Raw genomic sequence first — 278,138 nt, forward strand, 5'->3', positions numbered from 1 at the left:
TGCTGCGGGGCTTCTCCTCCCACCGTGGCTGGTGCAAAAGAGCCGGGGCCGTTCGTGCCTTGATGCACACCCAGGGGCAGCAGCTTCACAGCACCCTCCTTGTCCCCCAGCACCCCCAGGCAGGGCTGCGGAGGGAGGGACGGTGCGGAGAGCCAGAGCTTACGGCGATCGCTGGGGCAGCACCGAGCAGCAGGAGCTGCAGCATCTCTGTTCCCAGCCTCCAGCTGCTGAGTTTCCCTGCGGGGAATTTCAGCCGAGGAAAGGCAGAGTCCAACGGGCCGGGGGCTCAGGATGGAGCACAGCACCACCACGTCCCTGGAGCACAGCCCTTCTTCTCCCTGACTTCACTGGCACGTTCCTCCTGCTCGCAGCATGGTCCTTCTCTGGGAGAAGGTGATGCCACCACTTCGAGGGGAGTCAAACTTAATGACAAAAAGGGCATGAAACAGTCTCACTTCATTCAAAGCAAACGGAGTAAAATCAAGGTGTAACAAAGCAAACAATTTGCCGCAGCCATCCAACCTGCCCTCCTCCAGAAGCTGTTCCTCCCCGGCCTCCTCCTCCCTGCTCATGAGGGCGGCTTTAAATTTTGGGAGGCAGAGGCTGAAGTTACGGTGTTGGCACAGGACCTCGGCCATGCACAGCCCTCGTGGCTCCCTCCAGCGCGCTCGGTGCCCCTGGCAGAAAGCAGTCCCACCCGCCCCGGCGGTGCCCGGGCTTTTTTTTTTTTTTTATCGTCTCTTTTTAACAATAATCTGGCAATAATGAGAAAATTATATTTTCCAAAGAGGAGCAGAAGGCTGCTGTAGGCACTCCAGGACAAGAGAATATTTCAAAACATATTTAGTAAAATATATGCATATTAGCTACAGCTTTACTCTGCGGCTCAAATTGCTCTGTCTTCTTGGGGGAAAAAAATGAGATGGTTTCCTTTGGAGGGCAGGAGCTACATCTCCTTTAATCATTTCATGCCAAACCATGTAAAATGTAACTCCTGTTCCTGTGTTCTTTCAAAACCTGCACCCGGTAGAGTAGCAAACGGCCAAAAAAAAAAGTGTTTAGAGGAACTCATTTTCATGCTCTGCAGGCTCTAACCTTGTCTCCAAAAGCCAAGGTTGATGTGTCCCATGCCAAATTAAATCAAAGATGTATGCAGTAATGAAAAGGGTAGCATTCCATGAAAATCCCACTTTTCAGTTAAAGAGGCCATGGTTTATTAGGTATGCAAAAATTACAATGTCAGGGCAACTTTGCAAGTTAAGCTTTTTTCCTAAATGCTCAAGTATCTCACTGGAAGGAAGAAGTTAGCTCAAGATTTTAATAATTTGTTACCTACTTCAAAAAAAAATATTGGTCCAGTGAAAATAAACCATTAGTCTCTTAAATTATGAGGGAAACATCCCCTGCCGGGGGGGGAGATGGAGCTTCCCCTGATGTGGAGGGTCCAAGCGGAGCGGGATCCCCACAGCAGCAACCCCAGAGCAAAGAAGCTCATGGTGACACGGTGAGGCATCAGCAGAAATTTCCGTAACCTTAAAAGATTTTGCTTCCCGACGCAGACTAAAGGCCCCAACCTCCAGATCCGCCTGTGATAGCTGACCTATTTACAGGAACTCCCTCGCCGCCGGCAAGCTACAAACGAGAACAAGAGCTCGTTACCAATCTGCACAGCCAGAGGAGTACCCACGGGAAGGCAGAGAAAAGCAGATCCCCAGGTCAGGGGGAAGCAGGAATTAACGGCAGCCACTGAGTTAATAGGGGTGAACCCACGGGGCTTGGGGCAGTCCCACGCCTGGTCCGTCCCTGCGCAGCCCCGGTCCCTCCCGCTCCGGAGCAGAGGGTGGAAGATAGGAAAAAGGCAAATGATATTTTACTGCGTTTATAAAGTGAAACCATGCGTGAAGAAACAGAAAAAAATGAGCAGATTCGAACTCATTGCGAACCACAATAAGCTGCAGAGGACATTTAATCATGATTTCCCTTCTGAAGGGAAAACAATATTAGAAATCTGCAAGGCCCGAGATTTGCATCCGAGGCCAATATGCTTTCCCTTCCTCGTCTCCGCTCCCCTTAAATCTTTTATGGGAGTCATTAAAAAATGTTGCGCACTACCACAGTCATAACAAATAAACTTATGCCCATTAACAACTGCCTGGAGCGCAGCAGGAAATCCGACAGATATATCCGTATCCCCGTGCAAAACAAATCTGCTTCCAGTAACAGCAGGCCTTTTGGCACAGCCCGTACCAGGGAAGGCAGGGAAGGCATGCAACTCTGCCTCGCCAAAAGAAGCAACCTCCTTCCTCCACACGCTCCACGCTTCCCCACGGCCCCGGCTCCCGCGGCTCAGCCCCATCAGCCCTCTCACTCCCCAATTATTGCACTAAAAAGGGAATCAGAGCACACTGCCCAGCGCAGGGGAAAGGAAGGCGAGCAAGAAGCCACTCCTCACGCTGTGGCAACCAGACAAGCCTGCCGGCCTCTCCTGGGAGAAGCCTGCTCGTTATTGATGCCATAATGAGCAGCAGCATGGTCCTCAGCCACTCCTCCTCCCACACAGGGCCCTCCGGACTGTGGGCTGCGCTGGGAGCGTGGGATACTTCCAAGAAGAGTTCCAAGAACGGTTTGTGAGCCACGACAGGTTGGTATAAACCGGGTTTGCTCTGTGCAAAGCCTGCTGAAGGGAACCAGGGGCTTTGCGTCTCTCGTGCTGGTTTGATGTGTGCTGCCCTGACGGAGCCGGGGGAAGTGCTGCTGTGATTTATTCATATCCTAGCAAACAAGCCTTCATTAACTACTAAAACTTGCATGTGGAAAAAGCATGTACTGTCAAGCGCTGGGTGCTGTTTAATGAAGAAAAATGAGGTGGCCAACAAATACATGGCAGGCAGAGCTGAATCTCTTATTGACTTTCTTCCCTGGGCAGTTGTTCCCTCCTCCCGCATCACCCATCAACGCCTTCAGACTTCTGCAGCATGTCCCTCCTGTGAGCTGTGGCTGGTCCCCTCTCGGGACCCCGCCCAAAGCTGCTACAGGCAATGCCCCGCCAGACTTTACGCCATTCCCATATACGCACGGCCGCATCCTTCCCGCGTGCGGGTTGTGCACAGCACTTGGGGCTTTTTGGACCTCTGGCTCGGTTCCTGAGGATGGTTAAACCATGGGGTTTTAGCTAGCTTAGCATCCATCCTCCAGAATAACGAAAAAAGTCATGGCATTATCTTTTGCTTATTTTTGGTGCACTTGACAAGAGCTATTTCTCTGCTTCGGGCCAAGCAAATTACACACGATACGGTATTGCATATAAAATATTGGGCTGCGTTCAAAATTCACTTTCAATTTTAATGCGTTTGAGGTTTAGTTGGCTATTCATGGGGAAAGAACTAATGCAGACAGGCAGGCAGGATGGTTAGATGCACTCAGTGCGAAACAGCAGCCTGAAGGGCAAACAGGAGGTTCCCCTGCTCCCCCCTGGCTCCCCACGCAGGCCCGCATACGGACAGCGGGGGTACCAACACCCCCCTCTTTGATGGTGATGGAGTAAAAAGTAGATTTTCCAGTTTAAAATGTTCAGGTTATGAGAGCCCAGGCCAGTTTGGGATGTTCCTTCCCAGACGAGATGACCTGGTCCCTCCGTGCACGGCGGGACACCGGCAGCATCGCCGCGGCCGAGGGGACCCACCAGCGCTCGAAGCCTGTCCCACCGGCAGCATGGCTGCCGGCACCGAACGGGGGGCTCTGAGCCGCCGCGCTTGGCGAGGCAGCCTCCCCGCCTGCAAACAGCCAGCCCCCGCGCACACACGTTGGATTCAGCTTTACTTTTATTTTAATTGAAATATTTCTCATACACCTCTTCCAGAGTACTGATTTATCTAACATATTGAAAAATTATTTTAATTTCCAGGAGATCTTATTTTTTCTCTCCCTGGCAACCTGGCATAGATAACAAAGCAATGAACAATTCTCATTCATTTCATGCGTTTCTGAACATCGTGGCAACCACTGTCAGAAAATTTAATCATGTTGTTTTCATAACATTTGTTTTGCGTATTTCCGCAGTCACTCCGTGGAGCACGGCCGTGGCAAACGTAACCTGCCTAAAGTCATCTGCAAAGGATACTCCGGTACTTCATCAAAATTTGATACTGAAAAGACCTGCAGAAATAAAAGCTTAGAATATAAAAGGGAAGCGTTCATTGCACCCTCCTTGTGCTCTTGCCTGCACTTCATTTAAAGCCTGCTTGTGGTAAATAGGTTGGAGTCTGCTTTTCCTGGTTGCGCAGGGAAAGGGCAAGTGAATCTCGAAAACGGCACTTCATGTGAAACGCTTACTTATCTTTAAACTGATTCCACCGATATCAGATGTGAAACTGCCTCAGGGTTCATATATCTTGGCTTCAATTACCTGCATTTAGCAGATAATAATTAAGGCAATATTATATGCCTATAGCACCGTCTGTGCGCTTGCACTGCTCAGCCCCACAAATTAATTCTGCCTTGAACAGCCTTCTGGACCAGCCATGGAGACACACGAGTACCGGTCGTAAGTCCCAGACCACCTTTCCTTCGAGGCAATTCATTTGCGTTTGACATTTCCGAGTTCTCCAGCTTCATAAAATTTATTTCTGACTTGTTTCATTTAAATCAAATTGCATGAGACTTCTGCCTTCGGATTATAAATGATCCCATTAAACCAGAAGATGCTCTTGGCCACAATGAGTAAAAATGTGATTTTGTACAGTTGCTGTTCTTTTTCTCTTTTTCCTGTTGGGTTTGTGTTTTTTTTGGTTTGGTTTGAGTTTTTTGGTGAAGAGGCAGCTTGGTACGGTCCCAAATCAAGTCATTTGCACATTTGTCTGAACACAGACTGGTGGCTGGGCACGCGCTGTGCTCTGGCGAGGCCCCACCTGGAGCACAGCACCCAGCTCTGGTGATACAAACTTCAGAGCTTGCAAACCCCCTCGCTTTCTAACACTCCTCACCGAGGGGGGAGGCTGGGAGCGGCTGGGTGAGGGCTCTGAGATGAAAACTCACTAACAACAGGGGGTTATCAAGCAGGCATCCTTCATTGCAGCTGGGCAGCACTGGGGATCGTTCCACCACGAGTGCTCCAACAGGCTAGCAAAACCCATCAGTCCATATATACAAAAATCACACATATTCATCAGGTTCCTGAGAAGGGCCGTCTTATGGTGACGAGTTCCCAGGATTCATTTACATAGTCCAAGCATGAGCAGTAAATTTAGGGTTAGGGTCTTTTCACCCTCCAGTGGTTGCTCATAGTCTTCCTCACACTGTCCCCTGGTTGAATCCTCCTTCTTGAGGACAAGCCAGGGCCCCTTTTCTGGTGCAACCTCTTGTACAAGCAGTGGTGTAGGTGTTTGCTGGGCACCTCCTTAAGTCTGGCATGTGTAGATGGCTTTGGCTCCTTGATGTCCCCTTGATATCTGGAGCTTTGTCTCCTTGGTGTCAGGCAAGATGTTACCTATTTATCAACCTTGCTCAGCAAATAGCTAAAGCCATCCTTGTGGGGGGAAGGAAAACTCAGGAAAACAGAGACACAAGCGAAACCAAACAAAAATATGGGAGTAAAGCTTTTCTGTATCACAGCGAGGCCTTAGTCAGGGGTGGTCAGGGTTGAGCTCTTTCACCGGGCCGCCAGCACAGGGAAGCCATGGCCCTGCTCAGGCCGGCCCAGAGGAGGGTCACGAAGCTGCTCAGGGGCTGGAGCAGCTCCCCGTGAGGGCAGGCTGGGAGAGCTGGGGCTGTGCAGCCTGGAGAAGGCTCCGGGGGCACCTTAGAGCGGCCGTTCAGCGTGTGGTGGTTTGGTGCCTGGCGGGGTTTTGGTGGGCTTTTGGTAGCGGGGGAGGGGGCTGCAGGGGGGGCTCCTGTGAGGGGCTTTGAGAAGCTCCCCCGGCCCCAATTTCGGGCCCGCCTCGGGGCAAGGCCAGGCCGATGGTGCCTCTGCGGATAACTACTGAAGAGTGAAAGAAGCGGTTGATTGCTCTCTTTGTTTTGTCTGTTTGTGTGGGTGATTAAGCGGGTGGGAGAGAGCCAGCCCTGCGGACACCGGGTCAGTGAGGGAGGAGAGGGGGGGCTGTGCCGGAGCAGGGGTTCCCCTGCGGCCCGCGGTTAAGATGGCGGCTGAGCCCCTGCAGCCCCTGGAGCCCAGCGGCGGCCCAGAGGTCGCCCTGCAGCCCGCGGAGGGCCCCGGGCCGGAGGAGCAGGGCCCGGGCCCGGAGCAGCCGCGACTCCGCCCGCGCTGGAGCCGCCGGTCGGTGGGAGGGCGGCAGCCCCGGGAGGGCCCCGCGCTGGGGCGGGTTGGGGAGCTGCGGCCCCGCGGGAAGGACTCGCGTTGGGGCGGTTGGGGGGGGAATGTCTGCCGGGAGAGGGACCCCGCGGTGGGGCAGGGGAGGGCTGCGAGGGCCCCTCTCCCTGCGGGGGAAGGAGCAGGGAGACCCCTTGTGCCGGACGGGCTGGGACCCCCGTTCCCTGCCCCTGCGCTGCTGGGGGGGAAGAGGGAGCAGAGCTGAGCCCGGAGGGGTCAGGGGGGGTGGGGGGTGTGAGACCTGGCTGTGTCTCTCGTTATCCTTGATGGTGGTGGGTGGTTGTATTAAATGGGTGTTGTCATCCCCCAGCTGAGTCTGCCTGTTGCCCGTGCCCATCGCTGGTGAGGGAGCCCTCCCTGTGCTGGGTCTGACCCTCGGGCCTTTGGGTTGTGTTTTCTCCTCCCCAGCCCCCAGGGGATGGGGTAGGGGTGAGCCAGCGGCTGCGGGGGGGCTTTTGGAGCCAGCTGGGGGGGCTCAAACCACGACACTGTGCTTAAAGGGGGCTTATGAAAAAGGTGGGGAGGGACTCTTTATCGAGGGGTGGTGATAGGATGAGAGGTGATGGTTTTAAACTAAAATAAGGTAGATTCAGACTAGATAGAAGGAAGAATGTTTTACCATGACGGTGGTGAAACACTGGCACAGAGAGGTGGTAGAAGCCCCATCCCTGGGAACACTCCGGGTCAGGCTGGACGGGGCTCTGAGCAGCCTGACCCAGCTAAAGCTGTCCCTGCTCGCTGCAGGGGGTTGGACCAGATGGCCTGTGGAGGTCCCTGCCTGCCCAAAGCATTCCATGGTTCTGTGATTGTATTCTGGCGCGGGGTCACCACTCCCTGCCTTGTGCCCTGCTGCTGTGCCGCCTGGGACGTCCCTTCTCCGAAGGGTCCGACCTTCCTGCCCTTGCAGCACCATGCGGGCAGTCACACTGCAGGGGTGCAAGCTGTTTTATGTCCTTCTCGGCCTCAAACAGGCCATGAACATGCTCTGTTCCTGCTAGCAACCACCATATCACTTTGTTTCCAATAGGAAGATAATTCAGAAAGTTAAAATAAGTCATAGCAGCTCAATGAACAATGACAATGAGGCTTTACTTCCTCCTTCTGTTTTCCTTCCACCCCAAGCTGGCTGTTGCACGAAGCTAAGCGCTGCAAAGCAAGGAGGAAACCAAGTGTGTAACTTACCACAAACGGCCAGGGGACTCTGCCAGGGCGTCCGTGTAGATGCCAATCCACTCTAGTTATGCTAGAAGATCATTTTTCTAGGGATATTAAGATGCAATATGGGAAGATATTCGTGGGATTCAAAGGACTGGTCAGTAATGTCCTCCCAGATACCCATAGTTGAGGTAGAAAATGCTAAAATAAAATCGCAGGAAGGGGTTTGGGAACTTAAGCCTGGGTACAAGCCGCTCAAGGGGGAAACTCCTTTGGTCAGGCATCCAAGCAAAATCTCCATCCCTTCCAGAGAGCACCCTGCAGGCGGGATCACCTCAGTGCCCGTGCCCTGGAGCAGGTCCCCAGACCTCGGTGGCCACAGGTCTGGCCCCTGCAGCCGGGAGGCAGGTGGGCAGGGAAAGGGGACAAGCCCAGTCTGCTCCAGCCCTGCTCACACAGCTCCGCTCCATGCTGCCTCAGGCTGCTTTCCTGTTGTTTCCTTTAATTAAGTGGGAAAATATCTCCCTGAGCTGAAGGTAATTGGCAAAGCAACCTGGGCGCTCAGGAACTTCGTAAAAATAAATGCAGAAGGCTAAATTAGTTTCAGCATTTTTAAGTTGCAGAAATGTGAAGGTAAAAAAAAAAAAAAAAGCCAACAGCAGCAACAACAAATATTCCTGCCGAGCCTGGTTGGCTTGAGGCTGTGGGGAGGGAGGAGGGAAGCTCGAGAGGGACCTCAGCCCCGGTGGTCCAAAGCCCACAGCTTCCAGCCAGGTCAGCCGGCACCAGCACAGCACCAGATCTCAAACACCAAGACCCCCCTGCGCCCGTGGGCACCTACAGCCACTGCTGCAGTCCCGCCTGCCCTTTGGGCACCTCCGTTTCAGGACTGACCCACATCTGGGCATAAAACTCGTTGTTTGGATGGGTCTTGGTGCCTCGCCTCTGAGTGCTCCCGGGGAGGATGCCGAGCAGAGGATGCTCCTGCTGCGTTGCCGTGGAAAACTGGGACTTGCAGGGAAATATTTGGGGTGTCAGGGCCGTTGTATCCATCCTTGGGGGCAAAGGCAGAGCGAGCTGTGACCAGCCTCTGCTCGGTGTCTGGCCCATCCCACGCTTTGCCGTGAATCCACGAGCGGGAGCGGCTCGAGAGGCCCCGCTCCGGGCTGCCTGTAAGGCTGTAATGAGCTCTGCCAGTTTTACAGGTGAAGTGTTTCGTCTCCCCGGGGACAGCCTGCGAGGAGGAGCCTCTGCTCGTGGGGTTGCTCGGCGGGACAGCAGGATGCACAAGGGAAGCGGCGCCCTGAATCGCGGTGCTGTAAACAGACAGGACCAAAGCTCAGCGCGCAGGGAAGTCTGAAGCAGAAGCCTTTGGTATGTGAAACATATAAATAAGGAAAACGCTCCTGGGCCCGAGCACGCCCGTCCTGGAGGCATCCTCCGGCTCCACCTCGGTTTAAGCACTCTGCCCTGAAAGCCAAAGCGCTCTCGGCCGTGGCCCGGAGCACTGCAGCGCCTCAGGGAGAGGGGAGGCCTCAGCCCCCTCTTCCCTACCGCTCCTCTCCCCCTTCCCAGGAGGGTGGAGGATGCCCTCCCCCTCCCACCATCCCTACCTAGGGCACCCCTCCCTCTCCCCCAGCCCTCCAGAGGTCACCCCGTGTGCACACCACCTTTTTTACCTTTTCTACCTTTTCTTTAGGCCAGTTCTCACCCCATCTAGGAAAATTACTGTGACGCACCAGCATCCCCAGAGCATCACGAGGTGATGCTGGTGGGTACTGTCCAAGTGATGTCCCCACCCAACACCCAACGCCACCATGCACAGGCGATACCCAGGGTGAGGTGCCAGTGCCCTGCCCCTCCCGCCGGGCAGAATGCGGCCGTGGTGCGCTGCGGGAGAGAGGGGAAGAAGGGAACGGCGGAGGTCTTCTGCAAAGTACTAACGTAATGGTGTAACTGGGCGTGTGTATGAGTATGTATGTGTTTATTATATACTATTATAATCATAGAAAATGTTTTGATCTTCTCTTACTAATATTTTGGAAAAAAAAGGAAAACAAAACACAAACACTTCCCAAAATTACCGTCTCTGACTATTAAATCTCAGTTCCAGGGGGCTGAGACCCACCCGGGGCAGAGCATCCCCTCGGGCCGCAGCACTGGCGGGGGCTCAGCCGGGCAGAAGCCCCCCCTCCCTCGCAGCCACGTGGCGGGGCACCCGCACTGTGCCTGTCGGGGGGGCACAGGCCAAGCCAGGGATGAGCCGTTGGGTTTTCGTTTCAACCGCTTCGTTCTGCTTTCAGTGAGTCCGAGCCTAAAGACTCGTATCAAGGCTCTTTGTCAAAGACCACAAGGGTTTCTCTCTCCTGATCGGGCTCTTCCAGCAACACTATTTATTTATTTCCCACGGCTGGTTCCCCAGCAGCCGAACAGCCAACGTGTCGCCCATCGCCTGTTTCCCCGCTCAGCCCCGCGGGACGTGTCCACTCCTGTTTTCAGCTTCTCTTCCTACAGAAACCAAACAAGCGACTTAAAAACCCTCAATGACCTCTAATGGGCTTCAAAACTCGCTCCAATCAAAGCAGTTACCTGGGGAGCCCCCAGAGAGACAGAGGCTGGCCTTGCAAACCAACATGGCACGGGTATTTTGGGAAGAGGAACAGAGTAGGAAACGGGTGGGAACTTGCCGTGTTGTTTTGCTGCTTTCTGCCCTGCTGCCCTTTACGTCGCTTTGCCACAGCCCGCGGAGATGGCACAGTTGCCAGAGCCCTTGGCGGCAGCAGGGCAGGGAGCCCCACGGAGGGCTGGGGACCGTGGGGGCGCTCAGCACCACTGTCGGCAGTAAATGCCAATTAAAAAATACCTGCTTTTGTGTTTCAGGCTGATCAGCCCCTGTGCAGGGATCAGCGGGGGCATTTTACTCTCACGAGGCAGCAAAACACAGAACCTCAGCCTCAACTCTTACTATTTCTAGCTAAAACTCTGTAGTATTTCTTTCTTGAGCGGCAACATTTAGGTACCCGCTTGGAGGGGGCCAAAATGTCAGCTGAGGTCCCGCGGTGGGGAGGAGTCCCCACGAGCAAGCTTGGGACACACTCGGGTCAAGCCCGAATTTCCCAGGCCCTGCACAGCCTCCTGTTGGCCCGAATAGCCTGCCCATTTCAAAGCATTTGGTTATGATTCAGTTTGGTGTGGAAGTTTATTGAAAAAGTGTGGTTTATGGATTTAATTAAAGTACTGCATACGAGACCTTGCTAATCCTGTTTGTGCTGCAACTGTATTAAAGTGCTAAAAATCAATATACTTGAGTTTAAATATTTTATTATGGCAAGTTGTTAAATATTAATGATGTAACAAGTAATCAGTGTCACCACTTCTGCCTATTCTGTAGGAAATGGGCAGGACATTAAAAAAAAAAAAAAGGTCTGTTCGGTTTGATGGCCAGGCAGCTCTTTGTTCCTCAGCTCAGGAAACAAACGTTGTTGGTGATTGATGTTAAGTCCAAGAGCCTCTTCCCAGGGCTGTTCTCCGCCTCGTCACACAAGGCCGGGCGGGCGCGGGGCTGCAGAGCGGTGCTGGAGGGCCGGGAGCACGCTCGGGGGCGAGCCAAGACGTGGCCTTGCGTCGCGTCGGCTGCGGGGACCTCTGGGTGCTGTGTCCTCCTCTGCCACCTCCGTGGCCCCAGGGCCAGCCCCAGCTCTCACCCCACCGATTGCTCTGGCAGCGAAAATGCCCGTTTTCTGCCCTTCTCGGGCTTTTTTTCTGGGGTTGCTCCCACCCGTGGAAGCTGGAGGAAAGTCCCAGGGCACTCGGATACAAAGGAGGCAGGAGGGTGGCTGCAGCCCCGCTGGCTTGTTGACACAGAGGTACAATCGTGAGCCTTCCTGAGGCAGGTGAAAGGCTGTTTTCAGCCCACTGCGCGTGGCGGTGGCCACAGCCTGTGGCCTGATGGAAATCCAAAGGTCGCAGCCAGCTGCCAAAGGGCTTTGGAAGTTCTACACCCGAACCTTGTCCCTGAAAGACACAATTCTTAACGATGCCTCTGCTCGGAGAACGTCAAATTAGGCTGCACGAAATGAATCGCAAACATGGGTTTCGTAATCACGTTTTAGAGAGATCTGATTTTATTAATATACATGATCTTGTAAACCTGGCTCCCACGAAAAGGCAATGAAGGAGCCAATTTGTTTGTGATCAAATCCTAATTCTAGAGCAAGTCAATCTTGTTTTCTGTCCTGCCGCCTCGCACACAGCCCACGGCGGGGTGGTTTCTGCCCAGGACGTCCTCCCGGCCGTGCCTTGCTGCCGGGGGAGGGCGGCGGGTGCGGCTGTTCCCCGCGAAGGGTGCGAAGTGCGGGGAGAAGGAACCCCCCAGCTCGCGGGCTGTGGGGACCGGCCGCTTTTGGGGCGCTGTCGGTGGCTGGTCGTGGTTAACCCCGCTTCTAAAAAGTCCGTCCCGAGCATCAGTGGGGTGGGGACGATCTGGCCATCTGCGGGCATCGGCCGTGCAGGTATCCACGCCTGAGACAGCCCGGGCCCGCTTCCCTCACCCCTTCGCCCCCCAGGGACCCTGCACCCCGGGGTGCTGGTCTGCAGGTGGCTGGCGCCCACCCCGCCGAGGAGCTCGGTGGTGGCACGGGATGCAGGCGGACACGGGAGCATCTCCAGGCGTCCGCCCGAAAAGCAGGGCACGGGGGGGACACCGGGACCACGAAACCCTCTGCGCGTGGCACGAGGCTGCTGGGAGCAACACGAGCCTTGGCAGCTTGTTCCGAAAATGTGGGCTCTCTCCCATTTTCAAGGCCAGATCCTGAAAGGTGTGACCACACGAGACCCCCGTTCCCTCTGTGGTACGAAGCACACACCTCCGGTGCCGTGCCCGGGCCCTGGTTTCCCTCGGGCACCACTTTCCGCGCTCACTGGTCCTCACGTTCAGCATCTGCCTGTTTCCTCCATGTGATGCTGTTTACACCCTCCCTGGGAAATTTATGCGCCGAGACTCTGACACAGACTCGTTCAGCAGCACCGTGCATCTCATTTTTAATCTGACTAACAGGGTTGAAATGTCACACTAATAGCGACTCCCATGCCTCGTGGTTTCCTCCTATCAATCAGTCCTTCATTATCAGGTAATTGGAAATATTTATCTCATCTCGCCTCGCACTGTGTGCTTCCCCCCCCCCCCCCCCCCCCGAATGAAATCTAAGCTGATATTTCCAGGAGGTAAAATGATATTTCCAGGAGGTAAAAAGGCACCAGGGATGGGTCAGGGGGTCGACCCAGCATGGGGAAGGGGTCTGGAGCCTCCCTGGGGCTGGGCACAGCCCAAGGTCAGGTTGAAGGAGGTCTTCTCCAGGGCTTCAGATCCCCATCTCGCCTCCAGACACACCTCATGCGTCCACGCATTGTCTCAAGGTGGAATCAAATCTCCGTTACCTTTCTGGAGGGCAGCACACCCACTGCCAGCTCCAGCCCTGTCCAGAGGCAGCGGGGAGCCCCGTCCCCCATCCCCACCTCCCCCAGATGGAGCACGGCAGCAGCTCCCCCGAGCAGAGCCGAGGTCCATCCTGCTGCCGTGCATCACTGGAGGAGCCAAGGAAGCCCCAGAACCCCCTGTCTCTGCTGGGGTGGGGACGGTAAACCCTGACCGTGGGTCCTGAGCAGGAACAACTGATTGTCACCAACCCCCAAACCCCCGGCAACCGCAGGAAATACCAGTGGTTCCCCCGGAGGGGTCCCTGCCCTGACACCCGAGGGGTCCCTGACCCGATACTGGAGGGGTCCCTGCCGTGGCCCCACGGTTCTTTGCGCCGGGGAGATGTATGTGCCCCATCCTGGGCATGGGCTGTTGGGTCCCCCCAGCAGGATGGGACTGGGGACGCTGGTCCCCCACCCGCCCATGGCAGGGGGAGGCAGCACAACCCTCAAATCACATCTTTTTCACTAGCGCTTTTCCAGAAATGCTATTTCTACGTTGCAGTTTGTGTCTTCTAGGTTTTTTTTCTATGAAAACAAAAGACTGCGGAAAAAGACCTTTTCAGGTTTTAGATGTTCTGGAAAGGAAAAAAAAAAAACCCAAACAGACAACAAACTGATTCTGCTTTAAAAGGCATTAAAATGTTCAAATGGAGAAGAATCAAGTACCTGTAATTATTACCACTGGAAGCGGTTATTTTTCCTACTCTTGTTAGAAGCTTTCTTTGAAATTAATACCACCCTTCCTGCCAAATGAGATCCTCTTCCATTACCTTAGGTTTTTTTTTGCTGTAAGGAAAAATCACATCTTTGCAATTCAAACCGACACCGGTGCCCCTGTCCCTGACCCACACGCTGAGCCGAGCCGTCCGGCTCTGGCTGCTCCTGCGGGTGCCCCAGCGAGGACGAAGGAGGGACACAGCTGACAGGACCCCCCGCCCGCCCTGGGGGGCTGCCCCATCTCCCATCCCCGCCGCAGCACGAGGCATCCTGGCTGCGCCCGAGCTCCCAGCTTGGCTCTCGGTTTTCCCTGGGACAGCAGGTTTCTGCTTGGACACCCCCATGACCCCGGGCCCAGCAGCAACGCTCCACGTGGGAGCCTTGTCACTCAAAACACGACTTGCTGAGTTTGCCCGTGGTTGTGGTCGGTGCATGCTGTTGCAAATCCTAATCCCCGCCGCAGATAGCCCTCCTCTGTGCAGCTCCCCGCAAGCACCGTGATAGCAAACCACAAAGACCCTCTCACCCAGCGCTGTTTGAAAAAGACAGGGAGTCACGCGCTACTGGAAACGCCTTTTCGCCTCACAGCGCTTCTTGCCGCAGAAAACACTCGCCCGTGCTCGGCTGTTAAGTTGTAAATCTGCTTGGGCTGGGTTTGAGGGAGGTCAGTGGTCGTTTAAACCCCCCCTGAGCGACCCCGCCAGGTAAAGCCCAGCGGCCGGTGCCATCCCTCCGCGGTGGACACCATGGAAAAGCTTCCACTGGGGCTGGTGGTGGGGCTGGGAACGTGCTGCTGGGCCAGACCCAGCAGAGGCACCTTTCCCGCGCTCCGGAGCACGGCGCTGCCTGCCGGGAGGATGGCTGCGGTGGAGCTTTGCTACCATCTGCCGGGCACCCGCCGGGCTGCTCCGCGTCCTTGAGGCCCGGCAGCCTCAGGGCAGGGGAAGGGGAGCTCGGCCTCTCCCTTGGCTTCGCTCCCAAAGGCAAACCCAGCCTCGGGTCGGTGGCTGTCCCCGCGGAGGGTGGCACGCGTGGCCCGCCACCGTCAGGGGCAGCTCCCCGCACCCCTTCGACCTGCCTTTGGTAAGACACGGGCAGGAGGAGTCAGAGGAAGCGGTTTATGGATGCCCCGCGAGGCAAGCACCCGTGCCGACACCCGAGGCAGTGAATGCTGCTGTGGCTCTGCACCTTGCAGGAGGCACCCCCCAGCTCCAGCACCCCCCAGCTCCAGCACCCCCCAGCTCTGGGAGACCCCAGCTCCAGCACCCTCCAGCTCCAGCACCTTCCAGCACCCCCCAACTCCAGCACCCTCCAGCTCCAGCACCCCCCCAGCTCCAGGAGACCCCAGCTCCAGCACCTTCCAGACCCCCCAGCTCCAGCACCCTCCAGCTCCAGCACCCTCCAGCTCCAGCACCCCCCAGCTCCAGCACCCCCCAGCTCCAGCACCCTCCAGCTCCAGCACCCTCCAGCTCTAGCACCCCCCAGCTCCAGCACCCCCCAGCTCTGGGAGACCCCAGCTCCAGCACCCTCCAGCTCCAGCACCTTCCAGCACCCCCCAACTCCAGCACCCTCCAGCTCCAGCACCCCCCCAGCTCCAGGAGACCCCAGCTCCAGCACCTTCCAGACCCCCCAGCTCCAGCACCCTCCAGCTCCAGCACCCCCCAGCTCCAGCACCCCCCAGCTCCAGCACCTTCCAGCACCCCCCAACTCCAGCACCCTCCAGCTCCAGCACCCTCCAGCTCTAGCACCCTCCAGCTCCAGCACCCTCCAGCTCCAGCACCCTCCAGCTCTAGCACCCTCCAGCTCCAGCACCCTCCAGCTCTAGCACCCTCCAGCTCCAGCACCCTCCAGCTCTAGCACCCCCCAGCTCCAGCACCCCCCAGCTCCAGCACCCCCCAGCTCCAGCACCCTCCAGCTCCAGCACCCTCCAGCTCCAGCACCCTCCAGCTCTAGCACCCTCCAGCTCCAGCACCCTCCAGCTCTAGCACCCCCCAGCTCCAGCACCCTCCAGCTCCAGCACCCCCCAGCTCCAGCACCCCCCAGCTCCAGCACCCCCCAGCTCCAGCACTCCCCAGCTCCAGCACCCTCCAGCTCCAGGAGCCCCCAGCTCCAGGACCACTGCACCACATGGTCCCAGGGCCAGCGTCCAGCCCCTGGCACAGGGCAAGGCACCATCTCCAAGGAGATGGAGGACGTGTCTGTGTCATGTCTATGTTTCCATATTCCGTTTAGAAGAGTGACGGGAGGTGGCACTGGCCACGGGGCTGGCGTGAAGCCCCGGAGCTGTTGCTCGAGCGAGGCTGGGGGTCCCAGCGAGCCCACCCAGCACACCTCCCTGCACACCCCTTGCTCCTGCTGCTGTGAGGGCCAGACACATCTGATGACAGGTGGGTTTCTGACAGCGAGGTGGGAATGCATTCTGCCCGATCCCGGCCCTGTTTTCCCACTCCTTGAGCATGCAGTGCCACGTAGGTACCCGCGCTTTCTGCCCGCTCTGGTTTGCCACAGGACCATCAGCTTTTCTCAGCTGAGAAATTTCTCAGTCGCTGTTGCAGCTCCTCCAACACCTCTCTACAACACAGACTGTCCCAGCCACACGTGTTTGCTTCCCATCTCCAAGCGACTGACACCCAGCAAGAGCGAGCGTAGAGGAACAGCAGTCGGGAGGCTTCTGGGAGCCGCGGGCAGCCCTCACGATGAGCTTCCGTGCCGAAAGCCGGTCTCCTGCTTCCCGTTGCTGTTCCTCTGTGGCGCAGGACAGAGCTTCTGCTTCCGTGGAGTCACCCAACGCCACACCAGCGCCGGGGTGGAGCGGGCCATGGGGTGGTGCCATGCTGGCAGCCCCTACGGCTCCATCCATCCCCGGCTCGATCAGGGGATTTGGGGCGCGGGGCAGTGTCAAGGGTGGAACGCAATCACGCCGGGCCAGTGCTTGCAAGAGCGAGTTTTCCTGGCGCAGAGCCGGAGGAGAGCATCACAAGGAGCTGGGTCCTGGCAAGCACCCGCTGGAGGGTCCCCAGCTGCCCCCCAAGTCCCCACCATCCCCGGCACGGCGGCGGCTGTGCAGTGCCCCTCCTGTGCCTGCCCGCACGTGGCAATTCCCATGGCAACCCGCTGCCACGGCGCCAACGCCGGATAAACTGGAATGGAAATGACTAAAAGCAAATTCCATCGTCTGCTCCGGTGACAGAGCCAATATCAGTGCCCATCTGCCGGCACTATTCCCCTGGGATTAGGGAGAGAAACAGAGAGAGAGGGAAAAAGCGACGAGGCGAGCGTACACTTACTGAGCACGACTGTCCTCGGCTTCAACCGAAAATCCTTCTCCCCTTCTGCCCACCTCCTGCTGCCCACCGGCACCCCGCACCCGGTCGCTGCTGAGGCCAGCGGTGCTGGGCAAGGCAGGACCCCAGGCCCTGGCAGCGGGGCTCATCCTGCCCTCACCGACCCCATCCCCTGCTGCCGATGCGCCGGCACCGGCGGTGCTCCTCGGGCCGAGCACCCCGACCCAGCCGCCCTCCCCGCGCCCTTCGGGGCAGCCCCATCCTCCCCGCGCGTTGCAGGGGCGCAGGTGGGGAGCTGACCCCGCACACCGGCCTCCCGGAGCTGCCCCCAAAATGCGCTGGAGGCTGGAGGAGCTGCAGGTCCCCGCTAATTCCTGCCCTGTCCTCCTCCGGTGAAACTTGTAATTCGCTGCTGCATCGTTCAGAGGAATCCTGTGGTTTGCATTATTATTCAGGACAATCTCATCAGCTTTTATCCTTTAGCAATGACCTTATGATAGTGAGTTAAGCCTACAGAAATTGCATTTGTAATTAATCTATTTCCATAAGATTAGCATGTCAAATGTCACAGGGATACATGTAAGATCCCTTTGGAGCTTAAAATCCTTTTGTCCAAATTGCTTTAAAACCGTGACAGTCTCATCAGGAAGCGAACAGCCCAGCGAGGGGGGGTGGGGAGGGTGGGGAGGGCTCTCTACGGCCCCCAACCTGCCACAAAAATCACCGGCTGTGGTTGGTGCTGCCAAACCCCGCTTTCTGCCCCATCCGCCCAGCGTGGCCAACGCCACAGAGCTGCTGCGCTCACCCCGAGCAGGGGGACAGCCCCTCGCGCCGCTGCCATGGGGGGGTTCGACACCCTCACCCCCTCCTCTCCCCCAGCATCCCAGCCCCAGCGCCGGCACCGCTGCTGCGGGAGGAGTCGGTGCCATCACCGACCCCTTCCACTTCAACACTGATGCATCGTTTAAAAAACAGTAGAAAAATAATGCCAGAAGATGTAGAGGGATTTATTTTATCTTTCCCTCACATGAAAACACTGTGTACAAAGTCCTCTTTACCTGTAAGGAAAATCCCCGTTTCATTCCAGCACAAGACATTTTTCAAGTTTAATGCCGTGTATTCTCCCTGGGGTTGTCAAAAAACACCCCAAATCCCCTCAGGGCTCTGCTGTCGCTCCTCGCACGGTTTGGGTGCCCTCTGCTCGTGCCAGCATTTACATTTCAGCCCAGCCACCTGCCGGCTCACAGGCCAGCAGCCGAGCTTGCCCAGCTTTGGCGTTAGCGGCAACCTGCAGAGGACGGTGATCCCCGCGCTGCCGGGGCAGGCTGGCACCCGTGGTGTGACCGGCACCCTGCCACGGGGCTTCGCACCTCACAGGGTGCCCAGCACCCTGCCACGGGGGTTTGTGTGCCCCATGGTGTGCCCAGCACCCTGCCACGGGGGTTTGTGTGCCCCATGGTGTGCCCAGCACCCTGCCACGGGGGTTTGTGTGCCCCATGGTGTGCCCAGCACCCTGCCACGGGGGTTTGTGTGCCCCACCAAGGAGCCTCCCTGCCCACTCCAGCCCCTGCCCTTGCTGCCCCCAGTCTGGGATCGATGCACCGAACCCCTTCGGTTACACCGAGGTGACGTTGTGGCGCTGCAGGCGGCACACCCCAAGGGGGCTGATGAAGCCGCGGAGCACGCAGGGGCACTTTCAGGGTTTCTCCAGCCGCCCCATCCCTGCAGTCGAGCACTCGGGTACCGAAGCAAAGCAGACGCCCACGGAGCGCGAGCAGGGGCCGTCAGCAATTTCGTCTCATGGGCTCCAATATCGCAGCCCCCCACCTCACACCGGCCCCATCCCGCTGCCCCCCTGCACCCCCAGCCCCCCGCCTGCCCGGGCAGAGAGCTGACTGCAAGGGCTCCTGAGCGCAGGAGCAGGCAGGAGCAGGCAGGAGCAGGCAGGAGCAGGCAGCGTTGTAACTTCCTTTCCTTCTGGGGACGGAGGAGCTTGCCCACGCTGAAAGTTTTCTTTTGAGCTTTTGTACTTTCGTAGCAAGAGGCAAAATCTCCAGTTTTCTAAGCACTATCTTCTTCCCTCTCAGAAATGTTCACCTTTAATCAAGTTCTCCGCTGAGTGAGGCTCTTTCATTTTTAGTGATTAAAAAAGGATATTCCCCAAATAAGATTCGTTTTTTCGTTACTTTCTGCAGAATAAATTAAGCTTTCTGTCATCAGATGCGCATCGCAGGCGAGCGCAGGTGCAATTCAGTGGAGGAAACGCCCCCCGCTAATACCAGAAGGGGGCTTATCGATAACCCTGTTTTCTGGCACCTCAGTTCCTGACAGTGGATGTCCCTCGGCACCCACCCCAGGAACAGGCAGGGCTGCCGAAGGACGCTGCCACACGCTGTGTGCTTCCTCCGAGCACAAAGCGACGCTCGAACCCCAAACTCTGTCACCGAGATGACTTTGCAAAAGTCGTTGAATACTCTTACCTCTGCAAAAGCACTTTAAAAGTCTGTGTACGCACAGACAGACAGACAGACACACACAGACTCACGCTCGTGGGTCTCTGCACCTCCTCTCCGGCTGCTCAGGGTGGAACTTTACTTGCACCCACACCCACACTCACCCACGGCCCCGCTCCGGGTGCTGCCTCGGGGACCCCCACGCACCCACAGGCACTGGGAGCCGCTCACCCAGGGGACAGGACGTGCCATAAGCAGCCAGGACAGGCACGGCCAGACAAGCACCCACCAGGCGCCGCTGGCACAGGACCCTTCCTGTCCCCTTACCCCACTACTTCCCCATGCTTGTTCCTCCCCAAATCACCTGTATCCATCCCTTGTTCCTCCCCAAGTCACCTGTGTCCATCCCTTTCCCCACCTTTGTTCTGCCCTGAACATCCCAGAATAAATCCCATGCAATCCCAAAATAACCTCCCTCACCTCCCACAACCTGTCCATGCTCCAGGGTAATGGTCCCAGTCCCGAAGCTGCTCCGGCGTTGCTCTCGCTCCCAGGCGGGCAGCCCACTCCCCAAAGCACAGGGGACACCAGCCTCATCCCCCGTCTACTCCCAACACTGTTTTTTCCCAGAGACCCCACGCACCCCATAACCCCTGTCGCTGCCACTGGGACCAGCACTGCCCTGGGACCAGCACAGCCATAGGAAGTCTCACTGAACCCTACCCCAGTCCTACCAGATCCCTCCTGGGCTTTCCCAGTTTGAAAAGGGAGGTTTAGATTGGGTGTTAGGAGAAATTTCTTCACCGAAAGGGCTGTCAGGCACTGGAAGGAGCTGCCCAGGGAGGTGGTGGCGTCACCGTCCCTGGAGGGGTTCAAAGGACGTGTAGCTGTGGGGCTGAGGGACATGGGTTAGTGGTGGCCTTGGCAGCGCGGGGTTAACGGTTGGGCTCGATGATCTTAAGGGTCTTTTCCAACCTAAGTGGTTCTGTGATTCTATGAATTCCCACAAAGCAGTGCCCCCCCAGCCCCGAAATGGGCTGCTCAGGGATGTGCTGATGTCAAGCAGAGCCCAGCGCTGGCTCCACGTCTCCCAAATTACCTCGTGTCACAGCCCATCTTACAGCATCTCCAGGGAGTATTGACATGATTTTTTTTTCCCCCCATTTTCTCACTCAATTTCTTTTTTTCCTCTTAGAAATACAGGATGACACCGTGTGATAAGGTCTGTGACTTTAAATTAAATCAGCTAGACTGGTTTTTATCCTGCAATAATCTGTATGCAGATAAAATGTGATTTCCCTGGGAAGAAAAAAGCCATCAGCAGGAAGGAAGGGATCTAAATCCAGACACCCAGACACCCCCCAGGATTAACCATGGGCTTTTCGACCCTATAGGCTCCCAACAGCTTCTTACTAACAGAACACAAATCAGACTTTGTTGTCTTCAAACGTTTATAGCGCGGCCTCCACGGGGGTCTCAGCAGGAGTAGTGGGGCCCGGGGGCTGTGGGGCAGCAGGCACGGAGGTCCTGCCAGCCCGAAGCCCACCTGCCAGAGCCAGAGCGGGCAACGATCACTTCTGCGTTGCCAGCAGCACGTTGTGCTCTTTGGAGAGGCACGGCCAGCCTGCAGAAGGACGCGGGACGGGAGGGTGACCGCCTTGTTAGGAATGGAGCACCTAAACCTGAGCTGCTCGTTCAAAAAATTTTGGTTAGTTTTGGAAAACCCAGCTTTGAGTCTTAAATGAAATCGGTAGCGGCGATTCAGAGCAAACACCTAAACCTACGCTGGGCTGGCGCTACCCGCTCCGGCGTTACGCCTGGCTAAGGACGGGCTTAAGGACCGTGGGGAGAAGTATTGAGCCAACACCATCAGTGAAGTCAAACGCCTCTCGGGAGCCACGGGCACTGGAGGTCGTGTGAGGCAGAACCAGAGGTCCCTCACGTCTCTGCTGAGCAAATGACATCGCCGGAGCTGCGGATCCTTCAGCAGGGAAAGGCGCAGCAGGGAGATGAAATCTCCCACAGTCGCTGCTGGGAAGGCAAGAGGCTCAAACGGGGTGAAATGTCACCAGCCTGTTTCGGCTTGTCCCAGGAATTATTTCCCATTAATCCCAGTCTCTGCCTCCAGATTTACCACCTCTGTGACCGCGCCAGCCTCTCTGACCCAGGCTCGCCCGCCCGTCCGCAGGAGCAGCGGTGGCTGCGTGGGCTGCAGCACCATTGCTGACGCACAGCCAGGCCGGGCAGGGCTGAAAACCACCAGCAAACCCCCAAAATGCACCTAAAACCTGACCAGACGCGTTTCCAGAAGCGGTGCCTGCGGCTCCTTGCACGTCCCACGCTCCATCTCCTCCCCGCCGGGACAGTCCTGCTTCTGCTGCTGCCAGGTGACTCCGCAGCCCGCCCAGCAGTCCCGCATCCACGTGCCAACCAGGCACTCAGGATACGCCCCATCGCTTGGCTTCTGGGCGCCACAGCACGGTCCGAGCACACCTCGCACAAACCTGCTTTTTCTCCGAGGTCTCACCAGTGCAGGGCATTGTTTTTTCCGAACTCGCCCTCAGAAAATGAAGCGCTTGTGGACTGGTGTCGTTGTCCCCCCGCAACTCCCCTTTCAGTCCCTTCTCTTACATGTTTCACTGGGGGAAAAAGCAAAGCCTGGCCAAGTGGTTTGTGGGCGCTGAGAAGCAGGGCGCTGCCGGCGCCTGCCTGGGACCCCGGGAGAGAGGGGGATCCCCCCGGCACTGAGCTCCCCCGCAGACGTGTTGGCCAAGCCTCTCTGCGAGCCTGGCGGCGCCCGCACGCTTCCCTGGGCAGAAAGGGGAGAGGACGCCTGACCGGATGAGGGGCACACGTGGATAAATACATTTTCATCTGAAATGCTTGAATATTCGGTACGTGGAACAGGCTTACCGACGTATAGCACCTGAAACGCACCAAAGGGCAGGTGGGTGGGTGCTTGGGCAGCCGCACGCGAGCCAGCGGGGGCGCACGCCGGGCACGGGCAGCGGTTTGGTGGCTGTCGGCTCGGCGATAGGATGCCTTCACACGCGCGGCTGGCCCACGCGGCCCTCCCGCGGTGCCTGGAAAACACCCTGCTTTCCTGCGTCACGTGGGTTTAACGCTGCGCGGAACCCTTGGGGATCAGCCCGTCATTTCTCGCTTTATTCTTTTTCCCCCGCTGTCAGAGACTCCCTCTCACCAGGAGGAACACGCGAGCTCCGTGCTGGGGCCGTATGGACGATGCTCCTGGGTGCAAAGCAACAATTATCGGCCCTGGTGGTGGCTGCAGCTCTCAAAGACGTGACCTGGGGAGAGAGCCGGCGTTGCAGACCTCGCAGACGTCGTAGCCGGGAGCAAAGACCAGCGGCAGCGATGATGAAGACTTTGGGCCTTACGTGATCTCTTGATCATTAGTCCCCCAGCTGGACCAGGGAAGAGAACCCAGAGGAATGAAGAAGTTGTTTAAAAAGAGGCAAACTCGGGTGATGCCCGGAAGGCTCCACAAGGGCTGCTGGTCTCACCCAGAGATGGCCAGGGGATGGGTTAGGGAGGAGCGGGACTGGGAGGGAGGACGAGGAGCGGGGAGGGGTCGCTCCCGCCGCCGGCGGTGCCGTTGGGAACGGGGTACTTTGCTGAGCAGCGCTGGGCTGAAGGGCTCGGCCACCACGGGCTGTGGGAACGGCTGGAGCTCCCACCCGGTGTCGGTGGGAAGGCGCCGGCTTCACCGGGAGCCCGCTGTGCTACCGGGGCTGCTCACGTGTTTAACTCCCCAAACTAAAGCAAACAAACGAAAAAAAAAAGACTGCTGGAGATTTTGGGTGAGGATCTGAGCGCCCCTGCCCCCCAACCTGCTGGGGTACAGTCCTCCCCGCTGCAGCCCAGCTGGAACGGGAGGTGGTGGCCGCACAGTCCTGCCGACCCCACCGCCCGCTCCCCCGGGTGCCCTAAGCCCCATCTGCAGGGTGACGGTGCCACGTGCCACCCCGTGGTGCTGCCCAGGCTGGATGGCCACGCTCTGGGGGCGGGAGGGACGACCCCCTACCCCTGGTGTCCTCCTGGGGGGCTCTGCCCACTCCCCCCACTGCCGCCCGGGCCGGGCTCTGGTGCCCGTGTGAAGACCGAGGCGGTGGAGCTTTGCGTGGAGGCGGCGCTGGGGAGGGCCCACCTGGGAATCGCCGATCTCCCGGCCCCTCCAGCTGCCACCATGAGTATCGGCTGTGTGTGTCCCCGCGGCCGTCAGCACACACTCTCTGCTGCTTTATTCCCACCGCCGGAGCCCTTCCATCCCGCTGCCCGCCTCGAACGCTCCTGTCTGACCACGGCGTATGATTCACCCTCTCACAGGCAGGACAAGTATTTTAAATGCTGTGGTGATTCACAGTAATTAGAGAAACTCTCGCAAATATTCACCTTCTTCTCCCCTTTCTCCATCCTCCCAGCGCTGGCGTGGAAATACAAAGCATTCGCTGTTTCAGATGGTGGGAACAGGACCGTCAGCAAGCTGGCCCCCCCCCAGATGTGCCTTTGTGAGCAGCACGCTCCCCCTAAAAGCACAGCTGGCTTCCCTGCCCTGGCGCAGGGTGAGCTGGTGCTGGGCACCACGTGTCGGGCCCCTCCTGGCCCCCGGGGGAGACCAGGGAGCTGCCAAAGTTCACCTCCGTAGGAATTAGGCAAAAGCCGAATCCCCGCATCTGCTCGGCACCGCTGGTGGTCCCGCCCGGGGGCTGGCAGCATTGGGGGGAGCAGTGGGGGCTGCAGGGAGGCACTGGGGGTTTATGGCAGGAGGGCAGCGGAGGTCTCCGAGGTCTCACGCTGGAGCACCCTGCAGAGCCTTCGCACCCCTTCCCTGCCACACGGAGGGTCACCTCTGCACTGGCACAAGCAAACTGGTGCCCTCCCAGTCCCCACAGCAGTTTCTGCCCAGAACCAGTGTTGCTCCTTGCCCGCCCTGCACTGGGACTGCCAGTGCGCCCTCCCAGCGCCCCCTCCCCACGATGCCGGCACCAGCTTTGCTCCATCCTGAGCTGGCGCTGCCCGGAGATCGCCGCTGACCAGGACACGGTGGGGGATGGCTTGTCCCCGGTGGAGCAGCATCCTCTGCCCACCGAGGCACACCGGACGGCTGCAGCTTCGTGCCGGGAATCGGGCACAACCACGGCAGCTCTCCCCAACGCCGAGCGGCTGACGTGGCTCCGGGGATGTCCGCGCCGCCGGGCACCCCGTTAAACCGAGGGGCTGCCTGTGCCTGCGCCGCAGCCTGCCTGCTGGCCGGGCAGCGAGGGTGTCTGTGCGTGGGACGTCCCGCCTGGGAAGGAGGTGACAGTGTCAGGGTGGTGGCAAACGCCGGCCCTCCCGGCGGTGCACCTCGAAATGCTGCTTCTGGGGGAGAAGCAGCCGTGCCTGCTGCCCTGCTGCCAGCACGGCTTGGGGAGGGGGCACGCCATGGAGATACCCTTGGCAGCCCAGCCGAGCCACGCCGTGGTCCAGAGCAAGGGTGGTCCGCGTGCCAGGGTGGGCAAGGGGGTGGCCGCAGCCTCCCTGGAGCTGTGCCTCCAGACGTCCCCTTTCCCGAGGTGCCTTCAGCCCCTCCTGTCCCTCCTCTCCTGCAGCTTCAGGCGCGGGGATGGTTGTGGGAAGGTTGTTGGGGCAAGACGGTGCTTTCTCACCCTCTGCCCAGCAGCCGAGATGAGGCACCGCAGGGCCCAGCCCGCTCCCCTGCCACCCCTCCTCGCCTTCCCTTTCCCCCCCTGCCAACGAGGAGGACCCAAACCCGGTCCCCTGGGTCTGGGAGCGCTCAGCCTGCAGAGCCTCCCCTCTCCTGGGATTTCACCGCCCTTTCATTTTGTCTGTGGTTTCCACAGCTTTCTCACTGAGCTTGGGGAGAACTTGAAAGGAAAACTGAAAAAAAAAAAAAAGACTGTGTTTGTTTCCTAGTTGGGTACCAGGCTGAAGTGAATTAGTTTAATCTGAGTAACTGCAAACCCTTGGGGAAATTCAGGCTAAATTTATAAAACATTATTATCTCTAGCTCTCCAAATTAATCTGCACAAGTAAGTAAAGTGCTTTTTCACTGAGGACAATTCAGGATTTAAAATAGACCGTAAGGCAGAGAAAACTCAGCGCACACTTTGTGTATGCGCCGGCGTACCTCCGAATGCCGACCGCGGTGTGCAGAACCACGCGGGAACGCAGCAGAAGCAAGAACACCCTCATTAGGAGACACCCGCAGCCCCCGGTTTTTGGCCTCAGTGGGAGATGGAAGGAGGCTGGAGGCTGCGCCGCCGGCACTGCTGGCACTGTGAGTGTGGCTGGAGTCAAACGGCGGCTTTGGCCGGGCGGGCAGCGCCCGCGGCCTCGGCACGCTGGGACCGTTTGCCTTATCGGGTGTCCAGAGCGGGGCCGGGGGGGCTGCGGAGCAGGGGGGGATCCTGCCATGGGGTCTTGGGCGAGGAGAGCAGGCGAGGTGGGAGCTCTGCTGAGGCGGAGATGCTCGCTGGGGCGTGCAAAGCTGGAGGGATCCAGCAGAGGAAAAGGGGACCCCAAAGTGGTTCCGCAGGGAGAGATGTCGTTCCCTACGGAGATGCCTGGGACAGACCCCGGAGGAGCACCCGGCAGCACAGAAAGCCTCCGCCTGCCCGAGGAAGGAGCCTCTTGGACACCAGAACCCCCTTCACGGACGTGCTCCCTCTGTCATCCGTAAAGGCAGCCATAACCTGGTGGGGAAGAAGGAGGAGGAGGAGGACAGGGGCGAGGAAGGCGGCTGGCTGCCGTGAGAGGCAATGGAGCCCGTTCTCACAGGGTGGATCTGCGGAAGGGAGTGCCCGGTGTCCGCTGGTGCGGCCCAGGAGCTCGCCGGGGCTGTGGGGACAGAGCTGCGGCTCCGGCTGGGAAGAGCCCAGTTCGTTAAGGTGCGTCCCGTGGGTGACTAAGAGAGGGGGTGGAAACACCTCCTTGTGATCCCTCCGCCGAAGGCTTTGCAGCAGGAGGTCGGTGGTGCGTTAATCCTTTAATTCCAGCTAAAACCCATTACCGCAGCAGCCCGGCTGCAAAGCTGGACCTTCCCCAGCCGGCAGAGAGCATCTCCCACCGCGGCAACCCAACACGAGCCCTTACGGGGCATTTCTGCACCCACCGGGGCCCGGGGCTGGGGGTGGGCTCTGCGGGAGAGGGGGGCAGCCTGCAGCAGGGTGCACTGGGCAGGGGGGTCCGGACTGGGTGCACTGGGAGGAGCTGGGGTGATTGGGGGGGGGGGTGTGAGACCCCCCACCCGCGCCTGTCCCTGCGTGAATCAACACTGACATCCAGTGCGTGCCCAGCTCCAGTGCAGGGTTCTGCTCCCCACCACCGCGCAGAGAAAGAGCTCGCAATTAAAGGGGGAAAAAAAATGTAAAAAAAGTAAAAAGAGGCTTTTCGTTTTCCTGAAAACAGCCTTTGAAAGCCCGTTCCTCAGGGAAACACTTGCATCTTCTCCCATCTTTCTAAGCGCAGTGAATTAAAGCCGACGAGGAAGAGGCACGCGTCGCCGGAGGAGCTCCAGCCAGCCGTGGCCCGGGCAGCCTCGCACACCCCACCTCGGCGCCGAGGTGCCCAGAGGCCTTGGCACCATGTAACCCCCCCCCCCCCCCCAATGTCATCTCCCACTCCCGGGTTCAGATACCACCCCTGGGAGCTCCCAAGGGAGCTCTCCTGTCCCTGAAGCCGAGGTGGTCCTCCAGCAGCACAAGCCGGCGGTCGAGGCAGGGGGGAGCACGGGGCTCTGCCCAATTTCCTCCACTGGGGATGGAGGAGCTGAACTCCCCTCCTTGCCCCAAAAACGCGTCCCTGAGCCCACCGGGCTGTCACACGCCCTGAGCCCGATGTCACCGAGCCAGTGCCTCTAACGCAGCCGCAGACCTGGGACCCTGGCAGCATCCTTCGTGCGGCAGAGCGGAGCCTGAGGCTCGGGGGTGGTTTGGTGCCTGTCTGAGAAGATGAGAGTGTGAAGGGTATAAACACGAGTACAGAATGTTCTCCCTCTGCCTCTCCTCTCGCCACGCTGTGGGCACGCCGGAGCTGCCCTCCCCGGGCTGAAAGGTGGGGTGTTTGTAAGCCCCCGTGTGCCCGCGATGCGCAGTTTGGAGGTGGTGGATTGGGGCTTTCAGCATCCCCTGGTGACTCAAGCATTTATCTGAGCTGGGAGCAGAGGAAGGGAAACACTTCATCTCATTATGTTTTTCCTGGCTGTATACATATTAGTAATTTGAAGACATTAACTTTTTATTTAGGGAAATATATCCGTCTGTTCGTCCCTGAGAGAGACAGGGAGGGAGCCCGAAGCTTCAGGTGCGGTTTTCTAACCCTATATACTGGGCTCAGCAGCCCCCAGACTCTCACCAGCTGACCCGGCCTGACCGTGCTCAGCGCAGCCTGAGCATCCACGGGCTCCAAAACAAATGGGTCCCCTCGGGGCCACCCTGCGCAGGGACCACCCAGCTCCCTGCCGCGTGAAACCTCACAACGCAGCGCTCGGCGCTGATTTTAATCAGGGCAATAGTTGGAAGGGAATTAGTCTCAAAACAAATCCAGTCCATCCAGGTCCTGGCAAGCAGGAGTTCTTCGGAAATCTTGTGAGGAAGGAGGATCTCCAGTGCTGGAAACCCCTGCTAGAAAATGTGCTTCGGTGAATGAGCTACTGCTGCTCCACGGCGAGGTCCAGCGGGGAACCCAGTGACTCAGGGACTTTAACCCTGTGCTCCTCGCTCTTGGCATTTTCAAGTTATTCCCCTTTTAAAGCCAGAAAACTTCCAAAACGCCAGTCAATGGGCACGCTGCCCCAGCCCAGCTCCCACGCTGCCCCACGCATCCCGCTTGGGTTGGCGTGCAAAGGCATTTTGATTTATAGAAGAGACTTAAACTGGCCCCAAGGCCAGCGGTCGCACGTGCTGCCGCCTCTTTCCGTGCTTCGCCTGGTGGCTGTATCGTTGTCTTCCCGAGCTTGCTGTGGGCGGGTGCGAAACAGCGCGGTCCCTGCAGCTGCTCTGGTGGCCCACGCAGCGGTAGCAGGTTTGCAGCTCCCCGGGAAGCTGAAGGAAGGTGAACGGGGTCTCCCCAAAAAGCCTGGCTCTGCCCGGGCATCCCGTGCCACCAGCGTCTCTCGCGGGGCCGCACATGGCGCGGGCAGCACACACGTCCCCCCCCGGACGGGCGGGCAGAGCCTGGTTGGTTTTACCCCCTCGCTTTGCCCTTGTCTCCCGGGAGCCCCGACCTTTGCTGCTTGAAGCGTCAAAGCTTTCCTCTGCGCGAGCGCCGCTGGACCCAGCGGAAGGACCCGGCAGCCAAGCGGAGGCACTAGCCACCGGGCACCGCCACTAGCCACAGGGTACCGGCACTGCCTGCGGCACACGGTGCCGGCCCGGCACCAGAGCGGGTAACCTCATGGGCGACACGGCGGCTTTCTGCGGGCTGCGGGGAGCCTGGTGTAAACCCCCAGCCGACGAGAACCCTCGGCGAGGCGTCGAGCGCCGACTGCGGAGCGTCAGCCGGATTTGCCGCCGCTCCCGACGCTTTCAGGCGGCGTCGGTATTAAGAAGCCCGCGGGAGGCCAGGCTGAGCGCGGCAGGGCGGGGGAGGAAGAGCGAGGCTGGGGCGCGGGGGGGAGTGGGGAAACCCGGGCTGTACCTGGCTGGGTAACACCCCGCCGGGCTGCTGGTGCGTAAGGCTCCCTGGAGAAAGAAAACCCTGATGGAGAAGGCTGAGCCTCCTCCACCCTTGGAAGACAACCCAGGGAAAGCTCCCGAGCTGCAGCTCAGCTGCTCCCACGCTTTAAGGCCCCCCGTGCAGCCCGTGGGCGCCGTGTGGCGAGGCGGTGGTGGGGGTTTGGCGGCCCCATCTCCCCTCTGGGGCCGCCCGCGGGGTCCCTGCAGCCCACGTTGCCCCCCCGGGCCGGGCAGGCAGCGAGGGGCAGCCCAGTCCTTGGCGGCCAGGGCTTTGCTGGAAGCAGCGGCCGCCGGGAGCCTTTCGCCCCTCTGCCCCGAGGCGGGGCGCCCGGTGGGTGGGCGCAGGGGCGGGTGCGGGCGGTGGGTGTATCGTCGCCCGCGCTGAGGCCTCGCGCCCGCCCGCCGCCTGGCTCTTACCTGCAAATGGCTCCCAACGAGCCCCGGCTCGGGGCTGTGCCTGGAAAACAGGCGGCGGCTGCTCAGGAGGCGGCGTTTGTCGTAGTCAGACCCGAAGTTTGAACAGCTAGTTCACTTTTCGTTGATAATGAGTTGCTTTTATATTTATTTCCTGATTCAATTAATCTACATGATGGTAAGAAATACACAAAACCTCACTTAAGCTAAGGGCCAGCAGCTGCAGCCCTACGGAGATGGTCAAAGCTAAAGCTGCTGTGGGGTGTGAAATTGCACAGAACACAGCACGGGGAGGCAGGGAGACAGGTACGAGGGGTGAATTTGTACGTTCTCAGCTTGTTATCTTATGGGATGAAACCGTAGAAACAAAGGAATGTTGCTGTGAAGACTCTCACATCCTCTCCATCAGAGATTTTGATCAGTAAAATAACCAATGATTATATTAGTACAGGAGTATCAATAAAGTTATATGATAGGGTGGACCAATCACTGTGAATGTCAAAATTAATAGCGGGCATAACACGCATGCTTATGTTAAATTATGTTAAAGATCACGACTTTGCAGAAAAAGGATATAAAAACGTTGGCTATTGATGTAACTCTGAAGCCCGTCAGGAGGAGCCGTCCCCCGTGCTGCCCAGCGCTGCCGTACAGAAGTGCCGGCGTCTCTGCCGCGGTGTCGGTAAGTCTGCCGTGACGGCGACCCCCCGCCAACACGTCCGCCTCCGCTCGGCCCCCTCGGCTTGCAGGAGGGCTCGCGCCCGACGCGCCGCTCTTCCCGCCCTGTTTCTCTCGGTGACGACTTTCCAGCAGCCTTGGCCTGCGCGATTTGTGCATCGGCGATCCCCCTGCTCCAGCTCGGGCCGGGCTCCCGCAGCTGAGAAGAGGCGGCAGCAAGCTTCGTTTCCGAAATGCCTTGGAACGCTGCTGCGCCACACAGGGCTCTAAAAGGGTGCTGGCTGCACGGGGGTGCGAGGAGACCGTGCTGTGTGCGGCTTCCCGGCTTTAAAATGCTGTTCGGACGGAAGCTTTGGGGGAGTTTTGGTGGTTTCTAACCCACTTGCCAAAGAGGTGACCCAAGCAGAGCCTGCAGGGGTTGGTTTGCGGGCGCAGGCAGAGGCTGGGGCGCTCGGGGGAAGGTTTCCAACCCCTCCCATTCACGTCCTCAAATGCTTTCGCTGAAGGAGACGAAACGCGCTGTGCCTTCAGGGCGCTGGTACCAGCAGAGGGGGACAGGCTGGGTCGGTGGGGGCCACCAGCACCCCAAAGGTTGGACCCTCGAGGCCCCGCGCACCTTCCCTGGGGCTGACTGCGGTGGCGGGGGCCAGCACCCAGCGCGAGGGGAGCGGGCACAGCCCAGCTCCTTGCTCTTGGAAGCGCCCGCAGGGAGACCACGTTCCCCCACGCAGGCACGGGGGGGTTGGGGGGGCTGAGTTACCCAACCCCCCTCCTTTCTCTACAGTAAAACCCCACGGGCGTATCTGAAATATAGTGAATCCAAACGCGGCTCCGCGTTACTGAAAGGATTTTTATTGGAAGTGGGGAAAAAAAAGGTGGTTTATCACGATCCCACTGGGGAAAGAGGCTGGGCCGGCTTGCTGCCCAGGGCTGGGCAGTGCCCCGAGGAGGGGCAGGCAGCTCTTCCCCCCCCGTCCCACAGCCCTGCCCGGCCCACGGTGCTGGCGACCCCGGCCGCTCCCTCCTGACCCCGGTGACCCGCCGCCGGGATGGGGCTGCCGCAGGAAAGGTCCCACAGCGGCAGCTTTTGTCACAGGGCGGCCGAGCTGGTGTCTCCCAGCTGCAGGGAACTCAATCGTCCGGCTGCGTTTTGCTTGAGGCCATGGCCCCCCCCAAACCAGTGCTGGTGCTCCCCCCCATTAGGCAGGAGGGGTCCCGCCATCCCATACTCACCTCCCTGGGGATGCTCAGTGGGCTGATTTGGCCCAACAGCAGCGACCTGGCCAGGGAGGCTTTTTTTCCACGTTTTTTCCTCCCTTTTTCCCCTTTCCCCAGGCACTGCGGGAGGGGGTGGCTCAGCGACCCTCGTGTCCCCCCCCAGCACGCCCTGCTCACCCAGCTGAAGAGCTGCCGTCGCTCCCGTGGGCAGAGGAGCGGATCGGGCTGCGACCCGGGCTTCTCCCCAAGCTGTAAATTGGTTTTGGCTCCAGCGGGGGCTTCCCTCTGCCTTTGGCTGGTGTGCCTTCCCGCAGACACCACCCCCTCTGCTCCCAGGCTGCAATTCCTTCTCCCTCGCTGGTGGAAGTCTCTTCCCTCGGCTCGCGCGCTGGCAGCGGTTGTAGGGTCACAGAGTCAGGGAATGCTTTGGGCAGGCAGGGACCTCCACAGGCCATCTGGTCCAACCCCCTGCAGCGAGCAGGGACAGCTTTAGCTGGATCAGGCTGCTCAGAGCCCCCTCCAGCCCGACCTGGAGTGTTCCCAGGGATGGGGCATCGACCACCTCTCTGGGCAGCCTGTGCCAGCGCTTCACCACCCCCACAGTGAAAAATTTCTTCCTAATATCTCACCTAAACCTCCCCCTCTTTCGGTTTAAAGCCATTACCCCTCATCCTACCACTCCCCTCCCTGATCCAGAGTCCCTCCCCACCTCTCCTGCAGCCCCCTTTCAGCACTGGAAGCCCCCAGGCTGAACACCCCCAACCCTCTCAGCCTTAGCTGAGGTGCTGCTGCTCGCCCCTGCTCCGCTCCCACCCTCGGCAGCCCTGGGAATCAACCACTGGGACACCCCCTCACGGGCAGCTCCTTCCCCACCGCTGGCCCGTCCCTTGGCAACCTGCTGCTGAGGGCGAGGAGAGCGCGGCGCAGCCTTTGGGGACAGGGAGGGGGATTTAACAGCACTTTCGTCACGGTCCCCTTGCTGCCTGCAGCAGCAGTGCTGCTGATAGGTACAGACTGGTTTAGCATCCACGGGAACCTTGACGCGCGGCTGTCAAGAACACAGAACGTCACCTCTTCGCTCCGCGCCGTTCAACAAGCGCGGAGGGATTCTGCAAGGCAAATCCAGGTCCGCATCAGGCTGAAGTACCCGCTGCATCCCAGCATTTGTAACGGGCCAAACAACCACTCCGCAGCCTGGAGGCTTTAGGACTGAAGTGTGTACCCGAATTTGCGGCTCAGAGCTGTTGGCATTGGAATTTTGTCTCCAATTAAATAAAGCGCTCAAGCATGCACTTAACTCGCTCTCGAGTGGCGTCACCAAAAGCAATGTCACTTTGCGACTTCCAAGCGCACGGGACTTGAATCGCTAACAGCACCACCTAAGAACAGCCTGCTGTACGCCTCCGGGAGGGGGGGAAAGCGAGTGGGTTTTGTCTCCCCTGGAGAACCGAAGGGCAAAGGCGATCTCCCCTCGAGTCAAATGCTGCTCTGAAAAACTAAGCTCTGAAACTGAAGCGCTTTCCCTTTCCCATCCACCTTCCCCAGCCCCTCCGGTCTGTGACGCATCCTCACCCCAGCGTGTTCCAGCTCCGGCGAGGAGGCAGCGAGGGACCAGGGGCCGGGGGAGGCAGGGCACACAGGCAATCAGAGCGGTGTTTTCCCAGGAATATAACAGTGGGATGCAACCTGTACGGGCTGAGGAAGAGGAAACTCCTTCTGCAAGATCCCAGCACCAGACGCCTGCCCCGGCCCTGGAGCAGAGCAGCCCTGAGGCAGGCGGAGGTGGCCGGGGGCGCCCCGCACCGCCCTTGGGGTGGCACAGGAGCTCCTGCCTCGCGCTTGCTGTGCGAGCTGGTCCCCCCGGGGCAGCGGACAGGTCAGGGGGGACCCGGCCGGGCGATGCAGGCACCAGCCAGGCACCTTTTCTGTCAGCAGAGGCCTGCGCTGGATGGTCCCGCTGGTCGCGGGACTCGTGGTTTTGGGACATTTTGCGGGAGGTGCCACGCTCCTCGATAAGGAAAAGCGCTACACTCAGCTTCCCATGGCAGTGGTTACTGGATGCGCCCGCGGGCCACCTAGAAAGGCCTTTTAAAATTTAAATAAAGCACCAGATTTTATCCTTTTGCCATCCCCGGTTAATCTCGGGCAGCTAAAGCCCCCCAGGTCATGTTCCTTCTGCCATCGCGTTCGGGGCCATTCCCAAAATGAAGGTCTGTGTACCAAGTACACGTGGGACCCGAGGAAAGAGGGCCACCACAGGGGTTGTGTATCGCCTGGTGCTGTTTCAAGCCAAACGCTACGCAAGGGTTCGTATTTTTCTGACCTTCTTTTAAAAATGGGAACTTCAGGCTAAAATAAACCGGACAAAATCCTGACCTGCCCTGTCTGTCAAACACAGTCTGAAGTACCTCCTACATCAACATGCAATAGGAACCTTTAAACTTTGGGAAAGCCACAACTAAGTCAGTCCTTGACAGGTGGCACCTGTAAGTCTTTTATTTGTGTAGTAAATATCCCTCTCCCCCCCCCAAAAAAATCACTTGAATATTCTCCTTTCCATGCTGCAGCGTGACCAGGACCCCCAAGGGCAGTGCTGTCCCACGGGGGGCACAGGTGACAGGGGTTTCCTGGGCAGTACTGCCGAGTCCCTGCGAGCACCAGAGCGAACAGCAGCTCCTGCAGCAGCAGCCAGAAGCTGAATTCATGCCTTGGGCAGGAAAGCGCCTTCAGCACACCAATCCCTGCTCTCAACTGTGTTAAAACAATCAGCCAGTCCTGCCTGTATTTCGGTTAAGACATTAATAAAAATGTCACCATGCAATTGCCAAACCTTAAATTCCCCTTTCCCTCATGGGGAGGGAGGGGTGTCTGTGTTCCTGCCGGTAAACCGTTGCCTGAAGTGAAACCACCACCCAGACCACAGCTGGGAAGAGCTGCCCAAGGGAACCCCAAGTGATTTCCCCGCCCACCCCTTCGGCCCTGGGCAGGGCAGGGTTCTGCAGAGTCCCTCGGCGGTGCTGGTGCTTACCAGGAGAGGAGAGTTTGTTTGGGAGCTCCTAGAGCATGCTGCTCTGCCCGGGAGAGCGGGAACACGCGGGGGTGTGCGCTCCTTCGGTGGTTATCCTTCACCAGGGCGACAGGGACAGAGGGGAACAGCAAGGCCCACGCCGAAATCCTCTTCCCCGGGAGCTTCTAACACCAGTGGGGCAAAGACCCAGTGAGGGGGGGTGCTGGGGTCAGGGTCTCACAGCCAGCTCACCCCTCCCCCAGACGGGGAGCATCCTCCTGGCTCCACCTCCCCCTCGCTCTGCTCCCACCGCGGCCACAAACCGACCCACCGAGCCGCCCCCGCCGCCGGAGGCCGAGGCTCCGCCGTACTGACGTCCGCTGTCCCACCAACGGGTGAAAGTAAGTTTTTCCCCAGGTTTATTTACTAAACCGTTTCACATTCGATGAGATAGTTACAACAATACTTACAGAGCATCACCACGAGCGCAAACACATCGAGAACACCAGTAAGGACCGCGGAGGCAGGTTACAGGTATGTTCCTGTCGAACTCAGGTGCCACTTGTGTAAACAATAACGGACCCAGAGCGTTGCTGCTAAGAGAGGTGTACAGGTAAGAACACTCCACACACACAGAACTACAGGTATCGTTTTATACACCCAACCAAAGCACTCCGGTCAAGCCCGAGTACAGTTTGGTATTCTCTGTACAATTATTAAATCCTGCTAAAAATCATAGTTATCCTTGGGTTTAAAATACAGCACAGCGCATAAGGCAAAAAAATAGGAATTATCATCCAGTTCTTTGCGTTTCAGTTAAACATCAAGGATTTAAGGCAAGTTTGGACATTTTGCATTGTTTCACACAGTGGATGGGGACTTACAGATGGCAAATTCACAAAGGTCACATGCTGTCTCCCAGAAAGAGAGCGCTGTTTGTAATGCACACTGGACACACCCACCCCTCTAGAAATTCCGACCAGACTTTGTCAAAGAACGGCATTCCTAGTAGGAGAGGCTGTCGAGAAGCTTACAGATGGAGACCTTAAATTAAAAAAAAAAAAAGGTAAAAAGCAGAAATTGAGGAACTGTATGTACACATATAAACTCACGCCCATTTTAAAGTGCTTTACAGATAATTTTGAGTGACTCAGAAATAGAACTGGATGATAATTTGCAGTGGTATGACATCTTCTTTGAAGGTCCTTAGTTTTTCAACTGCCAGACAGACATTCCATGAGAGCACCGCCCTTTGAACGCAGGTTTAAACCCCGGCCTCGTAACCCAGCGCTTCAGTGAACGGGACAAGGAGCACCCAGCGCAGCAAACGCAGATGGGGTGACTTTAGGTGACGCGATTCCCCAGGCCGAGACGCTGTTCCACCCACTGCTGGCTGAACAGTTCACCTGACAACGGCAGCACCTCTCAGCGGGCATTTTCCCCGTTCTTCCGACCGTTTGCCTTCAATCCAGCAGCCCCACCCTGCACCCCGGGGCCAGCCTACCCCCTCGCTAACGCCGCGCCGCCCAGGCAGAGGGAGCAAAACACCCTGCCCTCCGAAGGGCTTTGACTTCCACACGGGAAAGATGCTGACACAAACATCGACCCACCACCACGCCGACCCACGGATTGCCGTTCTGAGCAAGCCAGACCCACGCCCGCGCCTCGCCCCGCTCTGCACCAACCCAGAGCAGCGTTCACTGAGCCAGCCAGAGCACGGACACCACGCACGGAATCCTGGCGCGGTTAAACTCGGCTGCGTGGGAAGCCTCCCATCGATAAAAGGCATAAACTTCTCTCTCGGGTAAGAAATTCTTCCTACTTCCCTATCAGTTTGGTAAGTGCCTTTATCTCCAGGGTATATTGGAAAGACGGCGACCAGCGGCACCTCTGTGACACCGACTGAGAATCCAGCGGCACACGTGGGCGCTCCGCTGGGGCGCCCGCCTGAACAGGAGAAGGCAGCCACGCAGCAGGCTGAAAGGTCTCCCTTCGTCCCCGGCCCCTCACCTGCTCCCTTCCTCCTCCTCCCCACGCGCAAACGTGCCACACGGAACCCTGGAGCTGCTTGTGTCCCGCCAGCAGGCTCACTGGCACAAGGAAACGACGCTATTATTGCTATGTAACTAGAATCCTCAGTGGGTCAAAGAAACTGCATTGAAAAACGCTGGAATCGTTAAATTTATTTGCTTCTAAAGTCCTGCTTAATTCTAGCAAATCTGAAGAACGTGTGCAGGACGTTATAGTCTGTGCAAACCCCTGTTTTCTATGAATAATGTTTTATGTGAAAACACCTCAAAACGGCTTGAAGTCTGACCGCCAGCGTATGGAAGAGCAAGGAGCACCCCTGCTTGCCCGGCTGCAGTTAGCTCTGCAGGACCTAGAATAAACCCGGCACGCTCACCCCCCTCCACTCAGCATACTTGTAAAGAAATGGCTTTTAAAGCAACTATTTCAAATATTATTGCACCTTCAAAAATAATACTACACGGGCTTGAAAAAACAAGGGGAAACAAACATTAATTTAACGTGTTAAAACAAGTGGAAAATAACTCTGGAGGCAGAAAAATCCTTAGTACCAGGCCTGGCAACAGACATACAGACACCGAAACAGAAATTCAAGATAACCGCGATTCCTAGTTAAAAATCAGTAGAGAAACCAAAACGCTCTAAATTAGCTAAAATTCCTATTTATTCAGTCATCTATTTTAAATACCAGTTATAACCCACAGCACCGCGCTCTCTTTGCCTGCCCCACGTGTCACTAAGTTTAGGGCCATCACACAGTTCTGCCTCTCGAGGTTCTGGTTAGTCCCAGGAACCGACCCTCAGCGCTCCGCTCCGCAGGACACAGCCCCGGGACGAGCTGCCGTGCCCCGCGCTTCCCCTTCACTGCAGCTCGTGCTAAAGGCAAGGCCGCCTGAAGAACCCGAGGCGGGATCTCCCTGCTCACTCCCTACTTAGGGGTTTGGGAGAGTAGGAACAACAAACGTTGATCTTCTGGGAAGAAAGAAAAAAAAAAAAAAGAAGGAAGTGTAACAAACATAGAGCTCATTCAGCACAGGGTGTTGTTCTCGACAGTTTTCATAGGCACGAATGTATCAAGCAAATAAAGAACCAAAACCCCCACTACAACCACCAAAACAAGCGTGCGTTCTGCATTCTGCACTGGAATCAGTGACAGCCTCACCCTTAAGTCCTACATTTAGCACCAGTTTTAGGTCCGAACGCTCTCAGAAAGCAATCATACATTCTTTTAAAGAAGGAAGTTAGACAGGAGATGGACACAAGCGCGCTTGGGAGAAGGATGGGATGGATTCATTTGGGAGGGTTCATTCAGACCACGCTATGACGCTGCTGTGGCACCTTCCCGTGCGTTACCGTGGTCACCTCGCCTCGCGTTACGACTGAGAGCACTCGGCAGACTGGCGAGAGCGAGCCATTTCATCCAGCACTCCTTCATCCACAAAAAGAAAACGTAAGGGAAGTTAAAAGTGTGATTTCTCTTCATCAGATCCCAAAATTTCACTGAGAGGCAGCAGATCCGCCTTGTGAATTTCTGTGAGTAGTCACTAATTCCCATCCCGGCCCTCCTGCCAGTAAGCGGGTGACAAAGGAGTGTACAGGCAACATCCCACGGCATTTATTATGTACAAACCTTGAGATACAGGAACAAGGCAGCCCTTTAGTTACTGTTCATAAAAAACGACGAAGCACTGGCGTTTTCTCCATACGAAGACACAACCAGACAGCGGGCAGCAAACGGCCCGGCCGCACACCGCACGCGCACGCCTCACTCAAGCGCAGTAAACTTCAGGTTTCAGAGGAGGCAGGAGAAGAGAGAAAAGCTCTAGAAGGTGCAAGGGTCAGATAGACAGGAGGTTTTCTATCCACAGCCCAGGCATGTACAGTCCTCTCCAAATTCCACCGCCAGTAACAGGATGCCAGCTCGACCCAGCTGGTGACGAGCCTTGCGTCCCTTCCGCCCGCGTCCCCGGAGTCACCAAGGCCGGTCACCGGCAGAACACCAGTCCTCCCTCACTGCAACCCCACCTTCACCACGTGCCTCCAGCTTCCCAGCTCCAGAAAACGCAGCTTACGGTCTCCCCCAGCGGGGTTTGTTTCCAAGCAGGCTAAGCTCCACCCCCGCATCGGGTCCGTGGAAGTCCTGCTCCTCCTCAGAGCGCGGTCAAGCCGAAATTGCACCGGCAGTACATCATGCCCGCGGAGTCCAGCCAGGCGTCGGCGATGGGGTCGTACCTCTGCACCGTGTTCAGGTAGGACGACCCCGAATGGCCCCCGACCACGTAAAGGTAGTTATCGATCACGGCAGCACCAACTCCTGGGGGAAAGGAAGGAAAGGGAAGGATTGATGATTGCCAGGTGCGGAAATAAGTGGTGGTTTTGTTCCCAATTGGACCCGCCCCCCCCCCAGCCGAAGGCTGAACGGGAAGTTCTCACAGCCCCCCCTGCTCCGGGCTGTCCTTAAAGAAAACCGGTGTGTGTGGAGAGCCCCTCCCTCTCAGGTCTTACTCCCCTTTTTTACTGCTCTCACGCCCTTTCCCAGGGCAAAGCAATGCTCTCGTGTCCCCACCCTCCTTGTCAGGGACACAGAAGGGAGGGCGCACTGCTGACTCTCCACGCACGATAAGCCACAACAGAACAGTAACCGCAGAGCGGCTGAAGCTCACTCAAAATCAAAGGAAAACCAGGCGGCAGCGCAGCGATATCACTTCACGTCACCTTTGTTACAGGTCAGCATTAACAAACTGGACTGTAATTAAAAATAGAGAAAGAAATCCTCGTTCTTTCACAGAGCTGAACAGGCGATCCTCACTCACAGACGAAGCGCGATGCTCTGTGCACAAGTCACCGCAACTTCACGGCGGCTACTGTCGGCTCAAAGGCCAGTTTATTCCCGAAAGGACATCGGAGTCACCTGCCGAGAGCCCCGCGTGCCCCTACCTGTCCGGGGCTCCTTCATGGGCCGACACACAGTCCACTGGTTTTGATGGGGATCGTATCTCTCGATGCTCGACAAGTGAGACACGCCGTTGTGCCCGCCGACCACGAAAATGAAGCCCAGCATGACACCGACCCCGAAGTTGATGCGTTTATCCGCCATCGAAGCGACCGTCTCCCACGAGTTTTTACTCGGATCGTAGCGCTCCATGCTGCGAATACAAACAACCGACCTGTGAGGCTGGGGTTTGGGGGGCACTTGACTTTCACGCCACGAGACACCTGCGCCGGTCAGAGGCACAGCCCGTCCTGCCAAGCGACGCCCCAACACGCAGCACAGCGGAAGAGGGCTGGAGCGGACGCAGCGTTCTGCGGCCGCTTCGTGCTGCCCGACGGCAGCGCACGAGAAACTAGAGCCAGGAAGCCCCAGCCGCATCCTGCTGCCCCTTCCACACCACCCAGCAGCTGGGGGGGGTCTCAACAGCGCGCGGCCGAAACGCGGTTTTAACCCAGTTCATCCCGACACAGCGACCGCAGTTCAGCCGCTCCCCTGATGTCCTCGGGCCACCACCCCGGATCTCCAGGTTACGCGCTGAAACGCAGCTTCGAAGCTGCCCTCAGAACTGAAAGCTCTTTCGGGGATGGCTGCTGCTATCTAGAAAAAAAAAGCAACTCGTGAAAAACTGAACCCAACGCAGAGCTGAAGATCTGTTGGGGTAACACAGCGGATCAGGAACTTCCTTGAAGCTTGCCTGAAAATAACAGACAGAGGAAAAAAAAAAACCAACCCGTGGAGAGCACATCCCTCAGGAAAAGCAGTAAAGAGGTTGCTGATCAAAGCACTAAGGACAGAAGAGGCCTTCAGGGTAAGATGGAAGTGAATTATCATCATCATCATTATCTTTTTTAATCACTGGAGCTGTACAAATGGTCAGAGTCATTAACACCCTCACGGCACGTAGCTGCTCCCTGCCCAAAGTGGAGCTTCAGCAGCACGAGGGGGCAGAAAAGAGGGGGAGAGAAAAATCAGCAGCACTCCAGAGCTGGAGAAAAGGTGCTCAATTGCACAGCAGTCAGCGCTCTTTTAACGCCAGAGCTTGTGCGAGTCTAGCGACTGCGTATTTCTCGCACCCTTGAATAATTCGTAAAACCAAAATTATTCAGTAAAAAGTACATTAAATTTTAAAAGGGAAATAATGAAATATCGTATTCCAGTTAACTCCACAGGAGCTGCTGGCAACTCCTTTCTGACCGAGGAAGAGAGAAGACATCGCACCAGGAGTCAGGCTACTGCAGAACCTTCATGTCAGGAGCTTTCCCTTCAAAGGTACGGCTTGACAAAGACATCTCCTGAAGGGAGGTGACCGAGTTTACCTCCCAAAGGCCTGAGCGCGCAGCCTTGGGGAACCACCGCTGGCAAGAGCAAGGGCAAGGGCTCGATTATCTTCCCTTTTCTGTGGTCTGCAGCAGGGCGAGCATCCCAGAGGTCCCGCAGTAACTCCTGGCACACCCGCTCCGCTCTGCTGCCAACGCTGCCTTAAGCTCCTACCAAAGCCGACGGATCCGCGGGGTACCAAGCTGGCAGGGAGGGACCACACAGGACTGCAGCGCAGCTTCAGTATTCCGTGTCACATTCCCTCGTGCAGAAAGCCTGCAGCCAACAGGAAACTCCTAGAGATGGCTCGCTTGTCTATTAAGTATTTCAACGGCTCTCACAGCCCGTAATTTAGAGTGTAAGCCACTAGAACGATGTCACGTTAAGTTTCATGAAATCCTGTCACAACCACACCAAACAGCTTAAGTTATTGTTGTTTTTTATTCCAGCAACCTAAAAGATCGTTTGTGTTTTCCAAATGGGAACTACCTAGCCATGCTCTCCTGTTTGGGAACTGATCCTTTGCTTCACAAACTGCTTTACACAAAAACCTATCGAGTACAGAGAGCAAGTACAAGTAATGACCAGTGCAACGCTGTCACACTGCGCTGTTCAACAGCCAATGCATCGCTTCCTACGAGCAAGATTTTCATTTTCATTCCTGACTCAGCTATTTAGGCTTGAAGTTTATTCCTTTGCTTCTTGAAGGGACATAGGGCTGATTTGTTCCCATTTTAACGAAGAAAAGAGGACACAAACGATTTCTTTGCATAACTAAAGGCCCCGTCCATCCATACGGAGCGACGTGGAGCTGGTGGTGTCAAAGAGCACGCTGGTGTCGGGAAAGCCCCTTGTGAGGGCTGAAGCGAGCCCGCTCCTAGCCAGGAGCCACACCAGTAACCACCATCCTGAGCTTTCCTATTACCATGAAGACTACCTTAAGGTTCCACCCGAGGCACATATTTATTTTGTGTGGATTAAACGCGTGAAAAGCCCCACTCGTTCCAGAGCAGCGCTCAAACGCCAGCGCTGACCACGCGCCCTGTCCTCGGCAGGCCCGAGGCACGGGGATCCAGGAGCGCTGGCGCAGCGCTAGGCAAGGCTCTCCCGGGAGCTCGGTAACCGGGGGGCAGCACCGTGACGCACGCACAAGCACGCTGCCTCGGGGGCCGAGCAAGTAAGGCCACACCACAGTGATCTGCTGAGCTAACCAGCTTGGGGGGAGACAAGGTCAGGTGTCTTGCACCCCCTGGCTTAGCAATACGCACGTGGGTGCTTGCCTTTACCGTTTTCCCTTCTTAAGGCGTTAAAAACAAACCAGAAACCCCCCCCAAACCAACCAGCTCTGAGCTGGAACGCAAAGGGAAGTCAAAATAAAGATTTCCCAGCTGAATTATCAGGCTGATACTGCAGCACACGGATTAACGAGGCCCGCTGTGGATTACCAATCTATTTTGGAATCATTTTTAATTGCTTGCCAAACACAGCGGCCTTCGCAGATTCCCAGCTTAGCACCCGGAGCCGCCGCAGCAGAAGCCCGTACCTGTTCATGTGGGCAGGGCCGTACCCGCCGATGGCGTAAATCATCCCGTCCAGGACGGCCGCAGCAAAGCAACTTCTCGTCTTGTTCATGGGGGCCACGAGCTGCCACTCCTTCACTTTGGGGATGTACTTCTCCACCGTTCGTAGGTAGGACTGCCCGTCGTAGCCGCCCAAGGCGTAGAGCTCTCCCGCCAGGACGGCCACCCCCAGCGTGCTCCGGCTCTCAAACATCCTCTCGAGAGACGCCCAAGTGTTCGTGTCGGGGTCCCAGCACTCCACTGAGTTCTCGTGCTTTCGGTAGCTGATGCCTTGACACACGTGGGTGGCAATCCCGCCCACGACATAGATCTTCTGGTCCAGGACACATATTCCAAATTCGTAGCGGGGAATGCTGAGAGGTGCCAGGCCTATCCAGGAGTCGTTCTGGGGAAAATACATCTCAACGCTGAAACAGAAGAACAGAGAAGACGTGAGCAAACCTTGAAGCCGAGAAATTCTTTATGACAACCTCACTTTCCGAAGCTCCGAGAAGCACAGAGGGGCACCAAGGAACACACTCTTCGGACTCTTTCATACACCCCATCAGATGTTCGCTGTCTCTTCCGAGAGCCCAAATGGCAGCTAAAATCAAAAGCTAAAATAAAATACTGCTCTGGAGGGAAGAGCCATGGGGCTGGCAGCGCCACAGCAAGAAGCCCTGGCGCCAAGCCCCAGCCCCGCAGCGCTGAGTTCCCAAAGTCCCGCCCGGCAGAGTGCGGCGCAGGCAGGGCAGCATCGGCGTAAGGCGAGGGAAGGCACGCCAGTGCTGGTGCCAGAGCTGCTTTTGGAGTCAGGCTGCCACCGGGGTGAGCTGAAAATGCAAACCAGAGGGTAAACGGGGGCGCGGAGGGGGAAGTCAGAGCTGCCAGAGATTGGCAAGAGAGAAAAGGAGAATGAGCGGGGGAAGCACTTGTCTGCACGTACGTACAAACACGCATTTAGAAAGTAAAATCCGCGGGTTTGTAAATACCTATTTTACATGCACTGTGCAATTTAAACAAAACGTCCAAGTAGAACAAACCAACTTGAAAACTCTGTTTTCAAAGTACTGCTTATTTGCATTTTCTTTTAATCATACTCAGTGTCAAAACGTGGTGGGGCTAGTCTATCACGTGTCGAGTCTGGCCAATCTACTGAAATAGTCTGGTCGGTAAATCACTTAAATGATTCAGAAGAATATTTAGGACACAGGGAACGGGGCCCATTCAAAAAACACGCAAGCAAGCGAAGCCACTGGAGGGCTGACAGCCACCGGCTGAGCACCCGGCAGCAGGGGCTGTGGGCCACCAGGGGCTGTGGGCCACCAGGGGCTGCGGGGCCACCAGGGGCTGCGGGGCCACCAGGGGCTGCGGGGCCACCAGGGGCTGCGGGGCCACCAGGGGCTGCGGGGCCACCAGGGGCTGCGGGGCCACCAGGGGCTGCGGGGCCACCAGGGGCTGCAGGGCCACCAGGGGCTGCGGGGCCACCAGGCTGGCTCTCGGCAGCAGCAGCCCCGTCAGAACACAGCCAGTCCCGCTCCCTTCCGAGCGCGGTCGCTACAGGGAAGCAGCGGGTCGCTCTAAGTGCGAAGGCAGCCTTCCGCACGGGCAAACGAAAAGAACCACCAGAATATTCGTTTCCTACTTCACAATTTTAATTGTATTCGGAATTGTTTGTTTAATCGAACTCTGACTTTTTTTTTTTTGCATGTCAAAAGCAATTGTTTAAACTTAAGTATTAACCGAAACAACAGTTTAGGAAAGACTACTATGAATAATAAATTAAGGAAAAGCTAATTTTTGTGTGCATTAAATCATGGTTAACAGTAGTAAAGAGCATTTTTGTCTAAAAATAAACCAAAAAGAGCCAAACTACACCGGTATCTAATATTGTTACAACCAAAGAAGCTGTGAAAGAAAGAGCTGAAGGATATCAGAGGACGACTATTCACTCAAACAGGTTTTTTATTAAGCACAAACCCCCTTTTATTTCTGAAATGCATAAACCCGCAACTCCCAGTCCCAACATCCAGTCACCACCGACCCCTATCATGGGGGAAGCCAACTTAAGTAACTCTGACACCACCTCCAGACGCCGGGAAGAGGAACACACAGACCCTCCCAGGCTTTGCAGCGTGTGTATCCGTATGCGAGCGGGGAACTGTCCCAGGCAAGAGCACCTGGGAGCAGAGCCCTCTCCCGGGCCCCAGCTGCAGAACCAGCCCAGGCAGCAAACGCGTCCCGAGGTGACGAGGGCCCGTCCGGCACCGCCGCCTGTGCCCGCACAGGACCCGCACGCGGGCAGAGCCACCCCTCGCTTCACCGCCGCTCCTGGAAGCGTTGACACTGCGGTCCCAGTAACCCCAACCACACCAGCAAGCTGGTTTTCTCCCCGTGACATCCCTTTTGCTCACAGGACGAGCCTCGGTGATGTACTCCAGCAGCTCGGGGGGAGGTTCCTTTGGAAAGCTGGGTAAGGAAAGCCGGGCAGGTACCTGCTCCCGCCCGCAGGGCACGGACACCCGCTCAGCGACCAGCGGTGTGATCGCGTTACCATCGGGAACATGACACGGCTAAGGATGGCCTCTGCTCTTCTCTGATTCAGTCTGCTTTAATTGCAAGGACTTTGGAGTTACCTGGAAGCATATTTGTCCTATACTAGTTGAATTTTATGATTTGATTGTCTGGAATAATAATAGATCAGGAAAAAATTCTGTAAAACGAAAAGGTCTGAGAGGATCAAGAAGTAGCACACAAACTTCCATTAATCACTTATTAAGCAATCAACAGAATCAAAATGATAAGATTTTGTAGCCATTCTCGTTGGCACAAACAAAACCCCACGACACTGCAGATTACTCACGAAATCAAAAAGCATTTCCAATTCAGCGCTCGTCCTTCCTCAGCAAAAAAATCTATTTATGAAGGAAAACGTTAACCACAGCCCTGAACCCGCAGCTCCTCCTGCCTGTCTTAACGCTGCCCTGCCCCAGGGCGACCACACACACGCGTGGGGGCGACACGAGCCGAGGGCTGCCGCGCCTGAAGCGTCCCCTACCTTTCCAGACAGGCGAAGAGGCCGGCTTTCCCTCCCACGGCACAGAGGACTTTAGGGGCACAGCGAGGCCGCGTCATCAGCATGGTCTGGTGGGAGAGTCTGTGCTCGGGCATGAAGTGGTACTTCAGGGCCTCGTTCAGCAGGTGCTTGCAGGTGTGGTCGTCCCGGATGAGGTGGTTCGCCTCGTACAGCCTCGTCAGGAACTTGACGCTCAGCAGCGGCAGCCGAACGCAGTGGAGCAGCTGCGCCAGGTACTTCTGCCGCTCCTGCACGTCGTACTTGATCCAGGCCTCCAGCGCGTAGAACACGGTCTCCTCCGTCACGACGTTCAAGCAGTCGTTGGAGACGATCTCGTCCAGCTCGGAATGCGTGAGCTCAAAGAACTCCTCCGTCTGGCAAACGTCCTCGAAGTTCTGGCAGATGTACTTGTTGGCCGCCAGGTAGAGGTCGTGGCAGCCGTAGGTCTCTGCGAAACGGGAAATCCCGATGCAGTTGCCGGGGTCGAGCTGGCTCTCGAGGAAGGCGCAGCACTCCTTCACCACCAGCTTGACCTGGAGGAGGTTGGCCGCCGGGAGGAGCGACTCGACGGTGTCCTGCGAGATGAACACGGTGCCCGTGTAGGCGTACTCCACGATGGCCTGCAGCGCCGCCTCGTCCACGCACTGGAACTCCACCTCCGCGTTCTCCTTCTCGGAAAGGTTCCCCGTGAACATGGCTTTGAAGTAGGGGCTGATGCTGGCCAGCACCACCTTGTGGGCGTGGATCTTGGCATCGCCGACCCGGAGGATAATGTCGCAGAGCTCGCGGTGCTGGCGCAGGAGGTTCAAGCCTTGCAGGAGCTGCTCGGAATGCAGGTGGGTTAGGTTGGCAAGCATGTAGGTTGGAGACGGCTGGTCCATCTGTGGCAAGACAGAATTTTTTAACGCGTTACTCAGGGCTTCATTTCAGCAGCTTCATTACTCATGTCACTCACACATGCCATACATAACATTTCAAATGTATTTTTCCATTTTTGCTTCCATCTTAATTGGGTTTATTACTTCCCGATTCACTTTTCCAATCCTTACGCACTATGCTCTTTCACGCAAGTTAAATCCAGGACAATCAGATGTTCATTAATGCTATATTAATCTTCGACTAAAAAAACCACCAACACAGACCCTTTGTTTTTTCATTCTGGAGTAAAACGCAGATTATCTGAAGCGTTGCATACATGAGGGGATTCCACATCAGATGTTTAAGAACCGAATGGTGACTGAAATTAAACCAGAGATAAATAAAGAACTGGCTTATTTGAGACAAAGTTTTAGAAGTTCTTCAACCACTTCCTGCTACTCGCCTTGCGGCCTGCTTGGTGCCACAGCCAAGCCCTGCTGTGCTTCCCCATCAACTGGGGCTGCGGGCAGGGCTCAGCTCTTGGTCCCCTCGTCCTCGACGGGGCAGAACAGCCCCTGCCTCTGCCCAAAGAGGCAAAGACCCACAGAGCCAGCGGGGCCCTGGGCTGCAGGAAAAGGGGGCGCTGGAGCAGAGCTACTGTGCTCCGAAGGGGCAGAGAAGGGGGAGCGCCTTGCCTCGCCTCACCGAGTGGCTTCTGCCGCGCGAGGAAATCCATGGGGGCCGTGCCCTCACCCTCTGGAGAGATCAGAGCAGGGGAAGGCTGGGAGCTGGGCCTGCCTCCACCGTCAGCGGCGGGAGCTGGTGAGAGGTCCCCAGGGTGAGCCAGGGAGCCGGTCCCGGGTGGGCAGGCTGAGCCTCCAGGTGTCCATCACCATTTCCACGCCCTGGCGGCACCGGCAGCCGCCCCCGCTCCCTAACACCCCCCGTGAGGGCAGGGAGAAGGAGCCCCCTTCCTGCCCACAGCTCCACAAAACCCCCAAACGCTTCTTCCAGAGAGTTCGAGTTGGCACCGTGACCCTGGCAGGCGCTGCAATACCTGCTGCCCCGTTTCAGCGCCGCTGGGATCCCAGCAGCGCTGCCCCCCACCCCCTGCTGGAGCAGCGGGTCTTTGTTCAGCCCCAGTTATCACTGGGTGGGAGGGCTGGGGGGAGGGGGGGGGGGCAGGAATGCGTGTCAGAATCCTGGGCCCGGAGGAGACACAGCTATTGTTCTACAGAGAAGGCTGCAACCACCCCATTTCTGAGCTGAAAGGCTGATTTAACTTTGAATTGCTAAGTGACTACACCAACTTCAAGATCTCGCTACTTTTATCTTATTATTAAGTCGTTCATCACTTTTACAGCGCCTTAACTGACACCTAATTTGCAGCGAACCTACCTACAAAGCGCTTCATCTGAAAGAACAAAATTAGCTGCCAGCACTTAAATACAGAACATCATAGCACTGACAGAGAACCAAAGGCTTACAGCGAGGAACAGAAAACCTCTGACCGATTAAAAGATAAGCAAGCTCATCCCTCTCCTATTGTAACCCTAAACTGGAAAAAAACCCCCACGTCTGTAATGAAGTATTTTAAGCACAGCTGCAAAAGGCAAGATTCCATACATTTTCCATGTAACAGCATTTTCACAGGGCAAATTATATGGGGGGGAAAACCCAGAAGAGCTGTTCAGCAGCCAAACCACCTTCTTTTCCTCCTGTGCCTGCGCTGCGCTCACAACTCGACTGCACACGTCCGCAGGAATCACAACACCCACGGCAGGACAAAGGAACGGTTACAGTTCAGGTGCAAAGCCTGCACAAACAGGTATAAATAACTACATTTAAGCTATTCTGCAGAAATACAACTTCTCACACCGACTCAGCAGAGATGCCCACTGTTGTACCTCGCACACCTCCCGCACGGCCACGCTCCCCCACGCTGCGGATCTGCGGGTGTTGGTTTTACTGTTGAGCAGGGAATGGGCAGCTGGAACCCTGACCAGCCCTGAAGAACACACATGAGTCCAACAATTTGGGCTCACAACGCAAACCAAGTGGTTGCCCCTATGCTCGCTCTGGGCTACCAGATCTTTTCACAGTCTGTAGGTAAAACTTCCTTTGAACAGCAGGGAGAGAGTTACTGGAAATCAAAAGGCTCACGAGAAATGTAAATACCTGAGCTTGCTTACCAAAGCCGTTTCCCCCTCCTAAAAGCCGTTTCCCCCTCCTAAAAGCCGTTTCCCCCTCCTAAAAGCCGTTTCCCCCTCCTAAAAGCCGTTTCCCCCTCCTAAAAGCCGTTTCCCCCTCCTAAAAGCCGTTTCCCCCTCCTAAAAGCCGTTTCCCCCTCCTAAAAGCCGTTTCCCCCTCCTAAAAGCCGTTTCCCCCTCCTAAAAGCCGTTTCCCCCTCCTAAAAGCCGTTTCCCCCTCCTAAAAGCCGTTTCCCCCTCCTAAAAGCCGTTTCCCCCTCCTAAAAGCCGTTTCCCCCTCCTAAAAGCCGTTTCCCCCTCCTAAAAGCCGTTTCCCCCTCCTAAAAGCCGTTTCCCCCTCCTAAAAGCCGTTTCCCCCTCCTAAAAGCCGTTTCCCCCTCCTAAAAGCCGTTTCCCCCTCCTAAAAGCCGTTTCCCCCTCCTAAAAGCCGTTTCCCCCTCCTAAAAGCCGTTTCCCCCTCCTAAAAGCCGTTTCCCCCTCCTAAAAGCCGTTTCCCCCTCCTAAAAGCCATGCGAGAGTGCCCAGCAAGTGAAAGCAGCAGGAAGCGCTCCGGGCACTTTGCTGTTTCAAGGCAGCATTTGAGCGCTCGCCAGTTCCTTATTTAGGCAACAAAATGGCTGGAGCCAGCGAGCGGCTCGGCTCGTTTTGTCACTCCCTCGGGAGCACAACACCTCACAAGCACCCGCCCTGAGCGCCGAGCTGACTCTGGCTCGGAACACCCGGCGCATCACAAACACAACCTTCTGCGTGCCAAAAAAAGGGCCAAAAAAAAATTAATTCGCAAGCGCGAATTGCCTCGCTCGTGAGATGTTCTGCTCTGCAGGGCGTTGCGCTGAACCGCAGGGCTCCAGCCCGTCCCACGGGGCAGAGGCAAAGCGCCCTGCGCGGCTCAAAACCCAGCAGCGCGTCTCCCTCCCTGCCGGCAGCCTCGGGCAGGCCGGGGGACGGGGAAACCTCAGCGACCGGGCGGCAGTCGCCCCGCCGGGAGCTCCGGGACGGAGCTGGCACCCTCCCGCTTATGCCACGGTGTTCCCGGGGCGGGAGACCGCAGCCTTCCCCGAGTATCTGAGGCCGCTCCGTCCCGCCTGCTCTCCACAGACAGGGAAGCAGCAGCGTCCGCCGCGCTGCGAACGGCCGCGGGAAGCGCTACCGGCACCGGGGCAGCCCCTGCCGGGCAGGACAGGCCCGGTCCGGTCCGAGCCGAGCCGCTGGGGCCCACTGCGGCGGGGCGGGGCTCACCTGAGGGTGGGGGTGGCGCAGGCCGCGGCGAGGCCCGGCCCGCGGTAGCCGCCGCCTCGCTCGCCTCCGCTCGTACGGCAGCTCCCGGCAGCGAGACGCGTCACTTCCGGGCGCCACCGCCCCGCGCCCTCTCCCAATCAGCAGCGGGGAAGCGCCGCGCACCCACAACCCCCCAGGCCCGGGCGGTACCACCACCCCACGCTGTGGGGGGGTGGGGGGAAGGCGGAGGTTCTGCTTCTGCTTTACCGGCACTGCCCGCTCCCGCCCCGCTGCTCTAGACTTCTACAGCGGCACCCCCGTGCTTCGTACCGCCGGTGGCGGCGGAGTGCGGGGCGGGAGCGGCCAGACCTGCGGCGGCGTCCCCCGCTCCTGCGCGGCGTGGGCGGTGCCGCGCAGGCGCGCCGCGCGCCGTCCCCTGGCGACGGCGGTGTTGTGCGGCGCGGCGTTGCCGGGGCGGGGGCGGCTCCGTCGCGCGCCGCCCATGGCCGCGGCCCTGGCGCCGCCGCCGCCGCCGCCCGCCCGCGCCATGGAGGAGCCGGCGGGCCCCGGGGGCCGCTTCCCGCCGTGCCTCAGCCTCGAGCGCGGCGGGCGGGCGCCGGGGGAGGGCGACGCCGCCGCCGCCGAGCTGCCGTGGGGGCCGCGGCCGGCGCTGCGCGGAGAGACTTGGGGCGGGCGGCGCCGCGGACCCGGCCGCCCCCCCCGGCCGCCCTCCCTGCGCGCCCTCACGCCGCCTCCCGCCGCCCGCCGTGGCCTCGGTGAGCTCTCCCGTAGCCTGGCCTGGCAGCTGGGCGGCCCCGGGCCCGCCGGGCAGCAGCAGGAGGAGGAGCCCGGCACCGAGCCGTACCTACCCGCTGGCCGGCAGCGGTTGCTGGAGGGCCGGCTGGTCGGTGAGGGCAGGGAACCGCCGCCGACACCCCCTGCTCAGCCCGGCAGCACCGGCCTGAAGTTCGGGCTGTTGCCACCGGAGCTGCACGCTCGCCTGCTGGACCAGGAGGACTACAAGAGCCGCACGCAAGCCGTGGAGGAGCTGAAGAGGGTGGTCGGCGGGGCCAGCCAGGCTGCGGTGACTTCCACGCCTGCCCCCGGCCTCCTGGGGCTCATCAGCTTCCTCTACACCCTCCTCGACGACTCCAACTTCAAGGTGGTGCTTGGGGCGTTGGAGGTGATCCATCTGCTGGCCCTGCGCCTGGGCAACCAGGTCCAAGCCTTCCTGGCCCCTCTGGTTTCCGCCGCTGCGAAGGTCCTGGGGGGCAACAAGCTGGCCATCCGGCAGGAGTACAACCGCCTCTTCCTGCGGCTGATGAAGGCAGCGGGTCCTCGGGAGGTGCTGGGCCTGCTGCTGCAGCAGGAGTACCTGCAGCACAAGAACTCCAGAGTCCGCGAGGAGGTGGTCAACGTCTGCATCGTGGCCCTCCTCACCTACCCGAGCGAGGAGCTGGACTTGGCTCAGCTGGCGTCCGGGCTGGCCCCGGCCCTGGTGGACAGCAAGCGCCGGGTGCGGCATGCCGCCATGGAAGCGTTCGCGGTGCTGGCGTCTTCCCTGGGCCCCGGCGAAACCGCCCTCCTCTTCAAGGCGGTGGATGCCGTGGAACTCGGGGACGGCGGGGCCGGGGTGATGCACGCGGTGCAGGCCAGGCTGGCCAGGAAGACCTTGCCGAAACTAGCGGACCAAGGGTTTGTGGAATACGCCGTGCCCTTGCCATCGTCCGGTCACACCAGGGGGTCCTGTTTGCCCCCCGGAGCAGACACAGACTGGCTGTTGATGGGCAGCAGGACTCGAAGCGCCCGCAGTTACTGCGGGTATCACGGGAGGGACGACGCTGCGCAGACCTGCAGCTCGCACGGTGCCTGTGCCCAGCCGGGAGTGAGTCCGAGAAGAGTCTTGAGCGCGGGTAAAGGCAAAAACAAGCTGCCTTGGGAGAGCGAGCGTGCTGGAGAGAGGGAAGGTGGCTCAGGAGTCGGGATGCCTTTCCCAAAGGGTGTGGAGCAGGTATGTGCTGCAGCTCACGGGGCTTGTTGGTTCTAGGGCATGTTCCAAAGGGAGGTCGGAAAGCTGGCGGGGGTTTATTGAACGGCGGGTGTTTGCAAGGTACGGCGCTGCTGGTGTTCTGTGTGTGAGGGTCTGTGTGGGTGCCTTGGTCTGGGAGGGAGAATTTGAGAGCTCCTTGTCTCAGATTTAACAGCAGTAGGAACCAGACAACATACCACTTGCAAAACTGTCTTTTTTTTTTAAGTTAGATGGACTCCGTGAGGCACTTCTTATGTCTGACCCTGGTGACCTGTCTCTGACAATGGCTAGCTAAAACCTGGGGAATGAGTACAAAAGCTGGGAAACTATTTCAGACCTTCTGTTTGTATATTTGGGTTTGAGAGTACCTGACTGACTGCAGAGAGTTTCCTAAGCACAGAAGGTCTCTGGGGGAAAACTGACAAATGACTTCAGCTCAGGCTTGGAAGGCAGAGCTCTGGTGGGTGACTGCGTCAGCGCTTTTTGGTACTGACCTGTAACAAAACCTGGGGGTTGCCAGATGTCGATGTGGCTCTTGCTCCTCGGTCTGATTCGACTCGGAAGAACGCAGGTCGGGCTGAAATAGCAGTTCTGGTGGAGCCGAGGTTTGGGTTTGTCACGTCCTGACCCCGGCAGCAGCTGCCGAGGCACCTGTGAAGAAGTGTTCAGGTCCCTTTGCCGCCGGCAGTGGTTCTGTTCTGTGCCATCTGTTTTGGATCCGTCTGTGCGCTCAGACCCGGGAGGTGTGGCTGGGGGGGGGGGGGGGGGGGGTCCGTCGTGGTTGATTTTTTGCTTTTAACGGAACAGGTTTGATTTACCAGAACTTGATCTCCAGCGAGTGAGTTCGAGTGAGTTGATCTTTTAAGAAAACCAAAAGCTTTATAGAACAGGCTTCCTCACTACCACGTTTGCATATTCAGAATTTAATTCTTAGTTGCTTAGGAGCTTGTTCCTGGATCGGATGAGGTCGTGAACAGTGCTGCTTTGTGACGGCGAGCTTCTGATAAAGTCTCTTAGGAAAAAGAAACATAAGTTAATGTTACTGTGGTTGAAAAACCTTGAAGTTCACGTACATACCTGTAGGCACACGTGCTCCTGTCCTTCACTGGGGTGTGTGTTACCTTTACGCAGACTCCTAGAGAGATCCTTGTCTTTTTGAGTCGGTGAATCGGGCAGCTGAGTTCCCATGGGTTGTCTACAAAGCAAAGAGGGTCTGGGCACCAGTTGTGTAGGAAACACCTCCAAAGCAAGAAGCGTTTTCTTTTTGAAACAGCTTTTCAGTATCAACTGGTACAACTTGTAGAAATAATAGTTAATTGCCAGCATTCTCTAGGCAGAGCGGGCCGAGTTCTGTCCTCCCGCTGTGGCTGCTGGCTGGGTTTGAGGTTTTCTGTGGGCTGCGAACAAAAAGCAGGGCACCACGCGTACCGAGACCTGGCTGTTGCCTGGAATGGTGGAAGGTCCTCTGCCTGAGGCAGCCCTCTCTCGGGGTCACAGATAGGTGCTGTGGAAATGGTTCCTTCATTTTTTTAACCTTTTTGTACATGTGGTTGTATTCAGCCCTGTAAATTAGGAGGGGTGCCCAAAGCTTCCAACCCTGGAGAGAGGGAGAGAAAGCGATTAATTTCTGGTGTCTGTTTTGTTGCATATGTAAAGTGTGCTTAGAAATGGTGTGAGCTTAAATTTGACCTGGGGAAGTAGCTTCAAGTCAGTGATAATGAGGTACTCGGTTTGCTAGGAAGCATCCCTGATAGCTGTGTGATGAAAGTGTTGTAGACTATATGTATTTTTATATGTGTAGTATAAACTTCATGGGCATAAATCCCATCTCATAATGTTGGGATGGAAACCAACTTAACTGCTGGGAATCTGGAGTGTTAAGTGTGCGTATGTGGGGCTGTGGTTTTGTTTATGGTCTTACGCTCGGAGGTGGGCGCATCCTGAGCAGCCTGTGGGAAGTTCCCACGTTACCTCCCGCGTACAAAGCCCAGCAGCAGGAGGTAGAAGAACCTTCAGATCGACTTCCTCCCTCTGACAGCCACCCGGCTTGTCTCTCCGTCATCCCAGCGTTTGTCTGTGTGACCGAACCGTTGTGGGATGGCAGGTTTTCTTCTTTTCTCCTTGGAAGACTTTCCAATTCCATAACATCATGGAAATACTCCAAGTTTAAGTTAACATTTTCCTTTGTGAATGTCTTTGTTCTTACATCCTTGTGTAGTATGCCAAATATTTCACTTCGTTCCTACTTAAGAACAGATGTAGGACATACATTTGTGCGATCTGTTTTTGCAGAACTGGAACAGAACCGGTTTCAGCCTTTGTTTGGCAGAAGCACCGTTCTGAACAGCAGCTGCTCGTGTCTCTCCGGGCAGGCTGCTTTCTCGAATCTCTTTTCCGTTGCGGCTGTGCAGGGACCCGAGCTCTGAAGTTAACCAGTCTTGCTTCGCCTTCACTGCTGCCACACAGTACGCAGCAGGTGGCAATGAAAATACTTCTACAGGGAGAAAGTCCTTTTGTCATGTACTGTATTTATTCCTTTTTAGTAGGAACCCCGTTTTTTGCACCTAATGACAGTTTTTCTGCAACATCCTGTGCCTCCTAGAGACTGTTTGTCCCTGTCCCTTCCCTCTGCTTTCTGACTTCTTCTCTTCACCTCCAACTTCCAATTTGTGTTGTGTTCTTGGAAATTTATGTTGGTAGAAAGCAGATGGATAACTTTCAGGTGCCAGAATTTGAAGCCTTCCACCGTACCAACGGCGATGCGTTAACGCTCCTTTTGCACTCTTGAAAGATGCCTGAATAACCAGAAACATCCAGTTAACGGGAATTCGTTTTACATTGAAGTGTAGCTCTTCTCCACGTAGCATTTGCTTACGTGCAGATAAGTCCTGACAACAACAAGCCTTGATGCCACGTTTGATAGGTTTTGAAAGCTGCTAATTCTCACTTGGGTGCGGGTGAGCACCGTCCCAAACCCGCTCCTGCGTCACCAGCTCGCTGTAGCGGTGCTGGCTGGCCTGACGTGAGGCGTGACAAGAGCCGTGTTCCCGTTGGTACGAAGAGGGGTCCGAAGGCCGGTACAATACAGCCGGGGCTGTCTTGGGTCCAGCGGGTTTGGAAGCTTTGGTTGAGTCCGTGTGGAAAGGCAAGCTGGTTCTCTGGCGGTGGGCAGTTTGGAGCATCCTGCTGGCAGGCGTAAGGCTTGACAGTTACTCTTCCATGGCCTTTGGGAGCTCTGCTTGTAAAAGTGGCTGTGGATTGACAGGTGCCTACCTGCCCGACCCTTTCAGACGTATTAAGTGGAACGTGAGCTGAGCCTGGCTCGAGGAGTAGCTTTGTGTCCCTGCACAGTCTCATACCAATGCAGTCCACTTACGCTGCTGTAACCGGCATGCCTCTCTCCAAAGGCAATTGGTGAACTGGTGTTGGTGGTATTTGTCACTCAGAAGGAGTGGTGGCACCCAGCTTTTCAAATTCCAACGTTCCTTTTTACTTCAGTGTCCGTAAAGATGCGGTCTGGCTGTAACGGCGCTCCTGTGGGAGGCAAAAGCACGACGTGCTGTAGCTGCTGCGTCTTTACCCTCTGCGAGGGAAAGGAACAGCCTTGTTCAAGAAGGTGGTACGGCAGGGAGGCGGTTTGTTGGACGGGAAGGCCAGTGCTGCTCACCGCCGCGCACAAGGGAGCAAAGGAGCGGGGATGTGGTTTAGGTACCTGCACGGTGCTTGCCTCAGCAGCCCCATCGTCAATGGAGAGCTGGTCTGTGCCATCAGCAGAGCCCAGAGAGCTGCCTTTGTGACCAAGGGCCTCATGTGGCACGAGACGAATTGTTCTCGAGACTGAGAGTTGGGTAGACCTGCATTTAGTGGGATGGAAAGCTGAACAACGCGGTGGTTGAAGTATTGAAGAATTTATCTGATTGCTGTAGGCTGACAACTCTGTTACTCTGTCTTCATGGCCTGATCATTTGTCTTATCTTTCTGTTCCTGAGTAGACTGTGAAGCTCTCCAGGGCAGGGGACATCTTTATCTGGCTTGGTGATTTTTGGTACAGTACTGCTGGCTTCTCGATGGTGCTTGTTTCCCTACATCCATGCCATGAAACTGCTTCTGTCCTGTGGCGTGAATGTGTCTTCGATGCAAGTGGGTGAACTGTGCTTTCACTTAAGGCACACTGGGATGAGTAAGCTGTGTTTCGTGCACCTGGAGACATTCCTTCTTGACTGAAAGAGATTGTCCTAAGCTGTATAAAGCTCTTTTCCTTGGGGCATTTAGCAATCAAAGTTGGTGGGGGGGAAGAAAGAAATTTAGCCCTGTATCTCTTCCTAACTGTTTTCAGTAAGGTGTATCATGCGTAAAATTTGGGTAGTCAGCTTGTTCATGTTAAATGGAAAAAAATTAATAATTAATTCAGACATTCCTTTGAAATGAATTTGCTTAAAAATTAACTTTTGGAGTCATTCTGTGGCTGAAAGGATGCGTGAAATTAGCTTAATGTTTAAAGTTGTTTTCCTACTAGTATTTTTACGGCCACGTTACACAGTGATTGTCCAAGGCCGTGTCTAGACTTCCCTGATCAGATAAGGTGTGAAGTAAACCACGTGTAAGTTAATGTGTGCTACCACGGGGATGGAGATAGAGCACATTGCCTTCAAGGGCTTGGCTAAAGGCAGCTCCTGCCGGCGAAGTTCGGTCGGGTGATTGATGGACCATTCCTCTGTAACCGCAGGGGTCCTTGGAGGCTGATTCCGTGTTACCCCCCCCCGTGAGGTGCCGGCAGGCAGCGATGCCGCGGGGCTCACGGGGGCGAGCTGGCCGCCCCGGCAGCCCTCCCTGAGAGCGTCCGTCCTGCCCAGCACCTTTCCGTGCGGCGCCGCGTCCGCCTGTGCCCGCGGTGCCGCGTGTGCCGGGAGCGGGGGTGTCACCGGCGGTGTCACCGGCAGCTGGCGGCTCGCTGGGCGCTGGGGCTGCGAGCGCGGGGTTTCCTTTCGTGTGTTGGGTTCGCACGGGACCATCGTTGGCGTCAGCCTTACAGACGCCGTCGTGAGAAGCTCTGGAGTCAGAGGTGCTTGAGCTGCCACCGCCTCAGCTGCCGGGGGTGCCCTGTCTGCGCTCGGAAGGGAACCTTCTCCCTGGTCCCGAGGGCGGCAGGAAACGTGACCGATGGGTGAAGGCTGCAGCGCCTTCCTCCGAAACCGGTGCCCCCAGCTGGCTCTTTGGGAGCCAGAGAGTGCCGCCAAAGGCCCGGGGAGGGCGGCAGGACGGCTTGGGCACCCGAGGAGCCGCCTCGCCCCGCTGGTGTGCCTGACTTGCAGTCGGTCGCGCAGGCACGGAGCCTTTCGGGAAGGGGAGCCGGCACCAGCGGCGTAGCAGTGCTCTGCCCTGAGGTGCGCTTACAGAATGGGGTGTATGGCACCCCCCCTTAAAAAGGTCGTTAGATACAACACTTATACTGGTCTTTGATCTGGGGGTCTTGTTTCCAACAACTAGTATCCTTTGGTTAACGTGCACGATGTCACACTCCAGTGCTTTATATACTGAAATGAAAGGCTTCGTAGCTGTTCATAGCACCTCAGCTTTCCATGCTTCTTCCTTTCTGAAAGCCAAAGCTGAGGTTGTCCAATAAAGCACAGTTATCTGTGCTTCTCTACTTCTCCTTCACTGGAGCTGCACACATCTGTCCCAGCTACAGGACAGGCTCTGCCGTCTTCTAAAGCCCTGTTTGAGTAGCCTGACCTCCTCCTCCTTATGTGGGACAGGGAGTTGCTGTCACCACTCAGCTTGCAGCAGTAGCCTGGAGCCTCTCTGGTTTCTAGCTAAATCAGTCAAATGATATCGGTTTGGGTTGTTTTTTAAGTACCTGCAGTTTTACCTTCTGAAGCGTTTACTTACAGGGGCCTTACAACAGCCTCAGAGGAACCCTTTGTCTGCCAGGGACGGGACATACTCTGCAGCGCAGGGTGGTAGTAAAGCGTTTAACCCCGTGAATATTTTCCCTTGCGCTTCCGTAGGGGCCTTACTGGTGGTTCCTACTCCCGAGCTGGCAGAGCCAGGCTCGTGGGATTCTGTTTGCTCTCCGTGACTCCAACGGATGAGGCTGGCTGAAGTCGCTGCAGTGAGTGTTCTCTTTCTGGAGACCACGGGGTGTGTCTGCTCCCCTTCCTTGGGTCCAGCCTTGGAAAGTGTAAACACTCCCACTCCGAACCAGACCAGATCCTAGTCTGAAGTAAACGTTTATGTTGGTTTCTTTAGGACTTGGCATGATCCACGGATCTTTTGGGTGCTGACGTCACGTCATTGCAATTAGCCTGCTGTGACCGAACATGTTGCCTTCTCCGGTGGTTTCCCAGCTTGTGCCGCTCGTGAGAGGTCACACGAACGAGTTTAGCACCACTGCGCTAGCAATCCCCCTTTCCCTCTTTAACTCTCCTCTTCTATAGTTCCCGTTTAAGCAAGCTAAAGGAACAAAAGCACTCTGCAGTTTGGGGTGCAAAGGCGCTTTTTCAAAAACTAGATGCTACTCCTTCTGTAGACCTTAACCAGCTCCACTGCCCCGCTGAAACACGAAGAACCAACTGGTGGCTACAACGTCAGCTGACAGTGTGCTGGGCGTCCCTCCCTGCTCTTCTGGTAGCTAAGGCTTCCCGTGCTTACCTTAGAAGTTTAGCGTGCTGTATGTAAAACATGACGTGCTGAGGGATTATTGCAGGAGAAGAGTGACCTTTCAGTTTTTGCCCTGTGGAACACAGACATTGTGGGTCCCTGTGCCTGCTGCCGTGCCCTTTGTGGGGGAAACAAGAGTATTTGACCATTTTGCCCGAGTGTTAAGCCACGTTACAAGGTACAGCCGAGCTGCGTGCAGTTTCACCTAACTGTTGCGCTGTTTGGCAGCACCTGTAGAGTTCTTCTCCATTTACATGTTGATCTGATAACCAGAGAACATGGTAGCTGGGCTTTGTGAAGGCCTTCGTGAGTGTTCAAACGATCTGTGAAATCAGTTTTATGAAGCGAATGCCCTTTGTTTTCCGCAGTGCTGATGAGGATTAAGGGGACGCAGAGTTGACCTGTCTGTGTGATATACCTGTGCCTTCGCTGCGAGCTGAGGTGGCAGCCTCTGGGACGGGAGCCGTGGTTTTTCTGGGAGCTGGGAGAGTGTTTTGGGGAGGTATCATCGTATGTATGTGCTATTGATCTCTTCCCTGGGAGCATGTGGTTGCTGGCTGCTGGGTATTTGATTAGGAGGACCTTTTGTCTCACCCAGTGCCGGTGCTCAGCTGGGAGGGGAGCGTAGGAACGGAGCACTTGTCAGCGGTGGGTCACGCACAAGGGCTGTGCTTTAGTACCAAGTTAATGTTTCTTTTGGGGGGTGGATTCAAATATTTTCTGGCATTGGTGGTACGAGTGGAATGTAAATGAACCTGCAGCCTTTTGAGAAGTTGCTTTGCCAGGGTCTGTCATCTACTGCAGTGAAAAATCTGGGAGCTTTAGGTTTGTGTTTGTTTGCAACCACGCTGCATGCCTGTGTTTAGCAAATTTATAACTGGCGTACAAGAGAGCAGACAGCTTTTATTGCTGTAGCTGGGACTGGAACAGCTGAGCAAAGTCGTACAATCCTGTCAGCGTTGTGTAATTCGCTGCTCCTGCGTGTTGTGTTTGTCTGTATGGAAAAATGGGGCGTAAGTAATTTGTACAAGTAACATCTATTTGCAGCCTGAAAGATACGTAGATGGAAGATGATGTTTTCTAGCCGGCTGATTGCAGAAGCAGGAATGCTGAGTTCTCACCTCTTTTGTCCCAACTTGTAATAACCTGGAACAAACCACTTCGCCCGCTTGGCTGCTCCTCCTCTTCTCATTTGTGCGGTAAAACTGGTGTCCCTCGGGGTACCCGGGCGGTACAAAGCCAGCGTAGCGCTGAGTTGCGGTGCTGCTGCTGTGATGGAAGTCATTGCTCTTGCTGCGTGTCCAGCAGTCAGAACTGGTTTCTTATCCTTCGCACAGCTTCACATTTCCTTGCATTTCGTACCTGCTGGATTCCCTCTGCCATCTTCCATTAAAAATGGGATTCAGACGGATCCATTTTGTATCGAGGCTCCTTAAGGTCTCCCTCGCTGTCGTATGCTTTAAGCAGTTGTCCGCAAATACTTGAAGTGAGAGCCTAATCCCCAAAGGCCGATTAAAAAGTCTGGTCCTGCTTGAACACTGGCTTTCGAGGAGGAAGATTTTATGTAAAGCTTTAAGCTCTTGAGCGCTTTAGTGGGTTTGCTTGAAGTGCTTCAGACCCGAGACTTTGACTTGTTACGCGGATGGCTTTAGCCGCGTCTGCTGAACTTGGAGCCCACGAAACGCGGTGCCTAACAGTGAATTGTGAGCGTTCCAGCTCGTAAGTCCCCTTCGGTGGGGGAGGGAGGACACCTAAATGCCTCTGTGCAAATGCACGGAGCACGGGAACAAAGAGGAGGAGTTGGAGATGTGTGCACGTCTACAAGGCTGTGATGTTAGAGGCATCGCTGAGACCTGGTGGGACAGCTCCTATGACTAGAGTGTGGGAACAGGCTCTTTAGGACAGGCGGGCAGGGGAGAAGAGGAGGGGGTGTTGCCCTTTATGTCAAGGACCATCTGGAGTCTGTGGAGCTTGGCTTGGGTGACTACAGGCTGGTCAGTCTCACCTCCGTGCCTGGCAAGATCATGGAGCAGATTCTCCTGAAGGCTCTGCTGTGGCACATGGAAAATGTGGAGGTGATTGGTGGCAACCAACATGGCTTCACCAAGGGCAAATCCTGCCTGACCAATCTGGTGGCCTTTTATGATGGAGTAACAGCATCAATTGACAAGGGAGGAGCAACTGTTGGCATCTATCTGGACTTGTGCAAAGCCTTTGACACTGTCCCGCACAACATCCTGGTCTGCAAATTGGAAAGCCATGGATTTGTTGGATGGACCACTCGGTGGACAAGGAATGGGCTGGAAGGTTGCACTCAAATTAATGGCTCATTGTCTGAGTGGAGACCAGTGAGAAGTGGTGTTCCTCAGGGGTCGGTGCTGGGACCGGTGCTGTTTAACATCTTTGTCGGTGACATGGGCAGCGGCATCGAGTGCACCCTCGGCAGGTTTGCTGATGACGCCAAGCTGTGTGGTGAGGTCAACATGCTGGAGGGCAGGGAGGCCATCCAGAGGGACCTGGACAGGCTGGAGAGGTGGGTCCAGGCCAACCTCATGAAGGTCAACAAGGCCAAGTGCAAGGTCCTGCACATTGATCAGGGCGATCCCAAGCACGGATACAGGCTGGGCAATGAGTGGATGGAGAGCAGCCCTGGGGAGAAGGACTTGGGGGTGCTGGTGGATGACAGGATGAACACGAGCCAACCGTGTGCTCTCGCAGCCCAGAAAGCCAACCGCATCCTGGGCTGCATCAAGAGAAGTGCGGCCAGCAGGTCGAGGGAGGGGATTCTGCCCCTCTGCTCTGCCCTGGTGAGACCTCACCTGGAATACTGCCTCCAGCTCTGGAGCCCCCAACACAAGACAGACATGGAGCTGCTGGAGCGAGTCCAGAGGAGGGCTACCAAGGCGGTCAGAGGGTTGGAACACCTGTCCTACGAGGACAGACTGAGAGAGTTGGGCTTGTTCAGCCTGGAGAAGGCTCTGGGGAGACCTTCTAGTGGCCTTTCAGCACCTGCAGGGGGCCTACGAGAGGCTGGGGAGGGACTTTTGACAAGGGCCTGCAGGGACAGGACGAGGGGTGATGGTTGGAAGCTGGGAGAGAGCAGGTCTGGACTAGATACAAGGAAGAAGTTCTTCACCCTGAGGATGATGAGGCACTGGAGCAGGTTGGCTGAGGAAGCTGTGGCTGCCCCCTCCCTGGCAGTGCTCAAGGCCAGGCTGGATGGAGCCTTGAGCAACCTGGTCAGGTGGGAGATGTCCCTGCCATGGCAGGGGGTTGGAACTGGATGAGCTTTCAGGTCCTTTCCAACCCAACCCATTCTGTGATTCTATGAAATTAGAATGTGCGTTTTTGTAAGTAAAGACAAAATTTTGGCCGTTTTTGTTAACCCCAAGCACCCTCCCGGGAGCAGGGAGGCTGTTTCGTTCAAGAGCCGTGCCCAGGTAGCTGTGTGCCTTGGCGCCCAGCGCAGGCACGAGCGGCCGTCCCTCGGGAGCCACCCGGGTTTTTAAAGCACGAAGTGGAAATGCAGCCACATCGCTGCGTCCCTTGTTTATTTACTGCTCTCGGGTACCGTGCGTGGGTTACTTTCTCTTTTTTAGGGAGGGGCAGTCTTAGAGGGAGGAGTATTAGAAATATGTAATTTAAAAGTTTGAATTGTGAAGGTTGTTATTTCGAGAGGAGTTTCATTGGTAGGGTGTGGAGATTGAATTTCTCGTGGCTTGCATGTGTATCTTGCTAACTCGCAAATCTCCTTGACTTGGAAGGGACCTGAAGGTTTTGTGGAAACTCAGAAGTTTTTTGTCTCTATTCTATCACCATAAACAATTCTATTTTTAAGATACTACTTGACAAAGTAGGTGTTGTAATGATTTAAAAACATTTAGCGTGCGCTCACAGTCGTGCTACTGACCTCCTGGCCGCGCCACTTCAGGTTACAAGTTCTGTCTGTTTTTTCTTTTGTGAAACCCCATTACAGTGTTAAATTAAACCCCATCAAGGTGTGGAATCGGAGCGTTTAGCCGCTGTGTGTTTGGCCTGTCATCTGTTAAATGACCAGGAGATCTCTGCTGGTGCAGGAACACTCAGCAGCCCTCAGCGCTGGCAGCTTCGCGGGGCTGCTCTCGCCCCGCTGCGTGCTCTTGCCCCGCTGACCGGCTTCTCCCTGCCAAACACCACTTGCATTGCGTGGGCCGGGCTGTGAATTAAGGAGATAATTGAATTACGGACTGATGGAGAGCTGGTGTTTCATGTTGCAAGAGTTTTTGTGAAGTTCCCAGTTTGAGAATCCATCCTTATGGTGAACTGAGATCTCCAGTGAAATGAAAAATATGTATTTTTATAAATGGGCGTACTGTGTGTGAGTTAGAGCGTACTGTGTGTGTGTTAGACTACAAGTTCTCCATTCACACCACCGGTATGGTGAGTAAAGGAGGTTTTTCGGCTTGACGTGATGCTGTTCTTTCCAACACTGAATAAATATTTCCATTTCTGTTCAGACTTCTCTTTTGACCTCTGTGTGGAGCCTTGTCTGTGAAAGGGGAGAGCAGAGTTCATATAGCCTGGAAATGATTTAAATTACTGATTTTACTGGTTAAATCGGAAAGCAAGAAACCTTTATTTAAAGCATGATCTTTTCTCTGCTAGGTATTTGTGCCCTTCGGATTTTTCCTGTACCTATAACCAGTTCTCGTTACAGGGTGCAGATATTACCAGATACAGCTTTTAGACTAAATCTGCAGCATGCTTTTTTCACAGCTCAAGTGGCTGCTGTCTGTTTAAACACTTACATAGCTAATGTATATAATTCAAAATGTTAATGTTTAGTTTTCAAAATTGACAACTAGTGCAATTCTCTACCAGCTTGTTTTGTTGTTTTGTGGTTTTGGTTTTTTTTTCCCTTCACTGTGAATAGTGTCCACCAGTTTTCCAGGTCTTACTCTAAAACATCTAAAATGCATCCTAATCCTTAAAATACTTAAAGTATTGAGTAACTGGGAAGAGAAAACTTTCGTCAAATTGTTTTGCATTTAAAAATCAACTGCCTTTTATTAGCAAAGGAAGTCTTGGCAGTTTGTATTGATGAACCAAGGTGCTCGGTGCTAAATTTTAAGCCTCTAAAAAATCCTCACTTTTTTTGTGTGTGTGAGGGATCTGAATTTTTGAACTGCTGACCTGGCCATGCTGCAGCAGAGTTAACATTCGGTTTCATGACAGTGAAAGGCTTCGTATCTTGTGTTACCCATCTTTTAATAAAGGGTGGGGTGAGGCTGTTCGATGTTGGCAAACAGAATCAGGGTTTTCAGAACTGGGGTGGTGCTTTGGGTTTGGGCAGGCACCCAGCCTGAGGTGGCCACGGGAGCAGGAGGTTGAGGGCAGCCTGGGCCGTGTCCCAGCGCCGTGTCGGGGCCCAGGGGCCAGCTCCCCCCTCCTGGGCACCCGGGGCACCCCGGGGCACCAGGCAGTAAAGCAGCTGGAGCCTGTGCCCCCACCCAGGCGGTTTCTATCAGTGGGTGCTAATTTTGGTACCTTTTGTGTCTCACGTCCCCCAGCAAATCCCTGGGGGAGCTGCTGCCCGGCACCCCGACCTGGGGCACGGCCACTGCCCCGGGACAGCCCGACCCGGGAGCTTCTGCTCCCGCCTGCTGTACCGTTCGTGGTGTCTGCTTTTTTTGCTTTGTAGAAACCTTTTCTGCTTTTGGTGTCTTCATTCCGTAGGCTTTATCTGTGGTTATGTGCGTGATGAATCCCCTCTGCTTCCGGGGGTGAAAGATGTGGCTCATGTACACACTCTCCTGCCTTTCCCTGCCTAAGTGATAGGGAAGATAAACCTTTATTTTCCATCAATTCTGTCTTCTTAGAATTGTAGAACCACTTAGGTTGGAAAAGACCCTTAAGATCATCGAGCCCAACCGTTAACCCCGCGCTGCCAAGGCCACCACTAACCCCTGTCCCTCAGCCCCACAGCTACACGTCCTTTGAACCCCTCCAGGGACGGTGACTCCACCACCTCCCTGGGCAGCCCCTTCCAGTGCCTGACAACCCTTTCGGTGAAGAAATTTTTCCTCATGTCTGATCTAAACCTCCCCTGGAGCAACTTGAGGCCCTTTCCTCTTGACCTGTCGCTTGTTACTTGGGAGAAGAGTCTGACCCCCCCCTCACCACACCCTCCTCTCAGGCAGTTGCAGAGCGATCAGGTCTCCCCTCAGCCTCCTCTTCTCCAGGCTGAACACCCTCAGTTCCCTCAGCCGCTCCTCACAGACCTGCTCTCCAGACCCTTCCGCAGCTTCGCTGCCCTTCTCTGCACCCGCTCCAGCACCTCGATGTTGTGAAGGGCCCCGAAACTGCACCCAGCATTCGAGGTGCGGCCTCACCAGTGCCGTGTCCAGGGGGATGATCCCCTCCCTGGTCCTGCTGGCCACACCATTGCCGATACAACATTAAAAACTTAAGCATGTTGACAGTGGTTTGTGTCGCTTTATTGTAAAGAGAGACAGGTCTGGGCTGTGGTGGGGTCTAGATGACACAGATACGCGGGTAGTTCTGGTGTTTGTACAAAGAGGGTCATGCATTCATTTCACACACATGAATGTTTCTTTATTTTCCTTTTTCTTACAGTTCTCTACATCCAATGATTTTCTTCATTCTCCAAAGTTAAGGCCCTCTCAAGGAGTACCAGTCAGTGATGAGTTATTTTTTAGTAGAAAAAGAGCTTCAAGGAATTTATTTCAGAATAGTATAGATTTTAACTCTGAGCATTCTTCTGTTTGTGCAGGTAAGTGTTAACACAGAAAAGTGTTTTGTCTGCTGTTTACAAAATAGATTTAGAACCACCTGAGCATAAATTTGTTGCTTCATGAGCATGATTTCCCATTTGTGGATTGTTTCTTTTGTTACTTATTTTTGTTTACTATGAAGAATTGAGTACTGGGCACAGGGCTGCGCCTCCAGCTGAAGCAAGCAGCAGCAGTCCCAGCCGTGCTGCTGGAGAAGTGCATGCCACCTCAGATTTTAGGCTGTTGTTTGCCAGTCACACACGTTTTCACTGGTTGAGTTAGACTCAAGGGAGTTTATAGATGAGCTTTGTTTGAAGACAGCAAGACCAAAAAGAAATAGTGGGGCTGAGCGAACAGACGCATGGAACAAAAGGACTCGCGATACGGAGCTTTCTGGTGCTTTTGCAGAATGGGGAGAGAGAAGTTAGATCAGCAACAGGGTAATTCAGGACTGTAAAGTATGAATTGCAGATAAAGCAGTAAATGGAAAGGAGACACAGAGTTTTACTGACTTCTGATCAGGAATAGGTTGTTGGCTAGGATAGCTGCTGTTATGGTAAAAGGTGGGCTGCCGAGAGTTGGCCGATCGTGGCAGCAGGGTGTGAAATACTAAACCCTGAGCAGGGCACCATGTCGGGCAGGCCGTGTCTCTGTATGGTAGGCTGCTCAGAAGAGCAGATCCCTGCATACCTGTTGTAGATCTGCGTATTTTCTCCTTTTGCTTTGCGTACGTAGCTAGGGGGGAAAGCTGTCTGAAGAGTGAGCTCTCGAGGGGGAAAAACGTCATGTTTTTGAGAACCAGGTCTGTAGAAGATTGTAGATATCGTGCTCCACTTAACATACACTAGCAATGTAGACTCAGTGATTTGTATTTTAATAGCCAAAAGGCATGTGAAAACCCTAGGCAAGACCAGGCCTGATTTATTCTCTCCCCTTGGCAGTAGGTTGTGTTCCCGGCTTTGTCTGCGGCGGAGCGCTGCCATGCCTGGCGTGCCAAGTTTGCTCACTGGTGTGCCGGGAGTGACAGCGCTCTAAAGAGACGCTGGCTTTCTGGGGTTTAAGATGTTGTCTTCCCTTTATTGTCATATGTTCAAAGGAGGGATCGTTCTGGGTTTTTCTTTTGACCCCCTACAATTCTCAGTTGGAAAAGCGCCCCGGAAGAACGGCCAGCCATTTTTCCAGTTTGTGCCTGTGAACAGTATGATGAGGTTGCTTAGGAACTCTTGAATTAAATACTTCGAAAGTAGTTATATTTTACACTGAAAATTAGACAAAGGGTCTTAATTCACTATTAAATATTATTGTGTGTTTGTTGCTGAGTACCATACGTTAGGTATTTATCTAGTTCTTTGTGTTTTTCTTTTGAAAGGTGCTATGGGCTCTCATCAGCCGCAGATTTCAGGGAAATGTGGAACACTTGGATACACACAGACACGTGGGAGGAGCAGTAGTGTGGACTCAGATTTACAGTTTTTAGGATTAAATAACTGTCAGCAAGAAAAAGGTACGTGGATTCTATCTGTATCGTAAGTCAGTGCGTGTTACTTTGGAAAGGGCTCCGCATTTCTGCTGCCTTAAGAAATAAAACACCATTACAGCAACGATCAGTCCCTGTTCAGACGTATTTGTGCCTCCCTCCCGTGTGGTGCTTTTCGTTTGTGCTTACTGATTTGCAGCCCACCCCTTGGTATCTGACTGTCTCGGTGGGCTGCCTAAAAGGTGGTGCTGTGGCAGAACCTGAACTGCTTTTGACAAACTGATTTTTAGAGTTCCCTTAACGGTTCAGCTCAGACCACTCCAGCCTGCTTAACAGCCAGGGCCAGGTCTGAGCCTGGCCCCGCCGAGGCTGCCTGACACGGTCCTGCCTGAGGTGGGGGGCGCTGCCGGGGTGTCTCAGCGGGAGCGTGGGCGGGAGGAGGCCGGGGCTGCTCCGTTCTGCTGGGTGGAGGTGACCGCGGTGTGCCGCTGGGACGCCGGGGGGTGCCTGGAAAGCTGCTGGTTCTCACGGTGCTGCTTGAATTGGTGGTGGTCTCTGTAGTGCTTTTGCTGGGCAGCTGCCCCGTCAGCTGTGCTGCTAGCTCCAGAAGCGGGGCCGGGGGTTGGACCGAGTGCGCCTTAACCCTGGAGCTGGAGGCTGGGCTGAATCAGGACCGGTGACACGTATAAACTTGCCTGTTCACGAGCAGCAGCAAGAATAAAACTGCCAGATGTGCACGTAGGGAAGGAATAAACTCCCCGTCTGGAGGAACAGGCGGCGGTGACGCCAAATCTGTGACAGAGCTGCTCTGAGTGGTCGGATGCCTCGGACAAGGGGTAGCGCTGACAGCCATCCCAGAAGATACGTAGGGACGTTGTTTACTTCCAGTTGCTGGCGGGCTCTAGATACTGTGTTTTTCTCATGCCTGCGGGAAGAAAGCAGAAATTTCCTCTTTGTTTGTTGCCTCTGTAACTACAAAGTCAGTGTTCTCTTCTCTCAGCCTCTGTCTTCAGAAGGTACTTTGCCCACACCTGCTGATTTATTTCTCTGCAAACAGTTTTTGTGCCCGATGTTACAGTTACTCGAGCCTTTCTCCAGTGGTACAACCCACACCTGGCTTGTCTCAGGTTTGCTGCCCCGGGATACCTGGGGAGCGCCGGGATGCTGCAGCCTTGGAAAGCAGCAGGAGCAGAAGACAGAGACCTTGGAGCGATTGGATTTGTAAAGGGATTTTTTTATGCTCTAACTAAAGGCACCATTGAATGGTTTTCCTTGGAATGACACAGACGAGCAGGAGGTTCTCCGAGCCTGACTCACGTTGTCACTTGTTCTCACTCCCGGGCTGTGCTCTCCCATTCTCCCAGTTGTGCCGGCGGAATCGTCTGTGGGGCTGTTCTCTCAACAAGGTTGCTGGGGTGGCCCAACGCACCACGGTCCTGACTTCAGCTTTGTTCAAACTTGTCCCCTTTGTCACTTGCGTGGCTAAAAGCTTGAGTGCGTGGGGAGAGCATGCACCTGCTTTTCATGGGAGCCAACTGAAACAGCCTGGTTCCGGATCTACACCTATATTTCCATTTCTGGCCTACAGGTTTCTGGGAAAAAATGATTTGGGTTTTTTTTTTTTTTTCAAAGGAAGTAGAATTTATAACATTTGTGCTTCATTTGTACTCTTCTGTCACTGAGTTTTGAGAGTGCTGTTAGCAAATTTTGTGCTCTGCAGGCTTGGAACACGGAGCAGCGGGCAACAGCACCACGTTCAATCTACTTGCATCGTTTGTTTTTTTTTTAAATATAGTTCTCCAAACCATGACTGCGGAATAGCTTAGGCTTAAACTCGTTGGATCAAATGCGTTAAAGGAAGTTGGTATTTTGAGGGACAATGCGATCTGCAGAATGAAGCTGGCTGCTGTGTCTGTCTGCTTGGGTAAAATGCTGACCTTCGGTTTTTAGCTGCCTAGGTGGTGCCTTATTTCATTGTAAATTATTATTATAAGAGCTGTCAAAGAAGCTAGTTACCACAAATGCTGTTCTCTCTTTCTTTGCTCAGTTTGTGCCAGCCTAAATTTTTCCAGCAAGAGAAGCTTTTGCAATCGAGCAGAGCACACGGTGTCCTTGCAAGGCCCTGCCACAAGCCAGGGCGCCTTCATTCTGCCATCTTACCCGCTGTCGTCACCCAGGAGCAGCCCGAAGCACGTCTCCCCTCCAGCTGACTCTCCAAAGAAGTCACAAGATACTACCATGAACCTCTCAAACTCCTGGCCTCTTAAGAGCTTTGAAGGCCTGCCGAAGCCTAGTTCACAGAAGCAGCTCCTCGGTCAAAAGTCGGGAGACAATACAGGTAGGAATGTCGTCCGTATGATGAAGAGAGGTTTCAGGGTGGTGTTTTGGGTGGCTTCGAGCAGTAGTCATAAGGCCAGCAGTGGCAGGTCAGGGGGGGATTGCTGCCCCAGTTGCAATTAGAGATGTGGGGGTTTATGGCTTCGCCAGTCTGGTCACAGCACTGGAGTGGAAAAGTGAAGTCTTTGTGCTTTGGTAGTTTTAAATGCTGGCATAGTTTTTTCCCTTTTGTCTTTTAAATATGTGAGATAAAGCATAATATGCGCCAGCTCTGCTGCTCTTCTTAGTAACGTGTCAGTGAAAAGTTTGCCTTCCAGCTGAAATAAAACCAAAGCCCCAAATCTAGCACTTTCAAAGAAAGCCAATACAGAGATAACTGTTACTTTTAATACTCTTAAGTAATACACATGCAGGAAAGTATTATTAATTGCATTTTCCCTTTTTGCCTCTTTATTTGCCTTTGGAAACTTCTGTGTCGCATTTCCCCCACTCAGAATAGCTCTCTCAAACCTGGTTACAAGAGCTGCATCCCTGATGAGCTGATTTCATCCCAGTTTACGCTGACAGCTAATGGCAGAGGCTGCTCTTTACGGTCTGGTTTCCTGTCTTTGAAGGTCTCATGCACACATTGGTTAGCCTGAAATATTTTTGAGTTTATTTAATTAGAGTTGCGTAAACAATTTAGCTGATTTCTTTCAAATACTTACTAAAGGCAATCTTATTCTAGGTTAAAAGAGGCTTATTATCTGTTCAGCTTAAATTGATTCCTAATTACTCCTGAGGCAGGGCTTCTGTAAGCAAAGTATCAGCTTCCATGTAAAATTTTGCACTGGTTTAAAGAAATCTTTTTTAAATTTCATCTTCGTTGAGATCCATATTTTTGTGCATATGTAGAAAATTTCTGAACTAATGCTTTGGAAGTCACCTGTCCCTGGAATGCACGTAACTTTATCTTGTAGGTGCGTGTTCGTCCCTTGCTGATGCTCTGTGTATTGCCCGTATGCATTTCGGGTTTTACTGTTGCTGTGCTGTAACTGTGTTGTTGTTACAGCAGCTTACAGGAGAGTTTGTTCGGGTACTGGTCTTTTTTTTCTTAATTAAGAAAGTTAAGTTCATTTTAAAGATACTAAGTATGTGCAGTAACGTATAATTTTTTACAAGGAGACACTAAAAGTAGGAGAGATTGGTAAATGTGCTTGAAATGCAGGGGGATGGGGAAGGTAGAGTCAGGAGGCGATAGAAGATACCGTGCAAAGAGGCCAGTCTGGTAATGACCCTAATGGTTTTGTAAAATTAAATACTGAAAAACGTGTGTGAGTAGGTGTTCGGGAATGGGGGTTTGGCGCGTTTGGAAAATTGATGTTGGAGAAGAAATATTGAAAGTTTTTCAAATAAAAAAATGGTAGAAAAATAGTGAGGTGGGAATCACTCTCTGCTCTTGTTCATGTGAGAAGCTTCCTTTCATCTGTGTGTGTATGTTCGTACACGTGCCTAGGTGAAGGAACCAAGGAAGGGGTTTGGTGCTGGAACCATCAGGTTTTAGGTGGAAGGAAGCACTCTTCCAGTGCTCATTGTGGGGCCGGAGGCTGCTGGAGACGCCAGCAGCAAGAATTTATTGGTGCAGGAGGTGGAGATGTGTCCCAGGGCGGGGGTCAGCTCGGGTCACACCTCTGACCGAGGAGGTTCCTCGATCCCCTTGACTGCTCCTCAGTGTCGGTTCCTTCCCTCGCCAGGGGACAGGCCTTTCCCCCGGCTCGCTGCCGCTGTTCTTCTGCTCTTGCTGGTTTTTCAAATCAAATTTGCTCCTACTCAGCCAAACAAAATGTCCTTGAAATGCGTTTACAATAGTAAATAAAATTGTGTGTGTAAGTATGATTTTTGACACTCACCTCATGGTAAAAGGAGTTTTCTGGTGTGGTACAGAAATGAGACACGGAGTTTATTCTGGTCAGTGCTGTGTCCTGCTGTCCCTCCAGAGGACTGACCTCTGCTTGTGCCTTCTTCAGGGGAGAATTTGCAGGAGAAACATTCCCCTCTCCAGCTGAAACCCGCCCTGATGAGACACCCAGCCTCCTGCAGGGGCCTGAACGGGACCAGACCCGTCCCCCCCATACCCCGCCTCGCTAGCCCGCTGCCCGATAAGGTGGAATTAAGTGTGACCAAGTGGAGAAACGAGGAGTGCGAGGACACGTGGCTGAACGAAGTGGAGAGGAAGCTTGCAGCTGATCTTGCAGAGCTAAATGTTGATGATGAGGAGGAAGTGGACCAAGAAGAGGTTGGTTTAAATCTGACATAACACACTTTGAAGATTTGATGTATTGTAACCTTTTTTTTTTCTACACAAGAGCCAGAAAATAATGTTTCTGGCGTAAATGTTGTGACAGTGTCATCAGTACAGCAGGTTTTCGACGAGATACCGTTGGGTGTCTGATAGAAGCTAAGTAAAGCAGTCAGTACCAGTGGTGAAGCACCCTCCCCATGTTTGTTCCAGACATCTTAATTTCCTTGTTTTTCTCAGAGCCAAAGCCGTCATGTTTTCATTATCGTAGTACCAAGGCAGCTCTGCGGGCCCTTATACAGCTTCTGCTCCCGTTATCTTGACTTCATTTTAAATTCCGTGCCAGATTTAAGTAATAATATTCTCCTTAGTTGTAGCAAAAGGCCCAAAATAACGAATAACTTCTTTGATGAAGGTTCATTGACTCAGCTGGGAGTTTCCTCAGCCTCCCGGGTTTGCTGACCCTGAGGCCCTGGCAGCGTGTCCCAGCTCTCGCAGAATCTGGTCGTTTTCTCATGGAGTAAAATGAGACCAACTGGTGCAAAGCTGGGTGAAGGTGGCGTCACCTGCAGCTGTTTGACATGCCACAGGCACATTTGGCATTAGGCTTGGCAGGTCAGCACCCCTCCTCGACGTGGAAACCCCCTAGTAATAATTTGGGGCAACTGTGTGTATTCCGTGGCCAGTGTTTTCAGCGTGCCCCAGCCTGTGCCTTGCAGAGTGTTTGGGGATTTCGTACCTTTAAAAATACACACCTTCTGTGACCCGTGAGACTGGCTGGACGGACTTTTCCTAGCACCTGCCTCGCCCGTTCCGTGGAAGGCTGGCGGCCAGCGTGGCTGTCGGTCCCGCGTGGCGGGTTGTCCGGTGGGATCCCCCGGAGGGTGGGAGCCTGTGCGTGTGCCGGCCCCCGCCGCTGCGCCCAGGAGGCGCTGGAGGATCCTGTCCCTCGCTCTGTTGCTCAGTTCTCTCCGATGTTTGGGCAACACCAGATAGCTGTGCCAGTCTAGGACGCAGCAGAGCGCTGCGGAGGCGTGCTGGGTGGTTTCCAGGGGCGGTGGGGAGGTGGAACTGTATCCCCGGTATCCTCATCAGTACAAGTCGGAACCGTTGCAGCGCTGATGACGTGAGAAGCGCGAGTATCGTGCGTGGCCGGGTTTTGTATGGCCTTCCCTGCAGGATCCCGTGCAACACGTGGTTATTTCTGTCGCGGCTCATGGCGGTTGTTTGAATCTCCGGTCCTGTCTTTAGGCGCTGTGGACCCGAGAGCAGCTGCAGTAGGACGTAGTGGCTGTGCCTCACTGTCTGCATCTTCCATCCTCTAGTCACTACCCAAAGTGACCGGAGGTGGTGAACAGACAGAGGAAGGATTTCTTTTACATCAAATACATTCAGCCAAAAGAGGAGAGGACACGCAGCAGCGTGAAGCTCTAGTCATCGCAGATTTTCACGCTTGTTTGAGTAGGAGCTCTGCTGGCTGGGTGCAGTTTTCAGGATTCACTTGTGCGTGTTTTGCAGGTTTGTGCAGTTCTGATGTGAAGAGCCCGAGGTCCCAGTTGTCTGTACTAACAGCTGACAAACGCTTCCTTCACTCTACTGAAAGAGATAGGAGCAGCTGATGGATTTCTGCAGGAATCTGTTCTTTGCCGAATGAAGCCAGGCTACAATGTTGCTGTGAACAATGTGCATTTACTTGCAGGATAATTATTCCTGTGCAGTAAAACAATGAAAGGGATCATTGCAGGGCCACACATACGTACGTGGGTCAGTCACACCGCCCCGTGGAGGCACGTGCACTGAACTCCCGTGAGCTGAGCACTCGGAAACTTTGCTTAAAAAAGCTTTTTTCTCACACAGCGTATAAAACCTGTCATTTTGTTTTCGATCCTGTTTAGATGCAGAATTCCCTTAGATCTCTACGGAACAGTGCAGCTAAGAAGAGGGCAAAGCTAAGCAGCAACATTTCAGATCTTGAGAGTCCCGATTCTGCTCTGAAACTGGATCTGTCCGGGGACTCCCCCTCCCACGCTTCCTCCCCCAGCACGGGCTCCTACGGCGAAAGCGGCGTTTACAGCCAGGAGTCTCTGACCTCACCCGTGTCCACAGGCCCCCAGCGAAGGAGAGCAACGTGAGTGGAACCCGTGTGTTAACGCTGCCTTGAAGTTCTCACCCCAGTCTCTGCTGGTGCTCGGTAAATGGTAAAGGGGGAGAAACCCGCAGTGTGTTTTTTATGTAAGATTGCTTTGCTTAACAACTTGATTTCTACAGTGGATCATTTTCCTATCTAAAAATACATTGCTCTACACAGTAGCTGCTTAATTATATTGTTGTAGCTTGTGCTGGCTTTTAGTTCGACAGCGTTCCCTGGTGCAGCCGCAGTAACGCAGGGCAGTGAAGTATTGCCAGGGGTGGTAAATATTTTATTAAGACTTTAGCCTACCATAGAAGGTATGTGACCCGTAGCCTAAACAAATGGGTAAGGAGGAGAAGAGTTAAGAGGAAGGATAAGGTTTACTTATTATAGCCTGGGAGCTGAAGAAGGGATGGGTTGGTTTTTTGCAGTAAGAGGAAGACGATGTAGATGTTTCTTCTTACTGCAACTCATGAACTGTTCCCATTTTATCCCTGGCAGACTTAATTTAAAACGCCCTAACAGAGCTCTTCTAAAAAGAAATTGTGTGACCACACATGCTACTCTGATTGTAAAAAAGCAGTGACCCAGTTTGGTTATAAGCAGTATAAATATTTTATTTTTTAATGAAATAAAAAAAAGGTTTTGGGGAATTTGGCAAATGTCGCAGCACAGACTCTCCTTTTCTGCTCTTGGAGCCCATGATAAAGCTGCTTGTAGCTCTGAGGATAACTTTTAATTTTCTGTGTAGTAAATGCATCTGTACGTGACTGGCATACAACTGTATTAACAGAATAAAAAGGAAGAGAGGGGATATACAAAAGAAAAATTTTTGAGACAGAGGAGGCCTGGAATGATTCAGAAACAGAGGGTTTCCTCAGTTACACAGTCTCAGGACTGATTTGTATGGACCCGTCTTCCCTGTGTGCTTTACTGCTGAACCACAGTTCTAAAAATACTCTTTCAAATAACACATTAAAATGCTGTCGTACCTAAAAAGTCGGGACTGTAAACTGCTGCGTGCGGTGCTCTCCCAGGCGAGCTCTGACTAAGGGCACGCTCTGCGCAACATGCCATTGCCATTATTCAGTGACACACAAGCTTAATGTTTGACAGGATTCACAGACACAGGAATTCTGAACTGGGGAGGAAGAGAGAAGGGGGCATCTGGCAGTAAGACTGAATTTGTGGAAGCGGAAAAATATGTCCCAGAAGACATTGGAAGCCCTGGAATGTTCATAAAAATATCAGAGAGTTTAGATCAGATGCTGGTTTGCTGGAGACGAGCGTGATCTGCTCACAGAACCTGTGTGTGGGGCAGCGAGCGCGTAGGCCTTTTCTGTGCGTTTGCTGTGAGAAGGATTCGTTTACCTGCTGATCAACTGTGATGAGAAATGGGAGCTCGATGCTGGAGTCAGTGAAGGTTCTGGAGCACGGGCTTCCCGCGGGATCTTAGGAGCCAGCCTGCCGTTGGGGCGTGTGTCAGTCCCCGCAGAACGCGGGACAGCTGCCGTGTCCCCTGGCTGTTAGCTGGGCACAGCGTGCAGCAGCGCGGGCTCTGCGTTCGATCGCCTTCCCTATTCAAACGCATCGTTTTAAAAAAGAAGCGGCAGGATTGCCTTGTAGATAACAGCATTTTCCCGGTGAATGTCTGAAAACCGCTCATTTCTGGGAGTGAAAGGCTCGTGGCTTTGGTCACTCCCGTTTGCCGTTCTTTGCCGGAGTGGAACCGGCATCGTCAGTCCCTGGGCCAAGCGCTTCCATGGCTTTTCCAATGTGAGCTAAATTTACTGTGAGGTTTACTCTTAAGGGTTGTCTTTATGGTGTTCTTCGGAAGGGACCTGCTCATCGAATAATTTCTACTGAATTCCTTTTCTTTTTCTACTCAGTGTGACCATTTGTGGAAGTATATGGAAATATTTGTCTGTCGAGTACACTGGGAGAAACTGAAATCTGTTGTTGTCTTTGCTACGAAGTGTTACTTAGCTGGGCTCTGACTAGCGTGTAGAATTGTACTGACAGACATCTGCTTTGTATTTTCACAGGTCAGACACCTTCCCACTACTTGGCAGCAAATCACAGCCTGCAAGAGGGTCTTCAGCAAGAAACAGAGACCCAGAGGTGGCAGAACATAACTCCAGCACAGGTATTTCGCTGTGCTTTTCAGTGTATACCTTGCTTCACTGATGTGACGGATTTCAGTGTATACCTTGCTTCACTGATGTGACGGAATGGTCGCCTGATGTGTCTGTTCTCACTTGTTCAGTGAGCTCGTGTCCCCTCAGCACTTAAAGGTAATCGCTAGACGCTGTTTGGTCAAACTGGGATTGGTCTGTGGTGCTGCAGGTGAGAGGGAACGCCGGGGTTTCTGCCTTTCTGTGTCAGGATAAAATGTGTTAATGCAAAAGCCACCGGTGAGCATGTCCACTTCAAAATTCAGTGCAGCATTGTGCAAAAATTCGTTGGGCACCAGCTGGGTAGGAGCAGGAAGGGTCAGCGCGTTGCGAGCAGTTCATTTCCTGGTAGGAAACTGGGGTTAGGTGATGCTCTTCTAGTTTACACTCACAGCGAGGTACAGGTAACTGCAGATTTCTGTAATGGGCAGAAGCTGATTGTGATTATTTATGCTTAATCAATTTTGATTCAGCTGGGTGGAGGAAAGGAACTGAGGGCGCTGTGTCCACAAAGTTCTTCTCCGACCTCTCTCCCCAAAGACTGCTCCCTTGCACCCGACTGCAGCCTCAGCAGCTATGTGTTTTTTTCCAAAAAGTTTACAAATCGTTGTTCAGTTAAGATTGGAGGGCACCTTACAGGCCTGAGTTGGCAAAGCCATCACATTCAGAAACCAAGAGCTGCTGCTGACACTCGTGATCTTTTATCAGAAATGGAAGCTCTGGCTCCTCGCTTCAGCTGAGGGCGCTTTTCTCGGGATAAATTGCAAACAGGTTTTTCAATTAACAGCATAAGGCAGAAAGCAAATACTGCACAGTCATAGCTGTTGTGGTTAGTGATTTTGCATTCCTTGTATGAAAAGCCCCTCTGTGAGAAGTTGACCTTCAGGGTAGAAGGGTGAGCAGCCCATTTGTTTTGCTTATTGAGGCAGTTACTCAACCGGAATGCCCAGCGCCGGCCCTCCCGTGAAGGGCTGACAGCCTGCTGCTGCTGAGGTCGGTGTCCCAGGTGTGCAGCCACCTGGTCAAGGAAAGTCCTTTGCTCCCACTGCTGACTGGGCTTGGCCCATCACACGAGTCAAATCTCAGGAAGCTCTGGGTTTTTACACTGGAACTTGGGGAACTTGTAAAAATCAGTTTGGTATTCACCTGGTCTCATCAGATGAAAGACCTTTTCTCACACTGAACGTATATCGCCCTTGCTGTACCTGACCTCATTGCATTTTTGATTTTTATTTCGAAGGATGGAATATTTTCTTCTGCCAAGCAGCTACCTTTCCTCGTATTTTTCTTTCCCTCTTTCATTTTCTATCCTTTAGACTAACTCGTATTTTTTCTAGCTTTCCTTCATCGGTCAAACTTCATGGACTTTTTCACTGCTGCCGCCTGCTCCGTTTTCCGCAGAGCTGCCTTTCCCGTGGCGCGCAGTGCCCGTACAGCACCCCTTGTGCGCTCAGAGCTGAAAGGCTGCTGGTGGCTGCGTTGTTGTAGAACATGCAGAATCGGTCCTGTCCTGCCTGAGTCTTGTTCTTCTTGGATCATTCTTCTACCTATCACGAGCTCCTTGCATTGGGGTCCTGTGCTCGAGCACACGTGTGTGCTTCCCGTTTGCAGGCCTTGGTTGGAATCCAGCGTGCTGCCTCGTTATCCACCTGTTTGGGCGAAATACGGGTAGTACCGGGTCCTGCACAGGCTGCCGCAGAACCCGGCTTGACCTTTTGGTAGCCCCTCTGCGTACACGTGCCTGGGGTGGTACGTGGCGTCTCTCCCTTCTTCCTGCCCACAAGGCCTGTTGCTGTGTCGTGAGAGGAGACCAGATTTTGCTGCTCATGCTGTTACTCTGGTGGGTGCTTCCAAGTGCATTGCTTGCCCTGGTACAGTCCTGGGAACTGAATTGCTCAGCTCATGGGTCGGTGGTTCTCTGGCTCCATCTTCAGCTTTTTTTCTTTACAGAGTTCAACACATTTTTCTGTTCTGGAAATTTATTTGTCCCTTACCTATCACTAACTTGCTAATCGAGCCCAGATTGCTTCAGCTCTTTCTTTAATTTGAATTTTACCAGCTTCCCTTAGCTTTGTTACAGTCGGTGGGCAGCTCTCAGAGATTTCGTACTTCCCAAATTCTTCCTGTAACGTGTACAATTCTTTCTGTAACGTGTTCTGTAGCTAAGTGTGTGCGGCTTGAAAACCCGTCTGTCTGCTGTCAGGCCTGTAGCTCACCTTTCCCCGGGGTCCCGACAGTTTCGGAGGCCAGAGGGTGCCGTTGTACCAGAGGCAGCAGTTAATGGACGGGCCCTGACGTGCAAGGTCTTCCTGTTGAGATGTGAATCGCTGTAACCACGAGACTTCATTGGGACAGTGCAGAAATCCGTGGTCAAGGGGTTCTGGGACCTTCAGGGGATCTGCCTGTGTAGTAATTCCCCAGAGCGTCTCACGCCAGCCCAGACCAGGGCACCGTCCATCGTGGTCCTTGCTGGAAGAGCCTCACGTGTATGAAAAGGCTTCTGTCATTTTAGCTATTTTGATTGTAAGGGTATTTGGAAGAGCAGAAATGATGCTTTAAAGGATTCCTGAAGTAATTAGTGTTGTGTTTAGCTTGGGGTTTTTGTGGGTTTTTTGTTGGTTTTTTTTTTTTTTAAAAATTAAATGTATTTGGAACATTTTGCAGGCATAAAACCGCTCAGTTTCTGTTGTCTGTAACTGTAACATAAAAATGTGGTTTATGGCTTCGAGAGTACAGAAATGGAACCATTTCTTGTGTTTTAACTAGTACTTTACTCTTTTCACTTAGTTGACTTAGGACTTAATTTGGCTTTCCATGCTGAATTATTTAGTATTGAGTTGTTCACATTTGAAAGATTTTAAACTGAAAAATAATTTTTTCGACCTCTGAGTTAGACTTTCAGCCTGGGTTTGTCTGTAGGTGAAAGCCTTTGCATGTGAAAGCTGAGTAGAGCCTGGGCATCTGTTGAAACGCTCGGATCTCTGTGGGCAGAAGCGCTCACACCGTATGCATGAAGCCAGCCTGAGCGGCTCTGAGAGTGTAACTGTTTGAGTGCTGCAGCACACAGGAAAAACGATTTCTGATTTTTTTTAACCCTTGATTTTTTTCCTGTTGCATGGCTAGCGTTCGATGGTGAGGGGCCTGCTGACATGAGCGTCGTCGGCCAGCGGGTGAGCTGTGGCGACGGATGCGGGGATCCGGAGGACCAGAAGCAAGGAGAAGTGTCACGTACTACTTTTAAAAGTCAGAATATGGAACACCAAAGAAATGTTAAGCATTCAAAAGGTTTGTGAGTTTGCTACGTTGCTGATATCTGAGCTCTCATTTATGGCACAACCTGAGGCTCTGCATAGCCTTCTGTAAAACAAGAATGGATTTTATAGAGAATACATTCCGAGGTGTTTAGCTTGGTTTCCTCTTTTGTAGTCTTTATACTGACTAACAAGTTGGCTTTTTTCCTGACATTGACTGAAATGAGCCTGCCAATTAAATTGAAATTAAAAGTCAACTGGTGGTACATGGCATGAAAAAAAAGGACCAAATAGTTCTGTGTCTCAGTCTGAATAAATGAACAGCTTTAAAAGCTTGGTTTTAAATGACTCTGTTGTTCATTGGTAAAATGAAGGAGCTGAAACCATTATACTTTACATTTCAGTTTCAGCTGTGTCACTTTAGTGTGTCCTAGGAGCTACTGTTCCCTACATCAGAACTGTGGTCGGTACGATACGGATATATTTTCCAACTATAAGCTCATTAGAACAGAGCAGCAACATTTTTTTTCCTTTTGAACTCAAAAGTACAATGGGGAAGGCAGTTTAAGGAGCATTTGGTTTCACTGAGCTCCCTCAGAGTGGCTAAAACAGATATCAGGTAATCATGTTTTAGTGGCAAACAGAAAATTAGATAGACATGAAGATCTTTGTCCCAATAAGATTTTTTGTTTTCTCTCTCTTCTTTTGGCATTAAACGTGGACAGTTTTGTCTGTTCTCAAGGTTTTATAGAAATGGTGGTGTGCTATTTTAGGTGAAACATTTAAAGCTGAGCAGTGGAAGTAAAGTTTATAATCATATTTGTAAATCCTTTGGGCTTTTTTTGTTAACACCTCCTTATCCCGTGATGGCTGTGAAGTGGGAGCTAGAAGCTGAGGTTAGGACAGAAGGTCCTCTGGGGGTAGGTTCCAAAGAGGATTCAGTATTGGGTGCCCAATAAGAGGGAATTGCTCATGAAGCCTCGAGATCCCATTCCAGAAAATCCCACAAGACCAGTTTTGACAGTTCTCGAATGTTAAAGCTTGGAAGGTTCAGAAGCCGGTGACTGGGTTTGTGGGAGGACAAAGTAACGCTTTCAAGGAAAACCTTTTCACTTGATCTTTCTTCTCATAAGGCGTAAAAAGGGAAGCTCCAGATTTAAAAATATGTGATCAGGTAATTTGTAAAGTAAAGAGGCATCTGCCGTACTCCTACCTGTGACTGGTTTTGGCAAACTAAAGATGGAGATGGGGGCAGAAAGTGTGACAGAGCTGCCAAGAGCCCCCTGTGGCTGAGATGCTGCAGCTCACCTGGTAGGGGGCATTTTGCAGCAGCCGTGGCTGCAGGCAGAGGCTGGCAGCGCACCAGGGCCCTTCTCAGCTGCGGCGGTTCCGACGCCGCTGCCGTCGTTTCTGCGCTTCCCAGTAGGTCGTGGGGCTTTGCTGAGTCACCTTGTCCGTTGAGAAATTTCAGGTTATCCAGGGGAAATAGCAAAAGCAAACGGTGCCCTTCTTTAGTCACAAACTCTCGTTGTTATTTGCCCCTAGTGTGGCCAGTATAGAAGTGTACAGGATGGCGCCTGCTTTGGTGGAGAATTTGAGGGGCTGCTCGTTTATATGGGGAACAGCATTAAGTGCTGCTGGGGGAAAAACATTTTAGCGAATTCTGTTTTCATGCAATTGTTCCGAATTATGCCAGAAGCAGTGCTGTACTTCCACTAAGTGAGTTAGAAACTTCTGGGTTTTTTTTCACTGGGATCAGTTGATTTGAAAATCCTCTTACAAACGTTGGCTTTCTTTATGCTCTTTCAGCAGGAATTTTGTTTGCTATATGCTTTCCATGATTTTGGGGATATCAATGTTTAGTAAATCCCGTTAACTTCAGTAATTTGAAAATATGCTGGTTCATAAAGGTGATAAATTCAGGTGTCGGTGTATGATGACATTTTAGAAGGAAAAACCATCTACCGAAGCGTAAGCTACCTGGTTGACATTGTGTGGGTTTTGGTTTTTTTTTTAAGGTCTTGCAGAGTCACTGTCTGGTTTTCCGCAGATGAGCAGTCTGGATTTCATTTCACCAGGGGTCCTGTCTGAAGATGCAGTTGTAATTGTTGGTAAAGGTATTACAAACCCAAAGTTATCTGCTGTATCTCATTGTGTTACTAAAATGAGGGAAAATGTACCTTTATAGAGTGGGAAAAGCCGTACAGCGGTTTAGGTTGTGAACAATCTCCAGTTTAAATGGGAATGAAAAGAATTAAGCCTGAAAGTTTTGCAGTCACTAGATCTGCCCCCCCAAGAATGGCAGCGGGATGTGTTGGTCAGGGCCGGGTTCTGGCCCCATGCGCACACACGTACGTGCGTCCGTCCTGCTCGGTACGATAAAGCGAGGGGGCTTCTGGGGGGAAACTGGCACCACTAGTAGCCGTGGTTTTATCTTCGTGAATTACTTTCGGTTTTCTTTAGTTTTTACTGAATTCTGCCGAATGCAGTGGTTATTTTGGTGAGGGCGCCACACGCTCTGCCTTCCAGGTGTTTTTGGAAGCGCCCCCGCAGGAGCGGACAGCCCGTCCCTGGCACACATAGCGAACGGAGGTGACCGCGCTGTCAGAGAGGAGACTGAGCCTTCGTCAGGGGTCTGTGGGAGAAGCACCCAGCAGAGCAGCGCTTCTCCTTTCCACGTTGAAAAAGAGAGAGAGGTGAGAATTTCAGACCTGTTCCGTTGTCTCTCTCCCGGTCTCTGTGGGCGATGATGCAGGTCGATGCAGCTCTGCAGCCTCTGGGTTACGGTACGCGAGGCCTTGGTTAAAATGCCCTGTAGCCGTCAGCTGCTCCTCCCGCCTTGTGCTTTTCGGTCCCACCTGGATGTTTTCTAAAGGCAAACTGCTGTGGCAGCAGCTTCCCACCTAACTCAGAAGTCCCTGAGAGAAGGGCTGCGGGAGGGAGTGGAGCTGGAAAATGTCCTTTCCCCTGACTCTCACAGCAGGTGGAAGTGTGGAAGGAGGAATTGGCTGGGTTGGATCCTGCCTTGTTTTGTTGAAGGACATATAAATCTAGCTCCGTTCATGAGGTTTTTAAAAAACAACATCCCATAGTATGGTTTCATGAGGAGTGGTGCTGCTTTGTTAAGCTCTGCGTACATCTGTTACAGCGTGGAGCAAGGGCGATGGGAATGGAGTGTGATACAAAAATTTAAAATGAAAACCCCAGGTCTTTCTGAAAGCATTTAAAATAACATTTTAAGATGACTAGGACTTTACATTAATGAGAAATGGCGTCTTAATTTTCTGGTTTCCACTGAAGGTATGAATACTTGGAGGGATCAAATTTGAAGGGGTGAATGGAGGAATGTAATAAATGTTACTAAGGTTTCATGAGGAGCTGTAAGCGCCTCGAACGTGTAAGCAAGTAGGGTCAGATCGCGCTGTGAAAGACCACTGCTTAGAAGAGCCACCTCTGTGCTTAAATGTGAGCGAGTTGGCCCAGCCTGTGTATTTGCTAGTTAAAATCCTAGGAAGCTACACAGCGCTGACAAGGAGTAGAAGACCTTTTCTTGCAGACCTTAGTTCTCTAACTATTCAGATATTTTAAAGTGATTATCTCCCTTCGATGTTTAAACCTGGAATGTTGTTTCTTTTTGCCAGCAGGACTACTTTGCATGCAGAAAGCACACATTCAGCTCTTTTCAGGATTTGCTTTAGTATTTATGTGAATATTTTCCTGTTGGTCTGTAGGATAATGGTGAAAATAGTGATTTTCCATGCTTACCTTAGACAGTGTCAAGAACGGGGTAAGAAGTTACTTGGTGGCTTGTGCTCTACATTATATTGCGTATCATAACGGGTGCATTAATTATTGCAGACAAAAGTTACCATGTCCAAATCTGCCCAGGATAAGATGAGGCGGAAGAAAAAAGAAGAAAAAGAACATGATCATAAAGAACATCAAGAAGTCAAAGGCATCCAAGGAAAGGAAGAAAACCCTTGGGAAAGACTTAAACTGAACGAAGAGAAAATGACAGCAGAAAGTGAGGATTAGTGTTTGTCTTAAATGAGCAATATCCTGTTGAATGCTGCTGAAATGGAAATTACAGTTCTGTGATAATTACCAAAAGTCATGAGTGTGACAGAAGGTATCACTAGAGTTAATTTTGCACTCCGGTTTACCCTTTAGTCGTTCATTGTCAGTCTTACAGTGCAAATGGTGGAGAGTAAAGGGCTTATGGAAATACTTCAAAGACTGTAGTTAAGAAAAATTTCAAAGGTCAAATTAGAACTGGGAATACTATTTTTTTTCCCTTTTTTTCTGATTTGTTGTTGTTGTAGTTTGGACATTTCCTTCTATTTTCTAGCGTTAAATCTCTGTGGGGATATAGTTACGTCGTCAAGAAATGTATCTTTGTCATTAGAAAACGTGGCCTTGAATCCTTCCTTGAAAAGAACATCCAGTGTGAAGAAGGCAAAATGTTCAGCCTTGCTGGATTCTGGTAAGCTGTTCCCGTGCACTGGAGACTGCTAAAACGCTGGGATATGCAGAGTAAGACAGTCGGGGTTAGGATGAGGCATTTGTTCGATGGACGGTCCTGGGGGGCTCTGGAACGTTAGTGCTTCGCCGGGCGGGTGAAGGGGGTTTGAAGTCACCATTGCTCCCTTGAAACGTTTTTCATCTCTGATTTGTTAGGAAGGTGTTTGAGACATGGGAGGGATTTTTATTTGCTCAGCAGCTTAAATGATGTCACGTGTTAATGGCAAATCCACTCCCTTCTGTCTCCGAGGAGAACATCTCTGGGTACGTTCAGTGGCTGAGGTGCCTTTGAGGTGCGAGGTAGGGATCTCTGCAGAGCAGCAGCTCCTGCTGGCGGTGGCCAAAGGTCTTCAGAATTTCTCAAGCGGCTCTTCAAGTGTTACCGTGTTGTCTCTTACCCTGCGGTGGTTTAGCACCTTGTGCACCCCTTTTTACGTTTAACCACCCACTGCCTTTGTGTTGGTGACTTTTTGAAGCGGTGGTGGTTTGTGGAAAAGCTCACCCGCAGGCACGGCGTGCTGACTGGTCGGGGGTGTGTCTGGGAGAGCTGTCTCTCTGAAAAACCTCGTCCCTTAGCAACAGTCTGTACCTCGAGCTTTTTGTATTTTCTTTCTCTGAATGAATTGGTTTCTTCGGGTTACGCTGATTATTTCTTACGCTTCACGACTTTGCAGATGAAATTCCTCTTGGAGCACGAGGACGCAGTAAAGACCAGACTCCATCGGTCACTCATAGCCCAGAAATAATGGACCCGTCAGAACTGCAGCCCTTTTCCAAACCAGAGGCGGCACTGACGGAAGCCTTGACACTTCTAGCTGATGATGACTGGTAGGTGTCAACATCCATCCACAACCTGAGTGTGATGCAGAAGGCGTTTGTTTGGGTAACTTTAAAAAAAAAAAAAAGGAGCAAAATGGACATGACATCAGAAATAGTGAGGAGGATTGCAAGTGATACATGAGAGAAAGGAAAAAGGATTTTTCAGTCCAAATGAAACTGGAGCTGTTGTAAATTGAGGCTCGGTAGCTCAGCTTCCAGAGCCCTGGAGAGAGGTTGGAGCCCTGCTCTGGAGAGGGCCCCCACCCGTAGCTCCCTGTCCCTTCCTGTGGAACGTGAGGCTTCGCTGTGCTCGGGCTGGGAAATGGGGTTGCGATGCTGCTGCTTTCCAGCTTGGGAAAGAAAGGGATCCTTCAGTGCACGCTGTGGGCAGAGCTGAGGGAGAGAACTGAGAGACTGGTGTGCTGAAATAGTCCTGCTGCTGCGTTAAAAGACTCACTTCGGAAGAATTCCCTGTATCATGTGTCATGGCTTTGTTTTACAGTGTGATTTGTTTACTATTTGGTTTCACAGAGTTCTGTGTTTTAATATTTTTATGAAAATTGGCAACTGTTTTGCATTTGAGTATTTTTTTTTTCACATAGGGAGAAGAAAATCGAAGGTCTGAACTTTGTTAGAAGTTTGTCTGCCTACCACGCGACTGTTCTGACTGCAAAGCTACATGAGACAAGTTTGGCTGTGGCTCAAGAGGTTAAATTTTCCTATCAGAATATTTCGCGGACTGTATGTGTGTACATGTATTTTAGAGCTCTCAGATACGCTGCAGTGAAATGGTATGTTCACCTGTGGTTGGTTTTCCTCTCTTGGGCGGTCTCGAAAGCATGAGTTTGTCGTTCAGCAAAGCAGCTCGTGCTTCAGATGCCAACACTCGGTCTGATTTGCTGAGAGAGTGAAAGAATTTTGATTGTAACTTTATAACATTTTTCATGTGTACATATTTTAATTCTCACACATTGTCAATCAAGTTAGAAATGTATTTCTCAGTTGCTTTTAATGTTATTTAAACATTACAAAGGGAAACATTAAGCTTTACTTATTTTAAAGTATATTTTATAAACATTATTCATTGTTTGTTTGGGTTTTTCCTGTGTGCAGGTCAAGAATTTACGCTCAGGTGTTTCTCGAGCTGCTGTGGTCTGTTTAGGGGATTTGTTCACCTACCTGAAAAAGAGCATGGATCAAGAACTAGATAATACAGTAAAAGTCCTTTTGCACAAAGCTGGTGAATCCAACACATTTATAAGGGAAGAGGTAGACAAAGCACTGAAGGCTATGGTTAATAATGTGACTCCAGCACGTGCACTTTGTTCTCTTATAAATGGAGGGCAAAGGTAATTCTTATGAAGACTTTATAAAGAAATAACTTGTGAATAGATTAAATTTATCAAATACAGTCTTTTTTTTTTAAAAAAAAAAAAACCCAGAATACAATAGGCAGAAATCTGACGATACAGTAAGTCAGCTCTGCAGCGGTTCTGCCCAGGGCAGCGTTTGTTTGTGTAACGGTAAAATGTAGCCCCCGGCTTTTTTCTGTGCGTCATGTGAAACGCTGGCTGTTGATGTTGGAGCTTGGCGTGTCTGCTGGCTGGTTTGCAACACTTCAGGAATTTTATTCGCTGGTAGTGTAGTATTCCTGGGAAACCGCTGCTTCGCTTTGCCTGGTGAAGCTCACGTGGCATTCTCACTTTCCCTTTGCTCTGCCATCGAATGCCTGCCTTTCAGCTTTCAGCGCTGCTTTTTGTTTAGGAAGGTGATTTATAACTAACCATTCCCTAGCTGCAACTGTCTGGGTGGTTTCCTGCTCTCCTCTGGGCTCAGCTGGTTGATGGTCTGTTGGGCTGCATTTTCACTCCTTGGCAGTGGTGGTGGCTGTTGGTTTCTCCAGTGCCTCAAACATGACGGGCCTCCAGTTGTGGCTGCACGGTTTGATTCTGACCTCTAGCTTACCTCTGGCTGTGGTAGGAGTTACATTCCTTTAGCTCACTTTCCCTGTTCAGTATGTTCTTTCTCTTTTATACCCTCCTTAATCAAGCCATGAGGCATGCCAGTGTGTTAGCTATCTACGCCTCCTTGTACTTGATCTCTTATCTCCCTGTTGCTGCTGAGGTGACATTCAACGGGCTGGCTCTCGGGTGGCCTATCCCTTCCGTTGGGTGTTTCAGATACTCCCTTGTAAATCAATCCTTAGGCTTCCTGCACAGCTACAAGTCATGAGAGCTGGTCTTGATTCAAAGTGGTGTGTTTCCTGGGAGGCTGGTGGTTGTGGAATCTGTTGTTTCTGTCTCCTGAAGGCCAAAGAGAACCATACTGCAGTTACCTGAACTTTAAACTGAAAGGCAGATACCAGCCTTGGGATTTAAATTATTTACGAATCGTGCCCACACGGAGCTGTTTTTGTGACTTGGAGAGCAGCAGACAGTAACTGCTTTAATTCAGAACCCGTGTGAAGTGTCTGTTTTGTGTCCTCCCGTCTTTTCTTCGGAAATCCTGGTCCGCGCAATGCTCATGATCACAACTGGCTGCATCTGATCTCCCCGGTGTCAGGGCAGATGCCAACACGCTGACCCATCCTTACGAGTTTTCTAGACCTATAAAGATTTGACCCCTCCGGTTTGTGAACTTGGATAATTTTTCAGATATCTAAGGAATCCAAATTATCTGAGCTGTGAGGCTGAATACAGCATTTGAAGCAGGGATTAATTTCTTCGCAGCTAAGGAGACTTCAGTCAAAGTGGTGTGGAGATCGTGGGGCACGGTCTGGGTTTAATGCGTAACGCCTGGGCGGGCGGCCTGAGCGGCACCGTGCGTCCCAGCCCTTCCAGCGCTGCCGGCAGCAGAGCCCCGCAGCACAGGCGGAGCTGTCGCCTCGAGAGGCTGCCCCGATGAGTACGAGAATTACCTTTCAAAGTGGAAACTTGGGAGAAGAACGACATGTGTCTTCAGCAGCAGGTGGAAGGGTTCTGTTTGAACACCTGTGTGATAACACAGAGGGTATCTTTGCTAAATTTGGCTTATACCCGGGGTGCTTGTATTCACCACGACTGACGAGTTCAAGTTAACGCTTATGGTTTGGCCTGCAGTTCATAAGAGCTTTCAAAATTTACCTATTTTCTGCTCAACACATTTCAAGCCTACTGTGATCATGAGTATTAATGCTGGCAGCCCTGAGTAGGTGTAAATACTGATTCTTCATCAGCTACAAAGTTGGTTTTGGCTTTACCAACAAGAATAATTGAAAACATTTTTGTTTGCCTGGGTGAGATGCTGCTCAAAAGATCTGGACTGTTGCTGTAAACTGACCTCTGCGAATAGGTGCTCGATCCAAGAGGGTGATTCCAGATCTGAAAGTGACTGTATTTCAGAAATTTTAAAATCATGGGTTTTGTCTGCATGAATTGTGCTTAATTCTAAGGTCTGACGTGCATGCAAAAAGATTCCCAGCTATTTTGCCTGAGCAGTGGGCATTTGTGGGGAGCGGGGGCTCGTTTGCTTCCCCGGGGTGAGCCCTGTAAGCCCCCAGGTTCTTGTTTTCCCGGCGGTGCGTGCCGCAGGAGTCAGGCCGTTACCGTTTCCCCCCTCCCAAGCTCCCGAGGCGTGTGGCTGCGGGACAGACCCAACGGCCGGTGCCGAGCACGGGCCAAAGCTCGTCTTAAGCGCGGCAGCTCGTCGGCGGCGTTAGCGGGGGCAGCCAGGCGGGGCAGCCGGGGCAGCCGGGGCAGCCGGGGCTGGGTCCTGAGCCGCCGCGTTCGGCAGCTTGAACAGAGCCGGTTCGGTCTCCTGGTGCAGACTGACGCTGCTCGGTGCAGCACGATCTAGTGGTAGCTGTGCTTCCAGTGAGGCCGTGGGGATCTGTGGAACCAGAGAGAGCCGAAATCCTGGTGAAATGGGAGCGCAGTCGTGCAGGAAGAGCGCTGGATGGTCGTGTCGGGCTGCAGAGCTGGTTTACCGAGTCCGTTCTCTTCCTCAGCTCTCTCCTTTCAACCTGGTTTTCCCTGTGAACGATGAGCCGTACAAACGCCTCGTTCACTGTGCAGCCAAACTCTCCTCAGAGCGGGGCTTTTAATCCAAACGTAAAAGTAAAATTGGAAAAGTTTGAATTTGCAGAATTGTGTACTCTGAAAACACGTGGGGTCAGCAGGTACAGCAGAGTTTACATAAAAGGTTAGTTTGCTGCACAGGTTTGAAAACTGATTCCAGCTTTTCTCTCATTTAGGTGTTTAATGGCCCCCATTTTGTAGAAGGTACTCTTCTGCAGGATTTTTAGAAGTCAGTAGAATACTGCTTTATTTGGGTTTAAATTGGTAGAAAATACGCAGGATGTGTTTCTAAGCATAGGGACTTGTTTTTCATATAGTTGATGGAAAGAACATCATAGTACTGTGCTTGCTAAAATAATTTACAGTTATTTTGAGGCAAACTAGGAATTAAATTCTAAAAAGAAGTTTTGCCAATCCCAAAGGTGCAGTTAAAGGTCAAAACTGACTTTAAACAAAAAGAATGCGATTTTTCTTTTTTTTTTCACTTGCGATTTTAAGCGAATGAAATGAAATGTAACCGGGCGGATTACCCTTCTAAATGAAGTTATTTGTCTTTGCCCCACAAGGTCTCCTCTACGCAGCCAGAATAAGTAGCTGCGTATCTGCAGGATCCTAGTTGTAGGTTATGCTAGAGATGAAAAGAGCAGACCTGTATGCCCCGTTCAGTAGAGCACATAAGTACTGCTGTTTAGCTCCCGGGGTGAGTTCTCACTAAGCCGCTGTGTTTCCTTCAGCCACCTGCATTCGGCGGTGAGGCGATGCACGGCCCAGCACCTCTCGGACATCGCAGAGCGTATGGGGCCGGAGCGGATTCTGTCCGGACCCAAAGCTGTCCCCGATCGGGTGTTCCCTGCCATAGCCAGGTTCGCCCAGGACAGCTCACAGCAAACAAGGTCAGTGAGGGTAAGAGGTAAGCGAAACACCTTGCGGGTGGGTGGCTGGAACCTCTCAGCGTGTGTTCCTCTGCGGTGGCAGAGGACGGTGTCGTAGAGTCATTGAGTTGGAAAAGACCCTTGGGACCCTCGAGTCCGACCATAAACCCAGCCCTGCCAGGGTTGCCGAGGTGGCCCGTGTGACGGGAAGCACCCCGCGGCCTGCTGCAGCTGGGCCCAGCCGCGCTGCAGGGACGAGAGGAGCTCGAAGGATACACTGCTGGGCACAGCCGGGGTGCAGGCTGTGGGGGGAATGCTGGCCCGGGGACTGACAGGGCGGGACCAGCCTCTTTAAAGATGGCTGAAACAGAAGAGTGATCTCCTTGCTTTGCTCGGTTGTTGATTAAACAGTGACCCTTCCGCAGAGTTTCTTGTGGGGGGATGAAAAGCCAGTCGCATCCTGGGCTGCGACAAGAGGAGCGTGGCCAGCAGGTCGAGGGAGGGGATTCCCCCCCTCTCTGCTCCGCTCTGGTGAACCACAGAATCACAGACTGGTGGGGGTTGGAAGGGACCTCTGGGGATCAACTCGTCAAACCCCCTGCTAAAGCGGGTTCATCTGGAGCAGGTCACCCAGGAGACCCCCCTGTGCTGAAAGGGGGCCCATAGGAAAGGTGGGGAGGGACTCTTGATCAGGGAGGGTAGTGATAGGATGAGGGGTAACGGTTTCAAACTGAAAGAGGGGAGATTTAGATTAGATATTATATTAGGAAGAAATTCTTCCCTGTGAGGGCGGTGAGGCCCTGGCACAGGCTGCCCAGGGAAGCTGTGGCTGCCCCCTCCCTGGCAGTGCTCAAGGCCAGGCTGGATGGGGCTGGGAGCAACCTGCTCTGGTGGGAGGTGTCCCTGCCCAGGGCAGGGGGGTGGCACTGGGTGGTCTTTAAGGTCCCTTCCGACCCAAACCGTGCTGTGATCCTTCTATGAAAAGGGTGTCTGGTAACACGCACAGATAGCAATCTTCCTGCGCTTCTGTATTTCAGAATCACACACCTGCCATTACCAAGAGTTACAAAGCAAATCCGTGTTTACAGATGTGTCTGTCCTGGTCTGTTGCCCTGCAGGTATTACGGTCGAAAGATGCTCTTCAATATGATGGGTCATCCTGATTTTGATAAAATGCTTGAGAAGTACGTGCCAACCAAGGATTTGCCTTACATTAAGGAATCTGTTAGCCATCTGCGTGAAAAGGTACGTGGAAAAGCTCTTGTTTAATGTAAACGTGCAGGCAATGAACCCCCAGTGAGCGGGGGGAGTGCCTTCAGAGCCGGGCACGTGACCGAGTGCCTGCAGCGTGGCGAGGTGCTGCTTGTTGGCTGTCCCGTGCGTGCCCGTGCTCCTCGCAGGTACGCTGGGTGAAAGGGGCTTTGCTGCTGTACTTGGCGTGGCTGCCAGACTTGCTTTCACAGGGTCTCCAGCAGTGCAGAGCTGTACCAGCCACGTTAATTAAGGGTTGCACCTTTGTGCAGGGTTTGGGGGAGATGCCGTTGGATACACCCTCAGCAAAAGGAAGACGTTCCCATACTGGTAATGTCGGACACTCGAGGTCATCGTCCACTTCCAGAGATGCTCTCAACATCACGGACAGGTAATGATCTTCAGTGTTCTGCCCTGTTAGTAGCTGACCTCTGGGTTACCGGCCTCCATGAGGAGAGAACATTGAAATATTCTCAGCAGGGTTGTGAATCAAACATACCTGAAGGGAAAGGAAAAGGAAAAAATTGACATGTCGTGGGTGAACTCTTGTAAATAGGGTAATAGGTAATACTGAAGTGCCTTTGTGCGTTTCGAAGTTAATTTGTCTGTGGATTGCCTGTGAAAGTGCACCCAGACTGCACTTGGAATTCACAGCAGATCCGTGTCACCCTCAGTTCAAGGTGTTGCCGTTCAGAGCCTGCAGAGGAACCGTGCCCCGCGGCAGCCGCAGCGCAAGGTCCCTGTTCGTACCTGGGCACGAAGTACTGAGTTAGATCCCAGCCGGGGTTGCCCAAGGGTTTGGGTGACGCTCTGCCCGTTTGCAGTTTTCTGTCTCCTAATAGGTCTGCTGTTGAACTGAAAAAGAAACCCCCCAAAAAATTTAAACCGAGCCAAAAAACCGCGTCCAAGAATCCAGAGTTCATAGGGCTGTGGCTGCCCCAGGGTGAGGACGGAGTGTCCAGGGCAGCCTTGACCGCGCTCTCCGCTGTTCAAAACACAAATTCCACGTGGGACGGTCGTTTTGCTTGGGCATGTGGAGCTGCACGTCCGCCCCTCAGGAGGGGTGCGACCTCCCGCCCTGGGCCGAAGGCTCTTCCCTGTGGGGCGGGCACCTCCAGCGGCCTGGGGAGCCCTGGCAGGGCAGGAGGTGCTGCTGCGCCTTTTGTTCTTGGCCCAGCTGAGAGGTTTGGATTTGGAAATGCCAGGAAGGTGCTTACTCCCTCCTCCATCAGAGACTTCTGTTCAGGAGTCAGGAGTGAGCTGGCGGCTCTGTCTGGACCGGTCTCTAAATGCCGGATACTTCCCTGGACAGAGGAGGGATTCCACAGATTTAATAATTTGTTCTGTGACTGTCTGATCAGATTAGCTGCTACAGAAAATTTGTTTCACAATACTGTATGAAGAGCTGTTGAATTTCCACCTCCGCACGGTATGTTGCTTAGGTGCCACCTAGATGGGAGTCAGCGTTTAAAGTACTTTGAGAACAAAGAATTAAGCTCCAGTAACTTTTTATTTTTTCTTTTTTGACCCGTTGATGCGAGGGCAGTTCACAACTGTCGCTGGTCACAAACCCAGCTGCTCCTGGACGGCAACTGGAAGCAGCACTGGGCTCCTGCCTGGTGGAGGCGTCTCTCTGGTGTGATAGGTATATGTGTGTTCAGAGTGGAATCTCTGTTGAGACTTTAGGAACAACAATTATGTGAGGTCTTTTTTTTTTTTTTTTTTAAATGGCTGTGTTTCAAGTGAAAGTCCTTCATCAAGATTCTCTGTTTACTTCTGATATTTGCGCTCACCTGGAGGGAGAATGTCTGAGGTTAAAGACGCCCCTGGTTCAGCTTGCTTATGTGTTCCCTGAGTGACTCTTTCCTTTCCAACAGAGAGACTACAGAAGGCCGTGAGGTAACAAGAAAAGCAGCTCCTCGGAATACACTGGAAAGCGAAGAGCACGTTAAAGACATGATAGCTTCGTTGAACGCCAAAGACTTCCGTGATCGAATAAACGGCATTAAGCAGCTGCTGTCAGAGGCAGAGAACAACCAAGGCTTTGTTGTGGCAAACATCGTGAAGGTAACCGTGCGAAAACATCCTGTTTCAGAGTTCTATTTAAAGTCGTGTCACAAAGTTCTCTGGTAAAAGTCTTGGCTCCCTCTTGCAGTAAGGATGTCTGATTAGCAGGAGAACACTGAGGAACAGGTCGGGCGTGCGCAGGGGGAGGTGCGTAAGCTACAGAGGTACTAAAGGGAGTAACTAGGAGGAAGAAGCAGAAAGTTTTCACTTATTCTTTGAACTGTTTCCGGAACGCTGCGTGCAGGTTTTCGTGCCACTGCTGAGTAAGTATCAAAACATGGGAGCAGGTTAGAAAAGGAGCAGCGAGTCTGAAACGCAGCTGCACGTTCTGCCGGCTTGGTTTGTCCGGAGGGTGAGGAGGGGTCTGGCTTGTGGTAAAGCTGAAGGTAAGTACTGCTCCTGGTAGGGAAGGTGGCTCTTTAGGAGAGGAGTACTTCGATGGGGTCCAAGGGCCGTCAGCTAAAGGTAGATGTAATGAATGGAAAACCAAGATCACCTTGAACAGTGCAGTGTCTTTGCTGTGGAACGATGAAATACTTGTGTGGAACTGCGCAATATCTTAACTGTGGGTGCTTCTGAAAGCTGTAAAACATTCTTTTTGCGAAACAGAGCTGTGTCTTGCTAAAAATACCTGCTTGCAGAAAATATTAGTGATACTGAAAGTTACAGGTGGCTGCTTTTCCTCCATTGCGTGGTACAGGGATGATTCAAATCCAGACGAGGGGAGATGCAGTTGAATAAAACACGGTATAGAAATACCAAATGTTGCTTTAGTTGCTAAAAAAAAGTGGATCTCAGGTATTTGCGTGTCAGAGACGTCTTTTGCTGAGACGGACGATTAAAGGGCAGCAGTAAAGCAGGAAGTGTAGAAACCCCCTCCCACGTGAACTGTTAATTGAGGTGACTGCTGTTGGGGTGCTCTTTCAGATCTTCGATGCTTTCAAGTCTCGCTTACACGACTCAAACAGCAAAGTAAATCAGGTTGCTTTGGAGACAATGCACAAGCTGATTCCATTGCTGAAAGACAATTTGTCACCCGTCATCAACATGTTAATTCCCGCCATGGTGGACAACAACCTGAACTCCAAAAACCCAGGGATTTATGCAGCTGCCACAAACGTTATTCAGGCTCTGTGTCAGCACTTAGGTAAGTCATTTCCCCCTCTCTCAATTTTAAAGTGTTTTAATTGTATTAATTAAACTCTGAATTTGAAGAGTTACTCTTTCCAGTAGTTTCCATCCAATCATTACCTTGTGTAAGGAATCATTGGATTTATTCTCACACTTTCAAAACCACACAAGTCCTCTTAATGTTCTGCCGGTCCAGTAAAGACACGCCGCCAGCTGGACGTGTCAGAAGCCCGTGGGTGGTCTTGTTGGTTTTCCCTAGCGGGTGGGTTTTGCCCTGAGGGTGACCGAGCGCTGGCACAGGTTGCCCAGGGTGGCTGTGGAGTCTCCGTCCTTGGAGATGTTCAAAAGCCACCTGGACGTGGCCTTGGGCAGCCGGCTGCAGCGGCCCTGCTCGAGCTGGGGCCTTGGACCAGAGGATCTCCAGGGGTCCCTTCCCACCTCAGCCCTTCCATGTGGTTCCGTTGGCTGGAAGCTGGTCACGCTGCTGAGTCTCTTAAACAGGTCAAAGGACGAGATTCTTGCCGATGTGTGTGTGCCTCAACTGTTTTCCTTCCTCAACTGTTCCAGCTTTGGAGCAGAATCTGAGTCTTCTCAGTAAATAAATACGCTATGTTCCACCAGGTTCTAGGAGTTAGGGCTTGTTAAGAATGGCTTTTTACGCCTTTATGCCCTTAAATCCCAGAATCACAGGATGGTTTGGGTCGGAAGGGACCTTAAAGCTCATCTGGTTCCAACCCCCTGCCCTGGGCAGGGACACCTCCCACCAGGCCAGGTTGCTCCCAGCCCCGTCCAGCCTGGCCTTCAGAATACAGCACTGTGCTGTTTGAAGTTAATACATCCCAAGTAAGGGTTTTCTTTACATTTTTCCATATTGTGTTTGTTTCCAGATTGTTTCATTTTCTGTTTAAGAACTTTAACACCCGTGTTTTGTTCTTTGCCTTTAGACAACTCTCTGCTCCTCCAGCCGTTCTGCACAAAAGCCCAGTTCCTGAGCGGAAAAGCGAAACAAGACATGACGGAAAAGCTCGCGGGTAAAGTCGTGTGCTACTTCGCCCGTTTGTTTGGTCGTGTCCCATCCTAATTAGGCAAAGTCACTGCAGGATGACGGTGGCTTTACATCTTCCCTCCTGTCGCAGTAGGCTGTGGGCATTACTGATGCGGCAGTTGTCCAGTTTCACCCCCCTCTGCTGCAAGTCAAAGCTGCTGCTGGCAAAGCAGGAGGTGATGATGATGATGATGATGTAGTCAGACAGAAGGTGTACAAACACCTGGGGGTGTACAAATGCCTCAAGGATGTCATGATTTTGCTGTGGCATCGGCGAGCACGAGGTTTCTGCGAGGAGTCCCGCCCTGCCAGGGACCGAGTGGGCTGCCCGCTCTCAGAGACGTGGGTCCCACGTGCCGCCGCTGCCCGGCCGCCTCCTGCTCCCGCTCTGTTCCCATTCCCGCCTGCCCTTGCCTGAGGGGAGGGGTGGGAAGGAAGGAGCGGGAGCGCCTGCCCTGCCTGAGGTGTCCCAGCACGGACGCACGCTGCTCGCCAGCCCCGGCTCCCGCCAGCCCCCGGGTTTTACCGCTGTGCCCGTTCTGCTTCTCGCAGGGGGTCTCGTTCTCGTGTTAAGGCTCTCGGGGAGGAGGCCGGCCGGCCGGCAAGGCGAGCCGCCCTCGCCACGCAGGGGGCAGACTTCGGGATGGTCTTCTTCCTGAACTGGTGCCGCAAGCGTAAAGACCAACTTGCTTAAAAACCGAAGGCAAATTTCCATTAGGATTTCTATACGTGTTTCGGCGTTGGGGCGATTCCTAGCCGAAGTGCTGAGTTTCCCTTGGGTGTTTTAAGTGAACAAGGGCTGTCTTTATGGGAGATAGGCTTGAGCCCAGCAGGCAGTGCTGGCTTCCTTCCAGCGTAGTTCTGTGTGGGGTAGCTGTGAAACGGAACTAAACAGCATAGTGGGCAGCCTGTTCCTGAAATACTCTTGGCTTTGTGCTGTCGGAAGGTGTCAGTCGCCAGCCTTCAGACAGGTCATCGCTTGCTGGGGATTTTTTTGGAGTAGTTTGCGTTACGTATCGGAAGAGTCCGTTCCAGCAAAAAGGCAAACGTTTGCAAATGAAATGTGTCAATCATAACGTAGTTGTGTAAGTCGGGAAAAAGCTTCATTATATACAGATAGAAAAATATATACAAAGATAAATATAAAAAACTATATTTAAATAATTATTCATAATTATATTTTATAATAAATCAAAATAAACTATATAAAACATACAAGTAAAAATATAAATATACACACAACTAAAATACATAAAAATATACATACATACATTTTATATATAATAAATATATATATTTATAGTATAAGGCTACTACTAGGTGTTTGAGTTCCCTAACCTCAAATACCTACTGCGCATTTCTGAGAAAAAGAGGAAATTGTACAATATCAGCTGTGACACAGCACAACTGTGAGAAATCGAGGTGATAATCCTAACCTAAGAAAAACTCAAAACCCCCTTTATTTCTTTTACTTGTTTTAATTTAATGGGAGACGGTAATTCTGAGCGCAGTAGCAGTGCTGCTGTGTCAGCTCCTGGGAGGGGATAAAAGGGGGGTTTGTAGGGAAAGCTGGTCGGCGCTACCAGAGCGCCGGTGCTGCTGCAACAGCCGAGAGGCTCGTGTGGGCAGCGAGGGCGCCTTCTCCGGCGCAGCGAGGGTTCCCCGTTCGCCGCCGCGAGAAGACGGTTTGACACCCAGCGCTTCCCAGCGCCTCTCGGGCCGGGGGTCGCTGCTGACCCGCCACCCCCGCTCGGCGAGCCGCTGTCTGTCTTGCAGACCTGGTGACGGAGCTGTACCCGCGGAAGCCTTACGCCGTGGAGCAGAAGGTCCTGGCGGTCCTGTGGCACCTCCTGGGCACCGCGATGGGCGCCGGGGGCAGCCTCCGGGCGGCCACAGCCAAGTTGGCGAGAGCGCTGTTTGCACAGATGGGGCCGGGCCTGTTGGCTCACGCCGCCGCTCAGCCGCCGCACGTCAAGAGGAGTTTAGAAGAAGTTCTGGAGATGGCGACCTAAAATAACGATCTCCCTGCGTGCGTGAAACTCAGCCAGCCGCCGGGCTGGGACAGACGGACGGTGTTTACATGGAGCCAGGCGGGACCGTCCCCGGCTGCTGGCTCCCAGCGCCAGCGTCTCTCGTGCCCAAGGGCTGCGGTGGGGAGCGGGGGCCGGAGGAAACGTCCCCCCCGGCTCGCCTGCCCGGCTCCAGCAGGCGCGGCGCAGCGCTGTCCCATGGCTAACGAATAAATACAGTTATCAGTCACGTTTTGACTTGTTTTAGCAGCAATCTTTGCGTTGGCACGTGGGAGAAGAGCCTGGAGATACAGTACAACAGGGTTTTGTGTGGTATTGGTGAAAAATGCCTATTTTTTTAACCCCTTACCCAGCTGTGCAGTATTAGCTTGCTGTGGCTGCTGTCATGGTACTGTGACCTCAGCTTGGGGGGTGCAGCTCGCTGCGAAGCACGCCGACCCGCGCCGCGGGAAACCAGCTTTTCCCCCTTTCCCGACCCCCTCCCCCCCCTTTCCTTGCCCCCCCTTCCTTGCCCCTCCCCCTTCCCTTGCCCCCCCTCCTTCCCTTGCCCCCCCCCCCTTTCCTTTTCCCCCCCTTTCTCTCCTCTTTCCCCCTCCCGCCGGCCGCGCTCCCCGCGCCCCCGCCCGGGCCCTCCCGCCGCCGGTGCTGTACGCGTTTTACACGGGAAAACGACGCGAATAAACGGATTTATTTCTGTAACGCTGCGGCCGCCGCTTCCTTGCCTGAGGGGGACGGGGGGGGGGGGGGGGGGGGTCGGAAAAGGACAGGCCGCCGCCATTTGGCGGGAAGAGCGGGGGGGAAGCGGGCCAGGCGCATGCGCGGCGGGGCAGAGACGCATGCGCGCGGCGCAGGCGCCCTGCCCTACGCGCAGGCGCGGTGCGCTCTTCCTGGGGCCCGGAGGCGGCAGGCGCGCGGCGGGCTGGCGGTCGGCGGCCCAGCGGCAGGTACCGGGGCGGGGGGCGCTGGGGGCGGCCGGGGCCTGCGCCGCCGCCTCGCCCGGGGCTGGGCTGGGCCGGGCCGGCGAGAGGCTGGGGCGGGGGCTCGGCCGGGCCGGGAGCCGCGGGAGCGGGCGGGGTGTGCGCGGGGGAAGGAGGCGCCGCGCGTGGGGCGCTCCGCGGGCCGCCGCAGCGGGCGGGTGAGGAAAGCGGCTCCAGGGCAGCGTCTGTTCCGTGAGGGGAAGGGGGTTTGTCTCTGTTTGGGGCGCTGGAGTGGCCGCGAAACCTCTGGGCGGATGGCGGGCCGAGGGAGGGGGGGGCCTGTGAGGGCTTGACGGGTTGTTCTGGCGGTTTGGGCACCGGAGGGTCGGGAGCGGCCCTGCGGCCCTGCCCCCCCGCGGAGTTCCAAGCAGCTGCTGCTCGTCGGGGCCGTCAAACGTCGCTCGTAGAGCGGGAGGGGTAAGACGAGGCTCGACGGTCCTCGGTGCTGCCCGGTCGTGCTTTTCCGTCGGTTCACTCGCGTTTATAGGCGCCAGCGTTGCGCTCGGTAAACGTTTCGTTGGACCGGGCTGGGTAAGAGATGTTGGCGTAAATGATTTAAAGCCGGTGCGTGTCGCTATTGGATATTTAGCGGTTTCGCCTGTAAAAAGCCGCTGGCGCGAAGTCGCTGGGCGCCCATCAGCTCCGTGCCCGCCGCCCTGGCAGCTCGGCGGGCGCCGGGTGGCACCGGGCAGGGCCCGTCCCGCCGCCTGCTCCGAAACCTTCGCCCGATGCCCGGGCTCGGGACGCGCCGTGGCGCCCGGCGCTGGTCCGGAACGCCTTCCCCGGGGTTGGGCGGGCTGTCTGCTTGGCACCCGGCGGGCGGAGGGGGTGCCGCACCGCGTCTGCCTCTTCTTTCTCTCCCCCTAAACCGAAGACCAGCTCGATTTGGGGGAGTTCTTAAGCTGGAACACATCTTGTAAATGACCGGGAGGGGGAAAACACCTGCCAACTCTCAGAATAAGTTTAGGTCGTACGTTACCGCGTGTTTAAAAACAGCTGCATCGGCGCGCTCGGGCCCCAGAGCTGTGACCTCCTCTGAAGGGGTTTTCCACGGGTCGGGGCTGCCTTTTGCCCAGCCCACGCCTCTGGTGCCTTTAGAACCTTTACAGAGGTGAGCTCCGAGGGGCAGCGGCTGTCCTAGTGATGCAGTTCGCTTCTGGGCGTCGCAGGGATGGAGGCAGAGCGGTGCTGCTTGGGTACGGAATTTCCCACCTTAGAAATGACCTTTATTCTCTAAGCCAGTGCTGAGGAGGCAGCCCCAGCGCTCGCTGGGGAAGCTGCCTTTTGGTGCGGGGCTCCCTAGAGCGGCTCAGGGTGCGGGAAGGACTAGTCGTTAGCGAAACGAACTGCTCCTCTGGCCCAAGCGCCCGCTTTTCCTGGGAACGAGAGCGCTGCGGTGCTGCTCCCTGCGGTCCCATCGCGTTCCTGTGGCTCGAGTGGCACAAACCATCCGCTTCTATAAACCGGGTGAAGCTGCAAAATTATGAGCTGTTTACCTTAAAGGAAAGAAATTGGGTTTGTGCGATTGCCAGGTGACGTATACGATGGAGAATATAAATAATCACTTTTAAAACCAGTTATTAGAAAGCATGCAGAGTAGAGCACGTGGAGCTTTAGCACTGAGCCAGAGTCCCTTGGCGTGGTGGACTCCTGGGAGGACAGGAGCTGCTCTCTCGTGCCTTGGCGCTGCTGAAGATGGGGTGTAGGGGCCTTTCCTTTCAGTTAGTTCCCCCCCGCTGTAGTGTTGGGGGTTTATCGATGTGTTTGTGAAGCGAATGCACACGATCTGCTTGGGCTCTCTTGGGGCTTTCGGTGGGAAAGAATTCTGGAGGTGCAGAGTGAGATGGGGGCTCTTTGGGTGGGTTTTTTCATGCAAAACAAAACTTACCGGGCATCTCCTGTGCGGAGAACCGAAGGGGAATGGGAGGGGTGGCTGCTGCAGTGCCTGTGAGGGTGGTGGTCTCGGGGGGCTCTTTGTCCCCAAGAGGTTCGCAGCTGCGAGCCGCGAGGCTCTGGCCCGACCGTGGGGCAGCTCGGCCGAGTCCTTCGGCCCAGGCTGCGGGCGGAGGGGCCGAGCCGAGGGCTGGGCAGCGGCGCTTGGCAGGGAGATCAAACCGGAGAGGGGGAGGGAGATGGAGTCTGTCCTGAGGGGCGGGAGGGAGCGCCCGAGGCGTGCGTCGGAGCAAGGGGCTGCCCTGAACGTCCTGCCTGGCCCGCTGGTCCCGGCTGGTCCGTGTGGACGGCATGGGCACGGACAGAGCCTGGCGCTGACAGTGATTCTGTGCCTTTTTCACCATTCTGTGATTCAGTGGTTTTTGAAATTGTGAATGAGGCTCGTGGGTGAAGCAGGTCTAATTGGTGCAGGTCTGTGGTGAAATACGCGGATGCCTGGAGCACTTGGGAGACTCTTAGCTGGTCGTCCACACCCAGACTCTGCTGGGATCTTGGCTGCACGAGTGCTGAATCCTTCCGTTCCCTCAGGCTCCAGTACTGCGGGACAGCAGTAACCTCAGCCATGGAGAACGCAGATAGCACGGAGGAGGAGAAGCAGCAGCCGGCCGTAGGCAATGACAGCACGGACAACGGCACCGAACCGGCAGCAGAGGAGCAGCAGATGGACTTCAGTACCGAAATCATGAGTGTGACCGAGATGGAGCAGTCACCCGACAGCTCCCCGGACTTGAACGAGGAGAACACGCAGGAGAGCGAAATCCCCAACATCGAGAGTTTGCAGACGTCCGATATCGAGGCGTGCTTCCCTCCGGACTTTGACAAGTTCTGGAAAGTAGTCGAGGAGAATCCCCAGGATTTCACAGGATGGGTGTATCTGCTGCAGTACGTGGAGCAGGAGGTGAGCGCACGGCCCCCTTCTCCACAGCCTTCCAGAAATACACACAGACAACCAGTCACGAGTGTTCCAGTGATGGGTCTAGGGCTGTACATCAGCCTTCCACAGAGGCGGTTTAAGACAGTTGCCCGTGCCAGTGTCGTCAGCAGAGATCCCAAAATGAAAATGATCCCTTTTAAGACCATATTTGAACGATAATTGTATTTAAAGCAACGTGAACTTTCCTTTAAGGAAAGGCTTCATGGCTCTTACCATGTGTGTGTCTTGCAGAACCACCTCCCGGCTGCCAGGAAGGCATTTGACAGGTTTTTCACGCACTACCCCTATTGCTATGGGTACTGGAAAAAGTATGCGGACCTGGAAAAGCGCCACGACAACGTGAAGCAGTCGGATGAGGTATGTAGGCAGCCGGGCACAGCCATTGCCGACAGCCCTGTTGGCCAAACAATGACGAACCTGCTGCGAGTCATTTGGCTGCAGTGCCTGCCCTGTGTGGCCAGGTTTGTAGGGGTTTTGTTTGCACGTGTCACGGCTGTGGCATTTGGAGCTAATGTTTTCTCTCTTTGTTGGCAGGTGCGTTAAACCTCTACAGTTTGTCAAGCTTTGCAGTGCAAGCCTCTGTATTACACTGCAGCTTAACAAGTAGGGCAGGGCTTTTCTGTCACTTACCTTTATTGCTCGTTTTCAAAACAATATAGTTGGTTTGCTGGTCACAATTGCTCCATCTTATTGCATTTTTGGTCAGACGCTGTCAATGATGCTCTAATGGGTCTGTGCCCTATGGTCTGTACCCCAAAGCCTGCCCACACAACCTGGTCAGAATGCAGGGACCGCTGCGCTTTGAAGATCAAGACTCTGCACGTGGAGATCAGAACATTGCCATGTTCTATCCAACCTCCACCCAAATGGTAATGGTAGATTATTTAAACAAAATTCCAGTAATTAGTATTTCTAAGGTTCACCGGATAACACAGTGTTGCCTCTCTATCGGGACGCCGTTGCGTATTTGAGGTACAGTTCCTGTTCTCTTCATAGGTTTATCGCAGAGGGCTTCAGGCAATTCCTCTTAGTGTTGATCTTTGGATACACTATATAAACTTCCTAAAGGAGACCTTGGACCCTGCTGACCCCGAAACCAACAGTACGATCCGAGGGTAAGTTGGCAGCAGACCGAGTGGTGCCAGGGCCCGCGCGCGGCCGTGCCGGCGGGGGGCTGTGCTTGAGGTAAGGGGCCGGCTGCTGGCGGCCTGCAGCCGCTCTGGGGGCTTCTGAGGGGTGCTGGAGCCGCGTTCCCTCCGAAGGGGCAGACGGCACGGTGCGCAGCGAGGGGCAGACGTGGCGACGTGAGAGCTTCAGGCTCGACGTCAGGAAATGCTTAGTGCAGCGCTGGAACAGCCTTCCCAGAGAATTCTTGGGATTTAGTTCCTTGGAAGTTTCCAAGGCGTGGCCAGGATGTGTCCGACCTCGTCTGCCGCTGGCAGCGGTCCTGCGCTGAGGAAGAGGTCGGACAAGAGGTCGGACGAAGGTTTGAGCCAAACCTGAATTGGTCTTTAGCGGAAGCAGGTTCTAGCTGCGTGGCTGATGTAAGGCTTTGTTGAGCCGGGCTGCTGGGGGCGTGGGCTTAGCGGCCTCACGAGGGAGGAGGGGTAGGAGCCGCGTGTTTTCCTGGAGCCTCGCGTTCCTGCGGGTGGCTCGTTCCTTTGCCTTGTTTGTTCGGCGGTGGCAGTGCTGGGGGAAAGAAAAGCGAGCGTGAACTTTCTGCGTTCCTAGAGATCTTGCCACAGGTACCTAGAAAACCCTCTGGAGAGTTTAACTAATGAGCATCGGTGCGGTTGCACGTAAAGGAGGATGCTCGTAACCTCTGAGTAAGAGCCAGAACTTCCCTTCCTTGTTCTGTCCCCGCGTCCAGAAGCAACTGTAAAATGATTTCCTTTTGCAGAGCCTATGAACATGCAGTCCTGGCTGCTGGGACAGATTTCCGTTCTGACAGACTGTGGGAGATGTATATAAACTGGGAAAACGAACAGGGCAACCTGAGGGAGGTGACATCCATCTATGACCGCATCCTTGGAATTCCAACGCAACTCTACAGTCATCACTTCCAGAGGTAAAGAGGAAACAAAGGTTTCGTTAATGCTCTGAGCTGCTTAAGCACCCGCTAACGAACTTCTGTAAATGGGAAAACGTTCAAGAACTTGAAAGAGTTGCTCAGTGTTGGGGGCTTAGCTCTGTTCTCTGCAGTTTGGTTGTTCGAAAGTACTGAGAACACTTGAGGAAGTTGGTTCTAGGTGGATTCACAGACTGGGCTGTGGAATGAAGGAAGGCCTTGGAGCTGTGAGGGAGAAGAGAGGATGTCTGACAAATCAGAATGAGCCGTTTTGAACTTTGAACTCCTGCTGCTCACGTGTGAAGCACTAATTTAACTGACTGAGGAGAAGTACTTGAAGTTTTAGATGGCAGAATTCTGCGTTAATACGGAGAGGTTAAGAGGGAGCCAGAAACCTTGGTGAAGTTAGGCACCAGTTTTCCCCCTAATTTCTACAGGTCGTTTGGTTTTGGAATTGAAGCATCTTCCTCTGATGCCCTTTGCCACCAGTTTTATGTGGCAAGTGGCCTGTCTTCGCCGCTGGAGTTGGTCATCCTTTCATTTCTCTTTGAGACGTGAAGCTTTTGAAGTCTGATAGGCAGCAGAAGTTGCGCAGTGCGTGTGTGTTGTCAGAAGCGGCGTTCTCGGCGTGGCCGCGGGCCGACGGAGCGGGGCAGAGCCTCGCTGGGGATCGTTACCCTGCTCTGGCCCGGCAGGGCGTCGCGGCGGGGAACGTCAGGTTTGTGCTGACCCGTTTCTGGCCATCCCTAGGTTTAAAGAGCACATACAGAACAACTTGCCGCGAGACTTCCTGACGACCGAGCAGTTCGTCCAGCTGCGCAGAGAGCTGGCGTCTGTGAACGGCCACAGCGGGGAGGACGCGCAGCCGGGAGACGACCTGCCCTGCGGCACCGAAGACATCACCGACCCTGCCAAGGTGCGGGCGCGGAGGGCGGCGCTGGCGCTCCCTGGCTGCGGCGGGAGCGCGCGGGCGGGCGGGCGGGCGGTTCGGTGTGCCCGTGCCTGGGGCCTTCCCCCTCGTCGCCCTTTGGTGCCTGCCCCTGCCTGGGGCATCATGGGCGTTAAAGAAACGGAGCTAAAAACCCAAAGGAGCGATGCACAAGCTCATTAGGAATGGGTGTTAATTACTCCAGATTATCAGGTGAGGGGCTGTGGTCTGAGCAAGCTCTTCCTGGGCAGTGGGCTGTGCGGGCTCAAGGCCCTCGCAGGCGCTCGGAGCCGCCCAGAGGAGCTGCTGGCTGTGCCCGCGCTGGAGCCGGGGTCCGAATTCCTCTGCCATCCCAGCCGTCTCCAGAGCAAAACCTCAGACAGTGCAGCCCAAGCGAGTGGGTTTTCTGAGGGGCAGGCGCCATCAGGGCAGTGTCCCCCGTCCCTTCCCCTGGCTCTTCAGGGCGGCGCTCAACGCTGCCGTGACGCTCGGCGCGTCGCTGTCGCCGGCAGCGCGTGTGCAGCGGCGGTACGGTGTCTGCCTGGGTGACCTTTGCAAAACTGTGTTGTAGCTCGTCACGGAGATCGAAAACATGAGGCACCGGATCATTGAGATTCATCAAGAAATGTTCAACCACAACGAGCACGAAGTCAGTAAGAGGTGGACGTTTGAAGAAGCGGTAAGTTTGTCTGTCCTGTGCGAGGCAGCATGTGCAAGAGTTTCCAGCGTAGGACCGGGAGCTGGGAAGCTGGCGTAAGAGTGAGGCCTTGGGGCTGCTGCTGCGGGGCTTTGCACAGGGATCGAGTGTCACTTCTCTGCCGTTTTCCGTGTGAAAAGGCAACTTGTGAGGTCACCTCCGTCACCTGAGGATGTAAAAATCTTTAAGTGGTATTTGGGGAGAGGCAAGGTGGTGCTTTGGGGAGAGGCAAGGTGGTGTGTTGCTTACGGAGCGGTCGTTGAATACGCACGCGCGCCTGAAGAGCTGTGTGAGGTGGTGCTGCCCGGTGCCCCTGGGGCACCGCAGAGTAACAGGGGGAGAAGGCAGTTGGGGTTGAAAAGGCAAACCTGGCCTGGCAGGAGGGTGAGATTTGGGTGTTTCTGAGTTGTAACATTCTGCTCTTAAACGCCAAATCAGTGCAGCTGCTATGGGTAATGCATTGGAAGTAATTGATTAAACTGATCATTTGATCACTGCAAATATAGAACTTTTTCTGTGTAGAATTAAGTGTGGTTGCTTTTGGAAAAAAAAACAGCCTGGTTTGTTAATTCTCAGTCTTTTTTTTTAATTTATTTTCTTCCTGGCAAATACCGTAACGCGTAACTTGGTTCTTCTTCAAAATTTACTTTCTTTTTGAAAAGTACATTGAAAATCTGTCCCGGCTGTTTAGGTCAGAGACCCTTAACGGGCTCCGCGGTGTCAGAGCTGTTAGTGCTGCCAGTGGCGCTCTGGGGACCCGGCCAGACGCCCCGTGAGCCGCGGGACTGGAAACAGAGCGCGTGGCCAGTCCCAGCGCCCGGCCTGGCTGGGGCGGGTTACCAGCCCGTGACACCACCAGCAACCAGAAGTCACCGGCCCTGCGAGCCGCAGGGTGGCTTTGGTGCCCGGGGCCGGCGGTGGGGGGAAGCAGAGCGGCTCCCTGGGGGAGCTGAGGCTCCGGCGTGCGGGCGCGGGGTGGAAAACGGGGGTGCGAGTACAGGTGCTCCTGGCTCGGGGAGCCTCCAAGTGCTGGGATGTGGGAGACTGCTAAAACGTGGGCGTGCTGCAGAGAACGGGTGAGGAACAGGGCGTCCTCTCCTGCTTCTGGCCAGAACCCTCTACCAAGAGGGTCTCTGCTCTGTGGGTCCCAACGTGCCGGCTGTGTGAGGAGCCTGAAGGTTGAACTGTAGCTCTGTCGGATGGACAGGGAGGAGTTAGATGGCAGCTGGTGTCACACGGTGCTGGAGACGGCTTAGGCCCGTTTGACGTTGTTTTAGCAAGAACAAGGCAAGAATGGAAAGAGAGCGTTGGGCTCCGTGGTAGAGTTCAGTGAAGGGGTGACTGGCTTTAAATTTGAGGCGTCCTTGAAGAGTCGAGCGTTCCGCCTTAGTTATTACAAGTTCTTGATCCACTTGTTTGTGTCTGTACCCGAGATGGAATTGCAGGAGAGAAATAAAGAGGTAAAGAGGAGGGAGAAAAGGCACCAGATCCCTGGCAGGAGGCTTTGCTGCGCTTGGTTCCAAGCAGCGTTTAACTGCTCCGTGCCGAAGCGTCCCGCCCAGCCAGCAGCAAAGCGGGGATCTGCTGGCGCTGGGAGCCGGCCCCGTCACGCAGTACTTGGCGCGGGGGTCGGGGCGGTGCTCTGCCTCCCCCGGCACGGTGCTCAGCCGGACCTCGGATGCCGCTGGGGGGGCGTGCGCGGGGCCCGCAGCTGGCCGCGTGTCCCCAGGCAGCACCCGCCGTTGTTCGCGATGTCATCGTCGCGCGGGACCGCGGGTTTGCCGGGAGCGACTGCGCCGAGTCCTCCCCGGCTGCTGCGAACGCTGGCGCTCCAGAGGCTTCCCAGCAAACCCCGTCACGAGCCCAGCGCGTAGCTGCCAGCAGCAGCTCGGGGTGGGCGCGTGGGCGAGGGCCCCCAGCAGACGCGTTTGGGTGCGTGATGACGCGTCTGGCGACGCGTCGCTCTGCCGCCTCCTCGTGCCGATGGCGTTACTCGTGCGGCCGCTGGGTCGGGTTTTTCCTTGGCGCTACGCTTGCGGGTCATCAGTTGCCGTCTGTGACTCTTGCAGATAAAGAGGCCTTACTTTCACGTAAAACCCCTGGAGAAAATTCAGCTGAAGAACTGGAAAGAGTACTTAGAGTTCGAGATCGAAAACGGCACTCACGAGCGCGTCGTGGTCCTCTTTGAGAGATGTGTTATTTCATGTGCCCTCTATGAGGACTTCTGGATTAAGGTAAGGGAAGTGCTTTACCACCTCGCTCCTGCCGGTGGCATACCTTGATCTAGTGACTAACCTTTTGTACTCTGTGGAATGTTGTTCATGTATAACTATATCTGTTGCATTAGGAGATGGTCTGCTTGCAACCAGATTTGACTGCTGCATATGCCAACCTCGTTGCCTCTCTACGTCCTTCCTTACAGAAACTAGTCTAGTGGTTCAATAAAGGTGCTGAATGGGTTTAAACAAAAGAATTTTATCGTTCTGTCATGTTTTTAAAGGCAAATGCAAGCTTTAAATGTGTCCGTCTCTGCTCTGTTTTCAACCATAGTATGCCAAATACATGGAGAATCATAGTATCGAAGGAGTGAGGCACGTCTACAGCAGGGCTTGCACAATACACCTGCCTAAGAAACCCATGGTTCACATGCTGTGGGCTGCCTTTGAGGAGCAGCAGGGTAAGAGCACCGTTAGTTTTTGGCTGGGAGGGATTCTGGTTTTGAGAGGCTGTCGGATGTCTCCAATCTTAAAGCATCTTCACCGGTGTTTTAGGCAACATCGATGAAGCCAGAAGAATCTTGAAAACGTTTGAAGAGTGTATTCTAGGGCTAGCCATGATTCGCTTGCGGAGAGTAAGCTTAGAGCGCAGACATGGGAACATGGAAGAAGCCGAACACCTGCTGGAAGATGCTGTTAGGAATGCCAAATCAATTAGCGAGTCGTCGTTTTATGCCATCAAGTTAGCTCGGCACCTCTTCAAAGTGCAGAAAAACCTTCCAAAGGCAAGAAAAGTGCTGTCAGAAGCCATAGAAATTGACAAAGTATGTGTTCCCTCTTTGCGGTGTTAAAAAACAAAAAAACAAAACCTGGTATTTTTCTGTCTTTCTGAACCAGTTTTTTATAAAAGATACGGCAACAGTGATGAGAGGAGTTGTGGCTGTAGGTAACGTCTCGTTACGGCATGGAGACACCAGTCCCTCTAACCTGACGTTGCCGTATGTGCCGCTGGCCAAGCCGGACTCTGGCAGCCCTTGGCTGTCAGAATCACACCGTGCTCCTGCCCTCTCTGGCCCGGTGTGGCGCCGTAGCCGAGACGGGCGCGTTGGCGCCCCGAGGGGCCCCCGGTCGGGCGCGTGGGCAGCGCCCGCGGGTCGGTGTGTGTAACCGCAGCGGCGGCCGCGCTCCGGCCGGGCTTGGCTCGCGCTCAGCAGCGCGTCGGGGCGCTCCTGGTCTGGCGGTGGAACGAGGCGGGTCGCAGCTGAGCGGCGCGAGAAGGAAACCTTCTTGTGGGCTGCTCTGGCAGATGTTTAGGATGTGACCGTGCTGGGGAGATAAACGCTCGGCGTGAAACGCCCGGCGCGGCAGGTGCACGACTCCTAACCCCTCTTTTGCACAGGAAAACACGAAGCTGTACCTCAACCTGCTGGAGATGGAGTACAGCGGCGACCTCAAGCAGAACGAGGAAAACATCTTGAGCTGTTTCGATAAAGCCGTCAACGGCGCCTTGTCTATAAAAATGAGGGTTACGTTTTCTCAGCGGAAAGTGGAATTTCTTGAAGATTTTGGTTCCGATGTAAACAAGTAAGACGTGGTCTGGGGCCAGCTCGGGGTCCCCCATCGTGCTGGCGGCGGGGAAGGGGCGGGGTTGGTGGCATCCAGTGCCTCGCTGCTTTTGCACCCCCCGGTCTCTCCTGAAGGATCGCTGCTTTCCCACACCGAACGCCGATTTTTAAATAGGAATCTTTTCAGAAAATTCCCCCTTTTTTCCCCAAAATACCCAACGCCTCCTAGAGCAGCACTGTGCTGCCTGCAGCTCCGTACGGTCGTTGGCTCTTGCAAAGTCTGGCAGAGGAGGACGTCCCTCGAAGAGAAAGCGAAGTGCTTTGTGCCACCGGCGTCGCTCGGGGCAGCCCGCCCCGCGAGCTGGGCTTGGCGGCTCCGAAACCGCAGGGACTCAGTCCGTCTGGGCTCGGGGGGGCTCACGGTGCCGTACGCTTAGCGCGAGGGTCAGGGACGAGGAGTCCAGCTCCTTAATTAAATGCTAGACGTACCTCTTCCCTCTGGATTCTCTGTTGTGAAACAAGCCCTTGTGGTTAGTCGGGGCCAGTTAGCCCAGGAGGACTCCCCAGGAGTTAGTTTTCCTGCTTTGTCCGGTTTTTAGCAACAGCTGCCGTGACTTTCTGCTGACACCGGCTGTTCTGACCGGCGCGGCAGCCACGCGCCGCAGGGCTGCGACCTCAGGCAGGCCGAACGGGGTGAAGGTTCCCGTTCCCAGCCCGCACCACAGCACAGAATAAGCGCCAGAAACGGTTTTCACCGAGAGCCCCGCTGGCACGAGCGGCAGTTTTCACGTGGTGCCCTGTCAGCTGCGGCAGGCAGCGGCAGGTGCCGTGGCCTTTGGCTGTTGGAGGGGATGTCGGCCCGGGCGCTCGTGTGCTGCGTTAAATCCCCTTGTTCTGCCCAGGCTGGCGGGGAAGAGGCTGTAGGTGCCACCCGGGGAGTGTTGGGAGTGTGTGTAGTGCTCACTGCCAGGGCGTAAAGAAACGGTGGTTCCTGCGCACCCGGGCTGCTGCGGGAGATACCCCCAGGCCGCTGAGGGCACGCGGCCACTGGAAGGAGCCGTCACAAATCGGTTTTAGAAAACCTCTTTGTAAAAGAACTGCCTGAAGTGGGATGGAGGTTGAGCAAGTTGGGAATTGCTGAGCTAAGAGGAAATTCCTCACTATGCACCGCGGAATCGAAGGAAGTTTTTTGGCTGTCCCTCCTTCACGGTGGGTCGCTGATTAAGATTTCGTTACGATTGAGTTTGGGTTAGAATGTTTTGTGCTTTTGCAGTTTGAAGTAGAATTTTAAAGTGGTTGCTCGTGTGTTTTAAAATGGTGAGCAAAGCCCGATTCCTTTTGGTCTCCTGCAGGCTGCTGGATGCCTATGACGAACACCAAGCCCTGCTGAAGGAGCAGGATTCCCTGAAGAGGCGAGCGGAGAACGGGTAGGGCCTCTGTTCCCCGGGGGGTACCATGGCTTGGTGGGTGGTGCTGGGGCTTGGTGGGTGGTGCACCTCGGCGCCGCTGGACGCGGGCTACGCCGAGCTGTAGCTGATACACAGCGCTTCAGAAGTGCTTTGAAAACAGTTCAGGGAGCAACCTCAGACTGCGGCTTTTTCCTTTAATCTGTGAAAATATATATATATATATAAAAATATATAAACACGTGTATTTTTCAGCTTTAAACCTGCCGCTTTCAAGAACAAAATCACTGTTTTTTAATCACTTAAAGTATAAACTAAATGGGGCTGTGCTGTTGGCTGAAACATTTGGGAACAGATGTCTTGGAAAATAACTTTTTGAACTGCGTATTGCAGAAAAGCTAAGCAGGACTGCTACCCTGAGCAGAAACGTGTCTCCATTTGAGCACCAGAACAGTTTAGAAACCAGACTGCTGTTGTGCAGCACGACGTACTACCGTCTGTCTCCAAATGACATTCTGTTGCCCTGTTCGGACAGGGCACCAGGTCTGACTGTAGTACGGGCCCTTCTCCCCTGGGGCCCTTCTCCCCTGGGGCCCCCGACGCGCTCAGGCTGCGGCCTGCGGGTACTGCTTACAAGGATCCGTTCCCTTCACAGGTCGGAGGAGCCGGATGAAAAGAAAATGCTCACGGACGACCCAACGTTGGCATCAGCCCAGATGATGGACGGAGACATGCAAGTCAATCAGGCAGCCTATAACTACAACGCCTGGTACCAGGTGGGTGCCTGCTGGGTCACCCCGCTGAGCATGCGCGCTCTGAGCCACCCACGTGGTGGTTTTCCCAGTGACCTTTCTCTCTCTGTGGCCCGGCATCAGTGGGCGAGGAAAGCTTGGAGTGAAAACTGAGCTTCTGTTCTTGCTGATTCCTCTTTGCCCCGATAGGCGAGTGTTAAATACTTCTCTCTGTGCACCAAGGGGAGCGGTGTGGTGGCCTGAAGGGGGTGTGACAGCGGTTAAGGACATTGCTGCCTAAGGACATTGCTGCGGGAGGGCAACAGGCCCGTTCTGTGCCCAACCGTTTTGCACAGGAGAGTCGCCTTGGGGTGCCACTTTCCTGTGCCTTTTGGTAGTTACTTTGGTAGTTAGTCCAGCTAGTAGTCCCCGTGATGGTTTGGTGCACGCCAGATCAGCCCGCAGTACCTTGTCCTTTGGGTATTCTGGCGTGGGGTTTCACTGCACCCCCCCAGGGGCTCACGGCGGGAGGCAGCACGGTGGTACCTCGCTTTCCTCTACTTGCCTGTGGTGGCAGCAGCCTCCAGCACACGCTCCTCTTGCTTCCAGCCCGAGGGTCCGTTTTGTGCTCCGGCCTGTCTGAGGGGCAGGGGGAGTCGCCAACACCCGCCTGTCTGTGCGGGAGCGGCGCTGGTCAGGGTGGGCGCTGCTGGTGCCCCCTGGGATGCTGCTTCTTGCCCCTTGTGAGTCGTAGCGGGTCCAGCTGAAACGTTGGCTGACGCGGTTCCGTGAGCCCGGGGTTCAGACTGCCCGGGGCCCGCGCAGCCCCTGCGAGCAGTGTTTGCAGATGGGACACAAACCGCCACCGTGTCCCCGGTGTAGAATTGCCCGCGGCAAGGTCAGGTGTTCTATCCAGAGTCAGGCGGTGAGAGGGGTCTCCCCTGGCGTGGGGAAACTGCCCAGCACGAGGCCAGGAGAAATGCCCCACGCTGTTGAGGGCAGAGCCGTGGGAACGCAGACTCCCTCCCGGTGCTGGTGAAGATCTCTGTCCCCGTGGTTGACGTGGGGACTCCACCTGTGCCTTTCACGGGCCGCTTGGGAGCAGCAGACAGAAACATTTCTGAGGGAGTGGGGACAGTGGTTCGTGCTGCCCCGAGAACGTGGGGCTGCTGAATGCCGGCCTGGGGACAGCTGGGGTGCAGCCGGGCGCAGCAGGACCATGGGAACTGTCTCAGTGCGGGGCTCCGCAGGCTGCGGGCGGGTGGCTTCCGAGGGAGCAGAGGGCGCTGGAGCTGCCCGCCCTGGCGCTCCCCTCTTGCGGGGTGTGCTGGAACGGCGGCCGTGGAGCTAGAGCGCAGTCGGTGCTTCTGCCGCCTCCCCCTTAGGGCCGTAGAGCGGGTACGGGGAGCAGGGGCGAACCCCTGAGCTCCCCCGCGTTGGCAGAGGTACCAGCCGCCCAGCGACTGAAGCGTTAACGGGCCGCGGCACCCGCCCCCGCGCTGCCCCTGGGTCTCGAAGGGGGTTCGCAGTTGTGCCGCCGCGGGGCGCAGGCTCTGCGCCAAGCGGGGCCAGACCCGAGCGTTGGCGGGTGTGACACGGGCACGGCCGCCGAAGGGCGAGGGTCCCCGTGGCCTCTGGAGGGACAGAGGGCGCGCTGGCGGGACGCCTTCCTGGAGCGGGGCCGTCACTTACCTCACCATGTGCTGTGTTGTGTGTGTGGTTTTTTTCCTAGTACAATTACCAGAACGCGTGGAATTACGGACAGTATTATCATCCCACTTGATCGGAAGAGTGCGTGGAGTTCACTGTGCTGCAGTTTCAACAAAGACAGAAGAAAAAAAAATATATTTTTCTAAATTAGGGATGTGAAAGAACTGTTGTAATACCTGCTTTTTGGTCTTTTGCATGTGAAATGAGCTGATGTTCACAGGGTACGTGTGAAGCAAGATTTGTGTGCCGGTAACTGATAAATGGTGTCTCTGTACAACTCTAGTTTACCATAAATGCTTTTTTTTTTTTTTTTTTTTAATTCCCTGCACTAATTTATGGAGAGATCTGAAAAATTCTTTTCAGCCTCGTAATGATGCCGTAGCTGTAATCAGTAAAGCCGTAGGTTTGTTTGGTTTCTCTGTTCCCCAAAGCCCTTCTGCCGCCCGGCGTTGGCCACCGCGGTGGCAGCGGGGGGGGCAGGTGGGGCCGGGGCCCGGCTCTCCTCCCGCAGAGCCGGAACGTCGCGACCATCATCCCCGGCCGCTCTGTCCGCGTCGCCGCTGGAACTGCTCGGAGCGCGAGGGCAGCCTTCGCCCGCTGGGCCCTGCCTGGTCTGGTCTGGTCCGGGGGGGTCACAGACTGAAAGGCCGTGGGCGGTGACGTTGCGTTCTTTTTTAAAAAGCACAAACTGTGTTTGGGATGATTTTTGTATTTAGAGTTTTTCATGTACACAGCGTGAGCAAACTTTTTTCATTTTGATCAAAGTGATCATTCCCATTTTTGTAATAAAAGCAAGGAATTCACTAGTCCTCCGAGCTTTCTTGGGTCGCCTCCTTCGAGCCAGCACGAAGAACGGCAGAGCCTCAGTTCGACACAGGCGTCCCCGGCGATGGCAGGGGACAGCGCGGGGGCGCGTACGCTTCTCTTCTAGAACGGGGGCCATCGCGCGCTTCTGCCGTTAAAGGAGAACTTTGGTGCTGAGACGGTAAATGTAAATTTTTCCCTCTTTAGTGTTTTAGGCTAATTAACCTGTTGGGCGGCAGCACGTTACCGAGGGGCCCTGCTGCTCGGGGAGAGCGCGCTCCTGGGGCAGGGGCTGACGCAGCCAGGCCTGGCGGGTGCTGCTTCCCCCGCAGTCAGAGAAAGAAGTTTTGGGCTGGGCACACACACACACACATGGGAGGTCACGTGCAGGTAGAAACTAGGTTTTCTTTAGTGGGGTGTTACTGTACAGCAGGTGGGGGCAGGGAAAACAAAGGATTTCAGTCAAGGCCACAGCTGTAACTAGATCCTGATCACAAGAGCAAAACCGCGTTGTCAGAAGCTTTCTTGATCGTAATGGATGCCCAGCAGCAAACTCCTCCTTTCATTCGATATCCACCAATTCCACTTCAAAGAACAGTTTGGCGTTGGGTGGAATCCTGGTTGCACGCGTTAAGGATAAACAGACAACCCCAGCTCCCGCCCGGCCCCCCTTGGCAGTGGATTCACCACCTGCTCCCCACTCCCTGTGTGTCCCGTCTCCGTATCACTGCCCCCTTTGAACATCTTGGCTCCAGCGCGGAGCCGCAGCTGCTGCCTGCCGGGAGCTGTCACGAGCTGTCTCGGGGACGCCTTCGGTAGGACCCACTTCGTGCGTTCCCCTTCCTCTGGAGCCGCTGAGTCACCCTTGCTCCTGGGACAGGTCGCTGCCCTCTGGGAGGAGGTGGGGCTGTCCTGCTGTGCACGGAGGAAGGAGAAGGCCTGGACAGTCCTTTAAACCAGGACCTCGGACTGGGGGACGCGCCGGTAACACGGACACGGCTGCATCGGCCACCCCGCGGGCTGGGTCACGCGATCCCACTCCGGCTGCGCCCAGAGCGGGTCCATCCACCCAGGCTCAGCTGCCGCCCCGACAGCCGCAGCAGAACCTTCCTCCCGCCGCCCCGCTCAGCATCCCCAGCGCTGCCGCCAGAAGGAGCCTTTGGGAGCGGGCAGCAGACTCGGGAGTTCTCCCTACAGGGGTTTTTCCTTCAAAACTACCGGGCAGTCGCCTCCACCCATTTTCACTGACTGTTTTTCATCCTTCGCCTTCTCGGCCTGCTGCAAGTAACACGCCAGCGCTCCCACCCTCACACCCCCCCGCCAAGCGCCGTGCTCCCCGTTACCCACCGCGGCTGCGGAAGGATACTTGGCCTCAGGCTGCCCCTTCTTGCCGTACGCCCACTCGGGCTCGATCTCCAGCTGAGCCTTCTCTCCTTTGCTCATCGTTAACAGCGCCTCATCCCACTGAACAAAAAACAGGACAAAACAAACTCAAATAAACCCACCCCAAGACCCCAGCGCTCTCACAGAGCTTCAGGAAAAGTGCCTCTCCTGCGCTTCGCTGTCCTGCTGCTGCGGTACCACCCCAGCACGCCCACCCCCCGCCCACCCCAGTGAGGTTTCTCATCCTTCTTGTTTGCAGAAACACACCCCGGGCTGCCGTTCCCTGCTCCCTGCTAGCCCGGGCTGTGCTTCGCAGCGCAGATTTGTGCTTTTACGTTGTGGAGACAGCCGTGACCCAGGGAAGCGACGTGCTCGTTTCTGAGCAGTCACAGCCTGGGGACACGCTTCACAGCAGCCACCACGCGCGGCACTGTGGGGTTCGGCTCTCCCCCCTTGCCCTGCGCTGTCGAGGGACCAGCGCTTGTCTAGGGCTGGCAAAGAGGGGGTTTGTGTCGGTGCCCATGTCCCTCCCAGCCCCGGGCGTGCAGCTGAGCGCCGTGTCGCCGTTTCACCAGGGCCAGCTGCTGCAAGACGGCACCCGGCACCTGCGCCAACACGGGAGCGCCGTGCCAAGAGACCGAGCAGAAACCCAGGCGACCGCTGCTTCTGCAGCGCTGGCCACCAGCCCAGGGCCATCGTCCCCTCCCCGGTCCCAACCCCATCACCCCCAAGGGCCTTCCTCCCGCTCAGCAGCAGCACGGATGATGCCGCTGGGTCGGGTTGGGTTTGCTTTCTGCAGCCAGGCGAGCACAAGAGCCTTCCGGCTCCGCACCACGCGCGGCCGGCCGCCAGCCTCGCCCCGGCCCAGCAGCAGCCAGGCAGCCCAGTGCCTCCCGTGCCGCACACACGCGCTGTCGCCTCCCAGACACAGCCCCGCCACGCCAGCGGCTCCCCGGCGCAGCTGACCGCCGGGCGTGCGGAGTGCTCCGGCCTCCTACCGAGCGCCCGCGGCCTGCCCTGGCGTCCCCCTCCCTGGCACCCCCCGGCGCCGCTGCCGCACAGAGCAGGGGAGTCGCGGCACCGAACCGCAGCTCGTGTCGGTGCACGACAGCAGCGAGGACTTGGGGGTTTGGCGGCCAGCTCGGAGCTAATGGATGCGCTGGACCAGGCACGAGGAGGCACGAGGCAGATACCACCGAGAGGAAACAGCCTTCCGAGGGGCTAAAGCACAGGGAATGCAGGCAGGGATCGGCGGAGCCCCAGGAACCCCCCAGCTTTGTCTGGTGTGCGCAGCACAGGGCAGACAGGCGCGAGAGGCTGCGCTCGGCCTGCGGAACGCGTAGCGGTTACACGGCGCCGTGAGGGGAATGACACTGCAGATGGATGAACGCGGCCGCGAGGAGGGAGTACCGCGTCCTGCGGACGGGAACGCTTCGCACTCGCCTTTTTACCTCCCCAAGAAACAAGAACAGAGCTCGAAATGTGCACCCCAGTCATGAAGGAAAGCTCTTTGGGGATTCTGGGGAGTCATTAACGGTTTACTTACACCTCTGATTACTTTTCCTACGCCAACTTTGAAACTTAGAGGTTTGGCTGCTTTTTTCTTCTTTGAACCTGAAAGACAGTTTTACGTTCATTTGTTTTAACGTCGCACCAGCACATACCCTAGTTCCGTCCAAAATTACTCTGATGATCACTCTTTACGTAAATATCTGTTCCTTCAATATTATAGATTTTTACGGAGAAATTTAGTGCTGTGCACTAAAAACATCGTTAAATGTTCAAGTTGCACCAAGAGCTAAAGCTGGTGAGACAAGGTTCAGCTACTGATCCAGTGAACATCAGAGATTCAGTTCCGAATCCCTGAAGTTGACAGTCCAAGTCACAAACGCACCAGCGAAGCAAAGAAAGTCCATAGGGAACGTCCAACATCGCACAACAAGTACGATGACTCAGGGACAGTATTCCAGCAACAGCCCTGCTGTTCCTCGTAGCCTTGGACATCGCTGCTGGAAAAGTATTTCTAGTACTGCAGGGTTTCATGTACCTCAATCCTCTGATTGAGACACTGTCACAAAAATACCAGCAGACTTCTCCACAGCAGATATGCCAGACTGTCAAATCACCCTCGTTCCAGTGCCTCCACGTTTAAGGGTTTATTACAGAAGTGTCTATTTAGAGATGCTAACGACACTGCTGGTGCTGGAGTTCCACAGATATGGGAAGCTGCCCCAGCAGGAACCATCTTCCCCTCGAAGCAGCTTCAGCACGGATCAAATCCCCACATCTCACATGGCCCGTGGCTGCAGAAATGCCAAACGTGAGGTCTGGCAAGCTGCAGCAGCGTTACTTGACACCAGCCAGTCCCAAAATATCCCCCTGCATTCCCTCCGGGCAAAGCGGGCTCCAGGAGCGGGCTGCAGGGACACCCCACCCAGCAGTTTGTCCGGACTCCAGCCACGCACACCTTCCCGAGGCAACCGCCTGCCCCAGGGTGCTTAACGGGCCCGGCCAACGGCCTCTGCGTGCACGTGCCACAAACGCCGAACAGCGCGCGTGGGGCCTTACTTGTTTGAATGTTGGTATCGAAGACGGTTCCATCCTGTAGCTTCCCTGTGTACCAGCAATGAACAGTGTCTCCTTTCTTTGGAAAGTTGGTTTTATCACCCTTCTTTAAAATTGATTTTGTATACTTTGGCGGCCCCTAAGTTGATGAAAGCAGAGTGAGGACTGCTGCCTTAACTAGACTCAGACCAGCCACCCCCAAGACCAAACGGCCACGTGGTTGAAGGCACCGAATGAACACATGCAGTGTCAGCGAACGGCACGTCCACGTGTTACTGCAGGGCTGGAGTATTTGGGGAAAACGTAGCAGCGTTGGCACAATATTCAGTAAAGACCAAAGCTTCAGGAGGCGCACACGTGAATTCAAGCCCCAGAAGCTGCGTAAGGTTAAGGCACGGGACAAACACCAGACTTCTTGCTGTAACCAGGTTTTTGAAGATCTGGTTAATTTGGCTGTGCCTTAGAGTGGCCTTCCAGTACTGAAAGGGGGCCTATGGGAAAGGTGGGGAGGGGCTCTTGAGTGGGGGGTGTAGTGACAGGATGAGGGGTAATGGCTTTAAACTGAAAGAGGGGAGATTTAGGGGAGATATTAGGAAGAAATTCACTAAAAAGGCGGCGAGGCGCTGGCACAGGCTGCCCAGGGAAGCTGTGGCTGCCCCCTCCCTGGCAGGGCTCAAGGATGGGGCTGGGAGCGACCTGGTCTGGTGGGAGGTGTCCCTGCCCGTGGCTGGGGATCGGAACTGGATGAGCTTTAAGGTCCCTTCCAACCCAAACCGCTCCGCGACCGCCCGAACAACACGAGGCGGGGGTACCGCACCGACCTCCTCCACGGCCTCCTCGGGCTTCGCTGCTTTCCCCTTGGCCTCCTCCGCCTTCACCGGCTTCGCTTTCTCCGTCGCCTTCTCTGCTCCGTCCGTGCCCTTGAAGCGCTGAGGGGAGGCAGGAGGGCGGCAGCCATCAACCCCCCCCCCGCCCGACCCCCAGCCCCCCGGCCCCCGCCGCCCCCCCGGCCCCGCACCTGCGTGTGGAAGAGCTGCGTATAGGCCGCGATGAGCTGCTCCTTATTCGCCGTCTTCGCCACGTTCTTCACCTGCCCCAGCAGCTTGTGCTCCGCCAGGAACTGCGAGACACGGCCGGTGAGCAGCGGGCGGGAGGCCCTCTTCTCCCCCGCCCCAGCCCTGCCCGCCCTTACCGCCTGCGCTGCGTGCTCCTGAAGGAATTTGATGATATCCTTCTTGGGCAGCGCCTCGCTCCGCAGCTCCTCAGCGCTCCAGGGCTGCGCCGGACCAGCCGCCGCCGCCATTTTCCCGCCCGCCGCCGCCTCCTCCTCCTCCTCCTCTTCACGCACCGCCCAAACCTTCCCGGCGGCCCTGCGGGAGCCGGCGCCGGGACGAAGGGGTGGGGCGGGGGGGCGGCTCCGCCGCCCCCCCGCCCCACCCCTTCGTCCCGGCGCCGGCTCCCGCGGGGTTTTTAAGCGACGGGGCTGAGAGAAAATGGAGGACGGAGCGCCCGGGCCCGCCTTCCCTCAGAGCGGGCGGGAGCCGCGCGGCGCGGCGGCGGCGGCGGCCTGAGGGAGGATGAGCGGCGGGCGGCAGCGGACTCTCCCTCAGGCCTGGCGGGTGGCGGGCGGGGAGGCGCCGAAGGAGAAGAAGGACGACGAGGAGGAGGAGGAGGAAGCAGATGATGACTTGCTGTTGGCAGCGGCCGCCGCGGCGGCGGACCCGAGCCCGGCCGCGGCGGCCCCGAGCCCGGTGTTGGGTTTTTGTGAGGCGGCGGGGTCTATTTGGATTTACCCCACTAACTACCCGGTGCGCGACTATCAAGTGCGGATGGCCCACGCCGCCTTGCTGGGTAACACGCTGGTTTCTCTCCCCACGGGGCTGGGTAAGACCTTCGTGGCCGCCGTCGTCATGTACAACTTCTACCGCTGGTTCCCCTCCGGCAAGGTGCTTTTCCTCGCCCCCACCAAGCCGTTGGTGGCTCAGCAGATGGAGGCCTGCGCCCGCGTGATGGGCATCCCGGCCCGGCACATGGCGGAGATGACAGGTAGGGTCTGCTCCGGCGAGCGTCGTGCTCGGGGGGTCGCCTCGGAGGAGCCGCGAACATCGAGACTGCTTAGCTTAAAGACGAGGGCAAGCCGCAGTCGAGGGGGGAAAAAAAAATAGCCCTTTTTGAAGACAAGAAGTTTTTGTAAGGGGTTAATTTTAGGCTTTGCGGTAGTTAAAACCCCAGGTCACCCGTATGAGGGTGAGGAAGCGCTGGAAGATGTTTTCGGGAGCTCTGGGGTGCAGCGCTGTGGTTCACAGAGCCTTAAGGTTTCCACATAGAGGGGCAAACATCTGCGCAGAAAACAGGCTCTCTGTGAAACTTCAGCCAAAGCATAAAGGCTTTTTTCTCTCTGTCAGTGCGATACTTAACAGTGCAAACTGCAGTTCATCGCTTGCTGAAGCGATAGCCTCAGTGACTGACTCCATAACCCGGTTTTAAGCGCAGACCTTTGTCAGGGGTGGTGTAGGTTAGGTCTGGGGCTGCGGGAGGTTAAGGGGCACCGTGAGCTTTCTGGCCTTGTGTACCGCGGTTCTGGATTTAGTGTTTTAATGCAAAAAAAATATTCCTAGTCATTGTATTCACCTTATTTCCCTGAAAATGGGACTGGCATCAAGGTGCATGCCATTTTAAAAGGCTGTCATTTCCCAAAGCTGATGTGTCTGCCAGCCCCGTTGGCCTTCTGCTGTCGCTCTCGGGTCACGGCTCATCCTCAGCAGAAGAGTTGCTAATGTTGTTTTGTTAATTTTCAGGGGGAATCCAAGCTCTCAGCCGGAGGGAACTGTGGACTACCAAGAGAGTCTTTTTCCTTACGCCCCAAATAATGGTGAATGATCTTTCTCGTGGGACATGTCCTGCCGTAGAGATTAAATGTTTGGTTATTGATGAAGCCCACAAAGCCCTTGGAAATCACGCCTACTGTCAGGTAAGGCTGGGGTCACCCCATCTTCTCTCACGATTATGAAAAGCCTCCCCCAAAATCGCTTACAGGCTCTCCATAACGTGTCACGCAGCACTACCGTAGGGAGATGGGCCTTCAGGTCCTCAGCTTTGTTTGAAAGAGATCAAACAGCCCTCTCTGTTGTCAGGGCCTTGTTTCTAAGGAAAACCTATACTGAAACTTGGTAAGGTGAGGGGGGAATTTTTTTTAATGTCTGAGTAAAATTGTATTTTTTGTTTCAAAATATTTTTTTGATGGGGACAATTAAAAAAAAAAGTCACTATGCTGCTTTCTGTCCTGCTGTTTTGAGCAACCTCCTGTAGTGGAAGGTGTCCCTGCCCATGGCGGGGGGTTGGAACTAGATGGTCTTTAGGGACCCTTCCAACCCAAACCAGCCTGTGATCCTTTCAGACACGTTGGTATTTGCAGGTGTGCTCTGCTCCGGTTGTGCTGTGTTGGAATAGCTCTTAAAAGGGGGGACACTATTTTTCTGTAGGAAAAAGTGTGAGGTTTTTTGTCAAGTTCTTTATCTTAGTAAAATCAGTTCAAGATTTCTTTTTGAAATCAGCTTTTGTCTTGATTAGCAAGGAGTTTGTTATCTTGGCTTAATCTCCTCGTAGCAATACGTGGCTGGAAAGCAGGTCGGTTTTATGTGCTGGAGAGATTGACTGAAAGTCTGTGAGTTGTGCCTGATTGCTTACTAGGCCTCGTTTGAGGAAAGCAGGTGGGGTTTAGTGCTTGTTTCACTTGGCAGGCTGCAAAAAGGGGTGGTACCTTGCCAGGTTAAAACAGTACACATTGGTTTGCCAGTGCTGCTCCTTTCTTCCTTTTTCAGAACTGTAGCAACTACATTTGCAAAGAATTTAAGCTTAAAGGTTATTTTATTTCAACATACTGTATAATAAATGTTTTCATAAACTATTTTGCTATTACGTGCATGTCTCTAACACAGAACCAAGACTTGGATTCATTAGCTTTGGGGTCCGAGCTATGGCTGAGGAACATCTCTGCCATCACCCCTCGTCCGTCCCCGCGGCTGTGAAGTTGGCAGGGGTTCCCTGCGGTAGCTGTACCTTTGTGTGGGTATCGGCAGAACCATCAGCACAAATTGGATTCCTCTGTGGTCTCCATTCACCTGTTCTCTGCAGCTTTTCTGTTGTGCTGTATTATTTGTTGTGCAGTGCCAGGTGGCTGGTCGGAAGGCACGGTGTTCGTGACAGCGCTGGCAGAGTTCGGGTCTGTGGGAAAACGAAGCAGGGAGGCAATTTGGTGGCTGCTTGAACGTTCAGCAGACATTGTCCTTGTCCTGGCTTTGGTCTTGGAGGGGGTTGTGGAACGAGAAGACGGGAAGTCTAAGGAACATTCAGCCGTTCTCCCGATTGCTAATGCAGCGTTCTCCAGTGAGGCTCAACTGCATGCTGGCTGGCGTGGTGGTTGTTGTCTGGTCTCTGTTCAGATTTCGCAGGACTAGTCGCCCGTGATTTACTTTTCAGAGTGGTTCTTCAAACTCACTTTTTGGCAGCTTGCTTGAGTTAGCGCGCTGTTCATCCTTGTGTTAAATCAAGTGATGTTACCGAGGTCGTTCTGCTGGGTGGGACTGGGCTAATGGGCTTAATCAAGATCGAGTGTTCTTGGGTAAAATGGTTATAAAGCAAACACTTCCTGCATCCCATTTGAATTTAGAGATACTCTTTTGAGAATATTTTGTTAAGCTTTTTCTACTGAGTGGGTATTTTCATCGGTATAGTTTGTATAAGCAAATAGTCTCCTTTAAGGATATTAACGGCAACTTTCCTGTTCGTAGGTTGTACGGGAACTAAGCAAATACACAGATCAGTTTCGGGTCTTGGCCCTCAGTGCCACACCAGGCAGCGATACAAAGGTGAGTCAAATCTACTTGCGTGGCTGAAATCATGACGTTCCAGTGAAGCGATGTTCCATACCAGTTTGAACGCTGGGGGGGATGCTGAAGTCCATTAGAATTCCACAGAAGAACTGGATCTCTTTACAATCCATTAGTTGTTAAGGGTTTGCCTTTTTCGTGCTGTAGGCTCTATATTGTTTGTGTCCTGGCCTTTCTAAAAGGAAATGATACTTTTTGGGTTTTGAGAATCCAAACCCGCTGGAACCCAAAAGAACTCTCTCTCAGTGCAAATGGCTGTTGCATTCCGTTCAGCGTGGTTCTTGGTAAGGAGGAGTTTTCAGTCGGAGGCAGATGGACATCCACGTGCAGTTTAAGCTCCTGGCTCTGGGTTGCTTCTCATTTCATGGTGCTCCTAACGCCAACGGGAGAGCTGTGTCACTCCAGCCCTCGTGCCATTGCACGCTTCTTGCATTCATGAGCTTACCATCTTGGCCTTTTGTGTGCTCCACTGAAGTGGAGAGGCTTGCATTTCTCATCTGCAGGCAGCAGGAACCTTTTCCTTGCAGTTCTAGGCCTGATAAAATATGGAAATAGGGACTTTGATGTGATACTGACTTGCACTGTTGGAGTGTTAACGAGCGAGTACGGACTTTTTTTGTGGCTTCTCAACAGGCTGTGCAGCAAGTTGTTTCCAACTTACTCATTGCGCAGATAGAGCTCTGCGCTGAAGATTCTCCGGAAATCCAACCTTATTCTCATGAGAGACAAGTGGAAAAAATCGTTGTTCCGCTTGGTGAAGATTTGGTAGGAATGCAGAATGCTTACATCCAGGTGAGCTGTTGCGTTTCTTTGTTGTTAAATGCACAGTGTCACTAAATGAATAATCTCCCTTCCTGCTTGAACTCCTCTGTCTAGACGAGCAATAACTTACAGAGCCAACGCTTTCCTACGCAGTTAACTTTGCCTTTCAGTATAAGGCAAAGAAAACCCCATGGTTTCAGCTACAGCAGCTGCTGTTTCACTTTGCACAGTGATACCTGTTGTCTTGCAGTAACTTAAGAAGCTCTGGTGGAAAACTTACAGTGGAGTTAGTTTTCTCATGCTCTTTCAGGAGTCCTTGCGAAATTGGCGTGCGACCTGCATGGAGGGCTTCTTAATTTGGCTGGGTTTAGTAGCATGAAGATGTTGCCAACAGCCGTGCTTGTGTTGTCCCGGTTATTGCCAGTTACAAAAGCTGTATATTGACTGAAAGATTTTCTCTGCTTAAGAATATTCTTTAGAGCTTTAAGTCATCTGTAAGTGTACTTAGTTCTCCTTGATTTTTTTTTTTGTTCGGTTGTTTTTTGGGGTTTGGTGTTGGTGTGTTGTTTTTTTTTCCTCGAGAGCTTTTTTCTTTTCTTTTTTACCAGTAGGTTATGTCCAAATACCGGCCAGATTAGCAGGGCCCAGAACTGTTGGCCAGTTGACTTGATGGTCTGTGCCTTTTCAGTAAGATGCTAGTACACGAATGGTATGACGTAAGGTACCACTTTGAAAGGTTCAAAATATATGTTGTTCTTTTGGTAAGAGACATAAAAAAAATTAGGATCAAGTTGGTGTCAGACTTGGCCTTAGGATATGTTTTTCGTTCAAGTTCAGTGATTTTGGTGTAGTTGATGTGAAGATTATCGGAAAGCAAACCTGAGCGGTTCCGCTGGTGAGCTAGCAAGGACTTTAAAGGTAGTTTTGTACCACTCCAGGTGCCTCTGAATGTTTGTGTGGCGCGGAGGGATTTCAGCTGGGGCGTTTCACTTGAGATTCCAGCTGAAATAAACACGTGGGTTTGGCTAATCTGGTGTAACTGAGTTGTACGGACAACCTTGACTGAGCTGTCGCTGTGGCTTCAGTGGTTTCTGTTTCCTTCCTTTGATCTGGTATTTGCATTTCTGTTGCTGCTGCTCTGCTTAGAAAATATGACTTGTAACACCCCCCCCACGAAAGGATGGTGCCCTGGGCTGTGCCAGCGTCCATGGCAAAGCGAGCCTTAGTCTTGGAGACCTGGGCCCTTCCCAAAGTGGCTCCAGCCCCTGGTTCCGCAGACGCGTGTCTGTAGTCGTGCCCTCTTCTGCAGCGCAGCGGTGGGCCTCGACTGGGCTCGGGGGTTCCCTTGCACCATTTACCTGCTCCTGCTATTTGGTTTCGGAGCGCTTTGAGGTCAGGCTACGGGGGTGCAGCCGCAGAAGCAACAAGTACCTCTCGCGTTGCCCTTGTCCCTTGCCAAAAGGATCAGGTGTGAAGGATGTTCTGATGGCATCAGGACTGGGAGAAAACTCACACACGTACATTGCTCGTTGTTGAGTCCTGCTTCTCTACAGCTTGGTTCTGAAACCAGCCCGGCCCCAGCCTGTGCTGCAGCAGGAGCTGTGGGAGGCTGTGCTGGACAAATTTGGGTTGCAGATGCCCTCTGCAGCGAGGAGGGGTGAGTTTGCTAGCAGACCTGCTGGCTGCAGCATGTAGACGCGTCACTCCAAATGTACGTGTTTATGTCAAAGAATTCTATGGTTTTTTGAAAGTTATTTAAGTTTTTTGGGTCTTAGAGCGACCATTTCAAATCTGGGGCTTGAATGGCTTTTGTAAAATCAGAATAGTGACGGCTGCTGTTGCCATGCAAAGGGAGGATGGCAAAGGGACTTGCATGTCTGTTATGAAATGAAAGGCTGGCGTACTCTGCATGTTAAAATCATTATCTTTAATGTGGACCAACAGTCACAGTAAACAAGACGACATCCCAGTGAAAACAAAGGACAGTGTAAAACAGCACAACTCAACAATGCGGAAAAAATGTTTGTATTCACGTACATGCAATAAGCAAGGCCCTGAGTATCACAATAGCTGGAATAAACTTTTTAGGCACTAATGCTTGTTCGGAAAATACACAGTAAGCAGGACAACATTTATCTGTTAAGGCTACCTCATTTAATCTTCCAAAAATATGGGTGAATTCTGTTTTATTATCTCCTTTGAAGAGTGGAAATCTAGTAACTTCAAATTTAAAATGAAAATCCATTAATTAACAGCTTAAAGGAGAGCCACAGATGGATAATAAGATATTTATTCTGACAACAGGCATTAGGTCATCATGCTTGACGTGATGTTTTCAGACTTTCTGGAATGATGTATTTGAGTAATAGTAACGTTTCCTTGGCATTCACTGGTGTAACCACTGAGTAAACATTACTGTGTGTTGGGAAAAACTGGAGTTTGTCGTGCCTGTGCTGGTAGGGCCAGTTGCAGCAGCTGGTACAACGTTCCACAGCCATAAAGTGTATCTTCAAACTCGAGATTAATTGGTCCTCAGCAGCAGAAGCTGTCTAACATCAGTCAAAATAAATACTACCTTGGAATTCACAGTTTTACGTATGACAACACTGAACACTTTGCTGCAGTTAAGAGTATCAGCACATTCAGAGAAGTGCCTTATCTCTGTGTTTCAGTAACAAGAATGTTCTAGAACATACCCACAAGCAGCTGAGTCACAGCAGTGTTTAGGTGAGCGTTGCCTATGGAAAGAGACATAAGATACAGCAAATGCGCATTGCAGTAGAGGTTTAAATTGTGAAGTATGTACATACTGGGACTGTATGGTGAGAGGATTTAACTGCTTCCAGTCACTACTTGACAATTGTTGCGCCAAAGCATTAAAATAATTTCTGTAACTGGCAAAAGCAATCAAATTGCAGAAACTTCTTTAATTTGCCATAAAATCTTGTCAAAGGTGAAAATTTTTTTTATTTGCTCTTATAAAACTCTTGGCGGGGGGGAGAGCAAAACAAAACCTGTTATTTTAATGACTCCCTGTGCTGTCTACTCAGCTGTTTTTTTTTAAAAACTTCTTACTGTTTTTCATTAATTTGTTAGCTTTCACCTGGCATTTCCAGACGTTTGAGGAAATGATCAAAATAAATAAAAAGCTATCAGGAAACAATCTAACATACTGAAAAGGAAGTCTGATATATATATTTTTTTTTTACATCCCCCCCCCCCCGCTGTGATCCTGTTTCTTGAACAGAGAGGAATGCAAGACGGGGCAGGTGCCTTCATCTCCTTTGTTAAGTAAGAAATACTGATGTGCACATTTAAATGGGCACATCAGACAGTGGTTCCCAGTTGTGGCCACAGCTGGCAGAAGCGTTTGTGCTGTCACACGGCCAACCAGGTTTGATGGCTTTCTGGTTGGAACATGAAAGACCCCAATCCCACAGTCTTTTGTGAGATTCCCCCCCCCCAGTTTAACGTCCAGTGAATTTGTGGCAATGCAAACGCCTGTGCTGGGCCAGCGGGCTGTCTGAACAGCTAGGGACAGAAGAAGGGGAGGATTGCTTTTTCTTTCCTCCCCACAAAGACTTATCGGCTTGTGTTAAAACTAAGGTTTTTCTCTCTTTTCCTTCCCCGCTTTTCCTCATGCTCCTTGCTGTCTCCGCAGGGGTCCCTGTGGGCAGCAGCCACCGGAGGGCCCCCTGCTCACGCTCAAGCCCCATGCCAGCCGGCGCTCTCGGATCCTGCTGCTCAACGAGAGGCTTTAGCTTAAGCATGAGGTCGGGTTTGTGCAGCAGAGAGCCTTGTGGAACGGGGGGCTTAAAGTTCTTGAGACCTGTACGTTTATTCAGAGGTCCTACGTGAATCCAGTTTGTTTGCCAGTTAACTCTCCTGTAGGCTAGCAGACACTGGCTCTGCTTGCCGTTTTGTGTGCTGTAACTGAAGAACACAGCAGCTCTATTTAACACCTAAATCCTGTAATCAATAAATAATGCTGGGGAGGTACTTAATGAAGCTTTAAATAAGAAGACCTTTATGTCTATTAAGATTAAACTCTACCATCAGATCTGTAAGGGGAGACATTAAGGAGGGAGATGCTGCCCCGATTCTGAGGTGCAGTAGGTGCCCTTGAGCTGCAGGAAACAGCAGAGCACGCTGCTGCTTTCAGAGCTTCTGATGGGTGGAGAGCTATAGGCGCTTGTCTTCCCGTCACAGCGTTCTGGGCTGGCAGTTGTCTGCGGGGAGAATTATCATGGGGAGGAAGGGTAAAAGAAACAAGCTGCAACATGGAATATTAGAAATCAGGAAGAAAATTTCTCACAGTGAGGGTGGTCAAATACCGGAACAGGGCCCAGAGGGGTTGCGGGCTCCTCATCCCTGGAGATGCCCAAACTGATCCGGGCGAGGCCTGAGCAGCCTGCTCTGCCAGCAGCACGGCAGAGGGCTGGACCCGGGCACTGCCAGAGGTCGCTTTTTTCCTGTGATTCTGGGAAATACCATTTATAACATTAATAATGTGGAAGTGCCAGAAGAGTGTAAAGAGTACTGAACAAGCTGGTTACTTCAGCTGCAGTGTTCTGACACTCAGCAGAGTCGTAAGAAGAAAGCGTTGGGAAAACGGAAGAGTCGAGAATAACCACTCTCTAGGTAGGAATGCCAGATATAGCCATGGGGTTACTGTGAATGTGTGGTTAAGGTTACCTGTAACTTTTGCTATCGAAACTAATGAGCATTAGGCCTGTTCTGCCTTCTTGGTCTCTTCTCAAGGTTAAAAGTACTGAATGCTTTTTGAGGTAAGCATTAAGAATTTCTGCTCCACGGATGACGACACTGAAAGCAGTCAGCACTGGCCTACTCTTACTCCTTGGTTTAATCCCAGTGGTCGGAATCTGGTAGTTCTCTTCAGAAATTAAGACCTGAACTTTCTTTTCGTGAAGCATGGCCTGCACGTGTGAGCTGGTTCTCGTGTGTGTCCCACAGCAGGGGCTTTGTGTAGCTGGTGCAGCACGAGGTGCCCGGGGCAGGGGCCCCAGGGTCTCCCCTAGGATGGTCCCAAGCCACAAGCAGTCTAGGGATGCTAATAAGTGGATGGGGAGAGAGATCTCTGTCTCCCTCATCTTGTAAAAAAAAAAAAAAAGATAAGGTGAACTAACTTTTAAAGTGCTAAAAATCTCCGTAAAAATTGTGTAAAACCTGTGAAAGTTGATGTAGGGAGCTGTGTGTTTCAGGCGTTACCTCTGTTTGACTATGAGGTTGGAGCGATTGCTTTGCTAAACGGGCTAAAAGCTGCATGTCTAAACGCTTTGAGGGTGCGACACCTAGTCCCGCGTGATTCACCTGCGAGGTTCTGCCAGTGAGTGGGAGCTGATCCCTGTGCCTGACAGGCGCCAGGACGGGAGGCTACGGTCGCTGGAGGAACCATATCTCGTTGTGTCGGTTGGCAGCAGCCGGGTTTGTGTATCCTGCAATGATGAACGTGTCCTGCAAACATAACTCGGGGCTCTCCAGAATTTCCGCCAACAGGTTTATTTCTCTCATTATAGAGTCTTCGTTGGTGATCCCTCTGAAGCTCCTGTAATAATCAACTTCATATCAAGTTCTTTTTAAGATCCACAGTTTTTCCAGAGCCTAGAAATGCCTCCTTCTAAATTACTTAGTCACGTTTCACAAACGTTACAACCTATGATTGATCTCAAACAGCTTTTTCTTAGCACTTCCAGTGATATGTCAGACGCTTTCTTCCCACCTACACAGAATAGTCTTTTTTTTGGATGCTGTTACATCTGACATTGACAGATGCATCATCTTCCCAAGGAAGCTGGTAACCATCATTTCCTGAACATCCCAGTTTGATGGGATTTTTACCAATTACTGAAAATCAAGTTTTACTCTTTGTTAGCTTTTAGAACTCAGTTTAAAAGAACAAAACACGCCCAAATGGAAAACAGCATCTTTGTACCATTTTTACTAGAACAAAATGAAAACGTTTCTTACCTACTATAAACAATAGTAGAAGGCCATTCTTCAATGATTATGTCGGAGTCAAAAGGATGAGGTGGCTCGTCCTGCAGCACTTCAGGCAGGTAGTACGCTACCGTCACCGACTGCGTCATCTCCGATTGAGATTCGTTCGTATGGACTATGGTCACAATGGGTATTGTTATCCCCAAGTACAGCCCTGAGGAGACAGGCATGACTTTCAGAAAATACAAACGGAGAGCTAGGTGCTGTGCTTGACTTCTGAATCATGCAACGCGAGTACCACAGGGCAGAAAGGGTTTGTCACTGAAAGGAATTCGGCAGGATGGTTCAGAAAATGGGCCTGTGTATTCCGAATGGAAGGAGCGTTTTATTATGCCTTGTAGTGCGTGTGTGTGCGCGCGCATCTCTCTCAAACCTGCAGGTGCAAATTTGTGTGCATGTGTGTCTACAGTGTGGCACTTGGTGAGCTCTCCTGTCTGCATGTAGGGCAAGGAGTTTGACTTTACCTTCTTTCCCCCCGTTAAGAGGGTTGTGCTTGCCCTGTAAACTGACCTTGGGTCATGTTTTAGATATTTGGGAGCAGGGTAGGCAAGACAAGGGGCTGCACTGTGAGTTCGCTTAGGATTTGCTGTTATCAAACGCCCTGCTGTATTTTTGCAGCGCTGTAGGGAAAGGCTGTGATTTTGGCTGTGCAGGTAGCAGTGATGACTAGGAGTGGGACTTTGCTTCTGCACACAGTTTGAAAACAGAACCGCACTGTTCTGGAGCTGGTTTTCTGTTTAACATTACTTGTAAACCATGATAAAGGGTTAAAAGAATGGGGAGAGCGGGGGAAATGCCTGATGAAGGAAGAGCTTTCATGATCCATGTTTTTAGTTTCTTGGAAAGAAAATGCAGGGTTGACTTGCACTGACACGTGTACTATTACAGAACAAGACACTGGGCGTTGCAATACTGTTTGATCAACTGGAGAGCGAAAGCAATGAGAACTGCTGGCTGAAGTTGAAACTAGATTAAATGGGATTGAAACGAGGTGTGCATTTCTCATGCAGGCACACGCTATCAAGGACAGGGTGGACTTGCCAGGATTTTAAAATACTTCAGTTAAAACTGGACTATCTTCCTGGAAAATACGCTTCAACTACACAAATTTTTGGCGTCCGTTCAGACACACAGAAGTTGGGTACCATGAACTCAAACGGAGGAGGCAAAACATTATGGTCTCTTGTGGCATTACACTCCGAATAGGTTCTTAAACCAGGCGATTTCAGTACTGCTGTGAGAACTAAGCCACTAAAATTCTGTAGGAAAAGCCTAATTAAGAGCTGGCAGCCTACAAAACCAGCCGGTGTCGATCCCCGGGCAGTGGTACTGGTCACAGTGCCCCTGGAAACAGGGACGGCTTTCTGCAGGTGTTCTCTTCTAGCAGGGGTGCAGAGGGAGCAGCGTCTTGGTTCAGACCCTGCTGGAAAGGCTGTCTTACAGAAAATGGCCCTATAGGCAGGGTGGAGTAGTTGGAAACAGCCATAAGAATATCTCCTAATTGAGGAGGAGCTAGTGCATAAATAGGAAGTTTTAACGTTAATGTAGAATTGTGGTACCAATTACCTGAGGAGTTCTGCTCACAAATGTACCTCATAAGCTTCATGAATCCAAGGCATATGCTCTGTTCGTACTGTTTTTCTTTCATTTTTATACAAGCCCACTTGGCTTTTCCGTACTGACGTTTCTCGTAAAGCAGGTCTCCGAGCTGCGAACACGGGAAGATAAGAATTTTGTGGTTTAAGTTAATCACCTAAAAGATGCCAAGCAAACAAATAAAATCAAATGATATTTCAGCGCTTCTAGCAGGCAGAAATCAGCGCCTCTAGGCGTACGGCCAGGAGAAGGGCAAGCATGGGGAATGACTGAAGTCTCCGTGTCAGGTCCTGTTTAATACTCAGTTCACAGGTGCTTCACCTGCGGGTCCACGCTGGCACATGAGGAGACGCCCAGACCCAGTGTGCTGCGTGCGTCCTACCTCAGCACGAGCCTAATTGCATCTTTTTTCAGCTGTCAGTGGAGTGATCTGGAAAGGGACATGTGACTTTCAGGCCTTCCTCACAGAAATCAAGAAGGGATATGCTGCTGATCTTAGACCAAAATTTACTTCAGCAGGCTTCTAGGTAATTCTCCTTTAAGCTAAGGAACTGTCATCTTTTGGACTTGCAGTATTAAACATTTAACATGCAATTAACATTGAATAACCTTATATTTTTATCTGCAGTTATTCCAGTAGTGCTGAAAAATTGCTTTCCAGCATTTAATTACAACTTGCGTAGTCAGGAGTCCTGAACTGTTTAGATGAAATACACCCAATCGACTTGTGACATTTATAAATTCAAATTATATAGATCTATTGAAAAGAAGTGTGACCAGACTGCTTCATCCATGGTTAGTAAAAGTTTTGTTGGTTTGCCGTGTATTTGAGGTTAGATGCTTGTTTGCACACTTCCTGCGCTCTGAACAGTTTGCTGGACATCGCTTTCAGTTTTTCATTAGAGGACAAGATGGTTTTGATAAGATGGATTTGCAAATCGATGCTTTGTTTGGTAACAACCCATGATACAAAAGTACATGTTTGGTTTTAAATTCAGGTATTAATCTCTCAAGTATTCTTTGCTGAGGTTTTATGAAGATGATTGTGTAAAGAAGCAAATGCATTGATTTAAACAAAGGAAATAGGCATTTTTGTTTCAAATGTCAAAATATGAGAGCTTTTTGTTAAATTAACTATGAAATGTTACAAAGACCGTAATTCCTGGCCATATTCTCACATTCCTGCTAGTTTCCACCTTACAAAAAAGACAAATTCACGTGTAAAAGTGGTGAGACGTTAAAAATGAAACGTAGTTACCCAGTTACAATGCTTTGCACTTGGGGCTTTAAAAATCCTTAAGGGTTAAAATAACTTTATGAAGAAAGATGTTTTGGAAGCTGGGTATGAATACTGAAAACACTGTTAAAACCTGGGAAGGGAAGCGGTACCTTTTCTTTGCGCTGGATCAGAGTGAAGGGGATGGTCTGTCTCTCCTGGGGGCTGTTGTTCCTGGTCAGCTGCTGAATCGGCTCTGCCATGTCTGCAACAAATAACAGTGCCCGGTTTGAGGGGAAGCTGTAGAAATCAGTCCGAGGACCCTGATTTTGTAACAAGCTTGGTTTGCTCTCCAGTAGGACTAGGAAAGGTTAACTGACTGCTGCCTCCGTGCTGGTAGGGACAGATTTTGCTCTCCCACTCCTCGTGCACTGCCGTTACACAAGCCTCTGCGGAAAGCTTTTGGCCGTGCCTGGTTCTCTGGCTCAGTGCAGCGGATGTTGCCAGTTCTAGCCACAATTTCAGTGTTGGATTAATGAAGTCAGTAGAGTCGGCTGCTCTTGCTCACAGGTTCAAGGAAAGGCGGCTGTGGAAACTCTGTCATTTCCAAAAGATGTTTCACGTCTAATATTTTACTTTAGCGTTTGATGAAGGGTTTTATTTCTGTTTGGAAGGGGCAGGAGACTGTTGACTTAGAGTGAACACTAGCATTCTAGCAAAATTGAAATGTGATTTATGGAGAGGTTGTGTGATTTATCAGGGAGTAGAGAAGGGCAAGCTTCAGTGTTCTGCTGGTCATTGCCCCTGGCAGAAAGGAGGAGAGTGGGTCAATGTTCTCAGATAGTCCTAGTCCCCATAAAGCGTCAGTAAAGGTGAAATGGAACACAGCGACTTTACCTGACTAACAGGGACACTGTGCCTTTTGCATGCCCCGTATGTCCGCTGGGGGCTGTTGTCCTGCCCCTTGGAGGAGAGGGCTCAGAGGGCAGGTAACGGGCGTCACCGCTTCTGGCCTGAGCTCACACGGGTTGGTGGCGGAGCGTTACGTGAAGGAGCGTGTTAATAGCTGACGGCTGGTGAAGAACTCTAAGCACTCCCACGCTCACTTACCAGTACCGAGGGGGAACTGCAACGTGCTGTGACTTTTTGAACGATTCTCACCCTCTGTAAGAGATTAACTAGCGAACCTGTCCTCTGGTTCTAGCTGTAGTGACGCTAGCAGTCATCCACTCCCTATTATTACACTTCCCAGCCAAGCTCAGGTGGATAGAAGGAGCAAATATATCATACTTGCACAGGTAACACTGGCATGTTCTAGTACATCTGTTCTCCTACAGTTTTGTCATATAAATATGGTTGGACTGGGTGTATTTGCAGCTGTGGTTGCCTTGACGTGGATTCTAGCGGCAGTTCATAAATACCTTCTGCTGAGAAGCTGATCCCTAACAGATAGGCTTGGAACTCTGGCTATGAGATTAGTCTTAGGAATGGAAAGCCTCTCTTCCACAAGAGTTAGCCCTTTGCCATTTGAAGTTGAAGTAATACAGGCATTTGTGTACTTTCATAGAGGATTAGAAACTTAATTTTTTATGTGCGGTGTCTGGAAGCCTGGATGTGAATTTCTGCCACGCTGCCTCATGGGATAAACCAGACACAGGTGAAGAGGGCTAAAGCTCCAGCTGAAACAAGAGCCCTTCTCTCGGGGGTTGTAACGGCCTCGGTATCTTAAGTGGAAAAGGCAGGATGATGGGGGAAGAGGGTATTACCCATCTTTCAGAGAAGAGGAGAATTAAGAGGCAGGCGAATTAACTTGGCCTAGGTCACTTGGTAAATCTGCAGCTGAGCTGGGAATCAAACCTACAGCTCCTGGCATCCAGTGCAGTGGGTTTAGCCTTAAGACTATTTGGAATAGTAAAGATCCTTTTAATAAAAGGGAGAAAGCTACACATTAGTTAATTTTAAACGTTTTTTTTTTTCAGAACGTCATTGGGAAATACTTAAAATGTAAATAGTAACTGACATGTAAAATTTATCTCTCTTGAGGCTGAGAGAAAAATAAAAGTAGATTAGACTTCACTGAATTTTCCACAGAGTATTCAAGAACTAGGAAACGTTTTAGGACTCTAGAAAAGTTAACTCTATTTTTAGATTCCTTTATTGAGAAGTGTGGAGTTTTTTCTTTTTTTTTTTTTTTTTTTTTTTAATTCCATGTCAATGCACTGGATGGGGATTACAACTAATTAAAGTCCTTTCAGGTGTTTTACTCTTCGGTTCTGAATCCATGCCTGTCAGGCATGACAGCATAACATTTGGGTTATAAATATTTATAACCTGCACAATACTAAAGATTATTTAAGTTGCTTGATTTACGCGTCATCTGTCAGTCCAACCTTGCGAACTTGACACTGGCGTGACAAAACCAGGCAAGGATGGGTTGTAGCAGCGTCGCTAGGGAAGGGCTTGGTGCAATCCCGTTTCGAATTTGTGATGACAGCTGCTGCTCCCGGTAGGTCTTATGAAAGAGGCAAACCTTTACCAAGGGGCTGATATAGATAAGGCACGTTTGACAAGACTTGTTCGTAGCAGCAAGACTGAACAGTATTTAAATTGTTGCACGTCTGAATTTGTGCCCAATGGGACCCGCTGGGAGTGTCACTGCAGTGTGATGTACTGGTCAGCTGCACCCTCCGGTAACAGGCACGCACCCAAACCCTCGTTGCTCTAGAGCAGAGGAGACAGCCTTTGTAGTGCTGGGGACCAGAACCTTCAGGCCGAAAAGAACCCCTAGACGTGCACCTTGGAGGGAGTGCACACCTTGGAGGGAGTCATGGGAAGCAGCTCGGGGGGGTCTGCGAGCACCTTGTGGAAGCAGGCTCAGCGCTGGGCTGGGGCAGCCGTGGACACGGCGGTCCTCCCCTCGGCCGGGAGGTGCGTCCAGCAGAGCCTGGCTGCTGCTTGCTGGGGTGACCCCAGCAGGGGAGGCACCTCGGGACTGGGGGAAAACCCGCCGGCAGCTCAGATCTCAAGTTTGACCTGAGCCGGGGTTGTGGGCCTCGGAGCGCACCGCTCTGTACGCGGCGTGTCTTCGGACCACGCTCTGCTTCCGCAAGGAGGTGGTTGTGATGGGCAGCAACTCTCCTGGGCTTGTTTGTTCATCACTGTCCTTATTTTGAAATTAGACCTGGGAAATTTAAAAGTGACTGCTGTAGCTTGTTTTCTGCTTCTGTCTAAAATGGAGTTTTGCAGACAAGACAGTCAGATTATACCTTTCTGCACCTTTAATTTTCTTTTACCTGTTTGTGGCACATTTTGGCGTAGGCCACTCAGTCAGTCTGTAGGATTAAGGTCTCGTGAACAGTGATAAATTGCAGTGCCAGCCCTGTAAATACCTGTTATTCACATCTCACACAATCTTAGGTTTTTCAGCAAGCTTACAGTGCTCCTGTTACCCTCAAACAACAGCTAGAAGGCAAGTCATCTTCCTGAAAGGTACATTGTCACCATAGAACAAAGCAGGTGTCACAGCTTGTGGTGTGGTCAGGAGCTGTTGAGGGGCGGGATGGAAGGTGAGATTTTGCAGCCTTTACCACAGAGCACAGGAGATAACACGCTCTGTTGTCAGCATCTCGAGTGCTCTGGCTGCAGTTACCAGGCTGGCAGGCAAGAGTCGGCCAAGTAACATTCTTGTAGTTCCTACATCATGGCTGCAGGACACCAGCCGCTTGGATGGGGCTGGTCTGCTCCCCGAAAGCCGCCTCTCCCCTGCCTGTGTCCCTGAGGCTGCAGTACACTGCTGCTGACGGGCTACTAAACACGGACATCCACGGTTAACCTGGGCTCTGAAGGGACCACTAAACTGATCTGGCCAACTCCCCGAGGCTGTTCTAGCTGAGATGCAGTCTGCTCCTGACATACAGCCCTGGACAGTGGCTGAAGAAAAATAGCCCAGGTAGGTTTTTGTGACGTTTGCTTAGCGTTACAAAGGAAGCCTTTTACAGGACAGTAACTGAAATGTGGTAGAATACTACTTTTGACATATTTCCTAGACTTGATATCCTGCCTAATAAACCGTGGGAGTTTCAATGCCTTGTTTCAGTGCGTATGAGAGGACCAGATAATTTTGAGGGAAGGAATCTTGTTTTCTGCTACACAAAGCTGCTGTCAAGGAGCAGCATCTGTCTGTTCGCACTTCCCTCGTGCATGCACTGAGCAGGGAGCCCCTCTTCTCCCTCCCTGTGCCCCCGTGGAACCTGGAGCCGTCAGATTTGGTGCCCTGATTACAGATGCAAACCCGCGGCTGCTGGAGTGTGCGCTGGAACTGTGGGATGGTGCTGCACGGGGTGTCCAGACACCCTGCTGGTACAGGGCAGTGAGAACAGGGCGAGCCAGAGAACTCCCCTCAGACTGACCTTACCCTTCTTCTCGTACCTGACAGGGCGTTCATTTTCATTGGGTAGAGATGAGACTGCTCAGAGTGGCTCAAAAAGGAGGTTGTACCCTCTTTGCTGTGTTGGAATATAGGAGAAGTTTTTAAGTAAGAGCCGTTTCCTTCAGGTAGTGCCTAGTGCAGTCTGTTGTTCAAGGTTTTGCTGCTGCCCATCTGTAGGAGGTGATTTACCTGAATAGTGGAGATGCTAAAGCTCTTTCCCTACTTCTCTATGCAGGACAGTGCAGAGGAGTTACAGTTTCTGAAGGAGCTAACTTTGCGGTTACTCTCTGCTGCTTGTTACGAGTTATCTGACTTGTTACGGTCTTTCAGACTCTTAAGTCTTTCTTAATATTGAAAAGAAACCATTTCTTAATAAGATAGGCCTGGGAGCTTTACTGTCAAAAAGCAAAGTCGGTCCTGTTACTTCTTACTCTGTGCCATCTCTCAGTCCCACCGCCTTTCTCTAAAGGACTGACCTTTTGGACAGGTACAGGAGATACTCTTAAGGTGGCAGCTTGTGCAGGGAGGCCGTTTAACACATAATTAGGACTGAAAAGTCATGTCAGCCCTCTTCAGTGCAAACAGGCCAACCCACTGCTGCTGCAGCCGCTTCTCCGAGCCTGCCGAACGGCCCCGTGCGGGCCCTCGGCCCGCACTCCGGGTCAGAAGTGCCCGCAGCTCCCGCCGGTGCGGTCCCCCGGGCGGCATCCCCGCCGCGCTGCCCCGCTCCGGACCCGGCCCAGCGCCCCCCGCCCTGCTGCCGGGGGGTCCTGCTCCCCCCGGCCCTGCCCCGCACCCTCTGCGGGGGCACGGCCGGCTGCGGGCCCCGAGGACCGGCTCCCTCGGGGCTCTCCGGAGCCGGGAGGGCTGCGCGGGTGTCCCGCCTCGCCGTGACACCGCAGGGCCCTCCCCGCCAGCCCCCGCTCCGGTCCCCACCCCCCGCGGCGGGGAGCTTGTCAGCAGCGCGGGCGAAGGAGAAGGGTCAGCCCGCACCTGAAGGTCAGGAATGACCGGGAAGGTTGCGGTACCGGACGGTAAGCTCCGAACTACCGCCTCCCTAATCCCCCTAAAGCCCAGCGGGCTGCCGTGGGCGAAAGCGGCTTAGCCCGGCCCCGGCGCTGCCCGTCGCGGCCGGCCCTTACCGCGGGGCACGTCCACCTGGTGCCCCCTGCCCACGCTCTGCCAGTAGCTCAGCAGCCGCTCCTGCTCCTCGTCCTCCATGCGCTCGGCCTCCTCCTCCAGGCTGCTGCCGTTGCTGTGGTACGCCGAGTCCGGGCTCTCCTCCGCCATCCCGTCCAGGTCCTCCAGCGTGATCATGGCCGGGGCGCTCGGCTCCGCGCCGCTCATGCGGCACCCGCCCGTCTCCATCGCGCCGAGCCGAGCCGGGAGCGGGCTGGGCGCGCTGCCGCCGCCGCGGCTCTTTATGAAGGTCTCGCCCTGCCCGGGGATTTGAGGGCAGCGGGGGGGGGGGGGGGGGGGCAGCGGCGGCACACGGGGGGGCGGCCCCCGCCTCTGCCCGCCCGCCGCCGGGGCAGGGCCGTGCCGGGCGGGAGGTGCGCCGGCCCCCGCACCCGCTGCCGTGCCCGCAGCGAGGGGCAGAGCTGGCGGGGCGGAGCGGGGCGTCGGCGGGGGGGGGGGGGCCTTGCAAGCGACCCCGATGCTCACCCGGTGCTGCAGGATCCGGGCAGTATCGATCTTAAAGAAGTTTGCGTTCCGTGTGTTTTTTCGCTATTAATTCGTCCTCTCTTTCATCTGTTCTCTTCATCACCTTTTTTTTCCCCTGCTGCTCTTCGTGCCCCGTTAGTCCTAATTTGTTGTGACTTTCTGTTAATATTTTGAAGACAGATCTTTCACTGCTTTCAGGAGTGTCTGCGAGGTCGTTCCAAACAGGCTTCAGTTAGGAGTGCAAAAGCCACGGGTCATTTTGCCGTTGAGAGTCCGTCCAGCTTTGGAAGCTGACAGCTGCATGGCTCTGCCATCGCTGAGGCGAGCGTTTGGGAGAGCGAGGGAGGCAAGCAGACCTGCTACAGACCCCTAAAGCAGGATCTGAAGTTGAGTCAGGGGGCAGTGGGGAGCATGTCATTCCATTTGTAGTTGTCTTTCATTCCAACTTTAGTGTGAAATAAGCATGGTGCTCCTTTTTGCACGGGCAGGAAGGGGGAACCTCTGGGCTTTTAGAATTTTAGAATAAGAGGAAAACAGTCCTCTCCCGTACGCTGCTGAGATGCGTGCAGGAGACCGAAGGTTGGGTGTGTAGCTGTTGACTCTGTGATGTGATGCTTAATCGCTACAGCCCCCCCTTTTTTTTTTCTGATCGATATCCTTGTCCCAGGCTCAGCTTGGGTTACCTGGTCCCAGGGGCGACAATGAAGCGTTCGTTGCCTTAGAGGCACACAAGTCCCAGCTGTGTCCTTCTGACAAACCAGACTGAATCCTGCTGTTCCTATAGCATCCCTTCTGTCACCGCAGCCGACCGGCCAAGAACTGTTGTTTCTTGGAGAGTTTGCAAGTGGAGGAACAACTGCCAGTGGGAATGTCCCGAGAGAACAGTTCTTTCCTGGCGAATGCGGCGTGTGGGGTTTTTGCAGCAAAGTGGAATGGCTGCAGTAAGCGAAGCGCACAGTTGCACTGTGAGGATGTTCGGTTGTGGGCAGTGTATCAGCATCACAGGCTCTTCTCTGACCTGAAACTCACTGAGAAGGCAAAGCCTTGACAAATGTTGGAGCCGCTGCTTGCTGAAGCGTTTGGTTGTCTGATGGTGTGGGTTCATGGTCAACTACCTCGCGTACAGGACGTCAGTATTCATTGCAAACGTGCGGAAGTGGACTGTATTTTTTTGGCAGTTACCAGATTTTCCTCACAAGGGTACTGTTGCCCCCTCTTTGTGGGGCAGCTGCATTGCCGTGGGTAGGGACCTTGAAGGGAGGCACAACGTGAATCGATCCTTGTCACAGGTAGTGTCTAATCACCCGTTAGTGCAAGCGCTGACTTCAGTTTTGTGCGTAAGGAACTGTCCATGCAAGTTGGGAAGCTGGGTTAGTGCTACCGAGGGAGGGCATCCTGGCTCTGGGAGATTTCTTCCAGGAACCGTTGCTCTTGAGAAGACCTGACTTTCTGAGGCAAGTGCAGAGGCTCTTCCCCTGCCTATCCTACATGAGTAATTGTGACACTTTCTGACAGAAAACAGTCCCAACTCTGTTGTTCCAGGGTTAATTATGAGAACGAAGGGTTGCTTAAGTGAAATGATTTCTGTTTAGAGGATTGCTAAGCATCGTTGGTGGAGGGGGAAAAACAAAAAACAAAAATGAAAAAACAACCACCAGAAAAATTGTCTGAAATAACAACTAAACTTCTCTGTTTGTGAGAAATGCCGCTGAGCATTGACTGGCTGCCTACCTGGTAGGAGTTTAAGACCCTGTTTTGAAGACCCACCTGCACAGATTACTGCACGTGCATTTGATTTGTCTTTGGTTTGTGATGTGCTTGGTAATTATGTACGAAGGGCTGCTTTCGACAGAGCACTGCAGATGGGTCGTGGTCTGCGTCTAGCCGCTGCTGTAGTAGAGTAACTGGTCGTTACTGGAGTTCAACAAAGCTGATTTTTGTTTATTTTTTTCCCCCAGCTTGTTAATTTTGTGTGTGACTGCTGGCTAATAAATAGTCATTCTTGAGATAATGTGGTTCTGGTGGTGCTGTATTCTTGGGGCTTTCCTGGCAGGTTGTGTCTCTGAATATAAAACAAAAAAATACTCAACCCTGCAAACTGAGGCTGTGAAACATCCTCAGTAGGATGCCTCTTTCTGTCCTGTGGCAAAGTGATGACATTTACTGAACAGCAGATTGATACAGAGAAGCCACTGCTTCCTCACAGCTTCTCAAGTAAAAGAGTAAAAATGTTCTTGGTGAAATTAATGGAAAAGTAAAAACTGTAGGCCTTCTTTGCTGTAACTTTCAAGAAATGAAAAATGCTGTAATAGGAGAAACCCCAGAAGTTAGAAGAGGACAAACTGTTGTATCTTTTTGACGAATACCAGCTTCCAGGGAAGAACCGTGGATGTTCAGTGTGTAACAGATCCTGGGGAGTGGGAAGGCTGTGAAGCGTCCGAGTGAGTTAATATGAACTTGACAACAAAACTTTCAGGGGTGCCGAGATCGTTACTGGCTTGATCAGTATTGGTTTGGAGGAATCACAAGATCAGCTTAAAAACATTGTACCCTGCTGTGTCCCGGTTGCTTTATTTTCATTATTGGAAAGGTAAGAAAATGTCAGTAGAAAGCTGACAGAAAATAGCACTTTTCTCCCTCTTGTTTAGCGCTTGTTTGTCTTTGCCATGACTGAAGTTTTACAGGGAGAATAACTCCAAGCGAGCACTAGTCATAGCTCCAAGGGCCTTTCTCAGTTGCCTGCTCTGTCAGAAACCCACAGTGTTTTTCCTCTTGATAACTGTCCTCCTTTCCTCCTTTGATGTGCTATACTATGATTTGAGAGGCTTCATCAGATGTTTCAGTAAACTGTTCTGGCTCTGTACATAAGCTTTACGTACTCCATGTGCCTGAAAAGTTTCTTCAAGTCGGGTAGAAGACGTCCGTAAGCTGCCCTAGCTCGTGTGGGAGACGCGCTCCTACGGCCACGGGGCTGGCTGGTTCTGTGATCGCCTCTGGGCTCCGTGGCCCTGACTGCTTTCTCTTTTGATGGAGTCTCAAGATCCTCTCGCTCAACCTGGATTTACGGTTGGTAGAGACTAAACACACCTTGTTCCTGGGACTTCCTCCTGGAAGTTGCTTTCAGAAACATCAGGTTACCTCACTGACGCTTCTCAAGGTAGCGCACTTGGTGAAACCCAAACCTGTCTAGTTTCAGTCCTAAAACAAGGCAGTGAATGCTCTGGATCTTCACCTGACCTTCACTGGAGCCATGGAAGGCCCTGGTGGCTTTCATGCCTTCCTGCAAAATCTGTTTGCTCTCCCCTAGGACAGGACGTTCCCAACTCTGTTGTGAAGACAAGCCCACCTTCTGAGCTGGCTTTCCAGCTGTGGGTGGTGGGGCCAGAGCCTGGAAGAAGTCTCCTCTCTCCCTTTCTTGTCTTCCTTTGCTCTCTTCCTTGAAAACTTGAAAATCTGGAGCAGAGAGCAGGAGCAGCGCGCTGCCCACGTGGTGCACGACCGCAGCAGAAGCCTGGATTTGGATTTGTGTCCTGGCGCTGCTTGTGTTACTTCCCCGCTCCTGGTTTCGGTGGTCCCTGGGCGAGGCGGAGCAGTGGGGCAGTGGGGCACGCTGGTGCTCCCGCACAGCTGTAGGTGTGACCGTACCTTGCACAGCGTGGTCCCGTCTTCTTGCCCACCAGTTCTGCGGCTGCTCCGGCCTGTTTGGAGGGGGTCTGTGGCGTACTGGGAGCTGAAGATGCTGGAGCTGGGAGAGCAGGGGCAGGGGGCGGGGGGAGATGGCGGCTCTGTTCAAGTGAGCGGGACGGTCGGGTCTGGCAGGCGAGGCTGGGAGCGCCCTGGGGAGCTTCCTGGCTCTTCGCCTTTCCCGCGGACAGGAGCGGGCCTGCTCAGGCTGCATTTTGGGAAGATACAGCCTGCTTAGTGGCTGGGTTCTCTCAGCCCCCTCCATCCATCTCTGCTCTGAAAGAGATGTGGTACATGCAGTTATTTACTGTGGGGGATTTCTTGTTTTCCTTTGGTAAAGAGTGCTTGCAACTCTGCAGTGAAATAATTAGGCCGGGTCATTTGTTTAGATCCTTTGTTTTTTGCCGTGCCAAGAGAAACCAGATTACTGGCAGTTTCTGATGGGGCGCAGCTGAAGCAGTAGCGGGCCTTTGCCTTGCCAGTTCTGCTGGTAATACCCGTGGCAGTCCTCAGCTAATGCCGCAGCTCCAAACGACAGGTCCGAAGCTGATCTCTGGTGCAAACTTCAAAAATCAGCGTGGTTTGCTGCAAAAGATACTTTGTTCAGCAAAAACCTTTATGTTCTTGGCGAGTTTGGTGCAGTATGGGCTCGCTTTTCCCGTCGTCTTTCACATATTGGTGGCAAATCTGTGGCACCTCAATTTAGTGAGCTAGAAAGAGCCATGAGTCCTAGTAAGCAATTAATTTAAATTAATTCTACAGTTCTATTTTCAAATGGGTAACATAACACTTAAATGTTTTGGAAAGATTGAGGAGACTTTCCAAAAGTATTATCTTTTTAATTAAAAATAAAGTTATGGGGGCAAGATAAATGTAATCACTCTGAGTAGCGCTTGTTTCTGCATCTCTTCTAAGTGGGTTATGTTTACTGTTCCTTATTAGTTTTGAAGCTCCAGGTGACTGGATCCTGCTGTCTCTCGTAATAGTCTTCCTTGGTTTGTTTTGCAGAAGATGATTAAGTCAGACAGGGGTACACACTGAGTAAACAGTGACCATGTAATTTTCTTACACGTTATAAACTAGGTCAAGGGATGAAACATAAAAGTACATGTAATGGAAATTTCTTTTCTGAAAAAGCTGTGCAACAAGTATAGGAAATAATAAACCAGTGCTGAAATATTATACTGCAATGTGGGCATTGCTTTTTAATGAAAACATTAATTTCTTTTCTGGAGAAACACATTTGTGCTCAGGACTGACTCCGTTTCTGCTACCTGAGACACAGTCTAAGCTTGATCTTCAGCATTTCAAGTGTCCTCATGTCCAACTGCTTAGGCTTTGATGTGGGGGTAAAGAGCTGTTTCAGTGGTATCCCATTAAAATAAAACCCACTGAATTATCCCTTGCATAGTCAACATTCTTATTTCCTTTTTTATTTTTTAATACCTTTTTTATAAGCTGGCACAGACACTTCTGTCTGTCCTTTTAAAGTGACTTGTCAGATACAGGCCAGATTTAAAAACAGCATAAAAATAACAAACTGTTTGGTGAAAGACAATGTTTTGAATTTTAAACTCTTAAAACTAAACCAAATATGAGAAAAGATTTTCTTGTGCATTTAGACCTCCAAGTGGCTTGGTGAATGATTTTGACTGTATCTGAAGAAAAGATTGTTTGATTTCCATGTTTGTTTTTTTTTCCCTGCAGAAATTCCTAGCAATAGTGTAGTTTCCAGTTGGTGTTCGCTTGTTGTTTGTGGTGTTAGTGATTTATTTGGTCCAATTAATCCATTGGCCTTAATTAGACGGAATGCTTCGGGGTGGAGTCTCCTGGCTGTGCTTCGCTTTGCCCGAGGGGCCGTGTGGGGCCGTGACCCCGGCTCCCTGGGGGTGAAGGCAAGCCTGAAGACAGGGCTCGGTGGTGCCAGGGGGCTCTCGGGCGCAGATGGGCGCTCAGGTCTGGCATGAGCTTCCCCAGGAGACGCGGGGCGGGCCGTGCCCCTCAGCACCATCCTGCCCTCGAGCTGCTCCGGCGGGATTGCCCGCTTCCCTCCGGCCGGCAGCCGGTGAGCCCAGCTGAGTTCCTCTGAGCAGCAGCCACCAGCTGCCCGAGGCGTGGGGTCCCAGCCTGAGGGCGCAGAGTGAGGGGGGAGAGGAGCAGCCTAAGATGCACCAGAGCATTCGGAACGGAGGCATCGCTTCTATTCTTTCTCAGCAGCCTTTATCTGCTGTAATCTGCTTAGCCTGCTGGCTCCGGGTAGCTGGCTCTGAAACACCCGCAGCCGTGGAGTGGGCCGCGTGGAAATTCCCCAGCACATCGTTTCCCTGGTTTGGCTGGGGCTTTCACAGGTTTTCCCTCACCCTTCCAAAGTTCTCTCTGCATTCTCAATTCTTTGGGGGATTAATGCTGCCGTAGCTGACGATGGCAATTATTCCCAGTTATGCCCAAGATCCATGTTGATTGGGGCCTGAAAGTTAGGCCTGATTTTATTGTTTCAGTTGGACTTGGTGGTCAGTGGGCTGGAAGAGCAGCAGTAACGGGGTTAGGCACTGCTAGGCTACAGCCTTCTTGGCGCCGCTCAGCCGAAGGGGTGTTACAATGCCGAGCGAACTCGGGAAGCGCTGTGTGCCTGTAAGCAGCTCTCGGGAACTGACTGCTGCCGCACGAAGTCAAGGCTGCCTGCCTTTGGAGGAGCTTGTTATTGTGCACTAAGGTGTTTTCGGTGCTACTAGCCAAGTGGGCCAACAGATTGTAAGTAATTTTGGTAGGACAAATCTGATTACTCCAATTATTGCAGAGTTAGCGCTCATGCAAAACTAAGTCTATGAAAAAAATCCCGACCACCTAAGGCCAAGAAACAAAGAGGAAAAACAGGATTAAGATGAATTAGTGCAGGTCAGTTCCCTTGTTTAGCCGATGTGGAAAACAGGTACATGTGATGTATAAAACCACATTGTCTTCTGGCATGGCTGCCGAAGGAAACGGGGCGGGCTGCTGTGCCAGGCCGCCTGCCGGGCGCTCGTTCCCCTCGGCTCCCGGCTCCCCACTCCCACACACAGCTTGCTCACCTGCTGGCTAGTCCAACGCCTGCCTAACGGAGACTTCCCGAAGATGGGTACAAGTGTTCCTGAAGGGCCGCTGGAGCTGGGGTTACCAGTAAGGGAGGGAGCTGGGCACCCGTCCCTGCTCGGTCAGTACTCGTGCGATCGCAAAGCACAGTGTGTGTTCCCACTTCTCGGTTTTCTGACGGATCTGGGGTTACCTTGGGGGCAGGATGGTGTTTGCCTGTAGGATGGAGGGCACAAATCCTTAGGGAACCAAGCTGTAATGGTTCTACTGGTCTTAGAAAAAAAAATAAATTGTAGATTAGCGTAGAAACATCCTGATAACGCAGAATTAAGGTGAGGCAGAGTGCCAGGTTGTCCTCTGGTACAGTCACAAATGATTCAGAAATCAGTACAGATGGCTTCGAAAAACTCTGTGTTTCAAATGAAATAAATGACCTGCTTGTGTTCTGTCGTGTAAGATCTGTCAACATAAACCGAGCGGCTAAATACACGTACCTTCACGCCTTACGTGTACTTCTGTGCTTTGTTTGCAGGTGCTGGAAACGTTTGCTGGACGCCTGATTAAAGTAGGAGTGTTAGCAAGGCGGGATATTCCCAGCCTTACAAAGTACCAGATAATTCTAGCAAGAGACCAATATAGAAAAAACCCTTCTTCACAAAATATGGTAAATGTGTATTTATTTCATGCTATTACAGTAATGAGTAAGCAGTAATACTCTGTAGCATACAAAGTTTCCTGATACCCTTTAAGTTAGGTTTCCTTTGTAACATTCTGGGTTTTGCCCTGGAATAAAATACGCCTGCTTTGTTCCACATTGCTTGATGCTGATGTAGGAAAATTAAGGAAAAGATGAACAACTCCATTTGCAAACTGAAGTTGTTTTGAGAACTTAGGTTGTAATTGCTGACTGGCAAGTTTACACCGTCCCCTCAAAACAACATTGCTGCTCCTATCTTTCTGTAAATTGTCATGGAGTGTTCAAATATTGCAAACTTAAGAAAGAATATTACCTAAAAAAAAAAAAAACCCCAAAAAAAAGGACTGTGTGCCTTACAAAGAAGATTGGTAGATACACTTGACAAGACAACTTTCCTGGCTTAAATTTTGTGGCCTGAGTAGACGTGCCAGAAATCTCTTGTTTTGCCAAACACGGATGGACGGTTCAGCTGTCAGATTTGGACTGTTGCTGCATTGGAAAGTGAAGAGCTAATCTTGGAGGATAACACAGTATTTAGGAGATTGTTTTGGAGACGGAAGAAGGTTGCCTTCAGTGATTGTGAGAAATGTGTAACCTGTTGGACGAAGGGTTTGACGGACAGCCCGCTCGGCGTGCGTTAGTTTGTGCTTTGGGCCTGGTTCTCTGCTGTCCCTCTTGTTTTTGTCAGAAGAGTTGCCGTGTGATGCCTGATGCTTGTTGGCTTCCTAATGTAACGATGAGCCTGGTTTGTTTTCACAGGGAATGCATCAAGGCATCATCGAAGGAGATTTTGCACTTTGCATCAGTTTATATCATGGTTATGAGCTGCTGCTGCAAATGGGAGTACGGTCATTATTTATCTACCTTTGTGGAATTATGGATGGATCAAAAGGTGAAGTGTCTTCAGAAACGTCCTTCCTTTTGTCTCCACTCCTCCTCATTTCATTTACCTCGTCTGTATGGCTGGTTTTGCACAAACCAGCGTGTGTAACAGATGGGTTGCAAATGTAATGGGTATTTTGTTCCCCTTCGCCCCTGTGGGAAGTATGTCAGTGCAGTGTTAAAGACTGAGTATATTTGGGAAGCAAATGTGTTTGTACAGCAGCAGTTCTGAAACAAAATAAGGCCCAAACAGAGCTGAGAGTAGGTGGCAGTACTGTCTCTGGAGACAGAGAATAGCCGTGGGACAATTTAAACTGAGAAATCGTTGGGTCTCGTAAAGCACCTCCTCCCCTGGAGCAAAACTGCCGTATGCGTGAGCTTTAGGCGTCTTTGCCAGAACATGGCAGAGTTAGACACATCACACCAGAATTTCTGTCCCAGCTGTTCAGCATCTTCCCTGCTCACTAGGCAGAATGAGACGTTGTTATTGTCTTTCTCTGTTCCTCTTCCCACTTTCTCCAGCCTCATGATGAGAACAGTGCACGCTGTTCCGGGTGTGGATACAGCACAAATTCATACCGTGATGCAATAGTATTTTCTGTTCTGCCCTTGGCTTATTTTCCTAATTCTGTTGCTGACTGCGGTGAGTCTTTTGCAACTCTGCAGTCATTTTTAGACCTGTTGGGCTGACGCTGCTTTCTGGAAGACCAGGTTTGGGACTGACACCTGTTTTGAGGGGACAGATTTCAACATGGCAGCGCCAGCCCAACTGCAGATTTGTTTTGAACGCTGGAGGTGGGAGGGGAAGGTTCCAGCTGTTCAGATTACCCCATGGTGTGGCTCTCGGGTTTCTTGCTTCACTTTGATTTACACTTAGCTGTGTAACTGTGTGGTGAGTTACAAAAGCTGCTTCGCCTACAGCACTGCTTAATTGAAATGAGCCTGCTTTGTCCCACGGCTGAGCAAAAGCATACAGTCCTTGCTTCGTGCTATAGAATGTCTATAAAATATATTTTTATAGTCTGCACGTGCTAATAATGTCTCATTAATTTTATGCTTTTGACATCTTTACAATTTATTGCTTTCACATGTGCGGATTTTTACATTTCTGGTGGTATAGTGCTCTTGTTGGACATAGACACTGGAGAGCATTTAATGTATTTCCTAGTTTCTTGGATTCCATAAATCCCTGTCTGCTTTTGAAAGATGGCTGATAGAAAATAGTTCTAATAACTAGGTCTGCTGTACTGCTGCTCTGTAAGTTTGGCTTCTGGTTTGAGTAGGACAAAATTCTTTTCAACATTGATATAAAATCATTTAAGAAACTTCTTAATTTTAGCTTTTGGTCTGGGTTCCCTTCTCTTTGAGTATCTGACAGCATTTCATAGAATCACAGGATGGTTTGGGTTGGAAGTGACCCCAAAGACCATCTAGTCCCACCCCCTGCCCTGGGCAGGGACACCTCCCACCAGAGCAGGTCGCTCCCAGCCCCATCCAGCCTGGCCTTGAGCCCTGCCAGGGAGGGGGCAGCCACAGCTGCTCTGGGCAGCCTGTGCCAGGGCCTCACCACCCTGATCATTTCTGGATTGGATGGCTTTTCTAGTGCAAGGTGGTTGATGTAAAACTTTTTAGCTTACCTGCAGGACCAGGCTTCTGTCTATGCATGTTTTTCATGTTTAAATTCATGTTTCCATGTTTAGATTCTATAATGGCATCTTCCCTGAAAAAATACTGACGCCAAACAACGTTTATGACATTTACTAAAGCTAACATGTATCTTTCAGCTCTTGAAAGAAGCTTGCTACTTCTGAGAAAGCTTGTCTTTTGGATAGCAAAAATTATATTCACTCCGGAGATTAAGTACTAAGGTATTTCAACTTCTTCCAAAGGGCTAAGCCGTACAAAGACTGAACTTGGTCGTAACGAGGACTTCATGAAGCTCTATCAGCAGCTTAGAGACATGTTTTCAGGCACATCTCTGGCCTCAGCGAATGGAAATGTTTACAAGAGTACAACAGGTCAGTATTTCCCTTTTAGGGACAGAATATTTACTTTCTGTTTAAATGAAACAGCAGATACCTCTGCACCGTTTGTAGATGCAAGAAGCTGTTCATTGTGATAAGCTCGGCTAGTATGCTTTGTTCCAGATTGTTTTCTTCTGACTCTTGTCTGTCTGTTTATCTATCTATCTATCTATCTATCTATCTATCTATCTATCTGTCTCTTGGTGGTTTTAGCTACCTTTGGACAAGTTTTCTATGTTTGAAGTTCTTAATTTGACTTATAGTGAAGGGTTAAAACATTACTGTTTGACTCGATAACTTTTACAGTGTGGCTGTACGGAAGTAACAACACTTCCTCCAAAACTGGTTTTAACAAATGTTCTTCCGTGAGTAGCTCACTAATTTGTTTAGGTGAATGCAGGTAGAACTAGTGTCAGGAATTTGTACATCTGACTTGTGTACAAATGGGAGGAAAAGAAGTTTACTAAGCCTTCGTACTTGTTGCAGGTTTACTTACATCTTTAATTGCTTTATTTCCTTTTCAGTGTTTGAAAATAAAAAGGAATTTATCTACAGCCATCCAAAATTAAGGAAATTGGAGGAAATTGTAATAGAACACTTCAAATCCTGGAAAGGGGGATCTTCTGGTAGGTACCAACAACGCAAAGAAGAAGTATCTGAACGGTTGAACCTGAGGATGAAAACAAGTAATATCCTACTGAGTTACTTCCTAATTTGTTCCAGTGCTTCTATATTGTTTTGTATGTTTGTGTATCTCCTGTGTGGAAAAGTCCTCTTCAGAAGAGCTATACCATAACATTTCTTTAAGAAAAATCATTCTGTAAGTTATTGTTGTTAATTGGATATAAACTCTTCCAACAGCTCAGTAAAACAGGGGTAGTGATCTCATCCCTAGCGCTACTCTGTGTCATGAATTTTCTTAGTCACAGCGTTTGTTCTGCGAACCGTCTCTCAGCGCAGTGCCACCACTGCCTCCTGCAAAGGAGGATGCAGCCCATTTGTGGAGCTGAAGGACCAAAGTTCTGGTCTCCAGCCTGTTGCCAGGAGTGACGCATTCTGAGACATCGATTTGAAGTTTAAAACCCTCAGTTACATTCGTCTGTCTCTCATTCTTTCTCATCGTGACCAAAAGGGAGAAAAAAACCATGTCATACAGTAGTGTGAGGTTATGAAGCAAAGTGTTCCGAATCATTCAGACGTCTCTGGTTTTAGGAAGTTTCAGCTTCTTGATCCAGTTATTGCTTTCAGAATGATGACATCAGTAACAATAATTTTTTTGCAACTTCTTCACTTTTTTCCTTGTCTGTTTGGATCTTAGTGCTTGGTGAAGTTCTGATAATTTCTGACTTGCCCTTCTGTTCCGTTTTGTGTTGGTTTGGAGTTTTTTTCCTATCTTATGCTTGATTTTCAGAATCAAGCCTTCCTAGCAGGCAACTCGCACGTTTCCTCAGTTTCGTTTTTGTTAGTTTATAAGATGCATTTAATCAAATTACTTTCTCCCCCTGCCCCCTGCCCCTTTCTATTCATACTTCTTTCTGTCCTCCCTGCCTCCTTCCACGCCTCTGCCTTGTTTCCTGTAACATCTTTCTAAGCTCTTGCCTTTTGATTTCAACTTCTGTATTATTCTGTACTGGAGTTACTTTAAGTTTCATATTTAATTCTCTTCTGTCATCTTTTGAAAGCGTGGATTTTGCTGTTGTGTGAATCCCATAAGATATGTTTTTCCTTGAAATGTTGGTCAGACATGTCTCTTAATATTACTAACAGGTAATTAATATACACATGTCTTGATTTTGTGTTTTGTGTCTGTGTGCATGAACCCTGGAAGTGAGTAGGCATGAACCCTAAGTCTTTACGGTTATAAACACAAAACTACAGGAACTGTGCGGGAGGAAGCACCTTAACTTTCGTAGCGTCTCTGGTGAGCTACAGTAGTGTGTCCAGGCGTATCCTGAGCCAGGTACGTTAGGTTTTCTTGCCGTGCTTCCTTGCTCCTGTTCCCTGTGACCTCCTCTGTCCTCCCAACCAACGTGCGAGGCCATGGGGAATACAGAGCAGTGTCCTGAACACCGGTCTGTAGGTGCGTGTAGCTAAATTTAGAGCGAGTTCAAACCACCAGGCCTGAAATCCTTGTGTGTAGAGCAAGGGCAGAAAGCACTTTGCTACAGCTCGCCGTCTGATCCCGGAGGTGTTCTAGCAGCAGGGAACGTGCTGACCTCCGGCTTGTGTCTCCTGAGCTTGTGCATCTCCAGCACGGATGCACTGGGCAGTTGGCAGGAAGAGCAGGACGTCGGGAATTGGTTTATTTGCCACCTTATTCACTGTGTCACAGCGCCTCTGATGACACCTTTGAAGCAACAACCCAAAACCTGTATTTCTACCCTTACTCCCTGTTTCTTGCACGTAAACTCTAAATTCACACGTCCGCAAGGAGCTACACCCTGAATTCTGGTTTGGACTCTGGCTGAGCAGAGCACACACCTGTGTCCTGATTTCTTCCTCCTCCAGGCAGGAACTTGCCCTAAGCCTGTCAATAAAAACTTGAGTATTACTGAGATTCCAAACATCATCACATGTGTCTTTGCTCACTCAGAAGGCTCTGAAGTAAAAGCCTAAGTCAGTATGTGAGCAGTGGGAGATGCATTCAGTGTTTGTTTCAGGGACTCATGCGAGCATGTAGTATCTCTAGGGGAAAAACCAGAAGCAAACCAACCCCCTGAACTTGGCTCTGCTTTGTTCCAGTTCCATGTTACTGAACAACTCCGAATCATCATTTACTGTCTTCAAGCCTGTGTGTAATTTTTAAAATCGGTAACTGCTACTGCAAAGCATTTTCCCTGAAAAGCCCTACATTTGCGACAGAAAAGGAGAGTATTGATAACCAAAGTCGTTAGCCAGATCAGGAGCACTAGCTCTTTTTCCTCTGTTTGAAATGGAACCTGTCACACGAGGACCTGCAGGAGTAGTGCCAAGTTGCCTGTGCAAACTCTGAGCCGTTTCTAACTAGTGATGAACCCGGTTCAGTTTGAGCTTCCTGACCACGTAGGGATTGCCCTGCTTTGCAAGATGCACTTAGCAGCAATTCGGGTAAGTGCAAGCTAACGTTCTGGCCAGCCCTTAAGAAAGGTTGGCTCAGCATAATGAGCTTCTCCCATCTAATCTTCCATACCTGGATTACGTGTCAGGTTGATTATGGGCTGCTAATGTCTTGAATTTTCCAAGTCTGGTTTTGGATAAGGTCGAGGAGGTAATGGCAGCAGTGTAGCATTTTTTACAGTCCAGGGACAGATGCTACTGAGCATTATTGCTACTCAAGCCATCAGAATATGCTAAAAATAGATATAGAATAATGTTGTTCAGAATGAAGGTAGTGGAGGAGATCGATATGAACTTGTGTAAGTAAGATACATCCAGCCAGCACTTCCTCTGAAATACACAGCTCGTCAGTCTGCTCAGGGTGGCCAGTGACGCAGAACGCGTTGCATCGGTGCTGCGGGGTCTGGTTCCTGGCTAGAGGCACTGAATCCCGCTCACACTGTCAGTTCTAGGCCTTCGCTGGGGACTGGTCTCTGTGCTGGACAGGCGACCTCCCGTATCGCCGGCAATTTACTGAGAGGGTGCAGTAGAGTAGCGTAGAGTAATGGAGACTGGTTGGACGGGACCGCTGGAGATCCTCCTGGCTACCCTCCTGGGCTGTCAGCCTCAAGATTAACGTTTGTTTTGAGCAGAGGCACCCATCTTCTTCATCTACCGTGAGTTCAGGGCCCGTCTTAAGAAGAAAAGGGCAGAATGGTTAGCTTCAGCTTCTGCTTTTTGACTTAGGCTGCTGAAAGCATTTCTGCATGTAGGTATATGCAGAACTAAAAACTAAACTGGAATTTCTGGCAGCTGGTCAGAAAGATGGATACACTTCTCTGTTAGGCTTCCTGCTTCAGCTTCAAGAAGCAGCTTGATGCTGGAATTGCAGGTATAGTGTGAAACTGGTGTCAGGCACCACGTGACAGTTCTTTGTATGTTCAGGAAAACTCCTTTTACACATTCAGCCCTGAGAATTTTAATTCCTTGTCTAACCTTTCTTTTGATGGGATCAAGGTGTTATATGGAAAATTGTGTAAAAGAGGAGATCTTTGTCCCTGGACCTATTTGGTTTCATCTGAGGCCGGTGTCCAGGCAGTGCAGGCACGCCATGCCAGTTTCAGTCATTCACTATATCCTTTTGGAGACTCTCTTCTTCAACATCCCAGGTTTTTACTTCGTAGCACGCGGTGACGGGCGTCTTGTTTTAGTCCTTGGCTAGGATGAAGAGAAGGTGACTGTCCAGGCCCTGCTGGTTGCTTCGATGGCGTTTGCTGGTGCTCATGAAGGCAGATACCCGTCTGTGGTTAAAAAAAACAAAAGGCAAAAAAAAAAAAGCTGAGTACCCGGAAGACAAAATCCATGATGGTATAACATAAGAAACGTGGTATTGGTCAAAGGCACCTTGCTAAGAAGCTGTGTGTCAATGGAATTATTTTTCCCTATTTTTTTTTTTTTTTGAAAGGGCAAAAGTTGTCTTTGCCATTGAACGGAGAGCTATAACCAGTTGTGGTGATAGATCATTCAGAAGCAATGGATTTTGATATTAAGGGAAGTTTTTGCACATTTCTGCTGTCGTGAGGATCCAAAGCTGTAGAACTAGAAACAACTTGCTGTGGTAAATCGTAGACAGTTGATGTACATCTCTCTCACTCCACCGTGCTGTATCCTAGCCTAATGGTAACTGGGTTTTTTTGCTAGATATTGCTAACTTCATCTGACTCTGGGCATTTAAGCAGCAGATTTAAAAGTCACATTGTAGGCTCTTTGGAAGAAGGCATCTCAAGCTGTATTTGAAGACACTTGCCGTCAAACCTGAGCTTTTCAAAGTGACGTTAGCAGTGGTACCTCGGATAGAAGACATTCTCGCCATAGTTGGTATAAATTTTTCAGAGTTAGAATACTGCTCTGGTCCCAAAGAGGAATTGTTTGAGCAGATATATCTTGGAGCATTTTCTGTGAGGTTGGTCTAAATAGGATGAGGCTCCTAATTGCCCGTTTTCTCTACTGATTTTTATTGTATTTATTTACTCTGATTTTTAAAAAAATGAAATTTCTTTTAAAGAGAATGTCTGTGAAAAAGTCAAAAAGCAGTGTACTTGGGCAAAATCTTCCCATTAAGTGAGAGGAGAGCTGTGAATGTGTAGCTGGTGGGATGGACCTGTCCTTACTTTTTTATTGGTAATTATCTAGTTGGTAGTTATTTAATTGGTAATAAAACTGCTTTTCTGGCTTTTTACAACTAAACAGCCGAAGTCACAAGCGAAAGCAGGTCTGCGGACGCCGTGGACACCCGCGTGATGATCTTCTCCTCGTTCCGGGACAGCGTGCAAGAAATTGCAGACATGCTTTCCCGGCTCCGGCCGGTGGTTCGGGTGATGACGTTTGTGGGCCACTCCACGGGGAAGAGCACGAAAGGCTTCACGCAGAAGGAGCAGCTTGAGGTAAAGACACGATGCGACTTGTAGCAGGAAATAGTGAGAGAGTGTCAGTTGTGTGAGTAAGTGCGTGATCTGGGTTGCGTGGCAGGGACTGAAGGGTCCTTAGTGAATTCCTCTGTGGTTCAGTCGCTTTTGGAGTATCCAGACTTATACTCCCTGAACAGAATGTGTAAGTAGAAATATTTTATATATTGACATTATATTAACAATTGCTAACTTTTGTATGTTTGACAATCTGGGGAAATACTCAAATACTGGCTTAGGGGATTTTTTTTTTTTCCTTGTAGGTAGAAAAAAATAAGGTATCTCCTTAAATTCTGATCTAGCAAAGTTAGAAAAACAAAACAAAACAAATATCTAATTGCAAAGTTAGGAAGATCAATTTTGTAAGAATGCCAGAGTGGGAGTCAGAATAAGGTGTGCTTTTTTCCTTTATCTTAGAATTGGAGGGTTGGTCCGTTGATGTTGATAACAGTGCGTGGTATTTGATCACGATGTAGTAGTTGACAATTTCAGAAAGACTAAGATTTGTAGTTTTAAAACATAAACTAATTTTTTTCAACTTCTCTCTGAACAGACAAACTGCCAAGTGTGTATCAAGGGCCTTCTGGCTAACCGTTAAATCTAATTTTGGTCGCTCATTCAGGTGGTAAAACGCTTCCGTGAGGGTGGGTATAACACCCTGGTCTCCACCTGCGTCGGGGAGGAAGGCTTAGACATCGGAGAAGTTGATCTCATCATCTGCTTTGACGCCCAGAAAAGTCCAATTCGCCTCGTGCAGAGAATGGGCCGAACGGGGCGCAGGCGGCAGGGCAGGATCGTTGTCATCCTCGCCGAAGGGCGGGAGGAACGGGTGAGTGTGTGGCTTTCTTCTCGCTGGGAAAACCAAGTGACGTGTTCAGTCTGTTCCAGGAAACTATCACCGCCATCCTGAGCACTCCTGGCAACAGCTGAACTACGGGGAAGTGTAATAGCCCCCAGTATTCTAAAAATACCTGCGCTCTCTCGGTGTCTTCTTAGTAACATTTATTTTGTAAATGATAAACCGAGACTCGGAGAATACAGGGGGTTTGCCAAGGGTACAGGGCGACGTGTGGAAGAGACAGGGATGGAGCTGTGAGAGCGGGAGGGTGGGAGCGTCTGGCTCTGAACTGCTGACGACACCGCGCGTTCAGGCTGGTGCTTAGCGGTAGCACACTTGCGTGTGAGGCCTGAAGAGATCAGCTTAAATGGAAATCTACTTTTGCTAAATTCCTGAACCTCAGCACTCGACTCAGAGCGTAATTAATCGTCTCTGAGTGCAGGCTGCCCCTTGGGAAACTAACGTACAGGGGAAATCTAAGCCGGGAGCCGGCAGAACCGATGGTCAGCTGCGCCAGCTCGCTGCCCAGCTTCGCCCCGCGGCCGCCCGTGGCTGGGTCTGGCGCGGGGCAGCTGGCGGGGCCGGGCTCAGGCGGGAGGAGGCAGGGCAGGCCCCTGGGCGTGATCAGTCGCAGAGAGATCTGAACCTGCATCTTTACCGTTCCGTGGGGCAGCCCCTGTTTGACTGCAAGGTGGTTTTGGGGTGCGCCTCCCTGTTGGGGCTGAAAATGGGTTTTGTTCTTCATTGGTTTGTTTACTTGTGAGGCTGGTTCTGAGTTGGGTCAGGTTTCGTGATAGAGAAGTCCGAGCTACGTGTAAGCTGATGTGAACCCGTAATTTCAGAGTCTTGCTGTTATTTCCTTTATTCCAGTTGATGATGTGCCTCTGGTTTAAACTGGTGGGTAGCAGGAATTTAATTCTAAATGAGAGTCCAAAGAATCCTGCCTGAGGAAAAAAACCTGCTTTGAAGGGGTGAGAGTTAAAGATTGTAAAAGTGAGTGGTATTGTGAATGGGTATTTTCTCATGCTGCTTCTGAGGACAGGTTACTACTGAAAGCTCTGCTCTGTAATGGGGTGTTAAAATGGTCCCTTAAATTACTTGGAGTTTCACTTAAGTAGTTGGGTTACTGGGTTCTTCGGATTTTGTCAGAAATCCTTGAAGCAGAACCTTCCCCCAGGTAGGATAGTAATCTTACGATTTTTTGTTTGTTTGTTTTGAGAGCATGAAATAAATTTAATTGCTGAACAATATTGGCTTGCTTGCTTTGTTTGGTTTTGCCTTTTTTTTTAATTTTTTTTTTTTTTAATTGAGTCTCCTTCCAGATCTGTTAATGTGGAGATTCTTCCTCATCACACACCTTGCAGCTGAGTAATTAATGGTCTTGTATAAATTCGTGAGAATTAGTTTTTCTTTATTAAAAACTCAACCCACTTCAAGTCAATTAGAAAGCTTTTGAAGAACTTTTATTGGGAACAATTGGTAAATGCAGGTCTGGAAGTCTGCAGTTTGAGGGGAGTGTCTGTTGCCAAAGCCGGTGCCAGGCTCCCGTCCCGCCGCATGCCCCGCACTTGCGCCCTGCCCGTGCCCCGGGTTCCTGAGCGGTCCCACCCCCTCGCAGGGCCGGGTTCCCAGGCGGGCCGTGTCGCGATTTGGGCTTTGTCACGTCTCGTGGCAGCTCAGCTGCAGGGCCTGGGAGGGAGCGCCGGCCACCGGGCAGGGGGACGGGGATGGGCCCGGGGAGCTCGCGGCCGCGCGGGCTCCCGCCAGGCCAAGCTGACCCTGTGAGACAAAGGAGCAGGAAACACGCTGGGTCAGGAACAGCAAAGCAACGGTTCTGTTAAGCAATGGATTGGGTGATGCAAATTTTTTTCCATAAACAGACTTTTTTGCCTGTTCTAGGATTAAGAAGGTATTTATTGGGAGGCCCGAGGGCCAGTTTGTTCGAGCTAGCTGTTCGCCTCTTCCCATCTTACTCAGAGAGCATCTTTTTGTGTCCCTCTCCTCCAATCCTGGCTTCCGCAGACCTCTCTCCCCACAGAACGTAGCTGCCGTGCCGCCGTGCTCAGAGCACTTTGTCTGCCTCGCTGGGCACGCCGTCTCCACGGGTGACCTGTCACGGGGACGCAGAGGACAGGGTTAGACAAGAAATGCTGGGTGGGGAGGGGGCCGTTTCAGAGGGGGGACCGGTTTCTTGCCTTGGTTTCTCCATCTTTGTCTTGGTTTCCCTGTTGCACAATAAAACCGGAGTGTAATGAATGAAAGGCCTGGGAGCAGGTATGACATTAACAAATGATCTTACGCCTTTTTTTGCTTGACCTCCTTTCTTTGTTCCTGATGTAATCTAATTCACACCACCCCTGTATCTCTTGCAGATTGTGAATGTCCCCAGGCAAGGGCTGTGTTTCTTTTTCCATCGAGTGCTGTGCCTGCTTCTGAGGTGTTTGCAGAGCCTAAAAGGCTGTACATGGGTTTATATTTTGTATTGTTTGCAGCTTGAAAGAACAGTCGCTGTTCTTTCGTGCTTCCTTGCTTTGTGTTCCGTTTGCTTTGGGTGTTTTACCTAGGCACGAAATGACCATAATTCAAATTTAACTTCGATATTTTAGTATGGAAGCTCTTTAAAAAAGAAATAGAACTTAGCAGCTATGTTTTAACATAATCATTATCAGACTTTCAATACAACCTTACTAGCTTGTTGTTGTCGCCCGTGTCCTTCTGATCTTTCCCCTCTCTGCCTTGGTTACCATGGTGTGGAGGCACACGGCAAGGCTCACACTTGCAGTTCAAGAACTTGAACAAGCAGTTGTGTTGACTTAACGGACGATATTCACAGAAGAGGGGGTATGGTTGGCGCTCAGGGCCTTGCATCGTGTTTTGTTTTAGTTGTGTTTCGAGAAGAAAACAAAAAAGAAAAGAAACAAACCCAAACCATCTTGGTGGCGGAACGTAAAATAATGAGAAACCCCACAGGCACTGAGATGTTCTGTTACTTTTGATCACGTCATGTGGAAAAAAGCCATCCCACAACATATGGTTTATCTTCTCTTTTACAGACTTACAATCAAAGCCAGTCCAACAAAAGGAGCATCCACAAAGCTCTTTCGGGAAACAAAATGCTTCATTTCTACCAGCGTAGCCCACGTATGATTCCAGAAGGCATAAACCCAAAGTTGCATAAAATGTTTATTACTGCTGAAAAATATGAACCAAGCGATTCAAGAGCGCTTTCCAAAGAGAGAAGATCTAGTTCCCTCCAGCATAAATCTGCTCTCTTTCCCTGTGTCACCGGTAAGAGGATTATGGTGTTTTTCTGAGCGCTGCGTAAGCTGCTATCTCATGCTGGTGTATTGCAGCACGTCAGACCCGCCGGCTCACACCAGGTTTGGGTCTCCAGCAGAAGCGTAATTGCTGACGGCTGGAGCCTTTGGGCTGTGACACCGTGCTGACTGCTGCTTTGGCTCCTCACCCCTTTCCTGTCACACCCTCAAGTCATGGTTCTGTCCCTAGGTATCCGTACTTCAGGTCAGACATTTGTTCCATCTTTCTCCGTAGAGCTGCTCGTGGAGTCAGTGGCTGAAGGTCAGAAACTCCAGCCACAAACAGAAGAGGCAAATGTTAATGATGCCTTGGGAAGGCTTGATGTCCCTGTGTCGGGGGGCATCATTGTCACTTAAATGCTTAGTGATAATTCCATACCAAATCTGCTTTTGGGCTTTAACAGTTAGGTGTAATGTTTTTATTAATAGAAGAAAAATAAAGCAGAAATGCTTGAAAACTAAAGAATTTTGAGGGGAGGAAAAGGAGGAATCAAGGGTAGGATATTTATGAATTGCTCACACCCTTGGAGGAAAATGAGTCTAAGAAGAGAAATGGCCCTTTAGCTGGTGCAGTTACATGGCAGTGAAATGCTCAGTAAACCGAGAGAAATTAGAAGGTAGGAAGAAAGAGCGAAGTTCTGTAAGTGCTTGGAAACGGTCGTGCTCGATCTCTTTGGTTACGTGTTTTCTGAAAAGACCAATAGCAACTTCTTCAAACTCCTAAAAGCCTTGGGAAGCTTCCTGTTGCAGTATCTGAGAAGTTAGAGTTAGTGGTTTTTAAATGCTTCTGACCGCGGAAGTTCTTATTATCAAAACGTACAGCTGATCTCTTTCCAAGCACCACCCAGGGCAAAGAAAAGGCTGAACACAGAAAGGGGCAGCAAGCTACCAAATCACGCCGAGAGAAATCTGCTTCCCCTCTGCCCTCCAAAGCAGTTTGTGCTGGCTCCCGCTTTGCAGGGTGGAAATGCGATGAGGAAGATGAGCGTGGACGGCTCAGCCTGCCCGTGCCGTCCTCAGCCCAGGCTCCGTGTGTGGCGGGGCTGGGATGGGGCTATGGTGGGACTGGGATTAGGCTGGGATTGGGCTGGGATGGGGCTGTGGAGGGGCTGGGATGGGACTGGGATGGGGCTCCCGAGCGTGGCGCTTCCCGCTGCGCCGCTGCAGCCTTCCATGGGACATGTCTGTCGGGGCTCGGGGCCCAGCCCTGGTGCGGCCAGCGAGGAAAGCCAAGGGTGGAATAAACAGGCGCAACTGGCCAGGAAATAAGCAGGGCAAGACGTGGAATGAAAATAACCATTTTGGAGCGTTTGTAAGTCTGTCCTGGGCAATAGAAGTGAGCGGCAGTACGTGCTTAAAGAAGAGAACACGCCGAACGCGTTTCCTGCTGGGGCAAGGGCACTTCCCAGGCTGTAATTACCAGGTTCCTTTGTGTGAAACCGGCCAGCAGCCGCCACGCTGGAGCCCCTGGTGTGCCCGGAGCTCTGTCGGCTGCTGAAGAGGAGCGTGACTGACTGCCCATCTTGCAGACAAGTGCCACACAGTGCAGGTCACGGAGCGCCAGCTCTGTGGTGAAGGCCTTTTCATTACTGTGTGAAGCAAGTGGCTGCTGCTGATTTTAATGATATTCAAGATAAATCTCAAGAAGAAGAGAAAGGTCTTTTATTTTTTTTGCGTTTTCTCCTCTCCTTATTTCAGTGCCCCCTTCCACATCAGAAAATTGAAGGTGCTGGCAGTAGTGAATGAGCTGTGTGTGTTCACACTGCTGCTGTCTCACTTCCCATTTGTTCTTGAGGTTCAGCTGATCTTCGGGTTTGTCCATGGAAGAATACATGTGCACAGAAATGGAAGCATCAGGGGCAGAAGTATTGCAGTATAACTTCAAGCATTCTTCTTTTCTAGTCAAAATTAAATACTTCCCGTTCTTAATTTCGTTCGGTTTCTATTCGTTTTACACTATCCTTCCACTTCTGCCGTGCCGAGTGTGCTCTTCTGTTCTGCGAGCTTTTCTTCAGATGCTACAGCAACAAGAGCAAAAATCCCATCGCTCAGCAGTCCTCTTACGATGTTTCTTCTAATTTGAGATTCTTTTATCTGTCTCTTGGTTTTTTTGTTTGGGCTTTTTTTTTTTCTTTTTTTAAAAAGAGCTTTCTAAAATGACTAGCATACTGGTAAGTGCAGTAAAATCAAAAGCATTTAAGAAACTAGTGTGGCGCTTAAAATGGCTTGGACTCCTCTCTCTCTGAGCAGATACCTTTGGAGACAGCTCATGTTTTTTGTGCTCATCTTTTTTTTACTTTGTACAATAAGATTAACCGTCCCACAAGGTAATTGAAAAGGAGAGAGTGTGGAAAGATCTGGATTACCATCTCTATCATTACTGTCTTTGCAAGTTCTCTGCCAGCCTCCCTGTTCAGAGAGGTATGACACCGCAGCAGGCGTGGCAAAGCCCAGCTGACGTGCGTTGAAATGGCTCTTCCCATCCCTGTTGTTCCTGGTGGCTGAAAGTCATTTTAAGCTGTCAATAATTTCTTTTTTTTTTTTTTTTTTTGCGTTGCATTTGTCTAGATGAAACCTCATTTTATTAATTCTTCTTCTCCTGGTTCTTCCCAATTACTCCACTCCCTCCTTTTCAGATTATATCAATTTGGAGTTGTCTGTAGCTGTGGGTTTTGTTCTATTTTACCATTTCACATTATTGCTTTAATTGCTGTTTTTATCTTAACGATGCAATCTCCTTTTACTGCCTTTTTCTGAAACATACTGATGCCTTCTTTAGTCCTTAGGCCTCTGTGGGGTTTGTTTATGCCTTCCCAGTTGCCTGTGCCTGTTAGTATAGCTGTGGCAAGGCCTTTGCGTGGCTGATAAATTTTCTGAGGTCATCACCTGTTGGAATTGAACATGCATAGTAACGCACGTTACCTTCTTGAGTGGTTGCAGAAGGCTATGGCAACGCTGCAGAAGAGTGCTGTTTTCAGTGTTTCTTTGGAAAAAACCATTTAACCAGGGATGAGGTTGTGCACATGTACTTCAGTTCCTTGAATGCAGCCGTCTTGTCCTGACGCTAGCCGTGTGGTAGGAGGGCACACACGGCTCTGTGTGCTGCGCGGAGAAGGGGACACCTTACCCACCAGCTTTGTCTTGTCCCACTTGTCCCAGGAGAGAGCTGTCTGTGTCAGGTTCAGGCCGCAGCTGGCCGCCTGCTTCTGAACAGTCCGTGCCTGCCTGCTTCCTTGTGTAGGTGTTGTGTTGGTTTTTAGAGAGCGTGGTACCTTTGCCTTTCTTGGGTCACACCCTCTCTTGTTCTCGGGGGGATGGCTGCACAAAACATGCCTCATAAGGTGGTGGGGGGTTTTAAACTTCTTTCAGCTGCACCTATTTTGAGTTGTTTTTCCAGCAATGACACGGCTTCTCCGAAATAGCAATTGCATCTTCTTTTGTAGCCATGCCTGCCCCAAACACGGCACTTGTGCGGTGTGTGGGAGCACGAATGTCAGGTTTACCGGCCAGAAGTGACCTCAGCAGCCACGCTGTGCGTGTCGCTTTACCTGTCCTTCTTCCCTGCCCCCTTCCCTCTCCCACCTTCACACTCTTGGAGTAGAGGCAGCATTATTCGGTGTCAGTAGTGCGTCATTTCTCAGGCAAACCAGCGGCACCTTCAGACAGTCGGCAGTTTGTTTTGCACCAGCAGCTTTCTTCATGGTGAGAAGACGGACAGTTTGTGACGACGGATTTGAGAGCTGGCTCTGCTGTCCTGGGCAATGCCGCGCTCCCAGTTCCTTCCTTCGTGCCCTTAAACAGAGGTTAGTCCTCTGAGCCCTAACAAATTCCCTGCTGGCTACGGGCTAAATCCACCTTCTTCTCCCCCTCCAGGCTACTTCTTGCTCTCCTCCCAGTTCATGGGGAAGGAAAATATTTTGCTTCTGGAGAAAAACATGGAAAATAACATTAATGATTTTGGCGATATGTTCGTCCTTGGTAGTACATTGTAGCTCACAGAGTGTTCTTAGAGATAATTACCCTTGAAACGAGCGTGTGTTACTTCACACGAAGGGGAGATGCTGGTGCCGGTTACTAAATTCAACAGGACATGGTAGCTCTCAGCTGTGTATCCAAACAGCCTACCCAGGCTCAGCTGGGGTGGGAATTTGCTTCCGTAAGAGCTACAGAAGAGCTCCTGGTGCTTTGCCAGCCCTCAACAGCGTACGGCTTAGCTGTCTGATTTCCGTTACAGAATACTGTAAAAAGCTGAGCTTCTCCGTACGACATCAATGAGCCGTGCGTGTCTCATGGTATTCTGTATTCCCTGGGTGGGTCTGTCCACCAGAATGGAAGCTTCCTGCCTTTGGTCTGATACTACCTGTAGTAGCCTGAGCTGTGGATTGAACTATACGAGTGTATATGAGTAGATGAGCTTTAAGGTCCCTTCCAACCCAACCCATTCTATGATTCTGTGGTACATGTTTTTATTCATTATGTATTTCCGTTACTCTAGGCAGTGTATTTGTGGAATTTCTTTGGCTCTTTTTCTTAACTTTGCTTTTAGTTTTGAGAAGTTGTCTTTACCTGCACAGTGAGTTTTAGTAATCTCTGAATGGTGGCTTTGTGTAAAAATGAAGCATTTCATAATTTGGTGAATTTATAGTATTCTGTTAAACTATAATGAGTCCTGATTAGTACAAATACATGCCTGTTTCCATGGGCAGCTTGCCCGTATTTTAGCCAGCTGTTATTTCCGAGTGCTCTGCAGAACGCTGTGACATCTCTTCTTTTTCCTTCTGTTAAGAATGGTGTCTTGAATTTGTGGTTTGTGGGCACTGAAAGTATAAGGTGCAGGGGTTTTGTTTTGGTTTTGCTAGCCCTTCAGTCTGAAATTGTATTTAGTTGTACGCTGGCAGCAGTCATATTTGTCTGGGTCCCCGTTGCTTTCCGTTTCAGTTAGGTTTCACTCGATGTGAAATGGCAGTCCTGTCAGAGCTTCTGGTGTGTTTCCTTGTCTGAGATGAGTAGAACAGCAGGGGAGAGGGTTAAAAATGTTAAAATGCAGAAGTGAGAACTTGCAGAATATTTTGCTCTAGGGTGATTTTCCTTCAGTGTGAGATCTGCTTCAGTTTCGCTCTGTGTGTAACAGCAACTGGGCTGTACGGCCGAAAAAGCGTTTGAAAGCAGTTTTCAGCTCCTGCTTTCCTCCTTCAGCCAGAGACACCCACATGTTTGGGTCAGATGGTCAGACCTTTCCCTGCACTGTAAGAAATTACTGTTTCTGGTGAAGGGAGCAGTTGAGCAACCTGTCATTTAGGCCTTAACCTGCTGCCTGCTGGACCATATTGCCCATCTGCTTTACCAGCCAAGGGGATTCCCTCCCATTCCCCTCTCTCAGGGAGAGCCGTCGTGCTTCGTTCATGTGCAGAGTCCATTTTCTTGACAGCCAAACATACTTGCTCTGCTCAGAAACAGAAGCGGAAAGCCCAGACCTTTGGGAAACATCTGTTACCGCGTTTTGCCAGCTGCTGGAGCCTTCATGCCTGTATCGTTATAGTTATAGTTGTGCCAGGCGTTACTTGGGCAGCCGGTATCGCAGGATGCGCTTGCCTTTGTCAAAAGGAGTTGTCCTCTGGAGCTGTAACGCGGAGAACTGAAGTCGTCTGTTGTTCTCGGTGTGTCCCTGGCCGTGCCTGGCTGGCAGCGGTTCATCACCAGAGCTGTTGGGAAAGTTCCCGCGCGCTGTCTGGACAATCATCTTCAAGCGCAAGAGGATCCCAAACTAGATCCGTTTGCCTGCAGCGTTTTCCCTGGCGCCCGCTTTTTCCTATCTAACAACTTGCTGTTTGAAAATGCCTTCTTGGTTCCTCGGTGGGCCGTCTTTTTGCTTCTTGGTGCTGAAGGTAAGCCTTCAGTGAGACAGTAGAAACCACTTTGGACTGACCAAGGGTGTTGGGTTTTGGTTACAACCGAGGACTCTTTCTGGTGGGTTTTGGTTACAACCGAGGACTCTTTCTGGTCTTTCCTTTCCACCTTGTCCAGGCAACGCTGTCCAGGACTCCATGCTGATCAGGGATGGGCATATTCTGACCTGGTGTGTGGGGGCTGTCTGTTAACTCCTAGAGCAGATCTAATACTTACCTGTTCTTGTAAACAAGGGGAAAGGCTGTGAGATAGGCTTTTCCAATAAGTGTTCTAGTTTTCTTTTCCTTCATGTCTGTCTCCTTTCCTGCTCCACTGGGTCCTTGACCTGTGTGTTAGCTATAAAGGAGTGTAACATCGCCTGGACTCAAGTCATAAATATTTTAGTAGCAGTATTGATCTTCTGGGTTTGTTTAAGGGTGGCCTTAAAAAACTTCAGTGCTGGTTAGTTTTTTTCCAGCTGTGAAAGACTTTTTCTGAACAAGACTTGAACCTGGTACTCTGAACTCTCAGGGGTCTGGTTTTGAGTCTCTGCTGAACATTGTCACACCGTCCTGCAGAGACACAGTCTCTGGCAGTTGTAACTTGAGAGGGTTGAGAGATACAGGCTGATTCCTCTCACGTGGCGTTAATTCAGAATAAGGTGTTGGCTGCAGATTCATCCCAAATCCTGTCTGCAGAGCGATTGTCAAATTAACTTCATTGTTTTTCTCCAAGCTTCATCGGTCTGGGCTGAAAGCAGTGACATTCTTAACACGCTGTTAAAGGGACATCCAAAGAACCAGTGTTGCTATCCGCACCGACAGCTGTTTTGAGGGGTCTGGCATTTTTTTGGATAGCGGTGGTATCGAGGCCTGCTGTCAGTCTGCCAAAATTTACTCCGTTTCCTCTTCGTCCCTGGAGCACGCTCGCTCGGAGCCAAACAGCACCAGGGCCTTGTCTTCAGTCGCTGCCACGTGAGCACTTACTTTGGTTTTGCCCAGCGTTGGTGCTCACAGATGCCCCGTGCTTCCCACTTGCAGTTATGAGTCTAAACGAAACTCATGAGCCTTTTTTTTCTTTCCCTGCTCCTGGGGAATTTTCACAGTACTCCTGTTTCTGTCCTCTTACTCATCTGCGTGCCCTTAATAGAGGGGACTGATTCAAAAAATGACTAACAAATATTTGTGACATAGCAAATGAACGTTGCTTTCCAGTATTTGAAGAGTAACTTCAAAAAACCCCAACTTTTACTTATTTGCCGTTCGTTCCCCAAGGTCTGAAACGCACATTTAGACTTCCAAGCCGTACGGTTTCCCTGTTTGCTGTGCTGCCTTCAGGGCTGTAGGTACTTGGTATACACGTACCTCTCCATTTACACCTGGTGGTCTGTCTGTGTCTGTGTTTATATGATGCCTTCCCCCCAAACAGTTGTTTAATAGGCAGATTTATCTGTAATTACAACACGTGCAACACTGTTTTGATACCTGTTTCTGACATTAGATTCTCTGTATCTGGTTTTGCAGGTGGCACAGAGAAGGTGTTTTTTTTTCTTTGGACTGGTATCGTACAAGGCTTTTTCTATTCTGTGTGTACTTTTTCTTACAGCAGATAACATTTTCCTGTCGTCGGTTTTCCCCCCGCAGGCCAAAAGCAAACACACCGTCATGAGAACTGGTCTCTGTCGCCTGAGGAATTTGAAATATGGGACAGACTTTACAGGATTAAGGAAAGTGATGGAGTGAAGGAACCGGTATTGCCGCAAATTCGGTTTGAAACCTTAGAAAACCTGGAAGAGACTCCAGTGAGTTTAACCTACATGCAATGTTTCTTTTGACGTGAGGCCTAAAGGATGCCCTAAGTGACAAAGTTAACTGTGAATTGGAAGGAAGTCTGTATTAAAAATGCAGTTTTGAGAATTATATGTAGGTTTTTGAGGTTAAGACTTTAGGAGTTAAATGTTTGAGATGGGTCTTTGAAGTTTAGGTCTGTAAATTAAAGATACAGTAAAAGTCTCTGGGTATCCATTAAGTTGTGTTCCTGTTTCTAAGTATTCCACGCAGGATGCTGGACTCGTGATGGCATTGTGACGGTGCTTTTTTGTTCCTTGTTCATGTAACTATAAAAGTGTTACTGAAAGACAAGCTCCAGTTTTACAAGCTCTTTTCTGATGTAAAGAGAAAACTCAGAGCTTTTGTGCCGTTTCACCACTTAAAACAACCTGTTTTCCATGAAAAGCCGTGACGACACAAGGCACGGAGTTGTTTTTATTTGAACCACTTAAGTATTCGTGATAATGTTTAGATACTTTTCTGTGGTCAGAGTATTTCTGGTCCCTGACAGAGAAGCAGACATTAGTTTTGCTGGACAATTTCTTGGTTAAAATCTCCTTTGAAATCTGTATTTCAAGCTGCAGAAGCACGAGGAGAAGGCAACTCGGGAGCTTTCCTTGTCTGAATGGAGCCTTTGGCAGAATCGCCCTTTTCCTACATCCGTGGTTGGTCACTCGGATCGTTGCTACCATTTTATCAGTGTTATGGAAATGATAGAGCTGATGAGGCACGAGCAGGTAAGGTGTTCGGTTTGGCTGGCTGCAAACATGCACACGTATTTAATGCACAGTTAGACTGAAAATCAAAAAATACTGAGTGCTCTAGTTCTGTCTGGTCAGCTGCACCAAAAAGTGGAGGAGTGTCTCCCTGGGGCTAGTTAGGCACTGTGAAGAGGATAATGGGGGTTTCCTTTTGTTTCAAATTCTGTGATTCTTAATCTATTCCACAGAAATTGTTTAAAAACAGTTAGTGTTTCCCTAAAAAGAAAAAAGCCCCACCCATAAATAATTTTTTTTTTAATGGATTCAAGTGTCTTTTATTTTTTTTTTTTTTACAAAAAGATGGTAAATACAAGAGCTGTATATGTCAAGGAGCAAAGTCACCGAGAGTGGTATTAGAACTATTCCAGAGTGTAACGGGAATTGGAAATAATTTTGTGTTATGTATTAAACGCATCCCATAAAAATTATGCAGGAATGTATTGCATGTTTCAAGGTGGTTGTGTTTTGAGCCTTTTTGGTTTGTTTTCTGTGAAAGCTTTAATTAAAAACCTAAGAATTAAAGGATAAGAGGAGGGCAGCCGAACAAACAGGGATGAAAACAGTTTGGGAGATGAGAGTTTTGTTTGCCAACGGTTACGGATGGCAGATATGCCTTTGTAACGGCAGGCCCGTACAAGGTGACGTGTGTAGAGGTGCATCTGTTGATGGCACCTGAAGACTTTGTTTGTCCACCGCACTATTTTTTCCTCCAGTTTAGCTCTTCTATGTTCCACACATACCGCTTTTTAGCGTGTTGAAGTTTTCTAGGTCATTAGAATCCGTTGCTAAGCTGCCAGAGTTTCCTGAATAACTAGACTAATCAAGGAAGAGAATAGAGACATTGTAGTTGCACTCCTTGCTAGGAAAGTGTATTAATGGGAAGTTGTAAATAGACTTTCAGAGCTAAGATAAGCTTTTCCACTTCATCACAGAACAATGGCATTCTTGACTTCTTTTAGAGCCTGTGTTCCCAAGCTAGGGTCAAGAACGCGCTGCCGGAGAGAGAGGACACTGGGGAGAGTTCAGGTATAGAGAGTGAAGGAAGTCAAGAGGCAACGAAATGGTTAAAAGATTGAAAATTGCTCGTCTGGTTGAGGTCTTCCCTCCCCACCGCCAAATCAGGCGCTTGAAGCATTGGTGACTCGAGTTCCTTCTGCGAAGGCGTAGTGCTGCCAGAAGTCTGTTCAAGTTCCCAGGCGCCTCCAAAGCTGTAGGTGCTAAACCAACATCTGGCACCCTGAAAACAGCTTAGGGAGCGAATTTGTTAGTCACCTCGCGAGTCTTCGGTCTTCTCCCGCACACTCTGCCCGAGTAAGTGCCAAAAATTGTAAGCAGAGCATCAAATTCTTTTACAGAAAATTCAAATTCTTTTACAGAGATAGGCCTGCCTCCTGTCCCGCACGGGAATGGGACAGCCCAGCTCACCTCCCTCCGCTCTCCGCTGTGTAGTGAACAGATGATGTCCCCTTCGACAGGCGGGACCCAGAACTGTGGCTTTTTACACCACGGGCATCACTTTAGGTTTTGCTCAGCTCTGATGACGGCCGTCCGGCGCGGGCAGGGCGCGGGGTGCTGCCTTCTCTGTGCTCTGCTCTGCTCAGGCATGGCGCTGACGGGCGCCGTCGTAGCGCAGGCGCGCCCTCCCCGGAGCAGCCCTGCCTGCAGCCCGCGGCGGGGCTGCAGAGGGCCTGCAAACCGTCTTGGAAGGTGCTGGAAGATCTGCATTGGAAGAGAAGGGATTCAGCTGTTAATTAATAACGAGTGGAAAACACTTGGCTTGCGCTGTTTCTGATTTAACAGGTAAATGTCAGCTTAATTGTGACACACAGTAGGTACTGCTCTCGCAGGCAGAAGGCTGGGGCTGCCTGTTGCCTCATGCAGCCGCCTCCCGCTCAGTGTCAGGCATTATCTGGATTGGTTTCCAGCCAGCTTTCTCTGATCTGTCTTAACTAGTCATAGGTGGAGACGCTGAACTTTCTCCCCAGTTAAAGGAGAAATGATGATTGGATGTCACTGGTATGCTGAAAACACCACGTAATGGCTCCACTGAGCGTGAGAGGTTACAACACGACACGTCACTCCACCCTGCTGAATTCTTCTAGGGAAGAACCAAGCACCAGCAGTAGCTCTGACCACATCTGACAAGGCTGACGAGGCAGAAGCTGTGATTGGCACTGACACCCAGTTTCTAAACTTCAGCCGTTGTTGGCCTCCTTCTGGTACCAAACCAAATGGTCCCGGTTCAAGGACAGCAAATCTTCACCACAGCTGTTTCACAGAAAGCGAAGATGCAACATGTCTTAGTGCGCGTTGTCAGCACTGACGGTGATTTCGTGTGTTGTGCGAGCTGTATGAGTGTTTTCTGAGGTCCTCCTTGGCTTCTCTGAAAGGCACTGCTGGTCCTCCCCTGGCAGGGTGTGCTTCTGCTGAGAGCCGCCGAAGGGCAGGGGACGATGCGTGTTGTCTTTGCAGCGGCATCCCCTCGGAGCAGTCCCTGCGCTGCGGCAGTCCTTGCTCACCGGGTAGATTGCACCAGCAAACCCCGCTGCCCGGCGGTTCGGAAGAGAGCGATCTGCCGTGGGGCTGACGGGAGAGCCTGGGCGAGTGCGGGCGAGGTGGTTTTGGTTTCCTCTTACTGCCAGGCTTCTCCCAATTCAGTCTTCCTGCAGCTTCAACTGTGGTGACTCAGAAAACACATACAGAGAACAGTGGGTGTAATTATACAGCAAATCAGACCAGAGAACGTTACGTTTTGTTTTGTTTTGTTTTGTTTTTGAATATCTCTTTTCTAAACCATTTTGGTTAGTGAATGCAGCTTTGGGGGCCATCACTGTTACAACAGAGCAGTTCACTTTGGACCTGTGGAGCTCTCTGGCCCCCTCCAGGGCCCATGTAGATCAGGTGACCGGGGCCTTGACGAGTCAAGCCTTCAGGATCTCCAGAGCTGGAATCCCACAGCTTCTCTGGGCCCCTGGTTCAGTGTTTGATTGCCCTCATGGTGAAAAAGTTTCTCCTAATATCTAATTGAAATTTCACTTGTTCCCTGTTGTGCCCCTCAGCTCTGGCCTCAGCGTACCTGCAGGAAGCTTGCCTCTGTCTTCCCTCTGCTCTTACACTGGATAAAGATGGGAATAAAATCCTCTCTTCCCTTGTACATCCTTGTGCTCCAGCCCTGTGGCAGTTTTGGCTGCCTGAGCTGGATCTGATCCAGCCAGAGATATTTCTTGTACTGGGGGCCCCAAAACTAGACTGAGCACTCCAGACGTGGTCTCCCAGATGATGAGCGGAGGAGAATATTCGCTTCCCTTGCTCTGCTGGCGATGGTTGTGCTATCGGAGCCGGGGTGCGATCGCCTTTGTGCCTCCTGTCCTGAGGTTTCTGTCACCCTGTCGAGGACCCTCTGAGGGACAGCAGCCCTGCCCTCAAGCAGGTCACCTGCTTCCCCTCGCCTGGCGTCAGCTGCACACTTACTGAAGGTGAGCTCTGTGCTCTAGTCAAGGTCAGTAATGCAAATGTGGAACACTAAAAACCTCTGAGAACCCCCTGGCAGTTACCCGCTGGCTGGACTTCATACCGGTCCTCAAAACACTTCACCCATGGTGGTCCAGACAGTGTTCCACCCACCCTTATTGTCTGCTGAGTCAAACCCTATCTCACGAGTTTCGCTGTGAGATTGTGTCAGAAGCTTTGCTGGAGTCAAGGTGAACACCATCCACCGCCCTCCTCTTGCCCCCAAAGCTGCATAAAGGCGGTCTGGAATTCCTCATCCCCGTGCATCCTGTGTGCTTGCTGGGATGGTCTCTTGAGAGCCTGAATCTTTTCTTACTAGTTTGATTTGAGGTTTGTGCTTTAAACTTAAAATCAGAATAAATGTAACATTCGTGTAGCCTTCTAATTTCACGCATTTAGATTTTCCTTACGATACAGTGTTCCCAACGCCGTCGCATATAAAATTGTTCACATCTTGATCTTTCAAAAATTAAGCAAGCTTTGCCAAAAACTTGCCACGTTGCTCATAGCCAGACCTACGGGGAGGCATGGATGGTTTACTTTGACAGTATCTGCTACACTGATTTTTTATTTTTTATTTTTTGTATCGTAGAGTGCTTGTTCTTAGAAAAAAATTTAGAATGTGAAAGTAGAGCAAAATGAAACGTAGAGATTTGCAGGCAGTTATTTTGACTTCCCGCACCCCTAGTAAGGCAGGGTGTTAGAGGTGGGTATGTCTTGGCTGTATGGCCGACTGATGCTGGAGGCACGGGGAGCTGCGGGTGCCGAATTCCCCCGAGCAAAAGAGCTGCCGCCGCGTTGGCAGGGGCAGCCCGGGGAGACGCTGCCTCTGCCTCCTGCGCGCGCTGCGCCCCGGTGGATGTGGCTCGATGCGCAGCAGGTCGGGGGGCCCTGAGCCCCAGCCCGGGCTCTCACGGGCTGCTTTGGCCTCGGCCGCCTTGGCAGCAAGTTTAAACGTTGAGGAGCTTTGCTTTGCCGCGGCGGTGAGGTGGGTTTTGGAGCCGTGGGGAGCGCTGGTGTTACGCAGTGGGGTGGTGGCGCGAAGGGGTATCGCTGCAGCCGCGGGGAAATTTACCTTTAGCAAAAATTAAGCCTGTAAAAATGTACCTGAGCTGTCAGCCTTGTATGAAAATAGGTGGATGGAAACAATTGTTCTAGCAGTGATTTGGAGAGGTTTGCCTGTATGTCCTGCGCATCCAGGTTCCTGCTGCCAAACATACCACTGCTCATCTGTCTGACGTTCATTTACCGCTCTTACCAGCAGAGGGATTTAAGATGAATATGAGTCATAGCTATTTCCTTGAAGGATGAGATGCTGAACCTCAAACCACAGTTCTGTTGATTATTTTCTTACTGAGGGAAAAAATATAAAAACAGGCAAATAATTACTTTACTGTGAATAACTAAATGATCTGGAAGTTTCTCGTGAGACTAATTATTTCTTGGGGAGAATCTCATTCAGAGGTTAGTACTGACTTAATACAAGCCAGCTCAGGAGGTATTTGTATGTTCTTCATGGGCGTTTTCTTTTCTATTACGGAAGAAAGCTCAGGAATTCACTGATGTGTAGCTTTCCTTTCCTTGTACTCATTCAGTGGTTCCAAGAAACCTCCTATGCAGCTGTGTTTTCCCTAGTAGCTTAAAAAAAGTCCATTAGAAGGCTTAAGTGTTTTTAAATAGGTGAAGTGAAAATGTTTGGAGAAAACCTTTTTATTCTGTTTTTCTGTGCTCTTAAAAACTTAGAGAAAAAGTTAGCACAATCAGAAGAAAATTAAAAAGAAACCCCAAATATGAGCCCAGTGACAGGCACATCCACTGCAGAAAAGCCTTTAATGCCTGTATGGCTTTATTGCTACAGCAACGAGAACTGGACAGATGGGATTGGATTTTCTGCTCGCTACGAGCAGGGATTTTGTGTAACATGGGAACAAGTCAAGTTGTCCTTGTGCAAAGTAATTCAGTAGCTTTTAAGCATTTTTGAAAATTAAACTGTACTGTTTGGAAACAGGGTCAGGGCAGAGTAATAAGTGAAATGACAGTTGTCCAAGTTTCTGAGGATAAGTAGCAGAAAATATCAAAGTGCAAGTGCGTTTTTTTTCCTGGGAGGCAGGGAATTCTCAGGGACTTTTTAAAAGTCGTGATGTCCAATGTGGGAGGATGACTGGGGGTGTCCCTTTCTCACCTCAAAGCTGGCAGTGTGGAGTTACCGTCAGATAATTATTCTCCCTAGAAAGAGGCAGGAGAAGCCAAAGGCTGCCCTTAGAAGGATCCTCTCTCTTTTTCACTGAAGTGATCTCCAGTAGCAAAGACCTCAGGAGGCAGGGTTGATGAACCTGGAACAAGTGCCACTAAAATCATTTATCATCTGTCTTAGGTTGCCTTGAAGGATTCATCGGATGAAATGCCTGACAGCAGGGAAAATGTTCCCAGGATACCCTAAAATTCCAAAGAACCTGCAAAGCCTTTCCATGAATTTGAAGTTTTAAAGCAGACGTGTTTTGGGGGGAAAACGTAGTGTTTCCAGCCAGCTGTGACTTTTTTTTCCAGGTGACAGTCAATGCAAAGTTGAAAATGGTTCAAATAAGGACAATGCAATTTTTTTTTTTTTTTTTTTTTTTTTTTTTTGACCCTCGTTGCCAGTAGTGTGTCTCTGGTTAAAATCCTGATCTGAGCTGTGGCAAGACGTCTTCCCCAGCCAGCAACCAGTAACGTCAGACAGGGAATGGCCTTTAGTTCCAGAGTTTGTGACAGGAGGACTCATGCACCGGTGGAGCTGCTGGCTTGGACTGGGGGGCGCTGAATCTGGCTTAAACAGCAGAGAGCAGAGGCAAAGCAAATGCTCTGCCTCGGGAGTCTCAAAAGCAGGCTGAGCAGAGCTGGCCCAGCTTCTTTGTTCTTCCAGAAAAACCCAACAGGGACAGGCTTTGTCGTGCCAACGTGGCGGGGTGTTTGGTTTCCTCTTAGGTGACAAGGCTGCCCAGGGGAACCCGCCGGACCCAGAATCCTGGCTCTTCAATTAAAATAGTTTCTTTGTGCCATATTGATTCTTCTGATCTCGTTGCCAAGTGGTTCGGGTCCGAACACTAATTGAGACCCGGTTTAGACTGTTCAGGCCTTTGGTTGCAGGTGTTTTCTGGTTTTAATGGTCCTGTGGGGTTTCGTGCTGACAGTGAGAACAGAAAAGGAGGAGTGATTAGGCAGAGGATTGTGGGGTGTCAGCCGTGGGAAGGGGGCGAGGGGGCCGAGCGGAGGGTGTGGCGCTGGAAGGGCCGAGCTGTGCCGACGGGAGGTGGCGTGTCCGCCGTGGCTAGGGGTGACGCCGTGCTCTGTGCAGCGCTGCGGGAGGGTCTCACAGGTCCAGGCACACCGGCCAGAAATGTTGTTTCCACCCAAGCGCTCTCAGCTTTCTGGAAGACGTGCCGTGATGCTATTTCTTACGGAAAGCAGGTAGATAAAACATCAAGTGTGTGATGGAGGGTTGCCAGCGGAGAGAAGCTGCGTGCGCCCTCCGCGGCGTGGTGCGTGTACCAGCGGTGCGTAGGGCTGCCTGCCGGGCGTGGGTTCGCACTGCTGAAGTGGGCGCTCCTGGTCCCCCTCCCTGCTGGCAGGAGAGTCGTAGAGCGCCTGTCAATGCTGGCTGCTGGGGACTTTGGTTGGGTTTGTTCCGTGGTTGTTTTATTGGTTTAGGGGGGGTGTGCGTGTGGACAGGAGTCTTGCGTTTAGGTTTCTGGGGTTAAAATAGTTCTGTGCTGGTTTTCACAAACTGCCAAAATATTTATGTCCGTGAATCATTGGTTGGGTGTTCATTAAGCTTTTACAGAAGACTGAGTTGGCAAAACTTTTATAGCAAGTGTGCAATCCGTTCATAGAGTCTTGAGACTCTGCAGGAGCAAATGTTTTTATGTGTCGAGAGGGGATAATATTTTTAAATTGTTTTTAGTATTATAATAATGCACTGGTGACAAAATTTAGTGCAATATAATCACATTTATTTAGAACATGCAACTGCTACATAGCTAAAAATCCTGCTTTTTGATGGAGCAGTGCTGCTATCTGCTTGGATATACCTGTTGCTGCTTGTATTAGTATTGGCCTGGAAATACTAGCTTAGGAAATTGTTATGGTCACTGGGATTCAGGAATGTTTTGCTAGCCATATTTTCATGGCAGTTCGTGACACTTCAGGTGTTCCTGAGCATTCGCTCTTGCCTTTATAGCATCTTTAATGATACCTTTTCCCATAATTGCTGGGTACATACCCTGTGTTTTGCTAATAAATCTTTCTTTTTGGGGATCTTTTGAGTGTTTTTATTGTGTGGCTGTGTTTCCTGTAGAGGCAGATACTCTCTCAAATTGGAGTATCAGCGAACTAAGTACAAGCGGATCAATGAACAGTAGCCAACTGCTGCTAAGCAGGAGCAATGGGAGCGTGCAGGGGTGGAGGTGTCAGACGCTGACTTTTGGACAAGGGTGTCGGGTGGCTGCATGAGAGAGTTTGTGATTCCTTCCAGGCAAGCTGCCCGAAAGCAAACCAGCAATGGAATTAGCAGATACATCAATAACGTGGTACCGTTAGGGAGAGAAATATCTCGGCTTTTGTAGAAGGAACTTGTCGTTTGTATGTCCCTGAGGCTGCTTTCATGAATCAACTAAATATATTTTTAAAGGTGAACTAATGTAATATACTTGAACTTCCAAAAAAAGTTTTTGACCATGTTCCTTCCCTTAGGGTATTTTCTGGAAATGAAGCAGTCATGGAATAGGAGGGATTGATTGTTCTGCTCGTTAGCCAGTTCCTGAAAGGTGTAAATTACAGCCTGTACTCGGATGGCAGGAGGCTAGCAGGGAAATCACAGAAGCATCAGAATTGTTTAATCTATTTGTAAGTGGATTGGAAAAGTGATCATTTTACAGCAGTAAAAAATTATTTTTGGTAATAAAAGAAAAAGATTGTCATAAAGAATTACAAAATTTCCTAAAGGCTTAGCCTGTGAGCAAGATCTAAAAAGTTGGTGAATTAAATTCCGTACCAGTAAGTTCAAAGTTGAAAGAAGGAGAAAGCTGCCGTAGCCAGGAGGGAGTTGTTTGGGATACTTCTGTGTAAACGTTAGTTTAATGATCACTGTTACTCAAAAAAGGGATTAGAATTTCAGACATCAGTAGGAAAGGAGTATAAAATAAAGCAGAAAAAATTGTGTGGTAGTCAACACATGTCAGATGCCCAGACCTTGTATGTAGTGAAAATCCATCCAGCGGCAGCCGTTAAGGTGTCATTTTTGGCCCATGTAAGCTCGCAGTAAGCAGCCTAGGTGGGCAGACAGACCTGCTTTGGGGAAGGAGCATTCTAGACATTCTAGACTTTACTTCTGACTCCTCTGAATTCTCATCAGGTACCGCAGACGGGGATAAAGCAGCCGTTGGCCGTTTGTCCTCTTGCTTCAGTCTTGTTACCGGGCACTAATAAACCGGTAGCACGTACGTGTGTGTTGAACGGTTTCAGAGAGGGACGTAATATTTGAGTTTGTCAGGCAGGCGAGCGGGGTTCCTGAAAGGCAGAAGCTCTCTCCTTAGGAATGAGCTGGAGGAGGACTGCACGCTGTGGTTTCTCTGTTCTCGGAAGTCTCCCGTGGCCAGGGAAGGGCAGCTCAGCTTCCTCAGCCAGCCCCTGCTAACATACAGTAGGTACAGCCTAAGAGATGTTGGAAACCTTGCAAAAGCGTTGGTGGGGAGTGGGGTAGAAGTGTTGAGGCACAGGATTTTGTTGTCCAGAATCCACGAAAGGGTGTCTGTCTGCCGCGTGGCGAGGGTCGTGCGTGAGGGCACACACCAGGGGTTTCCCTTGAGGGCCGGGGGACCGACTGATCGCCTACAGGGGAAAGATCGTGACCGCTGGTCATTCAGGGAGGTTGGAGTGTGCTGCTCTGAGACCTGCTCCACCTGCTTGTGCAGAACGCTGTGCGATGACCACCGGCCTCGCTGCTGTAGTTGTTGCCAATAGTCGTGCTAAAGCATGAGTGGACCGGGAAGCACGCCCACGTGGCTGACTGCACCGGCAGTTTAGTACTCGGTAGGAAAGCTGACCATCCAAAAGCCTTTCTTCCCTACATCTGCCCCAAAGAACTGTCCTGACAATGCCTTCTGCTTTGTGTCAGAAGACGTAAATGCCAGTTGTTCGTGCTGCTTTCGCCCCCGATGCCATCAAGCTTTCGATTAAAGAAGTTGTAATTGTTAAAATCTATATCGTAGCTGTTTACAGACTTACCTTTTCATTTCCAAGTAGCAAAATCACCAGGGTTTTGGCAGGCACCTGACTCGCGTTAGAAAATGTACATCCAGAGCAGCTCGTGAGGAGAGAGGTTAATTTTAGTTTTCCTCATAGATGCCTTAAATTTAAGCAATAGAAAACAACGTGTGATATTTACATATTAAAAATGAAAATTTTAATATCTTAAGTTAGTTTACTTTTCCTTTTTATTTTTTGTATTGGAAAATCTATTGCTTTTTAAACCAAATCAGTGGTTCTAAGCCAGGTCGTTGATTATGACAGTAATATGAGAGATGCCTGGCTTTCTGCTCCTGCATGACCTGTTTACTGAGTAGCTGGAGCACACTGGAGCTCACTAGGTTATAGAAGAGCTGATCAGGTGATTCATGATTCTACAAGTTGTACGCATTCAGGCTAAAATGTGGTAATTGTAATTCTGACCTTTCACTCCGTCAGTATTAACTAGACTCACTGGGAGAAAGTATTTTGTTTGGGAGAAAGTATTTTGAATGACTAAGTTGAACTAGAACAGTTATATAACTGCCTGTAAGCCTGAAATTAGGTTACTAAAGTCTGTCCTAGATGCTATATTTGTCTTCTGGCCTGTTGTCCTAGCACACAGCAGTTCTGCTAGACCTTTCCCACCCCCCAAGTCAGAACACAATCACGGGTATATGCCATGGCCTAAAGAAGTCCTTCGGTGTAGCAGCTCCTCACTCCTGTTTTCTGTGTTGTCCCCAGTTACTTACCCACGGAAGAACTTTCCCTGTTCTGCGCTCTCTGTTTCAGTTTCTTTACAGATTTTGGCAGGGACTTTTGGCAAGCCTTTCAGGAAGCTGGGAAGGTGGTATGCGTGAGAGCCTCTCGATGGTTTTGCTTGTTGGTCTCTCTGAAGAAATCTCATGGCTTTGTGTAAGGTCTGACTTTTTGTTTTCAAAAGCAATATTGACACTTCTGAAGAAGACTCATCCAGTTGTTATGTTATCTGTTATAGCTGCTGCTAATTTATTCAGTAAGGAGAAAAGGTTGGAACTAGCTGATCTTTGAAGTCCCTTCCAACCCAAGCCATTCTATGATTCTCTTGGCTTCCTCCCTGGCCATTAAAAAATGGCATCACCTTTACCATCTCCTAGTTCCTGAGGTGTGTAAGTGAGGGACAACATACCGCCATTACCGATTCAGGAACGTCATTCTTGAGTTTCTTTAGGTCCTTTGGATGATGAGGTATGTTACCTCTTACCGTCCTAAACATACATCTTGGGGTTTGGCTGTTTGAAAACATAAATGCTTTGCTCTTATCTGCTTTACCTCTGGTTCAGTTGTGATTTGAAGTATCCCTTTACCTACTCACAACCCTCATCTTTTCCTGCAGGTTCCATTAGTTTTGGCTTGCTTTACTTTGGGTTGCTTAAAAGATGCAGAACCATACAGGGCCAAGAGTGATCTGCACTGCGCCTCATGGGAGCGCATGGGGTGGGCAAGAGCATCACCTACTTCTGTTTCAGTAAGGTTTAGAGGTTTGGCAGCTGGCCAGTCTTTAATCTGTTTAATGTACGTTGTGGTCTTACAATGCTTGGATACGTTAATTGAAATATTATGCAACATTCAGTTGTTACTTACACAAATCTAAACATATCGTTATCAACACCGTTATCTTGTCAACCAAATGTGTAATCTGCTCAGAGGCATTTGTGGAGTTAATTGGACCAGGCTGTGTTGCCTGTTGTTTGTTACTCTTCTCCGATTTCATACGAAGACTTCCAGATCTCGACTCTGTGTTTTGACCGAGCTTCAGGGAAACTTAATTATTTAGGACCTACACATATCAAAGTCATCCTTTAACCCTTTCATAGTAATTGTTTTCCTCACTATTTTGGTATTAAGACTTCTTAAAAGTCAGCCTGTGTAGTCTGGGGTTCTCCTTGGAGAACCTTTTTGGAAGGTCCTAACTTCCAGTTTCTTCGGATGTGTTTATAAATGGATAGCCCAAGCCTAGGCAGGAAGCGTGCAGCAGCTGGGTGGCATCTTCTGCGGTGACAACTGGAGCGGGTGTTTCACAGCCCTCTAGAGAGGAATCTCTAGCAACTGAACTTCCCCCCCTGCTCTACCACTCTGCCGTGCTGACCGTGGGGAAGTCGCATACGTTGTCACTGAGCCGCTGCTGTAACCAGGATTGCACCCAGCCGCGCCCCGACCCCAAAACAGCCCGTACACGGGTTCTTCCTTAGTTCTCCTGCATGTTGTCCTTTCTGTGGTGTGGATGGAGTCAGTGATAAAAGTCTACCCTTTGATTTTGTTAATATTACTGGTGGTGGAAAACCACTGTTGATGCTGGGTAGTATCCTTTATCTACTGCAACCAGAGAGGGTCCAAAACTGTGTTAGGATGTGATCGGTCTTCAAATGCATGGAAGATGGCTTCAGTCCTGTGTTCAGGAACACGTTTAGACAAGCCAGGCGGCAGTACTTTTAGGTATCGTTATTTCTGCCTTGTGTAACGGGGTAGGATGACTTTCCAGAGTGTTTTTCAAACCTTGTTTTCCATGCCCAACTTCTCTGGCCCCCGTAAGGGGTCTAGAGTAAAAGGCTGTTTAACAGCAGCTCCAGGTGTACCATCTGTGGAAACTCCAACTGCTTAGTTACTCATGATCTCTTTTGGAAGAGGTGTCCCAGAGGTCCCAGCTGTCCCAAGGTGCTGGTGCCACAGTGTCAATGGGTAGAACACCTCTGGAAACTTGCTTAGCCACCCAGTTACACAGGGACCAAGTGTCGAGGAAACGAGAAGTCACGTTCTCTGTGAGGGAAGACCAGGGGTTATGCCTGTGGGAGAGGAGTCTGCACATCGCTTGGGCCCGTGTGATAGGGATGAAGGGTCTAGCTTGTGAGGAGCTCGAGAAGGATGAGAGGTTGCTGGCAGATCCGCATGTTGTTGGAGTTTGACTAGTGAATGTCATCAGGGCTAGCACAAGCTGAAGTAGAACTGCTCTAACAATCTTCTTGTGGGACCATGAGGAGGGTTTGGGAGGTTATGGTGATCAGGACCTTTCTGTTTTTTCCTGCTTGTATAAGGTAAGACTTTTGGAGAACGTTGCTTGTGTAGGAAGCAGGTAGCCTCTTATTGTAGAAGTCAGTTTTATCAGCCATGGTTCTATAAAGGTGCCTTGTTTAATTTCAGGGATTAATGAGTCTAGGGGTTCATCTGACTGAACTGCCAAAAATTAACTGTACCTTCTGTTTAGCTCTGACATCCTTGTCTTTATTGTTTATTAATGAAACAGGTTTGAACTTTGAAGGAGTGTTTCAAACCGTTGCTTTCAGAGCCTCATTTGACCCTTACTGTTCCTTTCGGAGATTGCATGCTTTAATTTTGAAATCTTCATTGAAAAGGGAGAGTGAGAAGGACAATCAATAAAGAGCTTTTCCATCCGGGCAGTCCTTGTACTGATACCTACCTGGGAGTGATGTCAAAGTCTATTGTGCTTTTTTCAAGTGTATTTTTGAAGGGGTTGGTTGCCCAGGTCAGTGCCTTTTTGAGCAGAACACTAATAAGCATCCATGAAAAGAAAATAGGTTCAGAGCCTGTGAGTGAGAAGTTCTTAATGTGCCGTCGGTGGCGATAGCCGAGTTACAGACGCCAGTACAAAGAGAGCAGAACTGGAGGCTCGCTCCTGTCGGAATAAGGCTGTCTTCTGCTCGCAGCGCCTTCTCCATTTGCTCGTCCTGGCGGAACTACAGCCTGTGAGCCTCAGCCTGTCTGAGCCCGCAACACCTCGCACGCTTTAGTAGCCGGTGGAGTTGCTGGCTGTTAATGTTCCGAGCTCACCTGCACGGCGCCGATGCTCAGGGCAGAATATTGCTGTGCCTTGGTGCTCTCTTAGATGCCGTCTTTGTTACACGTGGAATCTTTTGGCCTTTCTGAAACATTCAGGTTTGACTGCCCAAGCGTGGATTTGCAGCTGCTGCCAGCAAACGTTTTGTTTGCAAGTTGTGACCATAAATGCAAAGCACTTTCCTTTTTTTTTCTTTTCTTTCTTCTTTCTAATAGCCTTTAGGAGTATGAAAACCTTTGTCACTCGTTTTCAATATCCTTATGATGAGTCCTTGTGAGCCTGTATGTATTTATAGTAAATATTACACTGTGTTTGTCACCAGGGAGACTGCAGCTATGAACTGGAGATTCAGCCTCACTTACGTATCGAAGATGTCAGCGTTCAAAGGAATAAAAGTCATCCTTCCACCACCAGCTCCACACTCGATCAGAAAGCACGCTCATCTAGAAAAGACACGGCACACAGATCAAAAGTAAAACCATTTCTACCTGATGCAAATGATAATGGGAGTGAATTCTTTACCACGTTTAAAATAACAAAAACAAAGGCTCCCAAGAGAACTTCTGGATTACATTTGGAAGTGCCTGTGTTGCCTACAGATAGCGATACTTCAGCTTCTTCCTCAGCAAGAAGGCTTGCTCTGGTTGAAAGTGCTGACCAGGGCAACCAAAAGGATGAGGAACTAGAGGTGACGTTTGACTTAAATGAATCCATTGACCTATGGGACAACAGTGAAAGTACTGTAATTCGTGAAAGTGCAGCGATAAAGGAATACCAGACTGCAGATAAAGCTTGTAAGTCGCTGGGGACGAACCACACAGATTCGGGTTATAGTAGCTTCACAGCTGAGAAATCACCTGTGTCCTCTGACTTATTTTATCTTCCTGAATCCCATGTGGATTCATTTGCACTTGTGAGACTATCTGAGGAGCCTTCTTGGTTAAAACAAGCATTTTCCGATGTGAAAAGGCTTTTATCACAGTCTCCTCCCTCTTTGAATAGACTTTATGATTTGGAAAACATGATGAGAAATGAAGAAACAAGATGTCCTTTTCAAACAGTTATTTCTGAGAGTTATTCAGCGAGACTGCGGGACAAAGTCTGCCCTGCCTCCTCAGAAGTCAATCGTTCAGTGCTGCTCTTTGAAAACCCCGAGCTGAAAGCCACCAGTGAATCGTGTGCTGCTGTACGTGACTGTTCTTCAAAAACTGTGTTGTCTTCTGAGACGGCTGTTGTGAAAGCCGAGAAGGAACTTCCCTGGAATGACAGCTTTGACAGTCTGTTTGACGATGAAGAATTCACCGAAATCCAAAAGAAGACTCCAACAATAAATCACGCTCTGACAAATAACCCTTCAAATAAGTATTTCCTTCAGAAAGACAAAGATCATCTGGAAATTAACAAAAACCCGGTGATTACTGATGAAGAGAAGAGTACACATTTGTTTGAAGATGACCACGTTCCTGACGCAAACAACAGAAGTTTGCCGAGAAGCAGCAAGCACTTTGCCAGGCCAGAGGCAGGTGGGAGTGTTACTGGGCCGGTGGTGGAGCGAGGCTCGGGGCGGTTTCCTTCAGAGGCGCGCTGCCGGAACGCTGACGAAGCCCAGGAGGAGCAGCCATTGAGCAGTAGGACCACCACCGCGGAGGTGTCAGGGGGTGCTGGTGCGATGGAGCAGCTTCTGGATAGCGGTGACCTTTATGACAGTTCTCAGGAACTGTTTTCGGTTAACTTTGATCTGGGCTTTTCCATCGAAGAGTGTGAGAACGAAAGCTTTGAAGAAAATATAAATCCTAATAACACCGGAAAACTAAATGGCGCCTCGGGGAGTCATGCAGATGTTAAATCCACTGAAGGTAACAACCGATTACTGAATGATAGCTCCAGACTTGAAACATCGCCAGAACGGGATGGCAGAAGTCTTGGGGGAAGAGACCTTCCCACACCGTTGCCACTCCAGAGCAGGAGCACGAAGGGCAGAGAAGGGACTGGGGATGCTACCGGCGCGGTGCCTTTCCTCGAGTCGGGAGGCAGAAGTGGATCACCTGAAGCTTTGGCTTCTGCACTTTCCACCCCAACAAGCAGAAGGGTTTTGAATATTAAGGCTGCCAAAAGAATTGCTATGAACGTCTTCTCCAGAGCCAGGGGGGAAATTCCAGAGGCGCCTCTCGCAGATAAAGTAGATGAAAGCCCACGCAGGCAGAACTTTGGGGCTTCAGCCGTGGATGCGCTTGATTCCCCTTTAGGAAGAACTGAAAACCTGGAAGACACCAACGTTCGTGGTTCCCGTGTGTCTCCTGGCGAAGGTAGGGATTTCGGTGGGACAGTTCGTTCATACCCTCAAGTTTAAATAAATAGGATCCAGTACCTTTTGGGTCCTCAGCTTTTGGCTTTATGACTTGGGTGGGAAGGATGAAAGGAAAAGGGAGCAAGGGTTGTCATACTGGAAGCTGGGTCGGTGAGGAGACTCCCCAGAATCGTAGCCCTGCGTACGAGCGCAGCCGTTGGCGGCCGAGAGGCATGCGTGCCCGTCGGAGGAGGTGCTCAGAACGAAACCCCTCGTTCCTCTTCACGAGTGCTGACAGTGCAGCCGTGTGGGACACGATGGTGTGAGCTAGAGCTGCCCTTAAAGCCCTTCCTTGATCTCCTCAGTATCTGCTTCGTAGTCATCTGGGTGTGTTGCACTTCAGTCTGATCCGTGCCTTCGCATGTGCCTGTCGTTGTTCCTGAGGAACAGAAGCTCTCTGGTGGTTCACAAGTTCAGTTGTGTGACAACTGACTTTTATTTAAAATGTTCTGATTGTAACTTCAGCACAAACCTGGGTTCTCTTAAAAATACTGGCTGTTTGTGGGCTCTGTTCTGTTTTATTTTCTCCCTTCTCTCTCCCCTTCTGTCTTTTTCTGGTTTAGGACCAATACAGTATTAGAAAAATACTTTGTATTCAGATATTGCCCCTGTGTTCAGATATTGCCCATATATCAGTGACCATCATTCTTCACGCGTAGGTCCCTTGCAGGTCATGTTCACACCCTTTGTGGTATTTATCTCTGAATAACCTTGAATTACTTCCAGTATGATTCAGGGTTAATAGTACTCAGTCTGATTCATAGGGCACATTGAGTTTTTCTGAATGGTTTTGTTACTGTCCTTAGCCATTGAGACAAAGCACAAACAGTCCTTTTGGCGATAAAAGCACCTTTTTTTCCCTTTTCTTGGAAATCGTCTGATGGTTGTCGTGTTTTCTGAAGATGATTGACTGTCGAACGCCACCTTTCTTCCTGAGTCATCACACCTTCAAACTGATACGTTAGTTTACTGAATTAGAAAACTGTAAACTATTCAATAAAAAATAATTAACCCCCCCCCACCAAACCCCACAGAAAGAAGCAAATGGCTGGTTTGGAACCGCAGGGCTCATCCTGAACCTGGAGCAGGTTCTCAGGGCCTTTGTCCGGTCGGGTCTTACCTCCCCAGGCAGCGTGTGTTGTCAAAGTGATCTTTATTGGTATTTAAATACGTTTTCTTCGAAGTGGAATTTTGTGCTTTTCCTTAAAGAAAGGCAAACCTTTTAGTGGTTTGGTCAGGACCAGCCCTGCCTCCCACCCAATCCTGCCGTAGTCCCTGGGAAGCAGAGGGAGAGAGGAGCCAGCGTGGCCGTGCAGCCGCAGGTAGCGGGGAGCCTGCGGGGGGCAGGGAGGGTGTCCTGCTGGGCAGGGGCTCTGCCGGAACTGGAGCTGTGCCGTGCGGAATGGGAAGGGAGAGCTCGTGTCTCAGAGAGGCAGTCCTTTCTCAAAACAAAAAAGGCTGCAGGCGTTGGAAAGAGGGCTTTTCCGTGAGTTCTGGTTTGGGTCCGTGCACCCAAAGGGCTGGGTGTTACAGAACGCTGCCAGAAGTGTAACTCTGGCTCAGCTTTTAAGGACTGCTTCTCTTGGCTTCAGTTTTCACCTCCCTTTTTCTGCATCTGTGCTGCTTGGGGTAATCACTTCCACTCAGAGACTCTCCAGGGAGGCAGGATTTATTGTACATCGCAGCTGGAGATTATTTATTTTGATTAACAAGGCTAAAGAGAACAATATTTGCTCCACAGATCAATAAGTAATCTCCTTTGTAGGTACTTTTATAAGAGACAGATTTTGATTGCTCAGTTGTAGCAATATTGTATTGTGAACAATGCATTTTCTTGTGAATGTTGTTTACTGGTTTTTTTCTATAGGAACCAGCTGTGAGAGTGAAGAAGAGATTGTTTTCCAGAGAAAAAATAGGAAAAAGAAGAATGTTTTGAAGTCTCCTGATGTGAGTCTTACAAAAAGAAAAAAATAAAAAAAAAGAGAAGAGAAGCAAAATGACGAGTCCAACACCAAAACGAAAATCCTCTTTGCCATTGTACTTCTGTTTCCGTAGGGTATGGACGATAGCGACTTGGAATCGCCGGTTCGTGCCGTCAGAAAACGTCGACACCTGCTTAGCGTGGTGAGTGCGTGCTGCGGTGAGCCAGAAGGAAAATAATGCCAGCCCGTTTCTGGGCTGCATCTTTAAGCATTATGGAGTGCATCTTTAGACAAGCATGCGCCCTTTCTCCAGCCAGTTGGCAGGTGTTCTCCTGAGAAGTACTTGATGCCCTCTGACCTCAGGTGTGTTTGACTGCAAGGGCTTTCCTTCCTCCAGTTCTCTCCTGAGGTCTCCAAAGATGATTTTGCAGTTGTTGTTGGGCAGTGAAATATCGTTGCAGGCAGGACAGCTGAGCCTCTCCCTGTGTGGAAGGCAGTAAAATAACCTTTCTTCCACAAAGCTTTGCATTAAAAAAATAAAGAAATAAATAAAATCCTGTCACATTTGCCCTGATTTTTCTCCCAAAGAACATGTTTTTCCGTTCCTTTGGTACTTAACAAGATGATTAGCGTTACTGCATTATTTTGCCATAGCAAATCAATCCCAAAAAATCAGGTGTTGATGAAAAAAAACAGCTGTTGAGGGATGACTGTAATTGAAGTATTGCTTGTGTTAGTCTGACTTGTTGAAGTGTTTGTGAAATGTTCTTCTAGTCGGACACGTCCAGCGATGACAGCACGGATTTTCGCCAGAACTCGACTAGGGCCACGGACAGCAGCGCAGCAGCCTGCGCCGAAAGCCAGCGCAGACGTACGAAACGGCAAAGGGTCAGGAGCAGTTTGACGGACAAGGTACGTGACGTTACGTGTCTCTCTCTCTCCACACGTGGAAGGTCGTCTTTGGAGCAGTTTCTGTGAAGCTGCAGCGTTGGTAACTGCTGTGCTTTGTCGTGCCTGGGGGTGCGCAGCTGCAGCGTTGCAAAACCGAGTTCAGGAGAACACGTCTTCAAGCAGCAGCACGTCACCAAGCCCGAAAAAGAGACAGAGAGAGGCTTAGCGAGGTTCTGCTTCTGTTCCAACGGCAAGAATGAACTGGGAGTGTTTTCCCATTTGTCTGTGTTTGCATTTAAAAAAACCCATGAAAGTGACAGAAATGCTGAGCGCTGGTTTCGCTGCTAAGATGAAGATTTACTGTCGTTGAGTCACTCGTTCTGGAGCTTGTGTGCGCGTCATGGCCCAGAAACGGAGCTTCTGTCTGTTTTGTGGCCTCGTAGGCTCTCGGGATACAGCTGTATCGCGGCAGGCTTGCAGCTGGGCAGGGGTTTGGTTTTCAGGCGTGGTTTCACAGGGTTGAGGCTCATGGCTATTTCACACGAGTTTATCAGAAACCTTTGAGATGAAATCTTGAACCACTGGGTAATGATCCCAACCCTCACGTCCGTCGCCTGACTTTGAGAGGCACCTGCAGGGCCCTGCGCAATAACGTCCTGAAGCAAAGTAACGATTTCCATCGCAAGGAGGAGATGCTCAAAGATTAGTCAGGCTCGGGAAGCTCAGGGTCTTGTCTAGAACTTACACGATCAGGATACCTGATCGCAGGAATTGACCGTCTACTCCGATGGTTTCAACTTGGAACGTCCTCAGGCAGCAGTGGCCCCTCGATCCCAGCGCTTTGCTCTTAGCTGTAACCTGTCCCCGCCTCGGGAGCGGGTGCAGGAGAGGCCGCGGGGCCAGACTCGTGGGTTCGTGGTAAGCACAAAGCTCTTCGCTCAGCGTGGGTGCGGTTCCGCTGGGCAGCGAGGGCTGTGGTCAGGGCTGCGGGGCACATCGGGTTGGGTGTTTTTAGTGTTTTAAAGGCAGTCTTCATTACGGGTATTTCCCTCTACTACCAGTATTTTATGTTCTGGAATACAAAGAATGAGGTAGATGGAAAAATCCATTTTTCAATTTTATTTAAACATTTTTTCTAACGTGAGACCAAAAGGCTCATGGAAAGAGAGTGCGTGAGCTTAGGGAGTTCTGCTCTGCCGCCAGCTGTCATCTTACCTGAACATCCACAGTGATGAACGTGCCAGAATTCCAGATGCACAGGAGATACAAGACACAAAGTGGTTCTGATCAGTCCACCGCCGGCTCCGCTGTTCTGTCGGAAGTACAGCTGGTGGAGGTGTGAGTGCAGCAGGGATCTGTCGTCGCGCTAACGGAGATTGGGAGAAGTCCGAGGTGACCAAAACAGCCACCGGCACTGGATTCAAGGATTCAATCAATGATTTAAGAACCTGGTGACTTCCTGTTTCCCAGGCGGGACCAGGCCCTTGACTGTTAGTTTCTGGTCTCACGGTGCTTTTCCCACGGCGGGGTTTGTCCTCTCCGTAGTCCTTCGCGAGTAAGAAGGATTAAGACTAATTGGCAATAGCTTTGAGGGCTCTTTCCTGTAAACAGGTGACCTCCCGTGTGTTCAGAGTGCTCAAAACTGTTCTAGGAAAGGAACTGTTAATAATACCTGTCACTCAGGCCCACTGATTGCTGTAAACAAATAATTAAACGACAGGAAAATTTGAAACTCAGAGCTTCAGTCTTCCGTCTACTAAACTACAACTTGGTCACATTTTAGTTTAGTACTTCATAGCTGAAACTGTAAGAGAAAAAGTTAGCTTCATATGAAGTGCCTGACAAACCATCTTCCTGAATGAATTTGTTTTGTTTCCATGCGCGTTCCTGTGAACCTTTTGTTGTCTGGTTTTGATGGGGCCTTGTACCAAGGTTTGTGTCGTGTCTCCTGGGCTGCAGTTCACGTGTGAAGTGCCTCAGCTCCCCTGAAACAGCCACGCTTCCTCAGTAACGAGTTGCGTTGTCTGACGCGTTTGTGAAGCTGTTAATCCTGAGTCCTACAGAAAAAAGGGCAAACCAGCGTGCAGTCTGTAGCTGGGGCTTCTGGTGGACTTGGGTTCGGAGTAATGCAGCACGCCTGGGTCACAGCTGGTTTTTGAAAGCAAGTAGAATGAGTACAGCTGGAGTTATGAATTACAAAATGACCTGATATTTTTGGGTAGCTTGGCTGCACCGCGTTAGTGACTCCATAGAGACGTGCCGCTGACTGGTGCCCGTGCAACCAGCGCCGCGGCCGCCTTGGGGCAGCGCTTTGGCGCGGCCGCCGGCGCTGGGGGACAGACGCGCGTGCGGTCCCGCGTTCGCTGCGCCGCGCCGTCCTCGCCTCGCCTTCCTCCCTTCGCAGCCAGCAGCCCAGCGCCTTGGTCACGCCGGCAGCCCGTGCTCTGCCGTCCTGCAGGTCTCCTGTGCGCCGTCAGGTACCGGGGAGCCGGCCTCTGACTGCGGTTTGGGGTTTTTTCTGCTTTTAGAGTGCAGCGAGAGAGTTTTTAGACGAAGAAGCTGAGATGTCGCAGCAAGATGCAGACGGTGTTTCATCGGATGAGAGCGACGACGCAGAGAACGAGCTGAACTCCTCGCTGGCTCAGTTCCTGAATGACGATGTAGAGCTCACACAAGCCTTAAACGGTGACTTGTTTATGGATTTAAGATGGGGGGTGTTGCTTGGCAAGTGGTGCACGATGGGCACGGCCGCTTGGTCAGCTAGTGGTCAGCGCGTGTGGGCTGATGCGCGGTCACCCCCCCCCTCAGCTGTGGTACATCAGGTGCTTCCCTCACCTGTCCCGTCCCTTCCTCTTTTCGGTCGCACGGGTTTCGTACCTGCTAAGCTCCTCCCTGGAGGCCGCGCCGTGCCGTGGCTCCGGGCAGGCTGGAGTCGGTTCGTCGCCTCTCGCGAAGCATCAGCCGCCCCTCGTGCACCGTTAGGGCTGAACAGAAACACGGTTTTCGTTTTGCTGAGGGATTTCTGAGTCTTTCAGGCCTTCTGTTACAGAGGAACCTACCGCCTGATACGAAATAGCGACAGATACAGTGACAGGGTTGACCCTGACAGTGCTGATTTTTGCCGAGAGGGTTTACTTACCCCCCGTGCTTCTGAACTTTGTCTTCCCCTGGGATACTGGTGTGGTGGAATCACCTTATGACCTCCCCCACTGAAACTGTGGATTGTTTCCTGTGAGATCCCGTGTGGGCTTCAGTAAACCAATCCCTTTTTCACGCAGTCTCTGAAATCAGTGGTTGTGTCTGCTCTGGGAGGGACTTGCAGCGTGGAAAACTGAGTGATTTGGGTTTCCTGTGGCTAATACTGCCCTTCTCCCTGCTGGGGGCATCCCGAGCCCGGCCTGCTGAGAAAACCGGCTGCATGGCAGCTTTCACGATGGCAAGCTGGGCAGACCTAGTCCTTTGCTTTGGGATTTCCAGAGATCTCTGGAGAATTGCGAGTCTTGTTTTGTGAAATACAGGTTTTTGGGAGGCTGTGAAGGGATCACTTCACATGGAAAACGTGATGTAAAAATAATGAATTAAAAATTATATTCTTAATAATACTGTATTCTCTTCTGTCTTCTTGTTTTAATTCAGACAGTGAGATGAAAGGAGTTTACCTGAAGTCTGTGCGAAGTCCAGCCCTTGGCAATAGATACAAAATGGTTCATTGTGAATTCAGCAGCGTGGCAATTTTCTCGCAGGTACGGAGCGCGGTGGCTGCTGTCCTTGTGTCACGCCGATTGCGGGTGGGTTCTGATCCTGCTTCAAAGTGGAGTTCACAGCCTATTGTTGAGAAATAATAAGTTCTAACAGAAGACTTTTGACTTAATTTTGATTTTCAAGTTAGCGTGCAGACCCGGGTGCTCTCCTTGAGGCGCACACACCCCGTTCTTCAGCGGGAGAGAGGCTGGAGCACAAGCAGCCCGCGCCCTAGTCGTCCTTCCGCTCAAGAGCGGAGCTGTTACGGTGGTGGTTGTCGATCCATGCAGGACTGCACGGAGCTTCCAGGGTCGGAAATGTTCACTTCTTGTCCTGGCTGCTCCCGCCTCGCCGCGGTTTCGTCACCCCTGGCTGCGTTCCCCCTCCGCTGAACGCTGCGCAGGGCTCCGCTGAGACGTCTCCTCCGTGCTCTGTCTTCTGGTTCACTCTGAGCTCTTCACACCTCACGTGATACAAACCACTTGTGCAGTATTTTTAAACGACTTCATGGTTTTCCCTTGTTATTTCATAGTGACCAAAGAAATCACAGAATTGGAAAAAGAGGGGCTCAGGGTCGTTCCTCCCCCCCCAGGTTTTTTCTGTTTCTGTATTCCTGGGGTTTATGTCACCTTCAGCAAACTAAAACAGAGGTCTGTATTTGATGGAAAGGATAATTTTTTTTTCTTTTGTTAGCACACAAACGTCGGGGTTGTGCTCGCTGGGTGTTTGCAGGCAGGTCAGAAGGACACCCGGGACGTCGGTTTCGCTGTTCCGGCTGAGGCAAACACAGAGCCGTTACACGTCGCGAGGGCATCAGAGGGGGCTTCCGCCAGCCAGCCTGGGGCCTGCGCTGCCCCACGTGCTGTGTGGGCGGCACAAGGGTGGGCTCTGCCGTTCCTCGGGCCAAACCGCAGCTTGTCCCACCGTGCCGGCGGTGCAGCGTCCTTCCCCCGCGCAGCCGCGCCGAGGGGACCCCCCGGCCTGCGTGCCAGTGGTGCGAGCCAGCGGGTCTCCTCCCTGCCGTGACGCTGCCATTCATGTCCCCCTCAGAAGCTCCTGGTGCCGAACCAGGACCCGCACCTGAGCGCGGCTCGTTGCAGGCGCAGCCACGAGCGTGGCGGGGCTGTGGGACTGCCGAGCGGGGGCGGGGTGGGGCGGGGTGCGACGCCCCTGGGCCCCGCAGGGCTGCTGTGTGGGGTGGATAAAGCCAAGGGTGTGCGGAGACGGGGAGCAGAGTCATGGCAGCGTTCCAAACTTACCGGGTTTGGTTTTCCCCCCTCCCCAGATTCCTGAGCAAGACCAGGCTTACGCAGAGGACAGTTTCTGTGTGGGAGAGGAGGAAGAGGAACCTTGGAAAACAAGTGAATCCAGCGAGGAGGAGGTGTGCGTTAATTTTGACCTCCTAAATAATGAGAGTTTTACGAGTGGAAGAAAACAGTACCTCACTCGCCGCAGAAGAAAGTTAAAGCAGGCCGAGAGGGAGGAGACCTGCTCTGTCCCAGTGCAAAGGAAGAAACCCTCCCGCATTATTGTTCTCAGTGATTCCAGCGAGGAAGAAACAAGCGTCAGCAGTGAGAAGCCCATGAAAACGGGCTGTTCCAGGGCAGAACAGGAAAATGCTCCGTTACCCACATCGTTGCCTCCGGTCTCTTCTGCACAGCACAAAAACACGGCCGGGGAAGTCATCGCTCGTCAGCCCGCGGAGGATAAGAGCGAGATGCTTCTCGGCTTGAAAGCTGCAGTATCCGAAGTGCTGGATTTTCACCCAGACCCTCGAGGCAGGAGCACACGCGCTCCGCCAGCCCTCACCGGCCCTGGTCCGGGGAAGGAGGGTCCCCAGGCACGCCGTGAGGTGGGTGTCCCTCTGGAACACGGACCTTCCCCTCCCTCACCCTCTGCTAAGGAACCCGGCCCGGTGGAGCCCGGCCCGTTGCGCTGCTGCTCCGCGGGCTGTCGAGCAGCGAGCGGGTGCGCTGGTGGTGACCGAGGGGCAGGTCCCGCTGCACCGCTGGACACGGCCTGTGCACTCTGGTGCAGGAGGCTTTGTGCTCATGGGTAACCCGGGCGTCCCCTCGCCGTCAGTGTTGACGTTGGGGGTTAGGTACTGTCCCCAGTCTGGCAGTCGCGGAGGAATACGGACCTGTTTCCAGTACAGAGAGTGCCCCCTGATTCTTCGGGGTTTGTGGTTGTAAAATGCTTGTTCATTGTCCTAAATTAAGGCCCGTCATCCCTGGAAGTTGGGCTCCTGATCTCTTACACTTCTCTGCCTGACTTGGGTCGTTTGCCGTATTCAGGTTTCGTGGAACTCATTGGCAGAGGCTGCAGGCTTCTGTTAGCCGAGCTGCTAGATAATTAGAGCGACTAATTTGGGAGAGTGTTTGTAGGGGATTAAAGTGTTAATCTGAAAGTGATAATTGAAATGTGCAATAGTGAAAAATAGCTTTTTTTTAATTGGATTTAAAAAAAAAAAAATGGAACGAAGCATCTCTTAAGCATCAGTATTTGAAAACCGTATCTCTTTTATTGGCACGTGGTCCTTTGGCCTCATGCTTCTGTGACCTCTGAGACATACTGAGTGATTTTCCACACTTACAGGCGGAAAGGCCTCCCGAGAACCCCTGCAGGAGCACTGCAGCTCCACCTTGTTCTGCTTCCGCAGACCCCTCTGCGGCTGCCGCTCCGTTTTCACGTGACCCCCTGGCGAAAACCCCCTCGCTCTGTGTCCTGGCAGACAGCCGTGAGATCGCCTCCGGCGCAGAGGTGATCTCTGCCTTGAAGGCAGTGCACGGCGTCAAGGTGCAGGTTTGCTCGCTGAGCAGCAGCGACTACATCGTCAGCAACCGCCTGGCCGTGGAGAGGAGGTTCCTGTCGGAGCTGCTGAACTCCCTGAACAGGAGCAAGGTCACCCAGCGGATCCAGCGCCTGCAGAGCATCTTTGAGAGGGTGTGCGTGATCGTGGAAAAGGACAGGACCAGAGCAGGTGGGTGTGCCCCGGCGGGGGGGCACGGGGCGCTGCTCAGGGCCTGCGCTGGCCACGGGTGTGTGGCACGGGACGGGGAAGCAGGCTGGAAACCCGCGTTTGAGTGTCCGGAGGGTGTCGCGGTGGTACGGCCGCCGGCTGGACATGACCGTTTGGTTTGCTTTTGAGTACTCCAGGCAGGGAGCTGCAGCTGGATCCAGAGGGATGTGTTGCTCCCTAGGTGCTGAGGCAGGGGAAGGCACATTAACTGAAGCGTTACCAAGATGTGCAAAAACCCCAACTTTGGGACAGATTTCAACAGAGGCGGTGAGAATAGTAGAGGAACGAGCACGCTTTTATCTGTGCTCAGCACTAAAATAGTGGTGGGCTCCAGTAAAACCCGTGTTCCCAGCAGGAACGAGGGTGGTGTCAGTCAGACCGAACGGACACCCTCACTGGGCACCACTGAGCGCGCCGGCCCTGGGTGGAGCCTGCCTCCGCACTGCGGGGACCTCCGCACTGCGGGGACCGCCCCGCCGTGGCCGCTGCTGGGACAGGCGCAGACCATCGGCTGGGTGAAGTCAGTTCTTGGCCCAGGCCAGACGGAGCTCTCCTCCTGAGCCCCTGGGGCGGCTGCTTCAGCGCTTGCCTCGGGTCACAAAGCACGGAACAGGGGAGTCCGAGACACCCCCTGACTGGGTTAGACATTGGGGGAGAACTTAAGACTCTTTCTTGAGTTTCTGTGGTTTGGGCAAGCCGTTTGTGTTCAACCTGAGACCCTCACTGCGCAACCGGACGATGTCCCTGGCGCTGCCTAGTCTCAGTGACGCCTAGAAAATAACGGCCAGGTCTTGCTCGCACCCGCCGCACAGCGGGGCGGAACGAGAGCCCACGGCTCCCGTGAAATTACAGCTGTTCTGGGGCACCACACTCCGCTACTGAGATCTGACGGGTGTGGCTGCAGCTTTGGGTTGGTGCCGCCGATCCGACCTAAGGGCAGGGCAGACGTGGAAGCAGCGACAGGACGGGTCGCTGCTCGCGCAGCTTCTCCGAGGCGGCGGGAGACGAGTGGGTCGCACTGAGCTGCCTTCGCCCCGCTCCCGAAGGGGTCGGTCACTTCCCTGGGTTTGTGCCCAGATTTCCTCCTCACGCTCTTTCCAGAGCTGGTTTCTTGCTTGGCAGCATTCAAGCACGTTCTTACTTCTGTAGCTTTCCCAGCCCTCTTCTGATTGGGGCCGTCCTGTTGTTCATCGCTGACCCTGTGTTCCCCCCAATCCTCGCTCCTAATGACATTTCATTTCCAATTTCAGTGTTAATTCCTAAACTCTGCCTCCCAAATCACTGAGTGAATCCTGCTCCTATGACCCCTTCTGCCTCCTCTCCGGCAGGTGCTTTCCCTCACCTTGTTTTGGGTTGCGAGTTCTCAAAGCCGGGCATCTTTGCGCCGTTTTGCTTTGCGAGTGACTCGTATTGGGCTTTTCAGAGTCATTGAGCACTTAAATCTCACCAGGTTTTCCGGGTTTTCACTCTGCAGGAGAAACGTCACGGCTTTTCCAGAGGACGCAGTACTACGATGGCGTGCTCTCAGCCTTGGTCCAGGCCGGGGTCCAAATCCTTTTCAGCTCTTCCCAAGAGGAAACGGCTGGTTTGCTGAAGGACCTGGCTCTGGTGGAGCACAGAAAAAACGCCGCCATTCGCGTGCCAACAGAGGTGGAGGGTCACAAGCGGGAAATGCTGAACTTCTACCTGAGCATTCCCAACCTCAGCTACCTGGCTGCTCTCAACATGTGCCACCACTTCGGCTCCGTGAGGAAGATGGCCAACAGGTAACAGCGGAGGGGCGCAGCCCGCGCTGCGGGGCCCGGCTTTTGCTCTCCTGTCTCCTCTGGGGCCTCCTGCCGGGGTGGCTGCTCAGGGGGCGCCTTTCTGCTACTGCCAGAGCTCCCCAGGAGCTCTTCTGTTTCGGCCGTGGTCCTGCCCTGCTCTTTAGGCATTTCTCCATCTCTTTAAGCTCAGCAGAGCGAGGCAATGACATGGGCTCTGCTCCCACCAGCCCTCCTCCTGCCCGACCTTTCCCTTCCCCCTGTCATGGCATTGCCGGGGTCCTCGCAGCCCTCAAACCTGGAGAGCGCCCACCCTAGCCGCTCCTGGCGGCCCTGTTGCTCTCTGCACAGCGGACAGGGCAGTTCCCCCCTCTCCTCCCAGTTGCACCCACTGGGCTCCAGAGTGCTGCAGCTGAGGTGCCCTCCTGCTGTGGTCTCTTACAGCTCCCCCTTGGACATCGCCGCCGGCGCCCGGGTCAGCCCGCAGAAGGCCGAGGAGATCTACCGCTACCTCCGCTACGGCTTCGACGTGCAGATGCTGCCCGAGAACCTTGGTGCCAAGGGGCGAAGCAACACGGCTGCCACCAGCTGAGGGGAGCGCAACTTGGGCGGCCGGAGCCCCCCTGGCTGTTTTCTTTCGACTGCACTTTACCGAGTTCGATGGACTGTAAGGAACGTGAATAAACCCGCACAGAAACACCCGGGCTTTGGCCTTGCTCCGTCCGCCCCCGGGGCTGCGCCGGGCCCTCGCACCCGCCTGCCCCACCAGGGTCCCCCGCTGGCGGGGCGAGGGCCTGGAGCGAGGCCGTGGCTCTGCGGGCAGGGCGGCGTTTCGTTTGCTGGGTTGCAAAATTCCTTTAAAAAGCGAGAAGAACGGCCAAAGCGTTTTGTCAAACTCGAGCTTTCTGGCTAAGAAAGGCGGTGGCGAGCGGGGCGGGCGCCTGCCTGCGGTTACCTGCCGCTCGCCGCAGGATCGGTACGGCCCTTTCCCAGACAAAAGCGCGTTGCCGAACGTTCCTCCTTCTCGCCCAGGGCACCGCCAGGTTTGGGGGCGCAGCAGCGCCGGACGGGCCCGCGGCAGCAAGTTCCCTCGTCCCTGGGCGGCCCCGCAGCGGCCGCCGCCTCCTCCCCCCTGTCCCCCCGGGCCGCTGCTGCTGCCGCCGCCTCGCGGGGACCCGGGGTTCTCCCTGCCCCCGGCGGCAGCGCCAGGCCCCCGCGGCCGGGAGGGGACGCGACGCGACGCGACAGGGCTCAGCCCTTCGGCAAAAGGGGAGCGGGTGAAAACGTGGGGGCCGCGACGGCACGCTGAGGAAGAGCGAGGGGAGGCTCCTGAATGCTGCTGCTCCCCAGAGTCCGGTTCACACGTCAGTAAAGGAAGCTCATCCTTTTTTATTACATTAATGTAAAACTTCAAACTCGCGGTAGAGGAAACTAAAAAGCAATCCCAGGTAGTTGTACATTTATTGCACAGCTGTAGTTCCGAGAGATACGCTATCTTCAACCAAATCAAAACTTGCCAGTAATGGGTGTCCGTGTGCGACTCTCCCTCCCTGGGAGAAACGGAGCAATGGGACAGAGGCGCTTGGGCAGGAAGGTGTCACGCTGGACCCACGGAGACTGACTGACAGCACGGGGTGGGCAGCGAGGGAGAGCGAAACCCCTGCGGGCCCGCGTTGCCAAACCGAGCGCCGAACGCCATGGGAGGGGCGGCCAAACCCCTGCGCTCCGTGCGAGGGGCGCCAAGCGTTGAACTCGTAAAATCCACAACGGTCGTTAAAAAGAAAAGTAGGAATCGTCGTTTTCTTCGTCCGACGAGGTGGCGGCTTCAACCACGAAGAGCTGCCCCGCCACAGCGCCCTGCTGCGCTCCTGCAACGAGAACACGGGGGTTATTGGTGTGCGGGAGAGCGCGTCTGCGCGCCCCCGCTGCGCAAGCCGTTTCCAAAGGTCCGAAAAGCAAAGGTGCTCATGAGAACCAGGCTGCGGAGAAATCACTCGGCGCCGGCCTGTGGCCACCCCCGGAGCCAGTGGTGAAGGGTGAGGAAGCGAAGAGCCTGAAAGGAAGGAGGAGAAGCGAAGAGAACTTACGGTTATTGAAGCCGAACTTGGTTCTGCGTGAGGTGGGCGTCCCGAGCATGCCTCCAGCCTGGGAGAAAGGACACAAGGGCTCTGCTCAGCCCGCTGCTGCTGCGGCACCTCGGACCAGCCGGGGGGAGCTGGCACAGAGCAGGCTCGCACGGGGAGGGAGCTGCCCCAGCGCCACGCTACCTTGTCACTAACTAAATTGTGCGGCTACCCCCAGTGCCCTCACTGCTCCGGGGATCTCGGCTTTTCATGGAAAAGCCGAAAGAGTGACAAACCCCAGGATCCTGCAGGAAGGCAGACAAATTCAAGGACTGTCCGACACGAGCGAGGGGCACCCTTTCCTTTCCCGCTGATCAGAAGAACACAGCAGGAACTCTGTCTGCCTGGAGACCACGGAACTCAAAAGCAGTGGCAAATCCTGAAAACAACGTCTTTCATCCTGACAATAAATAGCTCTTTTCTAACAAAAAGAACTTTTCTCCAAGAGAAGCCGATACAAACCCCAGAAGCAGGGGAGCGTTCCCGTTTTCTGCCTCGAACACACCCCCTAGTCTGCGATCCCGGGGTTCCTCCGCCCGCTGCTCAGCAAAGCTTTGCCCCGTTATGGCGGGACTAGGCCACGTTCAAGGAACCCAGCATTACCGACGACTTCTTGACGTTGTCCCAGGTGCCTCTGCCGCCCTGCCTGCGCTTCTGCATTCTGAACACGTGCCGGTCGTAATCAGTCCTGCAGAGGCAATGGAGCACGTCAGTGTCACCCGTGTGCCGCCCGCGGGACCTGCTGGGCGCGGGGGAAGGCGTTACGCCGTCCAGCGCCCCTTCAGAAGGAAAATCGGCATGGCCATCAAAACCAGTCGTTGGGCAAGTAAATGTGACAGCAGCCCTGGGAGCACGACACCAGCGGATCACGTGCTAGAACTCTTCACGCAAGCGTCAGCCGAAGGTTCCTCCTCCTTCCGGCCGAAGTCCCTCTCTCCCGTGAGACAAAACGCCCCTTACGCTGTGCCAGGGTGGAGCCAATCCCGGTTTCGGGAAAGCCTGAGGCAATTGGGTTAATGGGTTAAGGTCGCAGTGTACAGGGAAACCTCTGCTGAGGCCGAAGCCCAAGTCAAGACCTTCTCTGAGAGTAAAAGGACCCACGACAGGCACTGTCCTCGCTGCCCACGCCCGAGCAGCTCCAGCGGCACGTGCTGTCAAAGGGAAGAGCTTCCTCTCAACAGAGCCCTCGAGGGCTGCGGGGTTCCCCGTGCACGCCCGAAGCCTGGAAGTGACCTGGTGTCCAGGTACCCAGAGGGAACATTCTCAGAAGATAAAAAGCACCGTTGGGGAAACGAGAAAGGGGAAGGTTAGCGGGGGGACAGCAGTACGAGATCCTACCTGTTGATGGGCACCAGCATACCGGGGCTGATATGCTCACACTGAGGGGTTTTCGCCGTGACTGAGGAAGGTGTGAGCGACTCGTCCGTAAGCGCAAAGTCGTCGTCGTCGTCATCTTGGCTTCCCCGGAACCTTGGCAACTACAAAGCCACATCAGAGCAATCAGTGACCTGCCCTCTTTAACCCACGGCTGCTGAAAAGGCTTCTCGCGGCTCTGACTGAGGGTGGCCACGGGACGCAGCCTCTTCGCGAGGCTGTGAACTTTGGTGGTTCCCTCTGCCCCAAGCGGGGGAGTCCCAGACTCTCCCTGCTCCCCTCAATGGGCAGCTGCTCCATCCCCTGCCTCACCTCAGCTGCATTTCTGTCTCCACTACGTCCCTCTGGAGCCGCAGAGGCCAGCGATGTGCGCGGCACGCAGGTACGGAGGGACCCGACACAGCAGCCAAATGGCGCCTCAGTCTTGCTCTTAACACTCCTCCCCTGGACACCCACCATTCTGCTGGTCTGTTTTGGCTGCTACTACACATTCAAAAAATAAATTCTGGTTCAAAGTACAAGCTCAAAGGTGACCATTACTGCTCAGGAGGAGGATTTCGGGATTACTCAAGCAAACTTTTGGTCCTCCCACTTTGAAGGGAGAGGAGAGCTGGGAAGGTTCCGAGAGGAGCGACAAAGGTGACCAAAAGCACAGCAGGGCCTGGCAGGGGGAGCTATAACTGGCGGTGGGGACAGTTGTTGGCTGTCCCGTCCCCAAGAGAAGGCTGTGTGAAGAGTCTTGGTGGGTTCAAGGAGGGGCTGGGCTGGTTCATGGAAGGGGAGGGAATCCGCACCTGGCTCCTAAACACACCGAGTCTCTCTCTGGAGGCGCACCTCTCGCCACACGTGACAGATGGAGGGTGCCTTCTCTCTCACGCATGAGCTGGGCAAAAGGAATTTGGGGGGGGGGGGAAAAAAAAAAAGGGAATCCTTTTGAACCACTGGCTGAAGTCATCTTCTGCCAAAAGAGGCATTTCCTGGAGACCCCCACTGCGAAACCAGGGTGTCTCGGCTGCGGATGCACGGGTTCTTTCACAGCCCATCCGCCAGCACCGGCCAGGGGGATCTCCCCGCGGCACACCGCAGCCTACCGCCAGCAACGGCGTTACTGCTGCCGAGGTCCTGACCTTCCGACCAGCCACGGCGCTGCGCTGCTCCGGGGCGCGTGCCAGAGGGGGAGACGCACCGGTGCCCCAAAGAGCACCCACAGAAGAACAATGTGCCGAGACGTACGGGTGGGGTTTGGGGTCCTGGCTGGAACCAAGGCGCTTGTTTTAAGAGGCAGAGCTAGCTTGGTCAGGTAACGGCAAAAAGATGCACCATGAAGTAGTTTTTCAGGGGAAAAAAACCCCAACGAATCATTCTGTTGGTAAAGGAGTGGCTTTCTCTTTACAAGTGACAAGCCTTTACCACCCAGGGCGTGTAGCCGCGCTTCACCGCGGTGAGCAGAGGTTTATCGCAGGGACCCGGTAACGCCCCCAGCTGGGGGCTGTGCTTGGGGCTGCCCGTGGAGCGGGAGGGGAGGGCGCTCCTCCCGCTTTGGCTGCCGAAAAGGAGCCTACCCAAGAACTGGGGCAGCTCCTCAGCCCGAACAGGCAACAACCAGGAGAGAGTAAGTGAGCGACGGGCAAGGGCCAGGGCGAGAGGGCAGGAGTTCTCCCAAAGAGACACCCCCTGCCAGCAGCGGGAGGCGAGGGGTTTTAAACTCGCGATGGGCCGAGAGGAAAGAAGGAAAATCCTTTTAAATATCAGGACGACTTTAGAGGGCCCCTGGTTCCAGAGCAGGAGGATCCATGGGTTGGCCCCAGGGCAGCAGTGTCGCTGCACGACCAACGCCCCGCAGCCTCCCGCGTTCCCCCCGCGCCGGGGCAGGCAGGACACCCCGGCCCAGCCGGGGTTTATGCCCCCGCTCAGCGGCAGCGCTGGGCTGCAGCAGCCTCGTTCTCACTGCGGCCACCCCCGTACTGCAGTAACGGATCAAGGGAATAAGCCTCTTCCCCCAAAGCCCGAGGTTTTATCAGTGGCTCCGAAGCAGCAGCCTCGTAACGCGCCCTCGAACCACCAGGCAGGACAGCACAGGCACACGCACGCTGCTTTCCCAGATTTACCTTCACTACTCTGTTCTGAAAAGGCGTCGCAGTAAAAATATCATCGTGGTTGTCCTTCGGCAAACGCTCCAGGAAATCTCTCATCTGCTGCTTTCTTTTGAAGGTTCCCACTTTGGCAGTTATCGTAACCGGCTCTTTCTTATCTACGTGAATCAAAACATTAATCGGTCTAAGACATCAGTGACGTAGCAGGGTTTGAAACCGGCTAACCACGGGCAACGCTTGGTGAGAGAGAGTCCAGTCTCTCCCTTTGTGGAAATGGCTTCTAGCTGCTTGGTGATCCTGCGAGTTCTCACCCAATTTCTGCTTTCAAAAAAGACTTTCTCTACTCATTGTACTCAGACGCTTGCTCTAGAGCCTCGCGCAGCCATTCCAAGTGCCACACCCAGCTGCTTGATTACGGTTTTAACAAATTATCCACACACCCGCGTTTCAGAGGGAGAAGACACCAAGATCTATCAGGCACATCGAGGCATAAAGTGCTCAGGTAAGGGCTCTGCTGCAGAGACCAGCTGAGCACCCCCGACACGGGGCGTGCGGAAGGCTCAGCGGAGGCTTCGGCACATACAGTTGTGCCCTTCGCACACCTTAACGCAACCACCGCACCTAAAGGATGGGCCGTTAAACCTTCTTGATGGAGAGAGAGGACTTTGTCACCTCGCTGGTGCGTGTGTTCCTACCCTCTGCTTTCCGTTACAGGGCACTCTCTGAGCAAGTTTAGAAGAACATCTCCCAGCATCCTCATCTTCGGACAAAAACTAAACCAGCTGCTTACGCAGCCAGTGAAGCAAAGAAGAAAATGAATCTGCAGTTCACAGATTTTCAGAAGAACAAAGTATTTCTGTGTCTATGTGAAGGTTCATCGCCAACAGGATGCGCTCGCCTTCCGAGAGAAAGCCAGTCAAAGCTCCTGACCGCCCAGAAAGACCTTTGTTTAGCACTGGGCAGGGCTGCACTTGGTCCTTGGCTTTGCTGCAGTCGTTCTAAAGCCCGAGAGGTCCCAAACTTGGCTTTCCTCAAAGCAAAAAAACCTTCAAACCACCGTGGCAGACTGACCCTTCACGAACACTCGCTAGCACAAAAAAAGCTTCCGTAATCACAGAAGTGCAGGGCCTTTTGATACCACAGGAACAGTCCAAACAAGATGGTTTCTCTCTATGCTCCAAAATGCCCGAGAACACCACCGCCACTGTCACAGCTCCTTACCAAACCGGTGCCCAGCAGCTTCTCGCACAAACGCGGTAACTGCAACAAACATCTCGAAGAAAACATTCAAGTGGAACCCAAGTGCCTCATCCAGCCCTCCAGCCCTCAGCCTGCACATCACCGCAGCTCACTGACTTCGAGGGCAGGGAAGCCCACGAGATCAGCTGCTCTGTTCTACACCACGGAGGCTCCAGACTTGCAGACAAGAGTTCCTGTGTGAAGTCCTGGACCTGTGAGTAACCCCGGTCACCTCACTGGGCTGGAAAAAACGACCTTAACACTTTCGGTCGATGCAGACTGCCGCACGGCTTTAACCACCGAGACCATCGCCGCAGTCGTCTCTGCCCGCGGGCGTGGGACACAAAGCTCCACCTTCCGGGGGCGGAAGGGCGGCATCCCTGTCAGCCAGAGGAGCTGCTGCCGAGCGGCTTTCCTTCCCCGAGCTCCCCCTGCGTCCTGTCACCTCCTCTGTGCCAAACAGCAGGACTGAGCTTCTCCTGCCTCTCACTTTGGGGCGGACTCGCTCCCCGTAAACATGAATTACTGACCAGGACGGGAGAGAGAACAGCACCAGGCACCAGAGAACGCAACGTCGCTGCCCTCGCTCCGCCTTGCCCTCGGTGCCTCCGAGCAGCCCACGTCCTCTGGGGACAGACAGCTCTACGAGTCGCTTGTTACCTACTAGGCCTGCGAGAGCCCCTTGAGATGTAAACAGCTCTTTTCCCCTGGGTGGCAAGGCTAGTTTAAGTCTTCCCATCGTGCCAACAACTAGAGTGCTCTAAAAACATCCCTTCTCTTCTCGTTACTTCAGTCATTTATGATGTCCTCCCAGCTCCGCCACAAACCTCCACCCTGCGGAAGACAGCCTTCTTCACTGTTGGACCCTGACGGGCGCTCATCTCTGTACCTCTCATTACATAACAAACAGGAATTTAAAATTATTTGAAGTCAACAGAATACCCAGAGCCAAGATGTCAGTACCTTTCTGTTCTGCCTTTCCTGAAGCGGTGGTGGCCTTCTTGGCGCGCGCTTTGGAACCTTTGGCCTGCTGCTCCTCGATGTACTTCTGATGGCATTCTTCAGCAGAGCGAGAGCCCACCGCCATGGCTACCTCCACCCAGAACCCGTTCCTGTGCTTTGGGAATGAAGCCACGGCCCTGCCAAGAGAGCAACGCCACAACCTCCGTCAGGCCGAAGAATCCGTGCAGCACGGCCGCGTGAAGCACCCGGAGACCTGCCGCCCGGCCTCGGAAGGACCCTGCGCGTCGGCTGCAGAGAACCTTGTCTCTGGCTTCTCGTCCAGACGCTTCAAACGGGCAAATTTACCTGAACAGTTGAAGCTAACGGCTCTGCTGCAAGGTACAGTTCTTCCTATCTGCAGCAGCCCCCCACCCCCGAGTCGGGAGCTCACGCCTTTTCAGGTGTCTGATCTAAAACCAAACCAAACCTGGCCTTTTGATGACTTGCCGTGCGTATTAAGTACTGCCCAGCAGTTTAAGCGACTGGATGATGCATTAATTACACGTTCTTGCAATTAATCTCCGCTTTACATAACTTAGATACACGAACACGTCACGTCTCACATTTTATTCCATTAGGGGAGAGAACGTGCTGCCTCTGACTTACTGTCAGAATCATAAATACGAATACTTTGACCACATCATTTACCTGCTGCTCTTTACTCAGGAACGTTTATCGCTTTTAACGAGATCAAGTACGTGCTTTTGGAAACCAGCTAGAGGAGCAGAGTCACAAAGGTTTCCCTCCTGTGAGATCTGCGTTCCTCTCGCTTTACGCCGGTGACAGTGGCCCAGGCTGCTATAGGCAACTACGCTTATTTTAGACAATGCTCAGTTGTCTCTTTTATTTCACCGTTTTTTAATTTGTTATCAAACTTCCTTTTTTAAGAGGGAATGAAAACGTAATGGAAACCTTTAAAATAACGTGAAAGAGACTTAATCTGAAAAATCCAAATCCAGACCATCCAAACCCTTCAGTCTATTACACCTGCTGCTGTCTGAGGGAAACTTTGCCCTGTGAAGACAGGGCCACCACTTGCCTGTGGAGCATCTGCAATTCCTTTTCAGACCAAACATCAGTTGCCCTTGGAAACAGTTCCAGAGATTTCGGCACCTTTCCCCTCTCCCGTTCTCTTGATTTGTCTGCTGAAGACTTGGCAGTATTAGAAACTTTACGATGTGGGTTTTTATCGGATACTTTTGAATTCTTCTCTTTTACGTGAATTTCCTCTTCAGTGGTTTTGGGCTCAGTGTCAGAGTCGAGCAAATACCTCGGAGGGCTGATTCTGCTCCTTGTCCTTGTTGCTTTAGCAGGCAGAGGGGAAGTACTGGACTCGCTAGAGGGCGTTTTTCCTTCAAGTAGATCAGAACCATCATCGGATTTGGGCCCACTTTGCCTCAGCGGCACATTATGGGAGGCAGTGGAGCGTTTTACTGCCCTTTGTTGAGACGACACCTCGTTTGCATCCTCCTGTGAACTTTTACAGTTAGCGGAAGATTTAGAGTTTTGAGTCTCTTGTTTCAATAAAGGTTTATTTTTCCTTTTGATAGAGAGTGGGGTATCTTCACTGGATTCCTCTTCCTCATCTTTGCTTGATGATTCTTCCGTTAAACACTTGTCCCGAAGTTTAGCTGACCTTGAAGAGTACTTGTCAGCCTGCTGCCACACCGGCACTTCTCCATTCTCTGTTCCTCTCTTTTTCTTTGTCATTCTTGGGCTTCTGCTGTCACGGTTATTTTTGTTGAGCACTTCAGTACTTAAGCGATTCAGCCTAACCAACAGCCGTGCTTTAGTTTCTGTCCCATTGATCGCATGATAACCTTCGTCATCGGAAACGAAGTGCCTGGCCTCCTTCCTCCCAGCAGACTGGGTTTCTTGTTTGGAAGCTCCTCCTTTGTTGGTGTTTTTCCCTGGAAGAGAGGATGTCAGTGTCATATCTCACACCGCAATGTCAGGCACGACTGTGCTGGCAGAGAAGTGAGGACGGACGCGGCCCGTCCCGCGCTCCTTCAGGTCCGTGAACCCCCGTCTGCCGCACAGGCTGCGGGGCCAGGAGGAGACAGGCGGCACGCCTTCTGCTTCATCCTGTTTCCAGGGCTCTATTATTTCCCAAATGTTAGTAAAAATAAAGGTTTTAAAGCTCTGTTCATACACTTCTTTTTCCCTGCACAGGCATTTTATTTATTTTAAGTCATCCAGCATAAAAAGCAAAGCCAGACCACCGCTCCGCTGGACTGGTGAACTCCGCTTCTCTTCAGGCTCTCCCCAGTCCCAAGGAACAGCTGTGCAGAGAGATCCAAATGTAAAAAAAAAAAAAGTCACCCTTTCATTTCGATTTCCGAAAGGAAATCTGCGTGTTCCCCTCGGGCAGATACAGAACTGATTCACCAACACAGTTATGCCGGGAGCGGTAAAACCAGGCGTTCATGCTACTTGGAAAATTCTTCACCGAAGCAGCGATTGACCATTAAAAATTTAAATAATATCTCTTTGCATTACCAGGACGTGAGTGCACTGCTCTGGTACCAACCCGTAATCCCACTGATTCTAACGTTAAAAAAAAGGAAAAAAAAAAAATTGTTTTACCTTTACTGTGACTTTTTGTTGTTTCTTCTGTTGTCTTCGTTACTTCCTTTGTTTTCTTCTTAGAGATGGAACTGGTCTGTTTTGGGGGTTTTTCACTACTAAACATCTTCAAAATAAAACAATTTAATCTAAACTTCTGCCAGAGATTACACAGCAAGCCTACCCACGCCAGCTCTGAAAAAGCCAAACGTTTACAGGTTCAGCAGAGTTAAAAGCCACCGACACGGACCGGTACCTCCTCAGCACCACCTGCTGAACACGGGTGTTTGCACGAGCGCACGCAACCAAAGCAACGCAGCCAGGCTCCCCTCAGAGGGAATATTTCACCCGCAGCTTCAGATCCCAAGCCCTAGAACCGCTCGAGCTGGTGGTGAATCGGACAAGGTCCTCCCTGCTGCAGCTGATGACCAGTGTCACACCCCCCCCGCCCGTCAGGCCGACCGATTTTAGAGAGATGGGAAAAACCCCTCATGGCTGCCACAACGAATGCTGTCTGCCTCCACCTGTCATCGGAACGTTATCAGAGATGCTTAGAGTGTCACAATACGCAACAACAGCGCAGCTCAACCCAAACCGGGGCGACCTGGGCAGGTCAGGGTCCGGGAGACGAGGAAACAACCTGCTCTCAACGGACATGAGACCCTGCACAGGAAGGGGAGAACTGGGAACACCACAGACTCATTTGGGATCTTTCAACAACCCCAACAACCCAACTTTCCCAGAAGTAATTCCCCTCTGTCCCCATTTTACAGACAATGACACTTAGCTGATGATGTGGAGATTACAGCTATGGTTTTGTTTGTTTTAAAATGGCTTTATAACGTTTTCAAGATTTCCTGCCTCTTCAGGTACTTCCCAGAGCTGGACTCTCTGCTAGGCACCTCGCCAGGTTTATTCACTACATTTAAGACACACGTGAGTGACCACGTGCAAAAGGCTCTTACCATGCTCAGGTAATCGATTCCACCTTCCTGGATAGTAACGTTCAGATTCTGATCCACAAACTCCCGCTGCCCACACCAGAAACTTAACGGCGGTTTAACCAGACGGCCACTACGAGTGTAAACTCTGTCCGAGTCATTCGCTGTGGAACTGTGTTTTGGTGTTGTATCTAAGAGAAAACACAAGAAATACACTTTTGTCCCAGATGTTGGATTGAAAATTCAACCTTTGCAGCCTTCACACGGACAGGAGCGACCTGGTGTTTAAACCAGCTCATTTGCAGGGGCTACACAGAAAATATAAAACTTACCACAACGGGATGCTGTTCTCTGCAAAGCGTTGGGGTTAGGTGCAAGCACACCTCCGTGTGATTCACGAGGTGTAAAAGCTACTGTCGTGAGCTTTTTAGTTTTACTTTGTTTAGAAGATTACAAATACTGTAAAAGTCATACAGGGAAGCAGAATGACAAAAAGAGGTTGTCAGGCTGAACAAATCCTGGCTAACGCCAGGGAAAACAAACCAGCTTTTACAGCGTGAGCACGGAAACCTGCCACAGTATTAACCAACAGTACGAGGAGGGTTGGCCAAAGCCCTGCTGGAGCCATGACAAGGCACTGAAAAGAAGTCAAAGGTAAACCCGAAAGCTGCGGTGTCCTGGACGGAGCCAGCACTGCGTTACCGGGCAAAGACAAGCCAGGCGGAGCGTTAGGTTGGGGCTTTACCACCACTTCCTTTGGAAACAAAGCCGACGTAATGAACTTGGCCCCAGCCAATCCCGTCCCTCCCCAGTTGTCACCACTACGCCTCAGCTGTGGCAAAAAACCTTAACGTGCCATAAACCAAACCTGCTCAGGGACCTGATGTGAGTTTGAACTAAGCTGGCTGAAAAAAGGTGGAGGGCACTGCAGGGGAGGAGTCCCCAGGCTGGAGCCTTGGTGGGGGTGCTGCACCCCCGGGCGCCCCAGAAGGCCTGAGAAGAGCGCGCTATGCAGAAGGAGCATACTGGAGAAGAGATTCAGTCCAGTCTGCTGTCAGAGTAAACAGCCCTGGAGTCCCTGCCTCCAGCTCCCGCAGACCAAAAGGGACTCTGCTCTCTCCCGGGGCACCCTCAGGCCAGGCCCTGACCGCTCGCAGCCGTGGTGCCTCAGCACACCCGACACGGGGAAACAAGCTGGTGCTCTTGGCCACGGCAGCCTCAGGGAACACTGAGTAGTTTGTTACCTCCTCCACGCAGCCTAATTAACAAGGTACAGAACAGACAGAGGGAGGTATCTTTTGCTGGGGAAAACAGCTCTCAGAAAAAAAACAACTTTTTTTCTGAAGAAAAGGATTATTAAATACCCACAAGCGTTTTCATTGTTCTTTGGTTCTGAAGCAGAGGTAGTGGTTCTGGTTTCGGGTTTCTTTACACCTCTTGCTGAATCTTCTGCTTTTTTCAACACGTTTGCACCCACCGCTGCGTCACTCTCTTCATCTTCACCCTCGCTAGTGTTTTGGTTTTGTTCTTTCCTAATGATTTGGAGTTTAAGAAAAGAAACAATAAACGCCCGGAGCAGTTTACCAACATGTTAACTCACGTAAACTCAAAGCCACCTCCTCATCCCGGCACAGTCCCGGCAGCTGGGCCCGCACGGACACCGTGCCAGGCACTAAACCAGTGGGGCCCTTTGCCTCTCCTTGCTCTCAGGCTACGTAAGCAAGCGGAGCCGATCCAAACCAGTACGATGAAGAAAGGTGACAGGGTGTGCTTCCAAAGCGGCGAGCGGTACTCGCCTGGCATGCAGTCTTCATGCACACACCCACAAACTTCTATACTCCTCTAACACAGTATTCTTAAAAAGCAGAATCTCAATAAATACTTAAAAGAACCATGAAACGGAATTTCCCAAGAAATTACCTTCTTCTTTCCGCAAGAAACTCCTCGACATACTCCTTCCACTTCTTGGAAAACCCGTACATGAATCTTTTGATGAAACGGTAGGGAAATCCTGTTTGAAACAGAAGTAGCCTTAACAATAGCCGAGCGATGCTTTAATCAGAAAGGGTAGAAAAAATACCCAGTACCATCAGGGTTCTGGCAGTACCCCAGCGGCTCACCACATCTTTCAACGCTACAGACAGGTTTCCCCAGGTTAAGTGAACAGCCCACGCCATAGAAAAGTCAGCCGCGGGGTCATTAATCACAGCACTCCCGTCCCCGGGAAGCCCGCCTGGCACACGGCTTCTCTGCGGAGTGCCGCAGGGCCCGCCGAGAGCCCATCTTCGGTGCCTCGGGCCGGGCCCGCCGGAGCGAAGAGTGCCCCCCTGCTCCTTCAGAAAGCGGGTGGCCGCCACACGCCCGAGGCCTGGCTGATGCGGGCAAGCGCTCGCTCCAGCCACGCCACGGATGGTCCGTACGTTCCCGGCGCTGCCCGGCCAGCACCCACACGGCAGCTCGTGTCCTAGTGACCGTGATGGAGGATGCACGTGGAGCAAGAAAACCAGGACAAAGCCTAGCCTAACTCTGCGTGTAAATTCAATTTCCTTTACAATCCCACACGCTTCAAAGCCATCTGAAGCAGGAGGTTTCGCTGGATTTGGTACAACATGCTGCTTTGACCCTAAAGACAGATCAGTTTTCTAAGTTACAAAGCACCAACACCAGCACTACCTGTCTCCAAACAGAAATTCCACGTGGCATCGCAGAGCTGGTCGTTAATTACTGAACAGTAAGTCAAAGCTAAAACGAGGACACCAGAGTAACGTCAGTAGCGTACAGACAACCCCTACTTGAGTGTCTTAGCACTAGCTACATGCCAAATCGTTGACCAAGACTAGATAGAGGCAACCTTAGCAAAAAAACCAGTTTCTGCAGAAGAAAGTACCCATTAGCCAGCTGATTCATGCCGAGAAAGCCCTCTCTCACTGAGCAGCCCAAAGGGCCAGCTACAGTTAGCGTCAGACAGCGCTCAGAAACCCGCGGCCGGAGTCGCTTTCCAGCAGGTGCTGAATACCCGCCGAGCCAGCGAGCAGGACAAGGCGAACCGTTCGCGTCAGCCGTACGCGCCATCGCAGACTAACGCCCTTCTCAGTGCACAGCGTTGCGCTAAGAACCACCTCCTTACCTTCTTTTCTCATCGAAGCTGAATCTATATTTCCCTGGAGCAAGTAGACGCTGCCAGATGATGTTTTAACTTGGTTGCGCGCTATGCGTTCCACCACCGCGTTGCTGTGCCAGTGCAGATCTTTCAGATCTCTAAGGAAAGACAGGTAACGCGAAGAACAGAAGTTAAGCGCTGTTTTCACAGAAGAAGGAAATTAAAACTAGAATATTGATATTCCGTAAGAGACTGGCCGTGTTACAGGTTTTATGAGCGATATGGACACTGGCAGCACGTGCCAGGTTTTCTTTTCTGGGCTTCGAAGAGAAACAGTTCTGGCCTTGACTAATACTTGCACAGGGACACAGTGAACATGGCACCACTGCAGACGTCGGTCACAGCACATTAGCTTGACATTGGGCTGCAGAAGCACCACGGGCTAAAGGACTCCAGCCGGCTCGGTCCTGCAGTGATACCATTATGTGGGTTACAAGTGCCATTGTACGGTCAAATGTAAATTTTCCCCAGGATTATTATATTTATTTCTGACCTTCCTATTGAAAGACAAGAGCAACTGAGGAAGGAGTCCTAATATGTGCAAAAATTGGAGCTCTTAAGAAATTATTAAGGGTCCCCTCCGTAAGAAATAAAAACCAGACCCAAACGTTAAAGTAGAAAATCTACAGTGTTGGGGGGTTTTGTTTGTTTCTTTGTTTGCTTGGTTTTTAAATATAATTTCACAACAGTCACCCAAAGACCAAAGGACAGAACAGTGTTAAGGACCAAAACCCCAGACCACAGGGAAAACATCCAACTGCATAACCGGTTACAAAGCATTGCCAGAAGCAATCCAGCGGGTCCGTGAAGCAAACCCAACGTGTTGTGTGTGAGGAGACACGTATCAGACACCCACCCACACAAATGAGAAGTGAAGTGTTGCTAGTAGTGAAGGGGGCAAAGTGGGAGGATCAGTTGTTCCCACACAGCCATGACAGAAACGCCAGTTCCTACTACAAATCCCAGCAGAGAATGCGCAGCCTCCTGGGACCGCCCGGCAAACACAGCGAGTTTCTGCCTTCCCAGCGCCGCTGCTGCTGGGCAGGGTCTGAGTTTTCAGGAACAAGCAGCTGCGCCCGGTGGTCACCAACCACAGGACGAGCAGCACGCGCTTTCCCAAGGGTATATTCTCACCATGTCTCCAGACAGCTTTATGGCAAGCTATATCCCTCCCTTGGCTTGACACCGATTTTCCTGATCTTACAGCTATTTGGGTACACCCTGACCAAAACCGTAACCCAAAACCCCACAGAGTCCGTTTGCAGGTGGGTCAGCTGCTGCCACGGCTCACCAGAGAGCTGTAGGGGTAACAGCGCCGTCACAGATGATGCGGCAGGAGCATACAGCTGACAGCAGCCTGCACCGAGTTTGACTTCAAACAGCCACAAAAGAGAACTTTCGTGAAATGAAGCAGAAGCTCAGCAGGCCCCCAGTCAGCACCACTTTGGGGGATCTCCTGGACAAACCCATGTGTCTATTCCTCTTAGGCTCTTTGATCGACTCGGGACGGGACTTTGAAGTAATTATTTAGCCAGCAGTTTCCCGTACGTGGGCACTCTACCTCCTCCACATATGGAGGAACTCACCCCTTCCCTGGTAAAGAACTTCCAGCTACAACATCTCTCTGTGTTTGCCAAAGGCTAAGAGGAAGCTCCATGAAGGTCCAGCTCCCACGGCCACCCAAGCCAAGGACCCCTGTGGTTCCTTCCCCCTGCCCCAGCTCTGCCACGCCGCAGGCTCCGCAGCCAACGGGCTCAGCGCTCTCCGTCAGAAGAGAGAGAACGACGTTTAAAAGAGACAGCGAGAGCTGTAAGCACTGGCAGGAAGGGGCAGGATTGAGCCAAGGGCCGCACGCCCTGTGGCTGGGGAGGAAAGCGGCAGAAGCGCGTGGAGCTGCTCCCAGCCGTTACTGGGACCCTCCCGGAAGGCCGGTCCCAAAGCTACAGCTGTTCAGCCAGGCGGAGAGGGTTCAGCCTTTCTAGCTCAGGCGCTGAAAGCCCACCAACACGTTTTACGTTGCATTTACATCAGAAAACTTTTGCTTACTTCCGCTTTCCTTCAACATATATCGCAGTGTTACCGTCCATCACTTTAATTCTCCAGCTGGTTAGGCAGACGTTACTCTGTTAGCAAAAAAAAAAAGAAGTATTTTTCAAATCAGACTAAGCAACATCACCAAGGTATTAGCAAAATAGAAATTAACTCCTGTATCACTCGAGAAGATATTTAGGCACCATCCTCCAGATCAGAAAAACTGCCAATGACCATTGCAGACACAAACGTTGAAGAGTAATCAAGCTGGAGTCTAACGCTCAAGTGAGGACAGGAATTTAAGTTATAGAAACGTTTGAGTAACTTAACGCTGACTTTCAGAAGACAAAGTCATTGGCCAAGACCTCCAGGAAATCAAAACAGCTCCTCACAAAACCCACCAACACCACGCCATACCTCTGACGCTGTCATCTCTCCTGTTACTGTTCAGAAAAAAAGTTATCCAGGGGAAAAAAAAAAAAAATTGTTAGCTGCATTATCACTAAAATTTAGGCAGTATGAAATGGCTGCATCTGAGATCACAAAGCACTGACACCCGCACGGCGGCAGCACCTTCCCTTTGCAGTAAACAGCCCGCAAGCAGCTGCGCTGGCCTTGCAGTGCGGAAAGCCGGGTCTGAAACACAACTGTGTTTTAAAGAAAGCTTCTCGGAAAAAGGGGTTTTAAGATCCCAAACGATCGCGGTTTCTCCTCACAACTCCAGTTACCAACTCCTGATCTTCTCTTTAATGATGTTCGCAATGAGACCATCAGCCCCGACCTCACCAAAGATCTCGCGACGATTTAACGCCGGCTGAGGAAAGGCACCCGACACACAGAGCCTGCACCCACCAGGTGCTCAGATCCGTAACAACGTCCCCGGCAGCATCTTCTGCTCAGGCACAAATCGTTAGCAATAATGGATATCTAAATTTTATCTAATATTCCTTATCTAAATCAAAGCTCATCACAAAGGGGACTTTTTTTTTAATAGAGGAAAACATGCTTGACAACAGTGAGGGAGAATGGACCAATTAACTCGCTCAACCTGGAGAGACTCCTCTGGGGACCAAGGGAGCTCCCGCCCTGGGACGGCACGCTGTCACCGGCTGCCTGGGGTAACCACCAGGGAACACGGCACGCTCCAAAACACGCCACGTTCCCCGAGATGTGCTCCGCCAGCTGTAAATACCGCCCAGCGCGGGTGGAGTTGAGAACAAGCTCTGCAGACTGGACGCCCAGGGAAAGACCCTGGTCCCGCTGAATTCGACAGAAGTTTGGACACTCTGTAGGAAAGCCAGGACTCGCACCTCACCAGCAGCTGCACGGTCGGTTAACTTCAGAGCCGCCCTGGCCTACAGCTGGGAAAGATCCCTCCTCCCCGCCTCTGCGCAGGCCGCCAAGAGCTGGGCTGGCTGTTTCACGGCCAGCACACCCGCACGCACGGGAGAGGTGAGGCAGACGGCCGCAGAACTCTTTCAGCCCGCAGCGGGGTGTGTGAATACTAAACCAGAAGGCCTTCTTGTACCCAGAAAAACCCCAAACCAACACCCCCCTGAACACTCTCGTCTTGGAGTACGGGAATAAAGAAACCCCTGTGATGGGAAAGCACTTACTCGTGAGCGCTAATAAACGACATTCGCTTCTGAGTGCCCGTTACTTTTGGCAAGGAAAACCCAACTCAGTCGCAGCTCGGAGCCCCAAGCAGCCCACGGGAACGTACCTGTTGCCCACACGGATTAAGTTCTCCCACCTCCTTGTCTGCCTTGCCAGCAACGTGATCGGTGTGAGGTTTATCCAAAGGGACCTTAGGGCCTTCTTTCGGCTTTTGCTTCCTTGGAACGTGGGCTCTGGGCGAAAAGAGCATAATATCGCACAAGCACTGTGGTTTGTGAGAGTTCGGGTCCGGTATCTTTTCTACTCCATGAGCATCTTGCTTATTACTTGGCTGCGTCTCTCTTGTGTCTTCATGAAGTTCACTGTGTTCCGCTCCTCTGTCTCCCCACCTTTCCTCTAACTGACCCTCACCGTTAAAAGAGGTGGATCTTACATTCACAGTCACTGTATTGTGAGACAGTTCATCATCAGCATCCATCAACTCCACAATGAAATTATCCCGATCGTTCTTAGCAGCAGCCACACACTCTGTAGGATCATTCCTGAGCTGCCTAGCAAAAGCAGTTTTGACTAATGGCTTTTCTGTAGCCGTGGAAGGAGGAACCTTCTGGACTGGGTTTGAAGGTGTTGGATCTGCCCATTAAAAAGAAACAAAAAAAAAAAGGAGTAAGAAAGAAATTAGTGATACTTGAGAACTAATAAAACCCCCACATTGATGAAGTTACCCCATTTCTAATACGAGGAGGCTGCACTGATCAGCACTACCACACTGGGAAAGCACTGCCTGTCGGGATGGCTAACGCCGACAGCCGGCCGCTTGGGGAAGCTGTTCGCACCAGCTTTTCCTCACCGCCGGAGCAGCACCCCGGCTGTCAGAGACCTCCAGGTACCCCACTCACCCCAACACCAAGCTAATGCACACCACAGCTGTTAATAGCCTATCTTCACCATTCTTCCTATCTTTTCTTCAATGAATCCTCCTTGCAGAGCAAAAAAATCCAAAAAACCCCCCAAACTCCACAATCTCAAATATTTCCATCTTTCCAGACTTCAAGATCTGGACCTGTAGTCATGCTGCTGCTACACTGAGAGCTACAGCATCGGGGTTGGAGTTTTCAGGTAAATTAAGTTCAGTTGTGAAGTTGAACACTAATAAGACTTTGGCACGTGCCATTTCTTCATCTGCATTTTCAAACCCGTGTTACAAGACAGAAGCATAGACAGGGTTGCAACAATAAGGAAAAAAAACAATACAGGAGAATTCCTCAGGGAATTAAAAGGTATTAAAGGTATGAGGGGGAAACCAGAGCCAGCAGGTAAGAGGTTTAGGATTTTTCCACATTTCACATTCAAATGGCAAAGTGTTAGGCCCAGTCTCTCAAGAGCTCTGAACTGCATCAAGGGCCCGAAGGCAGAGGGCTTTCCGTGTCCATGACGGTGCACTCAAACGGACTAACGATGGCCAACCTCACGGTGGGAAGCCCCCAGCCCCAGCCCATCGTTACACCAAGCCTACTGCCATCCCCGGGTGCGAAAAGGCAAATTTGCAGGTTCCTTCCTCCGTCTTCCGCTGCGCGCAGGCTACAAAGAGCGATGCTCTGCCGAAGGTGAGAAACCCTGAGGTCAAGGATGTTTTGAAATGGTTTGAAGAGCAACACCAAGTACCTGCTCGCTGCTGCTGCTGCCGCCGCCACTGCTCCTGCTGCCGCTGCTCCTGCTGCTGCCGCTTCTGCCGCTGCTCCTGCTCCTGCTTCTGCTGTTGCTCCTGCTGCTGCCGTTGCTGCTTTACACGCAAGAAGAACCTCTGAGGGGATTCCAACACCAGAGGGTCTACAGCCAGGGCTTTCGTGGTTCGGTTCTCAGGAACCCAAGTGCAAACTAAGTCTGGAAAATAATAATACAAAAAAATCTTTGAATTTGGGGAAGAAAAACATTTTCATGTTGTGAGCCTGGGAAGCAAAGTACATACTCCATAAGATACTAAACTCCACCGTGCAACCATGTGCTCTCTTTTCTCTCCCAAGATGGGAGGGCGATGCGAGCTTTCCCTCTTCATCGGGGGTCTGCTGTTCCCTCGCCTCAGCTGCACATGAGAAGCACCCTCAGGCGTGTGCACATGTGCCTGGATGTAACCCGGTCCACGGGAATCCAGAGGGGCCCGGAGGTGCCTACCAGAGGGATGTGTTTCACAGCACTCAGGGCTACCAAGTAGCACCGGTACCGACCCCTTTGGATATTTGATCAAAGCCATTATCAATTTGTGATGTGATAATGCAAGGGCAAAAACATACCCTGCGGAAATCTGTTGTTAAAGGAGAAGAAAACTTTAGGAGCTTTCGCTTTTTATAAAAATCACAGCATCACTGAATGGTTTGGGCAGGCAGGGACCTCCACAGGCAGTGAGCAGGGACAGCTTTAGCTGGATCAGGCTGCTCAGAGCCCCGTCCAGCCTGACCTGGAGTGTTCCCAGGGATGGGGCATCGACCACCTCTCTGGGCAGCCTCTGCCAGCGCTTCACCACCCCCATCATAAACTATTTCTTCCTTCCTTATATCTAGTCTGAATCTCCCCTCTTTCAGTTTGAAACCGTTACCCCTTGTCCTATCACCACACCCCTGATCCAGAGTCCCTCCCCACCTCTCCTGCAGCCCCTTTCAGCACTGGAGGCTGCTGTAAGGTCTCCCCAGAGCCTTCTTTTCTCCAGGCTGCACAACCCCAACTCTCTCAGCCTGTCCTCACAGGGGAGCTGCTCCAGCCCCTGAGCATCTCCTCTGGACCCGCTCGAGCAGGTCCGTGTCTGTCTTGTGCTGGTGCCCCCAGAGCTGGAGGCAGCCCTGCAGGGGGGCTCTCAGTAGAGCGGAGCAGAGGGGTAGAATCCCCTCCCTTGACCTGCTGCCACACTGCTCCTGATGCAGCCCAGGAGGTGATGGGCTTTCTGGTCCATTGACCACCACCCTCTGGATGTGACCATCCAGCCAACTCCTCATGCACCGAACAGCCCACCCATCCAATCTGTATCTCCCCAATTTCAAGAGGAGGATGTTAGGGGGACCGTGTCAAAGGCCTTACAGAAGTCCAGATCGACGACACCCGTGGCTCTTCCATCATAGAAGGCCACCAGGTTGGTAAGGTGGGACTTGCCCTTGGTGAAGCCATGCTGGCTGTCTCGAGTCACCTCCCTGTCCTCTATGTGCCTTGTTATAGCTTCTAGGGAAGATCATGGAACAGATCCTCCAGGCACAGGTTGGCAGTTCCCAGGGCCCTCCTTTCTACCCTCTTTAAAATTGGGTGCGATGTTTCCCTTTTTCCAGTCACCATAATGGTTTAATCCCATTTTACTGTATCCAACAGAACAACTAATGCTACAGCGAGGAGATTTAGGAAGACTTTTTCATATCTAACCACAGAGTGAGGGCACTGCCACCCCCATAACTGCAAGTTCTTTTGAGGACGACTCGATATCTCCCCAGTGGAAACAGCATACAGCTGCCCATGCTACTGGCCTGGTAAGGCAGGCTGAGCACTTTGCCTCGTTTTCTGCAATTATGGCTTAAAATGATCCGGGTAGGTCTTCACCCCCACCTAAAACTGGGTAAAAGGTTAGTACAGGAGATTCCTAAGTACTGTACTTCCAACGGGAATACACGTAGTGATGAAGCACAACCCTTCTGACAAAGCAGCCAGTATTTCAGTGGGTCTCCCACTCTGGGCGATCACAGCATGAGAATGAGGGCACCACTGCAGGACACCTTCCTCTCTGAAATGTCCCTGTCACCTTTGCAGATACACACGAACCAGAAGGCAGGTGGTTCTGCAGTGGCTACAGCACCCTTACAGGAGGGGCACAGCGCTTGCACGTTCCCACAACAGCCAGCGAGTCAGAACCAGGAGATGCCCTGGAACAGCCATCAGAGGGGAGTGCCTAGGGAAGCGCCCCAGAACGATTTCAAAACCCAAACAATTCTTCCCTGAATGCTTCTCCTTTTATATTGGCTGTGCAGAGTGGTTAAAGTAATTGGTTTGTTAGGGTTTTTAAACTTATAAAGTGTAATTCTTTGTTTTTCAAGATGTTGCAGTGAGTCAATCCCATTCACAAAGAGAGCAGAGGGAGCAGTTAAAGGCAGACTGAGCAAGAAAAGGAGAAAATACCACGGGAGGGATTCCTCTGAGGCGAAGAACAGATAATCAACTACGGTACAGCTACACTTCAGCATTAAACAAAAACACCATCCAAACTTTTTTTTTTAAAAAAAAATTCAAAACATCTTGGGGAAAACCAGTACGAATAGTTTTTACACCTACCAACGCACCCTGGCTGCTTTTGCCAGACCCTGGAAGAGTCGTAAGCGAAACGCAGAAGTCGCACCGAGCTAAAGGTTAACCACGAGACAGCTTTCTCGGAGAGGCAATCGCACGCACCTTGTTCGGGCTGGATACGGCCACCGGGCCCCTCGGCGGGTCTCTGCCGACCTTCCGCCGCGGCAGGTCTCGGATGCCTCCGCTCCCTGGCATTCAGCGGGGGGGTCAGGATCTGGTCGGAGTCGCAGGTCGCCGGCGGCGCCTTCCCCGCGGGCAGCCTGGCGTCCTGCTTCTGCCGCAGGGCCCTGGCCTTCATCCGCTGGAAGATTTTGGCCGGGGACTCGTGGGCGGGAGGCTCCCACGCCTGTCGCTTCAGCGGCTGCTGGGGGCCGCGGCCGGGCCCGGCCCGCACCTCGCCGACACCCAGCACCTTCTCGCCGCCATCCCTCACCGCAGCCGCCGGCCCTCCGGGGCTGCTGCTCACCCCGCGGCCCGCCAGCTGCCCCGGAGCGACGTAGAGGGTGTCCTGCCTCTTCAGGAGCTCCTTCAGCGGGGTCAGCGTATCCGCGGGGATGCTGCTGAGGGGGACCGACCGGAACGGCAGCTGTCCCCGGCGGCGGGCCGGAGCACCGGCGAGGCTTCGGGCGGGCGTCACGATCATCTCGCCGCGTCGCTCGCCAGCCCCTCACGGCGGCCGTGGCGACCCCCGGCCCCTCACGGCGGCCGCTCCCCTCAGGCGGCGGCGCCAAGCCCCGCGCGCGGGGTGCCGAAGCCCGCCATCGCGGTTAGGAGATTTGATCGCGGCCTCTGGGCCCGGATTGGTGGGGCGGGAGCGCGACGTTGCTGCCCGCCTGGGCGGCGGGAACCGGTGTGTGTGTGGGGGGAGCGCTGGCGGCAGGAAGTGGCAGGACGGCATTTAGGGTAGACGGCAGCGTGGCCTTCCATTGCGCCCACCCCTCTGGGAGGGGTGGTTCGGTCCGTGCCGCGCGCGGGGCGTGGCCCGCCGAGGCCGTTGGCGGCTGAGGCGGGAAAGGGGAGCAGTGGCGGCGGCGGCGCCGCCGGTGCTGGGTGCTGGGGTGCTGCTGGGGCGCAGAGGAGGTTGAGGGAGGCAGTGGCCGGGCTGAGAGGAGGGCGAGGCGGGCGGCAGGGGCTCCGGTGAAGGCCTCTAAACCCGCTCGGCTGCCCGTGAGCGGCGTGTGGGGGGTGAAAGGAGCTGGGCAGCGCCAGCGTGAGGAGGACGAGCCCGCCGGGGAGAGGCGGCGGGGCCGCGGGTCGGCCCGGGAGGCTCGGCGTAGGGCGCTGGGATGGAGAGGGAGAGCGCCGTGGGGCTTCGGAGCGGGGCCGGAGCCTGCGGCGTGGAGCAGAAAGCCGAGCGCGGCCGGGGAGGCGGGCGTGCGCCTTGCCTCTGCCCGCAGGTACGGTACCGGCAGCGCGGGCTGCGCAGCGGCTCGCTGGCGCCGCTTGGCGGGGCCGAGGCTGCTAGGGCCGGGTCTGCCGAGCGGCCCCGAGCTGTAACCACGTGTAGGGTTTTTTTTTTTTAAAAACAACAATACATCCAGTCTATAACCGTTAGCTTAAGTGAGGGCTGTAGTCAGAGCTGTGAGGACACAGGCAGGCTGTTGGCTGTTGCCTCTGTCTCGGCCGAAAGCTGAAGTGCTCCGAGTCTCGTGTTTCAAGTGGGAAAGGAGGGGAGTTACTTGCAGGATCCAGAGGACAGAAACCAACAGCCTTGCCCAGCAGCCTGGCTCCCCCGGCGGAGGAGAATCAGGTGTGCGTGACCCTTAGGTTAGACCAAGTAGGCAGGCTGAGCAATTCGGTTCTGGGGAAGAAAAACCTCCGTGTTTGCTGTAATTGACCAAGTGTCTGTTAATAAAGAACAGCTCCACTGAAAAAAAAAAAAAAGGTAGTTATGCTCTGTTTGTGTCCCTGCCCGTGGCTGGGGCGTTGGACTAGGTGACCTTTAGGGTCCCTTCCAACCAAAACCATTTGGTGATTCTATGATATTTTGGGGTTGTATTTGGTATCTTGCCAGTTCATTAATTTTTTTTTTTGGTAATTAAAGTCTTTGGGCTTCTTACAGGAAATGCATGCGCTAATTAGTGGCCCAGATTATGTAGCAGAGAATGATCCTGTGCTTGCTGTTACCCAAAATGTCTAAGAATTCCCATGCAGAGGAGAAAACCCCAGGGACGCGTGTGTCGGTGCTCAGAAGCAAAGGTAGGTGTGTCTCTGGGCAGTGGGGTCGTGAGTGATAAATACAGTTCAGCAAGAAGCATGTTCTGTGAGAACATGTTGAGTGGCCCTGGAGCCCCTTGGTGAGCACTTCATGTGCCTCTGAGCTGCTCCCCCAGTTAAAAAAAGAAAGCGTGTCAAATCTGTGAGCGAGGAAGCTGGGCGAGCACTGCCCGTTGCACGGTGGTGTGTGGGCACTCGGAGGCCAAGGGCAAGCGTTTCGGAAGGCATTGGGTCGCAGAAGGGGTCTCTGCAACCTGGGCTGGCTCTTGTGCGGTCTGCCCTGGCCTTGGCTCTTCCTTCTGCAGCGGTTTGTGGAGCTGGGGTCTCTGAGGGGCGTCATGGGCTGGTAGCCCTGTTGGTGAGGAGGGGATTGGAGAAGACAATGGGGAAGGTGAAAGAAGAGCATGGAAAAGCCAAAACCGGCATGGCAAGAAAAGGCCGTGCTTGTGTTTTACACGAGTTGTCCCGTGTCTGGTGGTGGTTTGTGTGTCCGTACAGCTGGTGTGGTCGCGCCTGGCTAGCACGGCGCTGGCAGGCCGACAGCAGGAGAGCGCTCTGTTTAACACGCTGCAGTGTCCTCGGGTTCTCACCCTGTGTATGGCGCTGTAGTGGTTCGGCTCCTCTGGAAAAGCAAAACCAAAAAAGCTCAACCCACAATTTATTCCGTACCTCTAATGATATTGCTGCCATAGGTTCTTAAATACTTGTCAGATCAGCTTTTGCCTGAGTAATCAAAAGCAGATTTGTTTTGCTCCAGTTCCTTGCAGAAGCCATTGTGCTTTTTCTTCCTTTCTGGGGGGGAAAAAAAAAAAATAGGATGCACAGAAAGTTGTGTGGTAGTTCCTGCTTCCTGATAAAAGACAGGTTTGTGAGATTTGGGGGTGTAGTTTAGACAGTTGTAGATGCTCTTACTTACTATAAACTCTGTTAACAGGGCAAAGCAAGTCCCCTTTTGTGCATACTATCAGACTAGATTTCATTTCTTGAATAATTTTTAAGCTTGTTTCCTGATTCTTTGTTCCATAAAGAACAGGTTGATTATAAAGAAAGAATAATCCAGACTAAGTACAGAAAGGTGTTGGGGTAAAAAGAGGGGATGTGATTGTTGTTGGGTCGTGTGCGTTCAGATGCTGTGTGTGGTACGAACAGCACCTGCGTGCACGGGAGAGCTCGTTCGGGGAAAGCAGGTACAGCTGGAGGCAAAAAGTGCAGGTTCTTTAGCTCAAGGCCTTGATAGCCTGATCAGGTCTGTGCTGTGGGCTTAAAAGGAGACTTACATATGATACTAATTAGGGTGCATCTATTGTAATCTCAGCAATTACAAGAAAGGCCTCGAAAACTGATATCCTGGCGGTTCTCTTTGGGGACACTGCTAATGCTGGCGAGATTCTCCCTGGACAAAGGATAGATCATGATAAAGGCATTTCCGAGGTGTTTTCTTCAGACTTCTTGCCTTCAGACTTTGTTTCCAGTGGAGAAGCAGTCCATCCTGCTGGACTTGGTTCACGTGGCTCTGAGCAGCGCCTCAGGTAGAGCAGGCAGCCGGCAGACCCGCTTCTGTCAGCGGCTTGCGGGGGGCCCCGCAGAGCTGCTGCACCAGATGCACCAGCCACCACCATCGTAGATGCCTGGATGGAAGGGAATGCCCGGCGTGCCTGGAAACACCTGAAACGTTGTCCTCCTGACTGGTCTGGTGTAAGCTGTTTGACGGCAGCTGCAAAAATACAAACCAGAAAGTCAGTGTTGTAGGTTGTATGTAAAGTCCAGTGGCCTCGGTGCCAGATCCTGCAGTGTGTGGTTAAACTGGAAACAGGCCTCGTGCTGTTTGGCTGAGGGATGCGGGCGTTTTCATGGACATACCTCAGGTTTTCTCCTTTTTGGGGGAGACCTTTTAACAGGTGCTGTCAGTGAAGCACTCCTGCAGGTTCTGTGTGCATAGAAGGAGTGCAGAGACATAAGAATAAATGTCTGTGGAGTCCTCCGAGTGCTTTTACCTTACTGCAGCCTGGCAGTCACGCTGGTGTGTGATGGCTCTGTCCTGGAGAGGTGCCCAACGAGTGAAAGACCAGGGGGACAAACAGATGCTGTTAGTCCTTTGTCATCTGCGGCAGCCACGAGACAATGGCAAATGTTCCTCTGAGTTCCCAGCACAAGGCTCCGAGGGGAGAGCGCGAGCGAAGGGAGGGAGCTTGTGTAAATTTCTTTTACTGTATCCTGTTTAGCCCAAATAGATTGCTTACTGTTGGTAATTAAAGAAATGATGTCTTGCCCTCAGGGTTTCCATTCCCAATTCCTGTAGTTACTGGGAAGCTCTGAAGAAGCTTAGTCTTTTATTGCTTCTTTCCTTTCTGGAGCCATTTTTCTGGTAGCTTAGTGATTAGGTTGGTCCCATCTACACGTCTGCCTGGGTAGCTCCTGTGTAACTTACTGGCAATACCCTCGCTGCACGTTACCTGTTTTTTTTCTTTTTAGGAAAGGTGTGCTCCCATTTCTGGGAGAAAAATAATTGTTGTCTTAATTTTCCATACTTTTTTTATCATTCAGTTTATCCTTCATTCACATTTTTGAAATCCTGATTGTATGGCTGTTTCCTTTGGTTGGGGAGGAGGCAGGAGAAAATACGGACATATTTCCTATATGCATACATATAGGTATAGACACAGTGGTTTACTGCGGGCTTTGAAATGCAGAAATACAGACTAATTATTGTTAAACCTAATTAAACCTTTTCCTGCTGCAAATTGCTGACGCACTTCATTGCATCTCAGATCTCTAGCCTATGTTTACTTTCCTGTTTTGTTTGTAGGATGATCGGGGGGCAGTTGAATGAATCAGTTAGAGCAGAGCTGTTGGCTGTGGACCCTTTACCTGAGCTTGCTTCTGTTTCCAGAGAGCTGGAAGGTGTTGATGGATTAACAGTCAGAGCCCTCGAGACCAAAATGATCTTGTGGTCAGGCAGGAAAGTATTCCTTGTGAAAGCTTTGTGCTGTCTCCTGTCTGCTTCTGCCAGAGCTCAGCAGATGTCCTAAAGCAACGTTTTCATGGGCAGACTCTTAGGGAGAATATTCAGTTTCCTGAACGCCTGATTTAAAGTCGCGGATCCTTGTGAGATCTGCCGGAGTCCCTAGAGCTGCCCGAGGCGCGGGGGCAGCGGGTCTGGGGAGCGTGGCTCGGTCTGCCTTCAGCCTGGCTGCTCTTTCTGCCTCTGCTCCTGCACCGCTCTGGGTCTCGTCCCCTCAGCGTGGGGATGGGGAGGTCTGTTACGGCTTTTTGATGACCTTAATAGAGATTTTGTAGGCACGTGTTTTTAATTACGTGAGAGAGGTGGCAGCTTATGCCAGTCTTTGCTGCAGTTACCAGCAGAAATTTTGATGGCGATACTGGGATTCCATCTTCCTGTGGAAAAAGCTCGTGCCCTGCCAGCTGCTGTCTCGGAAAACACGCGGCTGAGCTCCCCCTCGTTGCGGCGAAAGAGCACGAGTCCCGCGGTGGCCGCGCCGTGCCGGCTCAGGAAGGACATCGCTGTGTCAGCGCCGGGGTCTGCCTCAGTCGGTGGAGGTGGATGGAAACGGGTTTTCCCAGCCTCCTGACTGGGAGTGAGGATTCCCTCCAGCCCGAGGGTTTGCCTGAAGCATTTCAAGCGCTCGGAGACCTGCGGGAGCCATACGTGAACACGTGTGTATTCTCTCTGAAAGCAGCGTAGCGGAGGCAGGTCTGCATTTCCCCCACTCGCTGTTGTGCTTCTTGAATGCCTTTGGCTGCTCCCCTCGCCGTGTGCTCCCTCCTGGGAGAGATGTCTGCAGTGGTTTGTACTCCAGTTTCCAAAGACGAGGAACTCTCTCTTCCTTCTTTCCCGGGTAGAAAGACCTTCGTGTTCTGAGCTGAGTTTCCACAAAACTCATTTACCAACTCGTCTTCTCAACACCAGCTGGAATTAACAGATCAGTGGGACTGCTCAGGCTAGTTAAGTGTAAGTTTAACCACTCATAACGTTAGAGGGAAGGGTGGAAATCTGTGGAGTGCTGTAAGCACAACATTTAAGCAGCTTTTCACGCATTGACTGTGACTGGCGGGTTAAGGCCTTGCTCAGTCAAACTGCGCTGGCGCCAGAACGCAGCGGCGTGCAGCTCTGCTGCAGGAGGTGTTTTAGACAACCAGAGTAACTGTTGTCCAAGACTTGCAAAGGCATCGGATGATTTTCAGTTGTCCTGTCCTTGGATGTGAGAACTGTTACAGGTTTTAATTTTCAGAGAGACGTGGGCCTCCCCTGTTGCGAGTGGGACACCAGTAAAGTGTCTTAAGCTGGATCCAGTCCAAAGCCTGCAGCTAGAGAGAACCCTGAGGACGTTTTTTTAGCATTTATCTCTTGTTTTTGATTTCAAGGTCTCATTTAACAAATAATTTTAAGAACATCTCTGATTCTTGAGCCCGTAGCTGTACCTTTATCCTCTCCCTGCCATGCATGGTAAGACTTCCTATGTAAAGGCCTTGCTATAAATGGACTAAATTCAATTAGATATGAAGCTTCGGTTACATTATGTTGATTGATTGAAGTGTACCTATGGGCTTAGTTACTTGCCCTTGCTCTAAATGTCATGACTGCCCCAAGAACTCTGGTGGAACCGGTGCTGTTGGGCAGGAGGGGCCTTTTGGTAAACACCTTGTTATTGTGTTTGGTTTTTTCCTCCCCATCCTTCAGGGCAAGCACTGTCAGCGCTTCTGCTTCATGTACTGCTCTAGAAGTCAGTTTATAGCTGCCTGACGGCGTTTCCTCTACGATCTCTTCATCAGCATGTCGTTGCTGTCCTCCTGACTGGAATTCCTGTCAGACTCAGAGTATGTCTTTGGACGAATTCTGAAGAACCTTCCAAAACTGAGAGAATTGAATCTTGTGTGCGAGTAGGCTCTATGCTCTTCTGTCATACCAGTTTGTGAGCTCTTAAATGTTCCTCAGCACAGGGAGTTTATTGGTGTGGATATGCATAACGCCGCTGTTCCCTCGAAGGGAAATCGGCCGCCCCGTCCAGCCCGCGCTGCTGCGGTGCCGGGCCGCGTTCAGCCTGGCTCAGGCGGGGCTGCTGCAAGGGCTCCCTTGTCACGGCTGGAAATGTGAGCCAGATTTCAGAAGCTACTCCAAGTTCTGATACCAGAATAATCCAGTTTGTCTTCTACGTGCAACTGCTTGCAAAATGCCTAATAAGTGTGTTTTAATTTTCTTTTAAGTTCAGCCTAGCACAGTTTGGAACGATCCAGGTTTCAAATATCCGTATTGATTTTCCTGAACAGTTCTGCTGATATTCCATCAGGGCGAAGGTGGTGTAGAAACAAATGATAGCTGAATAGCTATGCACAGCAGCAGGTGGTTTATAAACAAAGAAAGCTGAAGTGTGTTTCGTGAGGCTGTGTGTCTGCCAGCTTGAGCAGTAAACAAATACTTTCTGCAGACACCTCGGAGTGAAAGCACTGCTTGTCACTGACAGAGCGCCACCGCACTCCTCTGTGGGTGACACCGGGCTGCTGCTGTCAGATTTTATTTTATTTCCATTTTATTTTCTTCTTTTGCTTCTTCTGAATGGTGTAATGTTCTCAGCCAGCAGCTGGGAGGGAGGGAAGAGGGAGTGGAAAAGGTGGTTTAGGAAAATCAGAAAAACAATTAAATGAGATTAATGAAAAAATGGAGTGAAATGCCGCTCTTCAAGCATCTGCCCTCATGAAAACGGGCTGATGTGTTTTGAATCCGGACCTACCTTTTGGTACAAGACAGGGATTACTACCTCTGATAACTGTGGTGCCTGAATGGCTGCTTGTAAAGTGTTTCTCAGAAGCCTGTAGGATTCAGAGTAAAACTTCTGAACCAGTTGTGTCTCTGGTCTCTTATTCGTCCTGATAAACGGCTGAGGGATGACTTTGCGGAATGCATATTTCTTACCAAAATAAGCTGAGTGATTTTTCACAAATCAAAAATAGTTTGTACATAAATGAGGTTTGTTGATCTGTGATTTCCAATGTACCTTTGAGATTTTCCTTAGCCAGGAGTACAATAGTTGTTGCGTTTGAGGGGTCTGGATTTATGAGCAGGCGCTAACGTTTTTCTAGAAACTGGCACGTCAAATCACTGTGAACAATTTGCTTCTCAAACCCACGTTTATATCCGGTGGAAAAAATACAGTTCCTTTTGTGTTGAGGCACTGGGGTCAGGATATGCGGAGGCAGTTGTGTGGAGCAGCTACTAGGTGCAAATTCAGTGGTGCTTACCCTGGAGCAACTTGTACGTGCGCCTGCGTGCTCAGCGTAGCGAGCCTCTGTGGAGCGTTCTTGGCTTAACCTTCGTGTTCCCTGCAGGAACCTTTGCTTATTTGGGAGTTTTGCAGTTCCTCTGTGTCCCCTTCCCACCACCAAAATTCAGCTATCCCGTTGCTTAATGTTTGCTGTAAGTCCTCCCTGTGGTTTTGCCCTAAACAAGACTTGATGTGGCTGCCTCTGCGGTCCTGGTCTTCAGCGCTCCACTGCTTTTCTAGTTCTTTTCTCACCCGTAATGGGTATTCTACTGTTAAAACTCAGAGTTTCTGGTAACCCCTTATTCCTTACTGTTTCTTTCTCATTATTATGTTTTCCTGATGGTTCGTTCTTCCAGTGGACTTTGTAGTACGCGAGATGCGCACGTGTAGCGGTTCCGCTCCAGGCTATGCGGGCTCCTGGAAACAGCTTCTAAGCGAAGGAATGTAGAAACGTGCTCTCACGTTGGTGATGTCAGAGCCTCCGTGGTGAGGGCAAAGCCGAGGCGGTGCGGCAGTGTGTCAGCGTTCCTGCTCGTGGTGTCAGTGAAACACCGGGCGTACGGCCGTGTCGAGTGGTACCCGGCTCAAAAATCGAAACAGCGAGAAGGGGAGCGGATGTCAAGAGAATCTTTTGAAAGAACTTTCTTGGGCCCATGTGTTTCTTTGGAAAATGTCGTTCTAATGGACAGATTTACTGTGAAATGAGACTTGGATGTTGTTCTCCAGAGTCGGATCTGGGGTAGACAGGTGCTGTGGAAGGTGGCAGCTTTGCTCAGCATCAGTAGCGCCGTGAGGGCGGGACACCCTCGGGTCTCCCGTTAGACTCTGGGTACGCCCTGCCCGTGCCCGTCCCGTTGGTTCTCCAGGCCTCCCCTCGGCGGCTGGAAGAGCTGGCAGGCCTGTCACGAAGGATAACCTTTTGGCAAGGAGAGGCCGCGCTGGAGGCCAGCCTCGTTCCCTTCGTCACCCCGCGTCGTCGGGCTGCGGCGTGTCCCCGTGTGTCTGCTTCAGCCCTTCTCCCCTCCCACACCGGCAGCAGGTGAGCTCACCGCAGGCACGCCGCTTTAGCGGAGCAGTTGCGCTCCTTTGAGAGCCGTGCGTCACCTGACGGTAACGGAAACCTGATGTGAGATGTTGACAGCTGTCAGTCACTGGGCAGGCACCGTAAGGGGACGTTGCAGGCAGTGCTGTTCAGCAGCGGGTGTCGGCGCATCAGTTTTGCTCCCATGTTATTGACAGTGAAGTCATTTGCATTCATCTTGTTCATGCTTATTTACTGGGTTTTGGTTGGAATACAAATGTGTTAGTGAAACTAATTTGTTTTGCTGTGAAAGATTTGCCTTTTCTTCAAGCTTTATTCATGGCTGAAGAGATATTCAGGCAAATAATGGACAGAAAGCTTGGATGACACGGACCGCGTTAACCAGCGTGCTAACGTGGTGTTCTTCGGAATATTCTGCACTAGGTGCAGGTGATGAAATAAGAAGAGAAGAGAGAAGTGGGTCTGGCTTTATATTGCCTTCTTAGAAGACTTTCTAGATGGAATGCTGGTGATGTTTGTGATCTTTTGGCCTTACTGTCAGACCATTTGGATCTACATTTAAAAAAAAAAAAAAATAGAAGATGACTTTCAGAAACATGCTTCTGTTCTGAGCCCTTCAGGAGAGATGGATGGAGCTGTTGGACGAGCTGATTGAAGTGGTGCTTTGCTCTTGTTTTCAAAATCAACCACCAGATTTAAAGCTCCTGGTCTGGTCCTGGAGCTGCTGGAAAGAATGTCACCGTGAGCTGAGCAGGAGATATCAATGAGTGCCCGTGGGGAATCTGTCTCACTGTGCTGTCAGCGAAGGTCTGTTAGTCTTGTGAAGAGATGTGTTGTTCTGGTGACTGTACCACTCCTGAAAGGGAGGAGCAGACCCGGGAGGTGTGGGTGCCATTTTGCATCCCTGTCTTTGACTACTAGAACTGGCTTCTGGAGCAAAGATGTGTGGAAGCTGCACGATTGGTTAGTTAAGGAATAAGTGAAATAAATCTGGGTCTTGTAGCACACGTGAGAGAAGCCCGTAGGAGAGCGAGGATGGCCTAGGGTTCTCTGCCATGAGGAGCTGGAGGAGAGGCCAGGGCTGATGACAGGCCTGGAGCAGGTCGGGCTCCTTCAGGCGAGGGGAAGCAGCAGCTCGGAGGAATGCTCTGGGGCTGCCCAGGAGCGAGTTCGCTGCTGTAGTTGTCCCAAGGCCTTTGTTTCGGTCTGTGCAGCTGGGGTGGGTGAGACGATGGGTTGATGCGACAGGTGCCTTGTACGGCTCCCCCCTGTGCCCCTGCTGCTGGATTCCTTGGTTTAAGCATTTCAGAGCGTTTCTTCCTCTTTAGGAGCAGCCAGCCGCTTCTGGCCTTACCACGCACGCCTTCCCCTCGCTTGCCTGTGCTTCCCATTGCAGCTGGACGTGTTTATTGCCTTCCATCTTCACGCTGGCTGTTTCATGTGCTGATTGACATTCCGGCCTGCTCTTCCTGCTCCTGGCCTTGCTAATTGCATTTCTGTGAACTCTTCTCCTGCTGATTTAGCAGTGGGGCTCAGAGCCCTGTACCTTGTGCTTTTCTCTAGGGCTTTCATTTTTGTTCCTGTTTGTTCTTCCGCTTGGCATATCAATATCACCCTTTGCAGTGCCAGCTCCATCTCCCTTAGTAACCATCCACAGCCTTTTGATTGATATTTCACTGAGCAATCTGCTCTTTAATGGGAGGCTCTTAATAGGGCCTGTTCATTTTTTTTAAAAGTTCTTCTACTGTCTCCCTGTCCCTTGACAGTGTATTTGTTATCCTTTTCGTGAATCTCAAGAGAAAACTAGACACAGAACAGAGCTGTGCTTTCCTGGAGGAGAGGCTGGGGTTGGCTTACTGGTTCCATCAAGCCGGTGAGATACCCTGCAACCCTGGGGAAGAAGTGTGAGGCCTGATAGGGAATCCCAGCCGAGCTGCGGGCAGTTGGGATCGAAGATCGGGGGCTGAGCAGGAGGGGGTTTGAAATCAGAGGCCGAAGACAGCCAAGGGCAAAATTAGGACCTGAGGTCTGAGCAAGAAGCTGGAGGAGCCAAAGGCGTCTTGGATCAAAGCTTCTTGGATCAATGGCAGAAGCGGGTTCAGGGCCCTGGGCTGAATGTCAGGGGACTGGGGAACCTCTAATTTAAGGTAAATGCCAAGACAAGGAGCCAGAAGGGCTGGTACAAGGGCAGTGGGCTGACCAGGAACAGAACCCACGGTGCTGAGCAGAAAGGAAAGGGGCAAAGCGCAGGCCCTGAGTGGCTGAGGGGCACGCTGAGCACTTTGGTTGTCTCCTACATCTCCAGGTTATGCATCAGACTCACAGGCTCGGGGTTTTGAGATGATGTCCTTCTTTGTCACTAGAGCAAAGACCTGAAAAAGTGGAGAAGAGCTGGGATGTGGCTGAGGTACAGAGAAGAGAAAGAACTGGACCAGCCAGAGTGCCTTGCAAACAGGTTGGGATGGAAATGCAGTCAGCCCTCAAATATACCAAATGCCTCCTCGGTCCTCCGAACCAGGATGTTTGTGAAAGCCATTTCATCTATTAAACTAACTCTTAGCAGGGAAGATGGGGTTGGTGGTGTTTAATTCTCGTTTTCCAGTGATAATTACCTTTCAGGGCTGTGATGAAACAAGCACTTAGAAAGGACTAAAAAGAGAGTTAGAAAGAATTGCAGCTTTCTGATGATACTGTCAGGAAACAGGGCAACAGAGCTGAATGCTCTGGGCCTGCAGACATCAGCCATGACAGCTGGTGCTCGAGACTCTCGTCTCCCTGATTTGGGACCTGCCTGGCCCCTGTGGGCAGCTGCCTCTCTAGCACAAGAAGTCCCAGGCTGACTGGAGCTGATTGTGCTCCCTTGCTGTGTTCTGCTGATGCTGCCTAGGGCAGCTGGTCTCAGGACAATGAGCAAAGTTGAAAGAGCAGGAAGAAGGTGATGGGGTGTGTGGGAGTGGGGGATGCAGAAGGGAAGATGGAAGAGGAGCTCTGTGCTGCTGGGTGGTCCCTCCGTGGTGTGCAGCAAAGGTCAGAGCACTGTATCTGTGTGTGCTCTGGTGATACAGACCTTGCCTCTCTTCCCAGTACCTTTCAGCTATGTTCCCAGCCCTTTTCCCTTCCTAATTCCTGCTTTTATTTTTTTAGAGATCAGAGGGAACTCATGGTGCATGGAATGGCCTGTACCCCCCTGGTTTGCCCACCCACCAGTGGGATCTAACTTCTAGCACAGCATTTTCACTGGTGTCAAGGTTAAGTTTCTGTTTGGTACGATGGCCACGGCGTGCCCCTTCGCTGATGGAGATGATCACTTCTGTTCAGATTGCCTCAGCGTCTCGCCCTGTCACACCTTTCCCATCGACGCTTCCTTTTACAAACCTTTGTTCCCGCTCCCACTGCAAGTGCAAGCCCGCACAGCTCACATTAAAGGGGGCTCCTCACTCTTCCTGTTCTCTTCTGCCTTTTTTTGCTCACCCGTGGCCTTCAGCTTCCAAGGGCATGGGTTTTCCAAGGCTGTGGCTGTCCCTGGAGGTGGAAGTTGTCAGTGAGACACCCGCTGAGCCTATTTCTCCAGGCTTCCTCTGTAGTCGAAGCAGAGGCGATCAAAGCACCCCGTAAAGGCACGTGAAAGCAGATGTCTGAGTGGCTGTGTCTTTCCACTGGGTCTGTGGAGGTGATCAGTGCAGGTGCAGAGGTCTGTGCTGCAGATGGGTGAAGTTAGACGACGTGAATTTTTCCCTACGTGCGCCGAACAGGGCGCCTGTCTTGGCTGGAGCATTCACAGCCACATCACTGGCCTCGGCTTGCTCCAAGGGAAATGCCGCTTTGTGAATCTGGGAGCCCAGCAGCAGCACAGGCTGACGTGATGGCGGGGTCCCACGGAGATAAGAAACAAGTGTCTGCCTTGGCCTTGGCCTTGCTTTTACCAGGTGGTTGTACTTCTTGGTGTTACTTGCAGGGTGGGTATCCCTTCACTGGCATCTTCTGGTGAACTGTCACAGGAAAACTGATAGAGGAGCAAATGTGACCCCTAGAGGAGTACCCAGGGTAGCTGTGGTTACGTGCCAGGTAAGATAAAGAGCTATGAAAGCTGTAAATACTCTTGTTTCGGATCATCCGCTCAGCAAACCAGCTTTAGGAGAGAATGCCTCCTCAGAAACGCTGGAGCACGTTTGCTTTATTTTTACAATTCTGTTTATAACACACAGGCGTGGGTCAGTCCTGCTTATGCCGGGCAGTGTACGAAAGCGCTCCAGAGGCACGTCAGCCATGGGCGAGACAGAAGAGAGTAGGTGGATGGGATGGAGTTGGGGAAGGCAACGAGGCAGCGTTGGTCAGGGTGGTGAGCGGTGCTTTCAGCTTCCCCCACGTGTAGATGAAAAGGGTTTTGGCTGGTTTCATGAGGAAGCAAGATGTGCTGGTGTGCTGTGTCTCTGCAGCCGTGCTGCTGTTCCATCCCTCACTCACCCTGTGCTCCCGGCGAGACACTTTTGGGTTCATTGGCTCGTGTCAGTCACAGTCGATGGACAGACTCAAGTTTGGAGGGAAAAGTGTGGTGACCAGATGGGGTGGAAAGACCCACCTCTGATCCGTTTGTCCTGGTATGGGGTAGATGCCCATGTACTCTCTGACCTGCCAGCCATCGACAGAACTGGCAGCTGAGTTTGTGCATTGATGCTGCGCAGAGGTAGATGAGGACCAAGGGCCGAACCGGTGGGGTGCCGACAGAAGACTGGTGCCAGCAGCAGGGAGGTCCTGGGGCACCAGTGGGTCTTAACTCAGGTGACATTGAGAACCAGACACAAAGGAGAAGGATGTAGGAACGAGGGAGGGTTCACTCAACTGTGAAGATGTGCGTGCTGTGACTCAGCGCCTGCTGAACTGAGAGCTCGGGTCTTAGGGGCTTAGGAGCAGGCTCAGGAGGGGGATACTTGGTCGTGTGGCAGTTTGTAACTTCTTACAGGTGAAGCAAAACCACTTAAAGCCTAAAATCGCTTTTTTTAGGAATGCTAATTAAAGTTTCTGAGGTCTGTTCATTGCCACGATAGAAGAGTACCCAGTACAGACTCTGATCCAGTTTTGTTCAGTGCGTTGAGATCCCATTAATGAGCTACATGTCTTCAGCTGCCGTATTGAGCTGCTCACATGCTAATTTGGCTAAGCGTATTTTAAAAAGTTTAAAACCCAATTAGTGCTGTTATTTGAACGTTGTCAAGGTACTTGTTTCACACTCTAAAAGGAGCTGCTTTATAATTTGTTTTCCAAAGACACACTTGAACGGTGTGTAAGAAAGGACAGTTTCTCTGACCTTTGTAGCATTTTGCATGAGTAAGGTATAAGAAGAGTCTTTAAAATATTTGATTGCCTAGAGATTATCTGCTTCATAAAACCTTTCAAACTTGGATTTTGTCATAAGCAGCCCCACTATCTCAGGTGTAGAGGCAAAACCAGCTAAGCTGTGGGGATCAGCCCCTCAGTGCCAGGCCTTTCCTTCCAAGCCTCACCGGGCTGCGCCAAGTCTCGCCAAATCCGTAACCGCACCGCGCGGTTCGCCCTGACGCTGTACGGGGTACGGGCACCGGCAGGGGGGCTCCTCGTCCCAGAGGATGTTTTCTTCGGCACTCAGGTGGGAAATCCCGATGCCCATCGCCCGAGAGCGGAGGCCCCGCAGAGCGCCCAGCACCGCGGCTCCTTGGGGCTGGTTCGGCGTGCGGTGCCGGAGCAGCGGTGGAGGGCTCACGTCCACGAGATGGCAGGAGCTGCCTGCCGTGGTTCCCCGGCCCTGGAGCGGGGGCTCTGCCCAGCACGCAGCTCTGCCTGCAGTGTGCTCCTGCTAAAAACCCAGCTATTCGTAACGCTTGTGGTGTTCCGCGCTTAAATACGCCCCCGTCTGTGATCCTGCGCAACACAAGCGTGAGCGAGGGTCCCGGGAAGCGCCTTGTGTGGGGCCCGGCGAAGCCAAGCTTGCCTCGGATTTGCAAGGCTGTGCCTGCCCTCCGTGCTTCGCTCTGCTGCTGGTCACACCTGCTCTCGCAGATCCCGAGGCGAGAGGGAGGTGTTTTGGCTGTGCAGTCTGCGTTCTGCTGGCGCGCGGGCCACAGGCGTTGCTTTCGCCGTTCGTTTCTGGTGGACCCGTTGGCTTGTAGGAGAGCTCGGCACCTTCTGGGGAATGATTTCTGACGTGAACAAGAGACCAGCTACGGTCCTTATGAAGTTGTTCCGATGACTGCCGCCTCGGTGTTAAAATGGCAGTCTTCATTTTAGAAGAAGACTTCACCTCCTACCTGAAATTGTTTCGCTTTAGTTTCCAGATGTTTCCTCTCCCACCTGGAACGAAGATCAATCTAATTCCAGAAGCTTTTCCAATTCCCTTTCACTCTGTTTACTGAAGTAGGAAAAGCTTCTCTCATCTCCCCGTGCAAGGCAGGTCTTCCAGAGCTCAGATCCTCCTGTGGCTTTTACAGAAGCCACTTGGAGACTGAATCCTGGGTCTCCAGCCCCTTCGTAGAAGATGGTCTGCAGTGGTGTGTACGCTGGCAGTGCGAGTCCCTCCCCCCGGTCGCGGTTCTCCTGCCCAAGGCTCACTCTTAGACCCTTGAGCTGACCCTTCAGCATCTTCACGTGGGAGCAGCCATTACCCTTCCTTAGGAGCAGGGACCATCAGGGGCTCGGGGATGGTCCCCTCAGTCCTATCCCGCTGTTGCCATAAGCTCAGCTCAGTTTTTAACTGGTTGCTTGTTTTTCCAGTTGCTGTACTGTCACGGCTGGAGTGGGTTCCTCAGGTTTTCTCCTGTGGTGCTGGGGTGCTGCCGCCTTGTTCCCAGTGTGAATGTGTTCACAGCTAACTGGTAACTCTGGTTCCTGTGCTGCCCTGCCCTGTAGCTCACCGAATCCTCTCCTTTCACTGGTGGTTTCTCCCGGCTGTAGCTCTCGAGAGCAGTCACGGCTCGGCTCAGCTGGAAGCACTAAGCCTTGGCACTTTGAAAGCTGCTGCTTCTAGAGCCGTTTGCCTCCGAGTTTATGTTTCTGAAGCAGATGATCAGAGCTGTACTCAGCTCTCCTCTACTGAGAGCAGCACTTGGCTCACACAGGAGCAGTAGGAATGTCGTGTCCGTACCGGGAGCGTCTCTCTGTGTGTCCCCAGATGCTTGATGGGAGAATTTCCAGTGTGGTTAATAATTGCAGTTCTGGCATAAGATGCTTCTATAAGGCCTTTGGCTTATTCAGGTCTAGTTTTTATAAAATCCAATCAATTTTGCAGCATCCTGGTCATTAATCTGAACTCCATCGCTGCCAGCCTGCCTCATTTTGCCTGTCTGGTCTGCCCCGTTAACCCTGCTGGAGCTTTCGGGGACATCCAGCCTGACCCTCTCAGTCCCACGATGGCAGCCCCCGCTCCTCTGTCCTTTCCAGAGGGTGCCAAGGTGTGGTAAATGTTCATGGAATTAGCCAAGGAACTGCTTTTAAAAACTACTCACCAAAGTGGCTTTAAAGTTTCTTGGAAATTGTCTGCGATTATCTTTGGTTGTGGCTGGTTAACAACCTGCTTAGTTACACAGTCGTTGTTGAATAGCAAATGCTTTGTTGTCGCTGCGAAGAGTGAATTCCCCGCTCGGTATCTTTACAAGCACAAAAGATAAATATTTGTTGAATACTTTCTCTAGCACTAATAGCTACTGTACCCATTCCCAATAATGGATGTAAGCTATTACAATCACTTCCTCTGTTATTGTTCTTTTAAAACACCCTTGTTGTCCTTTCCTTATTGGTAAGAGTTTATTTTTATTTGTGTCTGTAACTTTCTGTGTCTTCTGTGTGTATTTCATAAGCGATCGCTTCAAGTAATCTCCATTGTCTGACGGAGCATGGCTGATTTTTATTTAGGAGAGACAGATTTATTATGGCTGTTACTAGGAAACAGCACATTGTGATTATAGAGTTCGACATTATTTCCCTGAGAGGTGAGATGGCTTCCCAGTGTCATAACCCATCCCAAGATTTTGCAAGAAGTTGTGTGAAAGTAACGGAGGAGTTTAAAAATGGCTCATAATTGGGGCTGTTTCACAGAAACTGAATTTTGCTGGGATAGTAATTTCCTAGCAGCGTTATTTGTATTGCAGTACTCCTGTTCATGGAGGAGAAATCACCTCAGAAGTAACAAATATATCAAACCTTACACATCTGAAGAAACCCCTGACCTGAAAGGGTGCAAACTAGGACAGTGCTTTGTATCGAGTCCTCTGTGTTTTTCCTGATTCTGTCTTTTTTTTCCGAGATATCTCCTTAGGCCAGCGTCAGAGCCAGGGTGCTGAGCTACCCAAACCTCTGTTTCTTGTATTCTTTTGTGGTAAAGGTGATTTGTCCGAAGTGCTGAACAAAGATCAGTAAGTGAATTCCCGGTCCAAAGGGCGGCCAGCCTTGTTGAATCAGAGAGGAAGAGAAACTACCGAGCCCCTCTGACAGGTCGCTTTGAGTGACTGAGCTGAGCCTGAGACAGAGCTGGAGGTCTTAGGCCAGTAGTCTCGGGGGGCTGTGCTGGGGGGCGGTGGGCCCATGGGGGGCAGCGCCCTCGCTCTGGCCGTAGCCGTCGGTGGCTGCTCCGGTGCAGCATGCGCGCCGCGGGCAGCGGTGCTCCCTTGGTGCGGTCGCGCCTGTGCAGAGCCAGGCCTGAGGCGTGTTCCTCGATAGTGGCGGAGGCCAGGGCGCTGCTGGGACTGCAGAAACCTCAGTGAGGAACTTACGGCTGTGGCCTGGGTTTATATGGGGTTTAATCTCTTCTTTTCACGTGAGAAATACCTGCCCAGGAGAGGTTTTCGGTGGGAGGCGCCTCCAGAAGAAGCCGTGTGCCAGCATTGCTGTGCTCCCTTCGCCTCGGCCCGGGGGCGGCGTGGGGCGGCTCCGCGGTGCCACGGAGGAGCCCTTGGCACACAGCTCCATGTGCCACTGCTGGTGGGGGCGGCGAGGGGGGGACTCTGCTCACCCGGCCCGGTCTCTTGTGCCGTGAAGCCCATTCCTCTGTTCCACTGCGTCCATTTCGAGGTGCAGCTGGTCGGTCTCAGCTCACTCCTGACAGCGACCAGTCCAAAGAGGAGTCATCGGGGCTGACATCGCTGGTACAGTGCTGGGGGGGGTGGGAGGGTGGGCAGCAGACAGTGGCCCAGTTTGCTGCCCCCACGGAGGGTGTTTCCCCTTCCCCCTGCTGTAAGAGTAGAGCGTGGGGACAAGGGTGGCTGAGGTTCATCCTACAGGACAGTGACTCCATCGCATCCGTGGTTCTGCTGCTCCAGCAACTACTTGCCCCTGTCACACACTGCCCCCCGCCTCCCAGTAAAATTTTCCTGTTACTTATGTCCTGAAGTTGTCTGCTTTCAGCCTTCAGGCTTTGAATCTTAAGGAGCATAAAAAACTGGGCCGTATTTTTACATGGAGTGTGAGGACAGAAAGGGACAGGTCCTGTCGAGTGGTTGGATTGTCCGTCCAACGCAGGTGATGGACCTTCCCTGCCCTGGAGAATTCCCTCTGCAGGTTTTATCCACATGCTGATTCATATAGACTGTGATCAGGTCTTTCCTTAATCTTTGATAAGCTAAACAGATAAACTCCTGAAGTCTCTTTCTCTGAAGCAAACTTCCAAATCTTTTAGTGGTTCTCCTGGTTCTTTGATGAACCCTGGCTGATTGATCAGCCTTTTCCTGCCGCTGTGAACGCCCTGTGGGACTTGGCTTTGCATCTGCTGCTGCTCAGAGCTGCACCAAGCACGTCATGCCCCTTACCTGCATCTCCCAGTGGGCAGTGGTATGTCTAGGGGTGGCAGCGAGGCTTGGGGAGAGGGCTGAGAGTGAACGCAGTGGGAAGCAGGTGACACGAAGGTGGGAGCAGAGGAAGCGCCCCAGTTTGGGAGGTGTGGAGCAGCACAGCCCCCTGGAGCCAGAGGCCAAGGTGGCCCTGACAGGCACTGCTGAAAAATGAAATCCAAAAGCCTGTTTGCATGTTGCGGGTGAACTGGTGAGGTCCTGGGAGTTAACAGCTGTAGCATGTGGTGCTGGTTGCTGGAGTAAATGGGCTTAGTGGTGCTGCTGGTGGGGCCACGGGCCAATGAGTGGGTGTGGGCTGCGGAGTGGAAGCTCTGGGCACAGGAGAAGCTTTTTTACATTGGTGTGGAGAGGAGATGCAGAACAGACCTCTGTGGCTCCTGCGCTCCGTGAGGCAGGTTTCCCTTCTGTACTGGACAAGCTGGAGGGTGTGTCCCCTTCCACTGTAACAGCAACTGAATCCCTCTCCGCTGTGGAGCAGTAACAGCTTCTCATCAGTGGCACTAGCGTGGCCTGCAGCGGGGAAATTCAGCGGTTCGCTCCTGTGCTCTGCTCTGCCGGTGGCTGGTGCTGGCAGGAGCCCCCAGAGCCAGGGGTCTTGCTGATCTGGCCGTGCAGGAAGGACGGAGAAGCTCCCCTTCCTCAGGTACTGTTCCAGGCTGACCCCCGGGGACATCTGCCGAAGGCATGTGCTAAACAAATAATTTAAACCGATTTAAAAACAAAGGCGAAGTGCTTGGCCAGCCTGGTGCCCGTGAAGTATAGGCAGCTCCTCTGAAAATGTCCAACTGCAATAGCGCTGATATTTATGGATGTTATCTGTCAGTGTTAAAATACGTAGGTGTTGTGGATTAGAAAGGGGAAAGCGATGTCTGCTGGGTCTGAGGGAAGTTCTTCACTGCTGCTTTCTGGTTTTGCCACTTAGGAGGCATTTTGGTTTTGGGGAATGCAGGAATCTTTCGCCACGCTAATGCTTGTTCTTCACACAACACAAATTATAAAGCTGTTAGCAAAGTAGACGTTGTCTACCGGCAGATTATTCACTGGTGAGCACTTAAAAATTTAAAATTGGTATTGCCATTTTTTTTAGTACATTGTTTTACAAGTCCCTTGGATGTTTGCCAAATGCACTGCCTGGCTCAGGCATCTGCCTGGGAAGGAACATCTTGCAGGTCTGAGGGCTCATACAATGCAGTTTAGGTCCAAATCACACTTCGGGTTTCCAGCTTTCCCGTTTTTTCAGTTTCCTGCAAAAAGCTGGGCAGCATCTCCATGCAGGAAGATGAACTTTCCGGGCAACTCCAGTGAGTTTCTGGGGTGTCTTGCTCGAGCAGTCCAGCCTGGAGCATTAGAGCCATGCCCTGGGTAGTCGCAGAGGGGCTGTGGTCGGAGGGGTGTCCGCGGGCACTCCCTGCGCCTGCAGGGGCAGGGTGACCGGGTTGCTCTGCGTCGTGTCCAGGTGGGTTTTCACTGTCTCTGAGGGTGGATGTTCCAAAACCTGTCCAGGCAACCTGTTCCCGTGTTCAGTCACCCTTGCTCAAAAAAAAAGCTTGTCCTTATGTTTAGATGGCGTTTAGTGTATTTCGGGATGTGCCTGTTGTCCTTTCCCTGGGTGCCACTGAGAAGAGCCTGGCTCTGTCTCCTTTACAGCCTCCCATCAGGCATTCACACACACTGATGAGATCCTCCCGAGCCTTCCCTTCCCCAGGCTGAGCAGTCCCGGCTCTCTCAGCCTTTCCCCACGTGAGAGATGCTCCAGTCCCTTCAGCACCTTTGTGGGCCTTTGCTGGACGCTCTCCATGTAAGCCCCCTTCTTTGACCTGCTGGCAGCCCCTGCCTGATGCAGCCCGGGAGGCTGGTGGCTGCCTTTGCCACGCTGCTGGGTCGTGTTCAAGCTGTACATCAGGACCTTCAGGTCCTTCTCTGCCAAGTGCTTTCCAGTTGTCCCCCAGCACATGTTGGTGCGTGGGGCTGTTCCTCCCCAGTTACAGAACTTTGCTTTTCCCTTTGTTGAACTCCATGAGGTTCTTCTCAGCACGTTTCTCCAGCCTGTCCAGGTCCTTCTGGACGGCGGCAGACCCACCTGGTCTGTCAACTGCCCTTCCCAATTTTGTATCATCTGGCAGCTTGCTGAGACACTGCTCTGTGCCATCATCCAGGTCGTTAATGAAGATGGTAAATGCTGTTGGCCCCAGTATTGACCCCTGGGGTACGGCCCCTTCCCCGAGGAGCTCAGCCTGAGCAGGCAGGGGAGCAGCAGAAGCGCGTGCCCTGTGCTAACTGACGGCTAACAGCAGGGCCGGGATTACAGGGTGTCTCTCCTGACTCTCTTTTCCCCATGTAACTGCATTTCTACTGAGTTCTACTTCTTTCATGCCTTTTCCAGAATAAAATTGCTGATAAATGGTTGGGGTTGCTTGGTGTGAAAGTGGGAGGCAGTGGAGGAACCATTCCCGTCAATAACTCCATTCAGACCATAAAACTGAAGTGGAAGTGCGGGGAGCTGTTTGGTGATCCAGAAACCAGCCAGCCTCCTGGCCTCAAACTCCTGACGGTAAGCCTGGATGACCAGCTGACTTAGGCCTGGTGGCATAAAGCTGGCTTCAGCGGGCGCTGGGCTCGAGCTGCGCGGGCAGTTTTGCCGCGCTGGGGCTGCCCGTCAACGTACGGGTGACCACCTATTGAACCATCATCCGGGTGTGGACCCTTCTGCTGGTGGCTGGGGTGTGAGGTGGCTGGGGTGTGAGGTGGCTGGGGTGTGAGGTGGCTGGGGTGTGAGGTGGCTGGGGTGTGAGGTGGCTGGGGTGTGCGGTGGCTGGGGTGTGCGGTGGCTGGGGTGTGCGGTGGCTGGGGTGTGCGGTGGCTGGGGTGTGCGGTGGCTGGGGTGTGCACGTCCTGGCCGATCGTTTTAACAGCCCCTCTTGTGTAATTATCCTTGGGGGCTGAGCAAAGTGCAGCTTGAAGCAAGGCAGAGAGGCTTTTGCCTCTACCAGCACTGCTGGGAGGCTGTCTCAGAATTTCACTGCCACCAGGATTGTAAATCTTCAGTTTTCCAGCCTGGATTGATGACTGTTTTATACCATTTACTGTTGTGCAAGCTTTTGTGCCTTTTAGTTTTAATAACTCTTCTCCCTCCCTGATGTTTGTATCCCTGAATACCCCGGGGGAAAATGCCCTCTTACAGCTTTTTTTTGGTTTTCCTGACTGATATAAGCCAAGCTCTCTGAGGGTCTGCTTGGGTCGTGCTGTGAGCCTGGCGCAGAACTCTCCCCCCCAGCAGGGCTCTGGCTGCCCCGGTGGCAGATGCAGAGCGGCACGGCTCCCGGAGCTGATAAATCCTGCAGAAGCCTGCGGTTTCAGAGCTCGAGCCTGGCATCGATGGGTTAGTATGGCCAGGGCTGGCCCTGAGGCTTTCCCGTCTCGGGTTAGTTACATGCTTCATCTGATGGGTTTGCTGGTGCTTTTCATTTGCAAGGTCTTAATCGACTTCGGTTTTGATAGTCTGATGTTCCCATATATTTCCCTGGATGCCCTCTGAGGTGTCAGGTGGTCCCTATGTTTTCCACCAATTTTCAAAGCAGAGGTGGAGGTGCTGTGGTCCCAATACCCTTTTTGAAGAGCCTGGTTCATATAAATTGCTCTACTCATTTTTTCAGCTTGCTGGCTCAGGAGTTCTAGCATCTTAGGGCTGTCAGCTCGCCAACAGGCACTAACTCCCCAGTCCCGTTTGCTCCTTTACTAAGAAACTTGTGCAATCAAGAGCTGTGTTTACAGACCTTTTCATGAGAATGAAGCCCGTGATTCTTCACTTGTCTCAAGCCTTTCTTTGACATGCTCTTATTTTTATTAAGGCCAAGGTTGAAATATTATTGCCAGTTTTTATTTCAGTGATTCTTTGGTGAAGGTACATACGAAGTGCACTATCTGGGCCCTACTGTTACTAGCAAAATCTGTTCTTCTGAAAAAGGTAATTTAAAGTCATCTGTAGTATCTTTCACTTCCAATTGAATAGGGTAGACTATTTCAGCTGGAAGGGTCCTACAACGACCACCTAGCCCAGTGGCCTGATCACTCGAGGGCTGACCAAAAGTCACAGCACGTTGTTAAGGGCATTGTCCAAATGCCTCTGCAACACTGACAGGCTGGGGGCACTGACCGCCCCTCTGGGAAGCCTGTTCCAGAGTCTGAATGTCACTCCCTTGCAACATAGGAGAAGCTGCGTGGTCCAGTGGTGTGGGGCTAGAGTCAGTTTTGCCATCAGCCAAAAAGAGTTCTAAACCACTGTACTTAGTAACCTGGGGCTTAGTAAAGTTAGGTGAGGGAACCGGGTTGCCTGCTCAGGTAACTGCTGTCAGGGGTTCAGCGTAGCTTCGTTCAACTGAGGTCCCACAGGCACGATGTGTGTGTGTGTGTGTGCGCGTGTGTGTGTTTTATTTTGCTCCTTTGCTCCTCCAACCTTCTGCTCACTTGTATGTCTAGTACAGGAACTGCCCAGGGCTGGAGTTCTTTGGGAAAGACATTTAACGGTACCGAAGTAATGATACATTAATATTTCCCTATAAAGAGGGAAAGCCCGTTTCCAGGCCCATTATGTAGGAGAACCTTCTTTCCCCAGCGAAGGGAGGGAGTTGGGCTCTGAAGCTGTGTGTGCCACTACTGTTGTTCTTCACCTGAAGTACACAATGAAATGCAGCAGACTGATATGCCAAGTGGTTGAAGGTGATGTAAATATTTGAAACCCCGAAGAAGGACTCATTCAGTGGTAGCCAAACGTCCGTCTCCCTCTGGAGTTATCGGTCTCTCTGGCACGTTCCCGCTCTGAGATGTGCAATACTTGGCATCTCAGAGCTCTTCATCGTGGCCTAAGCCATTATGGAAAGACTCGCCTGCATAATTCCTTGCCATCTAAGCTCTGCTAATTGGAAATGGAAAAAAAAATAATGTTTCTCTCAGTTTTTTTTTAAATCAAGAGCTAGTAATTTCACTCTCTCTTGGAATGTTACTTTGGTGGTTATGAAATTTAGCTTAATCTGCATTAATACTGCCTTTTAGCATTGGTTTAGGAAAGAGGCCAAAAGCTCACATCGAGCTCCAAAGAGCTATTATAGAACAGTAGCAGGCAGAGCGCTGGAGAGCCTTCCTTTATAGAGACTAATAAATGTTAATGCAGTCCTTAGCATGTCAATGTCATGATTAAATATTCCAGAGACTTATTAATTGAATATCTTATATTCGTGCAAATGGCCTTGATCCACACAATGGCATACTAATTCCAAAGTGCCGTTTAAAGGGAAGGGAGAAAGAACATTTTCGAATTCCTTCAAGGAAACAGTGCAAACAACCCTTTTTAAAACGAATGCATTAATGTGCTCTTTGGCAATTTACTTTGCATGAAGTGGCTATGGGGAAGAAATGTAAATGTGTTTGTGTTTTGGGGTCCCACAGTCACATAGGTGGCTTCCCATCGGTGCTGCACAGAAAAACTGTCAGCAATGGAGTATCTGAGGGGATTACAATTCTGTAGATGGCAGTCGTGCCTCCTTCCAGTGACACCAACCCTGTGATGCTGTTGCAGGAGATATTAACCTTTTCCCTCACGTGCCCCTATGTTACAATTTAAGGAAGTTTCAGGCTTCTACTCCTCTAAAGTTCTAAAGAGTTAAAGGTAATTACAAGCTCCCGAACCCACTTCACGACCTCGTTCAGGAGATACGTTAGCTACCTTTCTCCTCTAGAAAACGTTACCCAGTGCCGTTCTCGGCAGCGTGGGATAAAACGGTCTCTTCTCCTCATAGATCTTGCTTTGAGGCTTTGCTTGACCAAGGTCTCGGGACGCCTTGTCTCTCCGACATGCACCAGCCAGGGCCTCACGCGGTGATGTTTGGTTCAGACATCACCTCCCAGCTCTGGCGGGATGGTCACACTTGCGTGTCCTGTTCGTTAACCGGCACGGTTAATTTTCTTCTGATGAAATTTTCCTTCCTGTAGTAGAGAGGTGATAATTTCTTTGCCAGAACCCAAGTTGCCCGAATCTACTCCGAGGCGGGAAGGTTTCCTTTCTAGTTAACCTTTAGTTGGGATTTGGTTTTGTTTCTCACTATCCTACTCTGATTTCATTGGTCATAAATTAATTTTCCCCCAAGTTGAGTCAGGTTTGCCTGTGACGGTAATTGCTGAGTGACGTCCCTGTCCTTACCTCGACCCACGAGCCTTTCGTTATATTTTCTCTCCCTTGTCCCGCTGAGGGGGTCAGTGACAGAGCAGCTTTGGGGGGCACTGGACGTCCAGCCGGGCTCAACCCACCACATCGGGCGGAGCTTCGATGCAGCATGAGAGGGAGTACTCATTATCGTAAATTTAAAATAAATTTCTCTTGCTTTACTTCACTCTGTCACCTCTTCCTCTCGTACTAACAAGAAAAATAAATAAGTCCTTAGGATTCTGCAGGAGGCAATTCTGCAGCAATGACCTGCCTCTTCTTTTGTGAAGGTGAGGTTCCTCAGTCCATTTGTGTTGAAATTTAGTGTCAGTTGTGTGGTTTTCTGTTGTCCTGGTTTTACCCTGAATTCATCTGTATGGACCACAGGTCACGGCTGACCTCTATATGACAAGCCCTTTGTATTGCAGGAGTAAACTAGGAGGAGAGCGCCAGGCAGTCTAGAGGGTGAAGCTTAGAAAGAGCTGACTGCCTCCGTGGGTCCTCTGAGATGTAGAGTCCTGCAGACCCTCCTTGACTTGCCTGTAGGACCTCCTGTGCCACAACTGGGTGCAGTCTGTCCACCATCGCTCCTGCTGTCTCCAGGAGGACCTCTAGCTGGTGACAGGGCAGAGGAGGCACCCGTAGCTGCCTGCGGTCGAGGGGCTGAGCACAAAGGCCAAACGGGGAGTCGCCTGCTGGCTGCCCGGCTCTCCTGGTCACAGGAATCCTGGCAAAATGAAGCTGCCAGTCATTTTCACATGAGACTAGTGAATGTGAGGAACGTACGCTAATGGCTATACCAGCCTGCTGTCCGGTGAGACTGAGCACTGGAGGCATCTTTTCCTTTCCCTCTCTTTCCTTTTCAGATAAAATCCAAGTTCACTGCAGCGCTTTTAAGGTGACAAGAAGAAAACCTGTTAATAAAATTATTTTCAAAGAATGTTAGCATCTCAGCTGGCTGGAGGTCAGTTGGGCCTGCGGCTTATACAGTATGATAGAAAATCAGTAGCATAGGAAAAAAGCACTAATACAGGAAGAAGGAAAATAGATAGCCGCGGTAGGTTGCTATGGCTGCTCGGTACGTCTTGCTCCGGTGTCCCTTCGGATGTCTTCATTCCGGTGTTGGGTTGTATCGCTTCAGCGCTCTGGTCACTGGTGGTGGCGTTGTGACCGTGAGATGGCCGGTTCCAGTAACACCCGTAGCGGGCTGCAAGGGTCCAGCAGGTCGGCTGGGGCTGGTGGTGTCATCACAAGGGAATGCACTAGTTTGCACGTGCGTTTCTCGTGGAGGTGAAGAGCCGCTCACCGGCGGGCAGTGGGGCTCAGCAGGTGCGTGGGGGACTTCCGAGTCGGGGCCGCTGCGGATCAGTGACGTAGTTCCCTGGGGCAGGAGGGGTGGAACTGGTCAGCCCTTTGTAACCCTCCTGGGTTAAACGGGGAACTAAGTTCTGTTCAGCGGTGGTCGCCAGGCTGCTGTTGGGGCCAGCCGCTGAGGGTTGCTCCTGATGATGGGAAACGTCTCTGCGTAGAGGAGAACATTGTGCCCAGAGCGAGCGCCGTGCTTATGCCCAAACTGGCACCTCCCCAGTGAGATTTCTGCCGTGTGAGGCCTTACTCTCATTCCTGCAGCCCTACCGTTCCCTGCCTCCCCCATCTCCGTGCGCAGCCTTCATTTAGCAAAGCGCTCTCTGCTCCTGTCACTCCAGTGACGTGGCTGTCACCAGCCCCCTAATACCATGTAGCACCAGAGCCTGGATTTTCAAAGAATCATTCAGCTTTGGACACCTTTGCCGAGTGGGACACAAAAGGATGCTGGTGCCCACTGGTGAGAGGTTCCCTTAGGTTATGCCTTCGGAGTCCTTCTGGGCTAGTCCTTGCCTGCCTTCAGCCTGTCACCGGGGGATGCTGCTACCTGCTGTGCCAGGTCACTCTGCTTCAGGTGGCCTTAACGCAGCAAAAGGGTTCTTTGATGCAACTTTGGCATCCCACGCTGCCCTGCCTGCCTGTGGGAATGGTCACCTGCTGTTCAGGAGGTCAGATACTTCCGAATTCTTAGCACCTCCCCTTCCCTGGTCCTACATGTGATATGTCACCGTCATTCTGTTTCCCATTCCAAGTCCATGTGTTTTAGAAGCGCAAGCGATGAGTTTAGCTTTCCGTACTGGTTTTGTATCTGATGCTTCTGGACATCATTTTACTCTTATTGTGAACATTTTCCTGTTCCATTCGCTTGTGATGGGTTGCTTCTCCATGTTAGAGGAGAGAGCTCTGCGCTGCTGCAGCTACTGCAGTTTGTGCAGAGAATGACTTGAGCGTGGTCTGTAATTCAGGGGTGCCAGGTACCGATCCATCTTCCTTGTTTGTGCCTCGGGTCCTTCGGAGACCTGCAGCAGGGTCTGTTGCTGTTGCTACAGAAAAAAGACAGCTGGTCCGTGTTCGTTATTCATTTGGCAAGATTTCTTCTCTCTGCTGATTGCCCGTTGCCTCGCTGGGACCCCACGGTACCACCAACGTTCCCTTTCCCTGCTGGCCTGGCGTGAGCAGCTTGTTCTTCCTTTACTGTCACTGCGGTGAAGTTTGCACCCAGACGCTGCCGACGCTGCCCCTGGGTTCAGAAGCCGCGCACGCTGCTGGTGCTGCGCGTGGTTTTAGGAAGAGGTGCTGTGATGGCTTTGTGGCTGTGTTTGCACCACGAAAATACAGAGCTAATGATCCGTGCTTGCCGTGGTGGTGATACCAATGTGATACCGTCTTTATTAAAACCACGGAAGGAAAGAGTACCCACGTGTCCTGAGGGGATCTTAATTATAAACTAGTGGTGAGGAAATGTCCAATTTCTGGACTTGCTTTGCTCAGCATCCCCTAATTAATTCTCATTATTCTCTTCTCTTTCGTAACTCATTTTTATTAAAGCCAACATCTGTTGTCTGTTTGAAGTTGATTAAAACACTCTTTAATCTTTTCCTAAAACCGTTATTAAATTTCCAAAAGAAGCAGTAGCACCACAGAAATATCCCTCCCCTCCGTTCCCTCTCCCAGCCAGGAGCGGCTCAGGTGAGGTGTCGTCCAGGGCAGGAGGAAGCGCTGGCGCAGGAGCGCAGCTCGGCGTCGGGCCGGTACCTGCTTGCTGGAGCTCGGGGGCCTTTATGAGATACCCCTGTTAGTGCTCAGGCCTTCTGGGGCTGATTTTCTCTGCTGAGATGCTTATTCAGAGCTAGTCTGGATTTTCCTAAATATTTTTACACCCTCTAAACGAGTCCCATGTTCCCCAAACGCTAGGAAGGGCTTCGGTGATGCAGCGCTGCGTTAAAACCGCCCTGCGCAGACCGAGCACGTACCACGCTGTCGAGAAGATGCCGCTGCACAGACCTCTGCTCCCACGGCCCCGCTCGCAGAGGTGGCTGGACGGTGTTGTACCACGGCTGTCGTACGGCCTGTTTAGGGCTGGGCTGTGCCGCGAGCTGCTGCGTAACAGTTGGTTGCAATCCAGATGGTAACGGTGGTCGTGGACGTGGTGTCGCTGGGAGGAGGAGACCCTTGTGCAAGACTGACCCGCGTGAGGAGGGCGGTGCGTGAGGTCGGCTGCGTCTCTGCTGTCGGTCCTTGGGAAGCCCTCTCGGGGCAGAGGGGTCACACAGAAGCTGCTTCCTAGAGGGTCTCAGCTTTGCGCAGCCGAGGCTCCCTGAGGTGGGGCAATCCCGGGAGCGTGGGCGTTCGGCTCGGCGCTGGAGGAGCTCCAGGACAGCCATAGGGCAGAGGGAGGCTTTAGGCCTGACCAGCAAGTGGTCTGGCTGGTCTGATAACAACCCCCGTGTTGGTCACCAGAGCCAGGGTGTCTGGCTGGAAGTCTACAGCAATCTCCTGTTCCTGGTCTCGTGTTCTCTGTTTCTTGTCTCGCTTGTTCCCAAGTCTTCTCTGGTTTTGATATGTTTTCCTCTGTCTGTGCTCCTGACCTACCCGGTTAGAAGACACCGAGCAGGACGGACTGTTCTGCCCCAGCTTCCAGGGGAGCTACACACCTATGAAGCTCAGTGGTAGCTGATTTTCGGACTTTAGATGGAGTGTGGGTCTGAGTACCCGGTGCTCCTGGGGCAGACAGCAGGGGTCCAAACCGTCCATGGGGCAGTGATGACCGTCGGACAAATGAGCTGGCTGGGCAGATCAGTGAGGCTCACATCTCAGCAACGGAGATGATGCATCTTTGTCACCATCCTGCATGGTTTTGGTTGGTTTCAAGAGAATTGGCAAAAACCCCTGGAAAGGATTATGAATTACTCATGGCACACACCGTTTGCTGGTCACTGGTTTTGGTGCTCCAGGCTAGCTAAGGGTGTCAATTTTCTACCTTAGTAAGGACAGAAATAGTGGTGTGGCAATGTATCTGTGTGCTTCAGTCTTGTTTTATTTTTTTACTGAATTGAAGCCCAAGAAGTTTGCAAAACAGGCCCAGCTGAGAGGTGTTTGGGACAAGCAGCCCTTTGTTTGTGTGGTGCTTTTAATGAGTGGGATTAACACCAAATAAGGTTTTTGTTGTTGGGTTGTTCACAGTGGAGCTACTCTGCAGAAACGAGGTTTTTGTGACACTTGGGCCTTTCTGTGTTAATGCAGAAAAGATACATCCTGAATACAGTTTGATTATGAAAGCCTTGCCAGAGCCAGATACGTTATCGATCTTTGGGCTTTCTTGTGCTTTTTGGAAAAAGAAACCAGAGTGAGATAGTAATGGTTATTAGTTTAATTTGGGGTTTAGTCTGTGAGGTAGCTAGAACAAAGCAGCAGTTGTGAGCTACGCGTGAGGCTGAGGTGGGGCACTGAAGCAGGCAAAATGGGATACACGCGCTGAGTGGCCGTGGCCCGGTCCCCTTCTGAAGTGCAGGTGGGCGTGCAACGGGTGCGCTTTGGGTCCTGGGCAAATCCCCTGCCGAGGAGCTTGGGATGGTATTCCAGACCTTTTCGTCCTATGAACTGATCCGTAGTGGGGTTGGTTTGGGTTTTTTGGAGTATTCCTCATTCTGACCCTCTTACAAGACAAAATCAGCTCTGCCTATGAGTAGGTCATCAGAAAAAAAAAAGGGAAAGGAGCAGAATTCGAATATTAGACTGACTGTGGAAAGGTATTGAATTATTCTTTGGTTTCTTTGTAAAGAATTAGTAAAAGGTATTTAAAGAGATTCTAAGATTTTAGTCTTTTAGATGCTGCAGAATTGAAGGTTTCTGTTTCAGGATGTGATGAATGATCCTTTTTTTGGAAGTGGTTTTATTCTTTAGAGGTGTCTTTTGCAATAAAGACGGCCTTCATTTTCACAAATGCTTAAAACTTGCCTGGTGGTGCTCTTTCTGTTACTCAGAGTGATCCCTTCTGGCAGAATTAAGGCATGAACTATCATTTGATTGATACAGATGCTGACAGATCAAATCTATGTTTTCCTACCGAGAGGAGAGCATCCCTTGTACGATCTGTTTCCTCGGGGTTTATGAGTTAAATTGGGCAAACAGCTACCTTCCTTCGCGGCCGTGAAGGATTTCACAACATTGCAACTTCACGGTACATGCTTTTCTCTGAAATTATTGCTTTGTAACCTCCTGAAATCTCAATTTACCTCAGCTTTCCCTCGCACTATTCCTTTTAAAGTGATGAGCAGCAGAAACAGAGCTGAGGAAGCAGAAATATGCCATCTTGTTCTCTTACCAGCCCCAGAATGTGGGATGCAGGCAGGGCTGCTTCACACAGGCACTGCTGGCTGCCACCAGATTCAGTCTATTTTTATCTTATTTCACAGTGCTCTGACAGCAGGATTTGACGCTGTGGTGGATGTTGCTGATCCTCCTAAGGATATCTTTGTGGCTGCCTCACGTTAATGATGCTGTGAGCTAAGGTTTGCTTTGCTGAATGGCAGCGCTGGTGTAGACCCGGCGTAGAAAGGGAGCTGCCGGGGGCTGTTGGCTGACAACCACGTGAGATCCGGTGGCTGGAAGAGGTGACAAACCCTGTTCTGTACCAGTGGCTGGTGGCCGCTTGGGACTCGTGTCCTCGCTGTCCTCGGGCGGGGGAAACACGGAGAGGGGAACTGCAGCTGCCTGGCCCTGCCAGGGCAGGTCCCAGTTCATCGGCTGCAGCGGCTCTCCTGTCCTGGGTGTCATCACACGGGGGCTGACTGGCTTTTTGAGGGACGTTGCTCTGCCCCACCAGCCTTTTCTGGGCCTGTAGGGAATGTTTTCTGCCATCTTTTTTTTTTTTTTTTTTTTTTTTTTTCCCAAAAGATTAGCTAGGACATTCAAAACAGCCCCTTCACATTTTCTCAGTGTCCTGAGGAGCAGAGCAGCCTGGGGGCAGGGGGAGGGCAGGACAGTGGTAAGACATCTGAATCTTGGACTCGGCTCCCTGCACTGGCGGGAGTTTAAGGGAGAGTGGACGGACAGTTGGGTACATGCTTTATGCGTGACAGCAATCCCTTAAGGCAGAGGCAGTAACTTAATGGGTAAAAGCGAGCACCTTTTGGATGATTCCTTGCTTTCTGCATCATCCCTCTCTAAAAGGAACGCGAGAATCGCTTTTCCTTACTCTCGTTCACCGGCACTGTGTGTTTACAGCCTTCGGTGCCACAGAACTGGGGCTGAACCCTCGCTGTGGTGCCAGTAAACATGCTTTGGAGTGAAATAGTGATGATGGGACAAGTCCCTGCCTATTTCTTTATCCTCTTAGGCTGCCAGAGTTATGCCTCATTTGACCTGTGCGTTTGAACCATACCAGGCTGGGCGCCCCTCCTGAGGACACGGGGCCACTTTTAAACAAAATGGGACGGGGCTGATTTGCGTTTCCACGAGATCGCTTGCCAGCCCTTCCTGTTCTTTCCTTAGCAGAGAAAACCCACCTTCATTGTAGTGCATTCCCCTGATGCTGGCGCACCTGCAAAAGCAGCATCACCTAAGCTGCATTAACGATACTTTTTCTTCCAAGATCTTTATTCATTGTGACATCTGGCACCAGAAGGAGGTTGTTTCCTCCCTACTTTCTTCTCGTCTCAGTGTATTCTCTCTCCCCAAATCATTTGGGATACCTGTAGGAAATCATCAGAGTACCACCAGTGTGTTTTTCACTTAAGACTGGGAAACAGCTGTACGAACAGCTTTCATGAAAGAAGAGACATGGGTGTACTTAAGGTGTGCGGAGGGAGAGCGCTGCGGAAACCGCTCGGTCTGGAGGCAACGTCTGCTCTTCCAGGCACCAAGACCTCCCGTTCCCGGCAGTGTGTGGTGGAGCCTTTCTACAGCCTTGGTCGTACCAAAGATTCAAGGAGGAGCCCAGCACTCCGTGTTCGTGCTAGGTAACGTTACTGAGGATTCTTTCACCACCTCATGCGGTGTGTCACGGAATTACAAGATAAGCAAAGTTTTATTTGCTCACTACATGAGAGACAAAGTAAATTTCACTTGATATTCAATTTGCCGTGTATAAGGAATTATAAACGTCAATAACAGACAGTGGTGTGACAGAACGGCCGCTGGGAAGTGCGAAACTGCTGGAGAGTTTTGTGTGCGGTCAGTGTGTAAAAATCTACCTCCTTGTGCAAGCTGGGGTGCTGCCCTTGCTGGCTGCTCTCCCTGAGGAAAGAAAGGCAAAGCACCCACTGTGGTGCCATAAATAAAGAATAATATTGTTGGCCCGAGTGTCCAGTAGGTTTCCAAATTGTCCTATTGAGAAGCAGGAAAATACATATTGTAAAATTAATTTAATTTGGACTAAAACTCGTGGTAGCGCAAGGATCAGAAAGACGCACGATGGTCGTGAAAAGCCTGTGATAACTCTAAACTGTGCGTGGACAGTCGTTTCTGGCTCTGTGATCCCTGTGCCTGGGAAAAGGGGAATGATTTTTGGCAGCGGCACAGTGTGATGTTGGAATAGCCCTGTGATACCGATCCCTGAGCCTGTACTTGCCGTCTGCAGTTCACACAGCACGCTGCGAGTGAGTCCGGTGCCACTAATCCTTTATTTCCTTATCTTTTGGAAGGAGGAGCCTAGCGAGGGGTACAGGAGTGACCATCCCAAAGTCATCTACTAAGCCAGTGGCAGCGCATGTTGCTGCCTGTCCCACCACTCCCCACTGACCATCTTCGTGCTGGCACTCAGGATTTGGGGATGCCTTTGTTTTGCACGTGTTTGGGAAACTTAAGTTTACATCTGAAAGCATTAAAATGCTGCTTTTCCTGGCTCTTGCGAAGCGTTTTGAGCCTTCCAGTTTCACCCCAAACGAAAGGGGTAAGACTCAGCAAAGGGTTTGACATTTGTTAACCAAGCGTTAACATTTGTCTTGCTGGTTTTAAGAGACAGTGGTTGGATTGGAGCTGCTGTTCCAAGATGAGACAGTGCCCTGAGAGCAGGAGGTTACCAGGTCTCCTTGCAGGAGCCGGAGTTGTTGCTGTGACTAATTCGGAGAGCCTGCAGGCAGTGCTGCAGTCAGCAGTGGGCTTCAGGGGAAAAGCAGCTTTGTCTTTCTGGATGTGTTTCCCTGCTGATGTGTGACATTCCCGTTGCAGGAACAGCAGGAGGAGTTCGGGGTTAGTGTTTTCTGAGACACGGTTGGGCAGAAGGCAGATGGGAATAATGTTTCTGGATCAAACAATGGAAATAGGCGTTGTGTCAGCTTCCTCTGGTGTCTCCAAAGGGTACTGAGAGTCTGCTGGCGAAACAGGGCAGAATTTGACTTGCAGTCATGGTTCCCTGCAGATACGTGAGTCAACAAGAATCTAACTTGACTTGCAACCCCCAGGCAAGAGAGGAAGGGCACTTTTCATCTCCATCGATGGGTTCCACAAGGCAGTGGCATTTTACAGGGTGCCCACTCTTTCAGCGCTGGTTTGTGTTGCTGTGATTTGCTGGTTTGCCTTCTAGCAAAACTAAATCCCTGGATCTTGCAATGGCCACAACACAACAGCATTCATTTCTAGATGTTTTACCACTGCAGGGGCTCGACCTTGTGCAAAAAACCCAAGTCATTAAAGACTATTTCTTTATGGTCGTTGAAGCCACTAATGAATGCAGTCCCAGGCTGCTCAGCCTTGCAGAATGTGATCAGGGTCTTACAGAGCTCAGCTACTGCTAATGGGGATGTGGTAACAGATGATGTCCTTGTCTGAACCAACCAGGAAATATTCAGGATCGTGAAGGAAGTGATGAAAGAGTATCAGAATACAGAAGCTGGACTCCAGGAGAGCAGATTTTGGTTTGTTTAGGAAACTGGTAGGTGAGATCCCGTGGGAGGCAGCTCTGAAGGACAAAGGAGGTCTGTAAGGAGAGCACCCTTCAAGCACAAGAGCTGTCCGTGCCCATACTCAGGAAGAGAAGGAGATGCATCAGGAGATGAGACCAGAGAAGTCAGGATGGGGCTGCTGTGTGGAAAGGCAGCACACAGGAGGTGGAAGCAGGGACAGGCTGCGAAGGAGGAATTTGGCAGTACTGCCTGGGCTTGTAGGGATGGTATCAGGTGAGCCAAATGCCCCCTGGAGTTGAGACTTGCAAGGGATGTCAAGGGCAACAAGACGAGCTTCTACCACTAGATTCGCAATAATAAGCTGAGTAAGGAACTTGTGAGCTTGTTGGTGGATGGGGTGGGTGGTTTAGTGGCAGCAGACACAGATGAGGCAGAGGCACTCCGTGCCTTCTTTGCTTCTCTCTTTACCAGCAAGGTGTCGTGGGCCTCTGTGCACAGTGAAGGGGTTCAAGGAGGAGAAAAATGATCAGCAGTGGATAAGGATCTGTTCAGGGATTGTTTGGGGAAACTTGATCCATACAAGGCCATGGGACCAGACAGGACGCATCCAAAAGTGCTGAGAGAACTGGGTGATGTCTTTGCTCTGAAGAGGCGTGATCAGGGGAATTCCCTTGTGACTAGAGAAAGACAGATGTTGTATCCATCCTCAGAAGAGGCCAAAAGAACAATCCAGGGAACTACCCCTGGGAAAATCACGGAGTGAGTCACCTTGGACCGTACTTCTGGGCACGTGAAGGAGAAGGTGGCGTTATGCCTGACCGACCTGATTGTCCTCTATGATAAAATGACTGGGGGTGCAGGTGAGAGGAGTGCAGCGCGTGGCAGTTACCTTGGCTTTAGCGATGTTCTTGATGCCATAGTCTGCTGTCCTACAGTATTTGTGTTTCCAAGTTTGGACATTAAGTCTGAGTGGGTGAACAAATAGTTGAGTAAAAGCCTGGCTCAGAGCGTTGGGGTTTGTGCCTGCTGCCGAGTGAAGGGGCAGAGGGGGGGAGCCTACCGAGCACCCAAACCGGTGAAGCGCCGTGCAGATGAGCCGTTGCCTGTACGTTAACAGAAACTGTCTGCCCCTTGCCTTAGTCAGCAGGGATTCATTTAACAGCGAAAGCTCTGAGGCATTTAATGGAAAATGGTACAAATAAACAAGTGTGAGACTGGGTGCCCAGTGAAGTTCAATAGTTGTTTCCACAGAGCCAGGTTTGTGTTTCACTCTGAAAATACAAACTCTATTGATCCATGCAGCACTGTCATTTTCTGTAGCAATGTAAATAAACAAAAATAACAATCCAGTCCACGTCTGATTGGGTTCAGCTCATGTGAGCTACGTTCTGACTTTCCATAACACAAATCAGAGAATTGCAGCTCTGCTGTATCTTTGCTGCGATAGCCTCTCTCGGAAGCCCACCTCGGGAGAGCACAATCAACCCGTATGTATTCTCTTCACATCAACTTCTCAAGGTCACTGGCTGCCTGAGCAACTCTTTGATGCAATTTCCTACCATTAAGTACAGTAGAAGCAAGTCAGCCTTGGTAGTTTATTTATAGATCCTGTAGATGCACGGTTCTCGCATTCTATTAACGAGGGCAGAAACAGGATGAAATTTTTATCCATTATGGACCTTGTGCTGCATAAAATACTGTGCATTTTTACTGGAGGCTCTGCTGTTTTAACCTTTGACAAGTGATTAATGATTCAGCTGCCAGTGTTTTACTGATGTCTTGTATAGGGCCAGCGTGGTGCATGTGTACTTCACCACTTCATACTTACTCAACAGGCTAATTTGGTTTTGTTTATAATAAGAAGTCCAAATGTTCCACATCGCCATATTTCCCATGAACCGTGAAATAAGCATTATTCATTTGGAGAGCACATGCTGCTGTAGCCAGTCATATGAGGTGATGAGGCCAGTGCTGCTTTCTTTTCGTATTCTTCTCTTTCCATTTGCATTTTGGCCACCGCTTCAGGTTGCAAGACTGACACATATTCCCTGGGCTTCACCTCACTGCTGACCCCGTGGGAGCATCTGCTGGTGATCACTGAAGAGAATGAAATTGGTTTTGACTGTTACTGCACACACGGACAGCAACTTTAGTCAGCAGGGTTTTGCTAACTCTTCAGTAGAGTTTTGATAGGTTTTTTCCAGGTTTCTTTCCACCATTTGTTTTGCTCTGTGTCACAGATCTCTTATACAGGTGTCACGAGTGACACCCAAGGCATCATTTGTGGTTCCAAAGAGCAGCACCAGCAGGATTAGAGTGCCAGCACAGCAGTCGCCCTATCAGGGCTACTGAAGGACCTGGTGATTCTCAGAGGGACATGGAGATACATAACTCTGAACACCTTTGGCACGCTCTGGAGTCATTTCTGTTGGAGAGCAGGAGAGAAGAAGGCATCCCTAAAATAGTAGAGACCTGGTCCCTGAGGTACAGAGGGATGCTGTGGCTTTTGGTTATCTACTGAAGCCCAGCAAACTCCTCTCTCAGTGAGAGAGATGCTGAGGTAGGCATTGACTGGCCGACTTGGTCCTGGCAGGGTGAGGTGCTCCTATTGTCCAGGTTTGGAGTGTGCCCACCGTAGGGACTAAGCTTCTGCTGGCTGGTGGAGAGGGGTTAGAAGCCGCCTTCCCCTGACAGAACCTGCTCTCCTTGGTTAAGCACCGAGCCACAGGGCATGAACACTGACTGCTCCTCCCCGCTTCCCGCCACCCTGGGTGCAGCAGAGCCCGTTACGAGGGGCCTGCATCTCCCTCCCTGCAGCTCTTCAGTGCGGGGCAGAGAAGTCAGCTCTGCCTGTCCCAAACCCAGCAGGTGAGCGCCGGGAACTGAGCGGTCAGCAAAACGGGACAAGAGGAGAGCTCCCTGCCCAGAGCCTGCGTGTGGTGCGACGCGAGCGTTCGCTGGGCAGCATGGCCCTGCAGGTCTTGCCAAAACTGAGCCTTGGGGAAAAAAAGCTTCTCCTCCTCTCAGCTCACCCTGCAGTGCCTGCCTGCTCTCCCCGTTCTCCCCCTCCCCTCCAGACTCAATGGACAAAGGGTCTAGTGTTGATGACGGTCTCAGGTCAAGTGAGAGGTAGAACCTTCAGAGGTCTCTTCCAGCCACAACTTGGTGACTCTGTCTGGTTTTTTTCTGCTGTGGTGACCCTGTGTTCCTTAACCCACACCTCGGTCTCTGTGCAGAGCCCAAGCGAGGAGGGCCCCACCAAAGAGGTGTTTAACATAGCCTTACCACAGCTATAAACGCCGACCCACACGAGGCCGGTTCAGGTTTTGAGTCTGTCTTTTGTTCTGTACGGCTGCAACCACCTGGTCCTTCAGGATGAAAGTGGCCAGCAGTTGGCTTTGTCCCTCTGGGTGGCCAGCTTCTGCTCAGATGAAGTGCCACGCACACACGGGGGTCCCTTTCGTGGTGAGTGCTGCAGGCAACAGAGCGGTGGGAATCCTCAGCCTGTGAGGCAAAGCTGCTCCTCAGCAGCTGTAGGGCAGCGGCGTGTCCTTTCCAAGGAGCAATCTCTCCAGCAGATTCTCTAGTCTGGCCCATCCCATTCTTTGCTCACCTGCAGGCCGACAACTGGTCAGCACCTACCCCTGCCAGGTCCTTGAGTGTTTACCCCAACCCTGACCCCTCTCAGGAGAGTCTGTTCGGTTCTTACGAGGGGAAATCACTGGGCTAACCCCGCTTGCCTTTCCCGTGCCGTAGTCCTGCTGTGCTCGTACCGCCCTGGCACGATGCGTGGATCAGCGAGTGAGCTCCTCAATGCTCTGAGGAGGGCGTTGGGGGTCTCAAAGCTGGGACGCACTGGGGGTGTTGTCACTGTCGTTGTTCCAGCAGACGCATTTCCCTCTGGGGTTTCGGCAGGTGAGGCAGCCGCTGCCCAGCTGGTGCAGGCAAACAGCGCTTCCCAGTCGGTGAGCAGCGTGATCCCTCTCTGCATCCCCTTCTGGGCGTGAAGTGGATGGGACGGGAGGAGGATCTTCCTCCTCCCGAGGTGCCGCCGGGAGCCCGAGGGAGGCACGGGGCTGTATGGTCTGTCAGGAACGCTGGTGGCTGTGGCTCAAGCAGCTTGTAGGGGTCTTTGGAGAAAGGCCTTTTTAAAGACACGCCAGTCATACGATGTGTGCAGAGACTTGGATCTCCTGAGATTTGGAAGCCATTAATCATGTGGAATTAAGGCAGTTAATCAAGTCTCAGAAACTGACAGAAGATTGTCCCTGAGGCTTTTTACCTTGTGTATCTTTGGAAAATGATAGTTTCGGCTTTCCACTTGACTACCTCTGTAAGCTAATTCATTTTCTTCAGAAGCCGCCCAAGGTCAGCCGTTATGCGGCTGTGTCAGCTCGAGATGACGCCTCACTCACGTTAGGCTTAGAGCTGTGCTGTGACTGGCACTGCCGGGCTTGGTGACACGGAGGTGCTGCCGGCTACTCCAGCAGGAGCTTAACGAGGGGGAAAGAGCTAATGCTGCAGACCTCAGTTTATCCTTGTCTGCACCTCGAAATCCTTCAGCCACCGAATACTCCAAACGAGGCATTGTGTGCGGTAATGGAGAGCGTTAACGCGGAGCAGGGGCGCGCTCAAGGCGCAGGCTGCGGTCGTGCTGTCTGCCTGCCGAGTTCGCGCGGAAACACTCATTTAGCTAATCTTTTCTCGTTACATAATTTATGTAATTAATTTCAAATTGAATGGCTCCAGATGCTGATTCTGCCCTCTTGGTTGCCTGCTGCTTGCTTTGCAGTCAAATCCAGCAGCGTTAACAGCAGGAGGCTGAAGTCCAGCGTCGGGTCTGCTCCCTGCACTGGGTTTTGGCCGGCCTGCTGGTGAGTGCTGCGGGGTCCCCAGCGGGAAGAGGGTGGGTCGATGTGGTGCAACGCTGAGACCACGCTCGTCTGCAGCGTTCGCACCTCACGGGCCTCCTGGAAGTGCTCTGAACTGTGTGTAAGGGTAGCCCTGGGGTCATTTCCCAGCTCCGTAGCCAGGGTGCAGAGCACACAGTCACTGGAATGAAGAAGTTAAAAACAGTGAAAACATTGAAAGTCAGAGAATCTGTGAAATCATCAGGGTGTCACTGTCGCCCCAAATTCACGCAGGGATGATGCTGAGAGGTCCCCCCCGTGAAACTTCCCATGCAGGTCACGCTCTGGGATTTGTTCTGCTCTGTTTGAAGGAAGCATTTCTACAGCGAGCGCATGAGCGTGCGTGGGCGAGAGGAGGCGTGAGGACGCGGGTGGAAGGGCTGTTGGAACAGAGGGGTTCTGTGCCAGGAGGCAGCAGCGCTTCGCTCCTTTGTCTTGTGCCCAGCCAGGGGCCGAGTGGGTGCTGAAATACAAATAATCACGTCTCTGCGTGCTGGAGTTTCTCCTGCTTTGGTGGAAAATTGGCAAACAGTCCAGGGCTTAGCAGCAGCGCTGTACAGCCAGCTCCTGCGCTGAGCCTGGGTCATGCTGGAACAGTGGCACGCTGGTTTTGTGTGGCACAGGGAGACAGGGGTTTTAGGTGGGGGTTGGCCTGTGGTCCCAGAGCGATTCAGAATCAAAGTACCGGAGCCTCGATGCAGAGCTGGTTCGTGTTAGCGGGAGGTTTTTGGCTAGCTTCAAGGGGCTTTGAAGTTATTTTTTCTTGAGGAGCTGGATGAAGTAGCGCACGGTGGGCACAGAGACACACACAGAGTGCCAGCAGGAGCGCGGTGTAACAGCAGGAAGGTTTTTAGCGTGTCTGAATCTAGAAGATGGTCCGTTCCCGCCGTTGCAAAGCTCCCATCACAGAAGCAGATTTGCCTAGGAAAACAGATCAGATACCCAGCCTGGGGAGTGCGTCTGCACCGAACCACACGTCCCAGGCCATCCGCTGGTGCGAATGGAAGACACAGCAACCATTTTCTGTCCTCTCGAAAGACTGCCCTCGTACAGTGGCGTTGTCAGCATCGTTCCCCTGTGGACTAACAGGGCTCCCAGACCGTTTTCTCCATCTAGTTCTCCTGATGGCAGTTACAAGAGTCCAGTCCCATGTGCAGCTTCCCTGAGAAGGCAGATGGAGCCTCAGACGGGGCCATCCCATAGCTGCTCTCCTGTAATTACCACCAGCAGCACCAGGTGGCGAGAACAGCCTTTACTTCATGTCCTGCTCGGCGCCAAGCGCCGGTTGGCAGGAATAATGCCAGTGACAGCAATAAGGCAGCCTCGGAGAGGACAGAAAATAGTTGTTTCTTCCACCTGCATTAGCATCACGAGGCAGGCGGGACGAGGTGTGCCAGCTCCTCATGTGGATCCTGCTGCAAGTGCTTTCTGCGGGCAGGGTGTGCCGTGGAGTCGTCCTGCAGGATGGCCCTCCCGGCCTTTTCCACCTGGGGAAGAAACGTCGCAGCGTTCACCCTGCGAAGGACCAGGCTTTAAAACCAACACGAGCAGTAAGCGTTCTCCTGAGCCGCAGCGGGGTGGGTCATGATGGGTTCTCTGCTCCGCTTGTTTCATCTCGTGCACTTAAAGCCTATGGCAAGGTTTGAAGTTGCCTGGAAGTACCTGGAGGACTCCTGGGGAGGTGAGCTCTCAGCTGGCGAAACCTATTTCGGCATCAGCTACTCCCACCTCTGCCTCAAGAGCAAGGGGTTGGACCAGGTGACCTCCAGAGGTGCCTTCCAGCCTCCACCGCGCAGGGAGTCTGGGATTCGGTGGGCACAGCGGGGCCTCAGCGCAGCACCTAACCTCAGCAGTACCCGTGCCGGTGGCACGGAGATGCACACACACAATTTAGAAAACTTTCAGGGCTGCCCAGGAGAATATCTGCAACACTGACCTCTGCCTTGTGCTGCCTTACCTTTTGGTAAGGTGAGAGGAAACGGCCTCAGGTTGCACGAGGGGAGGTTTAGATTGGATATTAGGAAAAATGTCTTTACTGAAAGCGCGGTCGAGCATTGGAACAGGCTGCCCAGGGAAGTGGTGGAGTCACCGTCCCTGGAGATGTTCAGAAAAACGTGTAGACGTGGCACTTGGGGACATGGCTGAGCGGGCATGGTGGGGTTGGGTTGACGGCTGGACTTGATGATCTCAGCGGCCTTTTCCAACCTAATGGTTCTGTGATTCTCTGCAAATGCCATCCTGCAAATTGCGTGCAAAGGGACTGGGACGGAAAAATGCAATGAATGGGAGCGTGTGAAGCAGTTTTCAGCTACGTGAAGTCTTTCCAGCAATTTACCTTGCTCTTTTTCTTTATTTTTTTATCGCTCTGTGGAGAATAAATTAGATCAGGTCAGAGATATTGTTAGAGTGAAGATAAAGAGGTCAGAGAGATCCCTTCAAGTCTGTGTTACCCTGCTCACCAGCCCTGTTTTGACTTATGGGAAGAAGTAAGCTGCTAAGGGTTATTAGTACGGCCTGACTAGAGAATGGCACGGAGTGAAATAACCAGGACGCTGCGAAGCAACAAACCTCTCTTCCCTGACAAATTAACTTGAATTAAATTACAGAAATAACCTTCTAAAAATTCATTTTTCTGTGACTATTTCAAGGGGGGAAATTGAAAACATTTCTTGCCAAGAGGTCTCCAGGGATGACCTTGACTTCCTGGCAAAACCTGAAAAACGGAAACATTTGTCTAAGGCTGGGAATGCTGCTGGGGCCTTGTGTCGTGCTGACTCTTCAAGAGCAGGCTTTGGGCTGGGTTAATCTCCCGTGGTGCTCTGTGCATCCCTCTCGTTAGGATTTCATGGCACCCCTTCCTACGCGAGGCGTTACAGTGTGTGGTGTCGGGGGCCGGTGGGTGTGTCGGCGGGGCGGCGGGCACGCGTGTTTGGGTGGCTGTGCCAGGACACGAGAGCGACTTTGGGAAGTATTTGACACGCGCAGCTGGAGTGCTGTGGCTTTTCAACAAGCACTTTCATCATCAAACCATCGTTTTTCTGAATGCTGTTTTGAAAAGAGTCTTTCATTGGAAAAAGAAAAAAAAAGCAGTCAGGACGGAGATCTGAGTTGGCCTCGATGCTCCTGCTCGTGTCACGGAGCCCGTCCTCGGTGACCGCCGCTGGCACCTGCTCACGGGGTGACCCAGCAGCCCCGGGCAGAGCCCGGTGAATGGCAGACGCGTCTCCAGCTCCTCCTGCGCCGCAGCTGCTGCCCAGCGTTAGCGAGCGTGGCTCTCTGTATGCTGCTCCTCCCCGGGAGCTCGGTTATCGCCCTAAAGTTACTGGAAATGAGCAATTTCTGTAGCGGAAGTTCAGTTTTCAATACAGACCATCCAGCTGATGCTCTCAGCTTTGGTGACTCCTTTTCCTCCTGACCAAGGGACAGAAGCTGAGCAGGCAGTTTTTCCATTGCGTTTCCAGCTGCACAACTGAACCACACCAAACGCGCCGTGGTTTGGATCTGGGCCTGTGAAGACCCTTTGCCCAGGAGTGGTTGTCTTTCCCAGGGCGCATGTCACCCCAACCAGTCCAGCCCTGCGCTGGGAATGGTTCCCCTGCTCCCAGCAGAAGTTTGTGAGTATCTGCTCAATGCATCGAATGCTTGATGCCTTCGGGGAGACCACTTGTGCTTTCTGACAGAAGGCAGTGACCTGAACCTCCTCCGCAGAATCACCTTCCTTCTTGTTAGTGCATCCTGTAGAGCCCCGATTTCCTGACGGTACCCCGCGACCCCGAGCCCTTCCGTGTGGTCTGAACCCCCCTGCACATCCCTCCCCGTCCCTCGGGGCACGCCTCTTGCCAAACACAGCCCAAGGCTCCGCGGGGTGCTGGAGGGGAAGCTCCTACGTGCTGGGGGCCGTAGGACAGCCCCAGTCTGCTGCCCAGGCAGGGTGGGCACCCCACGGCCCAGCCTGCCCGGGGCCGCGCTGCGGGCGGTGCGGAGGCTGGGCGCAGGGGCTGACCCCAGGCATGACGGAGCGGGCACGGCGCGACTCCGCGTGGCCAAAGCTCGCCTCTCCGGCTGCTCGGCACCTCTCGGGGCAGCTGCAGCCTCAGTCAGTCCAGGATCAGTTCTGGCGCCCGAAACCGTGTTGCTTTGTAACAGAGAACGTTTTAATTCTGTCCGTGTGGTGCTCTGAAGGAGGGAGGTGCAGCAGAGAGGAGAGGCAGGCGGCACTGCTGCTCAACAGGCTGCGGGTATGCTGCGGCTGCCTCCCTTCTGCTGTTCTCTGCCTTGATAACAGAGTGGCACGGCGTCAGAAATAATGGACTAAGAAACCATTTGGAAGGGTTTTAAACCCTTGTTGCACATCAGTCTGCAGCGTCCTCACTCCATTAATATTCTGGAGAGAGTAATGTAACACAGCCATCTCATGATTACTCTGCTGATTACGGGGCATCATTATCTGTCCCTTTTGGAGCTTTCAACTGGCTGTATGCTTTGAAGCTGAAGACAAATAATGAAGGTGCAGAGCAGAGAACACCTTCTCTCTCCGTATCTTCAGGTAAAATACCTTCTTTGATTTATTACCTACCCCTAAAAAAAAAAAGCAGGACATAAATTACTAAACATTGCCAAATCTTTCAGCTTTCATAGGCAAGGCTATTTGCTAAATAGTCTATTTGAAGGTCTTTTGGATGCTGCTAAACAGCCTAGCAGCAGTTTACTTGGAAACATGAGTTCTTGATGGGTTTCACTGTTAAAATATACAGGAGTTTCTTTTCTTACTCAGAACGTGGGTCTGAAACGGAAAACGCAGTTCAGGGTTTTCATCTGTAAGCGTGATATCGTCTTCTGTGGATGATATCAGTCTGAAATAGTTCTATTAAAAACATTGGTTCTTCTCAGTGGCCTTTAGTTATGGGTTCAGAGTGTCAGTTTACAGGACAAGAAAGGCAAACAAAAAAGTGAGGTAACTGAAAATAAACTTGGTGTACCTGTTGTCAGGCAGCAGGTGCGTCGTGTGCTTTTTGTACCAGACCAGCTCTCCAGTTGTGGTGCTCCAAGGGCTGAAGAGCATCCCTTCTCTGGACCTGCCGCCTGCTCTGACTGCTGCAGCCCGACGGTCCCCTGGCCTTGTGGGTGTGCAGCTGGGATCGGTGACTCTTTCTTCCTCCGCTTTGGGTCCTGCTTCTCCCCCACGGACTGCTGGAAGGCCCAGGGACCTGGGAGGCCCGAGGACAAGCCTTACCTGTGAAGACTAAGGCAAAGAAGGCATTGAGTTCTCCGCCTTTTCCCGTCACTTGTCACTACCTCCCCTGCCCCACCGAGCCGCGGGCCTCCGTTCTTCTTCGCCTCCCCTTTGCTAATGGTGCTTAGCGAAACCTGTCGTGCTGCCTCTCTCCTGCCCTGCCAGCTTCAACCCCAGCTGAGCTTTGGCTTTCCCGACCCCATTGCTGTATGTGCAGACAGTGTCTTTGGTTTTCCTTCCAAGCAGCCTGGCCTCACGTCCGCCTTCTGTATCGTTCTTTGTTGTGTTTGAGCTCAGCCGGCAGCTTCACATTTATCCGTGCTGGCCTTTTGCCTTGCTTGCTTGGCTTTTTGTGCATTGGGATGAACCATTCTCGTGCTTTGAGGAGGCTGTCCTTGACCATTAGCCAGCTCTCCTGGGCCCCTTTGCCCACCCCTTGCGCCTAATCTCATCAGGTCCTGCCAAGTAGGTCCATGAAGAGGCTAGAACGGTTTTCTTTGGAAGCCCACAGGTGTATTTCCACTGTTTGTCTTGCTCCTTCCTCTTAGGATCTTGAACTCTACATTTTCTCCTGCTCGCTGTATCCAAGTTCTCTTGCTTGTTTGAGTAGCAGGTCCAGTAGAGCATTTACCCCACTCGTTTCATCAGCCACGTGCATCAAGAAATTATCTTTATTAGGCTCTAGAAATCACCTGGATTGCTTGCACCCAGCCATAGTGCCCATCTGACAGATACTGAGGTGTTTAAAGTCATCCACGGGTACCAGGACCTGTCTGTAGGGTGTTCTCCAGCTGCCTGAAGAGGGCTTGATCGCCGGGTACACGGACACCAGGCTGGGGCCCGGCTGCCTCTGCTGAGCCCCCTTGTTCGTCCTTCCCAAACTGCCGCCTGAACAGCACATCCACAGCGAGCAGGAGCCGTGCCCGGACCCAGCCCCTATGGTTAAGGCTGCCCCAGCCTGGTCCCAGCATGTCCCGTCTCCCCGGAGCCCAGCAGCGTGGCTGCGGGTCGCCGCATGGAGGCTGCACCCGGGCAGCTGACGGTGAGTCGAGCCAGGCCGGGACTGAAAACCAGATTACAGCAGGGATGACAGCAGAGGATTGGAAACGGAGAGCGAGCGCGGTGCCGTCGGGTGGGGGAATGACTTGTCAGCTGGGGTTCGAGGGTCAGTGGAATGATTTATTTTTAATTTGGATGGTTGACAGCTGTGATTTCATTTGTTAGCCTCCGCAAGGGAGGGTATGACATACCAGATAAAACGTGTCAGCTAATATGTCACATCGCATGAGACTGTAACAGCATCTCTCTGCGGCAGCCAGGGACACCTTTCCCTGGCTCCCTGCAAACCCACAGCCCTAAGGCTGGAGTCCCTGCGGACGCAGCCTGGCACAGCTCCTTCCGGGCCTGGAAGCGCAGACCTTGCCCACGCTACCGAGTTGGCCCTTCGGTCCCTGCGTGCCGCGTCCTGCCCCGACGGCAGCAGGTGCCGCACGCCCGCGCGGGGCCTTTGCCGGGGGAGGGTGCCTTCACGTGCATCACCGTTCAGGGGAGACGGTCTGGAACGGGCAACAAACCACGCTGAGGGGCGGTGAAGGACAGGGACAAGTTACACCCTCCTCATGTTCTAGAGGAACCACTAAATCCAGTGACAAGGGCTTTAACCTGGGCGTTGCGCTGGTGAGTCGCTGTGGTTGCCTCTGTGGGTCATTGCGTGGTGCTGAGTGAGGAGAGACTCAGTTCTTCTCCCCGTGTCTTGGGTGATGCTTTTAGAACCATTTGCATCAGTTTTTGCCTCAGCCTGTTGCAAGTTCAAACTCAGAGGTGACAGGCAGTGGCGTCGTTCCCAGAGTTGCGGCTGGGAAAGAAGAAGACTCTAGTGTTCAGTGAATTTATATTAGCCATTGGCATTCAGCAAACGTGGTCTCTGTGCGTATTATCTACAGCCTGATCGAGTCACAATTTGTGGAAATGGTCTGATAATATATATGTAGGTTTAAAGCCTAAAGTGAAACTAGCCTTTTATACGGAATGAATATGAATTGAATATGAATACAGATATATTCTGCATGCTTTTCAGTGATATCTGAAAGAACCATGTTATAAGTAATCTATCTGGCAACAAAAACACTGTAAGTAGAAAAATACAGAGAGTATTTCATATCTATCATACTAAAATGATGTTTTACCACTGCAAGGAGAGATAAGGATTTCATTTGTAAGCGACAAAACCAAAATTCTTTTAGATTAAAGTGCTGTAATACATTAATACTAAAAAATAATGCATTTATTATCAGTGCTGCTTTTGATGACTGTTAACTGATTCACAAAATAGCTTTTGTGTGGATCACGGGCAGATTATGTCCATCAGACCGTAGCCTGAAATGCAGCGTCATTAAATGTTTCAAGTGGTTATTAATCTTCCAGCAACGCACACCGAGTACTGCTGGATCTTTGCAGCCGAGCTCGCAGGCGCGCAGGAGGGGCAGCGGGACATTGCCGTTCCCGGGATCCGTACCACCAGCATGCCGGCGCTGCTGGCGCAGCCCAAGCAGCGCTGGGCTGGCTTTTCCCTCCGGAGGGCTCGGGAGCAGCAGCGCGGCGCCAGGGCAGAGCTCCGAGCAGCCAACGTCCCGCCTTGGCAGTGGGGAACAGCAGCGGGTGCTGGGCGAAGGATGGAGCAGCAGGGCGGGTCTGGGGTGGGAATTTGGCAGGGGGTTCCCTTAGCCTGCGGCACGGGGTGGCTTAGGGACCTTCTGCACCAGCCGTGGTGTCTTTGTGCTTAACAATTCCTCGCGGGGTTTTTCTCCCGTGGATTTATCTCGTTGGCTTTTCGCAGCCTTGGAAACTCATCCCTGACCGTGGCCATGTCACCTGCGTTCCGCTTGGTTCCTCTTTCTCCTGTTTTCACTGTCAGAGCGAGAAGCCGCTACTTGTGCTGAGGTTGGCGGCCAGCGGGCTGAGCGGTGGCTGTGCTGGGGTGCCTCCCAGGCGCGCTGGGGTACGCCTCTCACCGCGCCCCTTCCACTGCAGTGGCCTTCCGTCGCGCAAAAGCAAAATAAACGTGTCTTGTGCGGATCTCGCAGCGCTCGCTGGGAGAGGGAGGCTGCTGGGGACTCAGCAGGTGACCGAATGGTACCGGCTTCAGTTCCCAGCGCCTGTGGAACGATGGTCAGATCCCTTCTAGGTGTGTGTCAGCCGTGAGGTGACTGGCTGCTGCCCGTGGGGGCACCCAGCGTGGGGACTGGCTCAGGCAGGAACTTCATCCTCCTTGACCCTGGGGGAACAGAAATTATTATCAGTGAACGTTTGCTCTTCTGCTTCCGTGCAGTTAGATGTTCCCGCTCAGATTACACTCTCTTTGAGCCACATTTGCAAATGGCTTCCTGATCAATTATTTTCTCCTTTGAAGACAAATCGCTATCAAAATTGAAAATGTGCTTGATTTGCTACGGGCAAAGGGAGAAGACGACGAAACCTAAGAACTCAAGATCTGAATCTGAGAAAGAGAAGGAACAGCCCTTTAATTTCCCAGACGGTATTTTGCTGTAAGGAAATTTATGCAAAGCCCGTAAAATGCAAGAACAACCCGAATTACTACGGAGGCAGTCGGAGTCCGTCGGCAACATACGTTAGAGCTGTGGAGCCTCGACTGTGCTGTGCTCCTGTGTCCTGACTTCCCGAACACAGAACAAGGACAGCAGTCACCTGCGCGCAGCAGTTATGAGAACTGGGTCACGTCTGTCGGTTGGAAGCTTTTTGGACAAGTTGATCAAACTTTCTGGTGGAAAATCAGGTGTTTGCAGGCACAGGTTGCAAGGCAGTGCCAAAGGAAGGAGAACTACCCCGCTGTTGTCCTTCTACCAAAAGGAGGGGATTAGGTGGCTGAAGGCAGGGGCTGTGGTGTAGAGGGAATAACATCTTTGGGCTCTTCACTGGGAGCAGCCTGCTCCCTAGGCAATCCCTCCAGACCCCCTCGTGGCTGTGCGGCTGGAGGCAGGGCCTGCCTGCGCCAGCGCTGCGAAGCGGCCGGGCCGGCAGCAGGGTAGACCCGTCCCAGCCCCGTGTGCCCCGCTAGCCCGGGCCCATCGTGCTCCCAAACGGCGTCCCGGTGGCTCTGCCGACCTCCGTGGGGCTCGGGCAGGGCTGCGGGTGGCGGTGGCAGCGGGTCCTCTGTGGGGGCCGTGCCGCGGGGAGAGGGAAGGCGCTGCGGGGAGCCGGGCGCAGTCCCGCTGCTGTTGGTGCGTCACGGGTTGAGATTTGCCTTTTTCCCCAACGGCCGGGGATTGCTGGCTGATCCTGCAGTTCACTTGCAAGCCACTGTGATCCCAGCCCCTTTCTGAGGAGCTTCTGGCCAGCCCGTGTTCTCCCCAGCCTGCGCCTCTGCAGCTTGTAAAAGTACCACTTCATGTAGTACTGGGCACTTCTCATTCTTCAATCTAACTGTTTCTTCAAATCTGTTTTCCAGTTGTCGTGGTTCTTTTGAATTCTTGACCAAGCTACTTACAGACTGCCCCAGGTCAGTCTCGGCTGCACGTGCTGTTTTTCTTCCTCCGGGCCGTTAAGGGAAAAGTCAGGTAGTATCAGACCCAGGGAGATGCAGCAGCACGCTCGGCATGTCCCCCGGGTCATGGCTACCTGCTCGCTCAGTGTGATGTTCTGGCTTCTTACCTCTCCCTCGTTTCATTCAGACCCTCTTTCCCTAGCTCGCTCGGAAATGTCATGCGAAAGAGCCTCAGAAGCATTATTAAAGTCAAAATAAATGACATTTGCTGTCTTCTGTTTTCCAGAAGCCTGTTAGCCAGGCATAGAAGAAAATGAGGGTTTTGTAAAACCTGGCTGCCTGTTACTTTCCCTTTTTCTACCATCCTTCCTTCCAAGAATAAATTCTCTTTGAGTTTTGCTGGAATAAATAGTCGCTAAGTTAATGTAATAGTTACCTGCAATGCTGGGCATGGTGCCCCGTGGGCACGTAGCGCTAAACTCACAGGAGCGAGTTCTGATGTCTCACACAAACCCTTGTCACCGAGGAGTGACAAAGACAGGTCGTGCGTAGACTGGCGAGAACTGTGCCCGTGTCCGGAGGGGCCCCCCGCAGAGCTCCCGCAGCTCGGGGGTCAGGGCGCTGGGCGCGCAAAGTCTCGTCTTCGTGACCGATGCCATGTCCAAAAGCCCTTCGGCTGCCCTCCTCCTGCTCGCCGGCTGCCGGGGGGGTACGAGCAGTGAAACAAGCCAGGACGGACAGGTCGGGGTTCAGCCAGAGCACGTGTTTTTTATGGTGGGGCTTTCACCTGGGCAGCTCTCGCCTTTCAGGGCCGCAATTCCCTGAGCAAATGCTTGTCCCCTGAGGAATAAAGAGTTTTGGCGTTGGTGTTCTTTTTTTAAACTCTGTGGCACTTTGTGAAATTGCTGCTGTAGAAGAATTTGCGGAACTTCGATGCTCTTTGCTGTTAGGTTTTGCTGTGCCGCCCAGTGCCATAGCAGATGACAAATTGGCTGATGACAGAGACCCAGCTTCCTCACAGCACTCACGGCGGCTCCTAAGAGCAGCCCAAGGATTACTGTAGTTATGGGAAGTGTTTCCTTGAATATGATTTCCCAAATGCTTTTAGCTTCACTGTGGCGGTTTGTCTCTAATTGCAGAACTAACGAAATGCCTTGAGCGTGTTTGTTCACTTGAGTTTTATTTTAGTTACTCATTATAAAAGTGTTAATAACAGCCTGGAGGGAAGGAACAGAATTGTGTTTGAGCAATAGAGAGCCAAAGACAAGTTAGTTTAAAATTTTGCTTAATGGACCATTATGTCCTCGGAAGAGCTTGTCTTTTCTGCCATTTTCATTTCCCCTTCCGCCACTTGGGAAGTTCAAAACCAGGAATAAAAGGCAAGTGAATTATCTAATACTGTGAGTCTCGGATTTAATAACTTGGTAAAAATCAGTCCTTCAGGTAAACTGACAGTGAAAGATGAATGCTTTTGTTTGCTCTTGAAGGTGAGTCTTGATTTTTTAGCACACCGTGGTCTTCTTCCTCACTGAAACTAAAGGTTGCTTTTAGCTCTTCAGAAGGTGTTCAGAGATAGGAGAGAGAAAGGACTGTTGTGAGGCCAAGGACAGAGAAAACTGATGATGAAAACTGCTGGTTTCTGACAGAAACAATGGTTAGACTCCCCCAGCCCTTGTAAGCCTGGCTGTCACTTGCAGGTCACTGAGCGTCCTCAGTCCAACCGTTATTGGTCTTATTTAGGCCGGAATGATTCCTTGTGGCAGCAGGCAGTAGCTCATGTCTTACAGCTCTGGAGATCCCAAGGTTACTTGGCAGCACACTTCCAAAGACCGGCTCCTTCCTGGCAAAACAGCAGTGGGCCGTCCTTGGGAAAGTTATTTTGGGCGGCTCTTTAGTTGGCATCGCCCCGGCTGAAGAGCACCGCTGCAGCCGGGTGGTCACCCCGCCGACGGGGAGCGGGACAACGCCTTTGTCTGCCCCACGAACCCGCTGGGGTGTGCGGTAAGGCCCTGCGCTCCGTGGGAGGAAAGGAGGAGCAGCCTGCAGCCCTGACCTCCGCGCGGAACGTCAGCACCTGAAGGCCTTGGGCTCCTGCCCGCACCTCAGCCTTGGGGCCTTTGGAAGGTGGGTTAAACGTGTTTGCAATGGTCAGGTCTGTTTTGACCTGAGCTTCAAGTGTAAAGCGAGGAAGGAGGTGTTGTGAGGGAGCTGGGGAAGGAGGGAAGAGCTTTGTGTGTAGATTGGTTTGCAGCATGCTCCCGTCTTCGGCTAACAGGTGGTCCTCGGTCGCCTGGGAGAGCCATCGTTGCCGCAGGGTTGGCTTATGAGGGACTCTGTCCCTTGCTCATCAGGGTGGTCTTGGTTTGGGACCCTTGTTCCCGGTTCAGCCACACGGGGGGTAAATGTGGGATTATTCCCATAGGTGTGCTACTTGGCATCTTCTTGTGTAAGAAAACTGGTCCTTTTGAGCAACTTGTCCTTAACTCCCTTTCCACACACAGAGGAGGGCTGGAGGCCAAGAAGCTGCTGTCTCTGCTTTTCTCTTTCTCTCTCACAGTAGAGGCTGTGGCACCATTGATGAGATAAAAGACAGAGTGGTCACTTCTGGGGGGTTGTGTATCTCCCAGGAGAGATGCCTTGTCGTGTTGGTGAGATGTTCATTTTTGGCAAGCTGGTTCTGATACAGGGTTGTGCAACCCATCCCATGGTGCTCTGCCCCTTGAGCTGAAATGCGAAGGCTTTGGCATGTGGGGGAACTGCCTAGAAAACCTGCCCAGGGACTTGTAAATTGTATCCAGACATCTCAGGGTACACGCTGTACACCCTGACATCCATCTCAACCTGAGGAGACAATCAACACCATGCTTCTCATACTCTGTCCTTCCCTCTTTTGGCAGAATGATGCTGTGTTTCGGTTTAAACACGAGCGTTGTTTGCTTTGTGAGTTATGATTATTAAAACATGACTGTTTATCTTCCTGCAAGACTTCTGAGATTATTTATACCTTTAGAATTTGTCAAAAGGAAATTTCAAAGTCATTAAAACAAGCATGTAATTTATTTGTGGTAGTACCGGTAGTCTGAAGACTTTAATTCCCGTGCAGATTAGAAGTAGAAGGAGACCCATTTGTCAGGTCAGACAGGACATGTGATGCCATGCTGGATTAAATATATTTGGTGCATCACCCTAAGATGACAGTTTTAAGGCATGTGGTTTGTTCTTTTGATGGAGGCACCATTTCGCTTTCTTCCAGACAATGTATTAACTATCACTTAACTTGTAATCTCAAATTCATGTCTGAATGAACACAGGATCCTTCAGGATCCTGTAGATGTAGATCTCCAAGCCTGCACAAGAGAAGGCTCCGGGGAGACCTTCTAGTGGCCCTGCGGTGCTTAAAGGGGGCTACAGGGAAGGTGGGGAGGGACTCTTGGTCAGGGGGTGTGGTGATAGGACAAGGGGTAACGGTTTCAAACTGAAAGAGGGAGATTTAGGGGAGATATTAGGAAGAAATTCACTAAAAAGGTGGCGAGGCCCTGGCACAGGCTGCCCAGGGAAGCTGTGGCTGCCCCCTCCCTGGCAGGGCTCAAGGCCAGGCTGGATGGGGCTGGGAGCGACCTGCTCTGGTGGGAGGTGTCCCTGCCCAGGGCGGGGGGGGTGGAACCAAGTGATCTTTAAGGTCCCTTCCAACCCAAACCGTTCTATGGTTCTGTGTTATCCTCTAAACAGCCTCACTTCGTAGAACGGACGGTATTTTCCGTGTAGATCAGTTTATCTGCTTACTGCAGGCAGGGGAGGAGACCACGGGGTGCTCTCAGCCAGGCTGTCTGACACTGCTGCACGCAGCAAGAGGGTGCCGGAGCCAACTGGCTGCTTGTGCCCGTTGTCCTGGAGCGTTTGAAGTCAAAAGGGTTTTCCACAGAGTGAAGTTACTTTGCAAAATGGACGGGTGAATAAAGATTCTAATTTGAAACTGTCTAAAGTTAAAAGTGCCTTTCTGAAGTTATTGGTTTTCCAACTGTGAGGGTGATAAACCTTTTTCTGCAATTTAATACTTGTTTTCATTCGTATTGTTCAATAATTGTTCCTTCCCCGGGACATACGTGGAGGAATGGTGGGAATGCAGGAACACCAGGGCTGTTGCTCCGGCCACCCTATGTTTACAGTTAGCAGCAGATCGTTGGCACTTCTGGTGTCTCTTGCCACCACGTTGTTATTCAGAGTCTTTCTCTTTCCTTTTAAGTCTGCCAACTCTCTCTCCACCCCCAAAATAAAATGCAACAGTGGCTTTGTTTTTATTGGATTGCTTGGTTTGGAGTGTCGAGACCTGCCGCTCACTTGGTGGTGGCCTCTCCCAGCTGAGAAGGGAGGAAGGCTTGTGTGTCTCTGGCCTCAAAAGTACATTTTCAGGGCCCTCGATGGCCCAGCACAGGCAGGACAACTGGCTCTGTGACCTTCCTCTGCTCTGAGCACGAGGTGCCTGCAGGGCTCACCTGTTAAATCTGGATGTTACAGTCCTGCAAAGGGTGAAATCAAGCACACTCGAGCAAAGCTTCACCTTCCCGCAGGCTCGCGTGGCCCTTGTGCCCACCATGGAATCTGCCATGTTTGGAAGCCTCGGTTGTAGGGAGAGGGTAGCTGGACTAACAGCAAGTCCACTGCCTGAGCCCTTCCCTTTGAGAACTGTCCTACAGTACCTGCTCCAACAAGACAAGTGGCTATTTGAGCATCAGAGGCACAAGTGCTGAAATCAACACATGAGTCTCCAGCTCTTTATTTTAGCTATGGTCTCTTTCGAGGTTTGAATCTGCAAATTCTGCATGTAAAACTCAATTTTCTATTCTTTTGGCTTGGGTAGGAAACCATCAGTGTGTTCCTTCACAAGAAATACACCACAAAGTGAAGTGTGGCCATTTGTGTGTCTGGTGTCAAGGAAGATATGGCAAATATGCCGTTGCACATTAACTCTCAAGTCCTGGAAACGTTTCTTCTTGTCTCATTCCTCAGCTTCTGCTCCAGGGAACGAAGTGCCCAGCAGAAAAATGCAGAATCTAGCAATGTCAGTGCGCTATCGTTCCTTTCATTTTCCATCAGCCTCCATGGAAAATGAAGTACTGCAAGATTTTTAGAAGTCAGAAGATGGATTTATTGCTGCTGGGTCAGAGCCCACAGCAATAATGAGCAGTGACATCCCAACGAGGTTCTCTGGTGTGACTTTGTTAATGTCAGTGTGCTCTTGCACGCCCCAGAAGTGGATGTGGATGTGCACGCTCACAGGCTGCAGGAGCACTTTCTTCTTTGCTGATCAGTTAATGAACTGACCTTTACTGCTGAGAAGGGTTGGAAGAAGCTCTGCTTGAGCCCATCGATGCTGCTCTATGCGTGTTCCTAAAGAACCAGTGGAGACGGGGAGGAGATCTTACTTTACTCAAACAAACCCCCTGTGTCCACTCCACGACTTGGTGCTTTAGCTGTAAGATCAAAACCAAAAGCTTTTATGTGTCCTTTAAAAGTAGTCTTGAAGTTGTTCTGGAAGTGGGTCAGTTTTGGGAAAGTTCTACGGGCCTTCTAGGATCTGACATTGTGGCTGTGAATTTCTTAAGAGGCTCGGTAGCATCCTCCTCCTCTTACAGGGACAAACTGGGATAACATCCTATCACCATTGATAAATCACCGTGCATTAGGATGGCTAATGCTCTTCAAACGTAATTACTCAGTTACATGGAGAAGCAGGTTTTTTTAAAGCAGGGGGAAAGACAGCAGCGCAGAATAGAGATTAAGTGCCTGCCATTTTTTTTGTCTTTAAAGTGGTCATTTTTTACTTCAGGTGAAGCAAAACTGGGCTGAGTGCCAGTTCTCGAATGCAGTTAATTATTTATGTTTTTCTGCAAGCAGCAATCAGGAGCATCAGAACTGAAACAAAATTTATATCTCAATTGATTTTTGAAAAAAATACTTGCTTGTGAGCGCAGAGATGGTGCTAACCCCGGGCTGCGACTCCCTGAGCGCTGAGCGCCCGCTCTGACCGGGGGGCGTGAGCCCCATCGCTTCCCCTCGGGCCAGCGCAGAGGGAAGCCCGGCGGGACCAGCCTGCACGGGACCTGCCAGTTCCCTCCCGCTGGCGGTTTCAGAAGCCCAAACAGCAGAAAGGAGGTGAGAGCTCGCCCAGCAGCTGAGGGGGGTGTTCTCCCCGGAGCCGGGGTGACCTCGGCGCAGGCGCTGCAGAAGGGTCTGTGATACGCGGTGATTTCCAAGTGGAACGTCTTCGGCTTCGCCTTGGATCATCCCACTGTCGGCCTGTTGCAAACCTGCAGGGGTCAGAAAAACTCCCCTACACCCAGTGAGATGAGCAGAGACGTCCTTTATGAACGATGTGCACCGGGGACACGGGATCCTTCCCCAAGATGTCCCCTGCACCTTGCCGTCAACACGTATTTATACATCAAACCCACACACGTTCAGTCCATACAATGCACATTCATCATCATCCTCTCGATGGTTGGTTCTTCTTCTCTCGCTTCTGATGCAGATTATGGCGCAGCCTCTGTCGGGGTCTTGTGTTGTTCCCTTGTGAGCAGGGGGTGTAATTTGGGTGGGTGGTCCGTGAGCCGGAGGGCTCGACCACTCCTCGAATGGACCGTGTGTGGTCAAGGAACATGTCCTGGGCTCGCAGGCTCTTGGCTCGTACCTGCTTTGGTCACGATTCAAAGCTGACACACAATGGGCACCACAGTAAATCCTGTCTTGCCGACATCTTGGCCTGCAACACGTTATCCTTGTTTCTGACCACTAACAGATCGTTGGTTAATGAACACCTCGGGTCTGGGACTTTACAGGGGTGTGCTAGCAGCGTTGGCAATACGGATTTTATTTTATGTTTCATCATTTATTCCATTTGAGACTTATTTACCCAATATAATCATTTGTCTGTCCTACTAATATCCACTAATTAGAATTCTTGATATTCGAATCAAGACGGGAAAAGTAAGGGGATTTCTAAGCAGTATCTTAAAATCCTAAATCTGGTCATTTCTGCAACAGACCTGCCTGTCAGCTGCCTGGGGCAGGTGTCCTCACGGCGCTTGGCCAGACACCGGTGTGGGGGATGCTCTCAGTTAACTCCACTGTGGGTGGACCCAGTTTCTCAGGACTCTCCCTGCCCTGTTTGTGTCCTCCGTCAGAGTGACGTGGCCTTTGGGACAGACCCATTCCCTGCGCAGCACCCCAGGAGCTCTCTCCAGCCCGGCTGGCAAACTGCGGGGGTTTATCCCGTGAGGCTGAGGTCCCGTAGCTGGCCCGTGTCTGCTCCGTGTCCGTGCTGGCGGGGCGCTGGCTGGAGGGTGGCTGCTCCAGCCTTGCTGCCGAGCCCTCTTGTCACTTCTGCGGTCTCTGCTGGTGTGAACTGGGTCAGCAAAGACGTCTTGGTGGGGTAGTGAGCTCTGGCAGGAGGAGTGTGGAGGCTGGGGAGGGTGGGCTGGCCGGGGGGAACCTCAGCTCGGGCAGCTGGGCTGAGCAGGGTGTGGGGTGGATCTGCCCGTGGGTCCTCCTTTGAGGTCGCTTCCCCCCACCGTGTCGTTAAGAATGAACCCCCTGTACGAGGCTCACCGTGCTGAGAGGAGAAAGGGAAGCTGGTGCCGCCACGAGGAAGCAGAAACCTCTGAAACTGGCGCAAACCCAGCGCGCTGCATCGCCCTGCTCTTGCAAACCTCGTGTCCTGTTTTAGTGTGAATGCCATTGCCTGCAACAAAGCAAACCACCGGCTTCGAACTCCTGCTTCATGGGGCTGGCAACTGCCCCCGTTCTCCTACACGTTTCTTTTCTGTGGGGACTTTGTCATTCCCTGTCTTCGCAGGAGATGCATCGATGAACACCGCTGCCTGCCTCCGTGTCACTGGCCTTCGTGCTCGCTGTTGGTTGGAGCCAGGCTGCCGGCTCCCTTACCAAGCCCTTGGATAACGGCATTTCCCAGTATTTCGGTTGTCCTGCTTTTGCTCGCGGCCTTAGCAGCTGTGCCGTGGCACGTGTGGGGAGGGAAGGGAGCTCTGCCAACGTGGTGTCGGCGGGTGTATGGTAGGGACAGGGGCGGGGTGTCCGCTGTGCCTCCCATCCCAGCTCTGTTACTGGAATACTCCACGGCTGCAGCACCCTGGGGCATGTTGCCACTGTGCTGTGTGGGTATGAGACTCTGCTGGGCTGAAAATTCATGAAATACATGTTTTACAGAATTAATATTAGAGTAGGCCTTTGAGCCAAACCTGTCTCGGCTTATTTTTTGTATCGCTTTGGTTGAACGAGCAGAGCAAGGACAGAAGAGACAGTAAGTTCATTACAAAATAATCAAGGCCTCTGCCAGGGTAAATTTTCATTTCAAGAGCAAAGTTTTGATGGGCCACTTGTTATCTTGCATATCTGGAGTTTAAAAAATAAAATTGCTCCTTATATAAAACGTTTCCTGCTCCCTTGCTGGCGTACTTCACTGCTTTTTCAGCAAACACTTACCTGGCTGAGGAAATGTTGCCCACATTGCAAAGCTAGCAAAATCACAGAATCACAGGATGGTTTGGGTTGGAAAGGACCTTAAGGATCACCCAGTTCCAACCCCCCGCCCTGGGCAGGGACACCTCCCACCAGACCAGGTTGCTCCCAGCCCCATCCAGCCTGGCCTTGAGCCCTGCCAGGGAGGGGGCAGCCACAGCTTCCCTGGGCAGCCTGTGCCAGCGCCTCACCGCCCTCACAGGGAAGAATTTTTCTTCCTAATATCTGATCTAAATCTCCCCTCTTTCCATTTGAAACTGTTATCCCTCACCAGCCTTTTGTTCTTAATGTTCTTAGTTTCCATTTGTAATTACAGTGGTGCACAGTTTTCAGACACATATGGGATTTTTCGTTTGATAGTATTCAATTATAATGATTATGTTGTGTCTCATATAATAAAATGTTTTCCATATGTTAGCTATAATGAAAGCAGAATATCCTCTAGTGCTTTGCACAATGATCTCCATAGTAATACAACTTTCAGATGGCGTAAAATGTTTGTGTGCTTGGGCTCCACGGGCACAAACACAAACATTTAGTTTTACATCCACAAGAACTGCCGTTGCTTTCAGCGGGACTGTCGTTAAACACGTGCGTGTTTGTAGAAGGAAAAACCTCTTTATGGAGCGATTCTGTCCACTGCGGGTCTAGCGAGACAACCTGTTCCCACGGTCTGGGTAGTGTGTTTCTCTCTTGCTCTGGAGATGATGTCGAGTGTCGGTCTCTTCTGCCAAGTAACAAGTGACAGGACAAGAGGAAACGGACTCAAGTTGCACCAGGGGAGGTTTAGGTTGGATATCGGGAAAAATTTCTTCACCGAAAGGGCTGTCAGGCACTGGAAGGGGCTGCCCGGGGAGGTGGTGGCGTCACCGTCCCTGGAGGGGTTCAAAGGACGTGTAGCTGTGGGGCTGAGGGACAGGGGTTAGTGGTGGCCCTGGCAGCGCTGGGTTAACGGTTGGGCTCGATGATCTTGAAGGTCTTTTCCAACCTAAGTGGTTCTGTGATGGCATTCCCATATTGGCCGAAGCACTCCCCGCATGGGTGGCAGAGGTGCTCTCATTCGCAAGATGGAAAGCGTGGAGGACACAAAGTTGTTCCAAGCCTTGGGGAGGGAGCCCCCTCCAGCTTGATTGGGCTGAAACCAGCTGGCATTTGGAAATTGCCGACAGACTTTGAGATTGATTCCTCTTTCCAGAATTTTAAATCAACCCACAGAAATTACTGGCCGAGGATTTCGTAGCAGCTTTGCAGTGTTGCTGGAGAGGAGGTGGAGGCACGGTGGAGCGAGATGAAGTTCCTGATTATGGTCTCTGCCATTTGTCAAACAAGTGCCAGGCAGTGCACTTGGAATACGTTTCAAGCAGAGGCAATCGGAAAGGAAAACTTTAAAAACCTGAAAACTTAAAAAAAAAAAACGACAAAAAAGTTAAATTTCTTTCGACACAAAACCAATGCAGCAGGTTAAGTACTTGTAAAATTCCTTTATTTCTGGTGCTTTCTAATGCCTTGCACTATATACTACTTCTTGTGCTTCTTTATTCTAATTACCAGCAAGTTTAGGTATCATACCATTACATCCTCTGCTGGTCTCCAGGATTTTAGAGACTGGACAAATACCCTCCTCCTCCTTCCCCTCCTTTTATTGTGAGAAGAAATTCAGATACGGTGCCATTCTGAGTTTTATTAGCTGCATTGCTCTAAATCAGGGTGATGACTCTACTGTTTAATTGTTCCCTGGAATAGGCACAGCTTGTTTCTATTCTGCTCTGTACACAGCTGTAACATAAAGTACAACTGAAGAAATTTGGAGTGAATAATTTCCTTTGGTTCTCTGAAAACCCCGTGAGTCGCAATCAAAGCATGCATCCCCCTGCTAGCGTAATGCTCTGGTTTGGGTTTTTTTTTTCCCCCTACATGCTATCATAAGAACTAAATCCATTCCAATAGAAACTGCTGGGTTTTATGGTTTTTATCTGAAATTGGTGTTGGCAGGATTAGGAGCAGGAAGAATTGCTTCCCTAAATATCTTAGAGGTTCTTCCCTTACAGCTTGATGCTATCTGCATAGACCTCTCTATTAGAGGTGGAAGCCGCTATGGTTTAACAAGAGGAGCAGGGAAGATGTCAGGGACCCAAATGCCCTCTCACATTTAGGAACCCGGCACTTGTTTTTCAGCTGCTCTGCGGCGTGTGAGTGCTGATTCTTCACTTGTAGAAACCAAGGAGAAGTGAGCGTGTGCGTATCGATGTTGGACATGCGTGAACGGGAGCGTGCCTCAGCAATCTGGCGGGAAGCCTTTCCAAGTGAGGCAGATTAATATCGGAGAATGCCAAACAGGAGGTGATAGGCTGAATGCGTGCATTATTCCACTGTGATCCATACCGAGATCCCTCAGTATATCCTGGCTTCACTGGGGTGATGCCAGTGCAGAACAGGCGTTGTACGTGGTGAAGTCAGCCTCTGTATTTCACGTCGTTTTGATGTTCTCCATGAGTGTCAAGTGTTCAGAAATAGAGCAAAAGAACTGTATTTGTGTTCCTTGCCACCAAAAATCCTGTACCCAGTGACAGGATTGTTTAACCTCCTTATTTCTCGGTCAGTGTCATGGTAACGTTAGTAAGAAAGAAGGATACGTGCCGATGACGTGGGAGGCTGTATACACTGTTGATTTTTGAGTAGTCACTCTCACTCTTGGCACTCTTAATTCTACTTTTTGGATGTTCTTTATCAATGATGGTGCTTCAGATTGATTGCACATCGCAAGGAAATGAATAACTGAGCCGCTTACGGTGTATGTCTTCTAGAGAGCAACCTGGAGCAGTGGGACAGGAGGCAGAGCTGGTCGATCCTAGGCTCTTACCTTGCAAGGTTGTAAAGGGCTCTAGGTCAGTCCCTGGTGCTGTAACACCCTGACAAAATGGAGTTTGGATGTTCAGCTGTATTTCCTTGCGCAAGCCCCGCGCGTTCCCAGTTCCTCTGAGCTTGCAGCAGCCCAGTGTCACGTCACTGCCACCCCGGATGGCTCTCGCTCCTCTGCCCGTCATCGCAGCACTCATCACAGGGAGGCCTCCGAGTGATAACAGCTGCCGAGAGCTGGTAGAAAGGTTTTGGTGGAAGGTGGGATCGAGAAACTGGTGATCTCCTACCTGGCCTACCTGCGGGCTGGGACTGTGGTCCATACCCCTGCCAGGCTACTTTCTCCTCCTCCCATCTCACAGTTTGCATTAGCTGTTATTTCACCAGCCATACCACACATGTCTCATTATGCCTTTAGAAGTTTCTAAATAGTCATTTTAAGATGTTAAATGGGTAAAGGAGCGCTAATCTCTCCTTGGATTTTGATTTTTAATGTGCCCCATTGTGGATCAGTCTGGAACGCTGCATATGGCAATCCCCATGTTGGATAATCACGGTTATTATTGTAAGTGTCCCCCGGAGAATCTTAACAACTGAAGTGGGCAATTACCTTATTTTAAATTTAATTTAAAAATGATCCACACAGGGAGAAAAGTTTTAATGTGATCAAAGGATTCATTTCACTAAGAGCTACTGGCACATTGCTGTAAGTCGTGATTGATGTCTGCAGCCTCCAACGCCTGTCAGAGCTGAGTGTGCATCTGGTATTGACAGCACATGACATTAAGAAATGCTTCGAGTGGTAACAACCACCATCCGTTTTTTTCCTAGAATTTTGCAGGATCTCTGCAGAACTGGAGGAATGGTTTGATTGAAGTCGTTTCCCGTGACTAGCGATCGGGGCATTGCTGGGGCCGAGGATCGTTTCAAAGGTCTGCCTTTCCGAGGCAGCGGCAGCGTGAGTGGAGGGTTTTTAATCCACGCTGGCTGACGAGGGGGGGGATAAGGCTGTGCCTCCGCAGCCAGGGTGGCCGCCCCGCGCCCCGCAGCCGCCCTGGAGCCAGGGCAGCGCCTCAAGGTTCCTTCTCCTGCGGCCAGCGCTGGAGACAGCCGGCTCTTACAAGCCTTCGCGGCGGCCGAGGCCTGGAAGCCGGAACATAGAAACCAAAATCCTGGTCTCGAGTGATTCTTTCTCATTTTGGCTTGCGACTTTCCTGCCCGAGGAGGCTGCATCCTGCTGAGGCGCCCTGGGACTGAGACGTGGGTAACTCAGCCCCACCTTTAAGGCACCTGCTGTGACCAAAAGGGCTCTCCAGAAGTAGCCTGTCGCATGCACTGGTGCGTGGAGGAGTGGTTGACTGGGAGCTGTAACTACTCGGGTGCTCTAGAGAGCACCAGCAGCACCAACACAGCTCCCAGAGCTCGCGGCGGGGTCTGTGAGCCCCGAGGGCCTTTGAGCAAATTTCGGAGAAGTCAGGGAGGGGGTGATTCCCTGGTGTGGCATGAAGGAGGGTGCTCCTGCTGCCTGAGGGGTCCTGCAAAGGCACGGCTGTTCTGCTGGTGAAGCCCGCTTCGAGCTTTCACGATTGTTTTGTTAAAAAGAAATGCTATTTTCGGAGTTTATTTTGCGTCACATAGAGCCAGTTAATGCTGTGAGATTGAGTTTAATTATCACTCCGTTAAATTACGGCAAAGTTAAGGGGTGCCTGCTCTAATATCCTTTTAGCACTGGTTCTGCAATGCATTTGTGTGATAACACGAAGGAAAGCTTGGGAATTACTTCTTTTATGTACATGTAGCTTAAATGAACCCAAAATTAAAATGATGGGCATATCATGGCTTCAAATTAATGGCCTTAGCAGCTTAAATGACAAATTTGTAAGTGAGTTAAATATAATCTGGGTTCCTTTTGCCTCTGTCCTTAGCAGCCTGGTATTTTCGATCTTCTAAAAGACAGTGATTTCACCAGCATT

The 278,138-nt window shown here is 52.0% G+C and overlaps 7 protein-coding genes and 1 non-coding gene across 11 annotated transcripts; 4 read left to right on the forward strand and 4 right to left on the reverse strand.

Moving 5' to 3' along the window:
* Positions 1–38,051: 38,051 nt before the first annotated feature.
* Positions 38,052–49,741, reverse strand: KLHL28 (kelch like family member 28). Its single transcript, XM_086462354.1, has 5 exons — positions 49,710–49,741; positions 45,385–46,283; positions 42,311–42,754; positions 39,396–39,604; positions 38,052–38,772 (listed from the first exon to the last, which is right to left on the reverse strand). Exons 2-5 carry the CDS (start codon positions 46,281–46,283, stop codon positions 38,609–38,611), a joined length of 1,716 nt encoding a protein of 571 aa, XP_086318480.1. The 5' UTR covers positions 49,710–49,741; the 3' UTR covers positions 38,052–38,608.
* A 449-nt stretch (positions 49,742–50,190) lies between these two features.
* On the forward strand, positions 50,191–97,067 carry TOGARAM1 (TOG array regulator of axonemal microtubules 1). Its single transcript, XM_086462350.1, has 23 exons — positions 50,191–51,699; positions 64,993–65,149; positions 66,520–66,654; positions 68,675–68,849; positions 68,996–69,003; positions 70,971–71,239; positions 73,138–73,370; positions 75,419–75,519; positions 78,671–78,832; positions 80,817–80,915; positions 81,328–81,494; positions 82,657–82,822; positions 83,147–83,281; positions 83,994–84,147; positions 84,741–84,846; positions 85,252–85,487; positions 88,928–89,086; positions 90,184–90,310; positions 90,589–90,707; positions 92,194–92,383; positions 93,311–93,530; positions 94,459–94,545; positions 96,336–97,067. Exons 1-23 carry the CDS (start codon positions 50,191–50,193, stop codon positions 96,569–96,571), a joined length of 4,950 nt encoding a protein of 1,649 aa, XP_086318476.1. The 3' UTR covers positions 96,572–97,067.
* A 436-nt stretch (positions 97,068–97,503) lies between these two features.
* Positions 97,504–112,580, forward strand: PRPF39 (pre-mRNA processing factor 39). 4 transcript variants are annotated; one of them, XR_015183440.1, is made up of 14 exons: positions 97,504–97,533; positions 100,048–100,417; positions 100,685–100,810; positions 101,450–101,568; positions 102,354–102,521; positions 103,272–103,437; positions 104,021–104,128; positions 106,216–106,380; positions 106,697–106,823; positions 106,918–107,186; positions 107,762–107,946; positions 109,280–109,354; positions 109,727–109,876; positions 109,989–110,024. XR_015183440.1 is itself a non-coding variant. In XM_086463624.1 (14 exons), the coding sequence occupies exons 2-14, from the start codon at positions 100,082–100,084 to the stop codon at positions 111,845–111,847; spliced, it is 2,016 nt and encodes a 671-aa protein (XP_086319750.1). In that variant the 5' UTR covers positions 97,504–97,533; positions 100,048–100,081; the 3' UTR covers positions 111,848–112,580. The 4 variants fall into 4 exon arrangements, 3 of the variants coding, with proteins under 3 accessions (XP_086319750.1, XP_086319751.1, XP_086319752.1); XM_086463624.1 differs by lacking the exon at positions 109,727–109,876 and adding an exon at positions 111,797–112,580 and having other exon boundaries at positions 109,989–110,109; XM_086463625.1 differs by having other exon boundaries at positions 109,727–110,031.
* Positions 107,276–107,361, forward strand: LOC147415778 (small nucleolar RNA SNORD127). Its single transcript, XR_015183466.1, has one exon. It is a non-coding gene; the product is annotated as a small nucleolar RNA SNORD127 (small nucleolar RNA).
* Positions 112,581–112,963: 383 nt separating the features above from the next.
* Positions 112,964–117,829, reverse strand: FKBP3 (FKBP prolyl isomerase 3). The gene is made up of 7 exons (XM_086463627.1): positions 117,719–117,829; positions 117,545–117,646; positions 117,348–117,455; positions 116,530–116,665; positions 115,508–115,575; positions 113,945–114,042; positions 112,964–113,195 (listed from the first exon to the last, which is right to left on the reverse strand). The coding sequence occupies exons 1-7, from the start codon at positions 117,827–117,829 to the stop codon at positions 113,141–113,143; spliced, it is 678 nt and encodes a 225-aa protein (XP_086319753.1). The 3' UTR covers positions 112,964–113,140.
* Positions 117,830–118,103: 274 nt separating this feature from the next.
* On the forward strand, positions 118,104–193,613 carry FANCM (FA complementation group M). Its single transcript, XM_086462082.1, has 24 exons — positions 118,104–118,572; positions 119,325–119,497; positions 121,317–121,394; positions 122,049–122,207; positions 144,387–144,518; positions 145,311–145,443; positions 147,323–147,451; positions 147,982–148,083; positions 152,783–152,976; positions 153,620–153,826; positions 156,889–157,123; positions 164,682–164,839; positions 165,452–165,604; positions 179,554–181,537; positions 183,446–183,525; positions 183,634–183,702; positions 184,275–184,412; positions 186,920–187,076; positions 188,028–188,134; positions 189,418–189,988; positions 190,098–190,111; positions 190,746–191,112; positions 192,626–192,917; positions 193,359–193,613. The coding sequence occupies exons 1-24, from the start codon at positions 118,104–118,106 to the stop codon at positions 193,504–193,506; spliced, it is 6,249 nt and encodes a 2,082-aa protein (XP_086318208.1). The 3' UTR covers positions 193,507–193,613.
* On the reverse strand, positions 127,572–136,804 carry LOC104344864 (heme-binding protein 2). The gene is made up of 5 exons (XM_086463376.1): positions 136,579–136,804; positions 131,181–131,272; positions 129,762–129,903; positions 128,166–128,349; positions 127,572–127,743 (listed from the first exon to the last, which is right to left on the reverse strand). The coding sequence occupies exons 1-5, from the start codon at positions 136,802–136,804 to the stop codon at positions 127,572–127,574; spliced, it is 816 nt and encodes a 271-aa protein (XP_086319502.1).
* A 1,074-nt stretch (positions 193,614–194,687) lies between the features above and the next one.
* MIS18BP1 (MIS18 binding protein 1) lies at positions 194,688–216,019 on the reverse strand. The gene is made up of 17 exons (XM_086462614.1): positions 215,479–216,019; positions 212,823–212,943; positions 211,196–211,694; positions 209,458–209,534; positions 207,379–207,509; positions 206,172–206,262; positions 205,620–205,783; positions 204,276–204,442; positions 203,332–203,437; positions 201,785–202,655; positions 200,707–200,882; positions 198,520–198,662; positions 196,376–196,515; positions 195,648–195,725; positions 195,473–195,476; positions 195,002–195,059; positions 194,688–194,782 (listed from the first exon to the last, which is right to left on the reverse strand). The coding sequence occupies exons 1-17, from the start codon at positions 216,017–216,019 to the stop codon at positions 194,688–194,690; spliced, it is 3,462 nt and encodes a 1,153-aa protein (XP_086318740.1).
* Between the last annotated feature and the right edge of the window lie 62,119 nt (positions 216,020–278,138).

Source organism: Leptosomus discolor, chromosome 3 (assembly GCF_034619465.1).
Source record: "Leptosomus discolor isolate bLepDis1 chromosome 3, bLepDis1.hap2, whole genome shotgun sequence".
NCBI lineage: Eukaryota > Metazoa > Chordata > Aves > Leptosomiformes > Leptosomidae > Leptosomus > Leptosomus discolor.

Coding starts and splice junctions, on each gene's coding strand:
- PRPF39 (XM_086463624.1), top strand. CDS start 100,082: ATGGAGAACGCAGATAGCACGGAGGAGGAGAAGCAGCAGCCGGCCGTA. Junction 106,381..106,696: donor ATGAGGACTTCTGGATTAAG/GTAAGGGAAGTG, acceptor TTTCAACCATAG/TATGCCAAATACATGGAGAA. Junction 107,187..107,761: donor AAGCCATAGAAATTGACAAA/GTATGTGTTCCC, acceptor TCTTTTGCACAG/GAAAACACGAAGCTGTACCT.
- FANCM (XM_086462082.1), top strand. CDS start 118,104: ATGAGCGGCGGGCGGCAGCGGACTCTCCCTCAGGCCTGGCGGGTGGCG. Junction 184,413..186,919: donor GGAGCAGTTTGACGGACAAG/GTACGTGACGTT, acceptor TTCTGCTTTTAG/AGTGCAGCGAGAGAGTTTTT. Junction 191,113..192,625: donor AAAGGACAGGACCAGAGCAG/GTGGGTGTGCCC, acceptor TTCACTCTGCAG/GAGAAACGTCACGGCTTTTC.
- FKBP3 (XM_086463627.1), bottom strand. CDS start 117,829: ATGGCGGCGGCGGCTGGTCCGGCGCAGCCCTGGAGCGCTGAGGAGCTG. Junction 117,647..117,718: donor AGGAGCACGCAGCGCAGGCG/GTAAGGGCGGGC, acceptor CGTGTCTCGCAG/TTCCTGGCGGAGCACAAGCT. Junction 116,666..117,347: donor CCGAGGAGGCCGTGGAGGAG/GTCGGTGCGGTA, acceptor TCATCAACTTAG/GGGCCGCCAAAGTATACAAA.
- MIS18BP1 (XM_086462614.1), bottom strand. CDS start 216,019: ATGATCGTGACGCCCGCCCGAAGCCTCGCCGGTGCTCCGGCCCGCCGC. Junction 196,516..198,519: donor TTCAGAACAGAGTAGTGAAG/GTAAATCTGGGA, acceptor GTGGCTTTGTAG/TTGCCAAGGTTCCGGGGAAG. Junction 194,783..195,001: donor CAAGTTCGGCTTCAATAACC/GTAAGTTCTCTT, acceptor TTCTCGTTGCAG/GAGCGCAGCAGGGCGCTGTG.
- TOGARAM1 (XM_086462350.1), top strand. CDS start 50,191: ATGGCCGCGGCCCTGGCGCCGCCGCCGCCGCCGCCCGCCCGCGCCATG. Junction 71,240..73,137: donor AGGAAGTGGACCAAGAAGAG/GTTGGTTTAAAT, acceptor GATCCTGTTTAG/ATGCAGAATTCCCTTAGATC. Junction 81,495..82,656: donor ACGTTGAAAAAGAGAGAGAG/GTGAGAATTTCA, acceptor TAATTATTGCAG/ACAAAAGTTACCATGTCCAA.
- LOC104344864 (XM_086463376.1), bottom strand. CDS start 136,804: ATGGAGACGGGCGGGTGCCGCATGAGCGGCGCGGAGCCGAGCGCCCCG. Junction 131,273..136,578: donor CCAGGTGGACGTGCCCCGCG/GTAAGGGCCGGC, acceptor TATTTGTTGCAG/ACATGGCAGAGCCGATTCAG. Junction 127,744..128,165: donor TCTACTATTGTTTATAGTAG/GTAAGAAACGTT, acceptor TGATTATTACAG/GAGCTTCAGAGGGATCACCA.
- KLHL28 (XM_086462354.1), bottom strand. CDS start 46,283: ATGGACCAGCCGTCTCCAACCTACATGCTTGCCAACCTAACCCACCTG. Junction 42,755..45,384: donor CTCTTCGCCTGTCTGGAAAG/GTAGGGGACGCT, acceptor CTTCTGTTTCAG/CGTTGAGATGTATTTTCCCC. Junction 39,605..42,310: donor GGCCCTGCCCACATGAACAG/GTACGGGCTTCT, acceptor TTGTATTCGCAG/CATGGAGCGCTACGATCCGA.